This window comes from Balearica regulorum, chromosome 4, assembly GCF_011004875.1.
Source record: "Balearica regulorum gibbericeps isolate bBalReg1 chromosome 4, bBalReg1.pri, whole genome shotgun sequence".
Lineage (NCBI taxonomy): Eukaryota > Metazoa > Chordata > Aves > Gruiformes > Gruidae > Balearica > Balearica regulorum.
This window is the reverse complement of record NC_046187.1, coordinates 53,913,184-54,201,541: the sequence shown is the minus strand read 5'-3', so window position 1 is coordinate 54,201,541 and position 288,358 is coordinate 53,913,184. Positions and strand designations below refer to the sequence as shown.

At 40.0% G+C, this 288,358-nt stretch overlaps 2 protein-coding genes across 3 annotated transcripts; one reads left to right on the top strand and one right to left on the bottom strand.

Moving 5' to 3' along the window:
* Positions 1 to 94,995: 94,995 nt before the first annotated feature.
* GABRA4 (gamma-aminobutyric acid type A receptor subunit alpha4) lies at positions 94,996 to 138,849 on the bottom strand. The gene is made up of 9 exons (XM_075752222.1): positions 138,542 to 138,849; positions 138,312 to 138,430; positions 128,918 to 128,985; positions 126,255 to 126,475; positions 126,070 to 126,152; positions 124,144 to 124,287; positions 122,596 to 122,748; positions 119,000 to 119,259; positions 94,996 to 102,832 (listed from the first exon to the last, which is right to left on the bottom strand). Exons 1-9 carry the CDS (start codon positions 138,622 to 138,624, stop codon positions 102,299 to 102,301), a joined length of 1,665 nt encoding a protein of 554 aa, XP_075608337.1. The 5' UTR covers positions 138,625 to 138,849; the 3' UTR covers positions 94,996 to 102,298.
* Positions 138,850 to 156,690: 17,841 nt separating this feature from the next.
* On the top strand, positions 156,691 to 286,053 carry GABRB1 (gamma-aminobutyric acid type A receptor subunit beta1). 2 transcript variants are annotated; one of them, XR_012835364.1, is made up of 10 exons: positions 156,691 to 156,851; positions 156,934 to 157,025; positions 157,116 to 157,183; positions 225,011 to 225,231; positions 258,614 to 258,696; positions 276,637 to 276,774; positions 276,880 to 277,032; positions 278,299 to 280,024; positions 280,546 to 280,709; positions 280,827 to 281,147. XR_012835364.1 is itself a non-coding variant. In XM_075752223.1 (9 exons), exons 1-9 carry the CDS (start codon positions 156,763 to 156,765, stop codon positions 286,027 to 286,029), a joined length of 1,443 nt encoding a protein of 480 aa, XP_075608338.1. In that variant the 5' UTR covers positions 156,697 to 156,762; the 3' UTR covers positions 286,030 to 286,053. The 2 variants fall into 2 exon arrangements, 1 of the variants encoding a protein (XP_075608338.1); XM_075752223.1 differs by lacking the exons at positions 280,546 to 280,709; positions 280,827 to 281,147 and adding an exon at positions 285,682 to 286,053 and having other exon boundaries at positions 156,697 to 156,851; positions 278,299 to 278,549.
* The last annotated feature ends 2,305 nt before the right edge of the window (positions 286,054 to 288,358 follow it).

Genomic DNA, 288,358 nt, shown 5'->3' with positions numbered 1-288,358 from the left:
CCATTTCTCAGACCCTTAGGGGAGAAATCCATAGACTTTACAAATTAAAAGCTACTATAGTGTCCAAGCCTTATCTTGATTGCAACCAACCAGCGTATGTGTCCTGTAGCTCTAATTGTACCATTTGATTTTACACGTCTGCCTGGGGGCAGAAGGATATAATTCCCATTTAAACAGCGTTAAATTGGTGAGAATTGGTTTACATATATTGAACAGAATTGTGTATTTCATCATCAGAGCTTTGCCAATGGTGGTTCATTTTAAAGGGATGTACCTATTAGAAATTCTTCCTTCGGTCAGCTAGAGTCTCTTTATTCCTACCAGGAAAGGTAACACATATCAACAAACTCCAGAAATCAATTTAACTTGATGCATGTTCTTTAGGGCCAGTGGAGTATTATTCTGGAGAGCGAACTCCCCCTCTGCATGTGCAGTTGTCACCTCAGATATGGTGTCCGGCAGAAAAATGGACCTGTCGTGGTCCAGCCTGTCCCTCACTACTCTTGTTGCTGGTGTGTGCACAGTCCCCAGGTCCTAGGCGCACTGTGATGAGACAGGCAGTTAAGGCTCTATGCAAACTAGGACCTAAGCAGAATCTAGACCCCATGTTAGATAACTCAGTACACAGGTCATGCAGAAAGAGCGAGAGTTCAGACAAGGTCCAGAACAGCCACCTGATAGTTATACACTTACATCTTCTCCTGAGCTTACAACTACTTTAAAAATCAATTTTTTAGAAAATACCAAGGCACTTGGTTGTTACACTCTAGGCAATATTTATCTGCCAAAGACATTCTGACCCACCTCTCCCGTGATGTCTGCGTGGCACTAGGGAAACTTGTCTATCACCATACACGAAAACAAACCCCATCTCAAATATGGGACCCCATGCTGTTATGTAGAAACAAAATGAAAGACCAACCAGGGATGGAGATCATGAGAAGGATCCTGAATATTGCGATCAAGACAGGTTTGGAAGTCAGCCTGTAGAAACTTTGTATAGGTTATTTCCAGAAGCTATATGTTCTGGAGGGAAGGAAAAAAAAAAAAAGTTTTTATTATCTGTAATTCTCACTCACATTCCTGAAGAAATTGCTTTAAAAATTATGAGAAAAGTTAAGTTACTGTTTCTTTTTCCCCATATGCTTCAGAATTGTCTAATTTGGATGAAGAGTGGTGGGTGGGTTTTGTAGATTTTCAAGGACAGTTGCTCCAATTGTACATAAAAGCTCAGCATCTATTCCATTTTTGGCAGAGCAGAAAGTGTGTAAGAAGCTAGCAAAGTAGAAACACCAAAATCTGTAAATGCTTACTTGAACTTAACCTCCAAGCTTCTGCCTGTAAGTGACAGCCTCCACTCCCCATTGACGCAAATCCTTTTAATAAATGTATTGCCTTAAATTAATATACGCTATAAAATAAAGGCATTTGTGTTTGAATTTATTGTGCTGCAAGGAAATACTGTTCTCTTCCTGTTGCCAAAGGTGTCTAATACCCAAGTCACACAAAACATTTTTTTGAGAAATAGTGCAAAATCCAACAGCTTATGCAACATGACAGAGGAAAGTGTTGCATGAAAATGCAAGCTGAGCTGTGCAGAGGTGATTGCAAAGTAAGCACTAGTCTTTAAAACTAGTTCACTAGAGTACTTAAAAGAGCAGTTAACCCAAGTTCTCATTCCCATGTAGGAGTTTCATAAAAACTCATTTTAGAATATAAAGCAAATGTCTCCCCAGCCGTTTCAAACAGATTTAATCCCTTGTTATTTTAATACATTAAGATGCTGTGCATATGATTTTATGTAAAGTTTTAATATGCCTAATAAGGTTGAACTAGTGCATTAAATAATCAGTCTTTAAAATAAGTGTGGGAAGAGACAAATACAGCAGTTGCTGTGTTCCTCTTACTCTGACTTTATATATATAGTTCTGCTATTAAGTTTCTTATGGTGCATTTGTGATAGAGAATTTTTAAGGCAAGGAAAAAGAAATCAGAACTTTTTTTAATGAGTATTCCAATCCAAATAAAGGCTTAAACAGACAGCTAGAGTTTAAACAACTCAAATTTCATCAAGCCAGGGACACAAATACATCAAATTTTACTTGAAACCAGCTACATTAGTAAATTATGTTCATTTGGGGCCTTTCTCAATATTTAAAGGTCACTTTAGAATTAATTTATTCAAGTAGACTGAAAAGTCATTTAACAAATTCAGCCATCATGGCCCAACAGGAATTTCTTCTCTCTCTGATTTCAAGAGAAATGGCAGCTATTCCATCTCATGGGTATCCTTGCCAGTGAATTCTTGTGATATGGACTACACATTTCAGCCCTGGTATGTAGTATTTACTTCCATCCCACAGGCACCACTGAACAAATAAACCACTGCTTTTTGTGCAGAGATCACATTACTTATACAGGTTAGAGAAATCTAAGTTACATGTAAACCAGTTTTAACGCTATGCTGTGTTATAAAAGCTTAGCCTGGGTTATTTTGCCCACTGTTATTCAAGAGCATTACCAATAATCTCATTTTAGCATTTTTGATTGACACTTCACAATAGCTACAACTGTGTCAATTAAATGCTTGGGTACCAGGACAGGGGAGGAAGGGGAATTCATTTGAAAGAGCAGAGTTTGTCTTTTTCAGCAATATCAGCTGCTCCATGAAATACATCAATAGCTTGCTCACTGTCCTTGTCCTACTCAAAAGGCACTACCTTTTCCATAAAATATGATTTTAGCTTCAACAACAGAAAAGACATGGGAACATAGGAATGTTGAATTACAGACTTTAGCTACCTTTTTTTTTTTTTTTTCCTTGAAACTCCTTTATCTCCAAAAGAAAGAAAGAAACTTCTGATAAAACATTTCATTTTGGTGGATCCCGGTGCTTAGAGATCCTACTAGACACTGTAGTCATTAAAAAACTTTAAAAACTAAAGGATCTCTAACTGGTGACGTTATTTCTTGAAATGTATTTTAGACAGCTCTGACACAAGGGATGCTATCCAGACACATAAGCGTATGGCTGATGCAGTTTCCACCCTGTATGTTTCACAAGGATACTCTTAAGGATAGAAAAGCTTTTCTTTTACTCACACAGGAATATTTATCATTTTTCTAGATTACTTCAATCCTTTGAAATTTTAATTTTGGCTCTTAAAAGAATCCAAAGAGCCACCTAAGGTATTCTGAGCCTGTATCTTTGCTGCGCTTAGTTGCTGTTAAAGCCTGTAGCACCATGGAACGTGCCCTCGTTATTTAATGCTCGGCTCCGGTGACCAGTCTGAGCTCCCTCTCATCAGGGATATGTGCTTTGGCATCTTAGAGAAAACGGACAAACACATGACTTTTAAAGAAATACTGCCCTATCATATAGTTATCAGCTCCAATTACTACTCATTCTAAATGAACATCCTTTTAATGTGGATAATTAATACACATTTCTGACCTCTAGATTCATCTCAAGTTTCTGGATTCCTGTTTCTCGTTCAGTATTGCACAGGAATTAGTATGGCTAGCGTGTCTTCATGGTGACATGTAGTGGTTGAACATCACTGCGCTGTTTACGTCAGAGAGATATTGATCCCTCCAAATAATGTGTCTAGGTGGCACCAGGAGGACGTAGGAAATTAATTTCCCGTATTATCCACTGGAAAGAGCCATTTTGAAATGAACAGATAGAGAGTACATCAGAAAATTGCTGGTCTCCCAAATTCACACTATTGAAATAGCACTTGGGGACTGATTTGTGATAATGTAGTGATTCACTGCAAAGGGCTGAAGGAACAATTTCCCCCCTGTTGACAATGATAAGCAAGAATGAGATTTCTTATTACTGCTGATGCACCTGCTGAAATTACTACTCAAGTACTTTCTGCTATTGCTATTTTTCCTTCTGCTGTAATTAAAGTAACATCAGAGGAACACTGCCTTCTGCTGTGTCTCAATTAAACCAAAGTCAGCTTCCTCATGCAATCCTATCCGGGAGGTTTACAAAAGGAACCAGAGAAAATACACTAACTTTAATACGGTTTCAAAGTTTTTAGCACTGTCACTATTTAGTGGTGCCTTTATCTCAGAGAACTGCACTTCCAAAGACTCAGGAGTTTTCAGTTTTCTTGAGGTCATGCTATTACTAGTCTAACTGCAGTAGGATTGCTGGACCAGCACAGAGGTACCTAGTGTGCAGAAGTGCCAGAATGTGACTTGAGGGTTTATGCAGCAGTGACTCAGATAAAATTCCCTTTTCTTTCAGTAGCTGATTTGACTGAAGAAAAACAAGCATGGAAACACACTCCATGACCTGATCCCAAACTTCAGCCAGATTCACAGACCTGATAATAAATGTAATTTGAATGCCAAGATAAGGAGTATTAATTAATATCTGAGCAACATTCTCTTTCTCTGCATACATAAATTGGGCTTGGCTGTGACTTGGGTCCTCACTCAAGAACCCAGCTTCTTCATGGATGGACAAATGAGACCTCATGCCTGCAGGGGCAGGACATACATCAGTTCCAAGAAATGAGGAAGGGAGTCTTCACCCTAGTCCTGCACGCACCCTGAACTAAGCACTTGACTCATCAGAAGGAGTACAAAAGGTGATTATTGTTTAAAAGGGCTGGGATTAAATTATTGCTGTGGGATATGTAGAGCAATTTTCCCTGGAGATTTTTCTCTAAATCACACAAGCTATGTCTATACTGCTTAATAAAAGCCAGACAGCCGTGTGTCCATGTGACTAAGGACACTTTGACATAGCCTTAGAAAGTGAGATGGGATGGTCCAAAACAGAGCCCGCTAGCAAGCATTAAGTAATGTGGACAGACAGGAGACCAATATTTGATTTTAGTCTCTTTGCCTCTTTTTTAGCAAAATAGAGGCGTGCTAGGACTACTCTGGTACACCCACTGCACAGTCTCAGTATTCCAGCGCCTGCCTTTCTGCAACACCTGCTCCGCCGTGGATGGCACACGACTCCCTCTTTTTCCCAGACTGTTCAGATCAGCTGGCTTAGGACACTGATCTCGTGTTTGGGTCCTACCACTGGGAAATGTGCTAGTCACAGGGGAGAAGAGGAAGAAAACATCTAAAGGGAAATGGCAGCGGACGTCAGTAAATATAAAGGCAGAGAAACTATGTCCCTCTAATGTCCAATTCTACCGATACAGCTGGTTCCTTGTGGTGGGTTGACCCTGGCTGAGGGCCAGGTGCCCACCAGAGCCGCTCTATCACTCCCTTCTTTCATTAAACAGAGGAGAAAAGGTACAATGAAAAAAAAAACTTACGGGTCGAGATAAGGACTGGGAGAGATCATTCTCTAATTATCATCGCAAGCAAAACAGACCGAACTTAGAGAGGGAATTCATCTTATTTATTACTAAGCAAAACAGAGTAGAGGAATGAGAAATAAAACCAAATCTTAAAAACACCTCCCCCCACCCCTCCCATCTTCCCGGGCTCAACTTCACTCCCGGCTTCAACCTCCGCCCCCCCTCAGCAGCACAGGGGGACGGGGAGTGGGGGTTACGGTCAGTTCATCACACGGTGTTTCTGCCGCTTCTTCATCCTCAGGGGGAGGACTCGTTGTTTCCCCGCTCCAGCGTGGGGTCCCTCTCACGGGAGACAGTCCTTCACGGCCTTCTCCAACATGAGTCTCCTCCACGGGGTGCAGACCTTCAGGAGCAAACTGCTCCAGCGTGGGTCCCCCACGGGGTCACAAGTCCTGTCAGCAAACCTGCTCTGGCGTGGGCTCCTCTCTCCACGGATCCACAGGTCCTGCCAGGAGCTTGCTCCAGCGCGGGCTTCCCACGGGGTCACAGCCTCCTTCAGGTGTCTCCACCTGCTCTGGCATGGGGTCCTCCACAGGCTGCAGGTGGAATCGCTACACCCCCTCATCCTCCCTCCATGGGCTGCAGGGGGACAGCCTGCTTCACCATGGTCCTCACCATGGGCTGCAGGGGAATCTTGCTCCGGCGCCTGGAGCACCTCCTCCCCCTCCTTCTTCACTGACCTTGGTGTCTGCAGATGTTCTTACATCTTCTCACTCCTCTCTCTGGCTGCAAAAGCGCTCTCTAACTGTTTTTGTCTTTCTTAAATACGTTATCACAGAGGCGCTGATTGGCTTGGCCTTGGCCAGTGGCGGGTCCGTCTTGGAGCCGGCTGGCATTGGCTCTATCAGACACAGGGGAAGCTTCTAGCAGCTTCTCACAGAAGCCACCCCTGTAGCCCCCCTGCTACCAAAACCTTGCCACGCAAAACCAACACATTCCTTTACGTCTGTTAGTAGTTTTGTATCTTTGCATATATGTTTATATGCAAGTAAGATGTAGTTTCATACTGCAGCTAAGGAAAACTACCCCTCAGCTGCAGCCAAGTGCTCCCACCATTTTCCTTATGCTATTTGCTTATCGTTCATCTGCCTTGCAGTGAACCAGTCCCAAACGTTAAAGTAGCACAACTGTACCCTAACTCCTGTTGGCTCAGCTCCCTGAACAGATTCACCATTGAATGGGACCCCACCATGACGAGCCTGTGCAGGAACCCAAAAAGGAAAGTGCTTAACTGGGAGACAGAAAAATGAGCAGGACTGGCCTTTGTATCAGCCAGCAGCTATTTGACAGGCTCAGCTGTACTTCCAGCCAAGATATTAATTCAACAGAGTTTTGTTGAACCTAACAATGTCTACTAATACATACATCACGATACATGCAGGAACAGATACTTTTTTTTTTTTTTCCCCTGTAGGGGCGAGCAGTATTAACTCCTGAAGACCTGAAAATAAGATTAATAAATAGACTCCAATACACGGGTCAGTTTGAAACTGGAGTGCTTTCTACTTCCCAGGATCTGATGTATATCCAGGCTTACCTTGAATCTCATATCAAAGTAATACCCCAGTATACACCTGCTCCCCACTTCCAGTAAAGGACCCATAAGTACCTCAGCAGCAAAAAACCCTGCAGTCTGAAATTTTTGCTTATCCTTTTAGAACCTTGCTTTCTGGGCACATTGAGAGTAAATCACATCTATGGGCTGAATCTCTCAGAAGGTCACTGCATTATTAATAGCTGATTCAATTTAGCTAGTTAGAGGAAGAATGCTTTCTAAAGTAAGATTGGATTCCAACCACCTTTCTTGGATTTATGTTATTTTTATCCTTTAGCATTAATTGCTCTCTGTGCATGGTTTGCCGCACAGCTGTAATTCATATATCTCTATAATACCAAAACAAATAGCTGCTATGCAATGTTAATCCTTGCTACCATCATGGTGAAAATTTTATTGTCACCCTTGTTTGGATCTTTCCCTAAAAAGGCTATTAAGTTCATCTGGAAATTGGGTTGTTGCCTTTTCCTGGTCATGCCTTCCCACTTCTACTACCTCCCACCATAGATGCTGTGGCTGCTGATTTTCCATCAAGTGCTAGCATATATTGTAGGGTATCCTCACCACCACCATATATGAGGCACACTCAACCATTCCGATTTGAGAAAGCTGTCAGCATGAGGGCTGTCCTCTATCACCACCGTTTTTTAACAATGAAATTTTTTCTAAGGAGAAAATTCGCAAAGTAAAAATAATACCTCAGCACCAAAGCACTTTCAAAAGGCAATGAAAGTGGCAAACATATTTCTCTGTGCCTTTCTCTAAGAGCAAGAATAAGCAGAGCATGTCCTTCAGCTACTTCTCTCTAGATACAATATTTATATTCCTTCTCTATAACTGAACAATATACAGCAACATTTTGCAATAAAGGCCTAATGATATTGTGCTATATTCACTTAAAAAAACCACCGAGTTTTGCGTCACCAGAGGATATACGGTTTCTGTTCTGAGGCTTCTTTTGACTGAATGGCTTCTTCATTAGTCATAGCCTTATTTACATACACAAATAAGAAAATGCTTGCACAAAGGATTTAAGTTAACATTTACAAATATTTTAAGAAATGAAGAAGTAACGATTTTTCTCCTTGCTACTTTTTCCTTTAAAAGATTGCTAGGGATGGTGATATGGAGATCAGTGGATATGGGGATTCCAAGAAAGAGTAATAGTAATAGATTCACAGAGACAGAGCAGGGAGATGGCATTAGCAGCCATATTTTTTCTGGGGACATGGAGAAAATGATGGGAATCTTGAGGAAAAAAAACAATAAAACAGTTTGAATGCTCACAATGTGTAAGACTTCAGGCCTGAAAGTGTTAAGCCTCTATGCTGAAAAAGAGAGAAAGACAAGGCTTTTAGGTGTGCTATAGAAGAAAAAAAAAAAAAAAAAAAATCCAAGCATAAAAAGCAGCTTGGACCTTTGAATCCAGCAAGTACTGAGGGTCGTCTTGCATATTTTATGATCAATCTCCCAAGATAAATAACAACACTGAAAACCTTTGATGCTTTCAGTTTTATTAAATTACAGCAAGTTACTGTCCCATCGATCAATTAAACAGGCAAGACTGGAACTTGATTATATATTCCTGAGTTGGTCTGCCATAAATCAAGCCCATGGTCGAATAAGTGTTTAATTTTGTGTTCACAAACTGTTGTGTAAAAAGGAACTTACCTACCAAGTCATATTTTTTACTTTTTCACTGGAGAGTATGTTTCTCATTAACCGATTGCTAGCCACAGTGAACTTTCTCTTGAGAGTGATAAATAAGAGCCTGGTATCAGGACAGAATCTCACCTAGGAAGATCCTACGTTTCCACTGACTCACTCACTTCTGGCAGCTCAAGGAAAAGCTTCCATAGCTTACAAAACCAGAATTTACTCATAATCTGAATGTGTGCGTTGCTGGCTTTGTTTATACTATGTTTATTTGACCCAGGGGACACATTTGTGAATGGAGTCCAAGACTGAAGAAAGCTGTGTTTCAAGATACAGGCAGGAAGCTCATTCTTACACAACAGCCAGGAAAAAAACCCAACATGTATAATAAGGCTTTATTTTTTTGATTGCCACAAGAAAAGCCACTGGACAGAATCCTTGCTGTGTACCTGAGAGCAAAAACATTCATTTTCCAGAAGGGATTGTGTGCCCCAAGTGTACCATGACATCCATTTTTGTAGACTTAGTAAATAGTTGGACTATAGCCTGACCACCACGGGCCTGTCTGCCTTTATAATTTGTTCAAAAGCATCAGCCACTTGGGGGTTTTTCTTGCTTTTAGGATTTTTTAGCCCAATTAGCAATCACGTGTAATCTGACTGCACTTCCTTGTTAATGCCAATAATAGAGTTCACTGGGCTTGTTAAGGCTATCAGGCTGTTGTTGGAAGCATCCAAGACTCCTAATGCAAGCCATTACTGGCCCAGAGGGAGATGTTTGGAGACTGAGTTAATACTTTGTAAGGACAAAGTTATTTGGGATGCCAACCCCAGGTTTCACAATTATAATTTCTCTCCTACTGATATCCTAAGGAACATACTGTTAAGTGCCATTACCCCATCTTCTTTGTTTGGCCTTTTCAATATGTTGTTCTTCTCTTGAACAAAAGCCAGGAAATCCACATTTCCAGAGTGGCTCAGTGCCTGAAGGGTGACATAAAAGCATTGTCATCAGTTAGTAAACCACTGCAATGAGTAAGTCATAGAAACTTATTTTTCTCTCAGTCTTTAATACCAAAATTTATAACACCTTAAAAAAAAAACAAAAACAAAAACAAAAAAAAAAAAACTCCATTAGGTAAAATCCAAATAATTCGTCATCTATGGCCCCAACTTTGCTGTGGCTTATGCATGAAGTACTTTAAAGAGAAAGTCATCACAAGTTTTCTGATCTTAAACTACCTTTTGTTGTTAAAAACATGTCTTTTCATGGCCAGATAATCCCACCATTAACAAACCTGTATTCCCTTTCTTCCACCATCCCACCCAGACGTGATCTTTCCCAGAATTCATTTTCTTAGAAATGGCAGGTATTGAACAACTTCGGCAAGTCCCAGATGCCATTAGATGTACAGAGAACAGATCACCCTATTACAGTGCCCTTCATAATCAATGGAATATTTTTAATAAATATGCATAAGGGCAAAGGCTCAATCTGTAAATTCAAAAATAATGTAGCAATTCTATTTCATGATGCTTTCAACCTCTGCTAATATATATGAACATGTTTGGAATCCATAGAGGTTCCTATTGGAAAATGTAACTTAGCCAGAGATCCCAGAGTTGCCACTGAACCTGTAACTTAAATTTTTTGTTGAGGAACTGAATTGCATGCTCTTTTGCTAGACCTCTAGCCTGCCACAAGAGAACCACATCCACACTCAAACAAGGTGATCTGAAAGCAGTAAAATTGTCCATAGAGGGAAATTTTAAAGCTTCTATGAAAGAATTATAGATTAATTTGGAAGATTAATTTCAGGATCTTGTGTGAGTCATTAAGGCTGTGGGTCCGGGAGGAGAATGGTCAGACCAAGTAAAAGCGTAAGATTTCCAAAAGGCATGAAGGACACGGATTTTTTTCCATCTTGCACATCTGTAATTAGTGGTTTCTTGGCGCAGCCATCTTGGCATGTAGTAAATGAGACACCATGCCTATTTTCACCCAGGCCAGTGCTTGCTGGCCTTGGTGACTTGCTGGCTTCCATCTGCTTGGCATTCTTTACTGCTGGGAGCCAGATGATGACCGCCCCTGCTACAATACAGGATATACTTGAATGGAAAAAAGGGAGGGAGTGCAGGTGAAAAACAGTGTTATGCAGCAGATGGAGTGTGGGGGGAAACTGCTGAAACCATCTGATTATTTTGTGTGATTCTTTTTTGGGTGGGGAGGTTCTGCTTCTGCTTTATAATATTGAACTCTGGGCATTAGCTGCATAGTTATGTATCACTGCTTGTCCTGAAAAATGTAGGTTGTGATCCCTGGTATACCAAACACCCATAATTTCAGTTAGTTTCTGGGCAGCTTCATATGCTCAGCATTTCTCAGATCAGACACATGAACAGGTTGATACATGAGTATAGGCAAGTTTAAATTCCTAGACAAGACTCTTATTTACAGAATCCCAGTATAAAAGTTCTCCTACAAAAAGTCCAAGATTTTAATTTCCCTAGTATATGTGTCCTTCCCAAGGCAATATCAGAGACCAGATAAGAGCATTCAACAATTTATTACAGCTCCAAGGCTTTGAACTAAGATAAATCAAAGGTAGATTTTAAATTTGAAAGTAGTAAGTCCTTAATATCACTTTGGAACTTGTCAAGTGTACTATGTTGGGTTTTTTCAGTGGAGTAGGAAAGGACCACATAATTTTTTCTCAAATTAAAATGTGTGTTGTATATTCTTTCATTTAGAGGAAATTAACTCCCCCCCCCCCCCTTTACCATGTTCATTATTTGTTCTGATTCAGCAAGGTACTCAAATTTAACCCTATGAATAAGAACACAGAGTCAGTAGAACAGTTTGTGTCCTCCAGCTAAAGAACATGCTTAGGCATAATGATGAACGCAGCCTCAATTAGTTTCTAATACTGCTAAGCATTTTTTAAGACAAGGAAGATATTGAGTGCACTTTGGTTGGAAAGTTTCAAGCTCTGCAGGAGCCAGAGTTATCCTGGCTTATCCATGAGTGTCCTAAGTAATTAACCTGTTTCAGGATGATGCCCTTTTACGTATTTCTTTATTTTAAATAGGGAAAGGGACAAGACTGCTAAATTTGTAGCTACCCTGACATTGCTAATGCTACAAAACAAATTGTTAAGGAAAATGAAACAAAGAAAAGCCCTAAGATAGGACTGCAACCACATCAGCAGAAAAAATGAAGCAACTTCCCTGTTGGTGAAGAACTCATTTAGGCCACCACATTAGGTCTCTCTACCTATTTGTTCTTGCAGATTAAAGTGCATGCGTAGTTTAAATTCTGTTTACTTAACGGAGGGAGTCATTACATCTGTTTAGTGGAAAGGTGGTAGAAAGAAGAGGATGAGTTGACTTGCTTTTGTCAACTTTATTAATTATGTTTAGACACCTTTGTAAATACACTAGGGAAGCTAATAGGAAAATGCAGGAAACGGAGGGACTCCAGCACAGAGAACTTCTCTGCCTGTTTAAGACCACACATGGAGAGAGGAAGCAGTTTCAGTGAGTGGAAGGAGCAGAAAAATGGCAGATAAGGAATGTGAGTTTTAAGAACAGCCTTCTGAGCAATTTTTTAACTGGATGCCAAACTAATTAGAAGTTAATGGCATTGGTTTTAAAAACATACCTATTTTTGCATGCCAGCTCAAGTCACAGCTTTCTGAAATTGTCATTGGCATCTCCTCCTTTCTCATTCTTCAGACTGTTAGGGAAATTGTGAGATGTCTGCAAGTCGCGAGGATGTATGATGCTTCTTGATTCTCCTTATTTCTCTGCTGGGTTGTGTTTTGTGGTTTTTTTTTTTTTTTTTTTTTTTTTACTTCCAGTATTCTTAAGTACTTCCCCTAATAAGGAAAATAGTCAGAAAGCCACTGGATTAAAAAAAATCATTGACAAAGATAAACATAAGCAAATAAAGTAATGGAAAAACACAGTACTGTGTATACTTTAAATACAGAAGAAAGCAGCTGTCTGGTGAATTTGCTTTCCCACAGCCAAGCCATTTAGCTTGTATTTAAGAAGAGTGGCAAACAGTAAAAATAATTAATAGAAACAGATGTCACTAGGGCTACTTAAGTAAGAAAAAGTAATGTGAATAAGTACTTGAGGGGATATAACATTTAATAATGGATACTTATAGGGAACTTTATGTGTTCCAGGAACTGCACTTGCAGCAATTAATCCTTAGGACACCCCAGGGAAACGACTTGGTAAGAAATAGTCTCCTGCTCAGTTTACAGAAGGGGTTCCAAGTGTGGAAACAAGCTGTCATTGTAATATGCCCAGGATTAAATAGCGCTTTGATAGGAACAACAGGGCAAGAACTCCTGAGGTTCTGGATTTCTGTTCTGCGTTCACATCGTCAAAAGTGGTAGAACCAGGGTGACGCGGGAGATAAGTACGCACACTTATTTTGTGTGTGCGTCTGGACGTTCTGCGGCCTAACAGAGCGGGTCTCATACACTGAAGTCCCATGGAAAGATACCTAAAAAAATAATTGGTGTAATTGTCAGGCTAGAAATCCATCGTTTATCTTCATGATTTTCAATGCTATGACCAAAGGAAATTTAGGTTGATATGAAAAACTATTAAAAAAAAGTAACAAATTATTTTATTTTCAGAAATGGTAGAATAGAAAAATAATTGTTTGATTATGTTTAGAGGATGAGACAAGAGTTGGCATGAGTTGAAAATGTCTCATATTTTCCCTAGGGCTTTTAAGTATCAGTGGTTCATTTGAGCAACAGAGGATGGAAAACAAAAAATAGAGAATGTGAAAAAGGACAAAACAGAATATAATCAGAAAGGGGAGAAAAGGAACTTAGCTTGTAATTTAAAATTCCTGTATCATCTATATTCAACGTACTATCCTTTTTTCCTCCTGAACAGACTCATATAAGCAAGCATTCTTCTACCTTACCAAGGTTATTGTCTTCACACAATAATTTTATGTGCTCCCGTTTAAAAGCATTTTATTGGACATCCCAATTATAGACTATTATTTTTATTACTAGCATTGGGTAGGAGTAATAGACCAATATGCCATTATAAAGACAACAAAATCATTCCTCCTTCAAACAACTTACTTGTTCTTTTTAATGGGATGTGTAAAATGTTATAATGAGAACCATTCTGAATTGCAGTGAATTTCCTGATTGAATGGTGGCATGTACAGAACCTTCAAAGACAATGTTTTGCTTCTAATTCTTACATCTAAAATAACTAGACTTTTAAAGCAAGCTTAGTAGAGAATTAATATGGACATAGTAATTTTTATTCAGTGACAATTAGTAAAATTTTTGTAAACATGAGAGTTCTAGGACAAGTTAAAAAGAAGAATCTAATTTTGATACAGCTGAGTGTCCTGAATATTAAAAATAAAATTATCCTGCCATGAGTGTCAGCGGCATCAATCTATGGACTTCAGCTTGCATGCTCAGGATGTTTACAGTGATACTTTCACTGTTACTGCACAGGAGTGATGGATAACATTTTTTTCTTGGGTAATATTCTCTATCAGATATGCTCAGACACATGCCTTTTGTATTCTGCCATTCCAGCTGATAGTCCATTCCTCCAAGAAGGGCAGAACAAAAAACAACCATACTGTGAAGGCGAGGAGTGACTCATGAAATCCAGTCAGTATTTGAAATATGGCCACTACTTACCACACCTATTTTCCTTAAAAAAAAAGAGATTATGAAAAATTATTATAGTTCCTGTGAGGCTATGGGCTATATGTAATTTGCATCTATTCTGTAGTTTTATGGACAGCAGCTCCCCAAGTTTGTGCTTTTATTATTTTATTCTACAATGCTTCTTATATGGAGAAAACAGTCATGATTTGTCCATACTAACTCACAATTTACAATGCTACGTATTGCAATGACAAGGCCTTTCCCAGACAAACAGAAAGAAAGCAGGAGATAGTAACTTTGGGAAAACAAGACTCTGAATGTCAGATTTTTTATTTTTACTATTTTGTCACGTATGGTTTCTGAGAAAGAAGCTAATGGTAAGCTGGAAGTCATAAACCCTCCTTTGTGCATGAGCAATGAAACCTCCTCCTAGTCTGGGAGGATAAAGTTCTTTTATAGCCTTAAAATAATTTGCAGAAAGAGCCAGAAGCCAGAAAGACTAGTTAAGGAACACAGTGGGAGAATCTGTGTGAGATTGCTTCAATTCTAATTAATTAGAAGTGAATTTGGATGAGAAACCATCCTGCTTACTCCAAGTGTCCAAGTAGCCTCACAAGGGAGAAAGGCAGTTCTCAGCCATATTTAAGAAAACCAGGAAGGAAAGTTTACTGAGAGCAAAGAGATAAACTCATTTTAGGGACACTATAGTTTTAACAAAGACCAAAAAAGGTCTTATAGAAAGAGTTGCTTTTAAAAAAAAACAACAAACAAACCAAACCACAAATCAACCGACCAAAAAAAACCCACCAAAACTAATAACTGTTACAGTCTTATGGGGAAGAATGGGGTAATCCCCCAGCACCCATGCTAGCTGAGATGCTGAGGAAATGAAAGAGGAAGCAGAATCCATCCTTAAAAAAGAAACAAAGAGGACCTATAATAGAGGAAGACCTCAGAGCAAGTGATATACATTACAGCTGAGCTAGTTGCTGTCTCCCCACACTGGCTAATTTGGAGCAACTAGGAAATCCTTGCAGTGTCAAGACTGATGCAGAACTGCATTTTTGAGGGTTGTTTTGGGTTGTTTTTTTTTTTTTGCGGGGTGGGGGTGTGTGTGTTTGGTTGGGTTTATTGGTTTGGCTTTGGTTTTTGTTTTGGGTTTTTTTTCCCTGACGTTTATATTTTAATATTTGTATTTCAGGTAATTTCTCATTTTCTGAACTGAATGTGCATTTCTGAACTGAATGTGCTCATGAGCACTCTCAGGTAGCTCATCAGAAATGCCCAGGGCTCATCACTAAGAAATTACCCTAGATGCTTTCTTCCTTATGGAGCAACACCTCAAAATACAGTGGGGACTGAAGGGAAAAAGCAGGGCCAAGAGAAGGATTCCTGCCAGTAGATATTCCCAGGAACCACTGGAATTTGTGGTTTACATCAAAAACATCCTGACAAAGTGTGCAAGATGTAAGAGCTGCCTTTGTCAAACAGAAGCTACAGGCAACTTTAATGTCTCTCTTCCTTTTTTTCCCCTCTATTTTTTTCCACTTTTTTTCCCACTTTTTTTGAGAGGAGTTCTTTGGGTCCCAGCACTAATTCCTCTTGGAGAAGGGACCAGATTTTGCTGGTAAGTGTCAGAGCTATGACTTTCTTTTCAAATCTCTTTCCTCCAGACTTCCAGTACCTCCAAGACAAATGAAATTCCTAAATAACATGCTTAAGGTGTTAGCTTTAGAAGTTCTGATCCTCCACTCATGTAAAGCATGAGTAAAAATAAGCTCAGCAGGAGCAGGCTTGGAGGTGGGCTTCTAGTCCTCCTGCATAGCATCTAGGTCCAGCGCTTCACATTTGCTGCCGTTTGTTTCTGCAGCACTTCGACGACATGCAATTCCTTATCCTGCAGGTGACAGATATCTTCGGTGTTATTGCTGCTCTGTGGGCAATAAATCTCCACTCAAATATAAGCCTGGGTCATGCCATACGACAACTTCTTTACTTATTTGCATCACTGTAAGGCAGCCTGGCAATTATACAGAAAGTATGTTTCTATGGCAACACAGGCAAACTGCAGCATCTAAAAAAAATTAAGACTGCAGAATTACTTAACATTTTGTTCCCCAAAGACTTCGGTATTCCGAGTTTAAACTTTGAAAGAAAAATCATAACAAATGGTGCCTATTTCATAAATAGTGCTTCCTACGCCTTTTAGAAATAATTGCTTCTTTTCATCAAAGCATTTTACATTTTCATCTTCATGGAATTACTGAGTACAGAGTTTAATGAGTAAAATAGTCCTCTATCCCCTGTCCAGATTTTTTTTTTTTTTTTTGGTAGCAAATACCACTTGATTATTAGTCAAGTCAAATACAGTAATTATTTCAGCACAGTTAATGCATAAGTCCCCTCACACACCTCCCACACAAATGACTGCAGACAGCTTTGACAGCTCCTGCACCCTGTTAAAGCTCTGGAAGAGCACAAAAGTGTAGCTGAGATTTTACTTTTCATGGGATGGGAAGAGCTAAGCAGTCTGAAGCAATAGAAAGGGCACAAAAAGGTGAGAGAGATACAACCATCCAGTGCTCAAGTCGTGGGCTGTTACCCACCGACTCAAGATAAAAAACACTCTGGCTTCTAGCATAAGTCACAAGACTCCCTCTGGCTTAATGGCTAATTTAAAACTGAGGCTCAGCCATTCAAAGATGGCTTCATCACCCAGGTCCCCCCAGCTGCACTGGTTATGGGCATTGCATGTCACATGGTTTATGGTCTTAAACCTTTGAGTCATGTACGTGGTGATCAGGAAAGCTCTGGGCAACAGAGACTGTACTATCAACCTGCTACTCCAGATCATTTTGTAAACCTGGGTTTTGTGATCATTTAGTAAAAGCCATTGCTGGCATATCATTCCTATAAATAGTGGCAATACAATGAAGTACACATACAATATTAATAATGAAATTCAAATAAATAAAAAAAATAAACATCACTATATCCCAGAGCATTTTCTCTTATACTACTGCTTGTAAATTATTTCTTCTCACAAATCATGTAAAGGCAAAAACTGTTTAGTGGCCTAAGAATGTTCATTACGTGCCTCTTTGAACAGAAATAATTATAAGAAAATATGAAGCAGTCATAGTTTTCTGACACATTTCTCACAAATAGGGAGAGTTCTCAGTCTGAGCCCTTTTTGACAAAAATGGAACTGTGTGACACAGATAGAAAACTTCAGAGAAGTCCATTAACGCATAACTAATGCTGTACACCGAGGTCAATACTCCACATTCAATTTTTTTTCTAAATAGTTCAACACTGCTAACAGGCTACTTTAAAGTCTGATTGTGAAAAAACACCAAAACCGTCCATTCATTGGCATAGTCAACAGAAAAGCACACATTGACTTCTGAAGACTAGCGCTTGAAAAACAGAAGTCTTGCTGTTCAGTATCTCTGATCCACATTCCACGCTAATTAACCTATATCTTTCAATTCAAAACAGATCTTGTTTCCTTAACAAGAAGCTTAATTATGTTACCTATATTGCATTTCTGGAATAGGTGATCAAGTCCAGTCTCAAATTTAAGTCTTTTTTAACGCCACTAAACAATATGATTCACAGAGAGCTGGTTAGGAACAGAAACTCTAAAAATGTCCAAAGCGTTTGCACAAATAAAACATGAAGAATTTAGGCACTGTGGCCTATCTAGAATTATCTGTTGCCTTAGTACAGACAATAGATATGCAATACAAGAGTTCAGAGTAGCTCAGCTGTCTTGAGTAGAATTCTAGAGCTTGAGCCCAACAATACAACAGGAAATAAAGTAATAGATCAGTAAAAGCTCAGAAATAAAATCAGCAAGGAAATGCTGATTTTTATTCCAAACAATAGTCTTGCTGAACAACAACCAGAATGCCAGGCATAGCAAAAAGCAGAAGCAACAGGAGGAAGAGAGGTAACAGAAGGAGATACTCAATGTTGTCAGGGAGTCTACTGACATGTCAACTGAAGCAACAAGCTGAGAGCTGTGAAAAGAAAACGGTAAACAAGAAGCAGCAGCTCAATCATTAAGAAGCAACAGCCAGCTAATGGGAAAAGACATCCAGCTATCTGGAAGCCAACTGCTTGGAATAAAACTACCACAAAGGAAAGATGACCACCTGGCACCACTGGAAAGAAAACAGCCAGTTGCACATACCAAAAAAATTAGTAGAATTATTCAGTGGATCAAGCAGCAAGAGGGGAAGTCTGAACGTAAAGCTGCAGGAAGGTCCTGGCCATGCTGCAGACATTATTTGAAATTAATTCAATTTTGACTACAACCTCACGTAAGTTGCAATGCAGCTTTCACAATGAAATGGACTCATTTCCAGGTGCTAAAACATCTGTGTTCCTACTGGGGACAATGAGGTATCATCATAGGAACAGGATTACTTACCACCGCTGACTAACTGCTCACCCATTTCTGTTTGTAAAAATGCTTGAGTGATATTTCAGTTCATAGGATACGATTCCTTTCACACCACGGCAGTATTTCCTGTCATGCCAAGCTCCAAATACAACCACATGCCTAGCTAAAGAGGAGGAGGAAGGAAGCTTGACACAATACCATTGGCATGGGACGTGAGAAGACAAACAGGTTCAATTCCCTGCCCTGCCACACACTTCTGGAGTAAACTTTTATAAGCTGCCTCAAGCAAGTCTGCTCCTTCTACCAGACCGTGGTTCAGAGCACCTTGGCATGGGTTCGCACTGGGCTCTGCAGGTGACGCGCGAACCTGTGCTGGGACACGTGCGTGCTCCTGCAGTCACACTGGGAGCCTTCCCATCTGTGAAATGAAGACAACGATCTTCCCTGTCCCATAAAGAAGCGATCTAGACAGAGATATGGACAGCAAAGAGCCAGTGAAATATTAGGTCTGTATATCCTCTTTTATTCACAGAGCACAAGCTGTCTGGCTAAGAATCTAGTGGATATAGGCTGAAAGGAATGTACAGCCACCTCTACAGAAAACATATGGCTGAATTCAATCTTGGTGTAAACAAAAATACTCTAAGTATCACACAATTTCTTTTCCTCCTTTTTATTTCACACTTTTTCAATAGCTGCAACCGTCAAAGCCCATCACAGCCGAAGTCATTTCTGAAGCCAAGCTATGCATTTTTTCACGCCATTTTATCTTTTTCCATATGTCACTCCTATTTCTGTTGCTCTTCTTCACCTGTAAGCCAATTATATATCTGGCAATTCACTCTCCAGTAAAGTCTGATTCATCTGTAACTGCGTAAGGACAGATTCCATGATGAAATCTTTAGGCGAGACGTTTCACAGGAGGAAATCATAGTTTCCCCTAAAGATATTTTTCCAAAGCGTTCCACTTCTAGGAAAAAGCTCTTTAAATTCTGTAGAATTAACATAATAAATAATACAATCCCTAAGGCCAAATTGCATATAGAGAAGCCTGTTTCTGGACAGGTTTTCTTTCATGCAATATTCCCTTGTGCACTTTATTCTTTTCTAAAGACACTCTGGAGAGGAGTAAGTTATATTTTATCATGTCTACAGTAACTACAGAATTATTTCACTCATTTTAACAGATACCTTTCCACATTGGTGCTCTCATATTTTTTTGCCTGTATATCCAGTCTTTTGACTCTAAATCAGTGCTTCCTCCACCATTTGCTTTACCTTTTCCATAAGAAATATGTTGCTTTAGCTGCTGAATTATTAGTCTCTAAGACAGCTCATTAAATGTTTCCTACCCTGTTTGACATACTGTTATTTTTTATACATCTGGTAGTCTTTCAGCCCTTATTTTGGAACAAATAGGACTACTTTTGTTCAAGTAACTATGAATTAATTTTTGTCAGCTGATTTCATATGATGGGATAAAACTCTGAAATGAAATCCAAAGACATTTCATCTGCTGCAGTCTGTACAGCCACTGATTTTCTATTGTACTTTGAATATAAAAGAACAATTAAACATGCCTGGTAAAAAATAAATTTCATAAGAATCACGATACTTCTTGCTCAAAGTGTTTTTTATATGTTTAGAGACACATTTTTCCCTACTATGCTATTATGCAGTTAAATGTAAGAAAGTCCCATGACTATCTTTCCGCCTCCCCCCTACCCTTACCCCTCTACTCCCAACTCACAAATCAGTCCAGCTGGATGTGTTTTCTCCCATTTTTAACCGAGTGACAGGGGCTGCTGCACCTTCTGCTGGCTGCAGAGCCACTTCCACTCCCTTACTCTGGGATCCCAGTGCCACTTGCAGGCGATGTCTGCTGCGCACGATCCTACGGCAGGATGCAAGAGACACGGGTACTGAGGCAGAGGAAGAGAGGCATCAAAGTGAGCAGTTCATGATCAGTACGCTTCTTAAGTTGCACCTAGGGGCTTCTCAAAAATGGCTCACGTAGATACCTATATTTGGTTAAGTGTTCCCCCCAAAACTGCATGCCATAAATTCTCCAGGGCAGCAACTCCCCCGAGTTCTGCTACTTCAAGCACTTCCTCACTTACTCCCTTGTCCTTCCCTGAAGTTATTTCTGTATGACCTTACCTTCTTTCTAATTTCTGTGTGCACATATGACAAAAGAAATTTTGCGGGGAGTTTCAATCTTTGCCATTTTCAATTCATAATTAATTCACTCCTTTTCATTTATTAATGAACTAATTTCTCACTAAAGTTAAAGTTACTCAAAAAGGAAAAATGGCAGAACTTTTTCAGTGCATGAAGGTCTCCCACTCATCAGTAAAGCAGCATGTTCTGGTGGCCTGCTGCCTAGAAGAGTCCACAAACCGTAGCAATGAATAACAGAAGCCGCACATTTAGGAAAGGTGGGACCTGGCATTCGTTTTGGATTTTGTGCTTGCCTCTTATTTATAAGCCCTGTAAGTCTGATTAGACTCTTTAGAGGAGGAAAATGAAACCAAAACCCTCAACCATTCCTCTATAATCATCCTCAGAGAAAATCTTTTTCACAGCTTCTAGAGATGCGCCTCCCACCTTCACATCTGGTGATAGTATTTATTTCCTGAGGACCAGGAAAGCGATCATTTGAATACAAAATACCTCCTATGATCTGCTGAATTACGCATGCCTCCTGTTCTCCCTGCCTTCTTCTGTGACTGCACGTTACACACTGATTTCAGATTACGCTCGCTCTCCTTTTGCTAACGTTATGTTCTCATTTCTATGTTCTCTTAGAAACTAGGTCTTTAATTCACTCAACTATGTGGCATGTACATATCTAAGGCAAAAAATAAGGTCAACCAAGGTCACCATTACTAATGGAGCCTGTTCTAAAATTATGTAGCTCAGATGTTTTGTTTTGTTTTTTTTCTTTTCTGATGAAATGTAGGACAAGAGTGAAAAGTACTTGAATTGACACATTAAAATACGAGGGAATCTATGTGAAGATGGAATCAGAGTTATAATCAAAGACTGCTGCAGCTATGTTCAGAATGGAGTACTGATAAAGGAAATAAGTTACTGGTCTGTGAAAACATCATTTTAAATTAGAGTTATATTAAGATTTGAGGCAATTCATACTTTGAATTGTCAATGAGTCTTTATTTGTATCTAACTAGAGCAGGATGTCATTATTTGGGCTAATATATTGGAAGAAAACTTAGTTATTGCAGTAGTGTCGAGCTCAAGAGAGGATACAAGAAATAAAATGCTGAGGAATGCGTGTACATTCCTGTGCAAAAATCAAGCCCATAATATTGCAATACCTTGTTTCCCACAACTTTCGGTAATTTTTGAGGAACCAAAACACTAAAACCCACCATTTTTTATTGGTTTCCATAAAATTACTGCTATAGACTGCACTTGAATTATCTCGTGAGCAGGCTGCCTTCCCACATTTGCTATTCATGAAAGAAAACAACTAAAATTCCCCTTCCTCCTATTCCTGTTCATGTAATGCTTGCACGCAGCCCTCCTTGTAGCCTTCTGTTGAGTTTTGTGTGGTCATTGCAATTAATTCAGTGTCTCTATTTCATCTTATATTTTAGGATAAACCAAAAAAAGGGTATGAAAATATCCACTGGTCCAAGGTCATATAGACCTAGCAGCAACGTCAAAAGGAAGAATTACTTCTTATGGCTTTTCTGAGGGCTTCAAAAAGCAGCCAAGAAGGGACAACCTTTGTGTACTACACATTGCTAGGGCAATGGCAGCATCTTCCTGCCAAATACTGTTTGTTACCAGAACAAAGTCCAATTACATGGTCATTAAACAAGTTTCATTGTTCCTAGATGGTAAGTTTCAAACCTGAACCAAACAGAAGGGCTTTATCAGTTCTTTCTAAAGTAACACTTTAGTTTTTCTTCCATATAGCAATTAAACAGATTCAGTAGGGATTATTGAAAATTGTACTAGTTTATGTGAAAACATTAAATGTGAAAATATGAAATGTTGGCAGTTCAAGTGATAAGTGGAACAAGTCAGCATTTTAAGTTTTCCACATATAACTTGGTTCGTCACATATAACTAATTAAGACATTACAGCTGAAGAAACTATAATTCATTTCTCATCCTGTTCTCATGGTAAGGATGGTATAGGCTGGGAATGTATCATCTCTGCTTGAACCACTTCTGGGAGTTATATGTGTGCTGTATAATGAGAATAAAACTTCATGTCATATTTTGAAAATGGCATTTATGGTCTATTTATGGCTTCACAATTCAAGGTCATTTACAGGGATCATTACCTCCACTTATTCTGCCAATTCTTTCAATAGTTTGACGTAATAGTCAACTAATAAGGTTTCTGAAAGTACTAAAGCACAAGTTGTCTTAGTTTAAAATAGATGCCCACTTAGATACGTTGGTGAATTTCAAACTAGAAAAAAGCATATGTATTTTAGTTGGGTTTATATTATAAAACTCAAGCATATATAATTAACTAAGGATCTTAAGCATTTGTTTGTAAATAGATTCTCATATTCCTGGAATAATTAAATTCTGTAAGAAAAAAGGTTCTTCTAACGTTATGTCTTTATGCAAAACAAATACTTCTTATAATTTTAAGCTCAGATACCACTTTAATTTTGTTGAAAAGAGTATTTTTATGAAATAATGAACTAGCAAAAGATACTTAGGAACAAGATATTAAATCCTACTACATGCAGGAAGATGGCTCTAAATCTCTTGGACATTTTTCAGCCAGTGATGTGTCAAGCACTTATTTTGTTCTCAGCTTTACTTCACCTGAATAGCAGGAAAATTCTTACCGATTTAACTTCATTTACTTTGCATAGTCATTGGAAAAATTAGAGAATGGATTTATGAGGGAGTTCTCCATCTTCTAGAGATGTTTTCCCTTTCTTTCTAGCAAGATATGCAGAGTCACAGTACTACAAGTATTAACCTCTCAGGATCTACAGTAATGATACTTTTTCCTACTCCTAATAAAATTAATTCAGGCTTTGAGTACTTTAATGACTCCTCTACAACAGTAGAGCTGAAAGCACTGAACTATCAGTACTAATATACCCATATAACTCCAGCAGCGAAACTCTCTGGCATCAGGTACTGTTACCACAGCTAACAATAAATGACTGCTCCTGCACCACCACTTAGTAAAACAAGCCTCCTGTCACTCGCTTGTATTTCTCTTTGAGCAGGCTTCAAAAGCAGGATCCAGAGCCACAAGTTCAGCATTCCCATGGGAAGAGGACCATTTCCAAGCCTGCTGTGCTCGGGAGCCACAGGCAGAAGGACAGATTCCTGAACAGGCTGAGGAACAGAGGTTCTCAGTGGGTCTCCAGTCTTCAACAGGAGCATGGGATTTTGTGGTGTTGGTGACAAATCAAGCAGCAGGAAGCCAAATATTTAACTGAATAGCTAAAATGTATTCCAACCCTACGGGTACTCTGGTTTCTCCTTACTTTGAACCCCTTTCCTCTTTTCTGACCCTCCTGAAACTTCCCTTTCTCCTCTGCTCTCTGGCTCGCTCTGCTCTCCCTACACATTTCATGGTAACCACTTGCTCTATTTGTGAAAGATAATTTAAATTTATATTCATACAGCTAGGAGAGGCAGTGCCCCAGACAGAAAGCTACAGAAGCGTTTGCTGAGTGCAGTTTTGTGGAGGCCTTTGACCCCAGATTTGTATGCATACAGTGTTTTCTTCTTTCTTCTCAATCAACCCCAAATCAGAAGAAGGTAATATTTCAGGGGGGAGGGAGGAATCAAAACTCTATTACTTAATTTTAAGCCAAAGCCATTTTGTGTCCCCGAAGCATAGGCAGCAACACTGGCAACTACTGTAATTGGGTCTGCAGTGAGTAGTTCAAGGGAGTCAAGCTGACTGACAGCTCTCCCCGGGCTAATAACCACAGAAGCCGAGAAATATTTTTTTCCTACAGCTGAAGCACTCTTATGGAAGCTTAAAAGGGCAACACAAACTTTTGCTTTTTCTCCATTTTGCAAATATTTATTTTATTACCTGTTTAGAACCCTCCAGGGCACTTTTCTGCTTTCTAACCAGATTTCAGTGACATACCATCCTCAGTACGATGAGGCATATGTCATCCTCATAACAGGCTTCCTTGCATTTCTATTCTTTTTAGGTCATCTACAGCACAATAAAAATAATTCCAAATATCATATGAGACTGCAAAAAAAAAAAATACTACGAAACAAAACAACAACAGAAGGACTTTGTTTAGGCTCATGAATAGTTCCCAGGATCTGAAGGACATTTCTGAAATTACAGTGGGAGCCTCTCTCTATTCAAATTCTGGGTATATTTTCACACATTCCCTGACTGATTCATAGGACAGTCACTAAGTTGATGGAATAGCCCGGAGGGATTTAAAATGATTATACCAATTTAGTTAGCTAAAACACCGGGAACACATTAAAGTCATCAAAACTATTAGATACTTTAGAAAATATAAAGTTATTTAAGCCTAAGGCAGACTGTATATTCTATTACAAAAGAGTGCATTAAGAAACAGTTAACTTTTTTTTTTCTTTACAATAAGCCCTGGGCTAAAAATCTATTCTTCCCCACCCAGTTTGTCCCCCCCCCGGTTCCTCACAACAACAATAATTATTCTCCCAGCAGCATGTATAAACCTTAATGCAAAGCATCTCACCAAGAAGCAATGCGCTGATGTCTTTGGTGGAATTTGGTATTTAGCACATGCAGTAAGCAGATGCGCTATGGAAAGTGTACATACAAGATACCTCTAAATTTGCCCTTTTCAGTAGTGTAAATCAGCAACATTCAGAAGGGATTGTTCGAAAGCATTCATCACAGAAAATTTTTATAGATCTTCCATGAACTCTAGTGCTGTTCTAGTATTGCAGCAATACAAATCTCTGATTTCCGAAACTTACAGGAACACGCTTTTCATTCTATCACAAACCAGACTAACCTTAAAAGTCAGTATTTTTGCATGATTTACTTCAGCACAGCTGTGCTCCAATACATTACTGCTCAGAGCCCAGCCAGCCAGCTGTGCAATTGCACCGTCAGCAACACAGAATCTTCTAAACCCAACACGCTGAAACGGCTGCTTAAAGATGTGTCAAACTATTCGGCGGTGATTAGAATACTGAACGGGAGCGGCTGTTTGCTGGTTAATGACGAGCAAGAGATATAATTTCCTACCCATAAAAATAGATGAATTTTTTAGGACTTGCATTGTCGTACTACTACATGCTAATTTACACCACACAGCACTGCACGAAAAAAAATAAATAACATAACTAGGCTGAATTCCATAGGCCTTTGTCAGGCAAAAGCCATCACTCAATTAAGGAGCGCAGAATTTGGCACATAGACCTCGGGCATTTGTCTCATGGAAAATAACATATGGTTTTCTAAAAAAAAAAAAAAAAAAAAAAAAAAAAAAAAGAGAGATTTGAAACTAACCAATTTTATTTCATCTTCCCATCTTGTAAACAAGTGGAAGTATGAATGTTTATACCCCTTCTATAATTCCCACTTCTAATACAACTGTAAATATTGTTAAGAGACATATAGAAGTTTAAGACTTTTAGAACTCCTGTTTACCATCTGTCTGCAGTGACATTTTGGGGCAATGTATGACATACCTTAATTATGCATTGCAAAAAAAAAAGTTATATTTTTTTACTCAGCTTCATGTTCAACTGATTGAACGTTCTCCTGCTGTCAACATCTAGGAACTGTGAACATGAGGGAGTAAAAGAGACCCCATGAAATCATCTAGATGATTAATCTATTTCTTAGACGTCCATGGCAGTATAACCACTTACCCTCAACTGGAATGATTCCATAGTCTGTGACTTTCAGTTTTAAGTTATATACAGTGAATATCACTTGCTAAAAAACAAAAAATTTCTGAAAAAAAATTTGACATTTTTTCTTTAATTCAGTAAGCATTAAATATTGCTTATTATTGGGAAAAGTGGGCCATTACAGTAAATAGCCAATTTCACTTGTCTTTGCAACATCAGCAGTCCCATTCCATGATTCCTGACTGTCAAAAGCATAATGTCAGCTCCTGCTTTTGATATCTTTAAAGTCATTGCCACAACTCTTCCTAAGGGACAGATTCCTCATATTTGTAGAGACACCCAGCAGGTTTTTTTGCTGGCTTTTCTACAAAAGAATGCCAGAAGGACAGTGCTGTCTTTAAGAGGGGCAAAAACAAGACTTCCCAGAAAAATCTCTGATAGGAAAACATGCAAGACAAAAATAACAGACTGTGAGCTTAGGAATAGCCCCATTTCAATGTTCCACAGGCCTTTGGATCAAAGCTCATTTGCTGGGTCAAAGCCCCTTCCGCACCAGGGATGTGCTAACTTTTCTTACTTGTCTAACAAGATGAACAAGCCTCGAGTTACCAGGAGTAGTTGAGATGATTTCCCCGTACATTTGTACTGAAGCAAAATGAAGTCCGCAACAAAACACAACTCCTGCAGGAGCAAGTTTCATAGTCAGGCACCATTTATTAAGTCAGACCAATACACATATGCAGAACTTTATCCTCAGGATGGATAGCTTTGTCACTCGGAGCATTTCCAGCCTTTTGCTATCAAATCTGGTCTGCCCTCCAACAGCCTTCTCTGAGCAATGCACGAAGTATTATTCACGGCAGTCACTTCGATGAAATTCACTGCTACCTAGTTTCTGATGATGTATATGCATTCTTATATTTCGTTCTTCAGTTTTCCAATGAATCTATGAATTCAGTTTGCAGGTTGTGACAATTTCACGTGAGAGGTTAAAAACACAGGTGTCCGCTTATCTCTTGGACAAACATTGTGGATGGAGATCCGCAAGGTAGGTACGAGAAGCAGACGAAGGAGGGAGTCTTATGGCAGCAAGATGGCCCTGTTTTAGCTAGAGAATATGGAATAAACAGTTCCTACACAGAAACTTGAAGGCCACGGTGCCCAGAGTGAGACCTTTTTCTTCATTATCTGTGAAATAAATATTAAAAGTTGACACCCCTAAATATGACAGTGAGCTAAAAGGAGTACATGCTAACCATACACGTCTATAGTACTCAACTCTCCACCCAAATCATGTTAAAAGTCACCCCGGGAGGTAACAGCTAAGGTTGGGGTATAAAGGGTATTGAGGAAGTTACCCCCAGAGGTTGGAGAGAAGAAATTAAAGACCCCAAAGAGGCAGGCGACGGTCCGTGCTCCTCCTCCTCCTCCTCCCAAGACAGGGACACCTTCTTGGTAAGCATTGCAACTTCACCTTTCTGGTGAGAATACCTGGGATAGTATTTTACTAGCATTATATTTATAATCATATATTAGCTCTATTGCAGTAAGTGCATTTATCAACAGCAATTCCAAACTGTTTATATCTGTCACTTTAGTAAACTTTCTATCTGTTTCAACTTTGCAAAACTGTCTAAGTGAAAGTCCTTTAGGGGTCTCTGACAGACAAACGTTTATGTCTAAAGGGTTATATATAGCCACGTATCAGAGTCAACCATTGACCAAGTCTGAGACTAAGACTGGACCTAACCGCACCTAGGCTCCTCTCTGAGAGAGAGTTTAGAAAGCAAGGGGGTCCTTTCTGAACCTCGTGACTCAATGGGAGGGCCTCCCTCAGCCACACATCAGACTCACACCCTTTACACAACATAACCAAAATGTTGGATTACACACGTGGATGAAGAGAATATAACAATCTAAATATTTTGGTCAAAGTTTGGAAACACTACTGTAGCTTTTCCAGGAAAATTTGTGTGCCTTATTCTTTATCTGTCCTTTGCAGGTCATTCTCTCCTCCAGAGGAAAGCATTTATTTTTATAAAAAAAATTCTATTTAGTCAAAACTACTTTTGCAGTGAGAGTGCTCGAGTGTAAATTTGCATCAGCCATAATACTAGCAAAACAGTTGAGACTGAAATTTAAAGTCCTGTTAGTATGTACATTTTATAGTTTGCTCTTTTTCATTTTACTTTCTAAACCTCTTTTACATGAAACAGTGCATCTCAAGGATATAGCTGATGCAGGGGAGCATAAAGTAAGAATCATTTATAGTCAAGGCTAAAACAGTCCTTACCTCATTAAAGGTTTGCTATTGCAGCTGTTATAGTCTATCGAGGAAGGAAATCTTGCACACCAAATGAGTTACAAAACTTGAAGACAAAAATGAGAATTGTTTCGTTGAGTCTTACCCCTGCACTTCCCAAGTTTAATCGGACGCTTAATGTTAGTTTAGTGTATGTTTCCTCTGGATTCCTTTGTTAGTGCTTAAAAGTAGACATGATAAATAAATATTTCTAACAGGTATTTTCTTTAAAATAAAATCTGCTGGTGAAGAGTAAAAGGCAAACTTATGAAGGACCTCAGTACAGCAAAGCTCCAGTTTTCCCCCAAGTTCAGTTGAGTTTCACAGAAGCAACCATTTTGCCAAAGGTGAGGTCTCCTCGCAAAGATGACTGCTTAGATGAGTGGAGCCCATTCTGCAATGAGCCCCAAAACTGAATTCATCTCACTAACATCATTGCATCAAGACTATAACCATACAGGCTCCCAAGTTAAATGTTACCCAAACGGTTCTTGTACTATGATACCACAATGATATCCTTGCCATCAGCCTCACAGGCAGTAGTGTTGGTGTCATAAGATATGTCTTTACCTACTATTGAAGGAAAAAAAAAAAAATTACTACCCAAGCCATGAAGCACCAAGTATGCTGTATATTTCACAGGCAACAAATTGCTTCAGTCAAGTCCTAGCTTCCCTCCTATGTCAGGTTTCCTCCCAAATGACTGAAAATTTTGTTTCTCTTCTGGTTAGAGCGTATGTCTTTACTGAGGGTCTCCAAACCCCATGCACCGGCTGCGAACCTGACAGGTCCAGCCACACTCTGAGGCACAGCAAAGGGCTTTCTGTCACAACATGTTTTAAACTCTCAGACTCAAATTAGGCAGGACTTTGGTTTCAGTAATTAACTGCCCTTGATCAGTGATCCAGGAATAGAAATACATACATCAGTCAATTAGAGTTTATGTAGTTAAGCAGTGACCCTTAGCTGTACCTAAATTACAACATATCTGAATCAAGCATGCAAGGTAAAGTAGCTTGTATACAGTTGACAGGCTTATTTTTACAAAACACTTAATGACACCATCTGAATATCAGTTGCATAATTTAGTATGTCAAATACCACCTTCAACAGGAAAAAAAAAATCATAACTTTAACATACTTCAGTGAACAGTGAAATTAATGAGAAAGGACAACATTTTGTTATAACGACAAGCCCATTTTTGTATGCACCTGTTTTAACTGGAACAATGTCTCAATAAGCAGTAATTGATGTGAAGTCATTCTGGGGTACCTTTCTATCCTATGTCAAATGCAATAAGTAAATACTCATGGAATGTTTCCACACATTCTTCAAGATGTAGTAATTTTTACAGGACTACCCAGAAGTAGTTTATCCAAAGAGTCTAACAATAAGACTTATTTCATGGTAGACTGGGGGAGTGGGACACCAACACACCAAACCACAAACCGCCATGATTCATGTTCTCTACTCATACATTCGATCACAGCTTTTCCTATATTTTCTTGTCTCTCAGGCAATAAGTATTTCTTAATGCCTTTCCACACACACAATACAGCTAAGTTAAAAACTGAGCCCTTAGCATCAAAGATTGTTCAGTAGTGTTTTTTCTACAAAATGTCAAGGAATTAAATGGATTTGTTTCAGGAAGTCACTTTTCTTTGCTATCTAAGAACATTAGCAGGAGAATTTGAAAGAATGTCCTTGAGCGGCAAGTTTTCTTAGCAATTTTGGTCTAGTTATCTACACAGAAATCTCTTGCAATGGCAAGGAGGGTAATAAAGATGACTGAAATAGGAGTAGAAAGCAGCCAACTAATAAAAATGTAAGTGATTAAACAAAAGACAGAAAGAAAACTCCGATTTCATACCATGTTCACAGAGCTTAAACAAAAAAGGAAGCCACTATATTATCTATATCTGGAGTCTGGCCACCAGATTGCTGCTGATCTACAGTTTACTAAAGAAAAAAATGTACAAATTCTTCCTTTATGACTTTCATGGTAGAGTACAAGTAAATCTAAAGCTTCAGTGATGCATGTGTGTTCAAAACTTGGGTAACTACTGCCGTGGATCATCGTAATTTCCTGCAGACACACCTATACTGAGCCCTGTCACTTGACCTATGCAGAAGCTTTTCATTTCTTAGATGAACAAACAGATTTTTTTTTTTTTTTTCAGGCAGCATACAAGAGAGACCAATGCCTAAAACAAGGAAATAACAAGACATCCAAAAGTCATCTATGAATGCCTCACTATCATCAGATTCAAGACAAAGCCCCCACCAACCAAACCTAGGGAAGTCAGCTTCCCAGACGCTTGTGATGGTTGCTGTGGCCCTGAGCACCTAAGGACACCAAGCAGAGGATTCTCAGCATTATTTAACAGCATGAATACAACCTTCCTAGCTCACCTTGTCATCTGACCAAACTTTGATGGTTCAGATGAATAAATAAATAAAATGTATAAATTCTTCCAGACTCTTCTAGGCAAGGAGCTGACATTGGAGATTCAACTGAAGCAAGAGATTCAGTTCTACTTACTGTTTTGTTATGTAGCTGCAAACGTTAAAGATGTGCTGAGTACAATACACATTTTACCTGTGGCTGCTAGGAAAAAAATAAATTAAAACCCAGAATTCATAAACCTACGTATTTCAAAGTCCAAAAAATGCAATGATGATCTAGGTCAGTATGAACAAAATGCTTTTACGAAATATTTTGGTCCTTTTTAAGGTTTCAGAAAGTGGAGCAGTATCATACCTCCAGTGCTACTCTTGAAGCACTGAATTATCCTCATATGAAGGAGCCTGCCTCTTTGAAACTGCAGGTTTCTAACTTCAGCCTACATCTCCTGGATTTTGATGGAGATAGGAGTGGGGAAGAAGGGAATGCTTTCTGGCTTGGAAGCCCATTGGTAGATATCGGGATAATATTCTCAGCAATTGTATGCTTTCCTTTCTTCTTGGTCAGGTCACAGGCATTATTGAATGTCGGGCTTGGGGGGGGAGTGTGCTTGTTTGGTGGAGGTTTTTTTAATATTACCCAGCTGTATTGTTTTAACATCCTTATGGGTTTGTGGCTGAAGAAATGTAGTTTGCAACAAAAGAGACATATGCTTACTGTATATGCTGTCAAAACCTGTAAATTTGAAAATGCTTATTTTTAATAGATAATACCTCACAGTTGCCTTAGGTCCATCATGTGCGGTGTAGTAGGTAGGTTACCAGTTGCAGCAATCACCCTGCTCCAGAATAGGGTTGGCTATTGTACTACTTGCCTCTCTGAGTAATTAGTTATTATCAGTGTTTAATAGTAGGTGTCTCTGACTTAAGCTCTTTTATTCCTCAGACATATCAGAGAATTTTTGCATGTTTTTTAACTAAAGTAACCATTGATACTTGATTTTTTCCTTTAAATAATCTCATCAGCCATCTATATGATTAACATGCTATTGCATTTATCATTTGCCTTCCATTATTCATACAAGCCAAATAACTAGATCTCCTTTAAGTAGAATGGATTGTTAACCAGTGTAACTTCCATTCCCCAACTCTTTTTAAGAGTTTAAGAGTGTCTCAGGGTGGTGTGTTTCACCTCAGATCTGCTCACGGCTCTTTGGACTGCTTTGGACTAGTCTCTACAAGAAAGCTGCATACAGTTTCATAACTTGGACTTTCCCCATTTTTTCCCAGAGGCAGACTAAAAAAAAAAATAATTTCCCAAAGCAGTGGTGTCACCTGGCATGAAGCAGGAGTGGCCTCTTCCAGCATCGGGCAATCAGACACCACATGGGTGTTTCATTTCACCCCGATACAAATGAGAGGAAGGATACCAACAGCAAACACCGCAGTAGGTGTTCCACCTAAACCTCACCAGCAAAGCACAGTTCCCCTGAAACTCTGCTGTTTTGCACATCCTTACAACACACAAGGCAGTGTGACTGTAGGAGAAAAAGGAAAGGATGCATACAGTTAATCCTTGTAATCAGAAAGAATATAAAGAACATTTCTCTTAGTTTGCTCTCAGACTTCTTGAGTGCTTAATGGCTCCTGTCTGGCAGACGTACTGACTTTGAAATTACTGAGACAGATCTGACATTCATGTATAAAAGGGTGATATTCTACCAAGGCAACTCTATCAGCATAAATAGCTGTAATGGAAGAAAAAACCTTCATATTAACTTCAGTAGTGAATTATTTGGCTGTCTAAAATTGCTGTAGTCAATCTTTGTACGTCACCTTACTTCTGTTTTCTAGAGTAAAGCAGCAATGAAAGGAAGTATTACCATGTAGAAAAACATCTCAGTTTAAGGCATGTAAGGAAATACTTCATTTTGTGGCATAAGTGTGTTGCAAAGCAGTAGCAGATGATAGGGAAACAAGTTGTTTTGCACTGCTGCCTGGCTAAAATCACGTCAGGTAACAGTGAGTACCTGTGCCACGCGTGCCTGGGGGTAATGGTTGTAACTCCTTTAAGGCCCCAGCACATCTGTATCTTCCTAGCATTGCCCTTCTGTAACAGGCATCTGGTTTTGAAGGGATACTTACATGGCATGTAAAGCTATCAGTCTTAACACTAAGTATTGACATTTGGGGAAGGTAAAAAAAACACGTTCAAACTCTAAGCTGAATAGAAAGTAACTTTAAGAACACTTAAAAAAAAAAGAAGAGAGGAAGTATGTATTCTGTGAACAATGAAATCCAGTGGGCAAGCCACCTGATTCATAAATGACATTTAATAGTTCTGTTAAATTATGTCAAAGTGGCATAATAATAATTCAGGAAATATTTCTGAGCCTTTACATCAATTTTAAGCTAGCCACAAGCAATGAAACCAGAAAACCAAAAGTAAATCCATTTTTATGATGACGAATATCATTTTACAGCCATGCACGTTAATAGCTTCTCCAGTGGCTATGGACTCTGAACAACTGCTTAATAATCTTAAAATAATTCAAACAGCCTGAGACATATCACTCTCAATCTTATGCATTTTAATTTGCTGCAGGAGTCATGCACACACACACACATACAGAGTAAGCAAAAACTGAGGGAAAAAAAATAAAATCAGACTTTCCTGCTTAAACAAGGACATTGTGTTTTCCCGAGCTAAACTTTTACCTTTAGTTTGTCATAAATGAAAATATTTATCTATCTTTCATGTTCTGCATAGTGTAATAAGTCATAACTTATTGACAGGTTGTTCTTAATTGTAGTTGAAGACTGCTTAAGAATCATCTCTGTTTTTAAAAATAGACAGCCTGACAAATAAATAACTTTTTAAAAGTAAACCAGAAGTAAAACTGGAATTTTGTTGCAGTGAAAGAGGGTCATCTGTAAATGTGAGATAAATTTACACTTGATTTTTTTTTTTTTTTTAAAGTTCATGTAGTTGAGAAAGATAAAGAATAAATTAAAATGGTGAATAACCAAAATGGAATATTTCTGGTTATGTTTCAAGAGTGTGTCTTAAAGTGAATGTTTTTCCTCTCATTCTGTGCGAAGTTCTGTTCCAAGCAAAATTAAATTATGTTTGCCTGCTCCATGTTGTGGCCACTGCAGAGAGGAAAAAAGAAACCTCTTCACTTTGATAAGTAGATAAAATAGATCCCTAAGAAAAAGATGGTATAAGAATTGAGTTAACATTCAAAAGATGTTCCAAGAGCTTTCCTACTCCAGAGGTGAAAGTAATTACACCTTCACTGCATTAGCAACATTGAATATGCATTTTTATGACCTGTCCTCTGCTCTCTGCATTGACTTCAGATAAGATTCACAAGACAGAGTTGTGCTCATCTGAAACAGCCTGTTACACAACACTGATCACCCCCTTCGTGTCTCACAGATTTACAGAAGATGAAATTATCAGCATGTATGTGTGAGCTGCATCGAAACTGTAACGATCAATGAGGATCAAATGAAAAACATGAACACACAGAGTATCAAATAGTACTTCTCTGATCTAAAACACCTCCAGTTAGTTTATAGGTAAAATTTCTAGTACCGTAGTTCTCAGATTCCAGCGTTGTGAATCTATGATGCTTGTATGGTCAGGTAATATAGTGCCTAGTCTAAAAAATTTTAAAGACAACTGATAGCCATCAGAAGCTTCTGCAAACCTGCAGAGAACACACAGCAGTTGGGCAGAACTACCTTGCTTTTTGATCCTGTGTGCTGAAAAAGAAAGATTTTGCTTTCTAGAACTAGTATCTTAAACCAGCAGGTATCTGTATAATTAAGATTTGTTTAATATTTAGGAGTGACATTAAAATGCTAACTGATAGGTAATGTTACTAGTTAAAAAAAAACCAACCACAGAACAAACAAACAAAAGCCAAACCAAACACACACACTAACTAGAAAAGTGTCCAAACACCACTAGAGACTTTTGAGAGCTGAGGAATCTACTCCACTCTGAGAAGCCGTTGCAGTGGGTAGTCACTTTTTAATAAGAATCTTCACTTATTTCAAGTTTCACTTATTTCTTCTTTCACAAGTCAGACACTGAACGTCTCTTATTAAAGTTTGTTCTCACTGTTATAAATAGGCTTTTCAACCCTTAAATTTCTCTTTGATAAGTTAAATAGACTGAGATTCTTCAATAACTCATTACAGGCCTATTTTCTAGTCATTCTCTCACTCTTTGTTTTTCTCTGAACCTTCTCAAATACTTTTTTTTTTTTTAAATTATGGACTTCAGAACTGAACGTAGTGTTCTTCAGTAATCTCATCAATACCAAATACAAAGGGAATATAGATATTAGCAAGAACATACACTGCTAGCAAACATCATAATCTTGACATTGTTTTTTTTCATGGTACATCTTCCATTGACAATCTATACATGAACTTGAGAAAAAATTTCACATTCTTCCTGTGATATTTATTTTGTAAAACCTCTCCCTAGATGTCAGGTCCTGCAGCACAACCTTTCCATTCTGTTGTACTCCCCAATGTGGTTTCCAACCCTTCAAATTGTCACTGACATCCCCTAGAACACATTGAAAAAGAAAAAAAAAAAACAAAACACACAAAACCAAAAAAAAAATCCTCTTTTTTCTTTCTTTCATTCTTTCTCCCTGCTTTCCAGGAAAAGTTCATCTTCTGGAAAGATTTTAGCAGAGTTTAAATGAAAAGACTGATGAAAAAGCAATTTAAAAATTTTATCTCTCAGTTATCGTATAGCAGCTGCTTGCTCTCCCTGCTTTGAATCAAATGGACTCAAGTTAAATATTTTGTGGATTGACTCGAATGAAGAGCTATGAAAACTGGTGAGGCAGGTGGCAGAGGTGACACTGTGAAGAGACAGACCAATTTACTACTGCTAGGCTCAGAATACCAGCAAGAAAGGAGATCCTCAGCAGCACCTTGCTCATTCGGTCAGCCTTGGTCAGATGCAGCCTAGGCGTTCCCCGGTAAGGAGGCCACGCCATGCCCACACAACGTGTTCGGTGCAGGGGAGTGGGCCAAGCCACCAGCGGCATGATTTTGCAGGTGAAGTATGCAAGCGTGAGGACAGCCAGCAAATGACCACCTGAGGCATCTGCTGAAGTGGCCACAAGGCCTGGCCATCTAGTCACACGGTCAAAACTGTGTCCTTCCAAACTGACCAAAGAACGCTCATGTGGTTTGATGAGAGCAGCACAGCTGATTCAAAGGCTGTGCTTGTCCTGGTGGCCAGCATTTCTGGTACTGGGGTGCTGAGATCGGACAGACACACAGGCTAGGCTACTCATCATGAGCAGCAGCAACTATGTCATGGCCAAGCGCACTCTTCAGCAGCTAGCTTGGTACAATGGAGCAGTTATGGGTCTCCTAAGGGGAGGATCACAGCTTTTGAGGAATAATATGATCCTAATAAGAAGACATTAATACTCTTACTCTTCTCTTTTCAACTATATCTTACTAGAAATAAACCCTGGGTTATTTTTGAGAGAGAGCTTTTTTCCTACATGCATTCTCTATTCATAATAAACACAACATGAAGACAATCTGCGCCATATCCAGTGTTGCTCTACCTCAATGACCTGTGCAAGAATTAAAATGGCATTAACGTTCTCCTTTTCCAGATGTAGACTGCAATTGCTGAGGATCTTTTAATTACCTTTAATTATGTTAAAAATTATTAAAAACTCTGTAAGAGAGAAAATGCACTTGGCTCAAGTACTCAGTGTGTAGTTTTTAGATAATATTATTAAAGCTAGAAGTTTTCCTTTCAGCAATTCCATATTACCTTGCTAATTTTAGCATTTTCACATGGATATTAAGTTCAAATAATAGCAAGAAATTCACATATACTGTTTATATAACATCTTTGAATTTGGTTGGGTGTCACTAATTCTTAACGGGTGTTTGCAAGCAAAGATAGTAAGGATCAAATATCTATTGGTTCCTTGTGCACATAGGAGACAACAGCTTGTAGCTACTTGCTGAAATGTAAGGAAACATGTCAAAAACCTCCTGCAGGCAGTATCTTCCTGTGTATGAAACTCATTGTATGAAACAAAAGCTATAAGAAAAATAAATTTGACATCAATTCAGGGAATTAAGTGCCAATAAATTTCAGAGGTGTTTGCATAAAAAACAAAGCACACACTTCTACAGCTTAAGCATTCTGGGTCTTCTGACTCAGTTTCCCCTTCTCTTGAAGTGAATATCCAATATTGAAGACTTCTGGTCCCATGGTTCCCTCCCACGTTCCAGAGACCCCCTGCACACTGTCTATACTCAGTGAAGCTACAGACCCCGGCACATGCCCCCTTAGCTCCTGGGGACATACGCTGTCATGAAGAGGTGCCTGTCACCCACATGGCCTTGCACCTGGCTGTACCCCTGCTCCTACGCACTGTCCTCTTCGCTTGCTCTAGAGGGCCTTTGTGGTCCTCTGCTTTTAATACAGCCCTGGAAAGGGATTTTCATGCTCTCAAACTGTCTAACAATTATTACTTTATGAGCGTTATGATCTCTATGTCAGCTTTTTTAAATTTGATTGCAAATTACGATGAAGTTCATTCTGGCAAAAGCCCCAGAACCCTTTCTCCCTTCTCTCTGCATCTCTGTGGCATCTGAACTCCCGTACCCAGCAACCCGTGGCTGAGACTTGGTTATGCAGAAGCCTCGCTTGCCCTGCATCAAATTCAAGTCATTTGTTGCTTATTCAGTCAGTAAGGATAACAACACGTCATTACTTCTATAAACAGAGATTAAAAAATTGTATTACCAAGACCAGCCAAGGTGTTTGCACAGGCGTAGCGGCTGCGAGCTGTGCCAACACAGTCTGACTCGGGCTGGCCCTTCCACCACTTTATCAATAGATGGCAGCAAGAAGCTCCTTCTCTCCTGAGCGTCGGCGAAGGATGATACAGCCCGCTTGGAACACGAGACTTGTTTTCCAAGAGATTTTAGATACTAGATGTTAACAGCTATGTGTTGTAGCTCATTCAGGAACGGCTAGGTATACTTTGCAGCAATGCAGAAGTATGGAGACGACCCTTTAGTAAAGTGTCCTGACATTTAAATTACGTTGAGAATGTGTCAACAACAGGAATTAAAATGTTTTCTACTTGAGTTTACTTGTATCTTAACTGGCATGGGTTAAGGTCCTACAGTGAAGCGTAGCGATCAGTGAAAGCAATAGCTAAACCAGGTCAGGATGTCATCTGCACTGAAACAAAAGCTGCAGAGCTTGTAACTCAAGGGCAGTGAGACTTTGACAACAGCCCACTACGCAATTTGACCAGTTTGTGTCTTTAGAAGCAAGATGCAATTAAAATTATATTTTTAATACATATGCAATTTTTTTTTTTTTCTCCTAGCAAAGAGGAGTCCTTCAAGAGTATCTCAAAATTACTGCATCCTTCCTTCTCATGCTTAATTTTTTTTTTTCTGGACCAAGCTTCCAACTCCCTGGTTTGCCACTTCCTCTGCTGAGAATAGTACTTCTGTTCTCAAAGTACCTCTTTACTCCCAAATAACCTTTCCTCACATACACACACCTTGTGCACTATTTTTTTTTTCTTTCTATTTTTCCCTTTCTTCATTTCTCATGCCCTTGGAGTAAAAAAATCTTCACATCAAAGCATCTCTTTCCAGTCCCACATGTTGTAAATTCACGGAGTTGGACAGGTTATCAAAACTGGGCAAGTGAACCAGTGGCCTCTGAAGGATGTGTGGAATGGAATGAATATGCCAGAGCACTGCTGCTGCCACACAAAAAGAGGTACTGTGTTAGAATTGGTTGGGACACACTTTTTACTATGATAGTTAGTTACATCTGTTTGTATGTATAAATACTTAAGTTACAAAACTATTTAAGAAGACCATTAATATTTTTTTTTTTCCACACAAAGGATGTTTCAACATAATTTCCTGAGCAGATAATATCCAGTAAAAGAGGAAACTATACCTTCTTTGAAGCATTCAGTTAAAACCTCTAAGAATCTTGAATTTCATTGTTCAATTCCAATATTAAAAGGATTCGGAACATTGACCTCAAGACCTTTCATTTCCTGCATCATGCTGTATACTTTTAAAAAGTAATTTTGAAAAAAAAAATATTTTGCTATTCTTTTCAGTAGCAGACCTATTATTTCTGCTTAAGGTCTGCCAAGTTCTGGAACAACTAGTAGTTTCTTACACAGGTATTGACTACGAGTTCAAAGGCAAAACCTACAGCATCACTCCTGAATGTCTAAAAATCAACCCTAATGGCAGCAACAAGAGAGACAGTGCCGTGAACCCGGGAGCACCTGTGTACCCAATAGACTTCTCGGTCTCCTGCATGTCTAAGCAGAAAGGGCTATGAGTGTCAATGGCAGTTAAAACTACATTAAATTCTGGCTTCTTATCAACAGCGTCATACTACCCACGTTAGGTGGTATGCTAAGTTGAGCCGGAGACCAATGGCTAGATCTGTGGAGGGTTCTAACATTTTGTGGTGAAGGCTGGGGAATAGGTTTACAGGACAGACTAGACGTGCCTCAGCACATCACCCAGCAGGTTTCAGAACTTTTTTCTTTCTTCCTCCCCTCCACTTCTCTTTTCTGCTCCCCTTAGAAAGTTCTGTTACTGGCAATACAGAAAGACAAACTTTGGGGAAAACCTACTGTCACCACAAACTGGGGCCTTTTTCACCCACCAGCTTTATGGGCTCTTCTGACTTTGCTGACCACAATCTCTCTCTCAGAAGTCCTTTAGGAATTATAAGCAAAATCATGTAGTTACATCACCTTGTCTTTAAGTTTAAGCCAGGTGATGTCAGGCTTGTTTTACTTGCAGCATTTGTTTCTAGTCTTTTACTAAAAGCCAAACAGTCAGACTTACCACAGAAGTCTTTCCTTCTCTTTACTATTGGCAGACCCAAATGCAACGAGTATTTTTGCAGGCATCTCAGAACATGTTTAGAAAACCTTAAGGCTGGGGTGCACTTTCTGCCAAGTTAAAAAGAGGCAGAGCAGAGTCATGAGCTTAGGTGGAAAAGATTTCCCCAGAAGGGTGAAACCCCAACATTTTTCCTGCAAGTTTCCGATAACAGAGAGATAGCCCAGGGCTCCAAACAGAGGTAAAAACCCTCATGCTTGTCAATTTATTCTCCTTTTCTAAGCAACAGAGATCACTGCAGAAAGGTATGGCTGAGGAGATATGGATTTTTGAAGTTAATTTATAGTATGCAATTTTATTTCAACTTATCAAAAATGTGCAGAGGAGGGAAGTGACACCTACACTTTCAGCCAGAGGGTGGCCATAGATCTATTTCTGCTGCACTGGAAGCTGCATCCCCCTCTCCTGTCACGATTATTTGCACATCCACTACCCAGCCAAAGTACAGTCACATCCTAGCTGTGTGGCAGCATCAGTCATGGGACTGCAGCGTGGGGGAGCAGGCAGAACAGCTACCTGATGCATTCCTCCTTGCAGGTCATGGATGCTACAGGATGCACATCTTTCACATGTTAAAAAGAAGCATTGCTTTTGACATCACGGGCTAGTCACAGCAGAGGAAACAAGAGCAGGGTCAGACTGACACCCCAACACTTTGACTGTGACCCCTCCCCAGGTGCAAGGGCAGGAGGCATTCCTGGGATACACCCAGGGAAAGGCAACAGGAGCATGCTGTGGAGGGGAGGAATTTCATGACCAGTGTGTCAGATGTGCCTCATTATATCTCAACTAATGCTGGTTTGAAGAACAAAAGAATGACAGACCCTTATCCTAGTTTAATAAGCAATATAACTGAAGGAAAACAGAGTAATGACAACGATGAGCACACAGTCTTTTCTGAAAGCTAATCCACTAAACAAAGTGCATATACCCTCCAGGAAGATATTTTCCATCATGGAGAGTCTTTTCTATATAAGTTAAGACATCATCCTGCAAGGCACTAACAAGTTCTGTTCCAGTGTACCACACACAATTAAAAATCATTACATAGGTGAAAACTCTGTGTTCTCATAGTTTACAAGTGGGCATCAGTGAACTATTTTCATTATTACTCGATCAAAGTAATATTGCCTACAACGTACAATGCCTACAACGACTAAATTTCATTTCTTAAAAGATTCCATTCATACATTGATCTTGAAGTAAAGGATGAATTAATGTTTTAAATGCTTATATTTACCAGATCTCATACCCACACAGACCAATTTCAATATCATTCCCCCGTAATGCTTCTGCAAACTGCATCTCACCTAAGGGTATTTGAGAGCAGAGTTACACCAGATTCCCACTGCTTCTTTTATCTTCTTGCTGCTGTTTGCACTCTTGTAGCAACACACAGGACAATTTAAGGAGAGACTGCCATAAGTGGAAGGGATGTCTGTTCCATGTGCAGTTCATACAAGCCTTATTCCCACCCCTTCATCTCATTTCACCGGCAGAAGAGCAAGCACCGCTCCCGGGAGTCAGCTGGCTTGTAAGCAGCCAGCAGGTACCTGTCCCCTTCCACTGCCCCACACAGGTTTAAGCTATTGTAGCCCTCCCTCCCGAAGTTACTGTGAGTCAGGCTGGTGACACCTCCTGTACACTTTCTCTGTTACTCTGCTAGCACCAGCCATCTGTTTTCTGCAGAGATTTCAAATACTTTTCAAACACTCTTAGAAAGAAGAGATTTTATGTCTAAGTGTATTAATATTCTGTGGTCTTGTTTTCATTATGTGTTAAATTTCTTGTGTCCTATGTTTGATATCAAGGCTTTTTTTTTTCCTTGTAATTTAGAACCAATAATAAATTTGATCATGCATTTCAATGGAAAGCAGGTAGCTTGGATTGTTAAACTAGGTATCACTTTTTTTTTTCTTTTTAAGAAAAATTGTATGCATCACAGGGACTTGTGTGATATACATAGCTTCCTTTTTCATTAGTTTCTTGCTTGGAGATAGCTTGAGCAATTAACTTTGCAGAGTCATACATCCAGGACAGATATAGGAGGCTTCACAGGTCATCAAGCTTCGCTTGATCTTCACTTCAGCTAGTTTCATATAGCAATACTACCACATATCACATCTTGTTTACTATATTCTGAGTTATGACTCTTTCTACAATATCATAAATTTGTCTCTGCAAGGAAGCTAGACAAAGAAGGATGCAATCAGTGCAAGAGGCAGAAGTTGACTTCTCAGAGACTTCCCAGAGATGATAGGAGAGAATGGAATTAGCCCTGAAAAACACCTGAGGAGAAGTGGAAATAAGTTTGTATCTATCGGATGTATTTACCAAAAAAAAAAAAAAAAAAAAAGTTTAAAACCCCATTGTTCTTGGGGAAGAAAGTAGCAATGAATCAGGATGGAGAGAAAATCCTCTCCATTTCAAATCTATGGAGCAGGAATGTGATCTGTGCAACATTCAGTGAAGTAGCATTAAAAGGATGTGCTGACCAGTTCCAAACAACCATGTGGCACTTTTTGAGAAAAACAGCTTTAAGGTGCTGAGTGAGGGGAAAGATGAGAATTTAGATGTCAAGATGACAGTTTTATTTTGCATTATGGAGTTCTAATTACCCTGTACAGAAATCCATGAACTACCCTGCTCACTACTGTAATACCTGAGGTTTTCCATCCAGTTTAATATTATTAGCAAGACCTACAGCACTGCTTTTTCTGAAGGCCTTCAGGATTTTCCAAGATGAAGTATTTCATTGTCAGCTTCTGTATCCTTTAAAAAGGAGTGTTCACTTACAATCCTGTTATCATTTTCTCATTGTGTAGTGCACAGTTAAGGTAAGTCTAGTCATTATAAACATATTTTCCCTACGCAGACCTTTACTCATAATGCCAAGAAAGTCTTATCTCTTTGTCGTGATTTCTTTCCCCTAGAATGAGGGCAGATGTAGAACTGCACAATATGACCTATACAAGGTGTTTCAAGGACCAAGATGACAACAATTACCTTTGCTTGTTGTGGGCCTAGGCTGATTTCAGTTCCATCACTTGATTTACAGTAACCTTTTACATGCAGAAAAACAAGGAAAGAAAAGAAAGAACCTCAGCAACTTCACTTTCCCCCCCTCCTTGTCTGGAAACCATAGAAACCAAACTGAAAGTACAGCCAAGAAGTTCGTCATTTGGCTATCTCTGGCTGATCTCCATGGAAACATTTCACTTTTTGTTGAAAGGAAAGATTTTCAAATCAGACAAATGGCCACAGTCTGATGGGTTATGACATCTTTCGGAAGAATTTAAAGAACAAAAACACCATCAAGTATTTCTGCTTTACATATTCCTGTTACATTTCTATTTCACACTATTCATGCCTATTTTATTTCATTATAATTACAGCTTTTTCTTTCAGAGTTTTGTTATCAAACAAGACATTGAATTGGGGGGGGGGGGGGAGTTATATGCTGTCTACAAACCAGGGTCTATTTACTGTGGTATCCAATTTAGGTATAATTCGCTGTAAATTATATAGGTCATCCAATACATTTTTTTGCATGCTTTGCCTGGAAGATTGAATAGAGGCATTGAATGCCTGATAACAACTAAGACTGAGAGCTAAGAAAACACTTAACACTGGCAAGTCACACCTCTCAACCATTCTTGCAGGAACCCTGCAGAGCCAGGAAGGTATTTCTGCCTGCTTCCCACACCCTTACCTTATAATGTTTATTACAATTCAAATAAGCACTGGATGCCTGGGGAAAAAAGTCTACAGACAAGATAACTAATATTATAATATTATATTTTATTGAGCCCATGGAAGTACTTGGGCACTTAGAGTACATGCCCATGAGAGCACTTCTGACAGAGAGCAGAGTGACCTGAAGGTCCTACAGAGTCTTCAGAGCGTGGCCCAACAGCAGTGTACCAACCATATCAGCAGCAAGGCTGCTCAGGGCACCAGCAGAAAGAGACGACTTTGGAAGGCTCTACCTTTACAACTATGTTTAGCAGTATGTAGATACCATCTGCAACGTATGTACCATCTACACTGGTAAGAGGCGGCTATGCAGTTCAGATACCTTGCTGAACTACAGATTCAAAAATAAACAATTCTTCTTCAAAAGTGGTCTGAGGTACTAAACCATAATTTAAATTATTCGTCCTTAGACAGCTCCAAGTTACTGCTGCAGCCATTCTACTCCCATATATCTTTATTTGTTTCTTTTGGAGGTAGTACACATAACATAGGTGAGAGGAGGGTAAATTTTTCTGCTAACTTCAATACACACAGAAGCTCCACTCACAGAAAGCTCTTAGGCAACAAAGGAAGGAAAAATACTGATGCCGTCTTAGCTCATACAGAAAAAGAAAGAATCCACAGCCACCCTAACATTATTAAAGAATTATTCTGCTTATCATTACGTACAGCAAAACAAGCTGCAATGCATATGGGATATGGCTTAACAGTTTTAGAAAAACCTCTAGATTTCTCTGACTCATCATGCAATGAATGTTGTTTCCAACGTCAACATTAATGCACTAAGTGTTGTTAGCTAATGTCTAGTGGTGGCAGTTTATTACACCACTCTTATCAGTGGCCTACCTGCAAAGAAACAGTGACAACAGATATTAATGTCATGGAAATATTGCCAGCAATGAAGAGACATCATCTGATTTCAGCTGCAGACAAACTGTCACTGAACAAAAGAGTGAAAACGTGCTGATGCTTCCTGAAATTTGAAAGAATGTCAAAAAGATTGCAATGACTTCTAGAGATAGATGTAAACAGAGCAGGAAACTCAAGGAAGTCATGAAAGAATATCCATATGAAAGAATATCCATAAAGTGACAGGCAAGCTATGGCTCTGATGAAAGTTTTATCAAACATTCAAAGTAAAATAATGGTCCAGAGACAAGAACAGGTCACATCTGTCTCAGAAGTTACTTTACAAACATACAAATGAAGACTTGTATGAAAAAGGTTGGTAGAGTTTGGTCCAGATTATTGAAATCTGCTTAAGAACTATTCTAAATACTTTGACCCCATCTGGTTTCTCTGTACCTGTACATTTCAACATTTACCATCTGGGAGATTAGTTGTAAGATTTGCATTAAACCACCTCTAATACCAGAACATAATAAAGTACAGTCGTGCAGGAGCAATTGTACAGGATAAAGGTGATTAACAGTAGTGTAGGTTTTTGCCTTCACTGCACATAAGTATGGTATGCAGATATCCGTCCTTTAGACCACTCACTCTGTAACCATATGGGAAGGCAGGGTGTATATTATTTTAACTCAGCAAGTACAAGAGACTGACATTTTCCAGCTTGATTCTACAGAAGTTTTTGGTGGCTGTTTTGGGGAGATTCTTTGGGGGGGGGGGGGGGGGGGGGGGGTGGTTTTGTTGTTTGGTTTTGTTTGTTTTTTTTAATTAATGCTTGAGAATTCAAAATAATCTCAACAAGTTTGTGAAATGATTGGGGCGGGGGGGGGGGGGGGGACAAAAAAAATAAAAAGTATGTTGTATTTATGCTTAGAAGGGAGCAGGTGCCCAAACACAAGATGATGGTCAATTTAATAGTAGCCAACAACATCAATCTTGAAAAGCTATCTTTGTGCCCCTGATGTGCGTGTGTGTATATACATCTAAAAGGGTTGTGTGCAAGGCACCCAACCTGGTCTGCTCAGCACTGCTCCTATATCAGCAGTTCTGCATCCCACAGAGTACCAGCTTCAAGAAATCCATGGATCAGCTGAAGAGAACCCAGAGTTAAACAAGAATAATCAGAGGGCTACGAGATGTCCTATAGGGAAAGTTTGAATGAATTGCAACTTCTTAGTTCGGAGAGGAGAAAGCTATAGGGAGACCAAGCAGTCTTCTAATATACAAGAGCTCCTTGTAAGGAGAAGAGATGAATCCGTTTTCCATGTCCATTGCAGGAAGGGCAAGGGATAATGAACTTAAACTGCATGTAGTGAGATTTGGGCTAGAGGTCAAGAGAGAAATATTTCCAGCATTAAGATTTATGACAGATTTGATAATAGAGCTGGAGAAATCTCCATCACTAGCAGTTTTTGAAAGCCCATCATAGAAACTGTGTCAGGAAATATTTATACATAACTGGTCCTACTTGGGGCAGAGGAATTGGCCAGATGAGAATTTCCCTACTTCACTCCCGAGGCCAGAGCCACAGTCCCCTGCAATGGCAGCAGAGGCACAGGGCAAACTCCCTTCCCCTCTTTAACCTGGAAAGCTACAGAGGAACTCATCAGTTCAATATAAAGCACTGGCCAGATTATTTCAGCTGTGCCACACTAGACAGCCTCCCCACGTTCTTCAACCTTGTCTCCTACAATTTTCAGATACAGGGAAGTTGGAGCAATAGAAACAGACCATTTCAACTTTTTAGCATATGACAAAGCAATTACACTTTTAAATTCTAATCTCAAAACATGAGAAGAATCAGGTGAAAATTTATTTTGATTAAACCATTTTAGAGAACCTTTAAATATCCTACCTGGCATAGCAGTTGGAAAGTTTAAAAAAAAAAAAACCCACCACAAACAACCTATCTGGATGTTTACTTGCAAGTAACCTTTTTGTAGGAAAAGTAAAGCATATTGCAGCATCTCCACACACTCCCTCTGCCAGACCTTTCCCCATTCCCACCAGCAGGACACAAGCCTGCACAAGCTCCCACGACACTGCCAGTCCTTGAAGGCAGTAAATCTTCCTTCAGCAATGAAAAGCCAAGCAGTAGTGAGACAGGGCAACCATTAATTACTGTGCAGTCTCGATGAAGCACCCTTCAAATGCTAGTTTTTAAATTTTTTTATTATGCTTCAAAAAATATGAATGTGCATCACTACAGGGTAGTTTTAGATAAGCATTTCCTGGTTTTCTATATTTAATAATCATAATTCTATTGTTCTTGCCTCAATCTAAACTACTTTGTGGCTACTAAGACCATCCTCACATTAACAGCTGCTTCTTTGCTTTCACACAAAAATATGAAAATTTCCCCTTGACTTCTCTTGGTGCAGCTTGTAATAGAACTGCATCTGGAAACACTATACCATATTCTTATACTACTTTTCCAGCAGGAACTGCTAAGTACTTTGGCTCGCTTACAAATTCCTCAATTCACTAAGACGTAATTGCGCTGTGATTCATGCCTTAGCTAAATCTATGCAAGTTATGGGCATGATTATTAACATCACATTAAACCCTAGAACTAAAAAGATTATCAAACAGATTTTTTTTTTCCTGGACATTGACACTTACCAGATAAATTACACTGTCAAAATGTTTAAGGAAAACAAAGCACAATTATGACATAAATTGTTTTATTTTACAGACTGCTCTACTTTTCAGAGTTTAGCAATTGTTATATGGAAAAATATAGCATAATTTCTATGTTTGTTTATCCATGGAACAGCACAAACCCAGCATAAAATAACATTAAGTGTTCAGTTCAGGAACTTACGGTCTTATTTCTTACTCTCAATAGAATTTCACACTCATAATGTCATAAGCCTCTGCAGTGACATATAGTGGCATAAATAGGCCACTGTACATCACCTGGTAATTCCTATGGAGCCTATCATGCCTCTGAACTACAATCATTGGGCCACAAATGGACCCATTGTCCTCATTTCAAATTTAAGTTTTGCTCAGCTTCAGATTAAAAGTACTATCTTTTCTTAGGTGTTTTTCTGCTGACTGAAATCTCTTCCCACCACAGATATGCATCAGCTATGATCAAATGATCATTCAAGTACACTAAAAAAATTATGGCCTCTTATTTCTCATTGCTAGACGGATTTTTTTATATTTTTTTTTTCACATCCTCAAATAGGTTTGACCCAGCAGATTTTTTTTTTTCTAGGATACTGTGGATTCTGTAAAGAGGGGAGGGGAAAAATAAGAAACTGTCAGCTGGGGAAGAAGGGCTGAACTAAATTGGTAACAGCACATGCCATTGGCCATAGCAAAACTCTGAAGTGTATTAAAGAGCAACAGGATTTATACCACGGCTGCAGGATATTGTCACTTCAGCCTCTCAGGAATCTCTCCCAAAAGTGTCCAGAAGAATTCTAGAGGAGCAGGGAAGTCTAGCAAGAAATAGCAGCTTTAACTTTCTTAATGGCCAATTTGGTGATGAAGATGTCTTTCCAGGACAGTTGACGGTGGCAGTGACCACTTTCTTAAATAGTTTTAATCCTTTATGTTTCTTAACATCCTCTCTCAGCAAGATCAGTGCTGAGAACTGTGCTGAAGAAGTTGTGGTTAGGGAAAACATTACACAATAAGCATCATCCATCACTAGAAATCTATGTTAATATGATGATACTAGTTATCTGAGCTAAACAAAGAGTCTGTTACATTTATCATCATTCATTTCAGCACATGTACAAAACAAACAGATAAAAAGAACACATTTATCTCTAAAAGCAATAGGGAAATCTGCGTTATTAGTAGTGCCATGAGGTTTACCATGAATGTTACTCATACCCCTTTTACAAGTAAATCTTATTACTTGCAAAATAAATAATTAAAAATATATCAGTGCTTCTAGACATTAATCACTCATATCTAAGAGCTTTCTTCATTCTCTTGGTAGTTATACACTTAGAATATTTTCAGATAAAGTGTGTTTAAATGCTTTCAACAAAGAACAAAGGAACTGAAATTACTTTTTTCGTGTTTTTGTCAGAAAACTGTAACAACACAGATTTTCAGTCTCTAGCAGTAGGAACAGATCAAGGCTCACTCCTAGTAAGGCAAAATTATATTGCATTCAGATTTGCAGCACACTCAACACACACGCATACACAAGAGAGACCTGCAGAGATTTTGGAGCTACCTTGTGCAGGAACACAATTCACTTCAGAGCAACTCTGAGATAAGAGGGCTAGGTCAGCATGCCAAGCCAAAAATACTGACACCGGACTGGAGAGACACAGGAACGCCCAGCCTGAGCAGCCAGATATCATCGCTTAGCAGAGGCAAACGGGAGAGGGAGGCTGTGCCCACGGGGGTCTGCAGGCTCAGGGACGGGCCTTGGGGCACGGAGTCTGGCAGGGGCAGAGCAGGAGGCACAGGGACCCACGTTAAGCTGTTGTTGTTGTTAGTTAAGCATGAGGGACACAGCACCACAAACAAATTGCTGAAGCAGCAAGCCTAAAAATCACACCCCCCCTTTTTTTTTTTTTTTCAGTCAAAGCTCACTCTCAAGGCATCTTTGGTTTCACAAAGCCTGAATGAACACATTCACTCCTCTGGGTAGCTCAGTGCTGGTAGTACCAACAAGCCTAATGCTCACAGCTGTATTATTCAACATTACTGGGATGAACTTCATCATGATAACTATGGAGTAATTCATGTACACCACCTAACAAGTAAACTAAGAATTACTAAGACTATAATACCTTGATTAGCTTTCATAAGACTTCAAAAAGACAAACCTAAGCAAAAGCCCCAACCTGGGCAGTCCGCAGGTATCTAACAGCCTGCTGCATTAAGAGGGGAACAGCACTTCTCCCTACACACTCACCTAGTTAAATCTGGTTTTAAGCTAAAACATATTAAGTAAAGATTCAAAGCAATGCAAAATACTAACCTGCACAATCACTTGCCAGTCAGGCTGCAGCAGAAGAAAAAGTCAAAAGTGGGCAGCAGGTAAAGGCAGGCATCATTAACAGATGAGCAGTGAAAGAGAATTTTATTTTGATCAAAGACAGATAAGGATAATTACCAACTATCCTTTTTTTTTTTTTTCCTAGTCAATTTGCCGATCCCAAACCTCAGCCCTGTTCATTATGATAATGGTTGTAATGCTTTGCAACTGTGAGCATGACTGAAGATTTTCATGGCTGTTTTCTTCTGCAAATATTAATGTCAGAAAGAAGAGGACACAACAGACAATGAACAATTTCTTGCTTCGTTTATCACAATTTTCTTGTCAGCCACAGGGCTCAGTTTAATTACAGTTGCCAGCATTGGGTCAGCTGATTTCTTGCCTCTGATAAGTTTGTAATTGTTAGTGTCCTCCTTGATCCAGTGCTACCATTAGCAAAAGTGCATGGCACTGAACCTGACATCATGGTCTAAGATCTACCCAAAGGAACTCCAAGAAAGAGATTTATCAATGGGTTTTGTTTGTTTTAAAAATAATGGCTGTAACCCAGAAGACTGATCTAATTAACATTCTGAGAGAGCAGATCATTAAGCCGCTAATTAACAAATACACATCTCTCAGTCTCTATGATTGTTACAGCACTAGGCAATATCTATGAGCAAAAGAGATAATTAGAGATGCTTTCTGGTTTATCTTTCTAAGGCAATCTAAACATTGTTGCTCGTGGAAGGGAGTGTGACACAGAACATGTCAAAACAAGAACTGCAAACACCATTTAACCACTGTTTTTTCTGCTTTCAGTTATTTACACTTGAGGTAGGGCTTTTACTTTCCACAAGCAAACAACAGTAAAACTCTGAACCACTAATATATTAATTTCTCCTCTACTGGAAATAATCTTCACTCTTGCCATGGTTCACTGTATGTGCCACGCTTTAAATCAAACTGGAACAGAAAATAAGCAGTTTGCTATGCTGGTGAATGCGAATGAAGCACACACCAGCACATGGTATGGGGACGATTAGGAAATACTGTTGCCCCCTATTATCACTTTAAATGAGTATTACTAAAAATGTAACAACTGGTTTAAAGAAGTTTAACTTGATACTCTGCTAGAATTATAGAAAGTAAAATGATGAGTTTTAGTATAATTCAGGAAGAAGAAAATAGAATTGGCATGTCTATATTTCTCACTATAAAAGAGAGATTCCTGAGCTAGTTTTAAAACAGGGAATGTGTCTATCTAGTGGAAATAAACTTAGTGTGCATACACTTCATACCTCTTATAATGCATCATGATAGTATGCACAAATGGAGGAGACTATACCTCTCCCAGGTGTCCAGGGGGCCTCCTTGTTTTCAAGACATACATTTGAACAGAAAATTAAAAATAGATATTTATATAAAAGTACATTTAATCAAGTTTAATATTAATCTGTTAATCACAGGTTGCCCAGAAAGGTTGTGGAGTCTCCTCTGGAGATATTCAAAATCCACCTGGACACAATCCTGTGCAACCTGGGTGATCCTGCGCTAGCAGGGGGGTTGGACCAGATGATCTCCAACCCCTACCTTTCTGTGAACAAGTTCACTGATCCCTCAATATAAATCCTTAAACAAGCCGGTTTTATTCTTATTATTTAATCTGTAAAAATATTTAATTTGCATACACATATACATTATTTTTGTAAACTATACTTATTGTACTATTCATTGTAGTTAACAGAGTTCACCTTGTTACTTGCCTTAAAGCTTATGCTGATTTCATATCACAGATATTACCAGGAAGACCAGATGAAAAACAGGTACTTGGAAGTATCTTGGAAAGCAGAGCTTGACTTTACCAAACCACTAGAATACTTAATGCTTAAATGTCTTTACTACCTGGTTTATAAACATCTTAAACATAATACATAAATGCTAATGTTAATGCATAACCCATAATGTTCATGTGCATTGTTATTAATCCATTACTATCAGAAAGGCTACATAATTCATGTTCAACTGTTATGTAGTTTGTTCATTCTTATTTCTAAAATCTGAATGTTCTTACATTTGTTTGAAAATAAGGAAGCTTTTAGGTTGTCTTCTTCACATCATTATTATTTTTTATTTGTACATCTCTTACAGCATGAAAGTTTTCATGTTAATAAAGTTAACCCTGGACTTACAGGATTACTGCCTTTGATACTTTAACATTTTTCTCTTGTTATCTGCCAGCTGTTCACTTATTCTTTTTATAATTTACCTTGTTACTTGATATTTTATTAAGTCCTAAGTTTTGTCTGTTTCCTCATATTTTAGCGTATCTGAATCTCTATCACATATACTTTCAAGATAAGTGATGATTTGAATGTTTTCTACAAATCTTTTTTTATTTCCTTTCTGTAAAAGAAAAGACTTTTGAAAGTCTTTGTTTCTTATTTCAAATCTCATTAGATAGTTGCAGAACTAATAAAACATTTTATATGATGAAGCAAAACATTGTATGCTTTAGATCGTACTGTACCAAGTAAAATCTAAAAATAAACTGTAAGTAAAGCTAGAGAAGGACATGCAGCCAAAAATTGTTTTCCAATTTTTTAATGTGTGAAGTGAGGCAAGACTTTTAATACAGATTGTATCACAGAAACATGTGCCTGAAACCAAGTCAGATTCCAGACAAATAGGACATTAAAGTAGAATGAATATTATATAAGCTTTGTGCTCTTGGGGGATGATGATTCCCTCTCTTGCTGCATAACAACATTATGTTTCTATTTACTCATTTAATTCCCAGTCACACCCTTTGATGAGGACGGACAGCTAACCTTCATGGCACACACCTGTTCAGCTGGGTTTTGTGAGTACAGTCTCAGCGTGGAGCCCCCCAAATGGGGACCCTACACAGTGTGGTTCAAATGGGCTGGAGCAAAGAATGAAATGGCAAATCCTGGTTTCCCTTTTTGCATTCCTCCCATCTTGGACTTAAACTCCTCTTTTTTCCCTTATCTTGGGTGCCTGGTGCACCTGTGCAGTTCAGTGGTTTAGCCAAAACCCCATATTTTTTACTAAAAATATATAAATATATATATATAAGTATATATGTTAAAAAAAAAAAAAACCAAAAACATATACAAGTAGACAGCACGTACTTCTACTTTGGGTAGCATAGCATTTACTGCTACCCAGTTACCCAGCTATGACCAGTGCACCTGTGAATCTTCCTGTATATTTTAAAGTATCCCATTACTGTTGTAGCCACATGGCCTGCAGTCTCAGTAGTTACGCTACTAAAATCCAAGAGCAACTTTCTCTAAAACTGATCTTTAATAAACCTCTTCCACCTCAACCGTGCCTCACATGAAGCCTCTTCATTTTTTTTTCTCCTCCAAAATAGGCACAGGTCCCAGCTTTCAATCATCAAAATTTCCATTTAAATTCAATTTTGTACCATTATAGCCTCTTTTCAGATATGAATGCTTTTTCTTCCCCTGGTATATTCTGATTTCATACTGTGAAATCTATGTTTCCCAAGGCTTTCCCTGACACTGCCTTCATTGCTGCTAATACTTGTTCACTGTTATGCCAATCTGAGCTGAACATTTCCATGACTTCAGAAGAAAAGTTATCAGAAAATTCACTCTGGGTTACGCCTTGCCAAGAAGTTACAAGTTTAAGCATAGGCTTTGTTTTTGGTTTAAGATAATGGCATCTAATACTAAAAGCCACAAGTAGAGAACAAATCATTACTAGGCAGGAAAACTCACAGCGTCTGGTTTCCTGTATACGGAGAAAGAAGCAGCCCACACTTATGTGGTTTCTGAGCTATCCCACATTGTACTGGGCGATCAGTAAACAAAATAGAAGGTACGAGTCTAGAGCTCAGAAGCTACAGACCTTCTGTCAGAGACAGCACTAAATCTCTCCCTTCTCACCAGCCACCTACAAAACTAGGAGCAATTTCATATCTTTGAGATCTCCACCCTTCTGTCATGTCCCATTGAAAATGTTCAGTGGGCTAAAAAGTTACAACAGCTTTTGGGAAGGGGGAGGAAAGAGTTAATACTAAAAGCATTGTGGAAATGCACAGCTCAGTTTGGGCTTCTGGGTTGTGAATGGGTGCTACCTCCCACTTGGCAAAGAAGCGGTGAAGGTGGTGGAGGTCATTTGCAGTTGGGGAATGCAGCTGAACTGCAGCGATGGCAAACAGAGCAGCACCCGGCGGGGGAAAGGGACCACGAATAACAGCTGAGGCTCAAAATAGTTTCCAGGATTCTGCCCAAAACTGGAGCATTTCAGAGCTGCTCAAGTTCTCTGACCACAGTGAAGCTTAAGGAAAGTAAAGCAAAGACAAGGTGTTCTGATTTGAGGAATAGTCAACAGGAGTCCCAAACTAGCATTAAATATGTTTGGGAACAGGTCTGGAGGAATGTTAGAACTCTGGAAAAGAGTTACTGTGAAGATTCACCTCAACATCTAGCAAGTTATGTATCTGCAGTATAAAAAAAGAGACTCCTGGAAAGTATTTTAAACTCTTGATTCCATTAGGTTCTTGTTCCCATCTGAATGTGGTGGTTATTTAAGAGTAAGGGTTGACAGATTGCTTTTTGAAAGAGTATTGAAAGAAAAAGTTGGAGGTAAAAAAAATTATGGACTAGAGACTGATTTGTGCTTGGCTTAAGGGAAATCAAGGACAAGTATTCTTATTTATACAACCTGCCAAATGAAGCATTTAAGCTAGAGAAACCTGGATAAAGGATTTAAGGTACTGCTCTAAAAAGTATTCATTTCCTATTTTCTCTGTTATTGTGCCACATGCCCTTTGGAGATTGAGACAACCAGTTTGTTTTACATAGGCTAACTGCCAAGAGTAATTACTTTTAGTCATTATTAACCGGAACCAAATTCAATACATTGTCCAAAAGGTGAAATTGTCTCTGCATATTATTAATCCCTTACAAAAAAGGCAGTCAATGGTCTATGTTTTAGATTATTCAGAGATGGTACACCTCTCAGAAGCATAGTGACATTATGTAGATGGTTTAAAATACTCTTAAATTATAAAATTTTGAATGCCTTTCCAAACTTACTTTTCCTGAGGCCAGAAGTGGAACCTCTAGCATTTTGGTTTGGTTTGTGGAGCAGCAACATGAAAACTCCCACTTGCCATCAGTGTTCAGGTGCCAGGCAGAATTGGTCCAGTCAGCACAGCATTAGCTCCCCTTCACTCAGCTTACTCTATGTGTCCATTTCTTTCCCAGTCCACCCATCTCTCCATCCATCCATCCATCCATCCATCCATCCATCCATCCATTTTCTGAATACTCCTCAGGCCAGACAATTACAGTGTTACCGGAAAGCGGCAAAATAGTTCACTCTCTAAGACTTATTTTGAAGTTTTAGAAAGCAGGCATTCTTTATTGCAGTGCTGGGTGCACGGGGGATAACTCCACCTAACGTGCACACCCAAAAGACAAAACTAGCAAGTATTTATACTATGTTAATGTACATATTCAGTATATTTCCGAGTAGTGCTTATCACATTCATGGATTTTCCAGGAACGTGTTAGCATATGCTAATATCTTTCGCGCATATTTGTTGGCACCTCCAGGTGGTCATCGGGGGTCTTCAGACTCAGTCCTGGTAGCACCTATACCTTATCCCTCAAGGTTGGTTTTGTGATAACTTTCTTATCTTTGCGCATCTGTTATTCCAAGGCCGAGCTGTTTAAAATGAGATTGTTCCAGAGCTTCTTATCTTACAACTAATTATTTTCTAAGTTACAATGGTTTCCCTTTTGTTTGGTTACATCTATTGAGCAATGGCTCTAATTGCTTGAATTGATCTTAGTATTTCAATATTCACAGGTATCAACAGGCCTCAAGATGCAAAAATCTATGTGCGTACATAGTGATGTGAATCATATCACTGCAGTCTGTCACTGTGTAAATCTTGGAGTTAAGCTTATATTGAATGTTTTCAGCTTGAGAATGTAACTTTACCAGGCTCAGGGAGAAACCTCACAGCTCCTATCTGTCCCAACGTGCACACCCTGTGCTGTTTGGTCTGGCAATGAACAAAGAGTGCACAGTGCAAGCATGTAGCTAGGGACGGTGGCAAGGAGAAAAAAAAAAAAGAAGAAAAAAACCAAAACCAAACAAAAAACACCAATAAAAAAGCAATTCACACAAAATGAGACTAGGGAACAAAAACCTGAAGACTTTATTTCTGAAGATTATTTGATGATGTAAATAGCAAGTTATATTACAATCTTTAAGCCTAATTAAGTTGTGGAATATAGACGGTAAAACTAGGTTTGAAATTCAGCAGACTTTCATTTTTAATGGAAAAAGGTGGCATGATTCAGCCCTAGAGATGTAACTATAAATGCCAGGCTCGACTAGCTGATTCCATAATGACATTGCTCCAAGTGTTCGTTTTGCACATGCACATAATCACAATAAATGCCACTCTGACTTCCAGTTTGGAGAGACTGAAGTTGCACAAATATAAAAACCGGTTTTCGTGCCAGGTGGGATATGCAAAACTTAAAGCTCTGCCAGAATATTGTCCAGAAAAGGAATTTCACACAACAACATCACATGCACAGAGAAAAAGACACCAGGCATAATCTCAGCTGGAGTACAAGGTGTTCACTTGTTCATTGACTGGTCTGAAAGGGGAAGAAGTAAATCAGTAAATTCATGTAGTATAAAAGAAAACATAGTGAAGTTGTCTATGGAAAATATTGCAGAAAATACAGGATGTCTGTTGTGTATTCTGAAATACAGCAGAATATATTGTTCCATTTCAAAGGCAAAAGAGAAAACAAGTATACCTGTTAGTACTTCACGTGACACTTGAAAATACCACTGCGTGTATATAAATAAGTGATAAAGAAACAAAACTCTCCCCAGATGCTTATGTTGACATCCTGTGCTGCAGATATAACAGAAACATGAGGTGTTTTTATTATTTTGACAGGTTACAAATCAACGGTATTCTAAGCAACAAATTAAAACTGTGTGTCACAAATTCCTGTTTTCTATGTCGCTGACGACAAGAGTCTAAAGCAATACATCTTTTGAGGGCTTCTTTGGTTGATTCTGACGTACCCTGATGAGAAGTAATTGCACGCCCCATACATTCTTTCACAGCATCTTGTAAAGTGGCTTTCAAAGACAGGCATTACGGGCTTCCTCATTTGTCATCTCTCAGCACCCCCCTGTTCAGAGTTGCTGCCATTTCTTGCACACCTCGGCAAGAAGCGTCTCTGTTTGCAGGACAAGGACCTGCCTGGCTTGCCTGCAGTTAAATATCCTTCAGTCATGACCTGAAAGCTCCGGCAGAAAGCATCACAGGAAAACCCATGGAGGAAGGCTTGGATTTCCTGCCATGTTAGGGAGAGCCAGTTCAGCCCATGGACACAAGCAAGGGAGGAGAAGTTACTGAGACAGGAGAAAGAGCCTGCAATGGCCCCAGGAGGAGACTCCAGGAAACGAAGGGCACCTCAACCCAGGCCTAAGAGAGCCCCAGCACGATGAGGAACCTGAGGCAGATTTCATGCATGCAGCTCATGTTTCACAGAAATTTTGCCATCCAGACTAATGGAGATATTTCACTGAGGGGCAAGGATCTTTTTTCATACTAAAAATTAAAGGCAGGCAGAGAACACGCAGGAGCTTGTTGGAGGACAAAAAAAAATAATCCACCCTTTCCACTGAACCAGTCTAGAAGTCAAGAAAAGCTTTCAGAATAGGTCCTGTGACCCATAAACCCCACACATTTCCTTGACTGAAAGTGTGGGCACGATTGTAAGACTAGGCAGGTGGGCTTTCGCTAGTCCACTGTAAAAGAAGATGTGTAGAAATGTATTTGATCCTTGCTGGCATTTCAGCTGCTATCATGCCACCTCACTGACATGAGCAAAGAGCTCTTTCTTGGTGGACTTTGGCTGAAATTTGACCTCATTAATGCTGATGGAAATATTACAGCTAAGTGGCTTCTTTATCACCAGTAAATGTGAAGATTTGCTATTTGGCAACAACAGTGTTTTGAACCAAAGATAGATGTTCAGTTCTGCTGACTAGGAGCTCTCAGGAGGAGTTGGAAATAGCTGCTAAGGCATTAGGTTTAACTCATGTTTGCCTTTTGATTTCAGTACAGACCAGGAGATTTTGACGATGAATATTGTAAGCCTCAATATGACCTTCTTAGAAGGGAGAACATTTACCAGCGATTTGTCTTTCAAATTTATGCTTGATCATATCAGTAGGTTAAATGTTAGTAATTTCATTCCATGTAGGTGAGTAGTATCACGCATTAATGCGGTTAGCCGGGTGTGAAGTGAGTGCAGTGGAACAGGTTAATGGCATTGCTGACCTGAGAGAGATCAGAAACTGACTCTGATACAGGAGACAGGATTTCTGAGACATTCTCCATTTACTCAAATTTTAAACATTAATGGTACTTTATTAGAAAGAAACAGCTGAAATGAAATACATAATGCTTCAGAGAATGGAGATCTCTGCACAGATACAAGTGTTCTTAAATCTTTACATGGTTCTTGAGTCATTATGGCATTTCTTTTCCACTAGTCATCAAGAAAAAAATATTAAAAATACCACTGATGGGTATTTATATAGGTGGATTTACCCATCTGTCTAGCTAACCATAAGGAAACTCAGTTTCTCTGTGTCTATGTATGTGTGTGAATATACAAATACATATATATATATGTATACACCCATATTTGACAAGTATTTATGATGTTACTCTTCAGTTAGAGGAAGAGCTGTACAAACAAGTAACAATGGCTTGAAATCTTTGTTGTAACCAAGTGGGTTACAATGAGGTGGGTAGAGGTTCATATATGCAGTGGTTACTATAGTTACAGTATCTCTCTCTGTCCCTTTAATGAGGAACTAATCACTTTGTTCTCTGTCCAAGACATCCATATTTTGCACATTTGCCGCTTCACCCACACCAGACAGTATTTCTTCCCCAAGGGAAGGCAGAAGTATAGCAGTGTTAACCCTCCTTTGACTAGCTAATCCCAAACTCTTAGGGAAAAGAAATAGGATTTTCACAGAAGTGCCGAGTTTAATAATGGGCAGGAATCTGCCATGGCATGGCAGTGGATAACAATTCCCACCTCACCACAGCTAGCAGAAACCCTAAAAAGCTGCTTACATTTCTATTGCCACTTCTCATTGAATTAAATAGCAGAGATGGGAAAAAAGGAATTCAAGTTTGCAAGTATTTAATGAACAGCTTGCTACAAGGCCCAAAAAATTAGTAGTTCCTAAGATTAAAGACACCTGCAGGCTCTATATGCGTGCATCGTAGCTTTTTTCCCCTGTGAAATTATGTCTTACGGTAGTAGGAGATGAACTGTGACCCAAATCTAGGAAGGGATTGGAGGGCTCACATCCAACAGTTAGGACGCTGTGCTTCTCAAAATATGTCAGCTGTCTTTGGTACCTCACTTCACAGATATATATAGCTCTTTTCTTTAGGTAAAAAGGACAAGATTCAGGGGCATAAACATAGGTGCAAATGCATTTTCTAGGCACAGTTGGGTTTCTGAAACCCGGTCCCATCCTGTCAAAATCTCACTTGCTGGTAGGCACAAATACTTCAGCACCCTGAACAAGTGCTCTTTGACACAAGGACCAACAAGGGAAATTTAGGGCTATCAAGTGTCACAGTACATTTTACCTCTCTAATGAGTTGGACACTCTCCCAAGAGGTGGAAGAGTCTGTTATCAAACACCCTAACTCATGGGTAAGTCACCTGAAGAATGATAAGTATATTAGAATAATCAGCTACTGATCATTTAATATCACTAAGTAAATGCAGTAAGGTATCTTTTCAGTTTCTATCCTTCTGCAATACAAATGAGAAACATCAGTCTCATTAGCCAATTTTGACAGCACGTTTTACTGAGCGCAAGCCCAAGCTAAAGAGTAACCAACAACAGCAAAGGCAATTTAATGCCCCTAAACACCGTGTACATCTATTACTTCTGTAAGCTACAACTTTCAACCTTTTCAGATGAACTTATAGCCAGGTTTAATGTTGAAGAAAAAGGACTATATTAAGCTTCATCATAGATTTTCCTCAATTTAACTGACAAACTGAAATTACCCACACTTGGTCTTTGCCTCAAGGAAATGAGGTTTAAATTCACCAACGATTCAGGTCTCTGTGTGAATATCTACACATCTGTCTATTTCTATGTGCTCTTCCTCTTTTGCACCCATTGCCAGTTATCACACAGGTTTGACAGAGTTGAACATACTGTCTTATATAAAGACATTAAGACATAACTTGTCTTTAACACCTTAAACATATTCCTAATATCTTTATATTCTTAATTATACCTCAGCATTTTTAATATTTTCATGAAGATATTAAGTTTTATAAATATGGGTGTCCAGAAAGAGAAGAAAAAAATTGTACAAGTGCTGAGGCAAAGATTGTGTTGTGATTTCAATCCATCTGCACCAGAGGATACAGGCACAAGACATAAGAAAATGGGATTAATTTGTTGGAACAATGACTAACTTTATATTGAAATTCTAAAAAATAAACAAAAATTAAATAGGTTTATTGTTTTAGATTTAAGACAAGGAAAGTGTGGTTATCAGTTTAGCACAGGCTTCTGACTTCTCTCAACACATCCTTTATTATTTGAAGGAATAAATTTAAATTTAACGTGTTAGTTCTCACACATGAGAAATGCCACCTTAAAATCTAACAAAAATATGACTGAACTGTCATTGCAGAAAGTCACTGTTCCCAAAGGAGCAGCATCACAGAACAGAGTTTCAGGACAGAACACAGACAAAATAGCTTTCGTTTTACTTTCTACCTCCTTATTCTTTGTAAAATGAAACCTTCTCAATGTCATGGATGACATATATATATATATATGTTAACATTGATGAGGGTAAACTGATGGTTTGTCAGTTCAATTTGGATGCCTGCAGTCTAAATGCTGAGTGGTCCACCTAGGACTGACAAGATACATACAATAAAGGATATCATAAACGCTGATAGGAGCTGAGTTGGGGAGACACTAATGCTAGACCTTTTGGGTTTTTTCCTAGGTTTTTTTCATTTGTAAATGGTCTACTTACACAACAGTAAGAGGGAAGAAATTAGCTGATGAGAAAGAAATACTGTGCAAACAGGAGACAACTAAGGCGATGCTTTGCTCTTTGTAGAAATGTTCTCTTAAAAGATCATTTTCCCTTGTTAGCTAAGATCTTTCTTTTTTAGCAAAAAAAGAAAATAGGAAAAAAGAGTTTTTCAGACCAGCATGTGATACATGCATATTAGCCTAAGAGTGATAGACAGTTGCATAAGCACAAAAAGAAAAGATATTTTAAGAAAATTATAGCACCATTAATTCCTGAAAAGGTTATTGTCTTTGAATATGCTCTCCCTTGTTCAAAGGCCCTCACTGATAGCTGCAATTACTTAAAACAATAGTAATTATGTTCCATACAAATTGACACAGATAGTGAACATGTTGGTAAAGTAGGTGGCATCATCCTATCCCAGGATTAGGCTTTCTCTACCTAGTGAATTAGAAATACATTTGTTTCTACAGCAAGATCTAAATTGTACCTGCTATTATACCTGTTTCTCTGAATTTGAATTATGTAAGAATATGAAGTCTAAACTGTAATAACAGAGTTATCTTTGCTAGAACCTGCTTATACAAATTCCCCACATTGGGAAGATGACACTTTGCTGAATGCTACTAACATGGCAGCTAAGTTCCCCTCTGAGCTATAAAATAGTTTATAAGACCAGCAGTTGTCTATTTGCATATGAAAGACAAAAAGCAGCAACTAAAATAATCTCCAGAAGATCAATTATTACATCATTGCAGTTCTATATATAATTTGTCATATCATATTAGCTTTTCCTTGTTAAAATATTAGGCACAACATAACCATTTCTTCCCAACACATCCTTCTGCAAGGCAAATGAACAAATTGTATATTTTAAACACTTCTGCTCCATTTAAAATAGAAAGTGGGTCACTGGGTTTGCAGATAATTTAATTTCATTCTCAGTTGTCCTGTGCCTCTTCTTATCAGGATGAACGTTAGACGGTACTAAATCAAATGGTGCTAATTACAGGGAACTGCAAAACAGGCAACTGCATCACATGGCAGGCTGCTGGGGACAGCAAAAAAACCACCTCAAATGGCCCCACTAACAGGACAGCAGATTAATGCAAATCACAGGCACATGCAGACCCTTTTCCTTCTTTCCTACCCTGATGAGAGGACTGTTAGCATAGTAATCACTACAGCTGAGGTCACCCACTTCAAACACCAGTGTTCCCACTCCTCTGCCAGCACATCGAGGGTCTGAGCTGCGGAGGGGCAGGCTGACCTCCTCCTCTGTGCCTCTCCTACCCACAGGGATGATGACTTCTGCAGCAGGACAGTTAACGAAGACCAGTAGCATCACAGTTAGCTCATAATAAGACCAGTAACTTTTGAAAAATCAGGTGCCTTCCACATCTGCAAATTCTCAGCCTGGGCATTGATGATGAAGTAACAGAGAATCAAGTCGCGTGCTTCTTAATCAGCAAACAGCTGTTTCTTGTGGAGGGAAATGGGAATGGATACTACCCTAAAATACTCTGTACAGCAGAAATAAACAGGAATAGTCTTTGCTCCAGTTATGGCCATCCCCATTAAAAGCAGGTGATTCTTCTCACCTTATTCCCATACCCAGTGGCCAGGAGGAAGGGACACCCTGCCTCAGGGTAGGACAGTTTATCAGGAAATCATATGGCACTGATAAACCCAATATCTACTTGAAAATCTATAATCTCAGTAATACCAAAAAAAAAGAGGAGACAATTATCTCAGCAAAAGTCAACAGAGAGCAACTTCTGGAAATGAAACGCTTTATATTCAAATTGAAATAACAAGCCAGCTAAAACATGTGAGTAATAAAATGCTACTAACAGTAAAGCAGAGTGAAAGTGGATCTGTCTAGAACATGTGTGCTGGGTATCTTCACTTGCCTTGCAAACAGTGAAGAGTCAGGTCTTGGGAGCTGGGAGGTAAGCAAGCCCAGCCAGCACCCACCAAGGCAGCTGCACTGCGGAGCAGCACCCACGGTGCAAGTGGGCCCCAGCACTGAAACGAGCATCTAATGTTCCTTCTCAATTAACCATTTACTCAACAGAGATTACAAACATGGAGGACCACTGAAAACTGAGACCCTTATGATAAAGTGACTTTCTCCAAGATGATACATCCATTAAGAAAGACAAGTACAAGCCACAATATCTGAGACATAGAATCATAGGATTGTTTAGGTTTGAAAAGACCTTTAAGATCATAGAGTCCAACCGTAAACTAGACACTACCAAGTCTACCACTAAACCATGTCCCTAAGCACCACATCTACATCTATTAAATACATCCAGGGATGGTGACTTAACCACTTTTCCGGGCAGCCTGTTTCAATGCTTGACAACCCTTTCGGTGAAGAAATTTTTCCTAATGTCCAATCTAAACCTCCCCTGGTGCAACTCGAGGCTTTTTACTCTCATCCTATCACTTGTTACTTGGGAGAAGAGACTGACCCCCACCTGGCTACAACCTCCTTTCAGGTAGTTGTAGAGAGCGAGAAGGTCTCCCCTCAGCCTCCTCTTTTCCAGACTAAACAACCCCAGTTCCCTCAGCCGCTGCTCATAAGACTTGTGCTCCAGATCCTTCACCAGCTTCGTTGCCCTTCTCTGGACACACTCCAGCACCTCAATGTCTTTCTTGTACTGAGGGGCCCAAAGCTGAACACAGTATTCGAGGTGCAGCCTCACCAGTGCTGAGTACAGGGGGACAACCACTTCCCTAGACCTGCTGGCCACACTTATTTCTGGTACAAGCCAGGATGCTGTTGGCTGCCTTGGCCACCTGGGCACACTCTTGGTTCATGTTCAGCCAGCTGTAAACCAACACCCCAGGTGGTTTTCCACCAGGCAGCTTTCCAGCCACACATCCCCAAGCCTATAGCATTGCCTGGGGTTGTTGTGACCGAAGTGTAGGACCCAGCGCTTGACCTTGTTGAACTTCATACAGTTGGCCTCATCCTATCAATCCAGCCGGTCCAGATCCCTCTGTAGATCCTTCCTTCCTTCAAGCAGATCAACACTCCTGCCCAATATGGTGTTATCTGCAAGCTGACTGAGGGTGCACTCGATCCCCTTGTGCAGATCATTGATAAAGATATTAAAGACAACTGTCCCCAGTACTGAGGCCTGGGAAACACCACTTATGACCGGCCACCAACTGGATTTAACTCCGTTCACCACAACTTTTTGGACTCAGCCATCCAGCCAGTTTTTTACCCAGTGAAGCATACACCCATCCAAGCCATGAGCAGCCAGTTTCTCCAGGAGAATGCTGTGGGAAATGGTGTCAAAGGCTTTACTAAACGTAATAAAGATAAATATCTGTACAGGACTGGCAGATACAGTCCAGGATTTACCATACAGCCCCACTGTTTTGAAGAAGAGGCAACCAGGGGCAAAGGTTTCAAACATCTAAAATGGTTGTAGGCCCTTATGTGCAAGTAACTGAATGCTTACTCTGAAGTCAAACAGAATGAGCATAATCAAGCACAGGATGGGGCATGAGTTCTTAGTGTCCCAACGTAAGTGCCATTTCCAAAATGAGATAGGACATAATAGTTTTGGAAAGGGGAGGGAGAAGGAAGTCTCCACTCCTGCAATGTGCTTATAAAATTTGTAACTCCTGACAGTGTTATAAAAATGGGAAAGGTCCTGGGTACACCAATGAATATGGTCACTAATTGCTAAATGAGAAGTCTGAGATAAAGAATTGAGTTTTGTATTCAAAACTGAAATCCTTGCTAGCACTGCCTAATATTTGCTGGAGTATCCAGTTTTGCTAGAAAAGGCCATATCAACATTAGCGAAATTTCATTAAATTTCACTGTACTGGTTAACTTCCCTTTCCTCAGCATAAAAAGGGAGAAACAAATCCATGAGGAGGAATTTGGATTTAAAACTTATCGTAGGGTTGATTAGTTTGTGGGTCTTTTTTTTTTTTTTTTTCCATAGACATATATCTTTATACAAAGCCAGTAGAAGTGGTAACTTAGAATTTATCAGAACAAAAGTATTTTATTGTTCTTGAGGTTATTGCCATCTGGGTGTTCCGTGAGGTCATGTTTCTGTGATGTCAATATAGTGCAAGATAGTAATAAACTGGGCAGCTGCTAAGCTATATTGTAGCTTCTCATGCCCATTATTTTTGGCAATCTTGAATATAGCAAGAGACTGTGCACAGTATTATAAAACTAAGGCAGGGGTAGTAAGGAGCCACTGGTGTAATAGCGGTGGCTTCATAACTCTAGCCTTTCAACAGCTGTGTAAAGAGGAAAAAAGACAAACAAAACAAAACATGGAGCTCTTTCATGCTTATTGGACTTGAAATTAGCTCCTGTCATTCCTCTATTGACTCAGCACCTTCACACAATGCTCTTAGTTCTGCCTCAGCTTGTGAATATGTAGTTGTCTTCATCCATATGCAGTATTTTTCTAAATGGCTTTGTTTTTCTAGCAGAGAATTTTTGCAGCATCTTCAAAGTTTACTTTTTCCTTCATCGGTACTTTTTGTGAAATATGCTTTTACTTTCATTAGGGTTTAGTATCAATTAAAATTCTGTTTCAAATAAGTGCAAACAAGCTTATCTTTTACACAAAGGTCTACCAACTCTCTAAACTGTCTTTTAAATTTAATTAATTAGTTTAAAGAGTTCTTAAATAGTAACTAAAGAAGTCATTTTCCTTTACCATTAGCAGCCTTTGGAAAGACAGCTCCTGCTGTAAGGAAATTGCTTGGTCACTGCCAGACCATCAGTCCAAGTGACCATAGATACTCTCTTCTCAGATCATTCCTTACATTGGACTACAGCTGGAGTGTCTGCTTAGACCAATACACTATATATACACCAATCTCACTGTTCAAACACAATGTTGAAAGTGAATTTTCTGGTGGTTTATGTTAAGACAAATAACATTTGTAGCTACACATCTCAGGAGACTTGGCTAAAGGATTTAGGGGAGACACTCACTGCATTAAGAAGCAGCATATCTGAGATAGAAGTTCCATCACTTTCCAGCTGTGCATCTGTCTTAAAATTTGGAGATTCTAGACAAAAAAATTACTTCAGGTAAGAAAATCATTGTCTTCTCTGTACAAGGCTTTAAACTAAGGTCATAGTCAGCTCCAGAGACTGTCAGAGGTTAGACTCTGCTCTACCCTACATGCAGATCACAGTGAAGCTCAAATCAGTGGGATAGCTTTTGTTTAAATAAGGGAGCCTCTGAATTCCCCTATAAAGGCAAACTAAGGGAAATTTTGTGACCTAGTTACAAATGCTGCATGAGTTTTTGACCTGTCCTGGCTTAGGTGGCTGCCAGAGCAGGGATATTCTACATTGCTATTTTTAATGTGGATGCCTTACTAGATCTCATCTTAATCCTCCTGACAAAAGCCTGACTAATTTAATCCAGATTCTTAGGAAGCCATGAATGGTATTATCTCAGGAAGAAAGCCAAGTGCTCAGAATGGAGGTACATCAGCAAAACTTAGAGAAGAAACACACCGAGCTAAGAATGTAGATCTGCATCTGTCCATCAGGATTAGTCCTGTATCCTTCTGAGCAACACAACATGACTGTATATTTTAACTAAACACATGAATTTTAATTATACACCACTGTCAAATGGTATGAAAAGAGATTTGAGGGCAGTATACATTAGAAAAATACAGTTTGAGAAAGAACCCTAAGACTGTCCATTACAGCTTCTTTGACTAAATTTAATTAGCTTGGAGTTGCAGGAGCAATAAACGACCAATTTCCTGACAGTCTCATTATTTCAGTCTGAAAAACATATTTATCAAGTATAGAAAAGAACAGATTTTTATTCATAGTCTGACATTTAGAGGATTGTTACTTTCCCTAGGTGTAAACTAAATAAAAGTAGATTAGGGTATTGCTTCTCTGGAATAAGAAAAGTATGGACACCTGGCTTTTCACAGGTAGTCTTCTGTACCTTTTACATCTGCTCAATGCAAGTGTAAATTAGTGCCCCTAGCGTAAACAACAATCAAACTGTAATGTAATAGTGTTTCAAATCCGTTTGCCTTTTTTCACATGCGATGGAGAAAGAAATCAGCTCTATATATTTCAAGGAATATGTAAATAAATAATACTATTATTTACTGGCTATTTATCTGCTTTTGTTGAATTCAGATAAGTTTAAAGAAAGACATTCTCTGCCTTTTGGCTTTCATGTACAGTGACCTTCGGAACAGTCATTGAATTGGAATCGGAATTATGGAAAAAACAGAATGAAAAGTTATCAAACTCCAGATAAAGTGAACGGAAAGAATCATCAGTCACTTACCTTCTCCTTCACCTGGCATTGAATACCCAAAGTACTTATTAGATACTAATTAAACTATCAGCTATCATCTTTCAGCTTTAATCTGGCAGGGCCACACCAGCAGAGCTTCTGTCATAAAAAAGGCTCCTAGTCCCCCATCTACACTGGTGGTCTTACTCTGCATCAGCTGTGCTTCAAAGCCAGCTTTCCGCAGGGTAGGTAACCAAAATCAGATGATCATTCCCTAAGATGAATTCTGACTACTGTCCCATAGAGCCGTGCTACCAATCTCTTCTTATACCTAAATGCAGTTAAGAACCTAATAGAACTGGGAGAGCCAACTTCTTGTTTTAATTTGCTTATTAAAGCTCTGAAAATTTATTATATCAGCTGGACCACCCAAACTGTGTCTCTTTAACTAGATAGTAGAGCTACAGAGAAAGAAGCTTTGTGTTTTCATAGCCTGGCACAACATAGTCCCACTCCAGGATGGGTTCCACTGGTACATACATTTATTAGTCCTGCTTTTATTTGCAATTATCTCTGGCATGCCCAGAATACCAGCTGGTAGAGGCTCCACTCTTATCCATTGTCATATTTTGAACTTTAAGGTTTGGCTCCATAAGTACCTTTCTTGGAATTGCAGAAACAGGTCTCCTGAATCCTGGAGCTTGCCACATTAGTCAAGCATCAGAATAAAAAAGCAGCATCAGCAAATGAACTGAAGATCAGAAGATGGATTCAACAGTTGCATAGAAGCTGAGCCTTCAGTCTATATAACTAGCATAAATGAGATATAGCCTCATGGGGAATGTGTATGTCTGGAATTACTTAAGATTTTTAAGGAGATGTCACATGGTGACATTTCAGCTGCTGAACACACAGAAATTCCACAGTGAGGTCCAATTTGCATTTTTATATTTCTTAGAGTTCCTTAATGCAAATAAAAAGCATTTTAAAGTTCCTAAGATCAGAGTCTGGAATCTCTTCTTGGTTCTTGGTGGATGATGCTGACACAGCATAAATTAGTGTATCACAGAATACACGAGCTTATGAGCCTGTCACGAGCCTTTTGTCTTGACGGCTGCTCAAGCAATTACTTAGTAGCACTGAAGATGAGATTAACCAAACTAAATTAGAAAAACACTCATATATTTAACTTCCATTCACGACCAATAATTGCCAGTTAAATTTAAATTTGTTCATATTCTGGATGATAAAGTAAAAATGTCCTTAGTGGAAGTATTTGACTACTTATCGACTCAGAGGGAAAATTGGGCTATTTATGGAATGTTAATGCTCAGACCATCTGAAAAGAAAAGCGCATATTAATCTTTCACATATTAAGTTTTCCGCTGTTTTACAAAAATGTGTAATTCTAAAAAGAAAAAAATCTGCAAATGAAAGTGTCTACTAAATATGTAACAGCTTTATATGCTAAACTGATCACAAGAGAAAAAAGGTGATATGGTGTATGAGCTACCTCTGAGTGAAGAGACAGGCCTTTGACTATAATTTTGAAATAGCTTTATTTTAAAAAGTGAGGGTTACATAATCAGCGAAAATCAATTTGCAGTCAATGTACAGCATGTGATGTGACCTGGAGATAAGTAACTGTTATCAAGCTATAAATACTGAAAAGCTCAGTAGTGGTCACACCATGAGCATCAAAAAGGAAAGCTCAAATTGCCTATTGTCGCAGCATGGCTTTGATCATGCTGTGATCAATCCAAACTAGGTGTGATTTGTGTGACAGAGATGGAGGAGAACAGCTACAAACTCAGAAATAAGTTGGAGGCTGCTGACTGGAACCCAAGGCCTTCTCCAGACACCTCATAGCTGGGTGCCCTTATTCTTCAAGCAGTGTGCCTGCCTGCTCTGTCAGCAGGTTGGATGTTGTCGGGTTGCGTTAGAGTGGCAGTGGGCCCAGCCTAATAAGTCCTGCCTTTCGGGTTACTGATTAGCCTAGGGTTAGCAAAGTGCTATCTGGAATTATGCAGCTTTGGCTTAGAGCTGGCTCACGTTCAGCCAGCTTGAAGCTTGGAGAGAGCCAGCTTGCTTCTACTCACAAAACGCTGAGTAGATATACCAAAAGCCCAACTATACTCTTCTTTCTTCTCTGGCATCCGCAAACCTTTAACTTGTTCCTGCATGATGGAACAGCTCTAACAGAGGTGACATCTTACCTAACGCTCTGTGGCACTGGAGGGCATTCCCCTGGGACAGGACAGATCTGCTGAAAGTATTTAACCTAGACTTCCCTCATCTCGATGGCATTCCTACACATTTACATGCAAACTAACCTCTTTCCACAGAAACAAACTTCTATCATGTTATGGTGAGGGATCCCATCCTATCCACTAGGTGCACCCTAAAAATGCCCACATTTTTGTTTTTGTTTATAAACTTCTGCCAGTGTAGTACATTGGAGGATGGAGTGAGGGAAGTTGACCTTCAAATGGACCAAAAGCTGATCTGCCAAGATTAAGCAGTGATAGATTCAGCACCCCACTGACCTGTGGTATCTAGAGTCGGTTTACAGTGCTGGGGTTGTGGCAGATGCTCTTAATGATTTGCCTACCACCCTTTAGATATCAGCTGTGTCCACCCATGGTTGTTACGTGCTTTTTTTTTTTACCAATCAGCTTTCCTCTGTGGTACGGATCAGCTCTTGACTTCAGTATATTCCTTTCTGATGCCAGATGAAGTAAAGGCTTAGATAGGAGAAATGAGACCTTCCACTGCTGGATGGGACATTTTGTTGACTGTCATTCTCCCCAGGGTTTTAGGTACCACATAAGCTCATCTAGTCAAGCAAAAAGGGATTTAGGGTCTGTCCTGAAGGCAAAATGTTATGGTGAGACTTAGGATGCCCTTGAATCACTGTGTTTACATCACAACCATTAGACATCTCTCCAAAAAACTACCCCCAAGAGCCAGGAGTATCATGCAGCACAAGCCAGACACTCCAGGCAGTAAGAAATGCAGGCAGTAACCGCGTTGCCACAGGCACGCTGCTTCGCTGATATTCCTGTCGTGCCTCCTGACTTGTGCTGGTACCTCTGCCTGGTGCCGCAGTGTCACATGCCACCTCAGGGTCTGCGTGATGCGTTCAGTCCCCCAAGGCAGACATTGCCTTAAGACAGCTGGGATTTTTTAGAAGCCTTGGCAGGTTTCAAATTTATATCTACACTACATTTCACCAAGTATGACACAGCCAAAGTATTTTTCTTCTCTGTTCCCACTATACTAATGCTGAGGGGGTTTTTCAGGGTTGGTGAATTCCATTGCCAATTTCCCATGGTAGGACAGCTTTACATCAGACAAACTGAAAGCAGAGCATTTGGAGTCTCCAAATTTAGCTTTTTAAATTAAAGCAATAGGCCGTGACAAGCAGTGAATTTCTTGAACGGTTATTGCAGACTGCGGGGGGGCATTAAAAGGTACAAGACAGAAAGCCAAATGGCTTTTTAAGCACTCAAGCAGAGTGAAGCTCAACTGGAAATGAATTACCTGGAGTGTGTTATTGCTACTGTAACATGCAATTCAAGCACCTAAAAATAAAAAAAAAAAAGAAGACAAACTATGTTTTAAATAACAAATAATCTTAAAGAAACATAAACTAGGAGGAGTTCATAAAGGCAGGCATTCTGCAGAAGGTTTGTGTGTAATTTCAGACAGTTCATCCATAATTTTAAGGCTCTGAACCTTGAAAGAGAAAACTCACTACACAGCCTGTTCAAAGATATACTGTTCACCTTCGTCATGACTTTAATGAGTATTGAAGAATGAAAAATGTTTCTAATTAAACATATCCAAGGGCATCTAATTCTAAAAAAAAAAATCAAAAATATTTAGTTAGAATTTCAGTCAGCCATGTATTTAGAAAATTTATAGGGGGTATTACTAACTGCGCTCAAATTTTGTCCAAAATTTCATGCATATAAGTCTGGCTACCATTAAAATAAGATAAAAATCAAGAAAGTGACATTTCTAAAGTTTACTGCTATACCCAGATTATTCTTTATTCAAGCGGGTTGTTTTCTTCAAGAGTTCTTCCTGGTTTCTTGGGTTAAACTAGGTGCTGCAAAGCCGAATTTCTAGGCAAGTAAGTCCCTATTGTATCTAGACCCAAGCAGGTACTGGTGTCCCCACTGTGAAATTACCCAGCCTTCACAGTGACATGCTGCACATCTTGCAGCTGCCACGCTAGCACTCCCAAATATTTTTTACTTTAGTTTAGAAACGTAAGCCAGAAATATCTAAAGCCACTCTCACATGAGTTTAAATTGAAAGATAAAGTTGAGATTGGCTCAGTCACCTTTATGGATGCATAAAGCATCTAGAAGACGGGAGATCTGTGGCAATTTCTCTTTGAAGAGGGCAATTGATTTCAAGGAGAAATAAATACTGCATCCACAAATGGCAGCCTCCTGCGTGGATTTTAGTTGAGCATTTCATTTGCAGAGCACTTGATTTATGTGTGTAAACACACACTTAAGGTTGAAAGATACTCAGTAACTGCACGGCATGCTGAGCCAGGAGAGCCAGTGACCATGGAAATGGTATGGGGTAGCTTAAGGTTTCACTGAAGTACCAGACTCTTCAGAGATGCTCTGGATAACAAGATCTTACAAGAACACAGAAGTCTCCATTTCAGGCTTTTAAATTCTTCACTGAAAAGTAGGAGAGGGTTTTTTTAAATTTATTTTAACAGCAGAAAAGCTCTATTAAGTGCAGCAGACTTTAACAGGCCGGCATAAAAAAAGCCTACATATACTGCATTCTGGTTTTTTCTTTCTCCATTCCCACTTTACTGGAATGAAATTTTTCTCTATCAAAAGAAAAAATTATCCACACCGTTTACAAGCATGGATTGTGATGCAGAACATTGTCACTTTTGCTAGCTTAATTCTGTACTTGCCTTGAAAAATCTCACCTGCTGTTGTTTTGATGCCTGCAGGATGCTCAATTGCCATGCTGTCAAGGTTGCACCGCTCTAGAATTGCAAGATCGTAAATATATCCATTGCTTAAGAGGGTGTTTGAAAACGCAGGGTAATATTTAACTTAAAAACTTAATGCTGACACGGGTTTTGATGAAGTGTTTTTTCAATGTGTGCACTGTGTGAGCTTAACTGTGGTCCTCCCTTGCATAAACATTTGAGGGAGAAAGCAGATGGCTGTCACTGGGAAGCGTGGTTACCTTTCTGGGGCCTGTGGCAGAATGAAATCTCAGGTGTAATGGCCTCGAGCTTATTGTGTCTGATAAGCAACATGCATTCATAGAGCAGAGAGAGATGAGCTGCAACTTGGTAAACACTCTGTCCTTTTAGCAGTAGTTATACACCACAGCGTCGCATCCTACTATGCCAGCCTCCTGCTCCTTCTGGTCCTTCTAATTTGCAGTGGACATGGGTAAGTGCAAGCCTTCAAAGTGACATAAGAAAGTGCATTCTCACCGATGGCGGTGGGAAGTGGTCTCACCAGCAGAGAAACAGCATGGGGTGTATTGATTAATGACCTTCCTCTGCATGCCCAGGTGGAAATTCACATTCAGAAAGGTACAGTTACAATTTTTCGGCGGTCTCCTTCAACTGCTTATGAACTGTGGATCACATCAGGGATTTTGGTGAGCAGGAGTTCTGGTATATTTTAATATCTTTCTATAGCTGAGTAATTGCACTGATTCCGCCCTCGCCACAAAACCTAGGAATCGTTTTAGTTCCCTTTGTTGAAAATGAATATTAAAAGGTGCAGAAAATAAAATACTATTTTAGATTTACTTTGGATGATATGAAAGTAATGTCCAAGATAAAACAGAACTGTGGCTGGTATCTGGATAAAGGCTAGTGACCATCTGTAAATTTATGGATTGCATGGTTTAAACAAATAGACCTGAATAAATCCTGAAATATCTGTGAGAATAATACAGATGTGCACATGCAAAAAAAATGAAACAAACAAGAAATAGGACCAGCAAGATTTAGAAACCCAAGGGCAGCTAAAAAGTATAATTTCATTTTGCTCTAATTTGTGCATTTTATCAAATTCTAATTTATGCTATCTCCAGGTTAAGAGAAATAAAAATCACTCATTTAAATTCTTACCAGTCTCAGATGGGCACTGAGATTTCTGTGTAATCATCACATTAAACCCCCCACAGGATCAGAATAGAACAAAAGAAATGAAACCTACTCTTTCTTCTATGTAGGCTTTCCAGAAAGTCTTTTTGTAATGCTCTGAGTTTAAACAGTTGGAAAAAAAAAGCTTTGATTTAATAATCCAAAGGTCCTTGAAAACTGTGTGTAGAGAAAATATGTTTTAGCCTTTGAGTGAGGCTGCTGTTAATACACACGTAACAGGTCAAATAGAGGAGCTCACTATATGAAGGATTTTTTTATTGCCAAGGGGTTAATTTAAACTTTCAGTATTCCTTATTATTGCAAAACTTTGTCTCTCTGTTGGCAGGGAATGGTGGGGTTTTTTTGTCTCCCGATTATTTCCACATTAACCTTTTAGGACTCTTTTCAATATTTAGATCATGACGCATTTCCTCATTTTGTTTAGAAACATTGATTGAGAAGCTTCTCATCCCTCCCTATGAAAATAAGTAACAGATATGTAATGAAGACAGATGTAGTGACCAGCAGCAAGAAAAGCAAAAACTCCAGCCTGCCCCCTAATAACAACCACTGCATGTCCCAAGGCTGCATGTGGCTCTTGTTTGCCCGACCCATAAAAGAATTTTGGGATTACCAAGTGGCAGAGCTTTGTGATGTCTTACAATGTTGCTTCAAAGGCTGCAGAGATTTGAGAGATTTGAAGTATATTATTGAGAGAAAGGTAATTACAAAAAGCATCGGTTTGGGGAAGAAATAGAGAATTAAAATCAGAGAGCCTTGACTGGAAAAAGGAGAGTACAGCTGACCACATGCTCCAAAAAAAGTATGAAGAAATCAATCAGCTTTCCAGTTGACCATGGTATGCAGTCATTGTTTGTAGTACCAATATTGCATTAGCTGAAGGGAGATCAGCAGCAAACTGACACTAAACTCTGGGACAATTCTTCTTCCTCTACAGACGCTTTCTCTTTGAGACAATTAACAACTGTCATTACAGTAAATCCTTTGCAGTGCAAAATGTGCATCATTTAAAAAAAGGCCAAAACTTTGGGTTCTGAGTAAGCGTGGCTTCTTGGTGCTCTAGGTTTCATTTCCCCCTCTTATTACTTCTACTTTGGAACAAAAGAGATCACAGTTATAGGTACAAGAAAACGTGAGTTCAATTTGTGGGAGAACAAAACTGTGTTCTCAAGAAGCCTCACAAAGTTCATCACCAGCAGTCACAATTTCTTTGTGCATTAATCATGAGTTTGATGACTGCAAACTGTTGACTCTAAATATTCCCTGAACAGTTCAGATGTCTCCTTCATCATACAAATTAATACTAAGTGAGGCACTGACTATTTCAGTAATCTTTATTCATGTTGTGCAGAATTTCCTTGACTGGGGAAAGGAAGACCTTTAGCATCAGGAAGAGAAAAGTAGACTTAGATGAAAATGAGAAGTCTTTCTTGAAGACTTTTTTCCCTACTTTTCGACAACGTATTCAACATTCATCTGCTATTGAGCTATTTGAAGAATGGCAAATTGAGATTAACACGTTATAGCTGTAGTGGGCCACCACTTAAGTAAATATGCACAATCAGTGGGAACCATTCATGTGTGGAAAGTCACGTCTTCACCAGTGCTTTTGGTAAAGATAATTTAGATGAACAGTTGATTCACAAACAGCTTAACTGATATACAACCTTTGTATAAACAGTGTGCACCCATTAATCTAGACAGCATTCATCTCTTTACTGGCAAATAATTTTGTGGGTATGGACTAAAGCTACCGAGAGTCTTAAGCATCTAATTTTCCTCATCACTTTTATTAAAGAGCATTTGCTTAAGCTGTGGGTGAAAATGTCTCCACTTGCCCCCCATGCCCCAAACTGGACTTAGACCTAACACAATTCACCTCCCAAGAGGCTGCTCTGCTGTGAGGATCTCAGTCCCTCTTGCTGCAGCGATTTTCCTCTACCTGGTGCACTAGTACCACCCTCTCCACGTTTAGACACCAGACATAAGAAGGCAATCCATATTCACCCCCTCTTCTTGGCCCACTGAATGAATGACTACTCTGCAGAAAGCAGAGTAAGAAAAAAGAAAGCCCTAAGATCCTCACCCCAGAATAACCCAGAGCAACATCTCCCCACGCACAAAAAAACCTGCTGGATCAGGGCAGCACTGGTTAGATATTTCTTTTATTGTTTTCACAATATGAATTTTATTAAAAAGAAAATGGTGAACAGCGTTGAAGTCTTTTCCTGTCTTTTCTTCTAATGTTTGCAGTATCTCATCGCTCGGCAGCTAATTAGTGTCGTGCTGAAAAACAGTGCTGTGAGTCACTGCTGGGTGACGGCAAGGGGAGAGGGCTGCAGACTGGTTCGAGCGCTCACACACCTTCATCTGCAGCCTGACCACCCGGCATGGGCCAGGGAAGAACCTGACTCAGAAAAAGCATCGTGATTTCTGATTTATTGGCAGGCCACAGTCGTGATCATGGCACGCTCAGTGTTTCTCTCCCCTCTTTTGCAATACTTTGCAAGCATGAATTTGGAACCGAAATAATTAAACAACATAATTAGACATTTATTTTAACTCTGTGGGCCAACGTGTTGGCTGAAGCTTTGCAAATGACGAAAACCACAGCTGCCATGTTCAGCTTTGGGAGCAGCTCAGCTGTACTGTGTGTCATCAGTTCCCATCCTGCTCTCTCGTTTTAATTAGGCTCTCTTGCAGGCAACAAATCAGACTGATATTCTTCCTAAACGCTGCAAGTGCCCAAAGCAAACAGTGAATACTAAGGGAAAAACAAAGAGACAAACTAGATGTTTGTGCTCTTTAAGACAGCAGAGCTTTGCAAACACAGTCAAATCTATCAAAATAGCCATGTTCAAGAGAGAGGTGGCACACTACTATCACAGTAGTGTTACTTCAAAGTTGTCAGGCAGAGATACTCCTGGCAGAGATACTCTCTGTGAAATCAGGCTTGGGTTATCTGAGGTTCCTCAGATAAAAAAATCCCTCCCTAAAATGAAAACCCTAAACCTCTCTTTCTTCTCCAAGCTCTTCCTCTTCTTGAAGAGGAAGCCTTTCAAACTTGTCAGCTGTTTCCCATCACCTGTCCTTCATGTTGGCCAGTAGTATGTTCTGCCTGCATTGTACAGCAAAGGACCGCTGCACTTTGTGAGCTGCTCACATTTTCTCCTCTCCCGCACTTTCCCACACTCTCTGCAGCAAAATGCAGAATGCAGCAGAGCGCCCTGTGCATGGCTGACCCAAAGGGGACTGGTGAAGAAACAGCTGTAGTAAGTAGGAGAAAATACCACTTAGTGTGGAGGGAAAGGATGAAGTGTGCCAAGGTCTTGCACTGCATCCTCAGGTGAAGTCTTAGCTCCCACAATTTCTGATCAGCTGAAGAGACATTATTATAGTAGGGAGGGGAGACCCACAGCCTCCTAAAATCCCCCAAAAGCAAAAAAAAAAAAAAAAAAAAGTTAGTATTACAATACTTGGTTAAGTGCAATATCTACTTTACTACTGATACTGTCAAAGATTCGAATGATAGCCTCTGTCACTAATAGATGCCTGAATGAAGTCCAGATATCAAATGTGTAATCATTCCATGCCAGACTGCAGCACATATTCATAATCACACTATCAAAGCATTTTAAGCACTCTAACAGCTACTTTGCTTCAGAAAAACTGTTCCAGACATGATGTGAAAAGATCCATTGTAGCAGGTCTCATTCTTTGAAAGAGGTGAAGAACTCTGTTCTTCCAGTGTTTATAACTTGGCTAAGACATGAAAAGCACCTTCAATTTCTCTCATTATTTTAATGATAAAAGAAAAAAATATTCCCAAAGAAAAATATTTTAAACCATTCACAAATCAGCAGATCACTTTACATGAAGAACTAAACTACTGGTATGCTGCATGAGCCATATAGTTACAAGTTAATTACAGAATAAACTGTGGATTTGAAGGATGATTACAAATGAGGCTCTGGGCATGCGTGTAGCAAGATCCTTTAATTTGAAATGATCTTGATCAAGAAAAACAGCAGAGCAGTAGCTTTTCTCCTGAGGATGAGGAGGTAAACTGTTCTACCAAGGTAGGAATGCAATGTGGCAGGGGAATAGGAAATAAGAGCTAATGAAGGTAGGCAAAAGACTGTCTCCAGGATGTCAACATCTCGTTTTAGAGAATATGGTACTGCTCATGTGAGTAATATCAATCCTGGTCCTGGAAATATTAGTATTCTAATATAATCCTAATAGAGTGTAAAAGTTTGAATAACTAAATCATTTGACCTGGGACTGCATGGATCCACAGTCGTCAAATTCACCATTCTGGACATTCATTCAATCTCATTAAGTGAAGGCAAATGAAAAAATTATTCGAGTGTTGGGCCAGGCTAATACAAACTGAGGGAACAAACACTGCTTGAACAACAGCCTGTTGACACACTGAAAAGCATATGCATGTTTGCCAAGGCAGGCAGCTCCTAAGGATTACATTTTTCCCTGAACAGCTATCAGCTTGCAGCATGTATCTGAGTTTACAAAAAGAGGTTTAAGAAAATGTATTGAACTGCAAACAAAAATAGTACCAAGTGCGGGCAGAGCTCAAACAGCTGCATTGCAGTAGATGTTTGCTTTGAACATCGTGACAGAACAGCATTCAGCAAAAGCTATCCAGTGCGTGCGTTCAGAAAGGATGCCAGGATGTTGCTAGTTCTTGTACTCCCACTGACTGGGATGACAAAGCCATGAACATAATTGTCAGGCAGTGAAGAACTGTGCCGAGGTGCTTCAACAAAGGAACATAAAGATTTCTATGATCAGCTTACATCTGACTAGACTATGGGGGGGACACGGCACGGAGAAGGGGAAGACAGAGCAAACAGACTGACGAGAGCACTACAGACACGCACGGAAAGAGGAAGGACTGGCACTGCAGAAGGGAAAATTGCTGTACAGTAGTCAAAATTAAGGATGAGGAATAGCTTACAGAAGAATGTAGAAAAACTAAACAACACGAAAACAAATAAGTAATGAAAAGCTTGTAAAGTCTTTGGGCCAAAGTCTACCTTTTCATGTGTGCCTTACCAAATATGACCAAGACAGGGTCCCTTGGGTTACAGCCACGTGGCGTGCATCAGTGTGGAGATAATTATGTTATTCCTGGCCCCAGGGTCGATCAGATCTCTCACCAGACATCCCCTGCTAATGAAATGAAGTCTGCTGGAAGAGCTTACAATGAAACAAGTGTTGATTCGTTTTTAAGTGAATCGTACAAACTCAGGTTAACTCCATGTGTCGGAAATTACTGATCTGAGCTAGAGGTTAGATGTACTAAGGAAGAGATAGGCAGGGCCCACAGCAGGATTTAGCCAACCCAGTTTTTCCCAACATATTTGCATTCAGCAACCCTCAAAAACCTGGAGGTGCTCAAATCCCTTTGACACCACCCAAAATCCTCAGTTGCAGCCTTCTACTCTTCTGCACATCTGCTCCCACCTGCGTAGTTCAGCTTCCTGCTCCTACCCAAGTCTCAAGGGGATGCCAGAGTTAGCCATTCCTCCACCAAAGTCTTGAAAACAGCCCATTTCAAACAGGTTTCATAATGCACATAATTTGTTCTGAATCATATACACTGTGAACTCTACTTTCTTTGAAATGTGCGTGCCAGAGGGAAGCTTTCCAGCAACAGATCACCTTTTCAACGTGCAGCTCATGTACCAGCAGAGCTTTTAGCTCAGGTACAACATGATCCTAGCACAATTATGCAGCTTCTCTATCAGAGGCTGTGAACATACAAGCAAAACTACCTGCCCATTCAATTCTAAATAGGTATGTCTCTAAGATTTTATTGGGTACAGTCTCTAAGCTACTTAAAAAATGCAAAATATCATGTTCCCATTTGTTGATTTTTTTTTTTTTAAATCCCATTTGATTTTTCTCTTGGAAACACAGAAATGAGAAAAGCTGCTTTTAATCAAAAGCTGTTTTTATGAAGCTCAACATCCTTATTTTCTTTTTTTTAAAGAGATTCTGAATTCCCAGCTATTTTTTCTGACACATTAGCTTCTTAAAAATTAATGGGCCTACTTTTCTCATTTCCTTTCCTTCTTACCCTTGTCCAGTTAGTAAATCCTTTTAACACCTGATTAGTTTCAGCCAAACCAATTACTTATTACTGTTATCTTTTCTATACTGGTTTTAACAGTGCTTTTACTGTTCTTGCAAATGTCTCCTTTATTTTTTGCCTATGGCTTAAGTTCCCCCCCTCTGATTTTGCACAGTCCTTCATGAAACTACATTGCTTGCTTCTTGTTTCACAAAGAGGTCACAGCATCCTTAATCACGCTTTCTCCATTATCATCACTCACGAGTTTTGACTCTCAGAAACTAAAGTTCTTCTAATCAAAGGACTGCTATTTCAATCCTTGCTAATGGATAGATATTTTGTTCTTGTGATTTTACTCCTACACTTGTATATTATTTCAGTACAACTCTCTATTACTATCTTTCTATTATTTCCCTTTATTATTTCTGTCTTCATACTATTTTAATATAATATGTAAAGCATCACTATCTTCTCCTTACTTACTAGGCAAAAACTCCTTTATTTGTTTTAATTCCCTCTGAATGCCTAACTCAGGTTGACTGCTTGTAATTTTCTTTACCCACTCATTTTCTGACCTCCAAGCATTTTATTTAAATCTTCAGCCTTTCTTCATCTGCTGAAGGCACTCTAAATACTTCCCAAAATCCTTTCTAAGAGGTTTATTCACTTAAAAAGATATGGTGATCTTTCCTACAATATTTTGGATCCCAAGTTCCTGATCTTTCCTTTCTCAAGGAAATCCCAGGCATCATATTCGCATCAATTTCTGAGCTTCTTTGTACAATTTGTCTTTGGCTCAGTTTTCTTCACTCATTGTATCTCACAGTTTAGTCTGCAAATTGAACATCTTAATTATACACCTACTTTTGTTCTCATAAAATTTAAAGAGAACTGACACATGTCAATTCAATCTAAGGATGTTTTCTAATACCAGATCTTTTATCATGTTTTCAGTGCTTACCACGCTACCTGTCTATACAAATTTATGTCCAATAAGGAACACAGTGAATTATAATATTAGGAAACAGAGGGAAGCCAGAAGAACAAGTGATTACATGCAAACAACTGCCTCGCTAGTAAAATCTACAATCAGTGACAATTAATATTTAGCACCTAACCCTAAATAAAGAAACCATAAACACAATAATATTCTAAAATAATAAATACATTCTAACTAAAAAAATATACTGTTTGTGCAGCAGTTAAACATATTTCCAAGAATATATGATACTAATGCACCCAACCTCTTCTTGTCCCTTATCTCAGTATATAGCGATATCAGTGGTGATAACAGCAGCCAGTTAACAGCCATGACCCCAGTACACAACAGCTGTCTTTTTTTTTAAGCTAACAGGGTCCAGGTTTATTCCCCACCTCCAAACATTCATACTACTCATATTCATTTTTTACTGTCACACAGAGCATCAGTTAATCTATCTGCAACTTGTGCTTCTTTAACATCACATCTGCTGTGCACCACAGCCCTCTCCATCACTCTACTGCTGAAATACTTATTCAGAAAGGTGTACAGGTGGAGGGCTGAAAAAATGAGAAAAGCGGGAACTTTTAGCTGTACCTTTTGAAAAGAAGGGAGGCCATCATTTGAATTGCCTAGATGACACACTGTTTTGGTCACACCACTCACCACTACATCATGCATACTAAGTCAACAAGGTAAGGCTGAGCTGCAGCACAGTTAAAAACTAAAAGCAATGTTGAGAACATCACAGTCTAAGAAAAGCTTTGTAAAAATTATATTTTGATAAAAAATTAAATTTTTTTATCAGTTTATGTACAAATTATCTAACCTGTCTACTTTTACCTGAGAAAACTGAATATACAGACACAGAGTCTGAATAGAAATAGAAAAAGGCTAGGCATATAAACTGCCAGTCACCAAGTCATGCTGTGTGACAAAGACATAGTAGCAAGAGTCCTCATAATAAAGACGCAAACTCTTAAGGAACACAAGGAGCTATATTCACAAAAATAAGAATAATTTTTTTTTTTTAAAATCACTTGATTCATTGGGGTTTTGTTTTTTGTTTTTTTCTGAATAAAGGAAATACACCTTATTTTTCCTCAAGAATGGACCTTAAGCTAATCCAGACTCATACCCAAGGCAGGACCAACAGCATTAAAACATTTCTGAGAAAGGTTTTCTTAAGAAGAAAAGGCAATGACAAAGACTCAAAACAAATTCCCTAGGCAGCCCTGTGCTGGAACGCAATAGCGGTCAGCATGTTTTTCCCAATGTCGAAGGTCTCCCTCGCTGTGTGAATGTCAGCTCAGGAGTTTGAGTTGCCAGTCAAAATGTAGAAGACCAAAAGGCAATCTTCGGCATATAGATGATCAAGAGAGCATATAAAGTCAACATGATGTAAACACATGCTTAAAATCACTCAAATACATGTTGGGGATGGATTAGTGAAGTAGGACACAGTATTGTCATCACCTGAACATCCCTGTTTTTCCCCAGCCATAGAGACCCTGACCATCTTCTCGGTTTTAAAGCCTGACATAAATAAATTGTCAGTGAAAAACATTCACTGATGGGCATTGATCAGCAAGCACTGGGCTGTTTGACGCTGTCAGCGAAGAGCCATGAACCCCATAAAAGCTGATAAATGCAAAGGGGGTGCAGTAATTTATGTCAGGATAAGAGTCTGCTTTCAGTTCTGACCTGGAAGTAACTTGTTTAATATCCCTATACCTTTTCAATGGTACTATCTTCATGTTGCAAGTTTTCAGCAGGTGTGCAACTTTACTTACTTGCTCTCAGCTTTTAAAGGCCTCACATCAGGGATGTTATACATGGACTGTCTTTATTGGCAATTGCTAAGCCGGGAAGTCCTGAAATGAAGAAAGGTATCCAGCTTTTTTCCTGTAACAGCTTGAAGTCAACAGCATTTAGGGTTTTCTTTTTTTATCCCTTAACATTTCCTGTTCGAGGATCAGAAAAGCTGTTCTCTTTATGTAATTGTTTCCTTAAATTGCTGTTTTCAATTTGCATAATGTATCATTTAAGTAAAGGTAAAGAAGTGTTCCATCTTGATAATTTTTGCCACAGCTGAGATTGCAAAATTGCTTCTTGTTAGAAGGAAATTTTTAAAAAGTGCAATCACTGCAACTTTCCAGATGGCAACTAACGTACTTTTCAGTGTGCTGCAATAGTATGTTATAGATATGCTTGCTATTCAGTTCAAACTAGGAAACATTTGCTCCAGCTGAGGTAACTTTTTTGATCACACTTTTTCATATTGTATCACACTTCTTGACATTTTATGATTTTTTTTTAGTTCCATGGCTCTAAGTTTTGTCTTGTATATAAAAAAATCTCTTAAAATTCTACTTACTGAGATACTCTGTTTCTCTGTTGCTAATTTATTTGCTATAAAAGCTGATTAATCTTTCCTCCAGACTCATCTGAGAATGCAGTTCTGTAGCCACAATACCATTCTACATTTATCAGTCCTTACCACCTCCTAACTTAAATTCTCTTCTATTATTAATAACAGGTATTCATACCTGTAGTAACCTATATCTTAGATCTATTTGCAAGGCCAGATCTAAAACCCACCAAATTCCTCATAAAACACCATGGAGGTTCATGACTGATACCACTGTGAAATTAGCCTTTAATTATGGGGTTGGTGGAAATATCAATGTCATTACACTGAATATTTTCATGCAGATCTATAAGTATGTAGGTCAGGAAGCATTCTTATTTACCTGAACTTTCCCATCCTCTTTTTGTACTTCAAGGAAAGCAGAGTATGGAGCCTTACTGTCTCTGCAGTACAGGGCCACAGACCTGTGCAGATGATCAGTAGAGTAAAACAAGATTTGTCCTTGATTCAGTCATCTTCCTGTTCCTACATTTTGAATGCTATCCTTCTCTGTCACGTTCTCTATCACCAGTATTAAAACTGTAAGTCTGGAAGATGATGCAACCCCTCATTTGAAATTCTTTCATTAGATCAAGTAATTAAAGTTTATTAAAACAGGGCATGCACATCCCTAACCAATGGCTATTTTATTAATCTGTCTCTATCAGAACTGGACAAAATTCCAATTTTTTTCACAGAAAATTTAAAAATCTTGGTTTTGTTGACATGCAAACTTAACCAGTTTAGAGATTTATTTTTCAGTCATTGTCTTTGTTTTTTCAAGCTCAACTTTTTCACACAGAAGAAACCTATATGTTATAATTGAAAATAAAAATCTGTAATAATTTCATTCTCTATGGCATCTTTCTTGGTCAAAGAAAGCTCTGTGAAACATTTCAGCTCCAAACAACTTCCCTTATGTTTAATGACAATGACATGGACTCAAGTGCTCTGCAAGAAGATCTACAAGGCGGCAGTGAAATCAGCCACCTGCACACAAGGGTCAGAAGGATTGCCTGTGTACTGTCAAACCTGAAAGATTACAAGGAGTGCAGAGTTTATCTAGAATATGTGCATGCGGTTGATGATTCACGGAGCTATCACTGTAGCTTAGTCCATGTGGAATAAGTTGTGGTATGCCTTGGGTGATTTATCTGTATGCCACTGCTTGGATGTGATCACAGGCTGCGAAGTTCATATGTGATGGCACCCGCAAGATCATTTACTCCCAGTGTCTGAAACACTAAATGGCTTTATTTCAAATGTAGGGATTGTGTTAGGGTTATTTCCTAGACAATGAAAAGCATTTGCAAAGGACCAAATTGCAGTAAAACATGTCATTTCATTTTGAAATACAGGTATTAGTGGGATACAACGCCACTAATGGTAGTTAAGCTTCACCTTCAGCTAGGATTATTATCGCCCTGAGGGGTATTTCTGTGCAACTGCTTTTTAAAAAGTCCGCTTTCAACAAACACAGTTTGCTGCACCCCTCCATACATTCACAATTCAACTCAAAGAAGCTTCTTTGCAGCTTCTACTTAATGACCAGGTAAAATTACAGACCTTTACTTTAAGGAACACAAGGAATCTTCTCTACCCCGCTGCCAGTCTGGTGCACGTATACTACTAGGTTAAATCTGCCCAGGACCTTTGCCTGCTGCTGAGGCTAGTAGAGAACTGAGTAATGCCATTTACTTCTCTTGCCTTCCAGGTGAGGGCAACTATGTATTGAGAAAGCTCCCATCAGGAACTCCTACACTGTGTCCAGAAACCACTTGGCTAATTGATGCAAGCCAAAAACACTCCAGAGACTAGTTTAGGTGTTTAATTTCTAGTACAGATGTAGTAAGGAAGGGAAAAAAAAAAAAAAAACCAAACAAAAAAAAAACCACCAAGAAAGAAATAAAACCATGTCTTTGTTTCATTGTTTAAACACTGGACTGCAGAGTATAACTACTGCACTGGGGGATGCCAACAAAAGCTCCTAAAATAATATATAAATGGAGTTATTTCTCTTCCACAACAGGTATCTGAGAGACGTTTATCTAGCTGCCTGAACAATTTACGAATAAAGTAATTTGTGACAAAATGAACATGAATAAATTGTTCTTGCATTTATTCATAACTCAGAAAACTCTTCATAAATGTTATTTACTTCACAGACAATTTCAGCCTTGATTAACTAGAGCATCCTTCTTCAGGAGAGCACTTGAGCATGTCCTCAAGTCCCATTGAAGTCAATTATTAGGTTAGTTGAGGGAATCAGTTACAAAGAGAGATTGGGGAGGAACATTGGACAAAGGAGGGCAGGAACTGAAAAGCAGAGAAGGAGAGAAACAGAAACAGTATATGGGACAAAGCCTAGCTGAAAAAAACTACAGGATTTGAGATTAAATCTGGTGGCCTTGGACCACTGTACTTTGGCTATCTGTATCTCGCTATTCAGTAGCTCCAGCACAAACACAGTAGAAAATATCTTCTATACTTATCTCATTTCTTCATGACTCTTGCAAAGTCATGCTTTATTCTATACAAGTATCCCTAGAAAACTCTTTACATAAACACGTTAACAGAACATGAAGCTGTTTGTAACCTGAACTAACTACTTGTGAGGTCACCTAAATTTAAAGACATTATAATGCAATACCTATTAACTGAATAGTGAAAAAAACCAAAATCATGGTCACAGAGAAATGCAACAGCAATGCATTTGCAAGGACATAGCCAGTACTCATGGGGAAAATCTATGACAATGAATTAAGCACACGATTAAGTAATGATTTGGTTGATTTGCTCAATTTAGCACACCCTGCTCCTATGATAATGGAAGTAAGAGATGCTCACACTGTATAAGATAATTTCCTCAATGAATTTGACTTTCATGTGAACAAGGTAATGATAAATCAAGCTGCATGAAACAACAAGAGAGTGCTTAGGCTCATTCCCTCAGCTGTTGCTTTGAGCACCTGTAACCTATCGCTGCCACACATCATTTCTTCCCATCTGAGCAACCAGACCACAGCATGCACTGGGACAGAGGCTGGATACCTAACCAAAGCTTTCATTTGGACTTCAGTACAAGTCTGTACATAACCAAATTTAAACATTTTAGCAAGACTTGCATTCCAAAACATACTTGTGAGAAAAAGAGACAGAAAACAATGATCCCTTAAAGGACTTTGGAAAACAAATATATTTTTTATTATTCAAATTACACCAAGATTATCTGAGAAAAGATTTGCCTGTCCTTTCCATCCACTGCCCACCTTTACTTCCCTGTCACTTGCCCTTCTCTCCTCCTCCACGCTCCCACAAAAAATGCAGGAAGAAGAAGGGCCTTTGCAATGGTATCAGCATGAAATAGCATCTGCTTGGGTTTAGGTTCAAACTCTACTATAGGTTTGTATGCTGGATTTCACTGAGTGGGACCACCATCTAAAAAGCTGGTGTGACTAGCAGTTAGCCCAGGGTTTGCAATCCAGAGCCTCACAGGAGAGGCTCTTGGTTCTCCTCCTGTGAGATCTTTGGCTCCTTATCCTATGTTTATCAGAGAGCTAGGGGGTGTCAGAAAGGGATTTCAGAGACTAGGATGCCAGAAAGGGACTATCCTGAGGTGGCTCAAAGGGAAGCACTGAGAAGACAGCGTTGGCTTCACTCAGGTTTATGGTAGGACATCTCTATCATTTGTTACCTCCACGCTAACAGCTCTTGGTGAGTTGCTGGTAAGTTCATTATTTTTTTTTTTTTCAGCAAGCTGTTCAGGCCTCGTGCTTCCAGCGCATCTTCTGTATTTTTGCCTCTGACAACAGCATTTTTCTTCCCTATTGATAGCATTTATATCCACTGCTTTTGCATTCCAAGCAAAAGCTTCAATGACCACAATGAACACTCAATGGCTAAGTACTTAAAAAGCATGTACAGAACATGAACAAAAGTTTTCATATCTAGGTTTTGATGCACCTAATCATTAGACTTTGCCCACGGATGCCTCGGACAGAGAACTGAACAATCCATTAGAGACTGGCTCTTTCCAAACCTTTCTCACCATACAGACACATGTGTTTTGCACAGATTTCAGAATCTGCCAAACCAACTTCTTCCCCCATCACTACTTGCAACAGCAAGCTGATGGCCGCTTATGCGATTTTATTCATGTCCCAGAGAAGTCTAATTCCTCATATTTTAGAACGCAGCTCATTGAAAACAACCTATGAAAAGAAAGGCAAGATAAACCACGCATTACACATGAACTGATTGAAAAAGGTCTGACAGATACAGTGATCTACAAGTGGTCACAAGTTTGATAACAACTAAATATATTCAGAAGCATCAATATTGACATCTTAACTAATCTAGGTTGATGTCAAAATTATCAAAGACCAAGATGCAGATAAGATTCCAGGCTCATAAAATCATAGAAAAAGAGGCTTCCATTTAGAAAAGTGGAGCAGACAGACACAATTTCCTTACTTACGTAGCCACATTCATGAAGAGTTATAATCTTTTCTCACATTCAGGGATAAAAATTTATCACACTTGCTCTCCAAAAGTGATATTTATTGCAATCTGATACACTGAAGTTAAAACATAAAAGGGGTTTTAGGGTAATGCCACCTGCAGCGACTCTCAGGCAGTAGAGCTGCTTAAAGAGTCTGGGAGCCACATGCAGACCTCAAACAGCTCCTCCCATGTGATGGCCAGGGAATCTGGTAGGGGTCTGCTTCTGTAGCCCCAAGGCATCCTACCTTCTCAACCTTCAGATCTCAACATACAAAGCAGAACCTACGCACGCAGTCTCCAAGGTGCTGCTGTGCTTTATAGCCCACAAAAAATCACATAAGAAAGATGTAATGCTGTTTTAGAGGAGCTGGAAATTTAGAAAAAAACACAAGCACAACTTCCAGACTAAAAACTGACAGATGTAACCGGTTTCCATAAAAGTAAAGAATGTTATTAAAAAGAAAAAAATAAAGGAATCAAAGTCAATTGCATGGTAAAAAAAGAGGCTGCTATATTGCAGCAGCAAAAATCATTCAGACAGACCTAGACCCATATAATCAGGCTGATTGAATTTCCAGCTGGCTACCTCCACCCTTACAAAGTCTCTTTGAGCTAAGTATCAAAACCACTATGGCATTTTGTCACAAAGCTGGGGTGGAGCTCACAGGATGGTTGTGCCCCTGGGGAAAAATAGTCCTATAGCTGGATCTGTGTCCATACAACCCATGTAACACTTGGGCCTCTTCAGTTGAGTCCAGTTCCCCTATTACAAGTCCATAAACTGCTTTATCAGATGCTATCTTAGCAGCATTCAGGGCTAAATCCAGCAACATCTGTTGACATTCTTAACACCTGTCTATATGCACTCCACATAAAACGTTACCTGGTGTTAAGGCTCCCTGGTTCCTCAAACAAGGGATCCAGAAACACTGTGAAAAATGTGTCCGAAATTATCTGCTGAAGTAACATGCACTGTTCTCCACTCCAGATCCTGCATAAACTTCTGAAGCAAAACATCTTCCAGCATGCTTCAAGGGACTCCATGAGGCTTCTCCTTTGCTATAATGGTCCACTGGTTATGGTTACTTCATGTTATGGTTACAGTTATTTTACGTCATCTGGGAACTCGCACCTATATACCATTGTAAAATGGGCAGGAGTCTTTGAAGGTCTTCTATGGTCAAGTGCTCTAACTGTTAGCCTAGTAAAGAAAAGGACATAAGAAGTACCTCTGTAATCAGTTTTAAAAAACACCCAGTAGACACACCACCAGGGAGCCCAGAGTTGTTCGTGCTGTTTTAGCATGCTCTATTAATGCTGTGCGTGACACTTCAGAGTAGCTCTTTATTCAGCTTCTTGTCATCTGAAAAAGAGAATACTTCAATACATTTTTAATGAATTTTCTGAGGCTTGAAATGAAATTTTCTGTAGTTTGAAATTAAATTTTCCTCAGTTCACAAAATAAAAATCTCCACAGAGCAAGCAGAAAAAGTCATATAGGAAACATAGCCAAAACTGCAATAAATACCAGTGAGTATGCTTGGATGCATTTCCCATCCTAGAACGCCTTTGGCATCTTGTCCCAACAGCTTCATGCCTGATAGTTCTCCAGCAAAATTCCTTTCACACCATCCCTCCAGGGCAGCAACGTAACCCCTGTCCGAAGGCTTTCATCAGCATTAAAGCCAGCTCAGCAATATAGGTAAGTCCTCTACTCTTAAAGACTACTCCTCGGTATCATTTTCCAACAAAGTTGAAAAACAAGTCTATTAAATAATTTCTCTAAATCTTGATGGCTTAATCATGCAACTCCTGCCTTCGTCTTCCCTCACCTAGTTGTGACCAGTTCCTTCTCTCCCTCACACTGGGACTACCCTTCACCCCAATTATTGAATTTCTCCTCCAGCATCACTCAGCTGTGCTCCCTCCCGAGGCGAAGTCAATACAACCGCCTGTCTCTCTGTGCCTGCGCTGGCTGTCATCCTGGCATGACACTTGCTAGCCTAAGCTTCGAAAAGCCACCTGGGTTACATCCAGCCTGTTCCCGGCTTTTCCTTCACTTGTATCTGCAGCTGTCATCTGGTTGGTTTCTTAGACAATTTTACTCTTATCATCTCAGGCCACCTAACAGGCTGAGGTGGTTTTAATATATTCCAGGTCAGAGCCTGCTCAGTAGATGAACAGTGATACTTAACATTTGAGATCAGGACTTTTTATTCAAATAATATCATTCTTACCTGCTGCTCCTCCCAGTCCATTCCAACAGAGAATCCCAGAACACATCTGTGAGACCGAGCCCTGCAGAAAGGAAGGAGGAAGAGGGCAAAGAAGAATGGCAGGCAGAGAGCCAGAACCTGACTTCTCCAACCAAGTCCTCCTCGGTTGTGGTTTTTCTCTTATGAGAAGTACTAAGCACTGTGTATAAAAGTAGAACACTTTAATGGGAATTGAGAGCACCTATTCCCAGCTCAACCTCAGCTTTTTCATGGGTCTACAGTGAGACCACTCACACAGCGAACCCAGGCTCAATTCTCTTCTTCAATTCAGATTGAAGATAAACCTACAAGAGAAGTTTCATGCTCCTAACTACCAGGAACTACTAGGGCTCTCAAGAAACACTAATCACATTAAAGCCCTGGACATGAAAAGGTATGAAAAATTAATTCAGGGGGTACTTTGCACCAGCCTAGAGCGAAGCCTCCAATTGCTTTCAGCTTGAATTCCCCTTGTACCACCAGGAGACGGAGTTCTGACTTGCATAAAACCTGATCCCAGCATCCACTGAAGTCAATGTCAACTTTGCTCTGATGCCAAACAGGGCTCATTCCCTGCCTAATCAATATGAGTGTCATTAATAAAATGTGGGATGGAGGGTAGCATCATGCCATACATCAGTAAGTGGCGGCAACAGCACATCTGACTAATTTGTGCATCAGGCTTAAAAAGTACACCCACAGAAGCCAAGAGAAAGAGATGTAGAGTCTCCCACATCTATGAACTAGCTGTGGTTGTCAAACACAGCAGATTTCTTGGAGTCAACATCTGTGCCTGAAGCAAGCAGCAATTACAGCACTTTGCAGTGCTGTAAGCCATTCTGACAGCCCTCATCTCAGCCTGCAAGAAGATTTGATGGTCCTGGCCACACTTAGCAAAAGAAATGAGGGTGCTACACTTCCTGCCTTGCACAGGCCACCACACACGCTCAAATGATTTCTGCATACATCTCTCTCTACACATATTTATTGCTAGATATTTTTCATCCTTACTGAAACACAGGTTTTGCAAGTCTACGTCCTTTAATGCATGGAAGCTTTGCCAGGCCCAAGCACAGACTATTAGAAAAATCACTTTAGGTCATGTAATGAAGTAGAGCAGCTGACAACTGGCCTCTTGGCAGGTAAGGCAAGCAGTAGGCGCTGTTAAATTACCTCAAGGGAATTAAAAAGAAAAAAAAAAAAAGAAGAAGAAGAGATTGAAGTGGGCACTGCCCACTTACTTGTTTCTGCTGCTGTGAGAGGTAAGGTAATTTATCTAGCTTTTAGCTTGTTAACATAGTAAGACGTATCTTGGCAATAATACATCAGTAGACTGGTGTGCCATCTTAATAAATTATACAACATTATCATTCATCATATTGCTGATGAAACCCATCCCTTTATCTGTTGACTGAATCATTTAGCTAACATCAATGTTCCAGCAATAACTGCAGGAGGATCCATATCAAAGAAGTTTACTATACTCCTTCCTCTTCATGCTTTAGGCCACAATTAGAAAGACAACTGTTTAAGAACTCTCACAATTGTATTTTATTTGACATCAGCAATATACACTGGAGTATAATAGGAACAATTTTTTGCACAATCTTTCTTGCAAGATGGATTTATTTTCCAAATACATAGATGTTCATAATACAGGAAGGTAACAGTTAAGCTGCACAATAGCAAAACAAGTTGACAGCTATCAAACCACCTTTTAAGTTTGTTAGTATAGTCAGGTGACCAGCGCTGAATATATGCCTTCAAATAATTTAGGTAACCTCTGATTCTTCCAATCTTCCCAGCCACATTGTTCCATGCAACAAAAATGTGCACAAAGAATAGTGTAAAAGAACTCAACTCCAAGGCTTCTCTTGCTTTGATTTCCTTTCTGTTTTTCCCCATGTATGAGTCAATACAAAGGGATAAACATCAGAATTTGGCATGGCACATAAACTCTTGCAACATGCATCTAGGGCAGTCACATATTGCAGAAGTGGTAAGTTACTGAAAGAGAAGTTAGGGGATTTAGGACTTTCATAAGAGGGGGTCAAAGAAGCATTTCTACCATGCTGCTCTAGTGTGCACTTTCTGCATGCCATGGCTTTTACAGAAAACAAATATAAAAATACTTCCAAAAGCTTCATATTTTTCACTGGGAGTCTTTCTTACAATGTCTAAGCTTAAAACCAAATGCTTTGGTTGCAATGGACAGGGTTTCACTAGAAAAGAAAAGCTTACAGTTAATTAGAACACCAGTAAATACCATCTTCTTGCTTTTTACTCTTTTCAGCTTAAAAATAACACACAGCTATAGCAGCTGCTGCACATCACATAGAAAATTTCCTTTTTCTTTTGGTTCCTCAGGTGGTACAGCTATCCCACTTTGAATTAGCACAGGAGTTGGTATCTCCCAGCCTGCCTCTCTGACCACTGTGAGTTGAGAGAGAAAGGATGTTCCACATCATTTGTTGGATGTGGAACAGCTCACAGATTTAACAGCTCACAGAAGTGCCTCAGCAATTTGGAGTATCAGAACTGGCAGGATGGGCAGAGCACGAGGGCAGTAGGTAAAGGTGAGGAGAAACAGGAACTCGAGGCAACTATTAGGTCGCTTATTTACTTATTGCCAGCATGTAAATACTGTGTCTGCAGCCAGGCTTTTAACAAACTGTCAGTGCTCTGTGTATTTGCTAATGATGCAACACTCTTCACATACATCCACATCGAACGGTCCTTGCCACAGCAGCACACAGCACGAGCGGGCTGGCAGGGCTAGCACTCACCCAGAAAATCTAGAAACCAGAAAACCTTTTGTCTGCTCTACAACCGACTCACGTTTCAAGCATCCAAAGTGCTTTATGCCACTGCATTAACACTGGATCTTGAAACCCACGCAATAATCTTTGAAGACCACTGCTTCAGTACTCCAACCCTACCCACGCTGCACCTCGCTGTTTGACTGTCAGGTTTTATCTGCCACCAGCACGGACACATGCCCGCTCCCTGCCCGGGCTCTGCTGTCCACCCTGGTGATGCTCAGCGCAGAGAGCGCCCGCAGTCGAGGGGAAGGTGTGCGAACCGTGCGCTGTCCCAGCAGCTGCCTCCCCCCACCGCAGCCGTGAGGCGAGGCAGCAAAGCCAGAGACAGGTCTGGAGAGAATCAAAACGGTGCGAAAGTAGCAGGACACGCTGAAGCATATCTTTAGATTGTACACTTAAGGGTTTTTAAATAGCTAATGAGCAGCTCTTAAGCCTAATTCAACTCTCACATCTTACTTCAGCAAAATGCCTAATGGTCTCCAGCCTCAGCTGTTCTTACCCAGAAGTGGGATACCTTCTGCCGAACAGATTGCTCCACAAGCGCTAAATTTAGACTTAGGAGACCACGCTCCTATCTCAGCAAGGCCACCACCAAGTGCCCTCCTGACTGGACTGATGAAGATAAAATTCCTAAGCCTTGTTGGAAAAGGAATTGCCTTCTGCACGCCCCCCCAGGGCACAGCAGAGGGGAAACTTGGAAGTGTATAGGGAAGCTCTTAACTCATGTACTCAGTAAGAACAACTGATTGCTTGCACATCAGAGAAGGTCTTGTTTTTACTCGCATATTTCCCTCTTACCTGATTTCACTGTATGTATGCATACCCTCTCCAGATAGGAAGTGCAAAGTAGCCTTTTCAAATCTCTCTACAAAATTCTCCCACCTTCTGTTTATGTACAATCTTCACATTCGCCAAAGGAAAAAAAAAATACAGTCCGTGTATTTATGAAACAGCTACTGAATATTACATGGCTAAGCATCTTCCCCACCATGATATATACTAACCAGTTTAACAGAAAAAAACACACATACATTCATTGTGTCTTATCTTCCCAAGTGAAATGGATACAAATAAAATTCACAATTTCAGTACAGAGAAAATACTTTCATAAACTACAGCTCATTTAAAAAGTTGTAACTAAATACTCTCTAAATGAGAAATTATATTTGAAAACAAAAGCTGTCTTTTTAATAATCATGGATATTCCCCTGAAGTTGCCTTAGGAGTCTTTGCTACCTTCCCAAAGTCTGCCACAGAGCTTGTGATTTCCATGCGTGCAGGTGAGGAAACCTCTCTTTATAAAAACAAACAAACAAAAAAATCAGCTTGATTCTTTTCTTCCTGAATACACAACAAAATAGAGAAAAAAGCATCAGAGAGAAAAACCTCTCTTCCAATGTTTAACCTATGGGAGAAATGGTAGGGGCATAACAACTATACCTGTCCCCCCACCCCAAAAAAAAAAAAAAAAAAAAAAGCAGCAGAGATGCAGTTCTGCTTCTGGGGAAGCCCACAAACTGCCTGTGGGTACTTAGCAGGCAGCAGCTCTAAGCATGCTCAGTTTCATTACTATACACGTACCTGTCGCTCCCACCACTCGATGTTATCAGAAGATTTAGCAGACATGGGGGAAGACAAGACCGCAACACACCTTGGTTGTGCTTTGGGATGTGCAGTGCTGTTACAGTGAGTATCAGCAGTGCCGAGCTGAAGGAAGAGTGTTCTTCAGCTTCAGTCTGCCCTATTTTGTACTCCAAGAAAGCATTTTCCATCCCGCTCCCAGTGGTCCGAGGACCCCGATTCCCCACGGTACAGCTTGGATGCACAGCAAGCTGGATGCATCCCAGCTGGCAGCCGCTGCTAGCTCACATCTTTCCAGTCTTCCAGTCACAGAATCAGAAACCTTAGGACAGATTAACTGTGCTGAGCCTCGGGCAGGATTTGCAGTTGGTGCTGAATTCCACATTGCGCTCAGCCGGTGCCCAAGCTGAAAGGAGTTTAGGGGGCATTTTCGTAAGTGGCTTAATCCAGTGTAAGATCTGCACTGTCTCTGAGAGAGGCAGTCTCACTCTCCTTCCTCCCCTCTACTTCCCACCACAGATTCCTACCTTCTCCCCCATCAGCAACCTAACAGCTCTCATGCAGCCATATGCTGGGTTACAAATGCCTTTCATTTGATCCTCGCAGTGTGAGTGCCAAGGTTGTGGATGTACATCTTCAGACACGTCTACTCTAACTGCAGCTGCAGCCCACAAGCTGTAGTACTGACCAGATTATCAGAAATGCTCAGCACTAAAAACTCCCAATCAATTCAGGTACCAGCAATGAAGTCTTCAGATTTAGTACGAGGGCACGATACTTCCAAAAACTGGCTGTTACTGTAATGAAAGCTTTTTTCTTCAACACACCCCTCCCTTCTGTAACTGAATTAAATCAGAGGCAGCAATCTTTGTATTCAGTCTCTTAAACATAAAGCAAGTTAAATGCTAAAAGTTCCAAAGTGTTTCATTACTGAAAATTAAATATATGGACTCCCAGAAAGATTAAAAAAAAAAAAAGTTACTGTTTACATTTTTTGTTGAGAAATGCTCTAGAAAGGAGGGAAAGAGTAATAATAAAAATCTTTTTCCCTTACCATTCTGTCTCCTAATTCTTCCTGGCTGATGATGAAAATACCCTTTTTTAATGAAAACAACTTCAATGGAACACAAATGTTTCTAAGAGGACATTAGCAACTTATTTTATTACTTTCTCATTATACTTATAATGAAGAAATAATTATTTCTAGGCTGTTTCCTGCCAGATGCTGTTCTAGTACCTCTAATAGGACATATCTTAAAATAACTGCTTGGTAGCAAGAAACTAAATTTTTCATCCTTACTCGTGTTTTCCCTTCTCTTCCTTTTCTCTCTCTTCAAATAACTTTATTGATTTGGGCTCTTTCATAAATTCTGACCTGCTTGTGGTTTTATTTTTTCTTCCCCATTATTTGTCATTGAAGTAATTCACAAAATCCCCTTTGTGGAGGAAAAATGACTACAGAGGGTACCTGAGGTTCAAGAAAGCCTGAGAGACCCTCTGTTACAATGCCAGTGGAGGCAGGATGAGAATCCTCATGGGTTCACGTCAGCTCCAACCCAGCTCAAACCCCCAAACTATACGTCAGCTCCATTCCTCCTCTTACAGCAAACATGCCCCGAGTCCTGCCCTGCCCAATATGCTTCATGAGCTCTTCCAGTATGGGTTAAACACCCAAGGCCAGGATTTTGCACAAGTGGATTCATTTCCACCATGAATGTGCTGCTGGTACTGATGTGAAAAGACATGTATCTATAACATGAAATTGTATTTTCATGTAATTCTACAAGAACTCTGGTTATCTAAAATTCCTCAAATCTCCACCACTGGTTTGGTGCCAAAGAATGTTGCCACAAATTAATAATGTACATACATGCATGTACATACAGAAAAAAAACCCCTTTTTAAAGTATGTTATTATTCAAGATGTGGTAAATTCTAGAAGAATGGGAGATTTTCAAGCTTGTGACGGTAAAGCAGACTACGAAATTACCGTTAGTAAAAAGGTTCAACTATCTCATACTTAGAAAGCACTTTAAAGAAATACTTGTACATGTTCTTGACTTCAAGTCCTCCATCCCTGAGCATTTTTACTTACCATGGAGATGAGCCACCAGCACAAGATGATGAGGGAAGACAAAGCAGTACTCGACTGAATTTTGCAATGCATCGAGCTCAGAAGTCCAGCTAAGTGCTTCATACTGCCACCTGCTTCTTCTACCAACCTCCAGCTAAGTTTTTTCCAAGGATAAAAACATATTCACAGATAATGATTATTTCCTTAAATGCTTCTTTATGCCATCAGATCATCCGTGGAGTGCTACGTCGGTCAACAGCAACATGGATACAACATTCACAAAAACACACAGCAAATGTTGAAGGAGATCAACAACAGCAAGACCACCGGCAAGAAACAATCTAGATCTCTGTGCTAGTTGAGGATTAATTCAGTAATACTGTATTTTTCCTCAGGATCTTTTTCTTGAAAATAAAGATATGAAGATAATTAAAACAACCTACCTCACACGGTGCTTTCCAGCCAGAAAATGGAACAAAGTCTTGTTCAAAACAACACTGCTTGCAAGCACGTCTTGAGTCTGCCTCCCTTACAATTCAGGGGATTCATATTATTTGAATGGATACATATAAATATGCATCCAGGCTGTGATCACATTACTATTTTTAAATGCTAAAACTATGCCATTATTTAAAAAGAGCATTCAATAACTGATGGGAATTTGGATGGTTTTCTAAAAAAGGGAATCTCCAAGGCTTTTTATTTTTGCTGTTGTTATTTTTATTTTAAAGAAGTCATCACGCTCTCAGTCTCTCTTGCACAAGAAAATGAAAATAGAATTATGACCACAAAACATAGTGAACCGCAGTGGACAGTAACTGGTTCGCTTTGAAGTCCTTTCTAGAGGAGTAATATGAAAAGCATAAGGAAGTTCTAAAAGATATTTGTACATGCATTAAGGTACAGGCAGGAAGGCAATGCTAGTCAATTCTGAAATAAATACCTACTGCATTGTCTAAATTCATGTGAAAACAAAGTATGTTTTACAAATTCTACTAATTTTACAATAACTGTGTTTTTCATTCCCTCCAGTTAAGAACACAGTACATAACATCAGTGGAGAGAGATCTTTTCAGAGTGCCCTGTACTTCACACTACTCTCACTTCCTTGGGATGTGGCAAAAACTTACTTTCAGAGTCTGATTTACTCAGAACATGCTGAAACTGCTCACCACACACATATTCTCCAAAAAAGCTACATCGTGACTTTGAGGAGAGACCTACAAATGAAGACTGTACAAATTAATGCATATCAGACTCTTTCAAAATGGTGCATTTTTCCTTCCAGTAGACTTCCTGTTTAAAGTGCACTGAAGTCAATGAAAAACCATGTATTGATTTCAGTAAATACCAGTACAGGTCCTTGTAAGTAACTTACCTGGGAATCACACAGTAAAATACATATGAGGTTTTGAAGAAATAAAAAACATTTGGGAGAAAAAGATGCTATTGTCACTTAATGGGTTTCTTTTTTCCTGGATTTTTTCCTAGTTCTTTGGGGCTTGGAGGGGGGAGTGGGTGGTATTTATACTGACCTCCTTAAGGCTATTTACCCTCTGGATTTTCACTGAGGGAGAAATTTTATTTAGAGAGTTTTGTTCCTCCAACCTTATGCTGTAATAGTTCTAAAATTTTGATCATCCTTGGCCTTATGTATCTCACCATTAAACATTATATTTCACCCAGCTTCTCAACACTACGGTTGCCATTTTGCTAATCCAATACTCAATGTTAGGATTAAATAAATCCAAGGGTAAATTTTTGTCAGCTGTCTGTATTGCAATTCCCAACAGTGGAAACAGAAACCATGTTCCAGCTTCTCACACTGAGAAAGGTTCTCCTAGGAAATCTCCTGTTTTCCTAGACATTTCCATCTATGGGAAAATGTCCAATTTGTGGACATTTTGTGTCTCTTATACAACTTGTGTTGTCATTTCTGCCATTCTGGCCTTCCCTCCACTTCCAATAGGACAAGGGAGATGGGAATGTTAGGCTTTGGATAAACTGGGTAAATATACACTGCACACTCTGATGTTCTCACGTTGTACACAGACACGGTGCTACACAGTGTAAGGTACAATGTGCCCAAAGGACATACAGGAGGTATGCAAGAAAGTGGAAGGAGACAGAACTCTGTGTATATTAAAAAGTTGAGTTCATTCACTTTTCTGCAGAAATACTGGTTAAATCCTATTACATACAGTCACTTAGTTTCCCCAAATTTTTTGCAAGGTCCATCCTGAATTATGAAAACGATGAGATGTCAAAGGCTATGCTTGAACCCTCTGTAATCAATAACTTTTAGCTCCCATTAACAGAAAAGCTCTAGTCACATTCTTTATTAAATTATTTACCTCTTTTATTCAATTATCACATGGTCTACTTGCCTGATCACAGGGTAGAGTGGATGACTAAACAGTTTACAAAATCTGCCTTTTTTTTTTTTTTTCTCCCTTTAAAAGACACACGGGAGAAGAAACGTGCCACCAACATCCACTTGATGGAGATGAGCCCATTTTATAGGAGGAAAGATAGACTCCAGTTCTGCTGGTGAGCTCTTAAGAGCTCAGGTCACCATGGAGGGACAGGGTCTAGGTTTGCCACCTTGGTAGGCTTCATTATTTTCACTATTACAGTCAAACCTGTTAATAGCAGGCTGATAGAAATTTGACCTTGCTCACAGCTGACTATAAAATACACTTCAATTCCCGTGAAGGCAATCTTCCTGAACTGAGATTTTAAGTGGTTTTCTCAGATGACTGTGTCACTGTTTGGGGCTGCATCACTGCAATCTGTGGGAGTTCTGCTGTTGGTAACAATGTCTCCGAGGAAACAGCAGTCAGTGGAGATCTCTCTCTGCTTCCTGGTAAGGTTTTTTGGCTTTCTATCCAATTTCCTTTCCTGTTGATAGAGATGATCTATCTGAAGTGTTTGGTTAGTTTTAAATCACTATGGTACTGACAAAAAAAAAAAAAAAAGATTGTCTGACAAAGTCAAGAGAGAAAAAAAAAAAAAGAAAAAAAAAACCCAGCTCCTGTAGAGTTCATCTCACTCAAAACCATCCCTAGCAAGCCATTTGGTCACTGTACTGACACCTGCAACATTCTCCCTTAGGATTTGAGTTACCAGTACTGAACATTTGGGCCATTATATTTAGCATATTCCTGCTCTTGTTTGTGCTTCTGAATTACACAGTATTCAGAACCTGCCAGTATTACTGAGTATATTGCAGGCTCTTTACTGTTTCTGATCATTCTACAAGGAGATTAAATGTAAAGCAGAATCCCTGTTAAAAATTCTGTCTATAGGTACTTTGGAAAGCTAGTTATAGTAATTGTTTCATATGCTGTAATACAAAATCATAGCACAGTACAATAAATTAGTCCTATATTCATAATGAGATTTTTTTTTTTATATCTCATTTTGAATGTGTAGGCATGCAAGTGTCAGAAGGTACTTCAGAAACAAACTGACAGATTAAAAATAGATTTTTTTTTACTGTGGTATCATTAAAAATTTCTTCCAAAATGGAAGCAAATAAATAAATATTTGGAATCTATTAATTTTTGCAATCCTTTTTCCCTCCTTACAAGTCTTTGAAATGAAACAGGAACTACAAATGAATCCAAGTAGCACATATAGATCGATCTTGGTCAAATAGCCTAAACCAGCATTGATCCTACCGAACAATGCCCTGAAAAAGCTGATTATACAGTCAGTATATAGGGATGGGTGGCAGGAAGAGACAGCTGTTTCTAGTGAATCGTTTAAAGCTCTGTCTGAGAAAAAACATCCTTGGTTCTCATCAGAGAGGAAAGCAAAGAATAATTTCAGTAACTTCTGGCACAAACACTACGTTCTCAACACACAGAAGGCCATTGTTCCTCATACTAGAAATATTTTATCATTTGCGTAATTATGATCAATAATTGCCAGAGAATTAGCTTTGTTTCCTCTGGCTTAACAAAATAAACAAACAATCTCTTGTATACTATCTTCTACTCTGACAATCTGCAACAACGTGACCAAATTATGGAAGAAACAGCTACAGCTCCTAGAGATACATCTAAAGATGCAAACTACTGCAGTTAGACATCTTGTATGGATGCTCCATTTCCAGTTCTGTGCCATAGCACGTGTAATGGTTTTCCAACAAGTGTTGTAAGCTCCGGCTCCTTCTAGATGTAAGAGGCAAAAAGAGAAGGACCATACCTGGCCTCTCGAGAGCATCACTTAAGTAAAAAAGAGTTACTGTTGATATCACTACATCATAATAAAGTCATGTACGACATTCCCACATCCTTTGCATTCTATCATCAACAGTCCAATGCTATACATGAAATAGCAGCCTGGGACCCATATTACACGCTGTAGTATACATCTCTTGCAGTCTCCCAGGTCCTGCAAGGTCTGACTCTCAGCCATGAACCGGCTACAAGACTTGGACAGACAGAAAGAGGCACAGAGATACAGTCATAGTTTCACCTTCTGGGGTCTTTTTACTCTGATTCTCATCCCAAAGGAGTCTAGGTCACTCATGCATGTCCTCAATTACCCCAGCTGCTCGCGGTCTCCATCAGCCACTTGATCATTACTTGGGCACAGACCACTCAAGACTCACCTGATCTTCCCCCCAGCATAAAACTTTGACCACGGACTGTGGTCAATCTGCTGTTCCAATCAACTGAAGCTAAGGATTAGTCCACTGAAAGAAGATTCGACTACTTCCAGACTCTTCAAAGGCACAGCCAGATCACAGCTGAGAATTTGGCCTTTGATTTTCACTTGTCACCTGCGCAGAAATGCTAACCATTTGCCTAGCCAGATGGATCTGTGCAAACACTTTCAGATTTATTGCCAGCGTATCTTCCACCCATTCTGGTGAAAAGAACATTTCTGATGAAGCTTTCTATCAGGTTTAAACTTTTCGATTCTTTAACAAAGTTGCCTGCTTGCATATTGCAATTTGAACCCCTAAGAAAAGCACCTATCTATGCCATAGTGTAAGAGAAACAAACGGACCATAAATAAACCTTGTGTCTCCCCCAGGCTCCACCTAGAAACTTTCTTTTCTTATTTATGTCACAGCATACCTTCACAAAAGGGTGTCTCTCATTCACTCAAAGATGTGCCATAGCCACACTCATCAAAGCACAGGAATATTCGTTTTGCTTAGTTTTGAAGCCACTTTTAAAACTGTGTTGAAAATTTAACTTGACTCAAACATTATATAAAAGGGGGAAAGGGAGGAGGTATGTGTTCAAAGGAAATCAGAGGAGTGTGACTGAAAAATATGGGGAAAAAAAAAGAAGGAAAAAAACCCCAAAAACATCCAAAGGAAAGAACAAAGAATGCAAATAAAAAGTTGAACATTGTGGGCCTGGTCCTCCTCTACCGCAATGGATGTAATTTAGGAATAAATCCACTCAAGCTGGTCAGCAAGGTCAAAGAAGAATCACACACTTAAGATCACCTTACCAAAGAAAAAACTCCAATTTTGAGAATTACATCAGATTTCAGATTTTACAAGGTTCACTCCTTCTTATTTTGAAGTGAGAATTTCCCAGGTTGCAACGCAAAATAATACTTAGTAAAAATACACGGAGCTCTACAACTCCTTTGCATAACTTTTCTGGAGTTGCACTCTCCCAGGCTGGCCTCTCTTTTCTTTTTCCACTGTTCATTTCCCACCCACCTCCCCCCCTTTTGCCAATTTTGATCTAGCAGGGAAAGTCCTTTCCTAGCAAGCACTGTCAAAATATCGAGGACATGGGCCTTGCACTCAGAGAATGCAATGCTGTGTCCAGACAGCAGTGCTGGTGCCTCAGGGATTTATAATAATCAACATGCATGTTCCTAGCAGTCAAGATGTGTTCCACTGCACAGCTGTGCACCTCTGCCTTTGGTTTGTTTCAGGTGCATGCTCCTCCCAAAGGCAAGATCTATGTAGCCAGAGTAGTCTGTCTGAACAGAGTGATGGTTCACTGCTAGCTGAAGGGAGGAAGACAAATCTGTTACCCATTACTCTGGTAGGAGTTAACTAATTATCCCCAATAACTCCAGCCTTTACAACGGGAAAGTAGCACACAGCTTTTATAAATAAGAATTATTGACCTTTTTAAATAGTTTCAAAAGAAGAAACTCTGCATCAACTGTGAATATAATTTAGGAACTACTACATAGCAGCAAAACTACATTAGACTTTCCGATTTTTCCATGGTATCCTTGGATAGATACACCACCCAGTAGACCATGTTAAATGCTCCAAAGGTAACAGGAAATAAAATGCGTGCATATTTGTCTATCTTACTCGTGCCAGAGTGGGAGGCAGGGGGAGCAGGTGGTGTGACAGCAGATGGCTTTGCAGATGCTCCTAATGTATTAGGTGTGGTGGTCTGAATCTGCTCCAGTCTAGATCCAAGCAAATGCTGAATGGAAGGGGATCCAGCTGTGGCATGCTGGGATACAAATCCAGTTAAAATTGGGGTAGAAGGAGGAGCTGGAGGGGTGGCTCTTGCAGAAGATAATGTCTCTGATGCATTGATGCGTGTGAAAGGGTTGGGACTTGATGCAGGAAGGGAGTGGGGTATAATGTCAGAAGACCCCTGAGCTACAGAGGGAGGCTGGATGGAGCTGTGCCTTGTGTCAATTCGACTCCCACCATCAGCTTCGGACTGTACTGTGGCGTTCGTTCTTTTCCTCACATTTGAATTGGCATCTGTACTCTGCAAAGTTTACAAAAAGAGTTACTAGTCGTTCTTAAAATAAACACTTGAACAAAAGCAATGGAAATTTTATAATCAAGCACTATCATAGCAATACTCACAAACATAAACAGTAGCTTGATCCTGAAGCACAAAGATACCGCATACTCACGACAATAGCTTTAACAGTATTTAAGTGATAAACAAGAGCTCTTTTTACCTGTGGCTGGAATACCAGGGTGAACACATGTGATGCATCACACTCCATGTGATGTGGTACCTATGTAAACTTAATACCATGAGGCTAACAATTCTTGGCTTAGAGTTGGGGTTTTTTTCCAGGCTCATGCTCAAAACAAAGTTCTCTGATGTTTACCTCTTTCTCCGATGATATAAAAACATTCTAGACACAAGTTACCAGCCATGATGGTTTACTTCTGCTTTATACCTCCAGAAAAGTAACTACAATGTATTAGGAACTCTAGTCTGTCTTCTAGAGTAGATGCTATTAAAATGCAAGTATTTACCAAACCAAGTTACCACATTGCGGCTCTTTCAGAAACAAAGGCAGTGCTTTTCCACATCAACCACAGGCAATAAATTCTCCAGCTGCAATTGAACCAGTGAATAAATCAGTCTTTCACCAACTACTCTTTTCCATTAATTAACTAAGAAAAGTAGTGTATTCTCCATCACTTGATGTCTTCAGGCAAGTCTGGATGTCTTTCTGAAAGATATACTTAAGCCAAATAGTACTTATTAGGCTGGATGAGAAACTGAAATACAGATAAGGAAGTACGGATGGTAAATGCAGCAGAGTTTAATAATTTACTGACTTCTGGGAGTGGGACTCAGGCTCTCCCTTTCTTCTCTGCATTTAAGAGGAAGCCTAACATCTCCTGAACCTCCTTCTGGAAGGGTACCTGAAGAACAGACCTTTGAACCTTTAGCCCTGCACCTAAAATATAATATAAAGCATGTTATATTTTAGATATAATACATGAATATATCTTGTGCAAAGACTCGCTGCTTTCCAAAAGACAAAGATTTAATGGCAGATAGCGTACATACGCTCAACAGCAGCAATACTGGTCTAAATACAGGCAGGACCAAACAATCACTTGTTATGTATCAAAAATCACATGTTTTGCACCTCTCTGATGATAACCATTCCCAAGCATTGCCCTGCACCACACCTACTGTGCCTTTGGCTCCCCTTCCCCTCATCCCTACCAGAGAACCCTGCCAAAGCTCACAGCACAAGGAAAGGGAGAGAACGTGGGCAGCAATCTTTCTTCCCTCCTTCATCCAACAGCAATTCTCTCCAGCTAAGTGCCAGAGAAGTAACGGAGAACAACTCAGGTATTATTCAAGGTACTAGTACCTTGAGTAGTGAGAAGAGCAACAACTATGCCTGTCTGCTACATCAGTTGTGCTTAGCTGTTTTGCACAAGGAAACATAGAAATGGGACCTGAAAAAAAATCTGAAAAAATAATTAGAAAAAAAATCAAGAGTCACTGGACATCGCCAGTACTCCGATCATGGCCAGAATGCTGGTCCCAAATCCTGTTAATTGCAGTATAAATCAGTCACTGGCAACACTGCTGGCCTGAATTTATCTGAAGCTGCCACAGCTATATGCCAGTTCATGGCTGATGTATTTGCCAGCTCATGGTTGATATATCAAAGAATCCCTCTTAGGTTTCACAGTTTTCCTTCCTGCACAGAAGCATGTCAATCCTTTTTATTTTTCTGCATCTGCAATCCAAAGAAGCAGAGGACTGGAATAAACACCAGAGGAAACTGGTATTTCCTGAAAGAAACACTAATTGTACTGTTTGAAAGAGAAGCCTGAGTCACTCTTTGGGAAGTGCAGAAGTACACACAGGTGTGCAATTTGGATACTTTCACACTAGGGTTGTCAATGACCCAAGAAGAGTAAAGCTGCTTTCAAGACTGCTAAATTGAAATTATAAAGTACAGTCAGGACAGGAGTGCATTTACTAAAGACTTGGTAATACCTGAAGGAGGCTTGCAAAGCTAAGCAGATGCAAGTCATTGATGTTCACTGTTCAAAACAACTGCTCTGTGCTATGGAGAAGCTGGAGAGGAGGTGAGTTTTACCTTCTCCATGCAGATCCTTGGACAGCCTGGCTTTGCTCAAGTAAGATTCTCCCATCATAAAGCTCTCAAGCAGTGCCTGGAGAGCAGAAGCCCACGGGCTGCGACAGGGGTTGCAAAGTAGATCTGCACTGGAACTAAGGCATGTCTCGCTTCCCTCCTGCTCTCTGCCTGCATTAGACCAGCAGCTTAGAGGCGGTGCTGCTGGAGAACAGAAGTACCACATCTTCAATCACTCCAAGCGCAACCATAAAGGAATGGCCCCAAGCGTAGAACAGAGGATTAAGCGTAATTCACAGAGGCATCATTTAACACTCCTGCTTACTTGTACTGTCATCTGTTTTCAAACAGCCACTTCAGTATTCTTCCCTTCCGTGCATCATCAACCACAGACACTAGTAAGACAAACAGGTAACAGCCAGGTTCCTTCTCACATTCCAGTCATCTCCATTTCTTCAGTGGGAACTTGTTTCCATTGATATGTTTGCATAATACCACTTCCCCCCACTTCAGCCATCATCTAAGTGACCAAATAAGACCTGTTGCTATTTAATCCACTATTGTCCCATTACAGTGTTTATTCTAGAACAAAATTATCTATACTATTTCAAATGATCAAAGCATGTAAGTGTTGAAAGGTCTACTGGGCATTCTCTTTCTTGCCGCTGATACACAAAACTTCCAATATTTCAGGAATCTTAAGTTTAGAAAGAAACCCAGTTTCCTTGTATTATCACAATGTACACACAAAGCCTAAATAGATAACATTGTAAGATACCACAACATAGCACCAGCACTTTGCCCCTCACCTCACTTCATATATCCTTTTCTTGCACTTGCCTTACTCAAGGCTGTATCATGACAATAGCTCGTTCTCCTCCTTCAAAGAACTCAGATGTCTCTTCTTTTTGGTTTCTTCACTTGAAGAGTTTCTAGCAAAAATTCTTGTTATTGCTTGTCTACATATGACCCCTATATATTCCTCAATTCGGTATTCTAAAGATAACTCATTTCTTCCTACATTAGTCTATCCCTCCTCTGTACTGATGCTATCTTACAACTCTACATCATCTGAAGGTTAGTGCCAAGGTCACTAATGAAAATATTAAAGAAGGCTGATTCCATGGCCAAGCCTTAATGAACCAAATTCTCTTGAAATCAGCAGAAGTCAGGTTAATCACTACGTTGCAAAACATAGAACAATGCGACATTCAGTTTGTACTAAGCAAAACATTCCACAGATATTTCAGCTATGGTGCATACCCCTAGTAAAAGGATATTGCAATAATGACAATATGACCAACAAAATTATATACATATGTAAAGCACTTGCTGCCTCCCAAAATTATTTTACTTAGTCTTTTTGAAAACAGCAAGAAACACAAACCTACTGCCTATCAGTAGCTTTTAGTTTGGAGGTACAGAAACAAGAAATAAAACTTGAAAATCAAATGGAAGCCAAAGTAAAATGCAACGCAAGAAATGAAGGGATTGTCCAAGTAGATTCCTTTCTGAGGCCAAGTCGGGAATCCACTGAATTATCCTGAGCCAACAGAGAGCTGCTGTGCTAGTCCAGATGGGGCTCCACAGGAAATACCAAGTCCATATTTCTTAACATTCTCACTCTAGATTGAGAAAGGATCTGATTTTCTGGAGGCACTTCAGTTGAGATTTTTGGGAGACATTTAAAATGGTGTAGGTCAGGAATGCTGGAAGCTACCATACAACACAGTGTATTACAGCATGCAATGCCAGACAATACATTTCATAAAGATTGTCTTTCTAGAAACATAACAACTTGCTGTTTACATAAATGATGCCTCACCCTTCCTTTGAAATAGCCTATCATTCTGACTTGGTCTAACCAACTCTACACTTCACAACCACCACCAAAACAGAAGTTGCAAGTACTTTGCTTTGCTGTATCTTCCTTCAAGAGGAAACCTTCTTGCTATTGATCCTGTTGGGAAAATTCAGCCTCTGAACCTTAACTGGCAGCAACGCTATGGATGAGTTTCCAAATCCTGGGCGATCTGACAGCACAAGTCCTGTCCATGCATAGACTAAGTTCTCAAGAGCTCTGATAATAATCTAAGAATATATATTTTGTTATAATTGTAGGACATCTTCATTGGATAAAGCTCTGTAGTTGGCTAGGTTACATTAATGCTGAGAATCTACAGCACCAGTCTCCTATTTGATTTTTAAGAGCCAAGATTGGCAACAGTGAAAGTTAAGTTTCAGCCTCCATGGCACTTCAAACATTTACCACCAAGACTTTGATTTAGGGACACTAAAAGGTACAACGTGCCAGAGGTAGAGAAGTGACCACACTAACAAAGCCAAAGAATTGACCAAACATAGGGAAATGCAGACTCCAGCCTGATTAATAATCACTCCTTCTTTCTATCCAAATTAATATTTTATTAGTCCATGCAACCAAAAAAAAAAAAAAAAAAAGCTCAGTAGAAGACATTTAGAAAGCTCCAATCCTATGCATAAACATATTTTACTGGGAGGCAGGAGACCATAGGATAGGACAGCAGGTTCAAATTCTGTCAGACAAATTCTGTCACACAGCACACAGCATGCAAAAAGCTTTTGAAATATTTAGTGTATTAAAAAGCATAGAGATCTTGCTTTAATTTTAAGCATCACATGCTATTTTGCATGGGTTTTTTATCTTTAAAAGAACTGAAGTGGGGAAAAATATATTCAGTACAAATTCTACCTATAGAAGAAGTCCTGATCTAAGATGCCCTTTTGCTAGTCCCAGAGCAGAAAGTCCATTTTATTTGGCCTGAAGATAGGACATCGAAACCAACCTCCTTGCAGGCGTGTGTAAAACGTGGTAATTAATGCTGTCTCCTTCCCTTGACAAGTGGATTCACATGCAATTGACCGTGAATAATGCAATGAACGATGCTGTTAGCATACTTCACGATAAATCTATACCATTTATTGTTAAATACTGTGTCAAATTTGCAGAGCAAGTTTGATGGTCAGCTTCTATGACAGAATGTATAGGGGAAAAAAACCCCCTACAAATCTATTGCCAAAAATCAATTCGTAGCTCACTTGCTTTTCCATTTAAGCTAAACTTTGATGGATACTGCTGTTTACTACTGCACTAAACTGATGCACAAATATGAGTCAATCCAAACTCTTCAATATTTAACAAGGTTTGCACACTATAAACAGCTGCTCACGTAATGTGGAAATTCTGAAACTTTCTCTAAGCCTACATAAGCCTTGACTTGAGCCAAAAAAATAAAGTACTGGATTGTTTTGTATGTATTACCAGTTTTTGACAAGCAAGCCAATTTTGCACTTCAATGAAGTCAAGATTGCAAATTTAGCATGAACTGAAGTAACGTGCAGCAGCTGAGCTGAGATTCACGGGAATGGGATCATCAGCAGAGCAATATACAATACTGAACTGACAAACTTCGCCATCTTGTTACAGAACAAAGGGAGCTGGTAACAACCACAGGGCGTATTCCCTGTGATGAGCCCAACCTAGAATCTGTAAAACAAACACGAACAGTATTTAAAAGTCACATGCCAAGTCCTGGGGAGAATGCAGCGATGATAAAAGTGATTTCCAGGGCATGAGGCAACTTTATCCTTAGGACTGTATTTAAGTACGTAAGCGCTGAGAACACTGTGAGAAATTCTTGTGTTGTACAGCACTGTACAGTTAGCTCTTTCATACAACTCAAAAGCATCTTCCTACAGCCTGTTAGTGCTCTACACAGCAGTTTTCAATCAGTCTCTGCAATTTTAAATTGCTTCATAGTTGTTATGATGGATATTGGAATGCAAATCCAAATTAAGCAATTCCTACTGCCTGAGCTAACAGAGAACCAGCAGTACTCGGCGCCGAAAATCCCCTTCTAGGCCCTCTGGCCACTAAAAAGCAGAGTCATCATCAACTGCTGATAAGCTGGTACGCATTAAAACTGGGGCCATGTATTTGCAATATAATTCAGAGGTATTCTTTTAACCCACATCAGCACTCTTTGGAGAATAGCTCAGCAGTCCCAGGGTTGGATATATAGACACTTCACAAGACCTGTGTCAGCCTCACCCTACGACAGACCTTCACAGCAACATTGTGCAAGGTCCCAGGGCTGCTTTTGCACCGTCTGTTTACTTAAACAGAGAGTTCATTGCTGCACGTCAAGACATTTTCTAGATCCTTAGCAAATCTTTGACACAGGATATCACTAAAGCAGTACGTCTCTCTGGGACAGAGGGATTACAGTATTTAAAGCAGTAGTTTCTATTTTCTCAGGGATAAATTCGCAGCAGAATTTCCAAGTCACAACACCACCATCTGGTACCAGTCCTAGCGGAGAGAGCTAGCGCTTCAACATCCAGCAAGCAGCTGTCAGAGATGGAGAGAAATGCCCTGGGTAGGATCACAGCCTAAATTACGTGCCTTTGCAGAAGCAGCCATCCAACTGTACCCAGCACTTTCAGCTCTGAGCTCTTTCCTGGAGCTAGATACCCAAGTCACACTGTAAAAAGACACTCAGAAAAAGACTCTATCCTCCTCTACAGTAACCCGCTGACCACGATGGGAATGTAGGTTTGGTGATAGGAGACCTCTTCTCAAATCCGCCCTGACCGTCGCAGGGGTATCACCGCAGGCTTCCCACACCTCAAGCGCTTCCCCACCAGGCTACCGGATATTCTAGGACAAGTTGTCCTCATTCCTTGTTAGAGATGCTGCATTCTGTGCACTTCGATCTCACCCTCCTGTGGCAGTGCATGCACAGACAAGCTGGCTCCAAAATCAATTCCTCTCTTTCGCCCTGGCACCATGTAAATGATTTAACATAATAAGAGCAGCTTCAATAGGAAGTTAACATCCCACAGACTACCTAGCAGTCTGGTTACTAACACAATTCTGCAAGACAGAAGGGACAGGACTCCAGCCTGCTCAGACTCCCAGGTGGGGTTTGTGGGAGGCTGTATCTAATGGGCATGCTGGCCATTCGGGTGAAACGGAGTAGGTATTTTTCCACCTAAGATGCATGGCAAACACTTTGGAAGCAGCAAGTCAGTTCTGTACATGCCTACCCAGGGAAATATAGTAATTAAGCCTTTTAGGTGCCTAATCACCATTTTGAATATTTAATCTCAGTTACAAATAAAAAAAAAAAGCCAACAAACCTATCACAAATACCAACCAACCAAAGGGAAAAAAAAAAAACCAAACAACAAAAAACCAACAACCAATCTGAAAAGGGTACTGCAATCAAAGCAGTGTTAAAATCGCACATAAGAATTTTGTTTATTAGAAACATACAACAAAGAGGTATTACTATAATGAAATAAAAAGTGAACAGTAAACAAACATCTTTATGCCTCACTGTTAATTTTGCAAGACTAAGATTAGAGCCTTCCATGACAACACTATTAAACCTTCAAGGAGACATATGTAAATTAATGTATAGGAAGGTCAGTGGCGTGCTGTATGAAAGCACTGGTTTCCCAAATTGGGAGATCTCAATTAACTCAAACAAAAACTCATGCAAAAATTGGAAGGCTTAAAGCAACCAAAAGCCTGGCATTGCTTACTGTTTAGCTGCAACATGAAAATTGTTTGTGTGGTAATTTAGTAATATTTTCCTATTAAACTCTACCATAGTGTTTTTTATCCTTATCATTCTTTCCTAAGAAAACAGTCTGTTCTTCTGGGAGGACATTAGATAGCCTGCCAAATTCACACCATTTGACATTTACCAGGGAAGTAGCATGTTGTCATCAGTGTAAATAATGCTGCTTGTCCCAAATCCCACTGAGTCACCATATTGCCGTGCTGCTAGCAAATGCACAACTTGGAGGAGAAATCTACCATGTTTTACTATTATGTTGTAGAGGCAGTCAATCAAAATTTTACTGGAATAGTACTAGAGATTTTGTTTTGTTTTACAGAGACCTGGAATATGACCAAGTAAAAGCTCCACCTGCCACAAAAGACAGCGCATTCTAGTCCATAGCTTTAGAGGTGCAAAGAGCAATGCAGATTATTTTAGGAGGAAAAAAGTGAAGGGAAATGATAAGCTTAAAAGCCAGTTGACCATCCAACTGCTCGTTTTGTGATATGAATCATATGATGGGAGGGTAGGAGAGGTAAGAGCAGCACTCCATCTTATGTTCCACCATTACATAGGCCTAAAAGTGCACGATGTGGAAGAAAAGTGAATTCCAGGTTATTGAAGAGCCATAAATTAGAAGAAACTTTTTTCAAAAAATGGATGACAAATTTATGCCAAATAAACCCATCCACCTGTATGGTGCTTAACAGCCATATATATGCATACATATGTGTATGTATGTATATGTAAGTACACATGTACATGCTTCTTAAGTACTGGTGTGCACAATTCTGAAAGATTTTATTTATATCATGACAAAAAAGAAAGAACTGAAAACATAACTGGGGGGGGAGTAAATCCATTAGGCTAGGTCGGGTGCTAACCAACTGCGGAGGTGCTCTGTATAACATCTATGAAAGGAAGAACAGCAGCTGATTGGGGACCAAAGACCTTCATTATTTTCTGTATCTTTCAATTTTTGCTGACCTTAAAGCTGTAGTTAAATTTGCTTCAGCAGTTCGCTGAAAATGCCTTGAACACTCATTGCCTTGTAGATTTTCCCAAGCCTCTCAACATTTATTTCTTCTGACTCCAATTTTCCCAATGTAAAAATGAAGTCAGCTAGAAATCTCATTCACAGCTGTGAAACTCAATTGCAATTTGGTGTCATTGGGCTCACCAGTATTGAAAACTCTTTGCGGAGGGGAAACAAAACTGAAATTTAAATATAAATACAGAAAAAGCTTTAAGCAGAAAATATGAAGAGCCTTGTATTCAAAGGCATCATTTCATACTAATCATCATAAGGAAAACTATAAACTCCTTGACAATTTGCATTATCAGGGATGCTGAACAATCTAAAAGTCTTACCCCTGTCACCACACAGGTTTATTCTGACTTGGTGTTTCTGAAATGCTACCACATTTATTTTTTTTTTTAGAACTTAATATTTGCACGTTAAAAAAAAAAAAGAAAAGAAAAAAAAGGAAGGAAATTGCAGTTAGATCGATACAAGACCTTGTTTAATGCCCGCAACTGACATTAGTAATAAAAGTTATTTTCATGCTGAACAGGATTGTATTCCTTATTCTAATCAGGAAACCATAAGGAGTGTCTGTTTTCAGCAGATCAGCACGATGACAGAGAAAGGCACTTAAGCATATTCTAAAAATTAAAAACAATGGGGTGTAGTATTTTCTAGAATAACCACTTAAAAGACTGACATGACTGACCTATGCTTTGGTTTCCAAAATAAAAGCCTTATCCTAATACCATTTAAATTAAGTCTTCCAGTAACCACAGTAAAAACTGTCAGGTATTTGAGCATCAGATGAATAACAGCTGAGCATATCTCTCACACTCCCTTGCCTACTATTGTGGTAGTTCATTATAATACTTAATGAAAATTGAAGAGTGAGCAATTACCGCATTTCCTAATAAGGGCTGGAGGAGATAGCACTCCAGCAGGATTTCTTGTTTAGTTATAAATCAGGTGTTGAAATTAAACTCCTGCTTTTTTTTTTTGTGTGCATATTAAAAAAACCCACAAACCCAAAGAAACAAAAAACCTGAACAAAAAACTTTTTGACTCTAAGAAAAAAAACTCATTCCCCAACTTTGAATCCCAACACTTACGTTCGTTTTATCAACACCTAGCCATTTTTTACCTTCATCATAACAGAATTCTAGAATTCAGTGGAGTTTACATCACAGTTACGTTGTGGCTGAATCTAGCCCCAAAACTAATACTACGTTGCATACTTCCAGTAATTACTCTGCTCACTTTGCAGTAGACAAATGTTTCTACTTCCAGTGTAAAATTATTCCACAACTCAACCATGTTAAAGGTAGAGCAATATCAGGTTCTTGGAAAGAGACCAACTTTTTTAACATAGCATTTTAATTTGTGTTATTTAGAAAGACATACTATGTGAAATATTACGAAAACCATTTTAAATTGTACACCCCATATTTCTGTCCCAATCATATTGTTTGGGCACATATTTAGCTTTATACATTGTGAGTTGTGCCAGTTGCTGGGTAGGATTAAGTCTAGCGAACCAAGTAAAAAACAAAAATCAAAGAAAAACAGAAACAAACCACAAACAAAACCAAACAAGCAATCAAAAAAAAAAGAACCCCCAAAAAAATAAAATTAAAAAAAAAAAAAAAAAGAAAAACCCCACAAAACATTGCCCCTGAGCATCACAGCTTATAAAATCTTTTAAGAACAATTGTGGATCTATTCTATCTTCAGGTATCCAAACATTCAAGGTTCCCACTAAGTCACTGCAGCCTTACCCCAGGTAGTCGTTCTCTCCTATTTTTCAAATAGCGTTCAGTATGAGATGTGCCAGTTGTTTATGACCTGCATCTACTCTCATCCTACTGTAAATCATTCATTAGTCAACATTTTTGCTGTCAAACTAGAGTGACAGAAAATTGTTGATGTATCAAAGAAATTATTCCCATGGCACAGCAGCCTCCCTTTGTGTGGTCCTATCCTTGTATTTGCACGAACTCTATGCATTTTTTGAGCCTGGAGTCCTTCATTAGGATCCAAGTTTTAAATGCCAGTGCGCTAAAAAAAACCAAACCATAACACCCTAGGCAGTGTGGAACTAGTGAAGCAGCAAAAATTGATTATTATATTTAAAAAGTGAAATGCTGTTCCAACTGCAGGACTATTCAAGTCACACAGAGGAGGTAGGCTATGCATCCACATAAGGAGTTCAGTAAAGAGATCATCATCATCTTGTGGTCCAGGTACCACCACCATTACGATCTGACTACTCTTCAGATACCTCCCTCCACATATGTGAAAAATGTGTTTAACTCCACTGCTCTATTTACTGAGACAGGGGAAAGTATTTTTCTACTAGTCCAAGGAAGAAGCAAATAAATTAAGTGGCAAATGCACTTCCCAGTACCTTCAAGTACTACTCTAGAGATGGTACATTTTATGCACCTCTCTTCATTATATGTCTACATATTCAAAAAGAAGTTTTGGTATTAAAGGTTAAAATTTCCACTTTCACTTACAGTCTAGGCCTTAGACACAAGACACACACACACAAAAAACCCCAAACAAAAACCCAAAACAAACAAGCAAACAAACAAACAAAAAAAGCAATTATCCAGCCTACAGCCTCTGGATTGTACCCAGCCCATCAGAACTTCCTTGCTCTGGAAGTCCTGAGACAGGGCACAGAGTTGGGCATGAGCTAGATGAATTGCTCCAGACATTTGTTCACCAAATGCTGCTAAAGCATCCCCACTCCCCCCCCCCCACCCTGCCTCCATCATATGCTAAAAGGCAAGTATTCCCCATCATAGAAAATACGTCTTCATCCCATGAAAGCATGTATGCAGGCTGCCCACATGACAATGTTTCTCGTAAACTTGTCAGGCACGTCAGTCACATATCACCCCACCACGGATCCTCCTGGTGAGGGGAGGAGTGTGCATCTACATGGCACTGAAGAGTTTGACGCTTGAGTTCCTCCATTAGATGCAATGGGACTTACTCAAGACAATGTGACGCTTAACTGGCTTCAGAAAAGAGGAAAAAAGTTTGAGCGTTACCATCTACTTGTGACCGAGTTTAAAGACATTATTCCATTCAAAAGGTTTGTTTGAGCCTGAACTGTTTTTTCAAGTTTCACTCTTTTAACAAACAGCTGAGGTTGAAGCTCATGCTAACAGTGTTTAGGAGCCTATTTTTTTTAAGACTATTTTTCAGTAGCATTCTTCATCTCCAAAATTGGGTAGATCTTTAAAAAGAAACTTCATAGGAATACAGTGAAAAGGAAATAGTGCAGAAGCATAAAAATAGACTCAGGAGTCCAATAACAAACTATAAATCATTCATTTCCATCAGACAGTGACTTGCAACAACACTTCCGCTTTTACTAAAGAAAGGAGTTCAGAACATTTAGGGACAGGTTCGTTCCTTCTAACCTGAAAGCATTTTAACTTGCTTCCAAGACAAGGATATCTCAGGAGACCATGGTGTAAGTCATCTGTCTTGGCTTAAAGAGACTCCAGTACTATTTCACTGTGCCTGACAGAAGGGATGAGTGAGGCTGTCCAAGTCCTTTGTGAGCTCAAGGCAGATCTCCAACAAGCTTGGGTCCTACTCACGCACTCCTTAGGGAAACACATTAAATTAGTATCAGAAAGTTATAGGTAACAAGAAGAAAGAGTTGAAATGGGGCAGGGAGGGGGGAGGAGGTCAAATAATACCATGGCTAAATCCAAACTGAGTGATAGAGGAGCACACACTGCATTCGCAGGTACTACAGGCTCACTCCTGCTACCCCCAGCCCCGTAAATGAGCTTGACATTGGGATTTTTTTGTTGGAATCAACACAGTTCAGATTACTTGCCTAGCCTCCAAAATTCATGTAATACAGAAAGTAATCAATATATTGATCAGTCGCACTCACCATGTAGCTCCAAAAAAAGTAAATATAATTACACAAGAGAATAACTTAGAAAGGCGTATATGTTTGCTACAGTAAAGATGTATTGGTTGAGGTGAAGAAATACATAATATGACTGAACACGTCCCAAATTATTTGATCATAATGATAGGAGTTGCCTTTAATCAAAGACAACTGCAAAAATGTTTTTGACTGAAAAGAACAACCCACCACCAAGAATTCTAATTAGTGCAATATATGAACTGATTCAATATAGAAAACCCACTTTAATTCTATGGTCAGAAATTGGTCAGACACATGCATGTCAAAAAGGGACTTCCAACTATGTGCAATTTATCTTTATTTTACAAACTTTACTATTAATATGCCTAATTTCTAGTACTATCAGATAGTAAAATCCCCATGTTCTATGGGAATCCAGTTTCATAGCCCAACTTTCTCCCTCCTAGAACCCCTCTAGGACAATCCCACCCAGTTACTGGATGACAACAACAAAAATAATCAAATATGCATAACCATACAGTGAATAATGCAGAATCAACAGCCTATAATACAAAATCCTCATTTAAAAGTATAATTATCACCTTGCTTGTTTTCCTTAACAGCCTCAATTGCTCTGTATTTTTCCTCTTCTCAGGGGACCTATACAGATGAGACCAAAATTATGAAAAGCCAGCACAGCCAGCTTTATGCCATTTCAAGGCAGGCAAAAGTACAGGGCTAACAGACATAAGAGAGGGATCTCTCTTTCCAATTAGTAGAAGATCCAAAGCAGGTTGCAAATGGTAAGATATGCACCAGAAAGAACTGCAGGCTTTAGGTATTCGGGCATCTTCTTTCCCAATTTACACACACTTCCTCCCTGGGCTAAGTGAAAATTTTTAATTTTGGGAGACTGGCAAATTTACCAGATTAGGTAAAGTCTGTTTGAAAAAAAGTTTCAAGTTTAAAATGAAACCTCTCCTTGAGCTCTGGCAATTGTATTGCTAACAACAGAATTTCTAGCACAATAGTGGCAATGTAGTACAGACATTTTTTTGAAACACTAACTGGGTTAAGAAATCAAAGCCGATCATTAAGCTATGAAGATAAAATGTGTAGTCTTTATGTTAAGAAACAATGCTGACAGATTACATCCTACAGTCAGGCTATTGTCCTTCATTCTTTGTGCACCACAAACTCCCAGGGAAGCTGAAATTCTGTTATCTCTGGTAAATCAGCACTGATTAGACAGTGTATGTGTAGGAAAAAAAAAAATCAGATTCATAATCAGGCATAAGAAAATTCTAGATTAGCCTTTTATAAGCAAAACTAAAATTTTAAGGAGAAGGACTGTATTACGTGTCAGGTTAGAAAACAGAGTCTAAGGGCCATATTAGCTTCTGTTCTGTGCAGCAGAAGATGAGGACAGAAGTAATTCTCCAGTGATGGAAAGGACTGCACGATAGCTAAGCCTTTGTAACAGTATCTGTGGGCTCACCCTGTACACCTGTGTTGGAAGAGCAAAGACTCAAGTCTTAGCATAGGCATAACTGGAGAAAAAGCCATTAAATAACCCCAGTTCAAGTTACAATCAACATTATCACTCATTTACATAGTCATAAAATTAACATGTAACCCTTCAAAAAAGTAGATTGCTCCCTTGAGTGCTCTCAAGATCCCCCCAACATATAAGCACACTACCACATCTATCACAGGAAGCTGTGGGATAGAACTGTTCACATCTCATTTTACCTAGCTTTCAAGTTGAGTGAAGCTCTGTGTGTTCTGTTGTTGAAAAAAAAAAAAAAACAAACAAGAAAAAAGAGGGAAAAAAAGCAAAACAGAGAGAAAAAGAAGATTCTCCAAAACGTGTGTAAATGGCTAAGCATGATACAAGACTGAGTTAAAGCAATTCTGATCATGAATCAAAACAGTGTTAAGCCTCCATCACTGCTACCTGAGAAAACTACTTTTTCCTTTTGTTTTAATCAATTCTTACAAATAAACCTAGGATGAAATTGTGCTTATGTAATTTATTGTCCTATGGACCCAAGTAAAAGCTGACTATCACCAAAAGCAGTATTTATTAACTCTCCTCAGGAGTGCCCAAGATACTATACAAAACCCCATGTTGTATAATCAAGAAGCTTAGCATAAACTAATGGCACCAATTCCTCTGTGTACAAGGCAAACTATACACTACTATAAACAGACTTTTTCTTGTTCCTGTCTCTTACTGTTAGTCAAAGGAGTGACATGTATAACCAACTCTTCAGGAGCATATCCATCCTTTTAAGCAGAAATGGGAGCTAACAGGACAACAGAGTCAGGAGATTGAAAACAGTAATGATCTATGGTAGGAAAGCAAAGAAGAGGAAGAAAAATAGCAGCTGAGCAACGGTATCAAATGGAAAGGGTGGGGAGGCAGAAAAGAGCAGATGAATAGGGAAGGAGACAAATGAGATGTGAAAAGAGACAGAAGACAAAATTACCGAGAGTTAGCCTAAAACAGCAGTTCTTAAGTCACAGCTCAGCCAAAGGAAATTAGAAAGTTAGCCTGACAGGAAGAGTAAATTAAAATGCTGCCGTCAACATCTTACTGCTTGAGTGGTGTTGCCAAGAGAGTCAACCATGGCTGGGAATTCCTGGCCTACCACACGGCTGGTGCAAGTGCTGTAACGACTTCGTTAGCTAGGTGTCTCCTGAATAGGAGGAGTAATGCAGGAGCTAGTCAGCGTATGGGAATGGGAAAAGGGAGGAAAGGAGAATCGCTGGTGAGTTCAGCTGGAAATGAGATCAAGTCTTTATTAACTGGTCTGCGCACTAAGATAGCTACCACACAAGTCACGCTTAATCCAAAGCGCTATGGAAACTGGAAATTGTTTTGTTAAACAGAGCCCCAAAACCTGTTAAGGAGTTGAGGTGAGCTGCTGTGCAAAAATGCATAAAGTTACATTAAAATTATATCTATGGTGGACACAAAGGTTTCATCCATCATTCTTCAAAAATTCCTGAAATTGTAACTGATGAAGAAATATAACTCTAGATATATGATACATGCAATGAGCAGAGAACGGTGATGTCTACAAAAATGCTCCAAGGTAGAACTGCATATTTTGATTCTTTAAAGACATTAGCCACATAAGATAACATGCTGTCCTTATAATCTGTAATATCATGGTCTGTATAATCAGTCCAATCAGAATCAATGTGCAAAGGAAAAGACAGTTTCCTAAATATACCCATCCTATCTGACCTTCACCAAGACACAGCTAAATACAGAAAAGAACGCAGATATGGATGGACACAATCTCCTCCTCTCCCCCGAGTTAATCCAATCATGCAAGAAAGAATTAAATAATGTTTTACGGGGTTTTATCATTGAATACGGTGTAGCATTAGTCTGCCATTATGCTGACTTACACTGCATTGTTAGCTCAGAGGGAACCTGGGAGGAAGTTAGAAGCCTGTTTTTACTGAGAAACAGTACCAAAAAGATCAAAAATATTTGTTTAAGTTGAAAACGTACCATGAGCGTCTCTTCTGTACTTCTTTGTCTTTGTACTGGAGCAACTGGAAATTCAAGGAGGGATTTTACCGTCTTCCTTTTGGCTTTTTCCATTTGAATATTAGTAAAATAGTTGACAGCAGCAAACTCAATGAGAGCAGAGAACACAAAGGCAAAGCAGACCGCTATGAACCAGTCCATGGCAGTAGCATAGGAAACTTTTGGCAGTGAATGTCTTGCACTGATGCTCAGTGTCGTCATTGTCAACACTGTGGTTATTCCTTCAAAGAAACAAAGCAAAAGCACTGCTGAATCCAAGTAAATCAGAGTGAGAACAGGCAAGCAGGTTCAAACAAAGAATTTTAAATCATGTAGGAGTCTTTCTCTGCTGCTTGGGAATAGTGCCTTAGATTTAAGTCATGGCAACAATCATATATCGCTGAGCAGCTATGCACATAAAACAGTTAAACAGTTTTCAAAGGAGGCATGGGAAGCCATGACTTCAGCAGATCATCTATAGATCACATGAAGAAAACATGGAAGCCTTCATTTCATTCTTTTTTCATGTCATGTTCAGTAGAATTTCTTACAAGTTCTTTTCTAAACATTTGAACATAATTTAAGTTGTTAAATAGGGGAGAGCTCCTTATCCTCTAACAAAAGCATCGCTTTTCCTGTAATGGGTTCAGAATGCCACCTATTACTCTGCATCTGTTCCTCTGATCCCACTTGTAATCCAGGTGCCACTAAGTCATGGAAAATTGTTTTGGTGCTAAGGAAAACTAGAATATTATGTAAAAAACTCTGTTAATAAGCAAACCATCACCTTAACTTTTAAACCCTTCTGCTACTAGTGGACCAATGAGATTTAATTAGAATTTCATCTTCTGAAAGAACAACTTCTTAATTAAAATGTACAGGCATGAACACTGAGCTCATAATATGACCACTTCATGGTAACACTTCAAATGCAAATACATGCTGTATAAAACCAAGGCATGTTTTTTGTTTTCTTTTTGCATCCAAAATATCATTCAAATATAAAATAGTGAGTATATAGTGAACACTGCTGAAGTCCTACCATGATAATATCAGGGAAGACTGACTACAAATGGAGATGTCTTTACTCTTATGAAAAGAACACTGTACCCATTTTAACTCAAGATGAAATGCATATGTTGAGAAGAATTCAAAATAATTAAGAGCATGTTTTCCAACATGATCCTCACATCCTCTATTCCCTAAATGGTGCTATCCCATCTGGGTAACATAATATGAAAAAGCTTCACCTACACACTGCCATACAGAGAATAGGACACAATGAAACCAGTCTCTCCTATTAAAGAAGGAGAAAAAAGAAAAAAAAGACTAATAGCCAGTTCATGAAAGCACAAAGAATATCTCAGAGCAAACTCAGCAGGATAAAAACACATATGTAAGCTCACAAAACCTTCTGCAGTGGGAAGGTGTTGAAAAACACACCACTGAAAATAAACGTTTAAGTCTGAGGAAAAAAAATTATGGAAGGTTATTTTTTTCCTGGAAGAGACCCATCCCTGCTAAGCCCTGTCCTTCCTGATTCTACCTTTGTCCACTTCAAGCAAATAGTTTGCCTGAATTGTCTTTTGAAAGACATTTGTTTAATAGATGTAAGAATAGGGCAAAGTGACTTGAATGACCAACTGTTCCTTAAATACAAAGGAGGAGAGGGGAGGCCGTGACAGTATTACAGTTTACTGTCAGAGTCTTTTATCAGTTTTCCCCCTATTCAATCATTGTTCTGGGAAACTCAGTTGTCACTTCAACTGCCCTTGGATATGTGCCACAGAGATTTACAGGGTAGGGAATTAAGTTCTGGTAAAAAATATTATATATACACATGAACTGTAATTATCCAGAGCTAAATACTTGCAAGCTTCTGATTAGAAATACATATAACCATATAAAAATATATTAAAGAGTATTTTAATATAAAAATTAATTTTAAAGATCTGTTTGAAAATTACTGCTGTCTTTCCTCTAAGAAACACCAAACTCCCATAATCACCAGATTCAAACATCTGAAGCTCTGACTGCAGAAATCATGACCTGAGGTACCTTAGTTCCTTGTGTATCCCTCCTCTGTTACCTTTGCCAAGTTCTCCCTAATCATGCAGCGTCCAATGGAAAGATATTTTGGTTAGCATCTTCTGACAGTTCCTCTAGAAAGCTGGTACCGTAGCAGATATTCTGGTTTTGTTCCTATCTCTTGCCTGCAACATTTCTATCTTCTGTTAAGAGAACCTCTAAAGAACAAGGTCCCTTTCGGCATTTGTCAGAAAACTAAAAAGATGTTTTTAGCCATACTTTAAGCCACTTGTTTTCAAAGGTGTTTGGGATACTTATCTGTAACTCAGTAGATGTCCAACCTTTATTATTTGTTTTTAATCTCATACATGGATACGACAACACGTATTACATCTATGACTCTATAATGGGTACATTTTCAATTATCACATTTTGTCTGTAAATACAGATTCTACCTTATAAGTTCATGCCAATACTCCCTTCAAAAAAGTACCATTACTCAACATCACTGCAAAAGCATGTGAAGTGATGTACTAGTTTCCCTAATGTAATGCTGGAGTTGAGAGCTAGTGGGGTTCTTATTAGGTTTACAGGTTGTTTCTCCTATAACTCATCATTAAACTTGTCTAATTTGTGATACTAAACAGTGTTCTGACTCTACTTACATGTTTGAATGGGCTGTCACGTAGAAACATTAATTCCTATCACTCTTGCCAGCATCTATCTATCTATAGAAAGGCTTTTTGTAGAACATTCTCTTCCTGATTAGTCCTGCTTTAGACTAAAGTCATTATAAAGTCAAGACATTGCTCTATAAAGACTGCTTTTAAAAATGTTTTTATCCTACTTCTTTGTTAGGAATCGTATTTCCATTTAATTTCTTATGCTTTGACTTTCATAGAAGCTTTTTTGTTTTTTATTTTCAGAGTTCACTGTAGCATCTCATTCAAGCTGTATTTTGATGAGGGCAATTTTAATATCTTGCGATCGTTTTGTTTTCTGAATTCATTTTCATAATGGCAATGGCAGAAAGGAGAGAAGCGCACTAAACGTGAAACTACTAAAAGTCTTACCCATAGCAAGCTTCCACTGACGACACATATCTCACAAGAAGACATCTGTACATCTCACACACTCCCAATCAAATTACTTTAAAAGGATTTTAGAAGGTGTGAGTTTAAGTAATTATGTTACTGTCAACTGGAGGATAAAAATGCTCTGGAGGTAGGCTGAGGACTTGACTGGATTACTCAGGGTGAGGTCTACCCAATTCGCTCCCCCAAGTAGGTAGAATACCCACAGATGTACATCCATGTGCCACAGGTAACCATGTCACCCTTCTGGTTAAATATTCCAAGTTTCTCTTCAGTTTCCAAGGATTCATATAATACATTCTTCGTACATTGATAGCAAAAATTCCTCTGAATTTCCATCATTCCCTTGTTTCTGCACTAGCACAGAAGCAGTACACCCCATCCACTAGAAAGGCCTATTCCAGTGAAAGTCATTAGAAGAGGAAGTATGAGAAAAAGTAAAAAAGAAATAATTACCAAACACAGTTCTAGCTGGAACAGACTCCTTATTTATCCAAAACGAAACTTGAGAAAGGATCACAGTCATAATGCAGGGGATATAGGTTTGAATCATAAAATAACCCATTTTCCGTCTGAGGTGGAAGTAAACTGTCATAACAATATATTCACCTAAAAAAAAAAAAAAAAGAAAAAGAAAATATTTTTCTGGCTGCACATAAAATGTTTGTGTTGCAGAATAACTGTTTCAGACTATCACCTAGGATTGTTTAAGATGATGCTATTCATACCACTTAACGTGTATAGAAAGGTATGTTCCTCAGAGACAAGAATGAAACAAAGTTTTAAACAAAGAATTCTGGTAGGTCCATACAGTGCCATTCAGCAGCTGCTATCAAAAATACTGTAAATGTACAGCTAATACTGGATCACTTTTTACAGCATAAGCACGATTTTAAAAATTCTTTTGGCATCTTTTTAAAGACTCCCAAGACACAAGCTATCTACCTGCCATGGTATCCAGAACATTATGGTACCTACCTGTCAAATAATACAATAACAACAATAGTGCACATTAAATTACATGGAAGTATCTCAGCTTTTTACTAGGTTTATACATCAGCAGCACTGTGATAATGAAGCAAATGCAAAATTCATTGACAAGAATTAAAAATACTGTAAGTTTATCTAAGTATTATCATTCATATTAAACAAAAAAGAAATTGCAGTTTTACCATAAACTGAATAAACTGTCTACATAAAGCACTACAGAATGAGCATTTTGGGGATAGTAAGGAAATTCTGTTGCTAACTCATAATAATCAATAAGCTGAGAAGTAAATTTCTAGTGTATTGCAAAACGTTGTTTTATCTTTGAGAAAAATATTCGCAGAGCAATACAATATATTTGCATTATCTGTTTCATTTTGACTATCTCGCAACACCCAAACTTGCTGACGCTTAGAAAATGATTCCAAATTTTAAAAATATTTTAGGAATATGCTTGTTTATCACCACACTGCTCATCAGTGATACTTCACTCATTTCAGATGCCTGTACTTGCCATTTGCCTTATTTCTTACAGCACAAATCAGCAGAAGTATCTATTGTGACTAATGCGTTTGTGCCCATCCTTATCTGACTAGAGGGTTTTTATGGCCCTAATAACCCATTCTGTACGCTGTACTTCTATCCCGAGCTGTTTGCACCGTCAGACAAAGGAAGTCTTTTGCACATAATGTGGATACAGTGCTGAGAAATTACTTCCTCACCCAGGCATCCTCTTGACTCTTCAAACTGCATTTTAAGCAGTGATTAAATGCTCATTTTGTCCCTCAGAGTAATGATCTCATTCTAGCTTTCTGAAAGACCGTCGCAATTTACTGTAATGAATCTGCACATGTAAATCTGAAGGACAGAAACCTGATTCAGATTTATGCTCTCAGCCCTTAAAATATACCCTATGGCATTCAGTAGAACACCTTACAGAAAGGAAAGAAAAATACTTCAGGCAATGTTACAGGGTTAGTTTTACCTCAAGTTGATTTTTACTGACGAGATTCCTACCTGTAATAGATTTAATGGTTTCAGTGGATACCGTATGCCCAAGCAGGTCATACTGAACTAAACTGGAAGACTCCTCAGGAACTTCCACTGACTTCTCAGGTCCTTTTGTCCAGGTATAAATCATTTCACTCTTTGGATAAGCATCTACAACACAGCATCAGTTTGCATAAATAGGTAACGTCTACTCACATCTTACTAAAAGCCCAATCCAAACCTACCGAAATCAAATGGCAAGACTCACACTAACAAGTTTAGAAGATACCCTTCATGTTAAGTTACCCCCAAAAACAACCCTCGGAGGAGAATAAATAGCAGCTAAGGTGATATGTCAAAGTGTCACACACAAATTCACATTTGAATGTGAAGTCTAAACACGAGTTCTTTCTGGATCAGCCGTTTTGGGCATGTAAAGTTTATCTTTAAATTATTTTAGAAATTGCTATCTAAGATTTTATCATTAAAATATATTAATATATTAAAAAGCATGTATAAGGATAATACATTTTGGAGAATGGGTGCACATTTCTTTACAGAAAAGAATTACTATACTAAAAACTACACAATACTACAAAGTATAATATTTTAAACTTGTGTTTAAAATATTTCCCAGAAACAAGAGGTCAGCAAAAAATTCACAATAGCCCAAAAATAAGCACACCCAAAGAAACATTTTACATTTAATACAAAAGACATAACTTAGGGCTAGCATTCAATCCCTACACAGCCCAAACTCCTGTTAAAATTAAGTTCAATCAGTCTTGCATTTGAAACAGCTACATCTTATTTCAAGTTTCACTGAGGAAAGTATCAGATTAGTGTCAAGTGCAACTTCTGCTGGCTGGCAATCCTGCCTGAAGAAATATGCCTGTGGGGAGAAGTCCCCACTATTGAAGTTCCCCTGCCATACAGCTGCTACCAAAGCCAGTTCTGGCAGAACCTGGTCTCCAGTCTCACCGTAACAGGGATGAAAAACCTTATCAGAGCAGTGTCTTTTATATGCCCCCCTTTTGGTTGACTACCCAGCCGTATAAGGTAAATTTATGCTAAGGAAAGACTATGAGGAGCTTCCAGCCATTTCTAACTTCAGATCTCTGGGGTCAAGGAAAACCAATGTCCAGCCACTGACTACATCGGAGTGTAAAGCGGAGAGGTCAGTGATAAAGGAGGCTTACAAGAGTGACAAGGTAGTTAATGGAGTGCACCAACCATCCCCAGGCGGTCTCAGTGGTCTCTGCTGCGGATTCAAATCAGGGAAACATAACTACCTCCCTTGATTGTTATGCAGTATGCCCCAAAATGTTCCTTCTAGCCAAAGTCTGGAGATTATCCAAAAATCCATGTCTGACTTGAAAGCAGAAAAGGCAAGTCACCTGCACTAAGATTCCTTTCACGAATCTAAAAATTATTTATCTGGTCTAAACTTGCCACACAGACTCCCGTTATAGGCCAGGAGACAAATACAACTAAAGATCAAATCTCCACATAACCTACACATCTATCTTAGTGTGTCAATGTGCCTCCAGTAACTGTACAGAAAGACAAATAACCTGCTTCTCTAGGTGCCTTTTCCCTGGCTGTTCTAAGCTGAGATGGATCCCACCCTCTTTGTCTTCTCCAGAGAATCTCTCCCTTCACTGAGCACCCAATTCCTCCCTAAGAACCAAGAAAAACCTACGTATTTCAAGCAGCTGTGTAGCCAGAATAGGGGGTTTTCACATAATAGCTGAATCCGTGCCTGCTTTTCAATTCTCTGCCTGGGTTTAATTTTTGAGGCCCTAAATAAAATTCCCAAGGACCTTAACAGGAGTTTTGTCTGCGTAAGGATTGTGTATCAAGACTAATATTCAGAAAGTTTAGTAATTGCTCAAAATCTACTTCTACTATTTAAATTCTGTAGTTACAAGAAATTTCATAATTGCAACTTACAACTCCCAAATTTGAGAGGACAAGCATGACCATCCATGGGAAAATCCACTAATCTCATGGGACACTCTGCACTTATTGTAAGCCTATAATGGAACAAATTAAATAGTCTCTGGTTGCCATTTTGTCTAGGCAGTATAACTTTTGCATACAGTAATTGTAAGAAGCTGAACAAACACGTTAGATACCTCATTGTGTACAGGATGGTGCCATTTCTCATTATTCTAAAGAGTTTATTTGGAGCTGTCATATTATGTGCAACAGACTTTTTCCCATTCCTGAAGAAAGTGTCAGGAGTCCACACCTTTGAAACCATCAAGTTGTTAAGTCTTAAAATTTCAATAGGGCCATCATATTTTAGTCTTTTGTCTACCCATGTCTGACGGAAGAAGACATCCATTGTATATTCCTGTATTAAATCGCAGAAAAACAAAGATCACATTTGCATGTATGAGTGTTTCCTGTAAAAAAAGAAATCCCTCAGGAGCAAAGAAATCAATCAGTAGTAAAGAAAATGTGAAGTCCTCTACACAAACATATTTCCACCAATTAAAGCATGTTGTGTACTTCTTAATAGCTTAATTTCCCACATTAGTCGTATCAATAAATTGTTACACATATTTAATCATTAAGGAATAATTAATCTAATTAGCTGCAGGAAGCAGGCAATTGAATTTGCAGTCAAGCATATAACTATAAATGAAATGATCTCTGACAATAAGTGTCAACAGATTTTTAAAGAAAAGATATCCATGCATTTTCTGCTGCTGGCTAAATTAAAAATACCAGGACAAACGATTACTTCCACTTTAAAGTCAGCATAGAAAATGTAATTTCAACTCATGGAAAGTAAGCTTTTAACTGAGGAAAGCTAAATATTTCCTTTGCCATGCCCACAAAACATGGATAATAAATTATATATAAACTTGCGTATGTACACGTTTGCTTTTAACTATGTAACTCTCCCATTAGTTTCCTCAGAAAAGCCATTCAGATGCTCCAAAGAAAACATGCAAACAACAACTGGAGAACTGCAGACACAGGCACGCCATGAGAAATCATACATGAAGGAATGGCCAAAGGAATGCATTTCTCATCTTGGGAAACTAAAACATTTCACAAAAAAGCATCATGTGCCATTGAAAAAGGTAACACAGAAAGCCTTAAGTCTTTTCTAACTTCCGGTTGTGATTTTGTTCGTTTCTGACTTTATTTCAGACTCTTCTGCATAATGTTACCATTGAAACTACTTGTATGGCCATATCTATTCAGATGGGCAAGGAGGCATGTCTACCAGCGTAATGCATCTTAGAATTATGTCTGTCATCTTTTCCATGGCTGCGTCTGCCACTGTGGTTTATAGTTAATCTATGAAAAGTCTCTTTTCTAGTGTCATTTCTTGCTGGTGACTTCATAGCTCATAAGTAGCAGTTTCTGTTATTAGCTTCTACGTGAAAGATTTTGTAATGTAGGATTTCAGCCCTTTTTATTACACTGGGTGCCAAAGTAACCCAGCTCTAAAAAGACATTCTGATCATCCCCTGTACTGAGACTGTACCACACTTTGCTGCTTCAGCGAGATTTTTGAATGCAGCCACATTCAGATTACATTTGGTCGCTAACGGATACATTAACTAAAAATTATTCCAAAACCAATTCCTGGATCCCTGAATAGTCTCCTAACTAATCCCTGATAATGAAACAGGAAACATCTGCTGTAAATTCTCCTTTTGCCCGTTCCTTACCTACCTTCAGTCCATGTTCTCACTCCTGCCTTCTCCTATATAACTATTAGTTTCCCATGTGGCACCATGTCAAATGCTTCACTGAAACCTAAGAGATGCCATGCAGCTCTCATTTTAGATTTGAGGCACAAGATGTCCTTGGGACCAGATTCTGGTATCCCTTGTCACGCTGAACAGCATCACGCTGTACGTGACAGCCATTGAAGGGGTAAGATACATTTCAACATGAGACTGCTGTCACAAATCTAGCCCTTGAAAAGACATCTCGCTATCCCATACCTTTGCACGTGATAGAACCAAATCAGGTGCACCACAAAGTGCACGACAGCACTGTATGGGAAGAAAGTTACCACCCTGAAACTGCCTTTCCCTTAATGAAGTTCAGTTCAGCACATACAGCTGTGTTACTTCCATGTGATTTCTTGGATGTTTTATAAAAAGAGAAACTATTGTATGACTTAAGGGTATACCACTGGACTATAGAAGTTGATGAGAGTTATGCTGGATTTGACCTCAAATGAATGCAGATGCCATTCAGGCACAAGTACCAGCACATGCAAATGTAACGTTTCTCCTCAGTGACTATTTATTTCATGCATGTCACTTTGACGTTCAATTTCTGCAGACACTTAAGAAAAACCTTATCAGTCAAACATTTGCTGAAAGTGATGCTAAAAGGGGCACAAATATCGGCAAAGGGCGTTCATCTGAAATGAAAACGTCAACGAGTATTTGTGAAACGATGTCATTATTATTCACCTGAGAATAACACAAGTTTCAGAAAGGAAAGGCAATTTCAAAGATATTACACATTTTCCCCACAGTAGACCGACTCAGACAGTCCCCACAAGGCCTGATTCTGATTCTACACCATGAAAGTCTGTTTTAAATCCTATGAAGTTAATTCCTTAAGCCAGCCAAAAACCAGTGAAAGTGTGACCAGAATCAGGCCTGATGTACCTAATTATAACCTGTAAATTAAGCTGTTACTAATCTTGTCTACTTTGCATAATTGACAGAACAGTACAGATGAAGCATCCATTCCGCACTGCAGTTAATGGTTTCTCAGAACCAGGAAATGGCATTTTAATCCCAGAAATACATACCATTTCTACATCAGAAACAGGTCCAAAACTGGTGACATATATATCTGTTTTGACTTCAGTAACAGGACCTAATGTATGAAAAGGAAGTGAGCAAGAAAATTTGAGTTTTGCAGGTCAACAATTCCCATAAATGATCCTGGCGTGTGAACAGTTATTGCTTTGAGGGTTCTGTGGACGAGCAAGAGCAAAATGCAAACACAGGTCATGTCAGGTAAGTCTCTAATAAGAAACACTGCTCAATTTCCTTTACCCCATAAATAAATCAAAAGCAGCATTTCCATGCAAACCCCCATTCTGAAAACCAATGTTGACTCAATGGATAAGATAACAGATGCCAAAAAACTAAAAGGCTCACTGAAAAACACCATGCTGATTAACAACAAGCACTGAATTCAGGAAATCCACATTCCCCAAGGCATTTATTACTAACATTTGGTCCTATTGGTAATAACTGGACTACAGGTATTAGCATGCCATGCATCGGGCAATTTAGTACTGCAGTATCAAGAACTGCATCCATATCCTGAGATGCACTTAAGTGGTTCAATACTAATAATCAAAAGAAAAGTTGGACATCTAAGCACTTTTGAGGGTCTGAACCTAGGTTGAAATGCTCCTACAAAGCCTGTCATGAAAGCACGAGTGATACCTAGGACACCGTTCAAAACACTGCACCGAGCAGAGGTCTTGCGCTCTCACAGCTGGGTACCACAAAGCAACCATCAGAGAAAGCAGTTTCGGTTTAACGCGTATTTCCTTTACTACAGGACAAAACACCTTGAAATTTCAGACGGGCGTTCACTCTGCAGTAGACTCCACAGTTCCCCTTAAACCAAGGAACACATGCACTAACTAATTTCACTGGGATTTACGTCTGTTCCCAATGTAAAAGGCTAGAAAGCTGCTAATCATTATCAGTTATTAAGATGATTCTGTGATCAAAGCATTAGTTTAAATCAGGTAATTAACTCACATTGTAAATTAAAATAAATAAATAAATCTACCAATGGTCTCACCGAACAGTATCTGTTTGAAAAAAATGTATGATCTACAACTTCACAACCACAGTTTCTAAACCCTTATAACTCAAATTTCTAAAGAGGGTAAGTAGCTCAAATCTGTTAATTCAGGTTGTATCATAGTATTTACAGCTAAAAATTAAAGGAGACCTAACAGCAGAAGAATATGGCCCTCTTGCAAAGAAAAAAAAAAATTAAAAAAAATCACTGTTGACAGATGTCACTTTGAATCAAATGTTAAAAGGAGAAAAAGAAAGAAGCAACTGGAAAACAGGGAACTTAGACTTCTTGCACCCAGAACAAGTGTCAAACTGTGAACAAAAAGTAAAATAAAACCATGTAAAATTATTTCACTAAACAGTTTGCAAGTTATGTAGAGAAGAACTGCTAAGAGTTTTTTCAGCTAAATGTCAAAAAAACGACTTTGCTGGAAGTTAACAGAAGGATATTTTTTTTGAGATAAAATCTAAAGAAAATTCACCCTACAATAGCTGGTAGCTCAGTGGTCCCTGGAAAGTTGGATAGTCTGGCATGTCTGACTTAAAGAGGTTTTAAGAAGAAACTCCCAAGTTCCAGATAACACACTTTCATACCACCCTGTTTGTTTTGCAGTGGGTTGCTCTCTAAACACGTCAAATGGAAGCGGCTCGCCTTTCTACAAAAAACAAAGTGTTCGTTAGGTCAGGAAAATCTGTGAGTGGTTAGACCACTCATTTTACTGACAGCGTAGTCCAATGACTTTTCCTGAATATAATATAATTTCTGGAGAGCAGAAGAGGTCCGAGAGATTGGAAAAACTCTTACTAGAGCTGTCAAGATACTCGAAGTGAAGACATTCATCTGCAACGTTAGAAAATAGGGGACAAAAGCCAAATTATACTTGTACATAGAAGAGCTCCAATCGTATCTGACCTCCCATAATCACAAGACTATAATTTATCTAGGGTTGGTTTAAACATATAAATACTTATTTCACCTGAACTTGACATGTTTCTGAAATCAAAGTTCTACAGAAATGAAAAAGTCATTTCCCCCACATAGGTCTAATAAGAAAATGTAGGAATTAGTCTCTGTTTCTCAATAATAAGAGAATACTGAATATTCTGCTCAGTTCCTGAATCCCTTGCAGGAACTGCTTTATTTGTTTGTTAGTTCTAAGAAACTAAATAGGAACATTCCTCAAAAAAAAAAACCCCAAAACCTTTAACTGTTTTCCTCTAGTGATATCATCTTTTCTTTAGCTATCAGAACACTGTAATTTTATAATGATATCAAATTAGGCAAAGGGACAGATTTTTCCCACAGGCACGAGCAGCTTCTCCTCTGGCACTGATTTCTTTTGTTTCATTAAATTATTATACCTCCACGGGCAATAAGCATTCAGAGATTTTTTGCAAGTTTATTTTTTGGAGTTTCTCAAAAAGAAGGGGAGAGTTAAGACCAAGAAGCTAATCTCCAAAACGGCAAGCCTACGATTTAATGCTATTAGAAATCCTATAGGAGCAGGAGTAGCACAGGACTAAAACTATCCTTGAGTTCACTCTTCGGTAACTGCTATTCTGCTCTCAAACCTTTACTGATTAGCAGGACCCATGAGAAAGAAGGAAGCAGGAACTCTCAGACAATAATGAAGCCACAAAATAAGGTTGAAATTAAAGTTTCTTTCAGATGCTTGCCTGACATGATGGCAGTAAAGTGACAAAACAAATGTTAAAATCACATTTCAGGCTGCTAGAAAATGCAGATGAATGAGAATCTAGAAATATTTTAGGCATCATAACAGTTACTGAGCTAGTACTGATGTGCAAATCCTCGCTCTGCATTCAAAACCTCAGTCAAACATGAAAATGTTTGGTAGGAGTGAAGACAGCAGCAAGGGACAGTGACGCTGATTATCTCCCTAATGCTTTTTCTCCAACTGCAGCCCTGTCGTGCTCCACGTCTTCCACCTACATTGTCAGTTCACAACTGCTAAGGCCAAACTTTGGATTTTCTAGCACATCCTAGTACTTAATGCCAACCCAGGAGTATCTATGGCGACACCAAAACCTATCTCTCATTCTTCCTGTTCGAGAAGAAAACTTAACTCCAGTTGGTAACAATAGTGGGGGTACAAATAGCAAGTCATGCTTCTTTTTTTTTTTTTTAACTATTATTAATCCTGGGAATTCCTGTCAACAAGGAGATCTGTAGTCACCTAACCTACTTTTTCGGGTGATTTAAGCAGCCCTCCGAAATGAACGTGTTGCACCACTTAACTCAGGCTCTGCAAGCAGAAGATCCTATTAGAATCCTTAACACTCTATTACTGGCAATAAAATGCAGCGAGTTGTAAGAATGCCAATTAACTTTAAATATGACCATTTGGGCTTATCCCTCAATGGATGTTCAGAAAGCATCTATCCACCATAAATCTTCAGGAACGCTGAAGAACTATTTATAACACACTGGTGTGTATTTTTATGTCAATGAAATAGGAGGAGAGTCCTACACACTGCAGTGGGAACAGTTAAGTCTGAATCACTGCTTGCAAGATAATATACTTTAAAGGAGCTCAGGCAGGATTAAAAGCAACCCCTGCAAAAAGCCAGAATAGTTCAGTGTTAGATTGAGATGTTACATGTGGGCTGAAGAAGCGATGCCAGGCCCTAACCTTGTGAAGAGGAACATAAGACAGCTCTCCCATGCATTTTATGCCAACATATGGGTTGAACTGCAGCACAGCTTCCCAGCGAAAGACTTTGGGCTCCATTATCCCCGCGTCTCCATAGGCAACTGTCACTGCAGAGATCTCCGCTGTATGTAAACAGTCAAATCCTGCACAGGCTTTCCGTACGTTGCAAATTTTGCCATCAAGAGTCACGCAACCAATCGGGAACATTAGCAAACAAGTCTCTACAAAGGTTTCAATATACAAAGTACAATTTAAATCCGAAGTGCAGTTATCGCTGCTATTATGAGAACAGTCCCAGGATACATAAACTACATGAAATTATATTACATCAGTTCTTACAGCTACATCTAAAAAAAAAGTAAAAAAGTAGTAAAGCAGATGCTACAGATTTTTTTAAATATAACTACATGAAAAAGATTTGGTGCTTTCTCTTTCCAAATTCTTGCTGTCTGAATAGGGTTGATATCTTTTAAGTAAAATAAAATAAAAAAAAAAACACAACAAAACCCACCATCATACAAAGCGTGTTCTCTTGTTTCATTCTATCAGAAAGAACAGCAGAGGACACCTGCTATATGTAAGATTTCTGTTAGGAAGCCAGAACAGCTAGGTAGGGCATTTTTAAAAAATTAATGTGGAATTCAAACACATGGGCTACATTCTCTACCAAAAAACAAATATAACAAATGCAGCAGCACACAGTAACCTCTGTTTCTACATATGTTCATCCATCAGCATATCTGGACCCTGAAAACGGAGAAACATACCTCCAGAAATGAGGAGCCTACTGTGTTTCTTTGCCTGTTCACCAGCAAATAATCTCTGCTGAGACAGCCAACAAGCTTGATACTGGTGCCAGTTTTCATGATGTGGACACCTGTCTAGTAAGAACTGGACTAAGAATATCAGCTAATTTTATACAGGTCACTGAACAACAGACAGATGGTAATGACTTCAAGCATTACTAACCTCAGCCAAATTCAAATCAGTCAACTACAGGTATCTAACACCATATCCTGTTAAGCCTTTGAGTCATCTACTCTCACCAGCTAAGGAGGACTGGACAACTGCCTGAAAAAAAAAAAAAAAAAGGATCAGCTTCGCTTTACAGTGCTCACTTAAGTCCATTTACAATCTAAAAAATAAATAAAGTACATTATCTACTATGCTGAGCAATGGAACCTCTAAGGTACGTGAGAGTTCCTAAAAAGAGCAGATAATCACATAGATATTTTTCTGTTCTCTAAAACCAGAAAATTGTCTTTGCTCTTCATATGTATTCTGTGTTTATTTTCTGAATAAAGTCACTCCTCCTGCATTGACAGGAAATTAAACTCTTCAGAAACGCTGTTCATCAGCTGAACGTCACACAGCCTAGAAGGGGCAAAGAAGCCTTCTCCTACCCTTCTTAAGGGAGACAATGGCCAACATATTTAATTCCACCAAGTACTCAGCTGCACTTTCACAGTACAAGATCATGAGCAAGAATATGAAAAGAAGGAGGAAAGAAAAAGGAAAATGAATGAACACGGTCCTGTTCCTTCTACTCATGAGCCAGTGTAAGTGGCAACTTCTAAACAGAAAGCCACAGAGCTATCACCATTTCACTAGCTGATAGCGGGACTTGCAGCTCATGCCAGACTACCTCACACAAGTAACATAATCCAAAAGGAGAGAGAGCTCCAGCTTTCGATGACTGGTGGGCAACCACACCACAACGAGCCAGTGGTGGTGACACCATCAGTCCATTTAGAGCCAACGTCAGTGGGTTTTGCAGTCAACCCAACAGCCTTGGGCAGGAGGCAAGTCACACACCACCTTCCTTCTTTGGTTTGGCCATAAAATTGGCCATTAAAGGCAAGACACTAGAGATGAAATGTTCTCTAAAAGGCACACCTAACAAAAAAAAAAAATCACGAAAATGAGCAGATACATGGCAGCACACAGTGACACTGTCCTCACCAGCTTCAGTCCTCTCATTCCTTCTTCCCAAAGTGTGATGAGTTACCATATCACGAAATTTTCAGTCAATTAGATTTTCTAAAGTTATAATCCAATACAGACTTGAATCAGGTGCTTACTTATGTCAAGAGTTGCTCGGGTAAAGTCTGAAACCATGCAAGTGTTTAAAATGGCAAATCAGACCCAGGCCTTTTACTTTAAGCAAATAACGCTCCTTTCAAAAAGTCATCTGGATTTCTACTGTCACTTTGAAACTAATCACCAGTAGAAAGGTAACGAGGGAAATTTCAGAGACAATCCAGGTTTTGCAACTTCCTATAGTTTTCCTTTGGTTTGTGTCATACAGAAAATTTTAAAAAAGCAAGAGAAAACCAGAGTCAGGGTATAACTAGAAATGCTTTTCCGTCCAAGTTTTCCATCTGAATCAAAACAGTACTGTGGCAGCACTTTGAAGGTTTCCAGCAGATAATGCTTTTAATTAATCACACTACAAGTGGCATCTGTAAACATCCTGTTCTTATGATCTGTTAGATTATAGAATGGTTTTGACCAGGAAATCCGCATGCATTACAAATTGCATTCTGAAATTCAGGATAATGATAAAATGGAGTGTACAGCGTAGGGAATGGAGTTGACTTCATTTCCACCACACTATTTTCAAAGATTATATAGCATTACTTTATTCATTAGTCCCCAAATACCTTCCCTCTACTGAAATTCAAAACTTTTATGCATTTAAAGTCTTCCTGACGGCACTTGGGTGTTTTTGTTGTTGTGGGGTTTTTTTCTTTCCTACACAAAACTGCCCATTTTGCTTTGTTTCATTACATTTCTAGGTGAAATCTCTTTGCTTCTCTCTTGCTTCTTTAGATTCCCTCCACCTCCAAACTTAATGGGAACTTTCACCTAAATGGTCTTTAATAACCTTTTTCATAAACCTGTCTGGGTTTTTTTCTTATACTACCAAACCTCACAGTGCTTAGTAAGTGACAGCAACTTTTTAGGTGTTTTTTAATCCGTTTAATAAAGTGTGTTTGCAATGCAAAATGTCAACCAAATGACATGGGGAACTTTATTCCTCTATTGACCCTCAACATACGCCATGCTCCTGTGTAAGAAGTACCAAGACGAGCTCCCATATACTCCGTTGAGGGTCAAAAACCTCCCGAGACACCACTTCCACATTTGTAAGCATGTTCAGGAAATTTAACTTCTCCTCTGTGACTACCAAAAATTGTGCTAATTAATGATAGCGTGGAGAATTTGGATCCAATTTTAGGAAATCTCCAAAATCTAACATTTTCTACTTCGCTCTGTATGCAAAAATTCTTCATGAACTGTTATTTGTGGCAACTCTGGAAGATGGCAGCAAAATTCAAAATTTGGCTACCTCCCTAATCTGATTTTAAACATCATTTGCGCCACAGTTAGAAATGTTTTCATTGATTTGAAGTTTAAAATCAGCATCAGTCAGACCTCTGTGGGGCCTTTTGTTCTTAAAATAAAACCTTCGTTTCATTTTGAGCCACGTGAAAACTAGATGGTGAATCAGCTTCAAGAATAAAACAAAAATATTCTGCTGTTCATCAGAAAGTGACGTAGCTTTAACGTTACCAAAACACGCTATACTTTCCTTCTCTAAATATTCCCATCCCCTCTAACATTTTGTTTGTTATGCTATAAACTAGTGAGCGACCCACTTTTAAGATGCAAGCCCCGTTTGTCATAAAGATTTATTCCGCCAAAAAAACCCCAAAATATAGGGAAAACTTGATTTGGATAGTGTATATTTTAATAACTAATCCATAGTTACTACTCTCAGTTATGTCAAAAAGTCAAATCTGACCAATTGCAGCAATTTCTTCCTTTGACTGGGATTGTTTTGTTGTTTTGGTTTTTTTTAAAAGCTGTTCTTGTCAAATCAGGTGAAGGTAACTTTTGCTGTGAGGAGCCAGGGAGGCAGGCGTCATTTTCAAAAATAAAGCATTTTTTCCCCCGTGTCTTTCTTACAAGTTCAAAACTCAAAGATAAGCGGTTTATATGTTATAAGGAGGAAGAAGCAAGAAGCAATATAATATCCATTTCGTGAAATATTCACCCAGAAGTGTTTTCCCCAGGCTGAAATCTGAGGGTTTTTTCCCTCCATCATTTACTTCAAGATTGCCATTATGAAAGTTCAAGGAGATACAATGAACTTTTTCTCCTTGATAGCATTTTGCTGAAAGTCTGCAACGCTTGCTGGGTAAAAAGATCTACTCTTGCAAAATATCTTGCAAAGGACAACTATATTAAAATAAAAATCAGATAAACTGTATGCCATATTACATATTTAGTAGTTGTTTAATTTTGGAAATCTGATAATGCTCAAAAAGCATCTTTGCTAGATGACTAATTAGTTGGCATTCAACCTAAAATGATGCCAAACATAGCACATCTCTGGTACGCATGCAGAAGTGCCTGTAACCTCTCCGCAAAGACTAAATTGCAAAAGGCTACCGGCTCCCAATGATTCCTCTGGGTGCTAATAAATTTAGCTTCCTTCCCACTTAACGTGTAAGCTAACTTACAGAAGGCCCTCATTCATCCCATCCACTCAAAATAATAAAGGAGTGATCAACGATGCCAGGTGTTGTCCTTTAACAATCATGATCATGTATCTGAGCACTGTATGTGGCATGTGGGGAATGTGCTGGCACACATATCAGTGTAGATGTATCACGTGTATGAAGTAGGTACTTTCAGGGGAGGAAGAAAGTATTTCGCAGCATAAACCTACGCAAGGATCTCATTCAATCCTGTATAGGAAGCAAGCCTATAAAATGCTCGTTATAGCTTTATGCATCATGAGGAGAACTGTAGCATTTCTTCTTAATTTTTTTTTTTTTTTACTTTCAAATCTGTATTTTTAATATCTTCATTCCAGATTACAGAATAAACTTTTATTTTGGTCTGGATCCTAATGATTTTTGGTTCCTAGTCCCTACACAGTAACATTAAAACCAACAAAGATCAGCAAGTCCGGCTGCTTATTCAACAGCACAAAACTGCATCTTAACAGCCTGGGGCAGGAAAGGGACACAAAACTCCCACACGCTGAGCACGGGCGAAGGCAAATTCAACACTCCTCCACTTCTAATTCCTATAGAGCAATTAAATCTACTACTTCTAAATCAAAGCTGGAATTCGAGCAACTGTGGTAAAGAACTGGTGTTCTCTGGCACCTGAGCTCTGGTTTTACTTAACTAGTGGAACAGAACCCACCAAAGACCTGACCTCTTAGGCTGGTAAAAGTACACTTGTTTCTACTGGGACCCGATCCGTTGCATTTACGGGTCAAAAACTGCCAAGAACCCGAAGAATCCGGATGTCAGACAGGTCCCTCCATCCTCACCAAGCCAAAGCACAGCGGCTTCAGGGTTGGGGTTTTTTTCCCCCCAGCGCAAGAGCAGCAGCCTGAGCCCACGGTGTGGGCTGAGCAGCGAAGCGGGGGCTGAGCCCGGGACCGCCCGAGCGGGGCTCCCACGGCGGGGGTCGCTCAGCCCCCCCAGGGCTTTCGGGGCCAGGCGCTGCCTCACTGCCGGCTCTTCCCTCCCCGGAGGGCTCGGACCCCGGGGCCGGGGAGGGGGGAACAGACGTTTTCGGTCGGTAACGGGTGGGTACGAGCGGAAAGCGCTGCGCCCCCCGCCCCTGCCCGACGCCCCCCTCACCCACCCACGCCGGCACCGCGCCGCCACCGTACCCCCGAATCCCGGTCGTAGCCGGTTGTCATAGCCATCCAGGAGGCTGTTCAGGATGCTGGTGAAATTCTCCGGCCACAATTTCTCCTCCTTTTTGCTCTGCCCTGGCGGCCCGGTGAGACTACGAGGCAAAGGGGGAACGGGTGAGCGGAGCCGCCGGGAGCCCGCGGGGACAGCGGCACCGGGACCAGCCGCCCCGGGGCCCCCGCCGCCGCCGCCGGGGGGTACTCACCACGTCGCCAGGCACAGGCAGTGCAGGAGGGCGATGGAGAGACCCGAGGACATGGCGATGGCTGGCTCCTTGGCAGAAACCATCTTTGCATGCCATACTTCACGCCTGGGCACGTTAAACGCCTTGTCCGGGGCGGGGAGGGGGACGCGGGGCCCGGCGGGGGGGGGGGGGAGGGGGAAGGGGGGGGCGGCGGCAGCCCCCGGCGGCCCTACATGCGCGGCGCCCCGGTTGCCAGGCGCCCTGCACGGGCGGAGGAGAGGCAAGTTTCCCCGCGCCGTTAACTCTCTCGGGGCAACAGGCGCCGGTCCCCGCCGCTCCCTCCCTCCCTCCCTCCTCCGCCCCGCCCCGCCCGCGGCCCCGCGCTCCGCCCCGCTCTCCGCTCCCGGCCGCCCCGTGGCAGAGGGAGGCTGCCGCAGCCCCCTCCGGGCGACCGCCGGGCCGTAAAAGCCGCCAGCCCGTTGGCTACCGGCGGGGGTGCGGCGAGGTGGGGTGTCTGTGCGGGAGGGTGGCTGGGGAGGTCGTGCTGGTGACCGCGGCGGCGAAGTCTTCGTTCGTCCCAATCATCTCTGCTCCCGAGGGGGGGACTAAGCCAAGGCGGGGGGGCGGGATTAATTCCCCAGCGAGGGGCGTTTGGGAGCAGGAGGGTCCCTCCGCTCCGGTGTCAGAGGTGCTGGGGGCAGAGCAGAGAAGGAGGAGAACTCTGACTTCAAGGTTAAAACCGAGCGCGCCGAAAATGCCTGGGAGCGAGTGGGTTATCCCGGGTTTCTAAAAGCAAAAATGCCAGAAAAAGGGAATCGTTTCACATTATATCTTTTTTTTCTCTCTCTGTAATTCCTATAATTAGGAAACAAGATTTGGTGACCCAAATAATTTCCATTATACAAGGTCCAAGGGATTCTGCGGCAATTACAGTATAATTCACTCACAAGTGTTGCTAGTCTGTCACAGGCTGTTGGGATGGTTGGGTGGCGAGGGGAGGAGAGGGGAAAAGGAAGAGAAAGGGGGGGTTCCCCCACGCAGTAGGTATTGGCATTTAACAACTTGTTCTTCTGATCAAGTGTGCTGCAGGGGCAATTGTTTAGGTTTGGAGATCAGTGTGCATGTCAATTTTAACGAGGATGGTGAAGTTCATTGCGCAGGAGCACACCAAGCAGGTACTGTAATTGACGCCAAGACTACTGTCAACGCTGACAGAAAAAGGCTTTATTCATTACTTGCTACAGTATCTCCCAGCACTGAAATGCCTGATTATCTTCAAAACTACCATACACTTGAAATCTTCCTGATTGTACTTCAGAGCTTGTTCCAGCGAGGGTGCCCTTTGCTGATTCCTTTGAAAAACAATTAAAGCTGTGCTTGAAATCTGTTTAGCTTGCTGATGCTGTTTATCTTTCAAAAAACTCTGTCTAGGCAGTCAGTTCTTCTTCCAATTTTAAAAGCCCCATTTAGGCCTCTGCAGATTATTAGTCTGCTTCCTGAGATTTTGGCAGGATCCTTATCTGCCGACTGCCTTACAGGATCCTGCTCTGCCTGCCTTACTGGAATGAGGAATGCTCTGCTGAAACCTCACCGAGCAGGCAGCCTGCCGATGGACGGCACGCGCGCTCCATGCAGTATTTACGAGCCCGGACAATGCAGACGGTAGGATGTCACGCAAGGTCACGTCAGCTCCTGTGATGAGGCTCTAGGATCAGCCTGTTTAACTCCACACCAGCAAGAGCTGGCTCCATTAGCAGTCTGATCAGGAACGACAGAAGGATGGATCAGCAGCTCTTCAGGAGTCTTAATTTCCCTACATCAGATAAGTTTGCCTGAGTTAATCAGCCACTTTTTTGTCTTCTGTAAAGTGATGTAATTTGTTTTTCTGGACCAGTCTTCTGCTATAGCATGGACTATCCCAAGGGGATGCTTGGGACTGGCCTCTCCTAAAAAGAATCTCTAGTTTTCCTGTCCCTTGCAAGAAAACGTAATCCCTCATAGCAGAACATTGAAAATGTTTCTAAGTGATGTCATCAGATCTAGGGATATCTCAGAAAAATTCTGTTGGCAGAAGCCAAACACACAAAATTAAAACAAAGGCAATAGATGGTGATTGAGTACTAGGAAGAATTCTGCTGGCGAGTCAGACACAGAGCAAACCACGGCTCTACAGCACTGCCACTTCTAGCAGCTGCCGTGGAAGAAAGCCAACACCACCCTGGCAGAGCCCGGGGCACCCTTGGGTTTAGATTGTTTTATTGCCTTCGGCATATGTACAGACACCTGCGTGAACTGAAATAGAAAAGTCGAGTGGTATTCACCGGTAATGATCTCCCCACATGAATGTCCTGAGAAATGTTATCGCTTAACCCTCTCTGAGATCCATGCCTGGAGTCAAAGGGAACGTGGATGCCACAGGCCCAGTAGTTCTTCTGCAGGTAGAAATCAGAGAAACTCACTCGGTTATTCCCCTTCCAGCAATTTCAGGAACGGAGCTGGTCTTTGCATGATTTCCAGGTTCTTTAGAACAAAGAATAGTATTACTGATACCTTTTGTCTCTTCCAGAAAGGTACTTCAGTAAAGGAAATGTCAGGTTGAAAGATTTGTGGACATGCCATGCCAGGGCATCAGGCAAGAAGTACTCTACTCATGGCTTCTAAGAAGATGCTCATTTTGTTTTTTCCAGGAAAAGGTAGACATAATGCCCTTCTGTCACACCCTCCATGCCACAGGTTATATTGGTGTAGGATCCAGGTGCCACCTGGGTGCATTTACTCCCTCGAAGTGCTAAAATTAAATGGGAAATCACTTTCTCTAAATCTAGAAAATGAGTTCAAACACTTTTCAAATTTATCGGTGGATAATATCTCCCTTAGATCCAGCACTGACTATCAAGTATTAAGTAAAATTAATACCAAAACCAGAGATTGCTGTCCTTGATGTCTGAACAACTGTATCATTTATATATTGCTGAAACTTTTACAAAACTAGGCTTGAAGGGAACATAAAACAGTTCAAAATAGCAGTAAACCATCCTGTAAGTCAGATAAATCACTTCTGAGTACTTGTTTATACCTTTTGATACATGTATTGCCCTGGCCAATTTCAACATTTTTTTAATTACATCTTAAGAGATAGTCTAGATTCTTTTGTAATGTATTTGTAGCATAGACACACACAGAGACTCCCAGGGTGCTGCTTTGTCACCAGCAGTATGCTGATTTTAAAAATACTGCTTCAAATGGTCTTTGATCACTTTGAAGGATTTCTGGGTTATATCATCCCTCTAAAAGAACTTGATGACACCAAGAAGGATTTAGTGGTCACAGGCTGGATTGATGGCCCCTAAAAATGCTGAATTTGGCATTTTCTCAGCTTCTCCAGCTTTTACCACCAATTCTTCCAAAATTTCTCCAAAGAAATCTCACCCATCGTGGACTATTGTAAGAAGGGGACTATTTTTGCCCGGCTCCATATGCTCAGAAAGCACTTGAATATTTTAAAGAGACTTTTTTTTTTTTTTTTGTACTGTCCCTATGCTGATGTATCCTCCTAATGATTTTTAATGAAGCAGACACTCTGGCCATGCCTCAAAAGCCATTTTATCCAAAGCTATGGATCTTCCAATATAGATTGATAATTTTTTATTTATCACAACATGCAGAGAAGCAGAAAAGTTTTTCATCACTCTTCCAATTTCTACTTTACCATCATATTAAGTGGAAAGAAAAAGAATGTCAGTACTTTTCTTGTGGAAGGCACTATCTAGCCTTTCCAATTTTTTATTTTTTTTTTTGTAAACTATGGATTCCACCAACATTACAGGTTATATAGGTAGATTATAGGTTACATCGTTTTTCCCAGCAGATTTCATTATTCAGCTGATTTTGACCTGATTTAGTCCTGGCATCAAATCCATGAAGACAGCCAAACTTATATGGAAAAGAGTGGGAAAATCTTTAATGCCCAACTATATATTGCGTAGTTAAAAACCTCTAACACTTAGAAAAGAGAAGATAAAACTGGAATCTCTGCCAAACACCTAAATGTTTCTTTATCTGAATAGCTAAGTCATTGATTTCTTGGACTTTCTACAGTTTCTGCCCATATCAATAGAGCTTCTTACAGTCTTGATCAAATGGCTTGTCTTCACATACGTCTTTTTTAAAGGTCAGGGGTTGAATATCCATTCTTTGGAAAATGTGTACCCCAACCCCATTTTTGGCAGATGACCAAGAAAAGATATGGCTACTTGTTATGTACAGCTAACTAGAGAGTCATTTGCTCCTCTCCTTGCCCCTCCTCAAGGGTGCAAGGGGTCTTTCACTCCCCTCCTCTCCTGCATCCACACACATTAAAGAGATCACAGGGACCTACAAAAAATACACCTGTCCTTGCTTTTATCACGACTTTGATCTGGAGCTCAGGAGAAGTCTGAACTACCTGTTTGGGGAAGAGTTTTCCATTGGTAGGGACACCAGGCTACTGTGGGCCTTGATTGCACCTCTAGCCACGTGGTTACGTTTTAGCAGTCTGGATTTTGGGTCTATTGACTGCAATTTAAGTTCTGCTCTGGAAGCAGTAAGACAGATGCTTAAGCTCTTTCCTGCTCTTCTCCCAGTCCAGCTTTCCCTCCCTGATGTAGTTCTGGTAGGTTTTTTCCCAGCTCCTTATTTCGGTATCTGATCACAAAGTTGTTACCTCCAGCTTTAAAAGGATCCAGTTGCATTCAGTGTAGCAAACGTGTTACCAAGCACAGTTCTTTCTCTCAAGAACTTACAGTCTAGATAGGTAAGACTAACTAAGGATTGGACACAAGGAAGTACTATTCTTTTTTCCTGGGAACCGAGATGCAAAAAGCCTAAGTCACAATGCAACACTAACACCATTGAAGGAATTTGGAGCAAAACAGGAGCTTTATTCCAGTCCGCTCTGTCTCAGGTCAGTTCTCTAAATCACCACCTCAGCTGTCCTTTCAAAGCACAGCATAAACTCTGTATAAAACTGAACCTTCAGCTGGCCCAGCTTAGCTTCACTTCCACGGCCAGAACTCCTACGAAACTGCAGGAACTGATGCCGACATGCATTTAGCCGTGTATTTTTTCCTCTGACATATGGTATTTACAAGACTGTTCTACAGTACCATGGTTATTTTAACACACATGTCCTTGATTTCTTGGAATAAGGCTAGAAAATCCTTTAGGTACCAAATATATATATATATACTTATACACATATATATTGCTATTACTGATTGCAATAAGATTTATGTGGATTCTTCTAGTGATTGACACATGGAAGTTTAAGGAGGTAAACTGTGAGCTTCATATTTAAGGGGACCTCTACTCTACACACTGCAATGGAAACATGTTCATGGAAGCAGGAACTCACTGCAGGAACTGCCAATTTGGGGCAAAAAGTGTTCTCAGCAAGAAAGTATTAAAGAAGTCCTATGCCTCCATCATCTCCTTTCTTGTCTAACCCTACTGCTTCCACAGGGGACACACTCATAAAATCGGGCATGTCACTGACCCACGTCACGTCTGCAGCAGGAGCCTAGAGGTGCCAGGGCCATTGGGGCAGGTCATTGTCACCTTTTCAGTGGCAAAGCAGGGAATAAAGCAGATCTCCTGATTTCTGTATCTGAAAACATGGTAAGAAGATCTCTTCATGTGGGGAGAATAGATTTGTATTCTAAGAAAAGTACAAGGCTGGCTGTTTCATTGAGGTGCAGGACATGGCAGCCAGAGTTGTGGGAAGGAATTTGGGAAGCCACTGCCCTGTACCCTGCCTTCCCCTGTTAGAGCTTCCAAGTTTAATGCAAAATGTGTCAAAATTTTTGGTTGCCCCGAGCAACAGTAGCAAACCTTCTGCGGCTTTCAGAGGCACCAGGCAGGGCAGAGAGAGGGGCAGGGGGCCAAAGCAGGGGCAGCTTGCAGGGGCTGCCGTGGCTCAGAAGGAGAGGAAGGCTGGGTGTTCCTGCTTGCGGCCTCCTTCAGGTTCCTGCTTTCAGGCAGAGCCTCCACACTACACCACCTTATTTTAAGATAGCTGCATCCCACTGCTGGCCCCTGCTCCCAGAGGGAACGAGAGAGCAGAAGCACCGACAAACTGCCTCCCTGGAAGGCTTCATGTTCCCAGTCATTACACATCCATTAATCCCAGAAGTCATGAGTCATGGGCAGATGTCTGGGGAACAAGTTAAAGCGTGCCATCGGAGCCATAGGTCTGGCTCCTGACTCACACTGAAGGCACTGGTGTCAGCTGTAGTGATTTTCTCCCTGCCTTCATGGTGCTTGGCTTGCCTGGGTCTCTCAAAGGCAGGAGGAGCCCTATTTTTCTTTCAAAGAGAGAGCAGGAGAGTTGCAAAGTCTCTGGATTGTACAGTGGGAGAGGAAAACCTGAAAATTTGACCTAAGTCTTTTCTGTATAAAGAACCCAAAATGCTTCAGGCAGGTAAGTGAAACTGAGACTTCTGAATCTCAAGACCCCTGTGGGGCTGACTTCTGGTTCTCAGGTCCAGGGCTAGCAGCACTGATGAAGCTCTGTTTCTGTTTATCCTGCTCTTCCCTCCTGTTGCCGTGCCAGGGGTGGGTGTCACTGAGCCGTGCTCAAGCACCACCTCTGCACTGACAATGATGTTCAGTAAAGAAGAGGCACTGCTTCGGTTTGGTTCACTTCCCACCACTGCTCCATTTGCTTATGTCAAACACACACATTAACAGAAAGACCTTCCTTTCTACCTTGGAAGAGATACATCCTTTATGTCGTGACATTTTAAGAAATACTATGGCTCCAGAAGGAGCAAGGCATAGTTACCTAGCTAAAGGTGTTCTGCATCTACCTTCTTACAAGGGATAGCTCGTACACCAGCTATAGTCAAAATCTTCCTTATAATGGCAACATCTCTGTATTAAATAATAATACCAGCATTCATATGTTAGGTAGAAAATATTCCCTTTAAAATGTTTTAGTATAAAAACAAACAGAATGGTTTTTTATGCAAATAGAGCTGCCAAACAGACTTTTGCAGTAGCCCAGGGGTCTGGAAACAGCTGAGCAAATTGGCGTTTAGAGCCGTACTTGTAAGCTCTGCTTGCAAAGGCAAAATTTGCCATTGTGGTAATACACTTAATCTACAGAAGACACCCAACCAGTCTGCTCTTCATTACCATCTGGTGGTTGTTGCATGGAGTGGCATTACTAACATCTCAAAAAAGAGTTACTGAGAGGAATTTTCATATCACCAGAAAGGAAAGGGCGCTGTAGCAGCAGTGGGCAGCGCAAAGGGGCTGGTTTTGTCTTACAGGCATTGACACAGAGGCATCAGGCCCAGAGAACACTGACAAGATGAGCGGGTGGAAGAGAAAAAATTAAGAAGCATCTGGTGGTACTTCAGCATTTCATCATGTAATTTAAGGCGTACCTGAATATCATTTGCAAGGAGCTGAGAACTGCTTGGGAAGCACAGTGCACAGTTCCCTCCCACTGACAGCAATGGCCCCTGAGACCACTTGGCCAGATGAGGTATCTTGTTAACCACTTTTAATAACTAGTTCCCAGATCTCCTTCACTACTTACCCAGAGAGGTATCTTACAAGTGGTATCCTAGCAGGGGCCCTATGTCCTCGGTGGTAAGCAAGAGGAAGATAATCCCATTCCTCAGCTATATGGGGAGCTAGCTCTCCTCTCGCACAGTTCGTGCTCTCCACTGTATAATCTCTTCCCCTTCCCCCACAATGGATTCATCAAAGGGAAACTCGGCAGTGTGATTCAGCTTGGAAGGGACTTTTGGAAGTCATTGGTCCAATCTCCTGCTCAAAGCACAGCCAACCTCAAAGTCAGATCAGGTAGCCCAGGGCCTCTGAGGAGATCCTCACCCTTTTCAATCTTCCTGGAGTATTTCTTATCCTTGGAGTATTTCTTACAAAGGAAGGGTAGTCTGCTTTTATACCGAGTGAAAGAAGTAGAATAACTGTGAAGTACAATACCCTTTTGCTTTTACCTAAGTGTGTGGATCAACAGATAATTGATATACAGTGAAGAGTCCACTCTAAGTACTTTGCAACAGAAGAAATATAACCTCCCGGCCACAATCACAGAGGGTGCTAGTCTGGATACACCATGGGGCTGATCCAGTGCAGCTGCAGCATCTCTTGTCTTATGCACTAGGTTGAATTTTTCAATAATAGCACTAAATTAAATAAATTCATTATTGTAATTATAAAATTCACAAAGCATAATACACTTAAAAACAGAAACAGTTTTATGGCTCAGTTGCTTCTACCTTTAAAAAAGATGCACTTTTCAGTTCCTTTCCAAGCTCTGCCACTGATTTCTGTGACCTTGGAAAAGTAATTTAGGCCAAGTCTTCTCAACAAGTGTAGCTAATACTAAGTGCACGAATGTATATGAAGGCTTTTGTACATAAGAGTGACCCAGATCTTGTGGAGGCCAAATACCCAAATCTGCATTTAAAATTTTGATCCTCAGGCCTCTGTGTCTGAATTTCCTGCTCAGTAAATTTTAGAGGAGACTTACATATGTTGCAGGGATATTTGAAGGTATTAATTAGTTCAAATGCATACAGCGGCTTAAAAATGTAAAGTATATAAATACTAAGTAGTATTATTAAGTGGGTCAGTATTTAACCAATACTCATGTCCTTGTTAGCTTAGACATTTCATCGACTTTGTATCTCATTTTGGATGTTTAATACATAATCAGCTTTCTAAATATTTCTCTGCTGGACACAGGCATCAGAGTACATGAGATTAACACTATCATCTGAGGAATAAACACTCCTTAGCCAAAACACTGGCTACATGAAGAGGCCTCCACAGTCACCTCCCTGACCTCTCAGCCCACTTAGACATGACAAATGAAAGACTTCCACTGATGATGGTGAAAACGAGTCGGTGGAAAACGCAAGGGATGAAAAGGAAGCTGAATGTTTTACAGAGACAAATACACAGTTCCAGGAGGTGGACTTCACAAGATGAATGGTTTTAAGAGGATGGATGAGGTCTGCACTCACAAGCTCTCTTTCTTATCTCATGGAAAACCATCTGTGTCTTCCTTGTCTTATTACTACAGAACAATACATGCTCTTTTCCCTGCCGTACAGTTCAGCTCACGGCCCAAAAAGATGAAGTACAAATCCACCCTGACTCATGTACAATTTAGACACCAGGGTCATTTAGGTTCCGTTCCAAAACTCACTGAAGTAAACTAAAAACCTGCCACTCACCCTGGGGATTTTGGATCAGAATCAGAAAGCATTTTTCACTCCGAGTTCCTGATTTACTACGGCGCTGGGGTTTTCTGTGTAATACTTTGTTTTCTTACAGCCTCGTTGTTGTTGTTTTTATCCTATTATACAAATGTTCTAATTCCTCAACTCCCCATCTGACAGACAGGCAGGTGACAATTTTCCTTCATCAAATGGGGGTGGAGAGGAATTTGGCTTGGCTGCCACTGCTGTGTCCAGCCCCTCAGACTGGTCTTAACGCAGAGATAACACTGAAACACATTTTGCAGATTTTCTGAAATTAAAACCCTGATAATGTCCAGAAACTAAAGTAAAATTTAAGCCTTGATGTGCTAGTTGAGGGGAGAGAAACTCTCTGAACCAAGGAACAAGTCACTTAAGGAGGCACTTGGCAAGACAAAGGGAGACACAACAGCGAGGTTAAGAATATGAGAAGTTAGCTCATGGGAAGGATCCAAAAGTCATCCCTACAGTAGGAAGAGATGAGAAGGAAATGCTTCCAAATTATAAAATTAAGTATATTCTTGATATTTCTTCTTTTGGCCTCTTCTGCCCAAGAAGCTAAGTCTTCTTTCAATCTCTCTCACTTCTGTCCAGAGATGGTATTAGAAAATATATGAAGCTAACATTGTTGACATCACTCAAATGCTTGGTGCTGCTCAGGGGAGCAAGGGGATGCTCCCCCACCCCTTATCTCACCCTTTACATCTTCTTGAGGGTTCAAGTTCTGCTGATTGCCCTACAACAGGAGTAGGGATGGCTTTGCACTCTGTGGCAGGTTTGAAGGCAGCCACAAACAGTTCAGTCTTTTCCAAAATGCAAGAACAGTGAATTAACCAATAATCTCTGTGGCTCAACCATCCCTCCCGTGGGCCTCTCCTCAGAGCAGTTATCCCTGGGACAGCCCCTGTGCCCCGTGCCCAACGCTGCTGTGGGGAGAGGTATCAACAGGGGCTGCACAACACAACACGTAACGTCCCCATTTTGTGACCTGGCTGAGGAACTTCTCTCTCGTGTCTTTACCAGTTCTCTGTGATCAATTTTTCTTCCAATTCTTATCTTTGTCCTTATTTTAGGCTTTATTTTAGAGTTCTTTTTCAACTAGCTAAAAACAGCACAAATGACAGGGCGTAATCTATTTCTCAGTTTATGGACCACTTCCAGTGACTGCTGCCAGCCCACACGACGTATATAAATCATGGATTTTAGACCTGCACCCCTGCATCAGTTAAAGAGATAAGTAAAATTACTTGTTGTCTTACACCTTCCTGTTGACAAAGTGACTCCCAGCTGAAGAGATTCACATATGCTCTTTATTTCAGCAGGCAAGAAGCATCTATCTCACTCATCAAATGCGCTCCCGAGACAAGAAAGGAGCGTGCAAGCAGATGTTGTGTAGGACTATTGCATTTGTTAAAATCATGCCCACTTTGTTTTCTCCCAGCGTAGGTATGACTATACGTGGCGATACATATCTAATGCTGTCATTTTCATGGCTGTAAATCTACTCAACAGAATTCCAGAGGAATTTGCCATCAGCAAAGAAATCAGCCTGTCAGTTGTCAGTCTGGCAGATTTTATAGTTCTATTTTACTGGTTTTCTAATACGGACTTTTAAATGTGAGACGTGAAATAGTTTGTAAACGTATTCTTGAAATATAATGCAAATTTTCATTCTTGTCACCTCTGTCCTTGAAGGCAGCAGACAACCTTGGTAATGGGTGGAAATACGAAATGCCAACCTTCCATGAGGCAGGGGCAATGGCAAGAGGATAGAGAACAGTTTCTATTTGCAGTGACCATTCTTGGCTATTCTAGCTTTTACTCTTCAGGGTCTTACCATATAGAAGCACAACCTCTTAAAAAAAAAAAAAAAAAAACCACAACAAAAAAAACCCAAACCAAGTATTATAGAATCTTAACCAAAATGTCTTGTTTATTTTCTTACTGAAGTTGGCTGTTTGAGGGATATGAAATTTGGAGGCTGGGTCTCCTATGAACTAAGGACATTTTCAGGTAGATCTAATTTTAAAACTGGAAGTGCAAACCAATGGAAAAGGCCAGTGTTCAGCATCAGTTTTCATCTCAAATCAGACTGCAGTAAAAAAACCCCAAAACTTTTAATGTAAAACTATCTTTGAGGAAAAACTAGTTAGGGCCTTCAATCTCCGCAGCAATGTAGCACAGCAAGCGATCAGGGGCTACTGGAGATAACAAAGGAACTGGAACTACAGTTTCCATTGAAGAATTGCAAACCATCAGTAGAGGCAGGCAGTGATGTTACCACCCTTTAGAGTAACAAGATCACAAAATACTTGAAATTAGAAGGGGAAGTTATATAGCCTACCTCCTGCTCAACTTCAGAGCCAAGTTCAGCTCCCGCTCTGAGCTGCACTAACCTCAAAGATAGATCAGGTTGCTCAGGGCTTTGAAAGGAATATCTTTTAATTCTAAATTTCTTGAGAGTAAATAATGCAGAAATCTATCTTTTCTCAAAGATAAGTTCATTTTGATTAAGTATTTTCTTTCTTCTTCCTGATGAAGGAATGCTTTGATCAACACACTTATGTGAAAATATCCCCTGAAAAGTTGCTTGTGTGACTGAATTCAGCCTTTGTCTCTTCATTGCTAGAAGCAAACAAGCTAGGCTCTTTTTTACGTGACTCACACATTCATAAGTGCACGTAGCGAGCGCATCACATCACTGAAATGGGACAAAGAGACACATTGCATTCTAGTGGCTCAGTGTGGTAAAATACTTCTGAGTATGAGAATGCTGCTTATATTTCTCAACTCACTATTTTCAAAAGGACTTATTTAACCTGACAATTTAAATAGGGTTTGGCAGTGAGCTGATTCGGAAAACAATGAAACGGCAAAGCTGGAGAAAATTAACTCCATTTATCAGAAAAATAATTTCTGAGCCATTCCAGTAACAGTGTTTCATTTCTTATACCAAAAAAATCCCCATACAAATAAAGACAGGACCAGGCCTAAGAAGTGTAGAAGATCTCAATCCTACAAATATGTACACAACCTTCCATAGTATGCATCAGCCTGTTAAAATCTAGGGAGCTGCTTGCAATGGAAAGGTATATGTGTGCTCATTTCCACAGGATAATACATCAGGTATTAACTCTTTGTGTCCTGCTTCTCACATCTCACCAGCACTGACAAACCTCCGTTGTTAGGAACTGTATAAAATCAAGTACCTAAAATACCTTTTAACAGGAATGGTAACAATATCACACCTCTTATGTCTCTGTTCTTTAAATATCTTGTTAAAACCAGCCTCTGCAGTGCTGTCTACAATTGCCTTCTTTTTTTCAGCAACACTTCAGACCACTGGCTCTTTGTAGTTGACACACTCACTGAGGCCACTAAGCTATGCAAGTGCATACAGACTAAATGCTACTTGCACCTTCTTCATGTCTGTCTCAGCACTTGTTGAATGTCTGCTTAATTTATCCTGGATGGTTTGTTCTCTGCAGCAGGGATTGTCTTTTTTGATACTCTCTATAGCATCTGGCAGCAAGACCTTAATCTTCAGCCTCTACTACTTCTCTTGAGCTAGCATCAGAGGGAGAAGGAGCTTGTGAGTCTCCCACACCTGGGATGAAGGACTGGGAAGGTGAGCAGAGTTGCTTCCCGCAGGTAGCAAGGAGCGGGGCAAAGACAATGTACTGCTGGGGCGGGGGGGTTCTGTCATTAGGCGTGCAGCGCTGGACATGAGCGCCTCAAGAGAAAGCACGTTTTGTCATGTTAAGAAAGGATGTTGGATGAGCAGTGGACACAAGGCTGGGGGATCCAAGAAGGGATTTCAAATGAGTGCTACAGATTTTTATCTGACATGATTAAAGACTCGCTAAATTATTCTGGCTGTAGATATAGGACAAAAAGAATCCTATTGCTCTTGTATATTCTCTTCTCACTTTGATTATTAAAAGTGAATAACTTCAATTCACAGTTTTGATATTTACTATTAATTCTTCAAAACACTGTCCTAAGTGTTTTACAAGTTCTTAAAGGAAAGTAGAACCTGCACTAAGAAGATCTTAACTGACCTTTGCAGCATATAAAAAGAGGGATAAAAATGGGGCACAAAGAGGGCATGAGTTTTGAGCTGACCCTTTTTTATTTCCTGAGGGAAGGGCGAGGGTGTGGAGGTTTACTGAGGGACCTGAAGGAAAGGGAATGGCTGGGAGGGTGAGGTGCTCTCCTCACTGCGGGGCACCGTCACGCCGTCTACAGATCCCAGGATAAAGTGCAAGCTCAGTGTGTCACTCCACAGCTCTTCTCGATCGCTCGCACCGCTTTCCCACTGCACTGAAATCCCCAAGGTATGCTAAAAGTATCTCCAGCTTGCTGTTTTCTGCCATCTGAGAAGACTGCTCACATGCTGTATTTGACTCAAGGGATTACTGTAGGTATGAAATGACAATAGCATTATCACTAAGCAGATGAAGTATGTGACCTATTTCGTTATCTGCTTTTTCTCTAAGCACAAATACTAACCGGGTGTGGGTTTTACCTGCAAAGTTAGTCATTTCATAGTTCCTATGTTTGCTTTCATAGTTTTGAAACCTGACCATTTAGCTTAATTTTTACAAATTTGAAAATTTGATCTAAAATTTGGAATATCTTATTAGTATAGTTAATGCAAAATGTCACCTGCTCAGTGCCAAGTAAGAAAAAATGTATACCTATCCTAATTCTCATTAGGAGATAGGGCATAGCTGGGGTGTATACAGTATGAAAAGCCACACAGCCAAGCAATCAGTGGCCCACAGATGTCTGACAATGAAGAATCCGAAGATCCTCAGCTCGGTTTCCTATTCTGTTTTCTGTGCACACTGTTACACTGTAATGCAATTTTGCTAATTAACGCTGCGCCTCTCACACTTACCACCAGTCCTGCTTCTGCCCTGTGGCTGGTGTACCTGTTCCCACAATAGTTCTCCCCACTGACTGGAAAACTCCAAGTCCAGTTGGACACTTAGATTACGAGTATCCTGGGTCTGCAAGTCCCTATTTCCAATTAATCGAACCAGTCAGTATTATGAATGTTAGCATTTTCAGTCATCACCTCCACATACAAAGTGCACAGTGTGAGGCACACAGCTCTCCTTCTCTGTTTTGAGCAGAATCACAAAGACATACCTTCCCTCATTCTACATTGAAGAAAGCACGACATATCACTAGAAGTTGTAATCACCACTTTTGCAATTTTTTTTCTCTCCTAGTTTCATTAAAAGTTGTGGTCTTCCTTCCTACAGATCTTATCCAGTGGGAAACAGGAATAATTTCCCTTTTTTTCAGTGATCTTGCATTCTTTTTAATTAGCCAGCATTGTCTGAGCAGGACATTATCTTTGTACTGTGTGCACTTTCTGATTCCAAATCAAAATGAGCATGGCAAAAAAGATCTTTAATAAACTGGAAGCATTTCTTTGTGTAAAAAAAAAAAAAGGCTCCCCACAGAAAGTTTATGCATAATGAAGGTGAAAAATGAACATGCAACTGGCACGGGATGGTTTTATGAATCATGCTTTGCGATTGTATTATTTGTCTTGCTTCTAGGAAGCATTCGACATGCCTCAGAATATGAAAAAAAAAAAAGTCATGGCTACTATGTTAGAACTAGTGGATTTCAACTGTTTTAGTTTACTAGTGTTTATATATGCTACTAACACAGCCTAGAAAACATTTTTTTAAAATGTTATTTACAAGATGTATGGCTATCTCATAGACCCTATAAATACTAAACCCAGCACAGAAATGAGTGAGAAAGGAATTTGGCATTATCATTAGCAATGGCTTAAAGAAAAAGAGCTTACTGAACAATAGATGAGAAAATAACCGTAAGAAAAGGCCGTAAGAGCAGAAATTGAAGCCACCACAGAAGTCTGTTTTTCTTCAAAAATATTGCAAACTAGTGGCAAAAGTCTCTCAATTAACCTCCTAGACTTTTAGGCACTAAGCAGCCTGATTTCCAAAGGTGCAAAGCAGTGCATCTACTTGCGTGCCTAAATTCTGGGATGCTCAGCAAATTTCAAGATGCCCAAAAGCCATGTTGGGCACCCATCAGGTTTCACTCAGCCTGAGAGAGTGAGTAAACCCCACCAGAGTGGGTGAAAAGACACACCGCTGTATTTTGAACCAAGTTTATTGACTGCAGAAGAAGCTGCAGTTTGAATCACATTTGTAAATCAGATTACCAGATGCCTCGTCACCTGTAAAAGCTTTTAGAAAATGTTCATCAACAAGAGTGATAATATCTGGGCTTTGAAAGCTAGCCTCTTTGCCACAGTCACTCACTGTGGACATCACCTGTTCTTTGTAAAAGACGTTGAAGAGATGCCGAAAGCAAGAATTATGCTGCAAGGAGTATTTTTATCAAAATTAGTACAAGATTCTTCCACATTGGTGGCCTGGAAAAGCATGCTATACTTTCCTAGAAACGTATCTTCAGGAAAGAAAGCAGAAGTTCAAGTTCTTAAACTTCAGATAAAACTACTGTGCATTTCAGTTGGTAACACATGGGAACTCTCTCACGTGAAATCCTGCTATCAATAATTTATCTTTTTCAATCCTGGATGCAATGAAAGACAGGTCCCAGACGTGTTCCCACACCATGGGGCAAAAAGGATCCTTCTCACCACCCCTGCTGTGGCAGTGTAACGCCATGCAGCTCCTCCTTTGTGTGGTTATTAAAAATACCGTATCAGCCTCTTTGTTCCCAAGTCCCGGCTACTGAGGGATCTTTTCAGTATTGTCTCCACATGGTGGGATATTTGCAGTTGTTTCAAGACCCCAGTTTAGAGCCCCAATGTCCCCAGTGATCAAGCTGAACAAAATGGAGTTGAATTTCCTTAGTGTGCCACCTTTGGGAAACAGTCGACAGCTCAGCAGCCTTATTTTTGGGATGCTCAGTGGAGGAAGCTCGACGCTGGTCTGCAGAAGCCAGGACAGCTCAGCTGGCAGAGCTCTCGGTGGCACTGGCTTGCCGAGGAGAACATCCTTGTCCCCCCTGGAAGTCCACTGGTTAGGCTGAGGCATCCCTAATGGCAGGAGACCTGCAGGGCAGGCTCTTAGCTCACGCCTTTTCCAACCAGATGATAAGCTCCAGAATTGCACCTAAAACATTTCAACCACTAATGGGCATTCAGTCCAGGGACCAGACTACAGCTAGTCCGAACTAAAGCTGCCCTGAAATGTAGAGAATGAAGAATACACATAGAATAAACCTCCGCACTTATGCCTTAAGAGAGATTTTGGCAAGCCATAGAGACCAGTGGTCTCACTTTCATATAGGCATATCACTTTCACATGGCTTATGACAAATCTAAAATTATCTACAGAATATAATCGGCACACGATCAAAAAGTAAAACAGGACTCCATCGTCTCATGGAAAATTCTCATTCAGTGCTTCAGAGGACCAGGTAGCTTATTATGGCTATGTCTGATAAAACTCTGAATAAAAAGATACCTTTTGGTAGACTTCTATGGGCAGGAATTTTTTTTTTTTTTAAAGTGCTATATACCCCAGCCGCACCAATTATAATTGAACACTACTAAAATGGACTAGTAAATAGTATGTGATTGGTAAATTTTAAAAGCTTTTTCCAATGCTAAAAGCTCTTTCGCAATGCTTAAGTACCATCGAGTTGAGCTGGAGAATCACATTTTTCAGCAGCTAAGGACTAAAATAGGAGGAAAAGAAAGATACGTCTGGTATAAAAGTCGCCAAAGCCAACTGAAATTATTTATTATACTGTTATAAACCATCAATAATTATTTTCATAAACTTGTACTGTCATGGTTACAGAGAGTAGCTGTGAGGGTGAAAGACTCCTGCAGTAATCTCTCAGGACGTGTGCTGTGCTCCTTCTCCAAGACTGACAAATTTGCATAGAAATATGCATTTTTAAAATGTTCAAAATTATCACTAAAATTTGTGTCACAAACTACCTGTTTCAATATTCCTGCATTTTACAAATATCGTGGCATATTTCAACCATGAAAGCATCACCAAAAGTCTGCTATTTCTCAGAAATAATTCTCCACAACACTGTAGGAGCCTCAAAACCATCAAATACCTATCCCAAGGTCAGTGCACAGCACTATACAGTGCACGGATGAGGGGGCTGAATTTGAAAGGGATAAATGTTATCTCTGCTGAGCTACTGGTGCAGGGAAATAGAGCGGCACCGCCAAAGTCATAAATTGTTCACAGGGCTCCAATTAGTCAGTGTGTAATGTTGCTCGTAAGAGCTCAGGCAAAGTTAGAGCATCAATAAATTCCTTAAAAAAAAAAACCAAAATCCCCCTCTAAACGCAAGATCAATTACTTTGGTTGAAAAATAGCAACTAAAAATCTGTTGCGGTGTCCTGCAGATGCCGCAGCGGGTACTTCTGCGGGCCAGCGCCAGCCACGACCCTGCTCAGGAGCAGCACGATGGCTGGATGCGTAGTGAAGCCTTCGCTGCCGGGCGATGTACTATGTGCACCAAACCGTGTAACGTCTTTCGGATTTGCCAATTCCCTTGTACGTTATCTTAAACATCAGAGCCTATCAGTGTGAATTTTCACACAGAAGTGCCCTCAACAATTATTCGTTTTCTCTTGACGAGAAGTTCGCACTCCGGGGCGGGGGGAGGCGGCACCCGGCCCTGGCGGCCCCTCACGGCACCTCGGGGGCTCTCGGCCCCGCTCTGCCCAGCCAGCCGTTTGGCTTCGCCGCCCGCTGCTGCAGGGCCGCCCCGCCGCCGGCACCTGTTGCCGCGCCACCTCCCTCAGCCCCTCCGCGGCGGGCCGGGGTCCGCGCCGGTCGGGCACAGGTGCTCCCCGGGGGCCGCGGCGCCCCGCTCCGCGCATGCGTGGTGCTGTGGGGAATTGTTGCACCGCTCCGCACGAAGTTGCAGTCCGCGGCTCTTCCCCCGCGAGGCGGCGGCGCGGCCGGGGCCGGGATGGGGGGGGCGGCCGCAGCAGCGAGGCGGGACGGCCCGCGGGCTCTGTCGCTGCCGCTGGTGCTGGCCGTGGCGTGCGCGGCGCGCAGGTGAGCGCCGCGGAGCCGCGGAAGAACGCGGGCGTGGGGCCGCCCGGCTGCCTCCCTAACCCGCCTGTGCTCCTTCCCGCAGCGCCGACGGGCCCAGCAACATGTCCTACGTGAAGGAGACGGTGGACAGGCTGCTCCACGGCTACGACATTCGCCTCCGGCCCGACTTCGGAGGTGAGGCGCCCGCGCTCCCCCGACCCGCGCTCCATCTCCCGGGGCGCTCCCCTCCCCGCAGGCTAACGCCTCCTCCCGCTCCCCGCGCAGGTCCGCCCGTGGATGTGGGCATGCGGATAGAGATCGCCAGCATCGACGTGGTCTCGGAAGTCAACATGGTGAGTGACCCGCGGGACGGGCCGGAGGGCGCTGCCGCCGCCTCGCCGCCGCGGCCGGCCGGAGCGATGGAACTCCCCCCGCTCCACAGCGCCGCCTGCCGGCCGCGCCGCAGAACTCCGCGCCGCTCCTCAGGTGCGGAGTCAGGCAGCGCCCCGCGGGCAGAGCTCGTCCCGTCGGCAGCACCAGCCCCGCGGGGACCGGCTGTGACCTGCCGGGTGCCCGGCTGCAGAGGGGGCTGCCTCCCGAGGGAGAGCAAATGCTATAACATAGCCAAGCACCTCGCTCCTGGTTGCTAGGAAAAGTTTTTTGCGTTGTCGAGGTAATGTTTGCATGCCTGAACTGGCACTCCAGATGTGCTCCCTACCTCCATCAAAATACCTACTACAAGTTTGAGGTTGGTTCTGCTTGTACTGGTCTGCCCTTTGCATAGTCAACAGCTGCCTTCAGAAATGTTGGAGTTTCTTGAGCTGTAGCAGCAGATGGGCAGATGTGCGTTTTATATGTTAAAGGATTTAAAAAGTTAGAGACTTCACTTTGCAAGCTAGTGGCATTGAGTAAAAGGTGCAAAAAGAAAATGGAGCTTCTAGAAAACGCTCTCCTTCTTGTAGAAGGAAGAATCCCCACCACTGCAGATCAAGTACATAAGGATGTTGCCTATCCAGCTATCAAAATCAGAAAAGTCTCCTAGCTACAGGTGTGAAACATACTGCATTTGATTTCAGTTCTGCTGCTGGAAGGAATGCTAATACGCATGCAGGCTGAAAGAGCAAAAATGTGTCTGTATAGTGCTTGCCTTGTTTGACAGCCTTTTCCCAGAAGAAAGTGAAAAATCAGTTACAAGTTTGAACATTTTACAAAATCTTGTTGGATTAGTATGCACTGTGGGCATTTCGCTCTCACTCTCTTTTCTTATGTTTGCTCTCATGGGAAAATCTCAGATGCTTTCTTTCCATAGGGGAGCACCTATTTAGTTAAAAGAAGCTAGAAACCTTGCATTTCTGTCCTGATAAGCAGTTTATTTCACTCAGAAAAGGTGGTATTTACCCGTCTGAAGTAGTTTACTCAAGAGTGGAGATTTTTTCTGTGGTATATTAGTTAATAGTTGTCATTAAAGCAATCTCTTCAGAGATTGTTTTCATTTTCATGTTTAGTTTTTTCTGTTGTTTGTTATATATACACAGTTCTTGTGTGTGTTTATATATACATAGATAGATATTTCTATATATACACACAATTTGTATGTAACTGTTACATTTGCTTATGAATATGCTTGGCAGAACGGAGGGGAAAGGAGATTTGTCACATTGTGTGCAGCATACCAGGCTCTGCAGAGTGCTAATACCACACAAAGACAACCTGGAGCTCCTGCTGTTCCTGTTGCTGTACTGTACTTTCAGGGAGGATGTGGTAGGGACTCCTCAGATGAGGCAGAGGAAACAGAACATAGACCATATCAACATAGTGAAAGAACAAATCTGCTCCAACTCCAAACTGTTCTACTGGGACTGCTGCTTCTACAAAGTGGTACACCCTTGGAAAGCCAAACACAGCAAACACGATCACCAAAATACCTGCTCTCAAAGGTTCAGAATTTACCTTGTAAAGTCTCAACACCAGAAATCCTGTTAATTTTGAGGGGAGTGGATGTGACAGAGTCCAGTGGCAATGTCATGGGGCATTGCATTGCACCAGATCACAGCGTTTCTGTTTAGCTTTGGTGGATCCAACATGCAACTTCCTCCTCTATTCCAACCCTTGCACAGCCCGTGGGAAAACTGTAATTTTAACTTTGTGATTTTTAATTGAGGAAAGTTATGCGCTAGATGGATTCTTTGACTAATCTCCATTGCTAGAGGGGCAGCTCAACTAAGATTGATCAAAAAAGAAAGAAGATGTTTTCATTTCATAAAATGCCACATCTCTCACAGTGGAAGGAAGCAGCCATTCCCAGATATAGCAAATAGCCTGCTTCTTAAGGCAAAATATGGAAAAACAATCTCCATTCTGAATCAATCTGAAAGGGCCATTCCCGTATCGCAAGTGCTTATCTATACACACCCATGTCTAGAGTGTTCTTTGTTGCAAAGTCTTTATTGTGTTGCTAGAGACTATTCATGTTGTCTATTGTCTTGGACAATGATCATTAATTTCAGCCATGAATGCAGAAAAGAGGGGAGTGATATCTCAGCTTAAAAAAAATTGTATTACCTAGTAAAATAATGCTTTATTCTAGAACTTTTTCTGAGAATCAAAGCCTTGAAATGCTTAATGTTGCAGCAAACAGTGAATCGTTCAGTTTCTCTCCTTTCCTTTGAAACTGTTGTCTTGAAGATTTTTTTCTTTATTTAGTAAGAGCTACCATTCTGTGGCTTCAGAGCCAGAAATATTTACCAGAAGATGGTAGTTTATAGCTTCTGTTGTCTATAGGGCAGTTTTGATGCTGAAGGACACTGGCAACAGGAGCAGAGAGGGCAACATTGTCATCATGTGAGCTCCTCCTGGCAAGGGAGTCTGGTTGGACTCCACCAGAGCTCTGTTCAATCTCACCCTAGCGGTAATGGAGGGAGTTGTCTCATTCCTTGGCTCTCCTCAGGCACATGGAATCTTATTTCCAGAATTACAGAAGCAGCTATTCCAAATCCTGGTACCCACAGGCAGGGTTGAATTTTCTATTCCAGTCTCAGTGCTTAAATAAGAGTAAAGATTAAAAAAAAAAAAAAAGAAAGCAAACAACAAAAAACCCCAACAAAACCATCTCTAGGCTATGAAGGAGATGTACCCCTTTAGTGCATTAGCTGAGACTTTGTCATGGCTGTAGTCTGTCTGCCAGGTCAACAGGCTGATATATATGTCAAAGTAAATCCAATCCTCAGGTAAAAAATTGAAATATAGACGACAGAACTATTGAGGATTCTGTGAACAGCATCAGTAATAACTGTCTGCTCAAGCAGCTTGTCTAGTTGTAGTGGCTTCTTCAAATACACTAAACTGTTGTGAAATAGTTAGTTAATGAATCGAGACTTGCACAGCCTTGAAGTCAACCTTCCTGTTATTTCACCTGAGTGCTCAGTCCTCATCTGTTCAGCTCTTTAAACTGCATTGTTTTATAGCTCCTTGGTAGTTCAGTAATACTGTAGGGAGCTGCCATAGCAACTTTTACAGAAGAATTAATCGAAACATTCTCATGACTCTCCCATTTGTCATCAGATATGTTGTCATATATTGATTTTTGCAGGTAATAAGCTGAAGAGCTTGTCATACATCAAACAAGCAGGAGAAGTAGAATGTAAAAGTCCTAATGACCGTTGCCTGGTTCTAACCATACTTTCTCCCTAATATACCATGAGATAAGTTTTAATCTGTTACCATCAGATTTTCGCATCCTTGCTACAGTAACTGGAATCATTCCCTTCCAAAGGTACAAGGTGACCCTTCGCTTTGTCTCAGTTAATGACTCTGGCTGCCTTCCATCCATAACAGAGTTCCTTTAGAAGTATATTGGACATTTGCATTTTATAACGAGTTCATTAAGAACCATGCTACAACTAAATCTATTAAGGTGCTGTGACATGAATTGTCTGGTTTACTCTGATACCTTTACACGGTTAACAGAAGGTGCTGCTTGTACATCAAGTAAAAACACTGATAGCATGATTCATGGTAACTACCTTCAAGGCAAGCGAACAAATAGCATATTGCTATAGCTGCTAGAAAACAGTCAAGAGGTAGCTGGACTCTGTGAAAAAAGTTCACATGCAGTACATGACAACTTTCTGTAAAAAGAGAAGGTGTCAAACCTTTATAATAGGGAAAAGATAGCTGTACATGTTCTAAAGTTTTGAAAACCAGTGCGCATGATAAAAACTCCTCTATAGACCAGTTAAGAGACACCAAAAAGAAAAAAAAATGCATCCATGATTTTATATTGGGAACACTGTACCTGACCTACCATACTGATTTTACACTGATGGTGAAGATTTGGTTTGTATGATAGCAGATAGAAGGTTTTGTGTCCCAGCAAAAAAGAGGGTAAAGAAAACATGGAAAGAATGTTTCATCATTCTTTGACAGAAAAATATAATTCAGCTTCTGTATACCCAAAGTCACTTTTACTCAAGGCTTTTACATTTATCTCATCTCCCAAATAAGCCAAAAGTCTTGCAGAGAGGCAGGATCTCATCTGTTTCCTACTGCTCAAAGTCACTAACTGGTTCTCAAGATTTCTTCTTAAGTAGTCTGTCTTTTATGCTGTCAACATCCCAACCTGTTGGATAATATCCTTTTGCCCTGGAAAGAATTTAATTTGTCTTAACCACTAACTTTTTGTGTCCTTTTGGGAAAACTGATAATTTAATAAGCCAGCTGTATAGATTTTTTCTTTTCATCCATTTCCCTTGATACCACCCTCTCATATTCCATCGCAATCTTTCTAGCCTGTGTGGTTATACATAAGAAGTTAGACACCGAGACAGCCATTATCTTCTGGTGCATCTTTGACATCATGGCTTATGCTGAATGATGAAGTCATGTGTTTGCAGCACAGAGTAGACCTGCATGTCATGTTTGATCCCTCACTCTGTCATGACTACAGATTGTCATTGGTTTGGAGAATGAAGCATCTCCCACAGTACTTAAACCTCCACTGCCCATATTGTCACACATCCTTTTCTGCTACACTTACTTCGCTTTCCCTGGAAGCAATATAGTATTTATCTTTTTTCTTGCTTTAGGGCTGCTCCCAGGCCTCCTGCTGAAACATTAGCTTACATTAGAAACTGAATCCAAGAGAAATGCATTTTCTGATGTACTTGAAGTTTACAGATATATTACTTTAGAGGCCTATAAACAATTCTGTGTCTGAAGGCTCAACTGTATTAGTTCAGAGCATCTTACTTTGTTCAGTTTGGGTAGTGAACAGTTCTGCAAGTGTGGAAAACTGAAAAACAAACTTGTGTTCTGCCCCCCAAGTGATCTCTAGAAATAATCTTCTTGATCTTCAGAGTGTGTCTTTCTGTGATACTTCATGCTTTTTCTGTTTGGTCTTCCACAGAGTCATTTCCCACATGTCAGTGTTGATGTATTTTACTTCTTTTAGGATCTGCACAGGTTTGCTGTGTTTGTTGTTTATCACCAGTCTAAGGGCTCAATTTCCTTCAAAAAATGACAGAAATCAACAGAATATGTTCCAGACAGTCTGAACATCAGAACCAAGCCAAATGAATAAGCAGTTTTTGTCTGAGTAAATATCACTCTGCAAGTTGAAACAAAGGATTAGAGTTTTGTTCAGTTGTATAAACAGCAGTAAAGAAGGACATCTGTGTCCAGAGCTGCATGAAGAGCAGCGCAGCCAGTGGGTTAAGGGAACTGATTATCTGTACTTAAGACTTGCTAGACCACACCTAGGTACTGCATCCAGTTCTGGGTTCTGTCCCACCCCCAGCCAGTACAAGAAAGATGTTGAACAAAAGCAAGTTCAGTGGAGAGCCACCCAGCCGATTGTGGCTGGAGCACTTGCTCTGTGAGGAGAGGCTCTGGGACTGGGGCTTGTTAGGCCTGGAAAGAGATGGCTTCAGAGGCAGCTTCCCAGGACCTGTGAAAACGTTAGGGAGAAAATGCAACTAGGCTCTTCACAGAGGAACATGGTGGGAGGACAAGAGATGACAGACATGAAGGGAAACAAAAGAGATTGAGACTGGATGTTAGGAAGAGGGTTTTGTACCCTTTGAGGACAGGCCAGGAGAGAAGCAGGATGCCCAGGGAGGTTGTACAGTCTCCATCCTTGGTGGTCTGCAAGACCTGACTGGATCAAGCTGTGAGCAACCTGGTCTGACTTCATTGCTGAATTTTTCTATTTTATAAAATAATAATCAGTTAACACATTCAGGAGGCAGAACTTCCCTTAACATTAATTCACCAATAGTCAGCTGTGCCTACTTTCAAGAGTTTCAGGACGATCACACAAGATGAACTTGACTATATATATACCTCTGTATTATACATATATATATACACACACACAAAAAAAAAAGTTTTCAAATTTGCCAGTAAATCCAAGGCAAGGATATAGATGCCTCCACGGCCTAGAAGAACAGAAGGGCTTTGCCTTACTTTAGGGCTGATGCCAGTCCAGGTGGCTGTGGCATTGCAGGTGTTAGTCAAGAGAAGCTAAATGGGTGGGTTTAAACACTCAGGCTGGGTAAGGCTTAGAAGCAAGGCACTGAAAGTTTGCCCACTAATCCTGGCACGGTAGTGCTCATGCATTGGACACCAGTTTTAGGAATGGCAGAGAGACTTTGGTGTATGAGTGCAGGTTATCTTAAAGCACTTTTTGCAGGCTGAGGGAGGCTTGAACTGTGTTTATGGACATAACCAGAGTTTCACATGTGTCGTGGTTTTACCCCAGCTGACAGCTGATCACCACGCAGCCGCTCGTTCACTCCCCCCCATTGGGATGGGGGAGAGAATCAGAAGAGTTAAAGTGAGAAAACTCGTGGGTTGAGATAAAGACAGTTTAATAGGTAAAGCAAAAGCCGCGCGCACAAGCAAAGCAAAGCAAAGCAAGGAATTCATTCACCACTTCCCATGGGCAGGCAGGTGTTCAGCCATCTCCAGGAAAGCAGGGCTCTGTCACGCATAACGGTTACTTGGGAAGACAAACGCCATTGCTCCGAACGCCATTGCTCTGAACGCCCCCCCCCCCCCTTCCCCCAAGCTCCTTATAAACTGAGCATGACGTCATATAGTATGGAATATCCCTTTGGTCAGTTTGGGTCACCTGTCCTGTCTGTGTCTCCTCCCAACTTCTTGTGCACCCCCAGCCATCCCGCTGGCACGGCGGTGCAAGAAGCAGAAAAGGCCTTGGCCTCGTGTAAACACTGCTCAACAACAAGTCCATAGAACAAAAACATCTCTATATTATCAACGCTGTCTCCAGCACAAATCCAAAACATATCCCCACACTAGCTACTATGAAGAAAATCAATCCTCTCAGCTGAATCCAGGACAACATGTCATCCTGTTCTTTCTCCCTGTCTGGATGAAGTATCTGAGAATTTAGCTTGGTGGCTGTTGTGAATCTTAATGTAGGAAACAAACTCTACACTAGGGAACCAAATCAGCATTATGAACCCCATCTCATACCTCTTTGCATCACAGCAGCTAAGTCTTATTTTTTGTAATCTCCAGTCTGGTTCCTGGCAAACTAAAAACTCAAGCTCCTTTAGCTCAGCCAGTGAGGCAACAGAAGTGATCAGGGTAGTCACAATGATAGTAAATGCAGATCCTTGATCTAAATATATTCGCCTGAAGATGTTCATACAGATTAAACTGATTTTTAAAAAAGACGTAAAACTCAGTAATTATTAATGAAAATTTGCTTAGCTGTAGTGCAGAAGGAGAAAGGAGAAGTACTTTTCTGTTATGTAGCAACTCTCTTGAAGAGCATGAAGTACATGCAAAACCACTTGAAATTAATATTAATAAGAATGTTCAGCAACTGATTTTATTTTTTTCCAGTAAATATGGAAATAACTAATCAAGTAATAATACATAAAGGTCAGATCATTTCATCACTGTCTATTACAAATGAGTAATTATATTAAAGAGTGAAATATGGAATGAATGTAGAAATAGGCAGCTTGAGGTTAAACGACTGGGTCACTGTTATTAGATGTTTTGTTGGGTTATTTTTCATTTGACTACATGAATAAGCAGTTCTTCAACAAAATTAACAAGTAGGCAAAAAGGATAAAGCAATAACTTAAATGTTGTTTTATATGATCCAGAAAATGGATAGATCTTAATTTTTCAAAAGTTAAACTAACCTTCAGGGTTCATACAAGTTTGTCATGGTTTAACCCAGACAGCAGCTAAAACAACCACACAGCTGTTCGCTCACTCCTTGCCCCCACTGGGATGGGGGAGAGAATTGCAAAGGGAAGGGGAAAAAAAAGTAGAACTATTGGGTTGAAATAAAGACAGTTTAATAGAACAGACAAGGAAGAGAATAATAATAGTGATAAAAGAATGTACAAAACAAATGATGAACAGCACAATTTCTCACCACCCAGAGCCGATGCTCAGCTAGATCCCGAGATGCCCCGCCTCCCAGCTAACCCTCCATTATATACTGAGCATGACATCATATGGTATGGAATATCCCTTTGGTCAGTTTGGGTCAGCTGCCCTGGCTGTGTCCCCTCCCAGCTTCTTGGGTGCCCCCCACCCTCTTGTTGGCAGGGCAGTATGAGAAGATGAAAAGTCCTTGACTGCTTGGCAACAACTAAAGCATCAGTGTGTTATCGACATTATTCTCATCCTAAATCCAAAACACAGCACTATACCAGCTGCTAGGAAAAAAATTAACTCCATCCTTGCCAAAACCAGGATAAAGCTATATTCCAAATGTTCTTTTTTAGCCTGATAGGCATAATACTTCCCTGATTTCAAGATTTAAACAAACTAGCTATGAATGCCCTTCATAGAAAAGATGTGATTCTTTTATCTAATATTAAACTCAGTTTCCCACAAGGACAACTCTCCTGACTCCCTCAATTGTTTCTCTTTCCAGCCACTGCAGGTGGCTTACCCTCACTTTCCAGCTTTCCTCAAGAGCTGATAAGCTCAGTTCTGACCTATGTACTTCATCTTTTAGCCCAGATTTTACACCTGACACATCTGCAGTCCAACCAGATAATATAGCCTGTGCAGACTTTACATTTCTGAAGACAAGAAATAAAGCGGTCACACTTCCCATTTGTTTAAAACATATTCCAGGAATGCAACAGAATAGCACCAGATAACTAAGGACAGAAAATTACTAGTCAGTTGAATTTTTAACATAAATTTTTTGGTAAGCTGCTTCTTACCTTCTTGTTTCTCCTAAGCATAGGGTGGAGAAAAAAAACAACAAAAAAAACCAAACCCAAAACAACTGCGTCTGAAATATGATGGCATTACTGTGATGAACTGTCAAAAATCTCTTCCACTGGAGTGAGCAAGTGATCACCAGGAAAGGAAAGGAAAGGAAAGGGCCACACGTTTTCTTAATCATGCCCTAAAACACTTCTCAGCCAGGTCTAGTTCCTGAAATCTACAGTTCATTGTATCATAGTGGTGAGCAGTGGTGCATATGAAATGGAAGGAATAACACTCTCTCCGTGTTTAGTGGAAACTTTAGCACTGAGTTTGAGGTCTCTAGGATTTCACTAAATAAGGGGTATACCTGCAGCGAGGTATGCCTTTCAGTCATGTGGGTGCGAAAATCCAAAGTTTTCCCAGCACTGCCTGTTTTGTGCACCCACATCAAACACCACGACTGTGCTGTGACCGCTGGAAACTTCCAGCTTGTGGTCTGTTAGCGTGCACAAACCCCACAGTTCAGTGACACAAGTTTTTTTAAACATTCAGGGTCCTAAATGATTCTTTAATAATGGAATGATTCACACAAAAGATTCATTCCCCAAAATTAACCACCTTCTGATAAGAGAAAAATAAATCCAGAAAATTAAATTTTAAGTTCTTCCAGGAACCTGAAAGATGTTTCTTTTCTTGTGTGTGTGCAGGACAGGGCAAGGGTTTTAATTGAAAGCCTGAGTTTTCATTTTCCCCAATTGCATTGCTTCTGATTCTGGAAAGGAGAGAATATTAGAGTCTTCCAAATTAAGCATACACTTCAAGTGTCAGCAGAACTTTGTGGGTTTTTTTCTTTAATCAGCTTTACTGTGTATTCTACTGCCTGGAAAGTATTCCTTAACTCCTTTAGGCTGTATTCATGAATTCTCTACCAACTGCAGGTCAGTACAGACCTGGAGCTGAAGCTGCGCAGCCAAGAGAGAGGAACAGTCCCACCACCAGTTCGCCCCCAGGTGGGACAAGATCCCAGCCTTGGGGGATGAACAGCAAGCTCCAAAGCTGCCACCCAAAAGACTTGTTCCAGTTCACAGGATGCCAGGTACTCTGGGACAACAGCTGAAACTGTTAAATCAAACCCAGAGATTGCCATCACTCAGAAGTATCCCCAGCTGATGTGTTTTGTTGATTGCTGTATTCCAAACAGCAGCTGCCTGGAAGAGTTCTCTGGGGTGTCTCATCTCTCATCTGTCTAACTGTGCTGTATTTTAAAGAATCAGTAAGGCCTGAAAAAAACAACTATAAGGGCTTCTAGCAGGTGATGAAAGAGTCCAAGATGGCTACCAGAAAGATTGTGTACTTCAGTGCTCTTTGGGAGTCCTTTTTCTCTTCTAGAAAAATAATTCAGGATCTTAAGGCACACACTTCCATGCTTGTAGAATTCCTCTTCCCTCACATACAATACCGCCTGTAATGCTGACAGGGCTCCAAAAAGCCTATTAAAAAGAAATTATTTCCACCCCAAAGGCTAAACTACTGCAAATATGTTCACAGTGAAAGTGGTAGTTGCAGTCACTGAATAATCTAGCAGAATAACACCAGATAATGCAGTTTGTTCAATTCTTTCTTTAAGCAATAGCTCTGTATTAAGATTTACATGGGCTGGAGAAGGTAGATTAGATTTCTTTTTTCTAGATTTCAAGATTAAAAGGTTGCTTTTGGCCAAAGCAGTGTCACACTGAGGTTTGCTCTGTCCTCTGTTGGGGCAAATCCTTAAGGGTTTGCATTATGTCATGAACAAAGCAAAGGTAATTTAAAAGACACAAAGGCAGCTTCTAGAAAGCTGCATTATCACACAGACATCCACCCTATAGCAAGATTGAGTTGCAAGGTTTTAAATGCTCACAACGGAGTGTGTAGTTTCAAAGCTAAGATTAATGATTTCAGACTATGAAACTCAATTAAAGGTTGGAATAAATGTTCTCCATTAAAATTCATCATCTATTTGGCTGAGATGGAGGAATTTCAGTCATGTCTCTTAATTGCCTATAGAAAGAACTGAAGAGATAGCAAAGTTAAAGCTGTTGGAACAGATACATGGTGTCTAAATATTATTCAGAATCTTAATCATATTAAAAGAGGAGTGCAATTAATTCCCCAGCATATTTTTAACCTGAAGAGATTCTTAAGTGTAGCTGAAGTAACATGAGTAGCAGTCAGCTGCAGGTACGTATGTTCATGCTTGCACATCTCAGGAACTTCTAGGCAGAACTAATTCCCACAAAGCACTGAGGACTCTGGTCCCCTCCAAGGAGACTTGATGCTGATAGTCCCATTGGTTTCAAAGAGTATGCTCATGGATAGAATTTCCCACACCAGTAAAATTAAGTGCATATTAGCTTTTCCAGCTCAACAGTTTACTCAGCAGTTTGCAGGAGCAGTCCATCTCTCCAGTTTTTTACATCAGTTTTAAACCTTTGTTTCTTTGTAATTTTCTGTGTCATTACTCTCCAGCATGGGAGGATAATCAAGTCTGGAATGATATTTATGACGATTTATCCTTTATTTAACCAATGATTTTGTAAACCATTCACTGGTCAAAACAATACACTGGTCAAGGAGAGAAATGGATGAGGTTCAGAGACTTCATACATATATTGCATTTCACAGGCAGTGCAGCTTTGTCACAGGCTTCCTATGAAGGAAACAAAACACGGGATTAACAGCCACCTGTAAATTCTGGGGTTTTATCCACTGTGCCAGGACAAACTAGGGGAGAAAAAAAAAAGCAAGCTGCAAAACATCAATAACATGCTGGGAATCAAATCTGCAATGACAGACTTCACAGCTTGTTAAATGCTCCATGGATTCCTAAACTAATAGGGAGCAAAGTCAGTGTCATTGTGGTGTCAGTTGGAAACGAATCCTGAATGTAGATGTTTTTCAGTTCCCACTGTCAAGGGAGATGAGTTTGTTTTCCAGAAGCACACGGGGGGTCTGAATTTCTGAGATCTTAAGGAATATTTACATTCCAGACAACACATTCCTTTTAATTATTCCTAGTAGAAAAAGTAAGCACAAAGCAGATGATGAGAAGGACCAGCATATTTTGGGAAAATATAAAGACAAACATAACAAAGTAGTCACCATTCAACTCACAGCAATCATCCTGGTTCTGCTCATCAATATGATATGGTCTATCATCAGAGAGAGTTGCTTTTTGAGGAAATTTTTGCACTGGATCAATGCAGTGAGCCAATTTCAAATATGAAGCTAAAATTTCCAAATGATGGACATTTCATCATGCCAATACTGATAACACAAATCTTTCACTGTTCCCTTCCCAGAACCCTATAATCCTAAATGCAGTTTACGCTGTTCTGCCCTTTAGATAGCACCAGGGAAATACCGCTACCAGAGAGAAAATAGGGAAATGTCCATGTCCAACAACTGACCTTCTCTGGGTTTGATCTCCTCAGTCTCTTACTGGAACAGGGGTGCTTTGTGAGTAATACTGCTATACCTCCTAGAAGAGGAATAGGCAAGAAGAGACATAAACAGCATGAGTCAAGACTGTTCTCATGGATAACGTGATATTGCACTGTCACTGTTGGTCTCCGGACATTTTGCCGTGTGACATGGGTACAGTATTGTTACACTGCCCACTATGAACACCGTGGATTTTAGGGTTTTTTTATTTTATTTTAGTGCCTTCAAAGTACCTGTAAGAATTCCAGTTAGTCAAAGAACAGACATTAAATACATATCATTAATTATTTTTTAAGGGGTATTGATATTAATTCTTCAGCTCATCATTAAGAGCAAGTGCAGCACTAGCAAAGAGCCACAGAGCAGGCAGCAGTGCTCTCAGTGTCAGGTGTTTGTTTTTCACATCTGCAGAAGCCAGAAGCAATTAAAATGATAGGTCAACTCCTGAACTGCCTCCTTCTCTCAGAGGGTAATACAGAACAAAGGACCATCCAGGAACACTGCTTATTATGTTGTCCAATTTAAAAGGTGTTTTTCTTTCTCAAAAGGAAAGAGAAAATTGACAATTTCTTTTTTTTAAATTGGTTTTCAAGTCACTTTTTCTCTTGGGCTAATACTCTTGCTTATACCTACCCTCCTCCCATAGCATGATAGCTATTATGCTACTATCTTAATGGAAACAAATACTTTTTTTAAAAAAAAGATTAATCTGCAGATGACTCAGACATGTATTATTCAGGCAAGCTTATTACATGGGTTTATTGCAGGACTTTTGTACGGCTTGTATTCAGAAATCCAGGCAACACTGGCGCTCCAGATCATAGAGAATGAGTGCAGGAGGAGCTGCTGATGACAACCTGTTGGTCCAAGGAACAGCGTCAGCACCTGACCGCAGGAGAGGACTGCTGGCTCAGCAGGGACCCACTGATCTCACTGCTACTCTGCAGGACCCATCAGGTCAAGCTGCTGTCATGACAGATGGCTAATTCTTTTCACCATATTTAAAACAGGAATACTGTGGTTTAGATTAGTTTTTATTGGACTACACAGAACCTCTTACAACACAGTCAACATTTTTTATGAGTTTCAGGTTTGCTATATTTCCAGAGATGTTTGTGGGGCTAGAAGGGAACTTGAAAAAGTTATCCCCATTTATTCGCGGTTCTTCCACTGAATATGAGCTCCTAAGGGCTCTTCTGGAGCACATGGAGCATAGAAGTGCTCAGCCCACAGTGCCCTTTGGTTAGGTTCCACTGAAATCAGCGAGTATGCATCAGTAATGAATCAAACCAACCTTAATCAAACTGATTATACTTTCCTGCAGTAATTGCATTTTCTTGCAAAAATGCTGCCTATAACATTTGTAAATTTAAGACAAACTGAACTGTCCTGAACGCACAGACGTCAAGGAAAAACTTTTCAAAATGCTTAATTTCTATGCTAAATCTTCTGAGAAGATCTCAATAGCAAAATGCAAACAAATGAAAATGAGCAAGTGAAAAAAAAAAAGCCTGTTACCCTCCCAGGAATATATTCTCTGTCATTTCAGAGCCTTGGATTGCAGACAACTTGGTTTTCCTTGCAGCTGTTTTACAATTTTCCTGCTGCTATATTCATCCATCCTAACCTAACACTTAAATGTTGGTATAAGCAGCTATCAGTCTTTCTGACAGTAATCTGAGATCTCAGTCTCCTTCCTGTACATTGAGCCAGCTCCAGTGGAAACAAAATGAATGTGAACAACTACCTATTCATCTTCTTTTTTTATTACTCACACCCCAACTACATTATCAGAATGACATACAAGCTTTAAAAGTCACAGGTGAGAATCTCTTCTGTTCTCTGTAGGTATGAGTGATTAGCTATCTTTGATTTTATTTGTATATTTGTCTTTAAATTGAGAAATCAGAATAGGTGCACAACAGGAGCTTCGAATTTTGTGCTAAACTTGGGGAAGTACGTGGGTGTTAATGCTTCTTCCTCCTGGCAACTGCGACAGTCATTGTGGCAGAACAAAGCTGCGAGGGGAGGTCCTGATTCCAAAGGAAAAGGCAGCGATTCAGCTGGCTTGGGACAGGCGCAGAAAGTGTTTTAGAGACCAGTGCAGAAGCCTTAGATTTCACTCCGTGTGCAGCAGGAGATCAGTACCTACAGCCATTATATATTGTTGTATTACAGAAGAAAAAACACTTGGAGAGATCCTAGGTGGAACCAAAGGGTCAACTTCTGTTCCTTACACAGAGGGGTTTTTTCCCTTTTTTTCTGCATGACTGTGGACACACAGCAATTCCTCTGGCTCCCAGCTCCTCAGTTATGATTTCTACCTTACAGGCATATTATGAGAATTAAATGCATAGTATGAGTGTTCATTTGGACAGTGGGCAGGTTTCTGCACACTTAGGTGGAAAGAAAAGGCATACAGCCTGCAGCTGAAAAAGAATATATCCCCTGTGACCAGTAATTTCAACACAGCATCGTGGCTTATGACCCACCTAGTCTGTTCCTACATCTCTACAACAGTATTCCTGCAGTACTGACAGGAATTTATTTCTTACTTACCTAGTGAGAAATCCCAAGACAGCACAAGATGTTGCATGGTAATTACATTTTTCTCAGTGGAATTACTGAATGACATATTGTGATATATCAAGAGGCAACTGTGAATTTAACTTGAGTCAGCACAGTAGGCTTTGCCCAGTACAGTGGGTTTCCAGATGAACAAAGTGTGAATGTAAGAATAAAGGGAAGTTTCTGACTCCCTCACAGCATCATGCATCCTCTGGCAGCATTAGCTTTCAAAACACACACAGTTCTGGGCTGGCTTGGGAAAACCTTGTGTATTCGTTATTTATTTAGCTTACATATTCACTTTAATATTTAAGAACATACTGTTTGCAGTAGGGATTCACAGGAGAAGACAATAATGATACTCATTTGTCAGAAGAATCAGGCATGTCAAAATACAAAACTTACTTTTTCTTTCTATTTACTCTGATGCCACTAAAGGCCTATTTCTTGTGAGTAACAGAACAGGTCAGCAACATGCATGACCACTGTGTAACTAGGCTATTTAATCTCATTAAGTTTCAGATCATTATTTGCCCAGTTTTTGGAAAATGACAACAACATTTAACAGCAGAGGGCTCTGCTGATCATTAAAGAGGTGGGCAGATTTTCATATTTAGATATGACACGGTTGTGTTGTCTTTTGCAAGAAATTGCAAGGGTGGTATTTGGGGAGGAAGAAGCAATAGAGACTGACACAAATTCTGGGTTTTGTCTCACATACTTACCAGGGCAGTTAGCATGAGCAGAAATTCCCTTCTTTGGAAAAGACTTTTTTTCTTTAGGTATTTGTGGAGGAGTTTTAGTGCACCCTAACAAACCATAGCCTTAATGCAAAGTGTGCAGCTTGTAAGTGCAAAAGTCTTGCCAGACCTGCCATTGTCATTTCTAGAATGGACATTTACCTCATTGGGTTCTCTGTTGGTGCCTAGTGTACTCTAAATAACTTGGCTGAAGGATGCTCATCTCTCTCCCCATTAATGCTATCATACAAAGTCTATGCAGGTATTTCTCCAAGGTTAGGAAGATAAAGTTGGGCAGTATGAAGACTTTGACAAAGATTATTTTTCTTGCTTTATTATCTGTTACTCCTTAAATTCAAAACAAGAAGCACTCTCTCCCCACATGAGGCACATTTCTAAGCACATGAGGCCTTAGCCTCATGATTCAAGCGTTATCAGACCAGTTGCACAAAGTAATTCAGAGCCACCTAAAAACTGTATGGATATTAGGTGTGGTTTGGTGGATAAAGTTGCTCCTCAGACTCATTCTCTTGGCCATGTCTCTACCATAAAGACCAGTCAAAGGCAACAGAAGGTAATACGGCTGGGCTGTGCCAACTGGAAACTTTCACGCACTTGGCAAGAAGTCTCTGGATAACTGGGTGAACTGGCGTTATAGCGCATAAAGATACTGAATGAGTCGCAAGACCTAAGCGAGGACGAGATGTTTAGATCCATGACAAAAACTGCTACATTTGTTAAGAGGAAAGTATAGAAATCAGTGTGAAATGAGAGAAGTTGTCTTATCTAGTCCATCCACTGAGTGAGGAGAATCCTGCCCTGCACTGCGTATTTCCTGTGCTTACTCCAAGCTAGTCTGAAAGACTCCAGGAACTAAAATCAGATCATGGCTGAGCAGTCCTTCCATATCTCAGTGAGGGGGTTCCCCTTTTCTCTGGGACATTATGTCTTCTATATTCACTTTAAAACTTTACATCGCATTTCCCAATACCTGCTCCTTTCACATAAGGGTAAGTCATTTTATGTCCTGGAAATGCACGCTTGACTACCTTGCTGCTTCCTAGTTATATTTTCACACATGTTACTGAGAAAACTTAACAACTGATGAGTAATGTCATGCTTTGTAATGTGAGTAGTCCAATTTGGAGTCATATTTTTTACTACACATTGATGTTGGATCAGAATTCCTGCTCACCAACACTGTTATAAATTGGCAGTGACTAGTCTGAAATGAGTTGAATCAGATCCAGATGAAAGAAAGAGGACAAGCAGACATAGTGTATTTTCAAAAGCCAGCTTCTGCATATAAATTCATCCCAGAACAAAGCATCTTTCAGATGTTGGATGGAAAGTAATTGCAATTCAGAGTATTAATCCCAAATCTCCTCATTTCCCTGTAATTTTTGTTCTTTACAGCATGGCCCTACTTTTTTTTTATACTATGAATTATCTTTTATTAATTCTGTTATCTTGCCTGTTTTTACTTCAAAGCAATCTTAGCTACACCTAAGCAATCTTATCTAAATGTACCTGCATCCTGTTGATTTTAATCCATAACTTCCTGCATTCACTCAGCTTTCTGCTTGTGTCATCCCACAGATAGGTCGGTATCAAATAAGCTTTCTCACAGAGGTCACTTGTGGAAACATTGGTACATTCCATCTATAACTAAGCCTTGTGATCCCCCCCAAGGATACTCAACAACTTGCAAAGTTTTTTTGGTTTGGTTTGGTTTTTTATGAATGGTTTGGGTTGGAAGGGACCTTAAAGATCATCTAGTTCCAACACCCTTGCTGCGGGCAGGGACACCCTCCACCAGACCAGGTTGCCCAAAGCCCCATCCAACCTGGTCTTAAACACTTCCAGGGATGGGGCATCCGCAACTTCTCTGGGCAGCCTGTTCCAGTGCCTCACCACCCTCACAGTAAAGAATTTCCTTCTAACATCTAATCTAAATCGACCTTCCTTCAGCTTAAAAAAGTTAAAAAGTTGTGCCATAATTAGCTGTTGAAGAACACTGAGCTAAGGGAAGAACAGTAAATGATTTACACTAAATTCATCTGTGAAAAGAGCAAGGAGTTAACAGGTTCAGGATGCTTTATCACACAAGATGCTGTGCTGGCATAAATTATTTCTCATCAAGTTCCCAGGTACTCCATCTGAGGCAAGTTTTGAACCAATGTATTTGAGATAAGGCTGAAGATAAAATGCTTTGACCACTCAGCCTGGGCATAATTACAGACCTGAAACAAACAAACTCCTGGAAAAGCAGTATATTTTCCACAGTATGACTTCTAGTAGATAGGCAACTTCTATATTGCTTTCCACATCAGTGACACAAATGAATTTTCATGCAACGCTGAGTGAAAATATGTTACAAGAAGATAAGTAAACGCACATTTTCTAATGTCAGCAATCCAGCTCATTTTCTCAGGGTTGGGTTCTCCATTGAATATGCAGCAGTAGGCAATCAGCAAATGGTTTTTTTTCAGATTCAGTATCTTCTGACACATGAGATATGCATGATGGGGCAGCAAGCTGAGGGCTCACTGGGTGTCTGATGCATTATCATGGAGGTGAGCAAACCAAACACCTACGTGGCAGATGAGAAGGGGGACTTCTGGCAGACAGTAGGAAGATACCCAGCTGGAGTTTAGTTACAGGCTTGCTGAAATTGGCCTGCACTTTGAGAGTCATTTTGGATGGCATTCAATAGTTTTTATCTAGTTCCAGGGAGAAAATTATGTTTTAAAATGGCACTGGAAGCAACGAAAGCAAATGGTGAGTGAGCTTTCAGCCCAGAAAGTGAGGCATAAGCTAGACCCACATCGACAGTGCTTAAACAACCCCAACAGTCTTCTCTCCAGCATGTTTCTGAGTTTTGTGAAGGTGGGAGGTATGTTTCTCTAAAGTGGATTATAAGCATCAAGCAAGAACATGTTTCTCACCTTAGCAAGGGGTGATATAATACCTTGATAGCAGACATGGGCAATTTCTCAGTTTCTTTGTAGTCTTCATAAACCCAGACAGTCTTATTGACAACTGCATTCACAGAGTCAAATGATAAAAGCGTATCAGAGGATCACTGAAATGTATTTCAGAAATGATCAACAGAAAACATATGTAAATAATATGATAATAATGTGCCTAGAGCATGCCAGAATGGAAAACAAATACTAAACAGGGTATTGTGTACAATCTATCATAGTAAAATCAAATTTAAAAAAAACCCTACATTTTTCATTAAAATGAAAGATGGTTTCTGAGCAGAGTGTCTCAGAAGACACAATGTTACAAACTAAATACAAAACAATTGCTTTTTCATCCATCTCCGTTAACAGATTAAATCTCTATTATCTGGATATCTGTAAGCACAATATAAAGAGGAATACAAAATGTAGGATCAACTTCTGTTTCAAAAAAAGTAATTTTAATTTAAGTTAGGGGTTTTTTTCCCCCTCACTTCAAGTTGTTCTTACTTTATAAAATGTTTTGGTGCTTATGTTTTGCTGAATGGGAAAGGATGGCCAAGAAAAATTTCCTTCAAAAGAGAGCTCTCTGCACTCTGCTGTCCCATGGCTCCCATCTCTCACCCCCATCCCTTGCTGGATCAGCAAATGATAAAAAGCCAAAATCAGTGTTTCAAAGACTGGTGCTGGGGTGTTCAACTCAGGTAGCTCCATAGCTAGGATTCTGAGCAGGAGGATTTTAGCAGAAGTATGGTGGGGAAAACAACATCCTGAAAAATGCTTCATAAATTCCTTTATCTACTGACTTACATAAAAGCTAACAGAAGGCTTAGGTTATGCTAGGGACTTGTTGCATGAAATGGGATAATCTAAAACATCACTTTACCCTCTATTGCTAAACAGATAGGGCAAAAGTAAAATTCACAGAAATCTTCCCACAGATGAAAAACAACCCTGTAGTGCTCCACCATGATTGTGAGCAGAACGTATTGGCTTTGGACCTGAAGCAAATTCACAACTCTACTCTAGAGCCTTCTTGCTCTGGAAAGTGTTTTGTAAACAGACAGTGTCAACTTCTTGTTTTGTAAACCAGACAGTGCCAACAACTGAGGATAATGTTAAGCAGCGAATTATGAAATTTACTCTTCGCTTCGCTACTATTTCTAAGTACATATACAAGACTTAAAAAATATAAGACTGACTGTAATCAAAATACTGTGATTCAGTTTCTATCTAATCAAAACACTATGACTCAGTTTCTGTGTCCCTTTGCAGTGTTCCATGGCAAAAAGCAATAGATTCCCACTGCGGACTAAGTAGTAAATGAAAACGTAGTGCAGTGCAGAAATCCAAGTTTTATCCCACAGGTTTTATAAACCAATCTTCCTATACCTGTGGCAGCCATTGTTTCTTTAGCATGGCATCCCATGTTTTGAAATAGGTATTATTGGTTCTCTTGCAGGATCCGCTGGAGCCTTCTTCACTTGGCATTTCCTGCTGACAAATTGTCAGTATACAAAAATCCGTTGCAAAAAATACTCCAAAACCCATGAATCTCTCCTTCGCCTCCCACAACAGCTATTTGCAACTGTAAGAATACAACAGTTGATTAGTAGCAGGAGAACTGTGAGCGTATTGTACACAGCTTCTCAAGCTACACAACCTGTGAAAAAAAGGTCTTTGAAAAAAAATCACTCCCAAAAGAGATAAGAATGGCTGGCCACGGTTATTTAAACATTTGCTTAGACAAAATGATGAGTCAGACAGAGAAATCTTAGGTGAGAATAAGAAACTGCACAGGGCAGCGATCAAGGACATCGTATGTGAGGTTTTTAGGGATCTTATAAAAATCAGTATTGTTCTTCCCTGAACCAAGATTAGAAAGAAAAGCTAGTTTTTGGGTAAGATTCTAAATAGCCTAATTGAATTCCTAAATCAGCTGTAGAGTTATATTTTATCTAGCTATATTATTTCCTTTTGCCGAAGGTCTAAGCTTTCCAACATGGCCAGTTATGACAACATCCAACAGTTTTACTACTAAAATACTGGATTATTAATTCACTATGATATTTTATGATATCTCTGATTTCAGTTTAAAAGCAGAGTTATCTAAATGAATTTCACAGCATAAGAGCTAGTCACAAAAAATGATTTATTTTTCTGTGTGATATATTTGTGCCTCTGTGTATTTTTATGTTTTGTTAGGTGACTGATTTGCTTCCAACATTTTCAGGTCATGGAGGTGTTTCTTTGAATGCTCATAATTCAAGTTACTAATCATTTGAGAATTCATTTTTGCGCAAACAGTTGGGAGAAAAAAATAAGTGGTTAAGAGGATTATTTTATGAAAGAAAATGCCTACAAAGATGCGTTTTTCTATACAAATTTTCTTCTGTTGATTATAAGCCTAAGAGAATTAAATTAACAATATTTACTGGATTTACACATGTTAGCAAAAAAATATGTAATTTTTATGGAGCCTCCAAATCCCTGAATGTTTCGTCTTTTCGATAAGTTTCTGAAATCTGTAACCCAGTTACAGAACAGCAAGAAAAAAGTAGGGTTTTTTTGTTTTTACTGAGTGAGTCTGGCACATTGATCAAACCAGAGATATCATTTGCTTCCATGGTGGACTGCAGAGAGACAACCGGTTTTTAATTTCTTTTCCATTCACCATCCATTCTGGGGTGAAAACTGGAAGCAATAACCAAGTCAGAATCCTTCGTGAATTAAACCAAGGGAAGGCTGGCCAATGCAGACAGAGAATGGCAAGATCTGTTGGTACAGCACTTAGTCATAGTGTTGTCTTGCATTTACTGTCAGTAGGTCATTTCCTCTATCAAGTTCTCCCTGTGTAGACTACTGTTTGGTTGCTTCAGAATATCAGAATATACAGAAGATAGTATAACGATGAAAAATGGAGGGAAGGGCGTGAAAGAGGTTCAGAATTGCTTAACATGAGTGTAATTTTGGCCATTTTGGAAACACTGGGCTTCCCTCTCTCTACATCGCTGTACAAAATTTATTTTTTTTCCCTTTTACATTGTTCTTGTTCAAACAATAGAGAAACGTTCATCCATTTCAGAGAAAACTCTGCTTCTCCATTACAGATTGGAAGATTAGTTGTAAAGGAGAAACAGAAGTAACGCTTAACTTTTCACTAGTTCTCTAAATGCATAAATACTGCTCTAAACTCAGTTCTTCAGGAGCATTCCTTTAGTGATGGCCATCAAGGTAAAGTATTAGACAAACAAACATACATAGCTTAGCAAGGAAAATGAAATAAATTTTAAAAAACCTGGTGTGCAGCCTCTGTGATGCATGTTTTTAAGATTACATGGGGAGACTCAACTTCCCATAAAAAAGCCTGTTTTCCACCACTGTGTTGAAGGAGCCAACTGTCAGGTTCTGCACACGCATCGTGGTCTCAGGCACGTTCGCCTGTGACTGGTGATTCTCCTTTGCTGTGCAGGACATCGTCTGTCAGTAGTCATTCCAGTGTGCAGCCATTAGGTTCAACATTCACTTTGCGTTCAAATCTGAGGAAATTGCTAGCTGTCCATAAATCTCCCACTGGAGAAATAGCACAGAACATATAAGAAAATACACAGAAATAACACAGAAACTCTACAGATCTTCTGATAACCTGTAATCCATACACATCAATTCTGCTGGCAAGCGACACATAGGTGCTGTTCTACATTACAGTCATCAGCATCTTTCAATGTCTTTGATAACAAAAGATGTGATTATTAAAAGGTGGCAACAGTCCTCTTCAGCAATTAAACTCATTTGTTAAAAGGTGGCCGGGAGCATTTGCTCGCTGTCTTACCAACATCTCTTTGGGGGCAAGTAGAAGGAGCCACTCTCTTCTCTCTTTTCAGTATGGCTATTTAAAAATAATTCAGAATTGAGCACAAATAGGTGAAGAATCAAAGCATGCTGTTTTCTCAGCCAGTTCAGAGTCTCTGAATCTCTTCGGGTGTAGTTCTGGCACTCATGTAGTGTTTGGGCTGGAGCCCAGACTGAGAGTAGGAACAGCAGAGACCACTTCACAAACAGAAGGAACCATAATCCCATTCCCAATCCCATTCCAGTGGTAACAACCTGAGCAGGACTTAGTTCTTCCACATAAATCAACAATAATTCAATTTATACCAGGGGCTTATATTATACCAACAACAGAGAAATTGGTATCAGGCTTAAGAACTACAGTGACAAAATACTGGTTTCTGTAGCATTTTGAGGGCTTACATAGTGCTGATGCTATTGTGATGAAGCTGTTTTTATCAATAGAGCTATTAAACACTGGGAAAAAAAGAATAAACTACACACGTGATAAGATTGGGACACAGTTTTTCTTTTACTGAAAAGGCTTCTAAAGAAGCTGTAGAACAAGATCAGTTCATTAATATTCATAGGCCAGTTAAGATGGCATGACAATATATTTTGTGTAATGAAAATTTATAATCTGCCTAAAAAAATATGCTTTCAGGTAGCTTTTTTAAAACTTGAAAATGTCCTGTGTTAAAGAGAAGGATTTTTTTTTAAAATCACATTAACCAATCAACTGCATCCTTGAAAACCAATAAGAAATTTAAACAGAAATTTTATGACTCTGACTGAAAAAAAACAAATCACACTGCCTTGAATAAAGAGAAAAGATGCAAAAAAGGAAGTGATTACAGGCTGAGAATTTATATTCCAAGTTTCAGTTGAATGGTTGTATTGTAGACTCCTCAGATTCATTATGTTCACACTGCCAAAAACTACTCTAACGTAGTAGATGAGAATTGCTCTGATCTATTACCATTGGCTGCCAACAGTAATTCTATTAATTCAAAGAGCTAATGACATTTACTAGTATTGCCATGCTGTTTTATTGCATCTTTGAAAATAGATGGGAATACTCAGTGGTGTGTCATTCTAAACAGACTAAATTTAGAGCCTTGTTCTCCACTCTTTCCACTCTGTTTCATGCAACCAAATCTGAATAGCAGTGCTTTATGTCTAATTTGCAGTGGTGTGATTGAGTAGGTGTATGGCACCTGCACTCCTGAATTACATGCTCTACACCATACGTGGAGAATCTGAGGTGTCCAAAATGATGGCTCATCCTGTGATGGAGTGTAAGCTAATACCCCTCCAGGCTTGTATTTTCACATCATGCAGGATAACAGGAAGTTTGAGTCTCCAGTTTGAGTCTGGAAGCAGGGAAGCCATATCTTGCAGCACTATGCCCAAAATAATTAGTCCAGACTCAGCAGGGATAATAATTTGGGCTTGGCCTCCACAAATATAACTACAGCATTTCTATTTCACAGCAGACGTGGGTCAGAAATAGTTTAGGTTCCCTGTACCAAGACATGCAGCAAAAGACACACAGGCACCAAATTAAAGCATGAGGTCAGCCCACTAAGCAGAGATCAGCCTAACCTAGCTAGATAGAAGTTGTCTCCCTAACTGTGAATGCTCACGGTGTAGGCATCCAAGCCAGATGTTTTTCACAGAAGAGGAAGGTGCAGTACTGTTTCCCTTTCATTGGCTGCCTACGGGCTTGAGTAGTCATGCAAAATACAGTTTCCCTGTTCTAGAGTAACCGATTTCATGCCTCCTTGAGGAATGGTCTGAACAAAGTTACCCTGGTGCAGGGCTAAGTTGCTCCTGTAGAAGCTGTTACGTGTTTTTGAGTAAGAAAACATGAGAGGAAGAGTATCTGAGGTCCAGCCCTATACCAGTAAATGCCTCATATCAAATACACACTAATTTCAGACAAAAAAGTTTGCCTATGCAGCTCTAGTGGGACATCTTTTTCCCCAGGAGTTAAGCAGAAATTCAGCAAAGTTACAAAATAGGAATGTATGAAAACTCACAATTAAAAAGTTCTTTCTTTGCCTCAGTAAGGAACAAGGATTGGGCTGAGGCTTCTTCCACCGTCTAGAAATCTATGTAGGTCTGTGCAAGAACCAGTATTACTAATTTTCAGTACACAGCATTTACGTGGCCACATTTTCAGCAGAGGTAAGAAAGACAAGCTAAATAATAAAGTAGGGTGATTTTTGTTTTTTAAGAGAAGTAATGTGTTATTCCTCAAGAATCTCCATAGTGAAGTTGTAAAACCTCCCTAGAAAGAGAAGCCTGCTTAGAAGATTGCTTGGACAGCTGAAATCCCTCTGTATCAAATGTGCACAGGCAGGCTTTGTTTTTTCAGACGACAGATTTCTTAATATGAAGTTCCTTCTTCTCAAACAAAAGTGCTAAAATCTAACAGCAATACCGCAGTAGCCACAAGGATTGTGAACAGGAATGTGTCTGGCGGTAACTAATTTGATACCTTTCTCCAGTCTTGTAGCAGATTCATCATCAAAATACACAGCATCTGTAATTCTAACTGAAATACGCACTCGGTAACTCTGCATGAGCTGGCTGTACTGGGAATTACAGGCTGCAGCACATGCAGCATCCTGCCCCTTTGTGGCTGCATGTGCTAAAAAAGAGTGGAAAGCAGGAAATCAGTAGCTCCTACCAGGTCAGGATTCCTTAGGGGCTGCATCACCAAATGATTGCCAGCTGCTGGTGCCATGTATGGGAGCATCACAGTTCTTTCATGCTGGCTTGCAGTTCCCAGACAGTACAGGTTAAAACAGAGCTTTGAAGGCTACACTCAGCAATGATGAAGGCACAAGCTAAGTAAGCGGTTACCTAAACTAAGTGAGTGCTAGGCACAGCAAATTTGTGGGGGTAGGCAGAGGAGGGAGGCCCTGTAGGTCTCACGGCAGTGACCCCAGCTCTGCTCCAGGCTCAGGCTGTCTTCCCAGAGCGGCTCATTCAAGTGCCCTCTCCCCACGCATCTCTGAATGCAAGTGCCTCTTGCAAGGCACGCCTGACTGCATGCTCTGCTTGCCAGTGCTGATGCTGAAGGAAACGGCTGCACAGGTAAAGCCACCTTGGTGGGCAGCATGGTGGGAAGGACAGGCAGCTGGCCACCTTCTCCTCACCTTCCTCCAGACAACAGGGCAAGGACTGGGCACACGAGCTCAGTATCAGGAGGGGAAGCAGCAGCTTTAGATATAACTAAATACACAGACACAAGCATCAGGGAAAGGAGCTCATTCAGCCTTTGCTCCCAGCCCACGTAGGTAGATGGTGCCTGACAGCCACACTCTTGTGACTGTGAAAGTGAATGATATCAAAATGAGGAAGTTACTTTATCTTCATCCTCAAGGCAATAATATTTGTGTTTGCACTGATATGAAACCTCCAGCCAACTCAGTATGTGGGCAGATGCAAAACAGCTCATGATGCATCTTCCATGTACTTTTCACAGCAGAAGGCTACAGATCTTGACACAGCATGCTTTGCCACGAGGAGAATCTGTTCGCTATCATTGAACATGTCCTCCATAATTAACAAGATGTGCCTTCACTGTGCTGCATCCATAAGGACCAAGGAGCAGTTACATATCAAATATGCTTAAATTTCTTATGCCTAAATTTCCCTACAATCTACCCTAAGTCCAGAGGTCTTCTCACTTACTGTTTTTTGACTGGTATAAGGGTTAGCCCCAAAGGAACAAGAAGCCTGTACAAATACTCTCAAACCCTTCCTAGAAGAATCACATCAGTCTCCCAAAGAGAAGGTTGCAAGAGAACCAAGAGCCTGAACTGATCCTGCTGCCTGCAATCCCAGGAAAGCAGCATCTCCCTATAGGGTTAGGCTTGGTTTCAAAAAGAGAATTTGCTGCAGCTATTAATTACTTAAAACTAGTTTTATTTTTTACATAAGCTCTTTTTCAGTTTTCTGCTACCTGACAAAACTCTTTCAGATTATCAGAGGGAAATTATGAAGGCCCAAGATGTATAAACTAAACTACTCACCTATTGTGAGCCTTGTCTTCTACGAAGGTGGAAATTTTCTGGCCAAAGCACAGCCCCCAGGTGTTAGGAATCTGGTCCACACCAGGAATCTGAGCTCATTTGTACTGTCATCAGAGAAAGACATGTCTGCCCAGCAGGTTACCAATCAATTCATCCCCATTCTAAGATGTGTAAGATGTCTGTCAAAGTTGTGATGAAAGGTTCTTCTACTGTCAGTGAAATGACAGTTCACATAAAATAAAAAATGATTTAGTAAAGAAGGGAGGGGGGAGGATTTACATGAGATAATGAGCAGCGGAAAGAAAATGAAATCAAGAATCAACAATAAAATGTTTCAACAAGCCAGGGTAATTGAAGCAGTCTCAAATGTTATCTGACATTTTTTCCCCACTCCCAATTTAAAGCAATATGTGTGGGTGTAGCAAAGGCTATTTGGAGATCCTCTCCAGTTCCATATTTGTCATCTGGAAGTGGCGTGACAGAAACACACTGATGTGCACTTAAACACACACCCACACGCAGAGTGGTCCCAGTTAGATAGGAATATAAAGCAATTAAAGCCTCTGGGAAAGAAAGAGCGTTATGTATTGCAGCTAATTTCATGCCTCCTTGTGCACATCAATAAAGCATCAATAAAGCCATCTTTCATGTGGAGTTTAAAATGTGTTCATCTGAATATAATTAAAGTGGACAGCATGAGCTTTAGGAGGGTTACTGTAAGAACATAGGTGGTGTAAAGAGGGGAAATCTGTGAATGACCTTCAAGGGTTTTTTCCTCTTGTGTGTTCATGCTGACTATGTGAAGCGCTTGCAACATCCATATAAAAGCCAATGAAATAATTCTTATTAGTGTTACTATATCGAACACAGAAGAATTGTTACCAAGCAGATCATTTTCAATAGACATAAGTCCATTACAGCATCATGGAGCCTACTTAGGATTTCAGTGAACTGTGTTTTCTGAAAGGTACAGATAGGGAAAAAGAGGAGGACAGAACAATTCATAAACACTCCACCCAAACTCCCTGGCCCTCATCCCATTTTAAATGTTGCCATTTATTAATGGCATCTTTATTATCTGTGTCTCCTATTTTATACCCATTCCTCACATCCCTTCTTACGGCCCCGGCCTCGGTCCATCCCTGTGGTGGGGTGGAGGGGGCATTTCATGCCATGGCCTCAACTCCCTGTGGCCCCATCACCGCATCCAAGGGATGAACAGGAGTTCAGCATGGCTTCTCCTTGCCCATGCACTTGATTTCTCAAGCATGGAAACAGAGTCAAGGGAAGATAGAACAAACTCCACTCATTTCAGATGTTGTCATGCTTTATTTGTAGACTCTGTGTAATTAAGTCATAGAAGCACTAGGTCTTCGGGGCACCTGGTGCTGTCAGACTTGAACTGCTGAATTAAAAAAAAAAAAAGTACTTTTTTCTGTATGTATTTCAAATTAAAATTGCCTTCGGCTGAAGAAAGCTTCATCAGTCAGGGGTTATGGGGCTGAAATTTAAAGGACTGGTGGCAGTTAAGAAACCCATCATAACATACCAATTCTAAAAAGGCAGAAACTCTACAACTTCCTGTAAAAATAAAAAAATACTTATGTCAAGCAAACACAGAAATATAAAAAGGACTATATTAATGAAGTTCTATTTAATAGAAAAAAATGCTGCACCTTACTGCTCTCTATATTTAGTAAGTGTTAATGGTGCAAATGGCAGCACTTCATTTTTTGTTGATAAAGCTTCAAAATGAGGAGGTATGTCCATTTCTGCTGAAAAAGCCAGATTCCCTGAATCCAGTTGCTGGCTGGACTGAATAGACTGTGTGCACATGTGTTATCACAACAGATTTCTTTACAATAGTTTGATCAATGTATGAAGCAGTTGCTAGAGAGAGAACAATAATAAAAGTCCCATGTAAGAAACATACCATTTGCTCTGAGCCTGTGTTCTTTTATAGATACCAAGTCACCATCATGCATTTTACTAGCACTAATACAGTTCCAAGAATCTTCTTTAAGTCTGTACCTCTGACAGGTCTCACTCCTTTTCCTGTCAAGATCCTCTGGTTGGTCAATGACTGAACCATTTTTTAAAATTTTTGTTCTCTTCCAGTATAGCTTACTGGGCCAAAAGAAGTATTTCTAACTAATTAATCTTCTGCTGTGACTGAGAGCAGGTTCCCCAAGATGACCATATGCTGTGATCTAACCCTTAGCTAGCACTCAGTTCACTTTGCCCAGCAACTAACTGGCGAACAAAATTGTTTTATCTCTGCCCCAGCCTCTGTCTTCATGTGGAGCAAGAGCAGCTGATGCATGATGCACTAAACAAAATCAGATGGTGAACCAGGAGTAACTCAAAACAAGTGGGTTTAATATTTAAGTCTTCACCTGATAAGCAATGGCTGCAGCCCCCTCTCCTGGCTTCTAACACACTTCCTTTCTCGTCCATCATTGCTACTACCCCTCTACCTTCTTTTTCTAGCATGCCTTCCTTTTTTTTTTTTCTTTTTTCTCCCTTCCCTTCCTTGTAATATCCCATCCTCACAGGCAGCTTGGCAGCTTGCTTCCTTTGCACACTGGCTGGCTGGCCAATATGCTGAACAGCACAGTGTGCATCTTAACCAGCTGGCCTCTTTCATATGGCACATATTATGCATAACATAGCATAAAAGAGAAGATTTATTAAATGTTCAACTGGAAATCAGACATTAATCAATTAATCAAGCTCTGACGTTTAGGGCCATTTCCAGAATGAGAGCTCTACTCACATTTCTTGCCAAGTACTTGACCTGAAATAGTTCCAATTATTAAGCTGATCCACTGACTTAGGCACTCTGAACAAGTGAAGGGCAAGGGAGAAAGTATCAAAGAGAGACCACAGCCATCTTTGCATAGAGGAAGAAAACATGTGCAAGATACTAATCAAACAGTAGGTGGAAGCTCTGACTCAAAGACTTTGTAATCTAAATCACAGGACTTAATATTTGAATAAAGCAAACTAGTGAGCCTAAAGAAAACTGTGTAGGAATCCAGTTTGTATTGAAGAGCAAATTTTTTTCTGTCCCGTCATCATCATTCTGGACTTTAGAACAAGTGGTCCTGATGACAACTTACCACCTGCCATAGCCAGATTGAAAGACTGTTTGTATGTCATGGTAAAGAGGGCAGAAGGAATTGTCTGTAAGAAGTTTTCCACAGTTAGAAGAGGTAATAGGAGAAAATAAAGTTGTTGGGATGTGTGTGGGAACCTCAAAATCAAGACTTCAGCTGAGGATGGTCCTGCAGCTCCCATAACAGAGGCTGATTTGTATCATGGAGATTACTCTGTGTGTATTTAGGATACTTTCTTTAGATTATATTCTAAGTTTTTAAGACTGGGATGTTAGGAATTGGCATTAATAGATATTTGGGTAATTGTAAAATAAAAGTACTCCAGGAAATGTTACCTTTCTCCCTGCCTCTTATCAAGTACTATCCTGATGAGATAATCCTGTTATATATGTATTGGCATAATCCCAGAGAACCCTAAGAAGGTCACACAGTCCATTTCTTAGGAAGCTCCAAGGCAGGGTTAGTGGCGGTATAGTGCCTGTGCCACACATTTGGTAAGTACGTACTTAGAAATGGCCAGTGACTGATTGTAACATCCTGAAGCAACTGATGCAAATTTATCCTCAGTATTAGAAAGTTTTCCCCTTACTAACTGAAGTCTACCTTGCTGCTTTTTAAATCCATCATGTCTGGACTTAGTCACTGCTGTTGGCAGCAGCCTTTCATGCCATTGGAAGACTGATGGATATCACGTCTTCTCTATACTACATTAAACACGAGATCTTGCAGGTTCTCTGTTTATACGTCCCCCTACAGCATATGCCTGGGTTTTTTTCTGCAGCAGCTTGACATGAGCCCATATGGATCTTGTAAGCCACAATAAATGCCTCAGATCCTTTTGTTGAGAGCTGTTACCTATTCCCTGTCCTATATTTGCACATTCAATATTCCTGTTAGGTGTACACAGGAGTTTGAATGTATCCTTAACTGAGTCATGTCCACTTTTTCAGACTATTTCTCCAGTTTATCAAGATCTTGACATGAAGGCAAGACAGCTAAAGGAAGAAGACAGAGCAGAAATTACTGTCCTTGAAGTGAGATACTCTCAACATCACATCGTTAGGGTACTTACCCACCAATTTTCTGCTCTAATAAAACACGTTCCTGCGAGGAACCTGGAAAGGCACCTCATCAAAACTGTCCAGGTTCTGTGTTTTGGGGAGGAGAACTAACATAACAGTTGCTTCCCATGATGTGGAATCAAGAACGCTGATTCATATGCAATACAAAAAATATTGGTTTGATTAATGCTTCCAAGTCAATGGGAAGCCTGCAAAATCATAGAATCATTTAGGTTGGAAAAGACCTTTAATATCACAGAGTCCAACTGTCAACCTAACACTGCCAAGTCCACCACTAAACCATGTTGCTAAGCACCACTTCTACACATTTTTTTAAGTACCTCCGGGGATGGTGACTCCACCACTTCCCCAGGCAGCCTGTTCCAATGCTTGACAACCTTTCAGTGAAGAAATTTTTCCTAATACCCAGTCTAAACCTCTGCTAGTTGAGGCAATTTCCTGTTGTCCTGTGACTTGTTACTTGGTGTATTGAGTTGGGCGGAGCTGGAGTTAATTTTCCCCACAGCAGCCCTCCTAGTGCTGTGCAGTGTACTGGTGGCCAGCAAGGTGTTGATAACACACCAGTGTTTTGGCTACTGCTGAGCAGTGCTGGCACAGCACCAAGGCTGTCTCTCCAACATCCCCCCACACACACACCCCAGTAGGCTGGGGGTGGGCAAGATCTTGGGAGGGGACACAGCCAGGACAGCTGACCCCAGCTGACCAAAGGGATATTCCATATTGTATGATGTCTGCTCAGCAGTAAAAGCTAAGAGAAAGGAGAAGGAAGGGGGGCATTCATTATTTACGTTTGTCTTCCAGAGCAACTGCTAGGCATACTGAAGCCCTGCTTCCCAGGAAGTGGCCAGACATTGCCTGCCGATGGGAAGTAAAGACTAAATCTTGCTTTTCCTTTGCTTCCAGCCTTTTGCTTTATTAAACTGCCTTTATCTTGACTCACGAGGGTTTTTCCCCATCTTATTTTTCTGCCCTCCCTGTCCTGCTGAGGAGGGGAGTGATAGAGCGGCTTGGTAGGCACCTGGCATCCTGCCAGGGTCAACCCACCACACTTGGGAGAAGAGACTGACACCCACCTCACTACAACCTCCTTTGAGGTAGTTGTAGAGAGCGGTAAGGTCTCCCCTCAGCCTCCTTTTCTCCAGGCTAAACAACCTCAGTTCCCTCAGCAACTCCTCATAAGACTTGTGCTCTAGACCCTTCACCAGCTTTGTTGCCCTTCTTCGGACATACTCGAGCACCTCAATGTCTTTCTTGTAAGAGAGGCCTGAAAACGCGCTAATAGTATCTTTCCTGTCCTAACAGTGATTGCTGCTTCTATTACAGACAGAAATTCGGAGGAAAAAAAAAAAGATGTAACAGTTCCTGATCACAAAAAACCTGTTCAATATAGAATTCACCACTAATGCAACAGGCTTGTATCTTATCCTCTCCATACAACTTTGTTATAGAAGATGACAGTTTCTGGTGAAATTTTCTCCCTTAGAATGCTGAGAACCCACAAAAAAAGCCAGAATGGGACCTCAGTCTTCTCAGTGTTTCTGATAACCTAGTTTGTAAGTTCCAGTTAGTATCTACTCAAAGTAACCCACAAGGAAGTCACATGCTAGCATATTTTACTTCTACAGTCAGTCACTTCAAAACACGAAATTCTTTTTTTAATGACATATTTTGGGATGTGATGTCTGTCAGCTTCTAGGAGCTGTAGAGAAATTTGAAGTTGTTGAACTACTTGTATTGTAACAGAATCCAAGAGAATGACTCCAGTTCATAGCACACACCAAATTAAAGGCAACTACTTATTGAAGCCAGAGATGCCACGCTTCATCTGCTCACAACAGAGTAAATGGAAAACAATTGACAACAGTAATGCAGAAATCAGCACAGTATTGTTTCCATGTAATATTTAAGATAATGTGTCCAACTGTTTTTACAGTACTGCAGAATACACATCAAAATATTGTGAGGAGGAAAACATACAATGAAGATTGGAATTTCAACTCCAAAAGCCATTGGAAACAATGGTGAACTTGCATTATCTCAAAATAAATGTGATTACTAGGCAAAGATTAGAAAAGGCCTTAAATCAGTCTTGCTGAATATCTAATCCAGTAACATCCAAAATCTCTATCCAGAATTGAATCCTCCATGAGAACTGTATAGAGGTATAGGAAGGCAGTACTTGTCCAAAATTATGAGTATCTCTACTTACTCATTTCAGATTTTAATACTGATCCAGAGTAGGGGTTCCTCATCTCAAGGAGAGACGGTTACAGCTCATAATCACCTCTTGCAACAAAAGATGGAGAGCAGCTTATAGGCACTAGAATCAACATGGATCATCGCCCATTCTTTCTCAATCTGTACAAGAAAGAAGGGAGGAAGTTGAGTAACAGCTCCCACAGACACTGCTCCATCTCTGAATCCGAGCAGGTTGGTGACTTATGCAAAGAACTAATCCACCGCAAGCCGGTAGGGCCGGAACAATCTGGGCTGTCGTGATTTAATACCTGCCAAGGATACTACTGCTCAGAAGATACATTTTGCAGTACTACCCAGTGCAAAATATGTAAAGACCAACTGTGGCATATACGTGACATCCATGGCAGGATGGATTTATAACAGACAGCTCTGAGAAGTTGCTAGGTAACAGTGTCTTGTCCTCACAACCATTGAGCAGTGATAATCTGTTCTCATGATGCAACACTGCAGCCTAATGTCCTTGCTCAAAATTTCTGTGTATACAGATTTTTAAATAAAAACAGATCTGAACTGATCTCTCTAATTTACAGAATGTTTCCTTTGCCAACTTTCTAATAGTCTGCCTAATCCATCACTCTCACGCCAAACACAGCTCTTCATATTTCTGGGAAATCACAATCTGTTTCTGAATGCCCACTCTTTCTGGAAGACCAAATCAGAAATTTTACAGCAGAAAGCTCACCCCTCTGCCCGACTTCATTAAAAGACGACATGACATACAGTATTGCATTCAATGTATACATTGTCTGGTGACAACTCTTGATCAAAATAAGTATTAAGGCAGATAGAGGAAAGTGACTTTGAAGTTTATGGACCATCTGAGAAAAGACTCACTCTGCAGCAGGGCTCTCAGAAGACCTGAAACAGCCTAGAGGAAAAAGAGATGGTTGTACCAAAACAAATCCAACTAAAAAGCAAATTCCCCACAGCCCATCATAAATAGTAAATAGCATCTGCTGCAGACATAGCATCACTGGGATTTGTATGATTGACTATGACAGCCTAGGAACTCTTGACACTGACAATTACTTTTCTTGGGCTTTATTTTTTTCCAAGCACGTTAACATGGCTTACCCATTCCATTGCTTGGTTTCACTGCTGCGTTTTGTCCTTCCTGTTGTTTTTAAGAGTAGAGTGAGCAATACATAATAGATCGTTGTCTTCCTGAGTTAGAATCTCAAGGCTAAAAAGTCCCCCTCTGAGGAATGAGCTGGTACAGCAGCTCCCAGGGCCTCATGTCTGAGGTGGGCACCAGGTCTCTGAAGGACGAGCTCAGCTGCCCCATCTGTTCACTGTGATGCTTTATTCCCAATAGGGCAGGCAAAAGCCATGGAAACCTAGCCGCAAGAGCCAGAGGAAAATAGCCCCACCTTACTATGCAGAGAGCTCCTACAGGCCATGTATCTTCGGTCAGATCCATTATAGAGGGAAACAAAACTGTAACTCAGGTTGATATTTAGAGTGATCCCAGACTGCCCGACACCACTGTCAGTGTCCCGCTTGTGGCAGTTTCTATCAGCTCCGCCAGGGGAAGAGTTACTAGCTTAATAAATTCTGTTCAGCTAGAAGCCAAAGATTCTCGAAAACATTGCTTTTTCTAAGTAATCATAGTTTTCTACTGATTTTCTTATTTTCCAGTGTATTGCCCTAAGCATTCTTTGTACTCTTCAGAAGTAATGGCTCCACGTTAAAGACTCTAAAGGTGAACAAGGGTTTGCGAGGTCGCCTTACACCTTTTGCAACAGTGCCACAATGTAAGTGCAGATAAAAACCTCCCTCGCTCATGTTATAGACATTCTTTCCAAGTAGGCCAGAGACTTGCTTTTCAGCAAGATAAAAGCTTCACAGTCATGAGGTGCTGCAACTTCAGGTCAGGCTGTACAGTAAGCCCTTCACAGAAGCACTTCTCCGCCCAGGATATGCTGTGCCTGCACCTCTCTGGGCAGAGCCTCGCAACTCTGCCAGCATTATCCTGCTTGAGTAATTCATCACATCCTTCTGACGATGATGTTTAATCTTTGGGAACCTGGTTTATTAAAGCTTCTTAATAACACAGGTACATAGTAAGTGAAATAAAAGGCAATGGCATATCTGACCACTGCTAAACCATAATATTTCCTCGAATTTTTTGTTAAGTCAACTTCTTTCAGGCATGAAGTGGCTTCAGCGACTGATGAGCGCCTTTCCCCCCTGCAGATTCCCTTTTCGGTGCAGTTAATTTCAGCATCTTTCCCAACACACACAGACTTTCAGAAATACTGTCTTTGCCATGGGATCTTCCCAGTTCTTCAGAGTACACTGAGTTTTCAGCTGACCAAATGGAGCTTCCTTAGATGTCACATATTTATAACCAGTAGCACTCACTCAGAATCTTTCAGGACATACTGGGCTGTTCCTTCAGGGCATTATTGTGCCACCATGAACCTGCGCAGGCACATTTCCCCATTCCAGTGCCCCATACTTTAGTCAGCTGTCTGCCAAGCATTTGCACATCAACCACACCTTTTCCTCCTAAAGGAAATGCAGTAATTTTTAAAAGCTCTTGTTATAGGGGATTTAGAAATCCCCTGCCTTCCCCTGTGTGTGAATCTGTTCCTTCTAACTACAAAGGCTATTGTTGTGACTGCAAAAATACTCTTAAACAGATTTTTTTTCTGAAGCTTTTTCAGGGGAGATATTGGAGACAAAAGTGAAGAGTTCAAAGAAAACAGAGACTTCTCTTAAATCCATCGCAGCTGCAGACTTCTCTGATTCTTACTGCTGCTATAGTGCTCTTTTTTCATTATTGTATTACATGGTCTCTCAGCTGCCCCTCTTGGGTTAGGTTCAGCTGTGAGCTATTTGAGACACTAGTCTTGAAATAACCTGTATGGAACCAGAGATTTCACATAACACAACTGCACACTGTATTATTCAACTCCCCATTTCTCTTTTGAAAACAATTTTGCAGACATTTCAAACAAGATTCCCAAATTTCCTACTCCTGGATAAACGTTACATGTAAAAGTCTTCTTCATTGACCACTACTGGCTTCTCTAGACTTTCCTCATAACAACACAACAGGTGATTAAGGAACATCATTGTGATATATCCTACCTGATTAGCACTAGATTTATTCTTCCTTGAACTCAATGTCACTGTCAGACTACCCAGTACAGTTCTTTATTACCACAGATCTTTACCCATTAACCTTGCTAGAAAGCCCCACAAACCCAACACTTCAGAATATAAATGTCTTGTGCATTAACATATTCCACATGGAAAAAATTCCACTGGTTTGAAATAAATGTGATCTTTAAAGATCTATGATCGCAAAGTAAATAGAAAAATCTAATTAAGTTCCCATTCAGTATGAGGAGTGAGTTTAGTTCATGTCATACTAGTGTTTGGAGCTGTTCTTCTCTATATCGAATCCATTCCAAAATGGATTATCTAAAGGCTTCCTAGACACATGCATGGATGCTTGTTTTTAACAGCCCGCCTTATAAGGCACAATGACAGAGCTAGCATCATTTTCAACAGACATCAATACCAGAAACAAAATGACTATGCAGATTGCCATCATTCTGCCCAAAGCACAGAAATGAGAGATAGAGATCAAAGCAAAAAGTCTGGAACTCTGTGAACTGTTGTGGCTAGTCAAGCTCACTGCATGCTCAGCGTACACCTCCAGTGAATGTCTCTTCCACTAGACTTTTGAGCTAGCGTCTTCATAAAGTGCAAAAGTGCACGGAGGAGACAAGTCACATACCCAGCAATTTCACTGAGAAGTTCAACAAATAAAAACACTTGCAAAATAAGGTTTCAAGATTTTCCAGTTCTTTCTAAAGAATGCATGCCTGGAAATTTCCCTTGTTTATAATAGACACCTCTTAATACTATATGCCAACTCAAAGTCCCCAGAGCAGGTCACGTTTTTGTTCATTTGCTCGCATTTCTCATTTCCCAGCTTGCTGTGATAGAAGGAAAATGGTATATGGATTATTACTGGTCATGAGATGCTTCTGCTTTATCCCCTCTCTTTTGAAACTGGTTGTTAGTTCACACATTAACACTAATTGCAGCAGCAGAGGTATCAGATGTGGAAAGCCAATTCTCTGCAATAACAAAGTCCCAAAACATTTAGAGCTTTATAGGGTAATAAGGCAGAAAGCAGCTAATGCAGCATGCAATGTGCTAGCAGAATGTGTGAAGCATTACAGCTTAGATAAACCCATTTGAACCTAATTCACCTTTTGGGTGATCTCGGTAAATAGTTCCATCTACTGCATAAACATGTGTCAATGAAGGGTGATTACGTAAGTCAGGCCAAATTCTCCTCAGTAGATACTGTGGTTGGACAAACATCCAGGATTTAAAGTACTTAAAAACCGCAAACTTCTAATAGACTATACAGTGATAAAAATCACAGAATCATTGAGGCTGGAAGGCACCTCTGGAGGTAATCTGGTCCAACCCCTCTGCTCAGGCAGGGTCTCCTAGACCATACTGCGCAGGACCATGTCCAGACAGCTTTTGAATATCTCCAAGGATGGAGACTCCATGATCTCACTTGGCACTGCTTGGTCACCCTGACAGTAAAAACATGTTTGCTGATGTTCAGGAGGAACCTCCTGTCTTTCAGTTTGTGCCTGTTGACTCTTGTCCTGTCACTGGGCACCACTGGAAATAGCATGGCTCCATCTTCTTTGTGCCCTCTCTTCAGGTATTTATATACATTGATGAGATCCCCTCTGAGCTTTCACTTCTCCAGGATGAACAGTCCCAGCTCTCTCAGCCTTTCCTCACAGAGGAGATGCCTCTGTCCCTTCATGTCTTCATGGCCCTTTGCTGGACTCTCTCCAGTATATCCATGTCTGTCTTGTTCCAGGAGCTCAGAACTGGACACAGGACTCCAGGTATGGCCTCACCAGTACTGAGCAGAGGGGAAGGATCACCTTCCTTGACCTGCTGGCAATACTTTGTCTAACACAGCCTGAGATACCATTTTACTTCTCTGTGGCAAGGGCACATTGCTGGATCATCTTCAGCTTGGTGTCCACCAGGACCACCAGGTCCTGTTCTGCCAAGCTGCTTTCCATCTATTGTAGTCGTTAGCTGGGGGGGTCTACCTGACCACAATCTTCCAACACCTTGTCTATATTTTCTTTTTGTTATAGCCCAATATGGTACCTATGCATTATTAGGATTCCTGCCATCTTGTTCCTGTTAGTCCCATGGAACAATGAGCATCCAGGATTTTTCAGACCTTTTCTAACACCTCTTCCTTCTATAGGACCATTCATCAATTTAAATCAAAGGGTGTCACTGTGAGGTATCAAACCCCACTCTTTTTATATATAAGTGTGTGTGTCTGTGTATTTCCCTCTGTGATTTGCATCAAGGAATTGCAAATTTCTTAACCAAATGTTAAGCTACCCTATTGTAGGATAGCTGTGGGGAGCATTTTAAGTAATAGATACTAATTGAGTTAAGAGTAGCTGCTATATCCAAGGTACTTTAAAGGATGAAAAGCCAGTTTCCTTCCTAAGCAATCCAAAATTCATTTGGGATTGCAAGTCTACCAAAAATCCAAGCAGAAATGTACTAAACCTCTGTGCCCCTTCAGAGAAGCCACATGCTCGCAGTTCCCCAGGCAATGACAAATAGACTTTGCCTTGGTTCTGAAGCAAAAAAAGGTCTCAGAAAAGATACTGCAAAGACATCATTTCTAGTACCCAGACCTATAGTTTTCCAAAGGATTCAGCTGCTATATGGTAGAAGGTGGTAGATTAGTAGGATGCCTTCAATATCTGAGTTCCAGTCCCTCATTTCTATGCTGAGGACACTGTACAGTCTTCTGTTTTGTCTCTGGTTTCCAAACTCTACACATTCCCACTTTAAACAAGTCTTGCAAAAATTAGCAACAAAGGAAACATATTACCAATGTATTTTTTCATTTCCATTCCTTACTGCTTCCTAAATTACTGCTGGGGGAAAAAAAAAAAAAAAAAGGTAAAAGCACCTTCAAGAGATATATCCTTTCTCTCACGTAAAGCTATTTGGACATTTCATTTCTTACCCCAATTACAGTGTGACATATTATATATCACACTATAATAACTATAGTTCTTTAAAGAGTGCAATTAATTAAGCCTCAGAACAGCCCTGTGAAATAGCCAAGATTTATTATTTTACAGGTGAGTGAACTGAGGCATAGAGAAGTTAGGATCAAGAAAAAACATGGGAAATATTTAGTATGAGCTCACCACAATGATTCTTGCTCAGATACTATAAGTTTCCACTACTTGCTTCTAACAGCTTATTAATTTGCAAGAACACATCCAAAATTGTGTATTAATTGTGTAATAGGACTGGGTTTGAATAGTCTGTTAAAATCTCCCCCTTTTTCTCCCTTGCCCCTCAGAGTTTAGTATATAGCTTGAAGGTCTGAAATTTCAGCATCTGAAGACACCAGGCATGGATGGTTTATGAAGGTCATTCAGAAAATAAAAATAATAAATTTCTGAAACTGCTTATGGTAGAGGATGATAGATTAATCATCCTTACCTGTCACCTGTACAGTTAATCCGATTATTCTCATTAAATATTTTAGCAGCAATAAATCTATACTAAGGCTAGCCTGTGTCTTGCAAAACAAGCCACTGAAAGCATGAAAGGAATCATTATGTTATAAATAAGTAAAATAGTAAAGAAAACTATTGTATGGCTAAATAGCACATATAAAGTAGAACAGTAATGGCATGGTGGATGCAGCTGCCAATAAACTGTATTTTTTAAAATTCTGACAGCATTTTAGGGCTAGAATGATTTCCATTTCACAAGGAATCAAATTTTTATTACTTGGCAACAGCATGATGTAGGAAGCACAAAACCAAGGGTGGATTTTAATGAAGGTGGTGACCCCAGATCCCATTTATTTTACACAGTCTGCAGCTTCAACTCATGAGTCCAGGACCACTACCGCTGAGTTCAAAGGCCACCAACTTAAGTAGCCCTCACTTGTCAAACTTCACATTTATCCCATGGTGTTGCTCTGGCACAGCATCTCAGACTCTCTCCAGATGAGCCATGTGACAGCTCATTTTATAAGGGGCTAACTGAATTTTTCAACAGACAGCCCATAGTTTGGAAACAAGTCTTCACCTGTGCCAGCACCTCCAGTCTGTCTTAACCAGTCAGCTAAGGCAAAGAATGAGAAAGCCTCAATAGCAGAAAAATACCAGAGTTGAGAGGAAGAAGTGCTCACCATGTTGTGCAAAAATGCATGAACTGCCCAATAAAGGAGGAGATTAAGAAGTACTGTAAGAATTAAGTCATTACACTCAAAAACAATAAGCACTTTCAATGTCACACTGACAGTAAGTACAACAGATTACCATCAGACAAATGACTTATCCCCTAAAGACCAGCAGCAGGAAACACTGGTCACCTATTTCGACCTCTCTCTGAATTAATCCTCTCCTGTACAATACTTCAGGACTTTAAATATGAACATGTTGGAAAGACTTAGTGTATATTACCTTCTTAAAAATAAGAGTAAGCAATAAAAACTTTCAAAATATTGCAGGACCAGTGCAAAGACACCCAACTGGAGCTAGGAAAAAGTAGTTTTGAGCAATAAGTTACCAAAATTATGACATTTCAGGGAAATATAACTAGTAGCCTGCCTTCAGCGGGGTAATTCAAGAAATTACCTTAAGTGAGCCAACAGATACCAATATTTTCGTTAGCAAGTGCCCAAAATTCTGCTACTATTCAAATGCCATCATTGGGCTGTCAAGTGCCTTACTGGTTGTCATCTCATGCCCGTGGTCCTTTAGAGGACCCGCACACAAGATGTTCCCATCATTTTGAAAGTTCGGGTGGCATGTCACACCGAACCTCTCTGACAGCTTGAAAGTAGGAAACCGAATTGAGCCTTTAGCATATGGGACGACCATCAGCAGGTGTGTATGCGCTTGTGCACAAACTAAAGGCCTGTGCACTTACAACAGTAAGCAGGTTGTTCTACAAACAGGCTCTAAGGGCTGCCCAACAGGTGAGGTGGAATGGGCAGGCGGTTTAGCTTCAAGGCTATCTCAGTACAGCAATGGAGAGGCAGCTATCAGATCCACAGCCCCTGATCAGGCGGCCTCCATCATCGCTCCCACTGGCCTCGGAGGACTTCATAAGAAGGTACAGTGGATGTCTGTCTATGGGCTCTCCGCAAGCTCATTAAATCCTCTCTCCCCAATTCTCTATTACTCCTTATTCTTAACAGAGCTCAGCCTCTGTGTGAGGGAGCTACAATGATAAGCTTAGGGAAACCAAAGTGCCCCGGCAACAGGCTGACCTGAAGAGACTCTTTAGAGAGTTTGTCTTCCTTGATAAATCTTACTGCCTGTTCTGACACAAGATGATGCCCTGGCACCACTGACTGCTCTCAGCACATCTCGCTTAATTTCTGTGTCTGAGTCATCTGTTTTTAGGCCAATTCCCAAATTAAATTATATGCAGTGATTATTTAAAATAAATCAAGGGATCTTAAATGGAAACTTACATATTACTAAAAAATAAAAAATCACAATGAAACAATTTCAGATTCTCACATGTTCTGTCAGTATCAGGTCTATATGGCAACCAATGTTTCCAGAGCAACTTCCCTACCCCAGAGAGCATTGCAAGGATAAACATAGTGCTGATGCCTGTGAAGGACTCACTGTGATAACAACTAACTGAAAATAATTTAAAATTATATTTTATTATGATGAGGTAGCTCTTAGCACCCTCAATGAAGCACCATGTAAACACATCACAACACGCTCATCTCTTCCCAGGGATTTTAACAACACAGGATACACAGTGTGACCTCATGTATAGACAAGGCTGTGTTGTGGTTCAAAAGGAGTCTCAGATGTCAAAACTCTGTAGCCTAAAATTGGGCTTCTGAGATTTGACTTAGATTCTGAAATTGGTAGCCTGTTGCTCTAATAGCAACCAGTAGCTCTGGTAGCCTTTCTTCTCTCGTCCTTTCAATCAACTATCTACTGATCTACCAGCAGTTTCATGCATCTGTTCTAACCCCTCTCTGTGAGCACAGGTCAAGAATCTTACTGTCTGGTGACTGGTTGATTGTCTTTTTGCTTTTCTAATTACTTTTATGTTTAGTCAAAAAGTACAACCAAGCTTATGTTTCACTTTCTTCCTCTCTTCCTTTATTAAACTCTTCAAGATAAGATAGCATTGATCCTTGTGGTTGTACGGTGTGTGAGCACCTTCTAGGGTTTTTCCTGTGCAAACACAGAAAGCCACGCTAGCCAAATCCCATTTAAAGCTTAAAATAGTTATTTCTGTTTCCCTAATACTGTGGCACCATACTCATACATAAGGAGATAGTTTTTAACATAGAAAACGTACAAATGATAAAATTTACTGCCATTATGTTCTCTCTAGAAACACAAACACAGCCTCTCCAATCTAGGCACTGCAATCTTACTCCTGTCTTTTGTCGCTACCCATTAGCTCTCACATTTAATTATTTTCATGCCAAGTGGGATAAGAGATTGGCCTTTCTCTTCCTGATTTACCAAAGTTCAACCAGACATAATTTTCTGTTGGCTCTAACAACCCTCATGTAGTTTTAATCCACCTACAAACTGGGAGACTTCAGGGAGACTCGTCACTACCCCCTCCAGCCCAGCTCACAAGTGTTGGGGAATCCATCACCAATGACTTGACTCAAACGACATCTGCCACAAGTCCCTGCTGTGTGTGCACAGTTTGGTGTTGCTAGCTGTCTACCATCTCATTATCACCTGCACGAGTATGTTTGGGAGGGACAGCGTGACTACAGCTGGAGACTTCCAACAAGTCTGAAACCATAGAAAAGGGTAGAAATAAAAAGGCATCTCCCTCTTCACACAGTCCCTCTCTTTGGTTCCAAATTCTTTGTAGTTAAGTCTTGAAATAAGTGGCCTGATTTTTTAAAAAGTGCTAGAACACACTGATCTGCTCTTTGGGACTGTTTCAGCACCTGGTATGTATCTAGGGTTTGTGTCTGGATTTTAAAGTCCTAGGTGTAATTGTAGAATTGTAGAACTGTTAATGGTCCAGGGAGGTAAGGCAAAAATAGTTGACACTATGGTAGAAGTCTGCATGAAGCTCCATAGTATGTCAAAGAAAAGACACTTAAAGAAAACAAATCTCTACCAGAACAGTTTTCAGGGATTAATTTTCTACTTTCCATTTCCCAACTACAGAAGCCTTAGAGAGTTTATCCCAAAAGAGACTGTTGATATCACATGTCAGGTTCCTGATGTGATTGCCCAAAGAGTTTTGTTCAGAGAACTGTCCTTTGGAGAAAGAAATAATAACCTTAGTATATATAACAGGGCTGACAATCTAAACTAGAAATGCCTGTCTCAGTCGTATGCTAATCAAAGGATTAGCAACTTCATATTTTGCAAAACAGTCAAATTAATAGCATTCATTCACGCGTGTGCCAATTTAATTTTTGTGCATCTTTTTCATTTTGTATTTTTTTAAAATTATTTTCCCATTTGCTTGACACAATATTTATGAGCCCATTCCAAAGATGTTTATCACAGGGATTTGACTCAAATCTCTGTAGACAGCTCTTAGCGCAGAGCAGAGTTCAGTTACAAAACAGTTGTTTTAACATCTGCCACCACTCAGCGGGGCAGATGACCTATTTACATAAGGCTTTTATAAAAGTCTTACAGTGCCATATAGTCCTTCAGACTTTGTCATCTGGTTCTATAGATGGTCCTTTCTAAACTCCAAACTTTGTGTGTGCTTGTCCATTCAAGGGTTGAAGTTCTTACTTTCAATGAATGCTGCCCATTAAGATGATGCTAGAATTAAATTAGGAGGACCCAAGAAAGGAAGAAGAGCTAGCTGTTTGAGCATCACATAAATTTGACTTAAGGCAAAATTGATGGAAATATTTATATTTTCTACTTTCATACTCAAGAGAAATTACAGTTACCCACTAAAGCTAACACTGACTGCTAAAATATGTTGGATCCAGTGAAGAAAAGTGAGTTAGGAACACATAATGGAAACCTCATTCCCTTGAATTCCATAGGCTGTTGCAATTCCTTGGGCAAGTGGAAGGTAACTGCTACAGGCACCCTTTCCATGCAGCATCTTCCGATTTCTGGGAAAAGTATGAGGCTCTTACAAGCAAGCTAATCTTTAAAGCGTGTATCTAACAGATTGTGGGCTTTAGACTTTTCTTGGGGGGGAGGGAGTGAGGGAAGGAGGGGAGAGAAGAGAAACACGCTAACTAGAATAAGCTGAAGAGTATATCATAATGTATATTAAGAAAACTAAAACAATATGTTGAAGTAATCCTCGTGTCTTAAAGGTCCAGCCACGTGTCGCTGATGGGAAAGAGAAGTACTTTGGCAAGCTGATCCAGACATTTTCAGGATCAGTGAAGCTTTCATCAGGGAAGGATTAGCTGAGTAGCGAAAAACATGCCCTTATGCTCTCTGGAAAGAAATAATATTCCTTATGGATTAATTTTAAATGAAATTAACCTCGGCCCATCACTTCTCTGTAGTGTTACTTCTTCCTTCATCTTCTAAATGAACTTTTATCAAGTCTATTACAAAACAATGAACTTGTCACAGCCTGAACTTTCATACCAGTCATTTCTGCAGTCTGTAGACAGTAATGTCTATGATAAAGGATTATTTTTATATTAACATAGTAAAAGGCTGAAAAGGAGAGAATAAGACTATCCTGTAAGAGAGGAATTTAGAAAAAAAAAGTGAAAGAAAAAAGGAATTCAGAAGAAATAAAATTCTTGGGATCAAAAAGGATAAAGAATCTTTATCTTTGTAGTAATCCTACAACTCCTCATTGCAGAAATATCTGTGGCCAGTACATATGTAATGTATTGATAAAATGTTGAGAATTCTCTTTTTCTTCATGTGTGATGCACTCTTAAAGAAGGATAGTTTCAGTATTTGAAGCATACTTTAGGATAAAATACTATATCATAGTGGAACTGTAAGGTGGGCTCTTGCAGGGGGAAATACCTCTTTACTCCAAAACAAAGCCCCTCTGAATACTGTGTAAACACGTTCCCATGATGGAAGGTAATTTGAAATTTTCTTTTGTAAGATAATAGCAGATCTTTCTAGTCTGTTCAAAACTAGTCAGTTCAAAAAGAACTTAATTACATAAAATTCATCAGTATTATGAGGAAACAAAACCCACTTACATGATACAAAATAAGCAAATAACAAAAACTCCAGAAATTCAGACCAATAGCTTCAAAATTCAGGTTATCAAAATAGTCAAAACAGTATGCACAGTCTTTTTTAATTTACCAGAAATATAGCAAAACAGAATTTAATATGATTCTCTTATTTCCTTTAAAGGTCCTTGTCAGACATAAGTCTGTGCTTACTTAACATGTTAATTTCTTGTGAACAAAACATTCAGCAACTTCTGCTTCTTTCACTTTGCGTAAGCTGTACATGCAAATTATAAATTTCCTTGATGGGAGTAATCCTTGATAATGTTCAGTAACTAGCAAACCTGGACTGCTTATATTAATGAGGGTATTTGAATTTTAGGGTGGGCTAATTAACTCTGCTTCAATTGCAAAGTAGGGTTTTGAAAGTTCAATGTGTATAAAGAGGAATAGCAAATAAACAAAATTTACTTAATTTGGCTAGAGAAATAGAAGCACAGAAAAAGAAAACTCACAACAAGTGGCTAGCACGCGTAATCACAGGATGTGGTGTTGGCTTCTCCAATAAATATCCCCCAAAGTCTACTTCTTTGTTTCTCTCAACAAGCATTTTGGAAATTACCACCTCACTGTACGACAAAAAGTTACATGTGGCCACACACAGCAGAAAGTGGCAGCTAGAGGAAGGATTATAGGTTCCCTTAATTAAATCATTGATCCAGCCTGGCATCAAAAGCCAAATTTAGGTTTCAGAATCTGTGAAATGTAAGAGTTGTCTTTATTAGATTAGGGAGGTTGCCTACAGCTGACAGGAGCAGCCATTATAAATTAATGCATTTGTCAGAAAAGAGTATCGATTTCCAGAGCAGTCACCACCTGCCCTTACCAATTTTTCTGTGGAAAGCTGGTGTGCTGCTTTTCCTTGCTTAGGGAGCTCTGTGAATTCCATGTTCAGTTTCTTACAATAATAATGATTTTCTAGTTTTGCTGCTGGCTATGTTACATACTTCTTCCCTTTGTATTACCTACATCTTCCCACTGTGTATCAGATGTTTACAAACCTTCACAGAGTGGGTAAGATAAGAGCTCTCTAGCCCAATTCTGCTGGGCGTGGCAAAGTTCTGAGAGATATGTAGTTACTTGCTCATCAGAAATAGTAATTCAAGAAAAGGGCCTGGACCCAGGTCCCCATGCCACTAAATTCAGTTAAGGAAACAAAGGAGCAGCTTGTTCAGTGGCTTGTTTGAGTGGCAGCAGACAAAAGCTTTGTTCTAAACCAAGGCTGAATATTCCTCCTCATAGAAGAATGTGATCAAAAAGAAAAAGTTGCAGAAAGTACCTGAGAAAACTAGCGTCAAAGTTCAGTAGATCAAATGATGTGTTCACATGAATATCCCTGAAATGTATATTAGAGCTTGTGGAGCTCTAACAGAGCAATTACATATTTTAGACTAACAGCGTATAAAAATCAAGAGGCTCAGAAACAATTCTTGTAAGACACTTAACACCTTCCTAAATTTACCATTCTGATGTTTCTCCTTTAATTTCTTCTTCCAGATTTTCCCAGGACTGAAATAAGGTCTTCCCTTTTTTCTGCAATACCATCTTCCTCTTTCCTAGCATCTCCATTGGCAGTTTTACTTTCAATTTAATTTGATTTTTCTCTCTTTGTCCCCATACAAATACTGTATTGCCTTAACCAGCAAACTCTTTTGTAGCCTTTGTTTGCAATCTAATTGTAGAAGCTCTGTAAGCCTCTGCAAAAACCAGGCTGCTTGTTGACCTAACCAAAGCAGCATTTGTAGACAAATTCAAAAGGCAGGATGCACTGTGCTCAGAATTTGTGCAAGGTTCCAGATTTACTCTGATTCCTTCAGTGGCTTTATGGTGTATGTTCAGGAGATGAAGACAGCCAGAAACACCCTGGCTTGAATAGGGGGTATCTTAACCACTCAAAACGGCCACAAGTAAAAATTGATACTAAAGAATATTTGCAAACTGATGAGAAAGTAATACAAACACTATCTTAGTCCCTAAGGTTTCTATTATGCTCCTTTATTGTAATACCAGAATGTCTTTATTAGGGAAATGTATTGTCTTTGTTCAAGAAATATGATATACCTTAGACAGAGAAGAGAAATTGAAACGAGCTAGTATTCTAAAATCAAATGTCAGATCTTTTCTTATCTAAGCTTGCAGACAATAATGAAAAGTTTAGCTGGAAGCCAGTTGTTATGCCAGGATATACACTGAAGCATTCCTACAGACTTATTACTTAAGCTACACTCTTATTGCTATGGTAGATACCTAAACATCAAGATACATTATCCAGAAAGAAATATTATTTGCCAACACTAGCTAAAGAAAATGTTGAATACATTCTCAAATCACCTGTGCATCTCTACGAGCAAGCAGCTACAAAACTTGATTCCCAACATTTCTTTGCTAGAAGCACATTAGCAAAGGATGCTTTTCTTTTGGGGGTGACAGAGCACTGGAAGAGACTGCCCAGAGAGGTTGTGAAGTCTCCTTCTCTGAAGATATTCAAAACCCACTTGGACATGATCATGTGCAACCTGCTCTAGGTAATCCTGCTTTAGCAGGAGGTTGGACTAGATGATCTCCAGAGGTCCCTTCCAACCTCTACCATTTTGTGAAATAAAAAAAAGAAAAAGAAGAAAAAAAACCCACACAAAAAAACCCCCCAACAATTAACATCATACTTAAGGTTCCTCTGAGCAAAACAAACAAAAAAAAACCTCCAGGGCAAAAAGAGTTAGCAATTACTCATGTCAGGCCTCAGATACAAGTGAAGCTTAATCTGAAACAATGCATCCTTTCAAACATCCGCAATCTAAAAGTCAAGTGATAGCAGCAGCCGCCTCCCAGTTCATATACCAAAGCAACAAAAAAAATCCTACAGTAAATATGTACTAGCTGTTTGAGATACAGGTGACTTAGTTATAAAGTTCAAAGACTTGTCTGGAGAAAATTCCACATCCCATATTATGTTTAATAGATTCAGGACAAAATCCTCACAATTATGATGAGTCACTAAATGGAAAAGATTACTTAGAGTAAAATATAAGACTTCAATTTTCTCAAAGACTCAAAAAATTAATATCATAAAGTAAAAAAATCATACCAAATGGAAATATGCGGTGCAAATGACAACTGTAACATAGAAAAAAAGTTATGAATGGAATTTACTTAAGGATTTGCTTAAAAAGTCTAATAAGTTCATTAAGAAAAAAATATCTAGAGAAAAGATGTGGGATAATGAGCCCTTCAAGATTAGCAAGTCATGCCATTCTGAGAATGCAATGAAAAGAGCACACTGACAAATTCTGTTACAAAGTCACTTGATCTGCACTATTTACTGTAGTCACATTTGAAATTCAGTTCTAAAGGAATTCTAAGTCTTATTTTCCCATCCATTAAGCATAAAGACAACCCTGTACAATCATGTATTGACCTGAAGCGCAGAATGGTCCAGATTAGATGTTCCCCATCCAGATTAACTCCTGTGCCTGAGCCACAGCCAGAAGAGACATTTGCCAGTATGAAATCATAATTTGTTCAGCTTTTCCCATTAGGCTTGGCCCTGAGCAGAGCCTGCTGCTCTAACAGTGCTCAGGCACCTATGTTCCTCTAAGCAGCTTCCATTTCAGTGAGAACATTGGGCACTTGCAATCAGGCACAAGTTTAAGTAAATTACTGATCATGGCAGCACCAGTACAAATCGACATCGTTTTCAGCACTGCAGAGGTTTGGCAGATTAAAACAACAGAAGATCAAGCACAGATCTGTGTTTCAATTTCCATTCCATAAGAAACTTAAGCCCAAATCTAACTTTGCACACACAAGCCACCTGGTTGAAGTCAATTTGCACACTTGATGTTAGCAACAGCTGGGCAGCTCAACAAATGTCCCATTGTGATTCTGGTCTTGGGTTGTTGATTTGGCTTATGAATGGATACCTGTCTACTGGAGAGAAACTGTGGTAGGTCAAGTGATTTTCCACCATCTGTAAGCAATTGGATTGAAATTAGTTACTAACTGGGGTGAGAGACCTCAACACAGGAAATACCAACCACCTGGGCCATAAGGTCATCTGTTGTAGGTTTCTGAAACTCTGGTGTTTCATAATGTTCATAGCTCACATAATGCCTAAAAATGGCCCACAGTGATGTCTTTATTAATATTTGCAGCTGGGAAGGAACCATGTTTCAATCTTTTTTTTGGCTGACAGTGTTGACACAGACTGCTAACCAGGTGGTGATTATATCTTAGATTCCTGACTTGAAAAACCCAATGCTGCTTTGAGCTGTGTTTTAAACTAGTATGTATTCTTTCACTTCTTATGTAAGCAATCCATTTATAATAACAGACCACTGTCTTGCAAGCAAAGCGTTGCAATGGAATTATCTAAAACTGTCAATGTCTGTTTTAACACTTGCAAACATGATCCCAAATCTCTGGGGGTGTCTCAAATATATATATTTTTGCTACAAGTGGTAAGACTTAAATCTTGGACGCATTGCTAGAACTGGGTGCTGTAACCATGGTGATTTCCTTTCAGTTGCTAGACTTTGAGTTGCCATGAAATGGAGAAGGAAAAGGTTTGAGGAGAGATTTAAACAGTTCATCCAATATTGAACTGACACCTACTGCTGAAACTGCGTTGATACTGTAGAAAATAAGTATATTTATGACAAGCAATCTTGGCATACAGAATTTGAAGAAGGAACACAGGTAAAGACTGACTAAAAACAGGATTAAAAAACTGGATTTGTTCCTGTAAATACAAAAAAAGGGAGAAACAAAGGCACTGTTCCCACACATAACACTTATCTTCTGCCTAACAGATTCCCCATCACAGATAAGCTTTTCACAAACATCAGGCTGGTGATATAGGAGAGGGTATATGATAAAAAACAAGTGCTGGGCAGGGACTAAGCTTCTTAGCAGCCCCCTGAGATGAGACATAAGTCAAAAGAGTATTATCCATGTCACAGAACTGTGGCAGCTACCGTTACAGCAGGTGATGTACAATACTTTACTAAGCCTACAGAATTTCATTTTGCTACAGCCAAAACCAAGCTATTCTCCCATCCTGCCCCCTATACTTTCTCAGTAAGATTGCATATACTGAATTAACTATATCCATGTTTCTTGCAGAAGCTACAGAACTCGCTCTGATCTGCAGCTATTTCACTGCTCAGTACACAAACCTTTGTTTGCCTGTTTTATCACGTCTGTAATCCGGCCGAGACCCAAGAGTTAATATTCATCTGGCTGCCTTAGAACAGGGCTGTCATGCTGCCTAAGACTTGAGGTCCATTTAGAATCCTATCTTCAGTGATGACCAACATCAAATACTACGTAAAAAGACACAAGAATCCTCCAAGCACACGGATGTGGAATAATCTCCCCACAGCATTATTTTTGTTCTGACCCACAACAGGGAAGTTATTTTACCCTGAACCATGCTCATTTATATTCCTTCCAAAATTTATTTACAACATGTTTTCCTAAGCCTGCTTTAACAAGTGCAAATTAGGTGTCAGATTCACTTCTGTCATTAAAAATAGCAAACTGAAAAGCATACCAGAAAAGCAATCAATTTCGCTCATCTTAAATTATGAGAAATTATAGGAGATCTCTCCCCGTGAACACTGGTGAGTGCTGGAGTGAGACCCGCTTCTGGTCTTGTGCTCTAGGGTTCAGAGTGGGTGGGAAAGGAGGCAGGACTATCAATTTCTAATGCTCTGCTAACACAAATTGTTAGAGCAAGCTGTTCAAGTCCCAGAGTCACTATCTGATTTTATATTCTGTTCTGAAGAAAATGGACTATTGCATCTGGCAAGTTTGCTGCAGGGTGTGTCAGGAAGCGAATCTGGTGAAAGGAATGAAGTGCTCGGGTGAGAGTTAGCAAAGAGATGCAGAGCTATCCCTAGTTGTTTTCTAAACACCCTTCTCCACTCCATTCATTAGCTTTATGATTATTGCCTGTGAAGAGTCAATCTCCAGGGAACAGATGTTCATATTGTCCTGAGATACCTAGGGATGTAATCAGCTGAAAGCAAGCAAGAAGATAAATTATTTGGTAGTTTGGTAAATTTATTACTATACTCTAACAGATACAAAAGCCATTCCTGCTATAAATAAATGAAAAACTAAACACCCACTCAGATACAACAGATCCATATGGAAAGTCCTGTGACTAGCCAGAATGTTTGTCTCTCAGCATTCAGTCTCTACTGATGCAAACCCACTAATTCTGCAACTATTTAATCAAGCTTTATGCGATGGGTAAGGCAGATAACAGGCAATATACGGAAAAGGTTCATTCCACTAAAGCCGTACTTGACTATATCTACACCATATAATCAGGAACCTTAACTGAAGCCATTTGCCATATTGCTTCAAAGCTTTTGTTACTGCATGGTACGGTGCTGCATCCTAATTCGTGCTGGAACATCACTTTATCAGGTAAGGCCCTTTTCTGATTAGAAGTCACCAGGCAGAGACATTTTATCATACTGAAGAATAATGAGGCTCACCACCATTACCACAAAGAAGAAAAACCTCCCCATCATCTCCATCGTTGCTCATGTCAAGAACAATGGCATGACTTAGTCACCTCTACAATACACCAAAACTGCCAAACAGCTGGTCTCCAGGCCTTGTTCCGTTTCTTACTATCATCCCCTCCTTGCCACAAACCATCTTTGTAGGTGGCAGGAAGAGAAGAGCTACATCTGTCCCATAGTTTACTCGTCTGCCAGGAGTGCTGCTTCACTGACATTGGTTCCATTCCTGTCCACAAAAACCCCATTTATCAGCGTTATCTTCAGAAAAGCCAAGCCTTATGGACCTCTACACTTCATACACCTCTGACACCAACACCTTAGACTGGCTCTGTGATAAGTTAAGCCAGACCTACAAAAAGCCGTAGTTGGGAAAACATTACATTTTAGCGTTAATCAATAGTGGCACAGACCTGGGCTTCACATAGTTTGGCCAGCTGCATGTGTAACTTTGATGGCTGAGTACAAGTGGATTTTAGTAGAAAATTAGTCTTTCTACTCAGTGGATGAATTAAGGAAAAGAAACAGAAAAGCAGCCGTATTTGTAGAAAAAGGAATAAATGCATAGGCACAATTTGAAATGCTTGTTTCACTCCTAAAAACACACTGAGTTTCCATTGCTCTATGGGATGGAAATTGTCTAATTTGCAAAGCAGTGAAAACTTTCCAGTAACAAGCAGCTGTTTGCTTGGTTTTAAACGGAAAAAAAATCATGAGGACATGCTTGAGGCACTGCAATTACTCCAGAAATTAAAGCCCCAGAAGGAAACATTGCCCCTGGCCAACAACCCATGGATCTAGGAGCCCTCAGCCCTCAATAGCTCCTCTAGCCTATATCATGTCAATCGCAATAAATTAAGGACACACAAAACCTATGCTTTCTGTATCAGTGATCATCATGTATGAGATGTTTTAACTTCACCCTTCGTACTGTGACACAGCTGTCCCTAAAAAGCACAAAGGGAAGTGAAGTGCAAGAACGCTGGGTTGGACCGAGAAAACAAATATTTCAGAAGGGGGGGGACGGGGGATAACAACAACAACAAAACCCAAAACAACCCCCAAAAAAACCCTTAACAAATCAACACCACAGTTCTCTCAGCAAGGCTTCCAGTCTGCCCCTCTCAGAGGTCACCATGCAGAACAAGCTTCACAACAGTGCCTCAACACTCAGTAGTAGGCTGTAGCAAGCAAGGAAAAGCTGAAAGGCCAGACTGACTGTGGATGCTAATCTTTTTTTCTTCCCCCCCCCCCCCCAGTTAATGAACAAGAGCAAACAAAAGCAAGATAATACGGAAACAGCTGACTGGCTGCTGAGCTCCTGCAGTATTTTAGTGCTGTGAAAACACTAATAAACTTACATAGCCAATGTAAGATAGCAAGTAGGCCACTAGATGCCAACCCACTGACCTCGGGTGCCACAGTCATTTGACAAGTGTTGGTGCAGCCCTGGCAATAGATTTGAGCTTCTTCTGTTACTCTGACCTGAAGCTGTAGAACAGCTTTACAGAGCTCATAAACCCGGTCTCTGCTGTAGCCCCATGCATGGCACCACAATGCTAACTCATTCTGATTTGTCCTGGCCTCCTGTGACTAGCAAACATGAAAAACGCAATAGTGCTTGCCTTGGTTGAGAACGGTGGTAGGTGTGCTCTATGATCTTCCACAAGTGCTTAAGTTTTTCTTGCCTTGTTTTTGGGGCTGTAAAACCCACTCCAGAACCGTAGGGTCGTGGCTGCTCTGAGCTGCCCTGCAAATGAGCTGCTCTGCCTTCCTCCTTCACTCCTAGCTGTCTTTCCTGCCCCAGCATTAGTGCTTAGGTAGCTATGATGGGGACAGGATCAGGGAATTTATGTACATAAAAAAGCACCACACCAAAATAGTAATGACAAAGTTAATTTCTAACCCGGATCAATTCCCTCTACTTCCTAACTACTTATTCACATGTGTGCTGGCACACAGAAAGGGATGGAAGTAGTGGTTGTCTTGGACTGCAGTGAGGTGAAAGCCTTCTGAAACTGTAGTCTCACAGAGGGGTTTTATTGCCCTAAGCATTAAAGAAAACCAATTTTTGGGTTTGCTTTATTTATAATGTCATTTGCAAGAACATATGTTCCCAGATTTTCAGTATATTGGTGCCAATCCCAACTGTCTGCACTAAGCTACTCGGTTCTCCAAATAATTACTATTCCTGTGTTCTCCCTAATTACATATTTTGCAGGAAAGAGAGCTTGCACTTCCACATCCCAATCAGTACTCAGGAGTATTATTCACATGCCTTCAAACTGACTGATGAGTTATTATTTGCTCTTGCTTGTTTTTTTCTTTTCTAAAATGCCAACACATACTATAAAATGTTTTGAAATGTGGATTCCCATGAGACTGGCAATGTCACTGGCTTTGTAGGGTTTTAATCAGATTAATCATATTAAATTGGCCAACTCAGTTATCCAGTTGGTTATGCTATTAGTAAAATAAAAATAAAACAAGGTCCTTTATTATCAACACTCTAAAAATACCCTGGATTCTGCTCTGAGGATTTAGTGTCAATGGTACATGCATCTAAAGGCAAACTGATTCCCTGCAAAAGCCAAAAGCAAGTTTTCAACAGAAAATTTGCATCAGTGTTGTAAACTCATCAACTATGATGTTAGATTATCATGTAAGCAGCTTAATATTTAAATTATGCAGCTCATGAGAAATCATAGGGAAGCTTTTTCTCCAGCTGTCTTTTGTAGAAACATCCCAGATGCAAAGGAAGTGTTTACAGTGACCACAAGATGACAGAGTTCAGGGTCTGGAGGATAGCTGGGAAGGTGAGCAGCAGAGTTAGGGCCCTAGGCTTTAGGACAGTAGAATTTGGCTTGTTTGAGTAATTGATAAGTAAATTTCCTCAGCAAGCAGTCATCAAACAGAAAGGGTGGAGGGTGAATTTTAAAGAAAACCAGGAACAAAGAATTATTTATTGTTGAACAGGCTGGGAAGGTGAGGAGAGGGAGTTGCCCTCTATGTGAGAAAGCATCTGGAATGCATGGAGCTCTGCCTTGGAACGGGTCAAGAATCAGCCAAGAGTTTATGGATCAAGATTAGCAGCCAGACCAACATGGGTGCTGTTGCAGTGGGTATCTACTACAGACCTCCTGACCAGGAAGAAGATGTAGATGAGGCTTTCTTCCAACAGCTGGAAGAAGCCTCATGTTAACAGGCCCTGGGCCTCCTGGGAGACTTTAGCCACTCTGATATCCACCAGAAGGATGATACAGCAGGGCTCAGGTAATCTATGAGCCTGCTTGAATGCGTTGATGACAATTTCCTGGCACAGGTAACTGAAAAGCTAACAAGAAAGTGTGCTCTGATGGACCTCATAGTTAAAAGAGGGAAGAACTTGTCCGAGATGTGAAAGTCAGAGGCAGCCTTAGCTGCAGTGACTGCGAGGTGGTGGAGTTTAGAATCCTGAGAGTGAAAAGGGCAAAAAGCAAGACCACAGCCCTGGATTTCAGAAGAGGAGCTAAGGCTCCCTCTGACTTTCATGTCTCAGACAAGTTCTTCCTCGATCTCAAGACATCCCTTCTAACCTAAATGATTCTTTGATTCTGTGAAGCATGAAAGTATTGGTTCGAAGTCCAGCTGGACCTGAAAGTAGAAAGAAACAGGGTAACAAGAAAGGCTTTTGTAGGTACATTACTGGCAAAAAGAAGGTGAGGACAACATGGGTCAAAAAGTACTTAGGAGTTGACCAATATAATTTCAAGACTGGTGCCTACTTCTGTGAATGATGTGTGTGATCAGGGGGGCCTCTGATGATAGGAGAGACAACAAATGTTATACCCATCTCCAAGAAAGGCAAGAAAGAGGGCCCCAGGGAGCTATTAGCCTTACCTCAGTCCCTAGAAAAATCACGGAGCATATCCTCTGGAATCAGTTTCAAAGCATATGAAGGACAAAGTGGTAGAGAGGCAGTCCTGAAGAACAAAGGAATCCAGGAAGGCTGGACATTTTTCAAGAAGGAAATCTTAAAGGCGCAGGAGCGGGCTGTCGCTGTCCCATAGTGATTAAGGCTGAGGAAAAGGCTGAGATACTTAATGCCTTCTTTGCCTCAGTCTTTAATAGTAATACCAGTTGTTCACCGGGTATCCAGCCCTCTGAACTGGAAGACAGGGAGCAGAATGAAGCCCCATAGTCCAAGGGGAAATTGTTAGTGACCTGCTTCACCACTTAGACACACACAGGTCTATGGGGCTGGATGGGATCCACCCAAGAGTACCGAAGGAGCTGGCAGAAGTGCTCACCAAGACACTTTCCGTCATTTATCAGCAGTCCTGGCTAACCAGGGAGGTCCTAGTTGACTGGAGGTTAGCAAATGTGACGCCCATCTAAAAGAAGGGCCAGAAGGAGGATTTGATGAACTACAGGCCTGTCAGTCTGACATCAATGACAGGGAAGGTTATGGGGATCAAATGCACCCTTAGTAAGTTTGCAGACGACACCAAGTTGTGCAGGAATCTTGATCTGCTTAAGGGTAGGAAGGGTCTACAGAGGGATCTGGACAGGCTGGATAAATAGGCCAAGGCCAACTGTATGAGGTTCAACAAGGCTCAGTGCTGGGTCCTGCACTTGGGTCACAACAACCCCAGGCAATGCTACAGGTTTGGGGACAAGTGGCTGGAAAGCTGATCAGCAGAAAAGGACCTGGGGGTACTGGTTGATAGGCAGCTAAATATGAGCCAGCAGTGTGCCCAGGTGGCCAAGATGACCAACAGCATCCTGGCTAGTATCAGAAATAGCATGGCCAGCAGGACTAGGGAAGTGATTTCCCCCCTGTACTCAGCACTGGTAAGGCCGCGCCTCGAGTACTGTGTTCGGTTTTGGGCCCCTCACCCAAAAAACATTGAGGAGCTGGACGTGTCCAAAGAAGGGCAACGAAGCTGATGAAGGGTCTAGAGCACAAGTCTTATGAGGAGCAGCTGGGGTAACTGGGGTTGTTCAGCCTAGAGAAGAAGAGGCTGAGGGGAGACCTTATCACTCTCTACAACTACCTCAAAGGAGGGTGTAGTGAGGTGGGTGTCAATCTCTTCTCCCAAGTAACAAGTGATAGGACAAGAGGAAATGGCCTCAAGTTGTGCCAGGGGAGTTTAGTTTGGACATTAGGAAAAAATCCCTTCACTGAAAGGCTTATGAAGCATTGGAACAGGCTGCCCAGGGGAGTGGTTGAGTCACCATCCCTGTAGGTATTTAAAAAAACGCACAGATGTGGTGCTTAGCAACATGGTTTAGTGGTGGACTTGGCAGTGTTAGGTTTACAGTTTGACTCTATAGTCTTAAAGGTCTTTTCCAACCTAAATGATTCTATGGCTGTTAAAATAGTTAACACAGATCTATCACAGACAAATCACACTTGATCAATCTGACAGCCCTCTATAATATAGAGGCTGTGTATGTGGATGCAAGGAGAGCGATGGATGTAATGTAACTTGATTTTTGTTGGGCTTTTGACATCTCCCACAGCACTCATATTTGGAAACTGAGGAATGATGTCCTGGGCAAATGGGCTCTTAGATGCGTTGAAGATCAGCTAGCTGGACTGCCAGGGCTCAAAAGGTAGTGATTAATGGCTTGATGTCAAGGCGGCAGCCAGCAACAAGCAAAACAGTCAACATAGGAGCCAACACTGTTCAAGATCTTCATAAATGCCACAGAGTGCCTCCTTAGCAAGTACATGGATGACTGTGTTAGGGAGAATAGCTGACACAATCAACAGCAGAGCTTCATTTCAAGTGACCTTACTAAACTAGAGGAATTGGCTAATAGGAAACTCAAGAGTTCAGCAAAACCTACAGATGTCAGCCCCTTGAGCAGGTTGGAAACTGGTTAAGCAGCAGCTGAATACAAGCCAAGTGCACTCTCGTCATATGTAAAGTGAACTGCATACTAAGCTACACTGGCAGGGCTGTGGTCAGCATAGAGGGAAGTTATTACCCTCCTATATTCTGTAATGGTAAGGCTGCACTTAGAACAGTGTCCCTCATTTCTTTCCTCCCCAGTTCAAGAGGGATACTGAGAAACTGCAAATGGTCCAGTGGAGAGCTATCAACATTGCCAGAGCGTAGAGCATATAACCTCTCAGGAGAGACAGGGGAGCTTGCCTTGCTGAGTCTGGCAAAGAGAAGAGCCGGGGGAAAACCTTATGGCAGCCTACAACTGCCTGAAGGGAAGATAACAGTCAAACCACTCTCAGTAGTGGCAGATGATATAACAAAGGGCAACAACTATTAATTGCACCTTGGCAGGTTCAGGGTGGATGTCAGGCAAGACTTTTTCCACCAGAAAAGCAGTGCAATGCTGGAAGAGGCTGCCCAGAGATGTTGTGGAACTCCCATCCTCGAGGGTCTTGAAGGTTTGCTAGAGAAAGTGATGTCTGATCTAAGACAGGGTTGGTGACAGTCCTGCTTCAAACAGGAGACTGGACTAGAAACTCCCAGAGGGCCTTCCAACCAGCATGTCAGTAGTTTTGTCATACTATGACAGTGTCATTAATGCTCTTAGTGTTATCAACTCTTCAGTGCAAAATACCTCCGCTTTGAGAGACATTATAAAGCAGAAACGTCATGATGCTCCTCTATCCCTGGTTTCCAGATACAGCACAAAAATATTATAACCCTTCATTTGAAAGTATCAGGGAGACAGCCCGACCTTATGATTTACGGGTTAAAATTCTGTAAAGTAGTCAGGATGCCAACAACATACGGGAAAAATCTCTCCAGGCACATAAGTCTTCATTATCATCACCGTTTTATGCAACACGATTCAAGCATAAACATCATGAACACTGAAACAAAGTAGTCCCAGGCAATTTCGAAAGGAGAAAAAAAACCCTTCCGGACAACCAACAACAACAAAAAGTGCAACACTCAAAATCTCAAGCAATAGATATGTACAAAGTAAAAAAGCAACCAAACAAAACAACAACAAACCCCACCAAAAAAAACCCCAGCAAGGTATATACAAGTCTAAAGATCTGGCAGCTAAATGAACACTTTTTCTATTCCAGGTGGAACCACTGACTCACTGCATGTCACTTCAACCTCCATCTGCTTCTCTCAAAACTAGAGAAAATTGATATAGTAGAATGACAACTGAGAAGCAGGCAGGAGGAATCAGATTTAGATCACCAGACCACAGAAACAAGAATAACTCCTACCTGATCCGTATAGAAGTAAATTGGTAAAAATGTATTACATATATATATATGTTAGGGCATAAAAAAACCCCAATAAAAATCAGTAGCTGTTGTTACAAAGTTAGTCCAGCCTCATATTAAGATATATGTAACTTTCCTCCTACACTGTTCAGCATCTTCTGGAGCCATGGAGTCCAGCCATGGTTTGCTGTCTTCACTACTGATTTCTAACTCATAAGCTTTGCTTAACATAAGCCCCTGCGCAACACAGAATTAAGGGTTGTAGGACTTTCCTTTACACACCCAGCTAGCTTGTCCTGTGATTCCAATTCATTTTTTACATTGCTGACATTCTTGTGCTCGTGTTCCCTTCAACTTCCTGTCCAGTGCTTATAAGATTTCTGGTACTGTCATCACTTATACAATAGCATTCAAGACAAAAATTCAGCAAACTTCTCCCATCTGCTCCTAAGCTAGCAATTGGTTCAGCTTTGCCTGCAGCGCTGTGCACTGACACCACAAGGAATTCTTCTGAGCATTTAGGACTGCATCCTCCTCTTAAGATATTCAGTGTACTTTGTAATGGTCTCACAGTTCACCCCTGCTGAGCTAGGTGGAAATTACAAAGGAAAAAAATAATAAAAATCAAGTGCTTCAGAAACAACTGTTGTTAGAAAAAAGGCTGCTTTCCAATTATCTTGCTTATAGGTAGAGCAAGGAAAGTGGTTTAATTAATTCTCCACTCTTCCATATGTTTTGCCTCTACAGGAACTTTAAAGTCCTGCATCCATGTTGGGCAACATGGTCTAGTGGAGGGTGTCCCTGCCTGTAGCAGCGGGGTTGGAACTAGATGATCTTTAAGGTCCCTTCCAACCCAAACCATTCTATGATTCTATGATCCTTCCAATATGTCTTTTTCTTAGTTTGCTTTACTCCTCACATCACATTCCGTGTTGTAGACCTTCAGAGCTGATCTATGCCCACCTCAATAAGATTCAGTCCTCCAGTCAGTAAGGAGCCATCCCCACGTGGTCCACACAAGAACCTGGAAGCACACAGTTTTCTCCCAAATGCCCAGTCGCACTCCTGTGTATTGGTGCTTCCAGTCCAAGCTGGCTGAAATGTTTTGAAACGTAAGTTAAAGCTTGAAATTTCTTTTCCTTGGAGTGCTTGCTCCACCTGCTTTGCAGAGATTAGGACACCACTACTTAGGCACAATGTCACAGTCCTCAAATGTCATCCCACCATTCCCATTCATACCTGCATATCAACAGACAAGTTTTTGCACAGCTCACAGGAGAAGAATCCTAGAACATCCTCAACTTCAGCACAAACCAGCATACAATACCTAGAACACCTTTGACTATAGTTGCTAATACGTGGACTTGAACACTAGCCGGAATCCTCAGATACAGACAGACAGGTACGGACCACTTGGACAAGATGGGTTTGGTTGGGTTTTTTGGCAAAAACTTGCTTTCAGCTGCCTCACAGAGAGAAATGTCTAAGAGAAAACATGTTTGTCTCTTATTGCTGTCTACATTTGCTCCTAAAAGATCTGTCTAGACACGGATTAACATATGTTGGTCTGTGGGCTACTTGCTAGTAGGAAGCTTTTCTGTTCCCTTGTTTTTCCTTCAATTCACTGGAACCAGAATATAAAAGACACTTATTTGCTGCCTGTAAAAATATATGCACACATTGAATACAGTTACTCTATATGCCAGTACACTTGTATTTGTTTACTCCAGCATTCATTGCAATGCCATCTTAAGCACATATATCTCCTCTGCCATATTTTTCCTGTTCTCCACCCCTCTCCTCAAGCATCCCTATGACAGTATTACCCTCTATATAGAAAAGATTACCAGCTTCAAAAGCAAAATAGAATAGCGTGGGAATAGATATCATTACTTGTCTCCTACAGGTACTAAAAGCAGTTAATTTATCTTTCAGGGAATATGAATCATACCACAGACCTGTTCTGATTCTTATGTCAGCAATTAGCGTAGCCACTTAAGACATAGTATTAATTTGCACTGCAAGCAACATTATACTGGTTTTTCTCATTTCTACCCCAGACAGTGGGTTATGTGGCTGGAAGTTTGAAGTGCAGCTGGAAATGCTGTAGTGGTTTTCAAGCTTTCTTAAAGGAGCTTCCTGCATGCGATGAGGATAACAACAACATATCTGTAAGCCTACCTTACCTGTACCTTACTTTCCTGCTAAGTTTAGCCAAGTCCACTCCTAATGAAAGCTATCCATATTAGTATTTAGTAACATCATCTCTTTTCTTTCTCTACAAAGAGCAAGTGGCACATTCAGGCCTCCCAGGTTAGGAAAGCTCAAATAAGAGGGGGGGGGGGGGGGGGGGGGGGGGGGAAGAGGGCAAGGCGATGGCATATTGATCCAAAGTACAGAAGCCTTTACTCTTCTCCCCAAGACACAAAGTAGAACACAGAAGATAAAATTGGGATTTTACCCTCCTCTATCTTAAATAATGCCAAGCCAATGGAACGCAACTATCATAACCATCCATTGAAATGCCAGAAGCAGTAATAAATACTTCTGTTAAGTATTATTACTAAAGCACTGAACAATATGCAAAAAAATACATAGTCTGCTGTTGTAACTGAGAAACATTTTGCCTTTTGGTTTGCTTTTTCAGTAGTGATTGAAGACATTGGATGTAATTCTAATCCCACTGCAGTTAAGGGGACTTCTGCCTTGACTGCAAAGAGTAATATTGGATCCCAATACAGTAATGATGAGTGCCTTCATTTCCAACATACTACTCTTATAGTGAGTCTAATCTTCTTCCTGGCTGTCCTTTGAGCAATAAAGAGCATCATCATTACAGCTATGCGGACTCCTGCCAGATCTCTGCTTCTTTCTGTAAGACACAACTGTGATGCCACGTACTTAATTTAATTGTGAAGTTATAAATGCCAGTAAGGTTTATGAAACACTTCTCTGGAGAATTGTCAGCACATTTGACAAACAAAAATGCAAGGACTTCACTAGCAACTAGAGCTACCAACTGGATCAAACAAAATAACAGTACCTTGCACAACTTTTTCTCCTACAGAAATCTCGCATCTACAAATTGTTTGCAATTTTCTGACAGAAAATGTGATTTCTGCAAAACTGAAGCTTGCTGTGGAAAAATTCTGATCCTGTTAAAAAACCAAACGGCTTCTCTCAGGAAAATAGAAGGCTTTTATTCTATTGTCCTGGAGTCAATGGAGCTTCCTATCTTGTTTCCCCTGTCAGAAGCATAGTTCACAAGAACCACGGCCTCCAGTGAACCGGGCCAGTACACTGAATAATTTGAGTACATGCTCCTTCCCCCCTCCTCCCACTGCTTTGGACAGAAGAGGGGAACTGGATAACGTGTGCTGCATCAGTCTTCATTGAAAACAAAGCCAAAAGGAACGCTGAACTATGTCCTTAGAAAGGAAGGCAAATACAATATAGCCACTAGTGTGCACATCCCTACTCCCTGCCTTCCTTGCTTGTCTGGACTGCAGCCTTAATAAAGAGATGTAGCTGCCCTGACATTTTTAGAGAAGAGCATGAGTAGAACCAGTATTTTCTTCCTCCATAATTTCTGTTAAAATGTTTTCCCCTAATTTCTGTGCAGTACCTGGAATCGAGCACTAAGTATATATGGGAAATTATACAGGATTAAAAAAAAAAAAAAAACCACACCACCAAAACCAACCACACAACAACAAACAAGCAAAACACACCCAATACAACACACACCCAAAAAAACCAACCCCATACCCAAAAAACCCACATCACTGTTTGCATTCTCTTATCTTAAAATAATAGCTCTTTTGAAGATGAGGGTATAGATCTTCCCTAGGAGTTCCAAGATAGGACAGCTAACTGTTGCTAAACAAATGCTAACAGCTTCTTCTGATGCATTAGCATGCTTACCACATACGAATCAGTATGGTCTGTCACAATTCGCAAATTCAGCACTTACCATTGTCTCAAAACTCTGCCCTTCTCATACTTGTTAGTATCAGATAAACACAGAAAATAATCTTCCCCAATTAATAGCAGCTTGCAGTCACAGCAGGATTTAATATGATACTATTTGATTTAACATATATTGCTGTTCTACATTTATGGCCTTATTGTAGGCAATATTAGTATTCTGATCATCACTCCATATTTAATTTTAAATTGCAATTTCAGTTATGTTTTTCTTGATTAAGTTATACTATATTTGAATTGCATTACATCTGATTTTCTGTGATGCTGCCATATATTTGATTATTGGATGGTTCCCAAGGATATAATTTAAATTTAAGATCATTTGAGTGTACAGCATGCATCCCACAACTATCAATATACACTGTTACTTATTAAGAGTATTACATTGATGTTTCGTGTATTTGTTTTGCTGCACAGTACCTTCATGTGCAAAGGTATCTAGAGATCTATCATTTGATATTGAATTGACCTAGAACAGCTAAATATTCACAAAATATTCTTCTGTTTGCTCAGAACTGCATGCATATTGTTATTTTTAGCTGGCAAGACTTTTGGAGTGTACTTTGATATTCAGTTATTAAAGATATCACAATGTGCTAAGCTGTTTTTCAGTACATGAAGCAATAACAGAACTTAGATTGAGGCCACCTTGGAAGGAGGAAGAAACACAGAAGGTCTTTTAAATCACAAAGCTGAACATTGCAATTAAAGGATTCCCTATTTTCCCCTTAAAACATGCATGTCTGGAATTTGTGAAAGATGAAACAACTGCCAGTAGAGCAGACATGTAGACTTGTCTTATATTCCACCAGAGTCCATAATTCAACTGATAAGCATGGTGAAGTACCAGTTCTGTGTCTCCCAGAAGGTTAGATTATAATATAACAGTGTATTCCACACTATATTCTGCTGTGCTGAACTGGTAAACCACACAGTGGAAATTACCAGCAAGTCCAAATTATCTAGCTATTTTAATGCATCTCTACGGGTTTACAGAGAGCTGCAGAGGTATACGAGGAACGAAAAACTCCATTATTGCCCTTACATCGTCTATACATACTGTACAAAAAAGATTAGAGAAATGAAAAAATAGAAATAAAAAGGAAACTTAGTATTGTATGGGAACTCTCCAGTCTGTTACTTACTGGAGCTTGAAACTGTTTTTCTAACTTCAAGTACTATATGCATTAGCGGTCCGTTCATTTTGTTTACTATAAGAAATTTATATTACCCAAGTGAACTGTGAAGCTTGGTGCCAATATTTGTTTATGAGGCTGCTTAAATTCGGATTAAGAAACAATTTGCCATTTTGAGTAAAATAGGCTAGTTTCTCTTACATTTTCACAGAATCTCTAGGACTAGGATGTAAGTATTTGTCTTAGCAACCTAACCTTATTAAAACACTGTTTGCTACACAGATTCACATACGTTATACTACACATCTATACATGCTCACTTAGACATTTCCAGTTTGATACAAAGAAATAAGAAATTTGCATAATTACTAAGAAAGGAAAAAAACCCATCTCATTCTAGCAAATCAGAATTCATTAAAAAAAAAATACACATCAAAACAACTTTATCATCGGTGCTCAGACACTTACCACTAGGAAGGTTGACTATGCCCTGGAAAAGCAGGGAGATACTTGTGGAAAGCATAGACAGCTCAATTAAATCCACTGAAATATAATTATTCTTCAGGAGCTTTAAAGCTCTTTCTTTTATCATAGGAAGTACAGTTAGGCCAAAAATATTCAGTCTACTTCTAAAAAAAAAAAAAAGTGAAATACTTTTTAAATAAATCATTTAGAAGAACAGTTATCTGCAGAAACAGATCCTCTTTTTTAATTTTTACATTGGGCCTTGCTTTTTAACTCATCATTAGAAATTCTTAGGTACAAAATGTTAAATGTAGTGTGATTTATTTTCATATCTAGATTGATGCTTGAGATCTTGGGAAGCTGTCATAAAAAGCTAAAAAAAATCTGGAGCCAGTTACCACTATAGATGTGAAAGATTCAGAAATTATCATACAGTCTAGAGCTTGAAACCACAAAGTCACCAACAAATTTTACAGGGTAGAAGGCAAGTAGTCATTAAATCTTCACTTCACTCACACCACTGTAAAATATTAAAAAAAAAAAAAAATACAAAAACCTCCAAGATGTGGCTAGCCATGTAATTTGCCATTATTTCATGCTTCACTGATGAAATATAGGAAAGATAATCTGTATTCCATTAAAAAAAAATTCCAAAATATATAACTTTATAATTTGGGTTATTGTAGCTCAGATATAATTTGCTTTTCATTAAAATAACCTTTAACTATGCTTTTTAAAATAAGAACTTACAGCAACAGGGACCTTCACAGTCATGACATATGACTCTTCATTTTCCTCCTTAAAATATTGAATGAGTAACACCCCCACATTCTGGGGAATGCAAAAAAATAGATTCTGAGTTAAGAAACACTGAGGTTCCTTTAGGATGAAGCTCAGGTATTTTTCTCCCCATTAACACTTGTTGGCTTGTCACATACTTCTACATAGTATAGCACAATTGCAGGGCAGAGGATCACTCTGCCATACTGCTACTAACAGCATTATGCTGTATATAGCAGACCTGGATGAAATAAAATTTCTCAAGCAGACTATAATGTAAAAATAGCAACTCATTTTTCTTTTAGTAGCCATAGCCAAGAGACAGTATTTGTTTATTTTACTTTTTCTTCACTTGATCACATACTTTAAGATCTCTTGTAGCTTATCTTGGCTATTTTTCTCTCTTGGTTGAGCTTTGAGAATCATCATATAGGCACCGCTCTGAATTGTTAGCTTTTTTCCAGGACAGCATGACAGTTCTACAAAAGCAGCTTTAAGACCTAGCGAAAATATAAAGGAAAGCAGGAAGGAAAAAAAGATAATTATGTATCACTGGAATTTCTATTCCATCTGTGCTGCAGACTGCATAGGCTCTGCTGAATCAGGCAGAAGATACCAAGTCAGGCACTGAGGATTTGACTTGTATCAGCCACGTATGAAAGCTTTTCTACCTAAAGTTGCTTGAAATGAGACAGGCTAGAAAACAGATACATAAAAATTGCACCGGAATAGTGATTTTATTTTTATTTTTTTATTTTCATTTTTATTTTTTCTTATCCAGTTCCCATCTGGTCTCTGGGTCTGTATATCCATAAGAGGAAAAAGGGCAAGGATTTAACTTCTCTATGTCTGCCTCTAACCCAACTCTATACAAATTGTACGTTCAAAAACTTGCTTCCTTGGTGTTCATGCTTCTCCATACTGCAATTTAAATTATAAATCACCTATTCAGCAGAGCACAGTATACACCCCACTGCATTATTTTGTAGTTCTAGGCTTGGCCAGCATGGTCTGTAAAGCAAAAGAATTTAACCTGATCTCCTCCTAGTTATCTGGGCCAGGAACAGAAACAACTTATGCCTTTGGCATACCACCTCTTGCCTCTGTTGTGGGTAACCATCGTCTTGCAGGCCCAGAAAAGCACATAGCTTTGAAATCATTGCAAATTGGTGCTCAAAATGGATGTAATTGTCCTATTGTATATGACCACTAATCATGAAGTGATGGCATTTCCTCCATACAAAACAACTACTACAGGCACAGGGCAAGCAAGAACAGTATTTTCATTAACTTCTTTTACTGCTGCTAAGTCTATAGTTTATAGCTTTGCTAGATGCAACATTTCAGGCAGAAAGTTTTTTTGAAAGGTAACAACTCTGCTTTGATTTCATGGCAATGATACAGTCTTAAGAAGCCACTGAAGATGAAGAGAGCAAATCACATCAGACAGCTTTTATGCTATTTCTTCAAAAATTAGAGTCCAGACTAGGATTTGTGAGGATGACAGAGGTAAGGCTTTCCGTCACCTAAAAGAAAGTCTTACCCCTGACCAATTTTTTCAATAATATCTATAATTTTGCTGCACTTCTACAGTAAAAATGTGTGACAAAATGACCTGCCATTTGAAAAGGGGGCTGGGAGAGGAAATGAGGAAGAGAAAACTGATAGTCCACATACTCCTGTTCCAGTCATCTTTTAAGAACTCCATCAGCTACAAAGTACGTGGGCTTTTCCACTTTAAAAAATTGACTACCTTTAAAATCACCAAATTCCCAGAAAGACACAAATGAATAAATCAGACCAGAAGCCCTTTAGAAAAATTTCTTTTCAGACTAAGTGAAAGCTGAAGGACTGCATAAATGGTATTTCACCTAAGCTACAATGTGATAGTCAAGAAAAGATGTTCATTTTCTATGTGGTAATATCTGATTGGCAAAGGACAGAAAGCACCACATTCCCCGGGCTGAGGTGAGACGTGCCCAGCTATCTAAGGTCATTACATCTGGCAGCTCCAGCAGATGTAGAATAGGAAGTTGTCCGTTATAGGTTCTGAGGTCATATTTGCTCTCTCAGGAGGTCTAGGGACCTTTCTGGATTGTGGGAGGAATCTTTCAGGATGAAGGGAGGAAATACCAGAAGAACGTGCCCAATGGTATGCAATGCCGTTTGGCTGAGGCCAGCTAAACCCTGCTCTTTTCGCATTAAAAAAACAAACAAAATGTGCAAGTGTGATCCACAGACTGGAGACCCAAATGTACCGTGTATTCCCTCTAACTCAAGAGGTTTTGAAAGCCCGTGGCCAGGGGCGGTCACTGCCATTGGTGAGTAGCGTGAAGTTTAAGATTAACACGATCAGGCCAAGACTTAAAATCATGGTTAATGACAACAGCATCCTAACGATCTTTAAACTTCCTATTGCTACGGAGAGTTATCAAAAAAATAAGCTTCGCTTAAGTTAATCAGTATGCAAAATACAAAAAAGCCCTTTTTATTTCTTCCCTAGGACTACACCCTGACCATGTACTTCCAGCAGTCCTGGAGGGATAAAAGGCTCTCTTATTCTGGAATACCTTTGAACCTAACTCTGGACAACAGAGTGGCTGACCAGCTCTGGGTGCCAGACACGTATTTCCAAAATGACAAGAAATCATTTGTCCATGGGGTGACAGTGAAAAACCGAATGATTCGACTCCATCCAGATGGGACAGTCCTTTATGGCCTACGGTACGTTGGGTTTTTTAATCAGCTATATGGCTGCCCTGGCAGAATGGAAGTCGTGATTGGTAAGTGCAGGTAACACCAATTCTGCTCTCCTCTCTTTTTTCCTGGTTTCTCAGTGCAGCTTTATGAGTCAGCAAATACTGCATCTAGACAACCACAACACACCCAAGAATTTTCCTCAGGGCATCAAAAATACCGTAACTACCAAAGCCTAATGCTTTTGTTTCTTTCGGCTCTTTTGAGCACATTAATCCTACTGAGGAGTTATTGTGGTTTTGACCTGGTAATCAATCACAGCTTAGACAAACATTTCCTTCTTTCTGAAATTTCTCCAGCAGTTCTTTAGAACAATGTAAAATAGAAAGTTGGGAGTCATCTGAAGAAGTGTGACCAACATTTGGTAGGGAATAAAAACAAGACATTTGTAAATTTACATTAACTATTTAAGGATTACCTATACATCTGAGTACAGGTTTTCTTTAATCTGCCTTGGTTTATCACTGCCTCTTTACACCACAACTGCTTCTTCATACAGTGCAACTTATATTCACCCCTGTAGATAAAAATAGATTCTAAAATCTGAACAGGCACAATCTAATGTTAAGGTACACAAATGTAAAATTAAAACTAAACTAAGTTTTTGTTATGTTAAGATTGCTGCAGAGCCTGAGTACGCTTTGCATTATTTTTAAAGTTAAGGTAGCTTTGCTTGGAAAATAAACATTGCCTGCCTGAAACAAACTTTGATCACTGTTATCGTTCAACAGTGAAAATAATGTGCAGAGGACATAAACCTGAAAGCATACCTCAGTTAATCAGGAAGAAGTCATAAAACATAAAACCTAGCTGAAATACTTCAAAATTGTACATAAGATAGGACTGGGATAAAGACACACTGCTGCAGCAATTCAAAACAAAAATAATGCTTGGGGAAAGATAACTTAGAGCTTACTGAAAACAAAAGTTTGGAATGGCTTCTTAGCCTATAAAAACATAACCTTTTAAAACACAACACTACCCATGCACTCAGAGAAAGTCTTCCAACCCATGAATTCACGCTTCACAAGAAACAAAAAAAAAATATTTAAAAATTATTATTTTGGTTCATCATAAGTATTCTTTTGAACTTGTCAGATTTGCAGGCAGCGCATCAATTGCTACCGATGACCACACAGGCACTTTGACACAGCCAGATCTGTTCTGGTACAGAAAAACTGCTGCTTCAGTTCTGAGAAAGAAAGCAAGGAACCCATGAGGAAATAGCTGATAGACTACAGGCTGTCATTATCATCTGCTAAACAGAGCATTTGAAAAATACATCTTTCCCATTGCCTTCAGACCTCCTACAGTTCCTTTCAATCAAACTGACTCCTGAAAATCAGCTTAGCAGAGCAGTTACCATTACAGAACTTTTTGACCTGAGAACTTTTCAAAATATTTTTTTTTTTTTTTTTTTTTTTTTTATTTTAAGGCCAGGAACTAAACTTATTTACATTGAAGGATTTGCACAGTGGCAAGAATGCGTATTAGAGCCAAGTAGTCCCTCACAAGCAGTTGTATACAATATAAACTACACCTAGAAATGTATGCTATGCATGTGCTTCGACACACATGCCACACATCTGGTATCAAGAACTGTCTGCTGCAGAAAGAGAAAAAGAAGCTGTGACACATCTGGTGAACCTGCTGCAAGTCCTCTCACGTGCTTCATCCACAAAGCACCAGCCTGGCTAAGAAGCTGTGACCTTGCCCAAGCATGTCTGTGCTCTTCCTCTCAGAGGTGGTCAGGCAAACCTCTAGTGCAACAGCAAAGATGGTCACCTTCGCATAACGAGGTTACTAGTTCATATAATTAAATACCCATTTGAATGGTTCAACAGCAGCTTTGCAACTCTGCAACAGCTGCAGCTCTGCAACTGAATACCCCATCCGATACCTCACTGCTCTCAGTAGGAAAATCAAATAAAACCAAAACCCAAATAAACAGCAAACACACCAACATAAAGGTCAACCTATATTCCACATACTTGCAGTCTAGTACTGGCTGATTCCCTTCTCCTCCCTCACCCCTGCCTTGTGCCCTTAACACACATTGGCACAGAGGCAACCTGGGGCTCTTCCCTACTTCCTTACCCCACAGAAAGCAGCAGGGACTCGGGGTGCAGCAGGGCCAAGTATTGCCAGATGCACCCATATCCACTGACAGCATTGTCATCACCAACCACGCGCAGAAAGAGATGCTCAGCTGTTGGGTCTTTTTCACAGCTCAAGCTGATGTGCCATGTTTTCTCCAAGGACAAGGCAGCTGTTTAGACACATCTGGTTAGCAGACTTTGGTCTGCCAGCTACCAGTGAAAACACATGTAGTGTCCCCATCCCACAAGAAAAATCTGGACAAATAACAAATGAGCAGAAGAATGAAGTTAAGAGACATTAAAACAGGTTTCATACATGTCGTGAAAGAGTGGAATGCACCTCACTCAAAACAGAGAAGCAGCTATAATTTTTATTGAGGTAGAATAATAATTTGACAGAGTTCAATAAATTTGATAGAACTGAACAAAGTTTAACAGTGGTTTACCAAGGTTCAATACGTTTGATGGCAAGGGTCACCTTATTAATTACTACATGGAAGAAACATACAAAGGAAAATTGAGTTGGAATCAAGTTAGAACGATTCACACAGAGACCAGAGACACAAAGGGTAAGGAAGATCTTCCCATTGAATCATGAGGTTCAGAGTGGACCCCTTGGCTTTCTAAACTCCTGATGGGCCTTAGGTACAGCCAGGTCCAGTCTTAGTCTCAGACTTGGACAATGGTTTATGTCTAATGAAATTATCTATACAAAGTTTATAATAATTAATATTTAATAGCTACATGAATTAGTAATGTTTCATTAGTAGTAATTCAGCATACTATCAGTCATTTTCCAAAAATCTGCCATTGGTAAAGGGTCTCTCTGCCTCGAGGAGCGACCTGAAGAGGTGTTCCATCTCAAGGGGAGATCACCACCATGCAGCCACCCTGCCTAGCAGGGAGAGCTCAACAAAGGCTCACCTAGGCTGTCACATTTATGGAATGAAGTGGTTGGCTTGCAGTCAAATTACATGTGATGGGAAAGGTATGCATGAGACTCCTTGCACCCACAGTTTGCTTTGTTCCTTGATTAATGAGTCTTGGAAAAGCCACCCACTGTTCACAGGTGAATCGCATGATCAGCATTCCAAGCTCATATGTATTGATGCTCACTTTGCCTCTCTGCTCCTTCGTGGATTTTCAGAGAGGAAATTCAAACCAGAGGAGTTCTTGGCCCAACTACGGCTCAGGCCTTAGCCTCCTTTGGATGCTGTACCAAACTCCTGCCAGTTTAGTTAAGGGGTTGAGTGCATCTGTCACAGTACAACAGATGGCAATTATTACATTGTTTGCATCTATTAATGGTCACTTTCATGACAGTAATAAATATGCTTCTGTCAGCCTTTATATCATACAAACAGCAATTTCTTTAAATACCAGATGACACATATGCCTCATGAGAAATAAAACACTGCAGAAAATGTTCTTGGGTAAAATTCAGCATTGCCTGTTAGAAATTTGAGCACAGCTCCAATTTTAGTCTTATAAGTAGAGAAAAAAATTTTGCAACATATGAGCTTGTGTTCAGCTTCTATATAGTAGAGTGTGAAGACAGTATCACCAAACTACACAGGAGCTGTGACCTGTGAGTTTCACTTTCATTACTGAAGACAGAGCATTGGCCTGGCATGACTTGAACAAGACAGACAACACCAGTTACGCTGCAGACCAGGGTTCGAGTTCCCAACGAGTTAGGCGGGGCCTTAAACCATGTCTCAAGGATAACTTAAATGCTTGCTTTCCCCCGTGCCTCCTATTCCCCACACAAATTTTCTATTTTCAGTCCAGAGTTAAATGTTTCTTTTCAGGCTCAAATATGAAATTTTACTGGTTTCTTTAAACAGGAATTGGAACAACCACAGCAGCTTTAAATAACCTGCTTTGCTTGTATCCATGTACTTGACAGTTTGGCATTAATGCAATGTTCAGTCTCCACGGAGTTGAGGAAAAATAAAACAAAGTTAATCATCTGGCTTTACAGATGAATAAACAAGGAAAACATACACTGGACTGGTTTTCAATCTTATAACAAAGCATTATCACTTCAGTATGTTGCCATTATAGTATTATTTCTATACTGGAAAATAACAGTCCCTTTAGCTTGGTTTTTTTCAGTAACTTTCAGCTGCTGTATCCCCATAGCTTAAAGAACAATGTGTGCATATAAACTTGTGCGGACACAGGATACTCCTAAATCTTCTGCCCTCTAGAATTGTGCATTGCTGTTATGTCTCTTACTACAAATGCTACTTTTATTAATTATTCACAGTACCAAATAATGGGTAACATTACTAACCAAATAACTCTTTCATCCCATCACCCAAGCAACTAAACACACATAAACGTATTTAAGTTCATGTTAATGTTTCCACTGAATTCCATTTCAAATGTGTCAGGGAAGTTGAATGTCACTGTTAAGTATTATGTACCTGAAGCACATGATTCTTCAGTTTCTATCAAGTACTCCCACCAGCAGCTATTATTATTTTCTGTGGCGTAGCCACCTGCTTCCTAAGCGAAAGAAAAAAAAAATCCCTTTGAGTCAATGTGCAAACCTGCAGCACTGCAAGGTGGTGTCCGAGACAGCTCTAGCCTGATCCCAGTACAGCTGGTAAAATACCAGATTCTTCTTTATTTTTTCCACATTTTAAGAAGTCATCAGATCCCATTAGCTATGACCCTTTTGGCACTAGCAGTGTCTCTCATTACTTTTATTGCCTTTCAGGCAAGATTGTCTAGAAATCTCTCCCAAGGCTTTGGATTCTCAAATCAACACATGCTGTTGTTTCTTTTGCTTTTCCTTTTTCCTCCTTTCCTGGGTAAGATGCTAGACATGTAATCTGTCTTTAAGAAATTAATAATGTTTCCTTAAATATATTGTACTGAATTCCATATTCAAATTCTTATATGATAATGTCAAGAATGGAAGCTCTGATTTAAATCAACCTTTCCTAGGTTTTTTATGCCACCTCTTAATTCTTCTTAGCATTTCACTAGCAGAACAATGACATCTTATTGCTTTTGAGACATCTGTTCTCTTATCATGACATTGCCTCAAAATAAACATTAGCAGAATTTCATCTGGTGTGGTGAAAGCAGCACATCCTTCAAAAGTATTAGTTGTTAAGAAGCGCAACATACCTTTAGTCATAACTTTACACAGATTTCCCGCCCTTCTGATGTTCAAACACAAACCCATCTTTCATTAGAGCAGGTCTTCATTTATTTCAAGGCAGGGGAACTGAACATATCGTGACAAGGATGCAAAGATCTGACTTGGAGCACTGCAAACTTTTGAGTTTAATGAGACCATATATTTTTATACTGCTGCAGCAGAGGCTGCCACTTTGCTAGGCACTGCTACAGCTGCAAGGGGGCAAGGATCATTCTTTCCTGTGTCTTCAACATAAGGACTTATTTCACCACTTCTTACACAGAGATTTTCTGTGATATAAACACTGTCAGACACATCCACCTACCTCCAACCAATTCACAAGTGTGAATTGACCCAGGCAACATTTGATTTACTAACCACTTATTCATGCAATACCCATGGAAGCCCATCTAGCATATCCTAAAGGTGGAATACAAGAAAAGCTATATTTAAATGCAGAATGCTTTGTTTTTAAATATAATCTTAAAAGTAAATTTGACTGTAAACTTCCCTTCTTGACTGTCTCTATTTTGGCAATATATCTGAGAGTGTTACTAAAGAAAATTGCTAGCCAGGAACTTGCATCTTTTAGTGCAGTGAAATTTCACTGCTTTGTGGATTGGTTTTGTATTGCCATGATTCTGGGCTTTTTTCCTCCAAACACCTTCATGGATTTTATTGAAGAGTCAGTTATTTGGTCCTTTTGAGGACATCCCATCATGGCAACAAGCAGCCTACTTACACTGGTACTCAATAGATTGTCCTCACTGGCGTTACTAAACAGCTCCAGCTGAAAAAAAAAAAAAAAAGACTGCAGTCATTCTAAATGATAAAACCCAATGTCATCTAGCTGCAATAAAAAGCTACTTTTTATTTCACTCTACAGAAAAATACAGAACAACTTATAAAGCATTCTTTTATCAGGTGATAGAGTAGTTTTGAAAATTATACAAAAAGCTATGTCTTCCATGTATCAGTGCCGAAAGATTTAGCAGCAGGCATCTTAAAAAAAAAAAAAAAAAAACCAAAAACCAAAAGTGTTATGCTGGAGTGAAGAATCCAATGAAAAGCAAGACATTAGATCACAGCTGACACAGAAACTGTACTTTCTAATACTTAGTGTTTTCATATGTGATTACCTGATACTAAGGCTCACAAGAACCAATTTGGGATTTCCTTTGTATTTTTGAAACCTGAAGATATACAAGAACTTTGCAAACATAAGTCAGATATTTGCCATTTCTTCCACCTCCCAAAACATTTGTCTCTGAGGGTCAGTTTTCAGGATTCACAGGGAATGCATACATTCCTCAATGTACAGCCGTTAGGAAGGGGTAGGGGTGAGGGGGGCAGTTCACGTGTGTGTTGTGGATGCCAGTTCAGCCTGCAACAGGTCACACTGGGCCTGCTGCAAACTTTCTTCTGACAGACTACCCTCAAATGAGCACATGTGCCTGATGGGCAGCCAGCATGGCACCTAATCACAGGAGATACACTGCTAGGGGCATTTGTTTAACTCAGAAGGAAAAAAGGAGAGGAAGAGGACACAGCAAATTGATCCTGAAGCAGATGGATTTTCCTCTTTGTCCCTCCCGCTGCTTGTGGACTGTTCGAATTGTTTGTGCCCCTCTGTCAATCCTACTGTCATCTCCTCTTCCTAGTCAATAACCCAGTCCTTAGGCATGGCATGGCTGGTGCAAGGAGATGAGTGAGCAACAGCCAGTACCTAAACCCATGGGGAGAAAGCAGTTGCACCAAGTCTACGCATGGAAGACAGCCTGCATGGCCAAAATACAGCTGCATTTATTAACCAGGCTGCAGTATAGAATCATAGAATGGTTTGGGTTGGAAAAGACCTCAAAGATCATCTAGTTCCAACACCCCCCTGCCATGGGCAGGGACACCCTCCACTAGACCACGTTGCCCAAACCCCCATCCAGCCTGGCCTTGAACACTTCCAGGGATGGGGCCTCCACAACCTCTCTGGGCAACCTGTTCCAGTGCCTCACCACTCTCACAGTAAAGAATTTCTTTCTAACATCTAATCTAAATCGACCCTCCTTCAGCTTAAACCCATTACCCCTTGTCCTGTCACTACACTCCCTCATAAACACTCCCTCACCACCTTTCCTGTAGGCCCCTTCAGGTACTGGAAGGCCGCAATTAGATCTCCCCGGAGCCTTCTCTTCTCCAGGCTGAACAATCCCAACTCTCTCAGCCTGTCCTCATAGGAGAGGTGCTCCAGCCCTCTGATCAGCTTTGTGGCCCTCCTCTGGACTTGCTCCAACAAAGTAGCTGTAGGAGAAAGAGCTACTCCTTGCCCTTGGCAGCTACCAGAGGGAAAAAAAGCACCAAAGTTCACTTACGCTCTCTCATGCTTGAGCACGGACTCCTCCAGCCTGCATGTTTATAAAGTCAAAACAGGGAACATCTGGCCGAGAACTGCAACACCATCAATATGTGATGTTGCCATAAGCTAAAATACGTTTTCAGGGTTGTTCCTACCATCTGCAAAACTGGTTCATTTGACACAGTCTGTCCCAGGTCACTTCCCACACACTGCAGTTAATTTGATAGAGATTGCAAACTGGTTTGTATAATACATTCTTAGAAAAAAAAAATTATCATCTCAATACAGCTACAGTCTGCAATTTACTGCATGAAGCACAGTAGCACTCAGGCAGGCACTGGTGTACCAAGGTATAGCTTATTTTTCACACAAAAGCTGAGGGATGTGCTTGTCTAAATACTGCTGAAAGCACGAGGAAGCAGCACAGGTGTAGTCTGTCTCATAGCTCTAATGCAAGAACGGTGAAGGAGCATCAGGGAATGAGACACTCTTAGCATCACTCATTATTAGTGAATGAGTGAACAATTCTACCTGAAGAACAGTTATATGCTCTAGTTGAGGGAAAAAATACGGAACAGAGTAAGAGAATCCTGCAGAAATTGTATGTGCTTACTTTATTTTTCAGACGCAGAGAGAGATGTAATTATATTCAGACACCAAATAAAAAATAGCAAGAATAAAGGAACTGTAACCCAGCCACTCCTAAGCTCACAAGAAACAACTGCTGCATTACTCTAGTTCCAATAAAAAGTACTTTTTGATTTATTTATTTTTAATGGTTGTCTCCTCCCCAGGCTGGGTGTGCCCTGCAGCCATCTAACTTGCCAGCAGCAGGCAACGCAGCAGTAGCAGCACAAAGCTCTGCTTTCCCACTGGGCCTATTGCATTTCAGAAACATTTTTTCAGGTCCAGCCAGGCTTTTCTCCAGCTTACATGTTGAGCTGCATTTATACTCTCCGCCACCTTAGCTGCACTCTCCTCTCCAGGTGTGAACACTTCTCCCCAAATCTGCCTCTTCCAGCTCCTCCAAGATTCTTCATGCCCAGCCTGTGGTTTCTTATTCCCCTACTTAATGTACAAAGATTGGAAAGGACAGTGCGCTACACAACAATAAGGATGATAAATCAGTGGGGGACTAGCACATCTAGTCCATTTGCTGCATGAAGCTCAATTCATCGTTTTACTTTGCCGGTATTTAGCTGGGCACTGGTGGAAAACTCTACATACCACATCGCTCTATACCCATCCTCAGAGGCTGCTGTGTACTTCACTGCTTAATGCCACAGCTGGAAATCAAAGAGACAACCTTTATTCAGGCACCTCCTTGCTCTGGAGTGGTTGGATTTGTAACCTTTATGCTATGACCATGTAATGCTGTTTACACAGTGAAATGCAATCTCACTACTACTTTACTCACACATTTATTGTACATAATGTAACATACCAATCAACACAGGGCGTTATCATTTCTGTAACATCATTTGATGAAGAATACCTGAGACAGAGATCATTGTAGTGATTTATAACTGAAAGCACACAGCCAAAATCAAGGACAATTTAAGACAAAAGTGAGTACAGCCCTTAACACTTAGGAGGTGTCATTTATGTAGACCTTTACTACTGCAGGTAAACCAGAAAACCTGCAACTGCTTATGGGCTCATACGTGCAAACCAAAATCACTGCTTCAGAAATGCTTAGGTTTTATTCAGTGTCAAGCACAAAAGGGACCCGCAGGCTTGATAAAACAAAGTGGGAAGTTGGTAGTTAATAAATAGCACAAATGGAAATGGAAGACTGAAAACTGTAAGAAAAAGGAGGAAAGCTAGGGTTTTCTCCAGCTGCCAGGGCAGGGTAGGAAGTCACAGGCATAACTCAGAGACAGCCTTGCTGTCTTGCTTTAGCACGAAGGGGCTCACAAACAGCTGGGGGAAGCCACCGGCAGCCCATCCTGAAAAGAGGTGCTGTCCTCATCACTGACATCATGCAAGCTGAAATCCCTCCAGTGGCATACGCGGCAAATCTCCCCCTTCTCTCACCCCAGTAAACAGCAGACGTGGCAGAAACACAGAACTCTGTGGGGAGAAACTATTCATAAACTCCTACTGAATTGTCAAATAATTCCCTGTATTTGATTTAGAACTTTTCCCCCCAATTTCACTCAACTTAAAAATGGTACATGAAAATGGAATAAAAATTTAGTGTGAAAATAACCTAGAAGAAGGTGGGGAAACACTTCGGGTTGAAGGAGCCCTATAGAGAACATATTAAAAAAAACCAAACACAAACAACAAAAAAACCCACACAAGTACTTAACATGAAGTCAGCTTTAAATACGTGAGCAGTGGCTCTTCTAATCAGTAGTTAAGTACATGAGCAGTCTGGTGGAGTCACAGCAACTAGCTTCACAGGCTTGAATTTAAAACACAAGCTTTAGATGCTCTAATTGATTGTGGCTATCAAGTACAGCACTTTGAAGAACTGAATTATAAGCATTTTGTAGAGCAAAGCCCACTAGGCTTTATTCAAAGACCACTTAATTCAAGCAGATTCTAGATCAAACTCAGATTACTGATATTATGTCACCTATTTAAATATATTAATATTGTTAAAATACTATTTAGCTATATTGATATTATCTAAAGAACAATTAAAAAATAATTAGACAACATTGTAAAAATGTTTAATTTTAAAGATGAAGGACACCACAAAGTATGGATTACATATTTTCTATGCAGCACATCATTTCTTCCTGTCTTGGTATAAATGGCTTTTGGATGATTTTCTTATCCTCTGTTTTACAGACCATGTTCTGCCTACTAAATCTGAGCAAGTCCTCCTTTTCTGTCATATCAGAGGTACAAATGTCTTCCAGTACTTTGGAATTATTACTCTTTCACTGTCAACCCAATCTGTATCAAAATTACACTTCCAAAAATAATGGTCTTTAATTTTTTTTTTTTACTATTTATTTATTTTTAAAAGAATTCCATTCACACCAAAGTTCATCTCTAGTGTATATAAATAATGCTATTATTTATAGTTGCCTCAAACGTTTTGGGAGACAGAAATTAAGTAAAATTAAATTTAATGGCAGAGATTAACACTAAAGTTCTTTTGATTGAGAAGAATTTCAAATAAAATATTATTATATACACTCTAAGAATCACTTCATCCAATAATATCATAGGCAATTTTTTACGAGTGTTTCTTTCTTTACTTGCTTTTAGGGGACAAGTAGCAGATGAGAAAGGAGCTTTTGTGTATTTACCATCTCAGCTTTCTGCTCTCACAAACCATAAAAGCTTGTGCCTGATAACCTGTTAGGTGCACAGATATCTTCTAACTGAGCAACCAGAACAAAAATCCCCCCAAGCTTTTCACAAGTGAGCTATGCAACTCTTACTGTATCGGTGTGGCCAGTTGCATACATACCGTTGCGGCAGCACGTGTTTCATCTTCATACTCTAGAAGTTAGTGCTTAAGTTTGCTTAACTTTATAATATTTGCTTTTTCCCTGAAATACTAGATTTTGAACACATTTCTTGCTGCTTATACACCAAATGTACATATACAGTTACACCAGTTACTTGTATTTTCGAAAGAAAAAGGCAAAAGCTTTTCTAAAAACCACTGCAGTTTAACTTATAGAGCTGGTATGTATTGTTAGCAGTACAGACTATTTAGTATATCTTTTTATATAATGCTATGTAGACAGCAATAGAGGTCTGTGCTGAATCCTAATATGCTAACATACTTTAAGCAGTACATTTCATATCAGCATACGTTTGGTACATACCACAGTATGTGTGTTTTCCAGGTCTTGAAGTTCATTAAAAAGACATTTAATAAAAAGCAAATCCATTTCCCTCTAATAATAAAAATTTAAAAGGGTCAGTAATTAAAGTTGTACTTTGCTGTAGATTTTCAGTTTACATACTATTAATTTTGAGCTTGCCGAGAACAGTTATTACTAAGGGAGAAAATATAAGTTCTTAGCTGCTCAAAACCAAACTCGCTCTTATTTCATTTATATTGATGTTGATCAGTGACATCATTGGGGGGTAAATCCGTACCTTTTCTATGCAATAAAAGTATCAGGCAGATAAATTAAGGTCCTAGGGGAGGCAGCAAATATTTTACCAGACCTGCACCAAGTTGATGAAGGCACTTAGATCTACAAAAGGGAGGAGTCTTAATTTAGGTATTCTCTCAAAGAGACAAGAACTGTCCTAACAAACACTACCCTAAAGCTGCTGAAATCCACACCAAATGCTGAGACAGCCCATTCACTACCAACACACAAAATGAAAAAGGAAAATTAATAAATGGTGCCAGGCTGCTTCTCAAAGACATCCCCTTTGCTCACAAAGCTCACAGCCGTCAGGCCGTACCCATTCTGTGCCACACCACACAGAAGGTTGGCTCCTACCATATCAACTGTTTAAGGGTATAAGCATAAAGAGCAACCCTACCTTGGTTAATTCACTAAGGCAATCAAACACAGTAGGTTTAAGTAACTTTAACACAGATTGAGAACTGGTTTTTTGAGTACAACACTAAGATGCGAATAATTATGCATTAAAAAATGTTTTCAGACGATGTATTTTCTCCTTAACCTTCACTCTTCTACAAATATCTCCGCTTAAAAGAAAAAGAACGTAATCTTTCTTCTCAAATATCATTGGCCTAATTTAGAAGTAGCTGCAAGAAAATTTACAATCTAGAAAATAGCTCAGCCCTTGAATATAATAAAATGTGAAATGAATTACTCTATAAAATACAATAGTACATTCCTCTATTGAGCACTTTTGCTATAGTATCAACACACATGGTCTTATAACTGCCAGGCCAAATTATCCTCATTTTAAGAGGCAAAATGTGTGACAACTAGAATGTTTTAATTTTGTAAAGCCTATTAATAAAGTAAGATTACCAAGTATTGCTATAGCATTGGTAATACAATCCCACCTTAAACTGCAAATCTGACCTCTTTTTGTTAGATTGAGAAGTCAACTTGAGCAGACATGAGGAGGTAGGTATTTCAAATACAATTTATTTAGTTGTGGGATAACATATTTAATTGCATTACAAATTAATTAGACATCATCTTTCAGGGAAGAATCTAGAACTATCAGAAATACTGGAGCTTCTAGGAGCCTAAAGCAAGAGTCAAAAGCGTGGACAAAGCAACTTGAAACTCAACCAACAGTTAAGCCTACAGTAGGTAGATTTACATGGGAGTGACCTATACAGGAGTCTGAGCTGACTGTACACTATTTCTTGATCTCTGGGTAAACCATCAGGCAGCGACATCAGCCTCAGCTCCCCCAGCCCAGGTACAGTTTTGTCTACACGCAGCGCGACTGGTTTCACTTTCGCTGAGGTACCTGCTCACAACTCAGAAAAAATAACACCACAGTCACAGCCTCAGACTTCACTTACCAACAACAACATGTCCCATTGACAGAGGCATTGACTCTAATTCTTGAAATTCCATTAAAAAACAAAGAAACCTCTCAAAAAAAACCCAACAAAACAACTCCCAAAACAACCAAACAAAACACATAAACACAAAGGAAAAAAAAAACCCCCGCACAGGTGCTTGCTAGAGTCAGGTCAGTAAGAATACACACTTCACTTCTCTTTGGAAAGAGCAGCGAAAACCATATCAAGACAAGTACAAATTATTTGTGCTTACTTTTTGCAAAGTGGTGTACTTTCCACATGTGAAAAGCGCCTGGTTCTTTGCATTCATGAAGAAATACCAAAGACCAATTTTTCAAAGCCACGTGCATAACAATAGGCTTGGTCCAACAAGACACCAGTCATCTTCCAGAAAGATATATACACTCTCTCTTATATTATCATCTTTTCTATAGGTCAGACAGAAAAGTTTATCATCTGAGAAGATAAGTTACGTACAAAGGGTAAGCTGACATCTCCCATGCATCATGGCACAGGCAAAAGAAATTTGGGGAAGTTTAGACCTCTTGGCACTTCCCAGGCCTGGGAAATGTAACTATCTGATGCACCAACACATGCTGCTGCTGTCTCTTTTAGCAGAGCCACTCTAACCACCTCTGAGAATACAGACACAAGAGACTGCAAATGCAGCATTTTTCATAATCTTTAGATAGATGAATCTGTAAACTATGTAAGACAGTGTGATCAAGTGGTTATATTGGAAGCATAAATCTACTTCCAGCCTTGTCCCTCATATATCTGGGTAAATGAAGAGCTTGGTGTTGAAATCTTAATATTTTGGGGTTTATTAGCTGATGCGGGGTCTTTTAAGCTTGTTCTCAGGGTTGATCATAAACCTTTTTACAAAGGAAAAATCGTATCTCTTAAGGTTATCTATTTTTTGGTAAAATAGGAGATAATATTTAAGAGTTTTTAAAAGGCCTAACAGTTATCCAAGTAAATCACCTATATACACCCCATTGCTGTATTTATTAGTTTTAGTATGTTCTCACTGATCAAGGGACAGAAAGAAAAACATTGCACAGATTCATTTTATTTGTAAGGACTTAGTTCACGTAATGTCTTAACCCATTTCCCATTATTTTCTTCTGTCAGAAAACATCTGCGGAACATGCCATTGGAGTCCAATAAAATAAAAAAATACATCTCAATTTCTATTTTATTAGCTCATAAACTATTCTACAAGAAATATTTCAATACCTGGAGAAATGTTTCTGAACAAATACTTTTGATGAATCTCTAGTCAGACCTTTTGCAAATGGGGGGGGGAAGAGAAGAAAAAATGTCAAATTATCTCCTAAGAATTATTCCATTGACCCCAGCTGGCATCATTTGAAATACAGTTGGCTACTGGCCTACTTGTCTTGTTACAAGGTCTCCAACTGTTGAGTCTTTCACTAAAAGAAATACATGAAAACGCTATAAAATTAGCACCTTTTTTTTTTTTTTTGCAGGATTCTAGGATGGTATATCAATTTTTCATTTTATAAATTATTTCTTTACAAGAGACTGATAATTCTGCTCCTAATACAATTAATGTTGCCTCTTCTTGATACAGGGTATACACTTCACCCATTTGCAGAAAACTACTAAAAGGCATAAGTGTTCTCCGAGATGTTTGATGGTGTTAAGCCTAAATTGGCACAAGACCTGTATCAGCCAGATTTTCAAAAGATCCAAGGCAAACCCAGCAATTTCCACTGAAACACTTTAAAGATGAGCCAAAAGAGTTCAGCAACCAAAACCTTCCTTAAGTAAAACGCTTTAAAAACATAATAAAGACTCTAAATGGTAATTCAACTCAAATTCTAGGAAGTTTTAAAATCCACAGCTGTCATCGAAGTGTGGGCAGCCAGTGTGCATTAAGACTACTAAAGGTTTCTCAGTGTTACCTGGGAGCCCCCTGCTGGGACTCTGCCTTTGGAAAAAGAGCAAAGAGAAGAGTTTTGTTTTGAAGGTGTGTCACAGATGTTTCAGTAATATTTAATTACTCTACATATGTTATATTATCAACCTTAGGGTCACTGAATGCCTCATTTCTCGTAAGCAAATCACTACACAGGAGAAAAATAAATGTTTTTTCTCTGCATAACAAATGCATTTGCTTGGTATTAGTTAAATACTTAAAATATTTTAAAATATTCCTAATTCTAGGAAATACACGAAGATTCAAACGGACAGCCTGTGTGCTAGATATTAAAGATGGTCTGTGTGGCTATCATTAAAAATGCCATCAACAGAATTTGATTAATAATTTGATTAACAAAACAACAAAATACCCCCAAATCAGACAACACAAACAACAACCCAGAAAAAAAAAGAAAACAAAAAAGCGACTAAAACACCTTTACAACTGTAGGAAAAGAAAAAAGCCAAAATTCATCTTCATCATTTATGGAAAAATAGTATTTTTATTGCACTACCTGATTTAACTGCAAAAAAAAAAAAAAAAGACAAATTTTCAGGCAAGTTTTCAGGCACACAAGCTCCTCTTTAGGTCAAACTGAAGCAACAGATTTCAGGTTAAGTACAGGTTAGAACAATTGCTCTGAACTGACAGATCTGTCAGTATTTTCTTTCCTGACAAAACTCATGTAAAATATTTCAACCCATACTGTAGTCGCTACCTCCTCTGTTCCACCAAGCACAGCCGTTCCGAGCACCGTACAACTAAACTACCCAGGGGTATAAGCAGCAGCTTTTTCCACAGGTATTTTGTGCCCATATCATTTCACTCTTCTGGTGATGAATGGTAACAGCCATAAAGCTTCGTTTCCAGATCCATCTCTGAGGATGTTTTGTAGGTCTCCCTATAAGCTCAAGATTGAGATGTCAATGGTGGTGTGCCTGTGTCATTGGAAATGTTTTCTCAATGGCAATGGGAGTTTCTGTCTTTTATGAGCAAAGAGCTGATGGCTGTTTGATATGTATATGAGCTTTCATTCACTAGTGATCTTTTATTCCATTTCTAATCCCTTTTTTCTATTATTTCTTAATGGCAAAATGTCAGGCTGATTTTTAAGATGCCAGTGAAAATATCAAAGCATTTTCTTGAAAAAATTCAAAGGTAGGCATGCCCACAAGATCATAAGTAAAGCTGTCTGAATACTGCACAGCACTGTTCATGAATTTTCACTCACATGGGGAATAACTCAATCTTCTGCCATACTCAGTCACCTGTAGGAAATTTTATCAGTATAAGTGAGGTATTATTTGCCAAATTGAAGAGCTATTAGCATACTCAAAGAGACAGCCCTGGCTATAGCAAGAGGAGTTAAATGATCAAAGGGAAAAAAACTTATTATAGTTCTTCCCACTATGCCAGGCATGCACTTGTTTTGTGTAAATGTAACAAGAAATAGAATTCGTATGTAAATATTCCTCCTTCCAAAGAAGCCTTAAATTAGACCCAGGAAGAATGTATTAAACTAGTAGATACTTCAATGTATAAAGTTTAAAATATAACAGTCCCAAACCCATTTTTAGACCTCTCTCCTGGAAAGGTTCCCAACTCCTTCCTTCAATACAATAAGGTGTCCATTCAAGGGAAAGAAATCAACCTGCAAAACCACTGGGTAACCGGTATGGAATTTGAACACGATGTAATAGCTCCTTATAGCGAACCATTTGCAGCCCATAAGAGAAGGCAAAAAAATGGCAAGGAACATTAAGCCTGTTCACCCAAGGAACTCATGCTCTCTCAGATGATTTTGAAACAGCAAAAAGGGGCTAAACCCAGAGTTTGGAATCATTCCTTACAAATTACATATTCCTTTTGCATCTTGATCTGCTGGGGATAAGAGAGGAATTGTCTGTTTGCTTATCTTTGAAGTAAGCCACCCAGCTCTCTGAAAATCTAGAGTTAGTGATGATCCACTGAGCAGTCCTCAAGGCTGTAGATGTATGGCATCACACTCAACAACATGTGACGTGGTTTAGGCCCAGTCGGCAGCTGAGCATCACGCAGCCACTCGCTCACCGCTCCCCGGCGGGACAGGGAGCAGGATGGAAAAACAACGGCAAAGCCTCGTGGGTTGGAATAAGGACAGGTTACTGGGACGGCAAGGCAGAGGGAAACAGTCAGCAACAGTGCTGATAACAGATAGTAACAATGGGTGATAACAGAAAGCAATTTACCAATACAACGACCAGCCCAATGCTCAGCCCATCCCGGAGGCGTGCCGAACCTGCCCCTCCCTGACTAGCCCCCTTTTTTTGGTGAGCATGACGTCACATGGTATGGAATAGCCCCCAGCCAGCTTGGGTCACCTGTCCTGGCTCCTTGCGATAATTAACTCTATCCTAGCCAGAACCAGGACATGTTATTTAGCTACCAAACATGAGAATAGCAGCAAAAAACTTATACAGGACGGAAAGTGGAAGGATGAGCATTTCAAAACAATACAGGTCGGCATGATGTCTTTCGTACTTTCCTACATTTTCAGTAGTGATCTTGATGAAAGAATACCCATGTAATTTATTATGGCTTCCCTCATTAAAACATTTCAGAGAAGAACTACTGAACTATGAAAACCAGAAAATACAATACAATAGTCAAAACAGCAATGTCTTCCTGTATTTCTCTATTGTCCCAGGAGAAAAAACAAGTAAGATTACCCAGCCGCCTCGTGGGGCTCCAAGAACCCATGCAACACAGCAAGGTTGTGACAAAACACCGCAAAATGAGAATTAAATAGACTAAGTAAGAATTAAACACCATAAACAACCTGATTTTATCTAAAGATTCTCCTTACTAAGGAGACAATTTGAATGGAAAAGAAATTTGTCTGTTTCTATAAGCTTTAGACTTAATTCAGTATTTTAACATTATGGTAAAGAGCATCTCTGTCATCTAAGGAGATTTTTGCTTATTCTGTCCTTGTGAACATTGCATGAATAAAGGCACAGTAGCATTAAACAGCATCTATCATACTGTGCTCTTAAAGCTAAACATGGAAGAAACAGGCACAACAATAGATACTGACTGTGAGGAATTATATGTCAACTATGTGTAGAAATCAATGCAGATGTGTTGCTAGGAGAGAACGAAAGCCTGCGGAGTCCAAGCTTGCAGAATATTAAAGCTTACTTGAGGCAAGGAGGAAAAAGGTGACAAGAAGGCCTGCTAAGGTCAACACCAGAGCCTGAGCCAGGAAACTCTCAAAAGTACATGAATATTATCTGCCCTGATGTTTAAGAAGCTGAGGAAGACAAGTCTTGCCCTCATTCAGCTCATGGCTCTGGTTCGTAAAACATGCTCATTTTATTTCTTTCGTCAAGGCTTTGACTCTCTCTGCTGGAAGACCCAATAGCTAATACATCCCCACACTCACATAACATCCAGCTTCCTCGCATTTCACAAATGCATGCGATCTTGCCAAATGTATTCACACCACCATTCAGAACATAGCTAACCTTCATGATTTTAGTGAGAAATCAAGCGTTCTCTAGCTAGCCTTTCTATGCAAGTACCTGTACGGTCAAAATGAATATGTAAAAAGGTACCATGAGATTCCATTCATACCTCTTCCTGGATCTCAGATACAAATTGGCATAGTTTTAATTACAACCTGACAGCCCTATAAACTGCTAAGTATCAAAAAGTATGCCTACACTGCATAATGAAGCGTGGAGCAGACAACCTGAACTTTAAGTACTTACCTTTTACTCTCCTATTTGAACAGGTCCACCTCTCTGGCTGTCCCATATTCTATCCATTTGAAAATGTTCTGTGCCAAGGAGAAATTAGAATAGCTAGTGGATTTTGAAAACCTAACTTGGATGGCCCGCCAATCTTTTTATAAAGCTTTTAAAAGCCATGTGCACATTTTGGAATAAAAAAATAAAATTAAATGAAAAAAAGGACAAACAGACAAAATAAGGTCTTTGAGATATCATAAGAAAAGCATTTATACAAGTATATTATCCATAGGACATACGCACTTCTTTATTAAATATATATTTAATTCCTGAAATAAGACTGTTTATATCAAGCCTGCATGCTCTGTTTATGAGGGATGATCAGTTTACAGAGGAGCAGTGACAGATGTTGTGCATTCAAGATGCTACACGACTACATAGCAGACTGCTAGACCACTGGTGCACGCAGCACTCAGTAAATGTAAGAGATCACTAGATATCATTGTTTAAAAGTAAAAAGAAATCATGTAAAGGAAGTCTAAAACCAATGTTGAAGCTTTATCCTATTTTATTTGGAGGGAGTTGTTCTCATCTCTATTAAAATATAAAGTTAAATAAATATATATTTTGTGCTCTAGAACTGCTTACAATATTCGCACCTTTTTCTTCCCCTTAAGACATTTTTGGTATACACAACTGCTACCCATCTTGTAAAACAAGTACCACTACTGAAAGACAAAACCAGTGAAAATGTTCCACCACCATCCCCCCATCCCCCAAACACATTCAAATACAAAATATCCACCCCCCTACCAGTTCAAAGTTATCAATATTGGGTTTGGTTAACATTTTAGGATAAAAATATCTCATTGGCACAAACTCAATTTTCTTTTCAAATATGTGACCCGCTCAGACAAAATCTGCATATGACTCATCAGTGTTGGCAGTCAGGAGAAACTAAAAGCTCTACGTATAACTATGCTACTCATTCTCTGGGGCTTGTTAACCTGCTCCATCTCATGCAAGCCCAGCTAAAGAACTGGGTGAAAAGGACAAGCTCAGATAAAACATTCATACAGAGGAGCCCACATACGTACACATATATTCTCTCCTAATCCACATCGTGCTGGTTTAAGAAGGTCTCTCCCAGTCTACTCCAAGTTACCCATCACCATATCTCTGCTAGCAATTACAGCTCTCTTATAGATGCTAACTAAGGGTGCTTTGGTTGCTATGAGCTAGTTTCCACCTTACACAATTTAACTACCAGTCAACAAAAACAGATTCACAAAGACTACTCAAGGTGTTTTCACATCAGCAGCTCTGCTGGTAGATAATAATGGATTTTAATTTCCAGGGAAGGGGGATAAATTAGAAAATGCTAACCTCTCCATCTAGTGCTGCTGCGGCTGGGGAAAGACCTATGTCTGCTTAGCAAGGACAGAGCAAAGGAAAAACAACATTAGGAAAAAGTGCTGAGTCACAGGACAGTACTGCCCCAAAGACAAAGGGGTACACATCAGCCATGAATAAATTCAGGCTGGAAATTAGAGGGCTAACTATCAGAAAAACATGGTTCTCAAAAAGCTTCCTACATCTTGATCAGCTTATGAAAGAAGTATTATGAGATGGTGCTTGCAGTAGCATGAACAATCGCCCAAAGTTCCTTCCCTTCTCAGTGTGTGAAACATCTTGTGTTCCAATTACAATGAGTGGCAGGGTGCAATTTTTATTCCTGTGTTTAACTGACTCAACAGCACAATTCACAGAGAAAACTAAGGCATAACTACAAAAGCGCTGTACTGGAATAATAGAAACACCCTACTGTCCCAAGTTTATTTGAATATTATAATTAATTTATGCTCATTCCAAAAGTTATGAGAATTAATAAGCTGCTGTAACTAGAAATCTCTTTGAAGTAATACATGTCTTAAACTGATTCACTGTCACAGAATCAGTCTTGGGCCACATGCAATGAAAACATTCATTTCTTCTCTGATTTATCTTGTTTTCCAATTAAGATCCATTGACAGGACATGATCATCAATCCATTTTGTACACAAAAATCACATCAGCGTTCCTCCCTAGTCAGGGATGTGCAAAAAAGCAATCTAATTTCTTTGCTCAATCTAATTTCTTTGTTCACGCTTTACACTGCCAGCAGGGTCAATATTTCGGCAAAAACAAAGATCCTCTCATTAAAGTCCTAGCACAAGATTTTCATTTTACTTTCATTTCTCCAATGAAATTAGTCACCGCACATGGTAGATTAACTGCAGCAGCTCAGCTTCTTCAGACACGCTCGAGTTTCCTCACAACATATGTATCAAGACATAATTACACTGCCAGCTTCGCTGATTGGAATTATTAGTTTTCACATTCAACTACCTATCTGGAACAAATGAGGTGTGCTTACTGTCTGGTCAGGCTGGGAAAACAGTGACTACCAGAGACTTGAGAAAAACCTTCAGAAATCAATCACACTTTATATTAAGAATTGCTTGACTGGCCTGTAAAGGCTTGATAATTTAAGATCTTCTCTATAAGTGGCAAAAGCACATTTTAATGAGTATTAGGTCTTGCAGTCACAAACATAAAGCAGTACGATATCATACTGTAAGAAGGCATTTATTGCTGCTATTGCAAACTCTCTTAAGTGACACATCATTAATAGATTTCATAGGTGAGCTCATTATAAAGAAGCCTGGCCATAAAACTAACCACAGACTCAAGTGGAAGCCTCTTTTCCTTTGCATCAAGGTTCCTCCTGCCTCTTATCTTTCCTTCTTTTCTCCACAGGACCCCTACAGACAATGTTACCTTCCCTCTCTGTTGCACTCTCCTAGGAGCAGGAGCTGTACTTTCAAACAATATTGAACAATGAATTCCTAAAAACCTCGAGTCAAATTTCTCTGCAATTGATTAGTTACTAATTTCCTCTTTCTTACAGCTAAAAAAAGAAGCAGAGCTCACCTACCATCAGCAAGAAGCCTAGCATTTCACATCTTAAACAGACACTCAGCCTAGTCAGGCATCTGTTTCCACAAACAAGACAGAAGTTTAGCACTTACTTGTATTTTCTACCATTTTTTTTCCCCAAGGCAGCTCCCTACTCAGTTCATGGTGCCAGAAGAAGCTAACATCAAGCCAGACACAACCAACAGAAAGAGGCAGGTACCTCCACAGGTGCTCCCAGTTACTCTCTCAGAGCCCTGCTCTTTCTGCTGGCCCTCACAGGTGTTGTGAACCAACAGAACAGGCTGACAACCTGTGGTTTTAGTAATAGTAACTGCATAACAGAGAGTCAGAGCACACACCACATTCAAAACCATTCCATTTCTCACTTGTGTTTCACAAGATCAAGAAAGAGTAAGCTTCTCAACTATCAAAGAGTTTCCATGCCACTCATGAAAACTTGTAACATCTCATTTCTCTTCATTTAAAACCACCGGATCTCTAAGTCTCTCAGTCAAGTTTGTTTAGTACCAAAGGCACTGTTTTGGCCCATTTTTCCAGTGCATAGGTAAACCACAACCACTGGAAAAGGAGCAGAATCCCCCATCTTGGAAAAGCCAACAGGATAGTTATCAGAAGAAAGCAAGAAATATCAAAGCAAGAAATGTTTTGATCCTTGTTTCTGCACATTTGCTCCACGTTTCCCTGTCTGACTGTAGGTTTCTGTTTGAGCAGCACTGGTATGGGTGAAGTTGGCACGTAGAAGGTACAGAGGAGTCACAGAGGAGTTCCTGAAGAGTTACACATAGGGAAATGACAGCAGTCTTGTCCAGCCCCAGTCCTGCTTCAAAAATCTAGGAAGATCTTCCTTGGTTACAAGTAAGATAGGTACTGATGGGTCAATATGAAGGATGCCTAATCCCAGAAACAACCTGATTTTTACCGGTCGTTTTGACCAAGCACATCCTGAAGTCTTCCAATTACAAACCAGGCTGGGTGTAGAAGACGTTGCCTAGATTCCTCTTCTGCTGAGGAAGTAGAGACATCTGAACGTGTGCATGTCTTTCTTTTACATACACACAATACATATCTCAGTGTCTGGTTTGGTACTGTTTTGGAATAAACAACAGCAAAACAAACAACCCAAAAGATGAAGATACCAAATAGCACGAACATCGCTGCTGCCATCTAGCAGACCTCTATTGTCTCCCAAGCAGGATATTTCAGTCTGTGGATATTATCTGCAACTAGGAATTTCAGTCGTAACATCACTCTTCTTGCATTTAGTCACTTTTAGAAGGTTTGTATAGAGATACTGGAAAAGTTAAGAGATTTAGCACCATTTTTGTTATTAAAACCAGATTGAAAACCAGTTATCTGACTTTACTTCCCACTTGGACCTTCCTTTATGCTAAGCACTTCCCATCTGGCTCACTTTCTTCTTCTTTTTTGGCTTGCAACATACTTGTGCTGTCAAACTAAATTACTTTTTGCAGTAAATTTCAGCTCCAACTCTCAGGCACTTTTTATTGAGGTATCTTGTTTGCCCTGGTATAGTTATAGTTCTCTTGAGATTTATATTATAAAATTTATTTTCATGGGTTTATAGTTGCGCAGTAAAAATTTTCATTGCACTGAAATTTGGCTTACAAGCATCGAAGAGGGCTTTTTGCTAGGATTTTAAAAGTTACATTGTAACATTTTAGTGATTTTGATATTTCTAGATCTTTACAAGCAAGTCATTCATCTTCACTCTACTCTGAATTATTTCTGATACACTGTATTGAACAGAAAAAAGATCTTAGATTACCTATAAAAAGTACATATCTGTCTTAAGGTTTTGATTTTAGAAGTTTCTAATTCAGTCAAAGCAAAATATTTTCTTACAGACCTTTTTCCCACTACCTCTCTCCCCCTACTTCTCCCTTTCCCACTGCCTCCTGCTCCCACCGCTGCCCTGGAACTTCAGGCTCGCCTCCTGGGGAAGGCAGAAGCCAGCAAGCCTATTTGTCTCCATTTTGGGTAATCTCCTCACCCCATTCCTGCTTTTTGATAGTACTATGTAACTGTTCTCTGAAGCAGAGTTCTGGCAGCTAAAAATCAGACTATTCGGCAAGGATTTTGTTTCTTTAAGCAAAATAACGGTGATTAATTTACTGACAATTACTTTGGGTGCCAAGGGCAATCTCCCAAGACAACTAAAATGTGATACCCCTTCCCCAAAATATCTTAATGCCTACAGCACCAAAGTCCAAGATTGTCTAAACCTTTGAGACCCTTCTAGTTGGCACTGACTGCAGAAGTCTGTGTTCTGTGTGAACAAAATACAAAGAGCTGGCCAGAACGCAAACATAGTATAGCGTAAGAAATCCTGACTTCTTCCCAGGAATCAGAAACACCTTGAAAGGGTTGAACACCTGCTCATGTGGATTTTATTCTGCTAGGTTATGCTTTATAGTGTTAGGCACTATGTGCATCTCTGCATTCAGAGATCTGATTCATCGTGAGGATGAGTTCAGAGGTGAATAGCTATTGAGCTGGTGTTTATAAACTTGGCTTTCTTTTACTGACTCCAAAACTTACCTTCAAACCAGCCAGCTGCTAGTGCAAATCAACTTTTAAAATATGCTAAGCATGACAGTGTAGTGCTAGATTTCAATGGGGATCACTGAATAAACCTGAAGAGAACATGATGTAGGCAGTGAAGGAGTGTAATGAATCCTTCCCATCAGGTTCTCACCTTGACACCTGACGTGCCATAGTTTGGCCCACCTACCCACTTGATACTAACGAACAGCTCACACTGGATTTACAGGGCTTAATAAAAGATCTGTTTTTAAGGGGAAGTGGTACTTCAGCCTGTGGGTTCATGAGCTGGAGAGGAGGGGGTCAGCAGTAGGGCCAGCTAAAGGAGATCCTGCAGGACCTGTGGATTAAAAATAACATTTCCTTGTGGAAAAGTGAATATTTAGCCCTGAATATCTCAGTGTTTTGGGTAACACCACTGTACCACAGATAGCTCTGCCAGCACGCTGGAGGGGCCAGCACGCAGCAGCTCAGTGCTCAAGGTGGCATTGGTGGTGAAGTATCCAGGCCATCTGCTTGTCCCAGGCAGTTCTTAGGCAGCACATGGTACTGTCCTATAGATCACAGCACCGTGTTTGCAAGGCACTACAGCTGCAGGATCTCATCAGAAAACCCATAAGCCTCAAAGTGCTTCAAGTAATTTCTGAACCTGGGATCCTTAAAGGAAGACCAGCAGTGACCATTTCCAAACATGCCTTCATCATTTAAACAAAAAAACCCAACAACAACAACAAAGAGGTCGCAGGAAGGAAAGAAAATAGCAGCGAAAGTAAATACACCCTGTAAGAGGGAAAAAAAGAGAATAAACAGTAGATGGGTAAGAGGTTTCAAATTCCCAGTCAGTTCAGTCTAGCAAAAGGGTATTTATACTTGAATAGATGGTAGCACAAAGCTGATTCTCATACCGTAGTCTTTAATAGTTTGCTCACCCTGAATGCCTGGAATTGCCAGAGATAAAGATACAGCCCTGTAGCTCCTCTGCTTTGTAGCATGCATTAGTTATTTACGCCTGCTCCAACTCAGCACAAAATGCCAGCGACTCAGTTTGACAGCATCATAGGCTTGCTTACAAAGGCATAAATTAATCTACAATATGCAAGTCCCAGAGCTCTCCTTCTAAATTTTGCACACCTTGCCACTGTATATATCTAAAAAAAGAATGAAGGAGTTGGGAACTTTTAGGTATTTTGTGACAATATCCACATCTCGGTCTACGTGATCTTGTAATTCAGGCTTTTAAAAATATATATTACCGTACATACAAAAGATGTTACAATGCACTGGCCGTGCTTCCATTTGCCTTAGGCTGTGGATGCCACAACCTCTGCTGACAAAATTTCAGGTCACATGAGGAACTCAGCAGGACCAGTCACATAAATAAAGCTCTAAAGACCAAGCAGTGCCATCACTAGTGCACAGGTGCAAGAGACTAGATCAAATATTTGGGAATAGAAAACATTTCCTGGGCATACAGGAGTGAAATATGGATACATGTTCCTCTTTTTAAATCAATCTTGCTTTGTACTACTGTAAGTCCTGTAGAAGACTATTTCCACCCATCTCCTAGTGTGTATTAGATCCTGTGAAGGAAGTTAGACCTTGCTTCCCTTAGAAGCACTACCCCAACCTCATTCACTGCACATGCAGGCTATCCACATAAACATGCTGGGCAAGTCGGACTCAGAAAGGAAGGATTTGGGGGAATGAAAGATAGCCTGAAATGGACTCCAGAGTGGTGAGGGGTAGGTCTCCACTTTAGTTATTAACTTGATCAAAGGTAAGAATATTCAAAATTATGAAGAAAGGCCAGACAAAAGGTTCATCTAGCCCATGGACTTGTCCCCAGCACTGACTAATGGTCGGTGTTATGGAAAGAGCTTAAGATGATTTCTGATTTCTTGCTTTACCTTCCCCTCACCACCAAGCTACCATGTATTCTTGGAAAGAACTCCTGATTTTTAAGTGAAAAAGAGACCATTTACTGCATAGCTTTGTAGGAACAAAACCAATGTACGAAACTAGTGCCTGGGTTATGTTGAAGAATATTAATTGAAGCAAACTGAAATGACCACAACAACAAGACTAGGCACATGCTTACTGCAAACCAACATCTTCTGCATCAGACCTGGTAACTGTTTGGACATATGAAGACACACTCACGAATCATTCTTTCTCTCAGTGTGATGGATGTCACACTGCATTAAATCAGTGGCTTGCCCCTGCCTAAGACATATTGAATGTATCCCAGAGGATTGGACTCTACGACTGAGAGGAAACATTATTTAATGATTGCATTTTGACTCTTCCAGGACTTGCATCAGAGACAAAGCTCAAGCAGCTTACCAGCAATGGGCTGACCTTGGCAGTTGCTGGTGCATAACACTTGACAAAATTTGTTGTCTGCCAGCACTGCCTTCATCAGTTCATCATCATCAATGCTCTCATCAGAGATGGTGCCATTTAACTATCTTTGGGGCCCAGCAGTGAGCCCAACCTATGAACTCATCCATGTTAAACCAACCTAAAAAGAACAATAATCAACTCAGGCAAAATCTGCCTTGTTTGGGTGGGCAGCTGTTACATTGATATGACTAAGGAGAAAAAGGAATGGGATAAGGAATGTTTCAGGAGAGCTACAGGACAGCACAGCGGCCCAAGCAGGCAGCTCAGTAACTTCTGGATACAAGAACATACATGAATGGAAAGAATAGTAGGGACAGTAATGTTTTTATTAAGTTTTGTGGGGTTTTTTTAACATTCTTATTTCAAGCCAGTGCAGTTGATTGATTTGACACCCGGTAGATTAACTTTTCATGCCTGTCTTTTGCTTGGAAACAGACATTTGTATTTATATCTCAGAGAAAACCGAATATTTCTTCTCTATGCTTGGCAAGTGTATTCACTCTCAGGAATATTACTGGGTACACAGGGACAGACAATGAACTCAGAATGACTCCTCCAGGTCTCAGCATGAATCCCAGTCCATTACTGTACTACAGCACCAGCCAGTGGTACGATTATAGTTAATTCTTCTTCTGATTTTTTCAGTAGTATTTTTTTTCATGACCACTGCAGCTCTTTTCATCTCAAAAACAATGTTTCAGCCTTTGAAAGGCATTGCAGAATTTGATCATGTGTCCTTTTCTAGCTGAAGATATTATGCCCCAGTTACCCATCACGTTGATACCTCAGGTTGCCAAACTTACTGCTGAGCTGCTTCCATTGCATTCGAGATTCAGTGTGGGCAACTAAGGGGGCAGATTGGGAGGACAGGAACGTGGTGGCTGGGGAGGAGGAAGCAATAGCACCGCACACCAGCGGGAGCCATAGCCAGAACATGCGGTGTACCCCTGAGATGCCTTTCCATGCCACCACTGTCCACAAGCGGTGGAAGAGATGGCTTTTGGAGACAAGCTTGATTATTGCATAAAAACAGGTCGGCTCTTGCACGGCCAGAAGCCGGCTGCACTGCGGGTTATAGTGACCGGTCGCCATAGCACCACTGGCTGGCTGGGCAGTTCTGCCTAAAATAATTACAACAAATTGCTAATAATGTCTCAAGAGAAAGAATTGACTTAATGTTTACTTATTTGCAGTGTGTTAAATCCACATCCCTCTGCTTAATCCAAAATATAAATAGCACCTTTATTTACACACATATATATACACATACGCTTACATGCATATATAAATATACACTTTTTTCAGAAAGGCACATCACAGGTTTTCCACATTTAAAACCCATTTTCATTTCTTTGTGAATTTTAATCCACTTTTTGAATATTTTTCTCAACGAAAAACAAAGATGAAGGGGAGGCAAATCAAGCATACACTTACCAGTTTGGGGTATCAGTAAAACACAGTAGAAGGCCCATAGTCTGACATTTTTTCCTGGACTCATCTTTATGTGACTTAAGTAGAACAGGTCACTTTTTACCCGATATAATAAAGGTTGTTGGGGCCTTCTCATGCTAGACCCTTTTCTCAGCTGCTTACAGCTTTAACTCTTTGAGCTGTGTATTTCTTTGTACATGTCTTGCTCAAGATGCTTTTTATTTTTTCATGTTTATGCAACTCTACTGTTTGTCTGAGCAAGATTAAAAGAAAACGTGTGTTTCACTTGCTAACCTAAATCCATACAAAAGCTTTCCTTATAAACTTGAGCGTTATCTCAAAATATGTTGTCTACAGCAGTGACCTAGCAGTTGACAGCTTGTCTCCCCAGAGTCAAAGATATTTCCTACTGATTATGTGGGAGGGGGAAAAAAGAAAAAAAAAAAAAAGAAAAATATATTTAGCCAAATTGTAATTATTTTCCAATCTAAAAAAAATGTTTTACACATGCTAATGTACTCATATCTAAAACTAAGTATCTAAATCTTTTACTGCATCTGGCTCAGGACTCAGTATTCCAATTTTCTCTCAGCTTCTAATGAGATCTGTGAAAGCATTATTATTTAATCACCTATTGGCCCTTCACAATCTTACTAGCAACACATGTAACTTCTTTTTTAATAGATTTGGACCAGACAAGCAATACACAGACTGTTGAACACAAATTTCCCAAGTACACACTACATTATATAAAATATGATACCAGCCCAAATAATGCCAATGCTCAAGTGTACCTCCTGTAAGTAATCTCTGTCAAGCACTAGAAGTTGGGCATGTTTGCAGGTTCAGAGCTGACATTTTCTCCCAGGATCACGCACTCAGGCTTTGCTTGGAAATGTACAGTGTCAGCAGGCATGACAACTGTAAACCTTGTACATGGCATGGACAGAGAAAAAAATTTGCAGATTAAATGTGCAGTTTTTCTGCCTTCCTCTATTCTTTCAATAACTCTGCCTGTAAGACATCTCATTAAATCTTAAACATCAAGATTTTCCCTGGTTCCAGAAAAATTAAGCGAGTTACACCAGGGATATGGGACTGGAGTCTGATGTCAAACATATGCTATAGAATTAAGTTCCCTGATACCACTGAAGTTAAATTAACACTGATTTAATAAAAGCAATGTTTTACCTGGGATATGAAAGTCTACTTCCAGTATGTACTAGAGCCCCAGCTCTGTAGTGATTAAGACAACCATGGTTATTCTTTATTTGATGTGAAGATTTTATTTTGGAAAAAAAATTATTAAGGAAAAAAAATGAGTCCATCCCAGTTCATATCTTCATATACATTTATAATTTACGCTCTGTTGACTGAGAGAAAAAGAACAAACATATTAAAATTTGATACCTGTCCTCCAAACAGAGGAAACATTTCACAACAGAATTTGCATCGTTCAGCTCTGATCATCTCCACATTTAGTTGTCATTGCTGTCTTAAACATTGCTTCTGTTTCTTCTTCAAGAATTGAGGAACAGCTTTTTGACAGCATTTTAATGAAATGCACTAAGTACTGAACCACAATTCCACTTCCTGCGTTCATTCTGAACAACTGCTCACTGATGACTTAACCCAAAATATTAAGCTTTATCATTTGTTCCTACAGGCCTGCTGCCCTGCAGGGAAATTATTACTTAAGAAAGTCAGTTCTGCAAATACTGGATATCAATGTTTTCTTTCATATAATTTTATTTTGGGCAAAAAATAACTTGATTATATAGTAATATAATATAGTAATATAGTAATATAGTATGGTATTCAGAGAGTCAGACATCAAAATAAAAGCTAAGCAGTGGATCAGATAACCTGAAACCCAAGCCACAATTAAAAAAAAAAAAAAAAAAAAAAAAAAAAAACAAGCAAACCACAGTTAATTTTGCTTTTTTGTAAATTGTTTTTATCTTGCGTGATAGCAATTCAGACTTCACTCCATCCCTGAATGTCTGAGTACTGACATGAATGAAAGTAAGAAGCATAATGATATATCTCCACCTAACTGCTTGTCTTCTTTGCATAATCCCATCTTTATCATGTGTATTCAAAAGAATCTAAAGACAGTAAGGATAGTAGGGTAAAAGACACTGTACAAACAAAATAAATCAGCCCCAACACCAGAAAAATACATGACTTAAAACATATTTTAAGAATGGAGAGCCTAGAAGTGACGTATCTTACTCCGAGATATAAATAGCTCTGCTTCAAGTGTAGGATTAGTCCTCCACTTAAACCTTTACAGAGCCTCATGATATTCCACCATTGCCACAAACTGCTTGTGCCCAGGGATTTTCAGTACTAATCCTCTTGAACACAGATTTATTGCAGCTTTACCCTATCTTCAGACTATTGCCTTCCCCTTCCTGCCATTACACCCTTATATTCTGCATTTGAATGTCTTTGGGTTTAAGCTTCTGGTGCATGTGCAAGCCATCAGTTACTTTCTCCACTGAGAGAGTGCAGCCAGTAACAGATTTGGGGTTTTACTCTACTTATTATAACATTTGATATGTTTTAATGGAGACAGCAATTACTATGGTTGCAGCTGGGTTTAATTTATCTCCTTAAACAAGTTTTGTGGTTATCCAAAGCATAATGCCATTAAAATTTTTAATTTTAGCTAAGATCTATCATGAGAGAGAAAGAAGAGCTTGAAAGATAGATTTATGAACTACAGGTAATGAATGTTGCTGGATCCTGAAGCACTCCTACTGCAATTGCAAGTAACTATTTTCAAGGAAGCCTAAGATTCCCACTAAAGTTTAAGCACCTCCAGCTTTAGGAGACAGCACATTGCGTTGGCAGGTTGGTGCCTCCCTCCTCTTCAGGGAGGTGCCTCCAGTAGCTGCCGCCCGCCTTTTCCCATTCACACGGGCACGCAGTTCAGGCTCAGCTTGGGCAGATACTGCTCATCATCTCCCCTGCCCAGGGCACTGTACCATTTCCGAAACTGTGGGTCTACAGGTGAAGTGGGATCCTTTCTCCTGCTGCTAGAAGCCACAAGCTTCAAGCTCCTTGACAGCCAACCTCCGCTACCTGCTTGACACCAGCCTCCAGTTGTCCTTCCTGTCTCGCATTGTGCGACTCTCGTCTCTGCAAGCTTCAGCAAAAACCATCTCACTCCCCTCTTCCCTGGAAGCAGCCGCTTGCTATTGCACCGAAGAGCTGCAGTAGCATTCAGCACTGCTACTAAGGGGTTAAAAGAGTCATGAGAGGCCAGAGCTGCTCCCCAACAACAACTTTGACTGCTCTGGGAGACTTTGCCCAGAGTATGGAGACTGACCCCAAATACAGAGACTTCCTTACAGGCCCTATGAGGAATGCAAACAGAGCTGAGGGAAGCAGAGAATGTAGATTAAGTGTTTCTGGTTTACCTTTCCTTGCAGCATAGAAACAAGGAGTGATTTAACAAGGATGAAGGATGAGAAATTACCAATAGACAGGCCAGGCAGATTTGGATTACTTACTTCTACCAGAAACCAATAGTAAGGGTTTATTATCTTTCTTCTGCATAATCCCAATATTTACTTCCAGACCACACCTGCAATTAGCAGATGTCTTAGCATCACATACATTCATTTTTGTTCTTGGATTATAGTAGTGATCAGACATACCAAACCAACCAGTGAGCCAAAAACTGTGCACAAATAGTGAGAAGACAATACAGTTGTGCAAAAACTTATCAGCATTACAATGTCAGGAAAAGAAATACTATATGGAATATTTAAATCTGAGGTATACAACAACTGCATTATTTACTACTGCAAAGTTGCGATGTGACAAAAGTCAGCCTGAGGAAAAGCATAAATATACCATTTCCATGGTATTTTACACAGTATTCTAGAGTAGTTTCATAGACTGGTTCTTATAACAGAGTTTGGTCCTTATACACAGGTAGACAGATGGATTTTGTAGACTTAGGATAATTTGAAGCATGTCACAGTAATGAAGCACGTGGCATTTTTTTCCTTTTAATTGTCAGTTCTGTGACAGCAAGAATTATCACCCCAGTACAGCACGTAAGTGTGCTTGACTTTCAGCACATCAAAAGTAAAATCTCCAGATGTGTTCCTGCGACGTTAATTAACATGGAACTGGAACAAGACCAAATCCAGATGAAGAAAAGAGGTTATCTGCCTTTCTCAGATAGGAGATGTTGGAGAGAGGGAGAGAGACCAATAAAATTACAAGCTAGGTATTCCATTCACAATTTCAGAAGTTTTATAAGCATTTAAGAACCCATCTATCACGAAAAAGGCAAATGCAGGTGCTAACTCACTTTTGTGAGCTGGAAAGCACCACTAGGAATGTCTTAAAGGGATCTTTAAAAGAAGCTCTAATTTGACCCCTCTCCTCACAGGGTCACTTAACCTTCCTCCCAGGTGTCACGGGCTTATCAGCAAGCATTTGCTTAGATGCTCTGTGATTTACAGTCTAACAAAAGGAGAGGAACTGCCTTGCAAAAAGGCTTAGGCTATGGAGAATACCTTCAGGGACCAAATATCAACTCCGTGCCCTCTAGAAGGAGCAAGGATTTGGAAGATCCAGCCTACACATAGCTTTCAAGGTTCATTAAGTAACCACCATATAATATTATATTTCACAAGTGTTTTATTGCATCGTGCCATTTTTAAGATGTGATATTCAATTATCCTCGTTAATGATAAACTGATTATGAAACCATAAAAATAATGAATCAGATATTACCAATATTTCCACAGCATGGATGAAAGTGCACATACCTATCAGACAAAATTAAAACAGCAGTAGGTGACAACAAAATGAAAAAAAAAAAAAAGATATCACCAGTACAAGTTATAAATAAAACAATTTGCAAAACAATTTGAAGATGTCTGAATTAAGAACATTAAAAATAAGCTGTCCAAGTAGAAAACTCACTAAATGTTCTTCAAAACACTGCACACTTTTGCATGTAAAGTTTACAGTCGAAATCCTGTTCTGCGATATTCAGCATATGCTCTGATGCTTTATACTGTAACCAGTATATTGTGCTGTGTAAATTATTTAATCACGCTTTACAAGCTATGTAAAGATTGTATGCCAGGAATCCATGTGCATAACCATTCTGTATTTAAACAAACAGAAAAGCCACTACAGAAAATCTTGCCTTCTCAAACAAGTAAAATGTAGTTTCAAATCTCATTATTTTTTTCACCCTCCTCTTACAGGATCACAACAACAGCTGCTTGCATGATGGATCTACGCAGATATCCTCTGGATGAACAAAATTGCACACTAGAAATTGAAAGTTGTAAGTTATGGGAGGGAGAGGGTTGGCCAAATGACAGTTGTGGATTGGAAGACATTCACAGGTTTGGTAAAACAGGAGCAAGTTGTTCAAATATAGTGTGTCCAGTGAGCTTGCACACTGAACATACCCAATATATTTCTATAATGCATAAGACAAAATATGTTTAATGCACAGTATTCGTTGATCCAAGCTTGTAAGATGTCTTTCAAAATCTCTTGTCAAGGAAAGGAGAAGAGTATTTCTTGATGATTAGATCAGAGGACAGCAGCCAAGCCTGTCCATCTTTAGTGTCTAATCACTGCAGAACCTGAATTAATTACTTCACCTCAGTGCGTTCATCTCAAACATCAAGATTAACATCTGCCCCACGTGGGGGTGGGAGGATTGATCAATTACCCTTACCGAAACACTTGGAGGTTATAAAAGGAAACAACTTGATCCTCCAGCACCAAAGTTAATGAGAGCTTTGCCATTGTCTGCCATGAGCACAGGATCAAGGCACACATTTGCAAATTTTTGTCATTTAGTTTTTATATCTTATATGATGCTACCCTTTAGAGAAATGCCCATCAAGATTTTTGAAAAGAATTTTTATTCTGTCATTGGTCAAACCAGCTGCTGCCACTCCCCACAGAGCAGTCTGTCTAAACAAACTGGTTAAGACTAAAAGGCAAAACAATGCAGCAGTTTTCTAAGAATTTCCATTTTTCACATTACAACTGTTGCACTGTTGGAGTTAAGCGATCTTTTTTTGTAATAATACTTCTCTCCGAAGTATGAGATTCTACAAAGGATTAACAGGTTTCCCCAAATACAGTGTCTTGGTTCAGTTTAGTGAAGAGAAGGAACAATTTTAGCATTTGAACCTCTGCTTTGATGGATAGTTTGAAGTATTAAGTAAACAGAGAAACAAGCTGATCCAGGATAAGCCAAAATAATTTCCTAATACCTATGTCATCAACAAAAGGGATGTTTTCATTTTATGTAGCACACCCCATTCAGGGAACTAAAAGTTCTCAGAAGTCTAGTAAGTAGAGTTTTCATTCTGCAGAAACTCATGAGATAAGATTTTGCTGTGGACTGAAAAGACGTTAAATTCCCCAAAACCTCAGAGCATCGATTTTCAAAAGGATTCCATTAATCTTCAGTTGCTTAGATTTGACAAATAAAAACATTTTCACAGTGTCAAAACAATGGAATATTCATATATAAGACATTTAATAGTATTGTAACTCAAATATAAAATAAATAAGTCTAAAGCAAAGAAGACAAAATCACTTTGAGCCTCAGAAAATGCTGCTGGGAGAGATTTCAGTTTATTCGGAACTGCAGAGGTTTTTGTCAGTTGTGTATACATAAATATAGTATACCTCAACATATCTGTGAGGCAGCGACTGTCAGGTGCTGGAAAAAAGCATGCAGTCAGTCTAGAGCACTGATGAGAGACAAGATGGGCTCTCAGTCCAATGTTTATACCTGTTTATAGTTTCTACTTCATGGCACCAGAAAGATGCCTTATTTAAAGCATTGAAATGGGCACATACCTTCAAAATTACTCTCCATAATAAAGTATTTTATTTCTTTGTAAGTGAATAATCAATATCAGCTTTAATATAAATTGGTGCAGGTGTGACTTTTCATTTAGATTTTAAATTGTTTGGTAAGAAACTTGAAATGTTTCCCCAAGAACTATTTGCTTTCGCTCCTTTTCCTGGGATGTCATTTTATAGTGATTTTAGAAATTCTCTGCCAGGTTGAGAACAACAAACCTTTTATTCCTCCAGCAAAAGATTTCAATCAAGTAAACATTCACAGTAGGCTTAATGAAAGTAATTTTTACTAGAGAACACTGTCTGAACAGAACTTGCTCATCTATTTCTTTAGAGATTCAAAAATGGTGGGTTTTATTTTTAAGATCCTAGTGTCCAGAGCTGCTCATTAAGCTGCATGGTTGTCATACCCATCCTTAGGCTTTGCAGTTCCCTGTCTTTTTTGGCACAAAACAGTTTTTTTGATGTTGCTTGCTGCTGCTTGGCTCATCCTCTGGCTCAAACTTAACAGGGCATGCAATGGATGTGTTTGGAGAACGAGTCCTATCTTGATTTTCAAAATAAAGTCCATAACACAACTCTTCAGTAATTTTTCTACCTGATCAGCAGAGGAAATGGATATACGTACAGTACCACAGTAATCAAAATGGGCAACTTCATACTGAAGTTGGCTTCATACTGAATTCATACCTGAATTTATTTGCTGGGAGATAATTGATTTGAAGTCTCCAACCCAACCATGACTTAAGCTGATCAAAGCACATGAGCATTTATCAGCTAGCAGCCCAAAGAATGAAACCAGGCTGACACCTGGCTGGCTCATACCTTTTTATTCCCAAGCTTTCACATAAACAAAGCTTTGTAGGGATGAATCTCAGTGAGAATGGACTTAGATACTACTACTGAGATCTCATCAAGAATCAAAATTAGCATCAGATGGAATAAGCAATTAAAATGCTACCACAATCAGGGATGAGAGAATACCATGTCACCCATGTGGCCAGTCACACATTCCCAAAAGAAAACTGCTTTTCAGACCTTTTGAACACTTGCTATAAATAATTCATGTCTCCAAAGATGTATCTGTTGATATAAGACTTGTCGAGCCGATCCAAAGAAATCAACAAAATCTTTATTCACAATTTGCCAATAGGGCAAAAATGGCAGAGTGCCTTACTTCCCATGAGTATTTAGATCAGTTCTCCTAACAACTGTGTGAGCTTCCAAAAGCACAAACATGCTTACCTGCTACCAAAAGCTCACAGGCAGTAGATGTGTAAGGAGCACTGGCATCTTTGACAATTCTCCACCTAAAATATACCTTCTAATCCACAACAGGTTTTCTCCTCTGCATGTCTAAAACTCTGGAAAGTTATTGTTCATGTACCTGGCAGAAGAACACAGATCTGAAGACCAGGATGCCTACTTCTCTCAAAGAAGTACTCAGCACTTAGTAGCACCCATTAATCTCCTTGAAAGCTACCAGGGAGCAGAGTGGAGAGGGTGAATAAAGAGGTGATAACTGTGACCACTGCCTCTCTGTTAATGCCACATGCATTAGGCATGTGATGTTTTCTTCCACGACAGAACCAGTTTATGAGATTTCCACCATCAACCTCTCCTTCAAGCTCCTGCATTGCACTTCAGCTGTTCAGCTTTCTGTTGTGCCAGTATACAAATCTTCACAGAGCTAGGATGAAAATCAAATTGTTAACATTTTCTTGGTTAAAAAAATATCCCTTTGAAAGAAAGGCTTATCCACCTCAATTTTGGGAAGGCAGGAATTAAATAAACCCCAGGGCAGAACAGTTCCTTAAATAAAAGGGCCAGGGAAGGTGATGCTGTAATCAGTAAGCAATCCTGGAACTCCTTGCATAACTGAGCAGCATCTCTCACTGCTAGACAGGTACTGTGCCCTACATGCACTGTCAGACTATCTCCAAAGCACTGGAGAGTGTTTTCCTTCAGTTTTATACTGTGTACGGTTATATGGTTTAACCCACGTGGCACCAGGTTCCAGAGCAGTACAGTTTGTGGAAACCATCACTGAACTGCAATCACTGCTTTGAGGAGATGTGCTCTAAGCTGCCATTGCCACTGACTTTCTTCTGCTACAGTCTTGTTGGCTCCTGCAGGTGTGTAACAACAGTAACATTGACCTTCTTTTAATCCTAACTTTGCTTCTTAACAGCATTTTTACCCTTGGTGCTGCCAGTAATCATGCAAGCTTGATGCATGCAGAAAGAAAACAATTAATGGAACTAAACACACTGCAGAAAGACCTGTGTGGATGTGTAAATCTATGCAACACTAATAGCCCTAAACCTAGTAGCTCTCAGCAGCACGTAATCTGACACAGGTGTAACATGTCTGATCTTCAGCTGGTGAAAACTGGCATGGCTCCATTTTTATCAATTAAACCACCACACCTCACACTAACGGAGAATCTTCCCTGTCTGCTTTTTAATTAGTTGTTTCAAATGTTTGTTCCAAGTGGATGGCCCTTTCCTCAGCTCCACCCTTTAAATTAGATCTGAGCAGCAAAGACACTGTAAATGAACTCAGAAATGAGGAGAACTGTGTATGAGGAGTCCCAGGGTGCTTCCTCATCTCTAAACCAAGCTGGAGACCCATTTGGCCCTCCAAAACTCAGTGCTCCCCGGTGCACTCACACCAGCTGCGCAGCTATAGCAGTGCCAGAGCACACCAGTACAGTAGCGCACACAACCTGGCCCTCTCTTGAGTTCCCCTGTGTTTTTAAGGGAGTCTTACTCCTACTGCAGAAGGAGCACGCTCCAGAGGAATCAGGCTGTCCCACAGATGAATTGCTCTTAAGCTACTCAAAGAATAGATGTACACGGCACTATTTGTGAACAGAAAGGCAGTGAGTCATTACACCTCAGAGGGATGCTGTGGAAATTAGCCAAAGACAATCCCTGAAAATCTCAAGTGCTAAGAATTGTTCCTTAATACTACTTACCAGGGAGTAATTTAAGGCACTGCAAATAGCAGCAAAATAACTGCGCTACGCAGGAATAGCAAAAGAGCACAAAGAATCAAACACTGCCCTATTATCAAACCTCTCCAGCAAAGCAGCCAACACAGGCATAATACATGCTTGTATTGAGCCAGCAGATTATTTTCATTAAAAAATTACATTTCCAGCTTTCCCAAAGCTATCTTACAGGACTGCAGAAGCTATATGCACAGCTGACAACCAGAGAAATGTATACATTTAGGAGGAGGAGAGCATTTTGGCTGCACGTGTTCCTTCACACAGGTTTTCACAGCTTTGCTCAAGCAGTTCACCTTATTCCAAATTCTGCAGCGGCAGATGGGGAGACCATATCAGAGGCTTTACACCTCTTTCAGTGTCTAATACCGTGATGGCCACTGGAAACTGCTGTGTATAAAATCAAGGGATTTTATAACTGGAACTGCTTCATCAGCAGAGCTGGGTTCTGTAACAGTCCATTTCTCACAGATTAGCATATACTGGGACAGAGGAGACTTAATACTTGGCTGGAGGTTACCCAGACTGCTTGGCACTCTCACATGAGCTCTGATGGATGTCAGCTTGGCAATTTAAGATGTTAAATTCCCCAGCTGTTAGTTCTGCTGTACCAGGTAGCCTCTGGCAAGGGCTACAAGTGCTACGGCGGTTCACAACCCAGTGCCTTGGCATAAGCCCGCCGTCCCTGGTAGCAGCTGCAGCAGGCTCTGGACCGGCATGGGTGAGATGCAGACACACATGTCGGCTGATAAAGGAGCAGACAGAAGGAGGAGGCAAACAACCAGGGACAGTAGCATCAAAATGCTGCAGCTAAATCACCCAGCACTTGTCTGTCAGAGACTTCTGTCTGCACACAGCCGCTCCGCTCTAGCATCCTTCATTACAAATACAAGTGCCGACCTCACCACACCACCTAGAAGATAAGACGGCATGCTGTTATTACTCTAATGCTCTTTGCCCCTTTGAAGTCACCAGTATCACAATTATGGCGTGACCTTGTGGAGTACGCTTGAACCTGGCTTTCACTCAGCAGAGAAAAATAATGTGCCAACAGCACCAGTCTGACAATAAATTCAATCTCCATTTGGGGTTTCTCTTCTAGCATCCCCCAAACTTAAGTGAAACGTGTTTCACTGTCACAGGACATGGAAGGCCAGGCTGCACTCCAGTTTGGCAAAGTTATTTACTTATTGGCAAGCTACTATCTTTTAACAACAGGTCTGAGCAGATTATCAGAACTGTCCCTTTGGTCTCAAAAATCTGTGTCTCTATGACAACTGTAATGCTGCAGCATGATTCAGGGATCGACACTGCAACACTGAACCATGTGTTAGCCTTGTCAGCAGCACTCTTAGAAACCACTTCACTTGTGTGGGTGAACTGAACAAGCCCACAGAAACCTGAACAGAGCCAGTTCGGGAAAAGAGGAAGATTTATTTAGTCGGCTACAGTATAGAAAATGGCAATTCTGCTGTGACTCCGTTGTTTTTATGGCTGTCCCTTCTTCATATAGCAATAGACCTAACAGTAAATATATGTAATGCTTTGATGAAAGCACAACCAACTTAAAGTGATATTGCAGTGAATCAATAAAATACTCCACTTGAACCTCTCCATAGTTTATTGCCAGAAAAATACAACAACTGTGTTCATACCTAAACATTCATTATCACCTCTGCTGGCACAGAGTGGTCTGACAGAATGAGATTTGAACAGATTTATCACAGCTCCCTGCTTGAGACAAGATTGCATTGATCCAGGGTATGATTGCATTTGAACTACCAAGGATGTAAGAACCTACACCTCAAACAAAAAGGGCTATTTTTATTAGAGATGAAAAACCTGTTTTAAATCCAAGCTTTCCCAGACAGCTTTTCCTTTGCCTGTCTGCAGGCACCAGATATCTAGTAATTTATTCATGCCTGGCAATAAAAATTCACTAATGAATATGACTGTGCTGGTACCTGAGGCAGCAGGAGCTTTGAGCCAGATCCACTCATGTCTTTTCCCCTAAAGCATCCAAAACCACTAAAAGGGCATCAGGTGTCATCCTGCTTCTTCTCACCAAGCATATCAAATTGCTTCCACAGAAGGCACAATTTCTCCCCTCCAAAAGGAGCTCGTTGCTCAGAGTACTCTAAAACCCAGTTGCAAGACCCCTTCCCAGTTAAAAAAAAAAGTCTGGAAGGATGCTCAATTCTATGCCTTTTTTAACAGACATTTATGAACATTTAATGTTTCTAATGAGGGCAGCTCCCACTCCTCACAGTTGCTTAAGTTCTGCCACATCTGTAAATGAAGAGCTTCCATCACTCACCCGCCTGTCAGACTCCCCCTGCTCCCCCATGAGACGTGTCAGCCGTAAACCCATGTCCCAGCGTGTGTTGTTTCCCACAGGCCCTGCAAACCCTGGTGAAAAAAACCCTCTTTTTCTCCACTTTGACTTGTTTCTGGTTGTTAGTGTAGCACTGGGAATAAAAGCTCTCTTCTGCTTCTGGTCAATTCCTTTAACTGCTCTAAAATACATACTCAGCCTTAAATTTCTTTCAAACTTGGTGGACTATGAAGAGAGTACAAAAACTCATACCACCCAAACAGTGGAATCTTTCTGAGATTAACTATCTGAATGCAAAAGGCAGAAGAGTTCCTGCCTGCCCATCTTGACTTAATCTGCCAGCTACAGGTGACACAAGGTTCTTAGCATTTCATCCAATTCACAGCATTCACAATTCACCAGTCTGCAGGTGGGTCTCCATCCATGCCGCCTTCTGTGCTCCCATAGCTGCCTGCTCTGTGACATGCCCAAAATGCCTTATTTCACAAGGGCTCTGCTATGGATCAAATGCCATATTCAAGCAACTAGCTCCCACGAACCCTAGGCAAAAGAATAGTTAGCACCAGAAAACCAGAAAAGCACACTTGATCACAGCACACTCATAAAACAAGCAAGACAGTACCATAGAAAACATCCCAGCCAGAGCAGGAATGGAGATCAGCACACACAGGCTACTGGTGTGATCCCATATACTGCCCATTGGGACAGCAAAGTGACTGCTCTCTGGGCATCACATTTTGCAATTTGAAACACACTTTAATCATTCCTAAAGACATTCAGATAATACACCCTAGGTCACTCCTTATACCCTCTGCAGAATACACACACTGAGCTTGTATCACTGCAAATTCACTCTCAGAAGGATCACCCGTGGAGACTCTGCACGTACGCAGCAATCTGTAGATCCACATTAGCTTCTCACACAGCTGAAATGCCATCCTTCTGAGCTGCAGAGAACACGCTGGCAGCAAAACAGGAGTGGTTTTGAAGTTACAGCACCAGCATCCACAGCAGCAGATTTAAACATCACGGAGACAGAAAGACTAGCACAGAGCTGTGGAGCTGAGCAGGTTGTTTTTCAGATACTCTGAGAGGCAGATTCACAAATAGCTTGTTGATATTGAAACTGAGAAATTAACCAAATAGGACTGTATGTTTCAATTTTTTCACATCAAAATTTAAAGTGTATTTTTGGCTCAGTTTAAGTCATTCCTTACCGCTTGTCTTTTTAAGTCAGTCACTAAGCTAAAATAATTCATTCTTCACAGCACACTAGTGTTAAGCCACAGCAACTGCTCTGTTTCCACACTTTGGAAAGATTTCTTTCTCCAGAGGACTATAAACCAGTTATTTTACTTTCACAATGTATTTTTACACTGCACACAAATTTAGAAGTTACTCAGATGCTGATAGTATAGTCTATATGACTTTCCCTTTTTATTTTCAGAAGATGGATGGCTTGTCTCTATTCAGATGCACAGATTTTAATAGCAAATACTTGACAGTCAACAATTTCAGTGCATGAGCACATGAAATTAGCCAAGTCACCTATCTGGTACATCTTAAGCACTTTTCTGTTGCGCACAGAGGAATGCCGAGTTATTCTCACCGGCTGCTTTTCTCATTTTAACGCCATCTCAGTAGCCTCAGAGGTGCGATCCAGGGCCCAGGCTTTCCCCTGGTGACTGCAGAGGACAGGAAAGCTGGGGCCGAGTCACTTCCCAACACAACTTCACCAGGTCTTCATTCTGCAGCCTCTGACAACCCCCAGGCCAGGAGAACAGCAAAAGGAAAAGCTGGGCTTGCTTTTCAAAAATAAGGGTTCACTTAGAGGAGGGGCTGATTTCTCTGGAAACAGCTGTGCTCTTAAATGAGTCTGTATTTCTGCAGTCAGAGCAGCAGGAAAAATAATCTCTGCACCTGGTCATACCACATTTTTGGAAGAGCTGGCGTATTGTGCTCTGAGATAATGCAGTTGTCCTAGGATTTTACAGCCATAAGCACAGTTTATGTTTTTACTTGTCTTTTGCCAAGGTGTGAATTGCCGTATAAAACAAACAAAGCCCAGAACAAATTGAAAGATTCTGGTACTCACGGATTCACTTCAATTTGTAAGAATGAAACCTTGCCCCCAGTGCATCCAAGTTTACAGATATTATAAATCTTGAGAAATTCGCTGTTCAGTGCCTACCCACTCTGTGTCTTGATCTATACCTATGGCTCCTTGGCACTGCAATAATACAAATAAACAAAACACAATGCCTCGAGTCTCAATGTGGAAAAACTGCTTACCTGACCTGGGACAACGTCAACATGAAGTAGTTTTATTCAGTGGACAGTATGCTTACATATGAGTCCTTCAGCCCTCAGGAATCAACTCTGCAGAACTGAGAACAGAGTTGAGTCCTTCGGATAAAATTCTTAATGATTCCTCCATTAGCTTTCTGCTACCACTTCTAACAGCTTTATTTATTTATTCATCTTCCTCATAAACTTAAAGCAACAAACATTAAGTGCAAGAGTAGACCGTTCAAAGAAACATCGGTCGTTCTGAGCAAACTACAGTGTGTGGGAAACTTCAAGAAGAAAACATTGAGCATTTCAGTTGTGTTTGAAGAGTTCATTCATACTAACATGATTTTTCACTGAATTTTCGGGTGATTGGGAGCCTTCAGTTCCTCAGGCTTCCACAGAAACAGCAGCACCGAGTTTCCCAGCCTAGATCTCCCTGGCCATGCAGGAACCATCCGTGCAGAGAGGTACAGAGGTTTGTAGGAGGGACAGCTGTCCATCAGCATGTAGGTGGAAACTGAATTAGACAGTGAGTCATTTCAGACGAGACACTGGACGCCAGGATCAGGGCTGCATAGCCATAGCGCTGAGGGCCAGGGAAAATGGGAAGGCTGCACAGTAACTCTAAGTACAGATCTGAGCTAATGAAGCAGCACCTAAAGGTTGCTAGGTTGCTATCCAGTATATCTGTTACTGCTGGTGAGGTGCAGTTTTGGCTAATACCCTCAATGACTTACTTTTAACTCAGAATATATGGCTAATGTCCTCAGCAATCTATCTCCATTCATTCATTTATATTCTGTAAGTGCCTATGAACACTAAATTACCTATGGACAGTTCTTCCTGAGAAAACACATGGTTAGTTAACATATTACCATATCTAATCCAAACCACAGAGAGCATGACTGCCTTATTTGAATTCATGTTTAGGGTCAAAGTAACAGAACCCATAATTCTACTATTTCACACACTTACTGTGGGCAGGAATTTGTATCAACAAGATTAGACACACAGAAAATTATTCAGTGTTCTTTGATTGTAAGACCTTGGACCTTCTCTCTCTATGGAGCACCTGCCCCTCCATTAACACCTCATATTAGTCCACTAATGAGAGCGTGCCGCATGTCTGCCTCCACACAAAACTGCAAATACTAAGCAGATTTTGTACTTCAACCACCTGAAAAGTCTGTTCCTCGACTTTAGCCTATGTTTTTAGCCACAGAAAACCACTACTCATTCTTCAGTGCTTAAGGGAAAATGGCAGCCGTAGCAGTATCACGGACACCTTGGTGTCCAAGAAGCCGTTCATCTCCTCAGTGCAGGACTGAACTGACTCAACCTAAGCCCAGCCTGTTCATTGCCCAAGGGAACATGCAACTTGCTAATTCTGATTTTCAGCCTAGGCTGTCCAGTCATACCAGACCAGTAAGGCCTCACATTTCGCTACATACCTCCATCTCTGGTTTATCATTGATTTGCCAAGGTGAAATTAATAACACAACACATTGGTAAAGTGCATTATGTTCTTTCTATACTTCCATATTATGCACTTCAGGTCTCCCTACAAAATGGAGGTGGATTGAATTTTTATAGTATTAAAGTCTATGGAGGAAAAGTGGTGTATATTTTTTTAGTAGTAACAGAATTTGGCTATTTCCTACCATAGTTTTGCCATTTTGTTCCTAATCATTGCTAGCACATATTCAGTCTCAGCAACGCAGGCAGCCCAAGAAATGCTGATAGCTTGCGCTGCTTAGCCTAGCTGTGAGCTGCAGGATGTGTCACGGTGCTTAAAATTATGCTGGCTTATCTCAGTGCCTTATCTCAGGAGGAGCCAATGCCATCCCAGCTTCATAAGCAATGGGAGTAATTTCTATAGAACCAAGACCAGAATTCACTCTGAAGCTCTTTTTTTTTTTTTTTTTTTTTTCCCCCTGTTACAGCTATAAATCTATTACCAAGTCTAGATGTGGATGTACTTTTCCCTGAGTTTTGGGTCTTTGCAGGACCTTCTTGCTCCTATTTCTTGGCAGTACGGAATTAGTATTTACCTATGCTTACAGAAGTAAAGTGGATCAGTGACAAACTTTTAAAACAGCAGTCAAATCTACATTTCCTTTTGTGGTCTTATAACAATGTCATAAAGAACAATATGGTATTTTTCAGGCAAGGCTTTTTCCCCAGTGAAGTATATGGATTCAGTAATGTGAAAAAATATGCATGCAGAAGTGTAATACATGTACAATACATGTGTGTTGTAAAATGTATTTCCTAAAAAGAGTCAATATTTCATTTTCAAAAGTCAAAATAGTTGGTATTTGTATTTGAAATTAATTTTGTTTAGAAAGACACTTCTTTTTTGAAATTAATTTTGTTTAGAAAGACACTTCTTTTTTTTCACTCAATTATTCTTAATTTTGTCTGAATGAAAATTTTCATGTAGCTCAGTATAACTTTACATCTTTCTCCAATTGTTTCTGAATTGAAAATTCAGCTACTTACATAGTCAGAACCATCATTGAGACCACCAGGAAAACTTCATTCTCATTGTTTATCTAAAAAGCCCAAGTACGGTGGCATCATACTTGCCTCCATAATTACCTCTCTGAAAAATTTATGCACCTGAATGAAATAATTAAAAAATTTGAAGGGTTTTCACCATCTCAGATGGGACCACAATATTACATAGAAATATAAGGTGTACTTGCATAAGCCCTGCTGGCATAAGTAGGAAACACAACACGTCCTGATTCATCTGCAGTCTGAGTCCTGTGGAAAACAGAGATCTTACTGGCTTAAACAAGAGCAGGTTTTGTCCTGACACGCTGGAGCACAAACCAGATGGACCTGGATTTCAAATGCCTTTTTCACCAAGTACAACAGCTGTATCCAACATTGGGGGAGTCCGCCCGGCAACAAAATGAGAGCACTTAGAAGTAGATCTTAATTAGTCAAATGAAATAAGTGCTCAAGGGCAAGATGTGTTTACAATACGAGCAGACAAAACTATGTACCATGCAATATTGACTGAACTAAATTAACTGAATGCTAAGCAGCTGGACCTCTGTTGCTAATGTTTACATAATGTGCTTATAAATAGTGTTGTTCTCTTTTTAACTTCGTAAAGCAACTCAAGTCAGAAAAAACTTCCAGGATTATGGCTCAGACTGGGATAGCCATCTATTGTACAGCAGCTCCAGATGAGAAGGAAAGAGGAGGAAACTGAGGGGTGAAAAGAGTGATTTGCATCAGACTTATAAATTCTACATAAAATGTGCTCCTGACAGCACTGCAGCAAGTGACCTTAGTCTGATTCATGGGAAGGTGTGGAAGTCCTTTGAGTTAGCAAAAGAGGTGAGGGACTGCAACACTGGGCTTTCAGGAGAGGTCAGGTCTCTCTCAACACACCGAGGTCTCTCATCCTGAGTCAGCACCCCCAGCCCACGCTGCCAGGGTTGGAGTAGAAACAATCTGTGGTCTGCGTTTTGCTGCTCCTGAAAATAGATCTTTTTTTCTTCCCTCCTTATCAAACAAGCAGGGAATGAAGTGTAGAAGATGAAAAGAAAAAAGGGGGGAAAAAAGCAAGCAAACCTCACGAGAAGAGGTCAGAAGCTTTGGTTCAACTTTCTGGATACATACCTGGATGTACATACCTGGATAGATTTTTATTCTGTGAATATACAATAGCTTCTGAACAAGTGTAAACTTCTGACACTCACATCACCTTACGCAATGATTTCTGCAATTTATCTGTACATTGTATTTCCCTTTATTTCTTTCAAACTAGCCACTACACATACGATTTGTCGCTTTCTTGGGGACTGCGAATAATCATGTCCTGTTCAAGCTCCCCATACTAACTCAGGATCTTACAGACTTTTGTCATAACATTCCCTCAGCCACCTTAACTCCAGGATGCAGAGTCATAACTCAGCCAGTCCTTCCTTCAATGGAAGCAAGTCTATCATTAATCTTCACCTTGGTCCTTCTTTGTAGCCAACTTAGTACAGCTATTTTGGGGAAATAAAGAAAATTGCATATAATAGTCAAGAAATAGCACAACATGAATTGGAAAGCCTATGAAAATGCAAACAAAGAATTTTGCATTTGCTCTCCTTTCCTTTCCTATTAATTCCTTGGTTTGTTTTTTTTATAGCTAATGAGAATGAAACTCTTACTAGTGAACAGGAAAAAAAACCCCTAAAAATACCAGTGTAAGAGGTACCTTTACACATGAAAGCCATACTACATAAAACATGTGCATTTCTGATTGTGCACTGCATTATATTTATTTTAGGCTCAGTAGGTCCTTTGACATCACTAGCATAATCCAGTAGGAGACGACAAATAAATTTGCATTTTCAGTATGAGTCTGACTACTTATCCAGAAACCTTCAATGTTTCCATCTATTGAGACTACAGCGATACTGAGAAGTCCTGCTGTGTTAGCCATTAAAGAGATATTAAGTAAAACCAAACAATTCCTCTCCCAAAGGACTTTCAACCTTGTATCAAGTCTCACTGGCAAATGAGATTTAAAAAGTTAGAGGGGCAAACAATGATAACAAGCAACAATGAACCAATATTAAAGGTGTTTGCACAGTAAGACAAGGTTATAATTCACTCTCTGAACTAGATTAGGATGTTGCAAGAGTGACTTTATGCTGTAATAACATTTATTTTCTGCTTCTAATGGATAGGAAGTGATGTCTCCAACTGAGATGGAACAGATTGCCCCATATGTTAAATTTATTTTTATTTAAGAAACCTTCTTAAATAACTGACAATTTGTAGTACTCCAGCAGCCTAACCAAGTTTTCACTTGGGTCAGTATTTCTTAGGCTAAATTCTGACTCATATCCCCAGTTACAGTCTGCCATCTGCCTATATAAAGTATTTCTCAGTGAGAAAAAGTCACTTATAGATACAAACACGCACTTGAACACAGGCAGCAGGGAGCCTTTTCAAGCAATTCTATCACCTTAATGCTAACTAGTGACATTGCTTTCCAAAACACATCTTCAGATCTGCAATGTTGGGTTTAAGTTGAAATAGTGCAATAAATTTACCACTGTATGGACCACCTCGGTGGTGCGCAGAAGAAATGCTTTATCTTCCCGTTTGAATACAGTCATAAGAATAATAACTGTGTGAAACAAGAAAAAATATATTGTAAGAACACATTCAGCAACAAAGCTACATTGTCAGGAAAGGGACGATCCAGTAGTGATGCAAGAGGGTTGGGTTCCAGCCTTGTGTCCTTACATGATTTGGGACACACAGAGCGGAAATATTCTTTTGAAACACCCTCTTTAGATTCAGATCCCTAGTGCAGAGACCCTGTTGATGGGTCATTTGGAGCTGCCTACCCTGGAGAATCAGAAGGAAAACAGGCTCCGTTTGGACATCTCTGTGGAAATGATAATACTAGTAGAACCACGACTGTATTTGTTAAGTTAATGTAATACAGACCTTTTTTTTATCCCAGAGGTATTTGAGATGGTAAGTGCTGTGGTGGAACAGCCTGGTGACATAAACATCTAATACACTGTTAACCTCGGCTATATCACAATGTCAGCAACATTGCTAAAATATTTTTTTCTGTGAACAGCAAGACTTTACATAACCTATTTCTTGCTGTGCTTGAATCTAGTTACTTTTTAGATCTGTGGTACTCCTGCCTAAGTGTTCTCACTTAAACTCTCAGCTGCTGGTCTAGAAGAAAAAAGAAAAAAAAAAAGAAGAAGTATTGGCACATCAAGGAGTATATTATCATTTCTAGATGTTATTTTCTAGGAAGCAGCAGCTTAATATCACAAGCTGGGCAATTAAACATATTTTAATAGTTTTGAAGCTGGAAAAGAATCAAATAACAAAGGCTTAAATAGATCAAATAATTTTCATGGGACCTTTAGTAATTTAAAAAAAAAAAAAATCTTAGCAATCTGTTATTTAGGTCAACAAAATCACACACAGAAATCCTGGGAAAATTGTTGGATTAAGTGGGCTATACTGCTAGGGATGGCAGCCCACAAATCGGGCCATGTTTGCTCCAGAAATATTGAGCAAATGTGTTTAAATCCCAATGCACCTTCCATATGAAGTCCAGCCACTCAACACAATCTCTTACATTAAGTGACTCGGCACCCATCAGCATCCCGAAACCCGCCATACTAATTGCTGTCCTGGCCAAATTCGGAGTCCCCCCGATCGCACGTTTCAGGCCCGTAGAGCCAGGCCGCCCCCCGAGGCGAGGCTCGAAGGAGGGCGGCGGGCAGCGGGCTGGGAGCAGCGGGCAGAGGGCTGGGAGCAGCGGGCAGCGGGCTGGGAGCTGCGGGCTGGGAGCAGCGGGCAGCAGGCTGGGAGCAGCGGGCAGAGGGCTGGGAGCTGCGGGCTGGGAGCAGCGGGCAGCAGGCTGGGAGCAGCGGGCAGAGGGCTGGGAGCTGCGGGCAGCGCTGCGGGCCGGCCGCTGTCACGGAGCGCGGGCGCCCCCCCGTGTCCGCTGGGCCGCGCTGCGCCGCCGGGCGGGGGCGGGGGGGGGCGGACGGGACACGCGTGGCCGGGGCAGCCAAAGGTCTCCCTGGCCTGTGCCCCTGCGACTCCCACGCTGATTCAGATTTTTAGGCAACGGGCATAACTGAATTAGGTTAGCTTGTGTTATTAAATCAGTTGAATGTTATTAATCAGAGCGAAAATGGAGGGAGGGGTGTGAAAAGGGCCCCAGGTGATGTTGGCACAGAACAGAAGAATCCGGTTCACCCTTTTTTCTTCCAAACCCTGAAGCAGAATCCAGGATTCTCACATCTAAAGCTTCATCTGTGACTTTGCAGCAAGTACCTGTGCAACATCTAGGTAGTGCTGCACCCTAGCCCCTAACGACAAAGAAATAGCTATGAGCGTTACCTCATGCAGAGAATATCTGTGTGGTACTGAGTCTACACATGCTCAATACCCCTTCAGTATGAGATGACAGTTTACCGTTTCCTGTTTTGCTCCATCTTTTTTTAAAAGGGAAAACATTCAAGAGAGGTTTTTTATAATAGAGATATGCAAAAAAATGAAGTTAACATTTCCCTGACAATCTTAGTCTTGGCCTTTTAAACAGACTTAGCAGTCTTCATTCCCTCCTTCAATCATTCTGTATTACACCCAACACGTGGCTCATGTTGGCCCCGTGGTCTGTGTGCTTTAAAGTGTTGCAAGACTGAACTCCCACTACCAAGCAGCTACCTTGACCTTTTGCAGCGAAAAGCTTTTGGCTTCTGCCTGGAAGGAATGGAAACCAGCCATGCAGAGAGCCCTGTGTGGCAGCCCTGGGATGGTTCATTTCAAAAAAATTAGCATAAGTAATGGCAAGCACAGTTTTAAGCAAGCTGCAGCGATCCATACTATACAGGTTAGTACAGCTTTGGGAGCAATTCAGACAGCTAGCAAACCATGGCGCTGAGCAGTTCACAGATAAGATATGTGAACACTTAACCTTGTTCAGCTCATCACTGTGTGTTTGCATCGAAAGATAGCTGTTCAATAACTGCAGGCTTTCCAAGCAGTCCCTTGAGCCTGTCAGCAAGTTGTGAGAGCTGCTCTGATTGTCACCAGGGAAACTACGGACCCGTTCTGCATGTGGTCAGCCTTCCAGAGATGAGGCTGTTACCAGGCGCTATCATAGGAAAAGGCATCTCAAGACTAATTTCCCTAGCTAGAAATTGCATTACTGGTGCATACAAAAGGATAAGTTCCTAAGTCTGTAGAGGCTTCTGATGCTACGGTTGGTTCAGCTGGCAAAACTACTGTCAAGTTTTCTAAAGCTTTGAGTTCAAACACATGTTTTTATTTGATCTGTGTTATATGATTTAAACTTGATTAAATCTAGTACCTGAGGGAAAAGGCTAAAAATAGATGAGATGATGTTTTTCTCTCCTTTGGTAGATACCTGGAGAAAGTAGTAAAATGTAATAAATTGGAACCAGTTTAAATATTAGTTCAGAAATGTCATCAATTGTGAGATTTTTTTTGAAACTCAGTCACTTTTGAGTTTAATCAAAATGGTTTTGAAAATGGTAACAATAATGTTAACATTCCCCTTGGTAGAATGGCAAATTAATTTTTAATTAAATGATAAGTAATCAACATTGCTGTTAAAAGAGAAGAAACGTGCTAGTTTTGAAGTCAGTAGGAAATAGTTCCGTGATAACGGAAGATCAAAGATGGCATTGTCTAATTAAAATATAAAATGTTGCATGAATATAAAAGGGATACCTACAGCTCCCACAGACATTGTCAGGTATTAAATAGCTCAGGCACCTGAATTCTTCTAGAATCATCTTTGCCTCCACTTGTTCCAAACTTTGTATTTTGTCACAGCCGGTATAGGAAATCAAATGCAAAGCTGGGAACTGAACCTGGTTTTACTGTCAGAGCTCCTTCTAGAGAGTTTAAAAGTTTCACTGACGTTATATCAGTCTGTTGGTAAACTGAGAAACTCAAACCTGAACAAAAAGTGGTAGTATTAGAGCTAGCTAGAAATTGATCTTTAATTCTGTCCTTGTTTTCTGTCTTCTCCCTTTCCACACCTAGAAGCTTCCCCTGGCTACAGAGGAGGCTACGTTGCTCCCGTATACAGAAAATGTCACGCAACAGAAGGCTGAATTCCTGATTAATGGCAGCTCCTTCCACTTTAACTGCAACTATTTAAGGCAAGTAATAAACTAAAAAGAAAAACCAATAGTCAAATTGTGCCTCTGTTTCAGATGGATACACTACTGATGATATTGAATTTTACTGGCATGGAGGAGAATCGGCAGTAACGGGAGTTAATAACATCGAGCTCCCACAATTTTCTATCGTTGATTACAAGATGGTATCAAAGAGAGTGGAATTTACAACAGGTGAGCACTGGCTATTGTAAAAAGCTCCCCCCTCTTCCCCAACCCAGAAATATCAGTATCTACCTTTTGTCAGGCATTAGTCATTATATGACTTCTTTCTTTCAGGAGCATATCCTCGATTATCACTTAGCTTCCGGCTTAAAAGAAATATTGGATACTTCATTTTGCAAACCTATATGCCTTCCACGCTGATCACAATTCTGTCGTGGGTATCTTTTTGGATCAATTACGATGCCTCTGCAGCCAGAGTTGCGCTAGGTAACTTCTTTTCAAAATCACTGATCTGCATAGATACTTGTTGCCTTTGAATACAGCAGCACCAAATCCACACAGCTGATTGCAGCAGCATTAATTGTGAAATTACACTTGCAGCTCTGCAGTTAGGTTGGGATCCTGACTGACTTCCACTTGCCATAATGGTCTTTGGATCAGGCCAAAAGTATCTTGCTTCCAAACTGAAGCATTAAGGTCTAATTCAGGTATCTAAGGGTATCTACACTGTGCTGCATCAACATTTCATTGATGTTTAAAAGCATCCTCTCAGGCCAGATGTGTGGCTGGAATGAATACACAAGATCGTGCTGACATCAGTGGAGGTATCCCAGCTGACACAAAATAAACCTGTTTTACCTACATAGTTGGTTATTGACCATACCATGTTCCTTACTACAGCTTTCCATAAGAACCAAGATCTTCTGCCACCATCTGTGCTTTAAGGCAGATATGCTTTTCAAATGCTAATGACAGAAAGCCATTTTGTCCCACCTCTTTTTTATCCCATCCCACCTATCTGTAAGTTCAGCTGATTACACCTGTGCCTAGAGTTATTATCTAGATGCATTAATGACCTGTGATTAAAGCAGACTGAAAAAACCACACCAAAAAAAAAAAAAAAAAAAAAGAAAGAAAGGATCATGCAGTGATGGATAACACAATGAGATGAGAATGCTTTACTTGCGGGCACCCCTTTAACAGGAAAAGCTGTTTTGGTACGAGTTTATATATCACTTTCTCTACATCAAAGACCATCACTTTATCATAAAGCTTCTCCTTCTCCTTCCAATCCTCTGTTTTCAGTCAAAAACTGTTATTCCAGTTCCCCAGAGTGATGCAAGTCACCCTATAGTGTCAAGCAGGGCTGCTGCAGTAAGTAAAGTGAGAAGCATTTCCTCATAGAAAGAACAGTGATCAACTCTTTGCTATCCAGGTCAGCCAACACCATGCTCCCTAGCAGAGTTATTGTAAAAATTAAGGCAAGATGTATCAAGATAGGCTGGGCTTTCAAAAGCTATTTTGTTCACGCTCCGTTGCATGGAAAGCCAAGGAAGGTGCCATCAGCAGGCCTGCAAGGATATCTTCCTTTCCAGCCCTGCAAAATGCATTCCCTTGGCTGTTAAGAATCTGATCGCATAGTTAAGCCAACTGCATGAGAAATGCACGGTAGCTGGGCAATGCTGTCATTACGCCTTTTACGCTCGAATCTCCTTCCCCATCTTAGTCAATGTCTTTTTCTTCCTTTCGCAGGAATCACAACTGTGCTGACCATGACCACCATCAGCACCCACCTCAGGGAGACCTTGCCAAAGATTCCCTACGTCAAGGCAATAGATATTTACCTGATGGGATGCTTTGTGTTTGTGTTCCTGGCCTTGCTGGAATATGCCTTTGTAAACTACATATTCTTTGGGAAAGGACCCCAACGTCAAAAAAAGGCAGCAGGCAGGGCAGGATGTGCTACAGGCGAGAAGAGCAGATTGGAAACAAATCGAGTCCAGGTAAAATGTTTAAGCTAACTTTTCAAACATTATTTCTGCTGTGACAGTGATGATGTATATGATGATAGAGACAAATGCCATTTGAACACATATGCAAAAGCATTTAAGATTGTCTAGAGAAAAATCATATTTTAAGGAGATTACAGCAACATATGGTTTGTTCCATCTTCAACTGAAAACAGAATAAGAAACGACAGAAAATGCAAATCAATATTCAGAACAAGCATGTCTTTGCAGCTCAGAAGAAATACAAGGAGCACAAGGAAGTTAAATATTTACCATTTCAACTGTATATTTCTTTGCTATAGAAGAAATGTTTATTATATAGTTCCTCTTTACACACAGAAACTTCACCAAATATAGAAAGCAAAGACAGATACTGTTGCTTCAGTGAGTCTTGAATGAAGCCCACACCACTGAGCTTCCAGGAACACACGGAGGATGCAGCTAGGTTATAACAGCTTTCAGATGTCAGGATTTTTCCCTCAGGCTAAATTCAAGCAGACCACCACTACCCACTCTTTAAAAACAAGCCAGACAAACTCCAGAAAGTAATATTACAGACATTTTTTTAACAGGGAAAAGTTTAATTTAGCTTCTATAAACCCACTCTATTTTTTCCAATTTTTCAGAAATAAACACTTCCCTCAGGTGCATTTGGCCTAGTCTGACTCAGAGAAAAAATACATATCCTAATGGGCCAATAATTTTCTTCTGTTCTCTGCTTTTCTTACAATGTATTACATTCAAGTATTAATGAGATCTTACCCAGGCTGTCCTATAAATTTCTCTACTGTTGTGGCCTGAGGTGATAACATTTGGACAAAACTGTATTTGAGCCCTCTGTTCAGCTTGAAGAACGAGACCGACTCATGAAACTCTAACAGGTAAGACTAGCTTGATGGGTGGTTGCAATTTCACATACAGGTCAGGAAGAGCGTTTCAGAGACTCTGTGATATTTTACTAGTTCTAGAGTTGTATGTCTTGTGTCCCAGCAGCTACGCCACTGCAGCTAAGCATCATTAACGGAGTCGTCATGTCCTCAGTCTCAGTGAACTTGTGAGCACATTAAAAGTCCTTACCCGCATTCACCTCCTGTCCCAACGTGTAGGAGATGCTTTATTACAGTGGGTGCACAAATTCAGCTCAGGCTTGCAGCAGTCTCCAAGGTCCCACAAAGTATTGTCCTCCAAGAGCAGAGGAGATAAGCCACCCCATTACGGATGGTTGTGAGCAGACACTGTCTGTCCATTCCTTTGGAAGATAAGGAAGGGAAAAAACCCAACAAAACCCACAAACTTTGACCAGTCACTTCAACAGCTCCTGAGATAATCCAGCCTAGGTGAGAAGAAGCACAGCAAGGGTTCATGATGAAGAGGGAAGCAACATGTCTTCAGAAGCCAGCCTTGGCTACATGGGCCCCAGCGCACTGAACTGAGTAAAGGATGAGAAAGTGTAAAGGATAAGAGTGCAGGTAAGTTCTTTTTTCTACATATTTGGAGAATTTGTTTAACTAACAAAAAGGCCTAGCTCATGACTAAAAGCTTTTGTCTAAATGTTACACTAGCAAAGATTATGCTGAGACCAGTACTCAGAATGGGATGGAAAGTATTTACAACCACACTTGAACTTTTCAGACCACCACACGCATCCACCAGCATTTTTTCTGACAGAAAACGGAAGGCACACATGTATACATGCTTTGTACCAGGATTTGTAGGTGTTCAGACCTTAGACTGCAATTCCTTTCTGAGATTGAGAATGCTTTAAGTGAAGAGACTGCTTTCTGCCTGTACAGTGCAGGTTTGTGATTTTAGATACACACATATATATATTTTTATTTATATATACATGCCCACAGACACACACATGTGAATGGATATCAATGGATTTTGTTATCCCACTGGAGATACATTGATGTGGGACCTTGTGAGCATTCATTTTTCTCAGCATGCAAATGCTGGTATCCAACAGCCGTATTTCTGTCTTCGACAGGAAGACTGCACATGACCGGAGCAGTGGGACACAGTAAGGTTACGTGATCTCTAGTGAAGACAGCTCCCAGCCCCTCTCCATCATGTTTTGAGATTTTCACTGGAATTATGATGTCTGTACCAGAGCAGGGGAAAGGTTTTTTGGACCACAAAAGAAGTAAAACTGTAAGTATATACAGCTATAGGATATTTTTTTCCCCTTTTACTCTTGACCCGTAACACTTTTACAGGGACCTATAACCAATAGAAAATATGTAACAGTGCTTCCTCTCTTTGTGCCAGGTGAAGATACTGGTCATTCCCATCTGACATACAACTCCTGTGACTAAAAGAGTTCAAATTCCTTCACCAGATAACAAAAGTGTTAGACAACACTCGGCAACACTGACTGCGACATTAACACAGTATAGAGAAGACCAGGTGGAAAATGAAACCATACTGCTGTTTCATATGTGGCTGTTCCTTGCTCTACAGACTGAAGAAGGTGGAAATAAAGCCTCTCCACTTTCACAATTTATGCCATTTTAATTTTTAATATGCAAAAAAATATTAATCTGTAGCAAACAAGCTTTCTGTTTCTCTGAATAAAGCATAAAGACTGTTTATATCTCCTTGTCCATTTGTCAAAGCTAGATGTCACTGAGGAAACCACTATCATTATGGATAAATAGGACAAACCACCCAGCAAGAAAATATTTAGTCTATGCATGCAACTGCTTCTGTTTCCCCAATTATAATGTGAATAATCATTACACAGAAGACATCTCTTGACCATGAGAAAGAGATAGGATGCAATCATAATACGAGTGGGAAAGGGGCTGAGCCATCAAGGGGTTCATAAATGGCAACACAAGGCAGGTGGTAGATGGTCTCTTGCTCCCCAGTTCTGCACAGCATCACTCCTTCCTTTCAAACCTTATGTGAACTTCAAAACACCTGGGGTGAAAGGCCAGAGACCAGCTATAGGCTCCAAGGAAAACATACGGTTTTCCAGTACAGCAGCTACTGGAAGAAGAAAAAGGAGGGAGCACATAACCACCCAGCTAGCTCAACCTTCAAGTCAATCCACACCTGAATAAGTATATCCCTGCCGAGTATAACCTGTTTCTTTGCAGATCAGATTGTGATAACACTACTGCAGTTGTTCCAACAAGACAGCTTATATGAGTAACACGGCCCTGAATCTTTCATCTTAAGAGGAAGAAAAGATGTTTTTGTATTGAGACAAACAAAAGTTCTTACCTTTTATCTCCCAACAGTTAACATAAAAAAGTAGGCAGGTAAAAACCCATTCCAGACAGCACTAAGCATTTAAGACCCATCCTCTGTCAAGGAATGCCAGCATGCTCTTCCCCTAGAGGTGACTGACTACTTTTTATGTGGTCAACACAGGACTGTTGTTTTGGGGTTTTTTTATTACTTTAACTATTCTATACTTACAATATCATTTGATGATCCTAAGCAGGAAACTCATTTTCTAAGTAAACATACAAACCAGATTATTATTTCTTTTTATGATGTTTCCTGAGCACACATCAAGGCTTTTCCATCACTGATGAAGATTCACGTATATATACATATATATGTATGTATGTATATACCTGAGCTGATTTAGGCTTTAGTTGGTTCCAGTGCAAAGGAAGAATTGAAAATCTATAAACTCAATATAGATACACACTCAGTATAGATACAAATGTCATTACAAGAAGCGTCACTGTATACATGCATCTGAAGAGAATTCAAACTTTGATAATTATACCAGATGACTAACATAACGTCAGCTCTAGATGCTTTGACATCCTCCTCACATATTCTTCATGATATGTTCAAAACACAAAAAAACCCTAAACAATTCTTCAGCTTTCTACAACTTTAGGCAAAATTTATGCATTGTACTAACAAGGCAAAGTGTATGTTCATGCAAACACACATTTAGGCTCAGAATATCTGTTAGGCAAGAAATCCTGTTTTCATCTGAGCAATGGTCAGTTTATGTAATAAAATTTAGGGCATTCCAGTTAAAGAACAACAAGGTGGTGTTTGAAAGAATAAATGCGTTGTATCCGAGCAAGGAAGAACTACTCTGGGCTTGATATGGCTCATCTTTCCTACCTAAGGATGGGACTGAGATACTCTATTTGTAAGCAGGCAGCCAGCTAGTGGGCCAGAAAACTGAGTAGACAGAGCCTTGTCTCTTCCATCCCCCTTTTTTTGTCATGCCATCCTGCGCAAATGTGTCAAAGACTGTGTACAACTGCAGTACATACCTGATGTGGGGAAAGAGCCTCGTCACTCAGACATGGGGTGGAATGAGTTTAAAGCCTGCTGGCTGTTTCTGATGCACAGGCTTCCTCCAGCACAGGACCAACAGCAAGCCCCAGGGTACCTCGTGTTAAGTAAGGGAGAAAAGATTTTAAGACAGAAAATTGACAGCTTTTACTGTGCACATATTGGCTGTTAATTCATTCTAACATTAACATAAATGACACTAATAACAAGTCTCTTTGGGGGATCCCTTAACAATTTGTACATTTTCCAGATTCCTATGGGAATTTGTAGAAGTCCTATGCTTCAGAAACAAAACCTCAGCTGCACAAGTTTTAAGAATATTTTGGAGTGAACTTCAATAAATTCTGAAAGGGTTTTTAATGATGTGGGAAATTAACTATTAGTCCAGATTCACGTCGCACAAGCGGAGAGTTTGACCCAGGTACATAAGAAGAGGTTTTATACTTCTCTGAGCTAATTTATTCAAGATCAGCGTAAGGCCCTTTGCTCTGAATTGCAAAGACTGCAATTCAAAGACTGAATTGCTTCATGATGTATACAAATCATCCCACCTAAAATGATTTAAATAAAACTAATTTTAAAATATAGCAGGTTCATTCTTAACAATTAAAGCAGGAATTCATACGCTGCTTGGCTTATAATAAACTGTCAGGGTGTATTAGTTTATGAAACATCCCTATGAATTACTTTAGCTCGTAGGCAGTTATGAGTTGTCTTCATAAAAGAGAAGCCATAATAACTGCTTAATGATGCTTGCACTACCGTTACTACTGTTACAACTCTAAAGTCAATTAGCTTAAATGATAGATCATGTAATCAAAGACAGCTCAAAGACCTATTTCATAAAACTAGGAAGAAAAGGTTGACCTATCAAAACTTCTGAGAATTAAAAAAACCCAGACACTCTTTTTACATGGAGACAACTCTGAGATCATTGCTTTTTCCACAGAAAATGTCAGAACTTAGGAGCGATGAATAGTCCCATAGTTATGGCAGTCCTCTGTAGAGGAGGAACTCCTAGCTTAGATATTCCTTCTGCTTAAATTTGAAGACTTGACCTAAAACGTATAAACTGGGTAGCCCCTATCTCAAGTAGAGATTGCAAACACCATGCTGGTTTGTGAGCAGCTGGCCTCTCTAACCCAGAATATGTGAGCTTTTCCCACCAAAACAGTGGCGGGAACTGGGATGTTCCCACTGAATGCTCATTTCAGCATGTACAGAATCAGTTGCTAAACCTGACTCGAGCATTTTCTATATCTGTGGTGACTTATTACTCCATTTAGGAGACTTTTTTCCCCACAGCTCTCCTGGGTGGATTTTGTACAAATAACCCCTTCACTTCTTTGTTTTCAGTTAGTAAGTGCTAAATCTGGCACAGTGTAAATACACCAGCAGTCATCACAGACCGTTTTCTCCTCCTGGTGATGGGAAGGAACATCTTCCACGCTCCAGGTGAACTGAGGCTTTCTCTGGCTTCCAGCTTTCCTCTGCAGCAACCTCCAGAGACTGGATTTCCCCATGTGCTCTGCTTGGAGTTTGTTCTTGAACATACTTCAGACCTGCTGTAAATTATTATACCATTTCCCAGCTCTGCTATATGTTGCTAAAACTGTAAAACTCAGAGTGCACACAAAGCATTGCATATCCCTGATGCTTCACAAGATACTGTCAATAAATAATTTTTGGGGGGTAGCTTCAATGCCACACTTTTTAAAAAAAAAAAAATAAAAAATTAATACTCAAGCCTCAAGGTGAAGTCTTTCAAGTTTCATTTAAGAGGTCTGTATCCTGCATGTATTTCCCTCATAAGAGCTACAGTGGATTTTTAAATGTCTGGGAATTTGAAACATCTAAAAAGTCTTTATGGAGAAGTCAGGAATCATCCTGGAAACACCAAAAAACTTTTCCTAAAAGAGGTTTTACTACAAATACGTAGAAAACTAAAGATAGTGAGAAGGTAAACACTTTGTAGTAATGCAGCCATTCATGGTTAATCACATTCATATATAAAAAAGGCAATGATATTAAAATATTTTATATAAATATATATATATATGGTTTGCGCCAGACATGTACATACTGGTTGCAGTTTCTAGTTCCTTGCTCAGATACTTAAAACAGTGCCCTAACTAACAGCACAAATAAAGTAAGTGCTAAACATATTTGAAACAACTGCTTCTTGTACCGACATATAAAAATGCAACTGAATGTGAGGTTTCATTGAGTAAAACAGATTGCTCTGTCTGCACGTGAGCAAGTTAATGGTATGCTGTGGGGAGCAGGGATTTCCATCTCTGCAATATAGTAATTCTCCGAAATTAATTCTCATCACCAGCATATTACAATAACTGATAAAATGCACGTGTACCTCTATGTTCTTCATATGATGAACCCATTGTTATAAAACTGTTCTTGAAGCTAACCTACAGGACTAAAACTGTACAAAATTGACAGAGACAGCAACATTTTTTTTTCGCCTTGAGTACACAAAAGCTTAGGGTGTCAAGTCACCAGACATTAAAATTCAGTATTTCATAAAAACCATGATCTAAGTTAAAGATAAAATTAGAAAACTCTTGCTTTGCAGGGGATGAGATAAGTAACTGAAGGAAAAGTTCCCAGACCAAAGAGCTGGGTCAGAATGGAAAATATTTAGACGCCTAACAGATAATTTCACACCAGTCAGGAAAGTGTGTTTTCACTTCTGTCAATGCTATACAAGATGTGACTGCCACTGCAGCCCCAGGAGCACCTTGGCAAGAGAGCCGGGAGGTACCTGTCCATCTGAGAGACACCTTGGGCTGGCTGAGGAACTTGTCTAATTCACATTCCTTCCTTGACACAGGTTGATCCCCATGGAAACATGCTTCTTAACCCACTTGAAATACGAAATGACGTCAGCAGCTCAGACATGTTCACGAGCCTCCATGACCCCCGAACCACCACGTACACATACGACAGTGCCAACCTGCAGTACAGAAGAGCCACTTCCAGCAGAGACCTCTACAGCAGCAGCGGTCTGGACAGGCACAGGCTTCATAAAAAAGGACGCTTACAAAGAAGGGCATCCCAAATCAAAGTCAAAATCCCTGATTTGACTGATGTTAACTCGATAGACAAGTGGTCCAGAATGGTCTTTCCAATCACGTTTATTCTTTTCAATGTTGTTTACTGGCTGTATTATGTCCACTAATTTATGCAATAACATTACCATAGACTAACATCATTAGACTTGTTTCTTTTCCTTCTCAATTTTCTTAACTCTGAAGAACTGCAGTAGCCATAATGTTACATGTTCAAGGTAAGATACCCAACCATGGAATACTTTCAGATTTAAGATTTCAAAACAAACCCAACAAACCAGCCTCATCACATTCATACCAGAATAGTACAGATCTGGTCTTAAAGAGCATCTTCAGCAAAAGTGCTATTCCTTGATTTTTTGTGCATCACCCATGATCTCTCTATACCTGCTTTTATATTTTCTTTACGTGGAATAAAAATTAGTCCTATTGTATTTCTTACCATGTATTGGCAGCCCACAGCAGCATGCTTCCAAACAAGACAGCAAAAGGGCTCAAAGTAGTAGTCATGTCACAGTCTTTCAGCATTTAAAGAGTGTAAAGAAATTTGAAGAAATAACTGTTTGAAAGATTATAACTATTACACCATGCATCATTCGAAGTTAATAGTTATACTGGGAAGTATTTCCATAGTGTCTGTGAGAAGTGCCACTCGATGAGGTGGAAGTCAATTCACATTTTCAGAGACAGGGATCTTCAAAAGAAAGAAAGGGTAGCAGAGACAAATCCCACTGAGTTTCCAACTAAGGGATCAGCTGATTGGATCTAACTGGAATTTTGTTATTTCCACAAAGTAGCAAAGTTGAAACTGATGAGAATAATTGTGCCATCTGTAATTTTGTATTAAAAAGTAGAAAACAAACATGCACATTCCTAGAAGCAATTCCTAAGGGATACTCCAGCCCAAGAGTAGCCACTTTTCTTGACTCCCAGGTTTGCTGTGGCTGGTAATTGCAATACATTCTCCCAAGAGGCAGCAGATGTCTGGGAACAGATCTGAGGAGAGATCTGCGCATGGTTTCCTACAGATTTCCTTACTCTGCTGAGGAGATAAAACTGAGTCGTATGGCACACGGGTGATGTTGGGCACACTGCTCCTGAGGAGTTGCCTCTCCCAACCGCTGCTTATGGCCTGACACAACTCCAGCCAAAGAGCCACAGGCAAAGTGCAACTGAGGAGCAATAGCTCAGTCATTTCCTATCTGTATCAAATCCATTTTCCTTCTCCATTGCCTTTTTTTTTTTCCTAACAGTGTTTACACTATGCTGCCTAACATAGCATTTTATTGAAAGGGAACTAGTATCAGTTAACTTTTACTTTGTATTGGAAGTGTTTCATACTTTTAGGAGAGTCAAGATATGCAAGCTAACAGAGTCTAGGTAGATACTGAGATTATTGTTACCAATGGCAGCTGGTACAGAAAGAAACATTGATCAGGACAGTAGGCAGCAATGCTGGCAGTTAGGAGTTAGTAGAGAATACAAAATAGTGATGTGGAAAGCTTCTGCACCAGTTCCTCGTTGCCTGGCAGTAAGGTCAACTGATGACCTTATCACCAGCTGACATTACAACTTTTTAATCAGAACGTAATAATAAATTAAACACCCCTACATGTTAGTGTTTGTCACACCCTGCAAGACCTGGACGTCCTAACAGATCAGGACGTGGTGCCCCTCCCCTTTCTGTGTGCAGCAGGCTTCTGCAGAAACAGTGTGGAGTGGTAAATCACCAAACAAGCAAGGGAATAGGTTTAATGTACTCATTACAAGAAATATAAGGCTGCAAAAAGAGGCATTTGGCATTGCTAATCTAGGGGCATTGTTGAGACTATCAGTTTTTCTGTGGGTTCCAAAGTCTCAGTCTCACCCCAAGTTCGAGGGAGCACAAAGGTGGTCTCCTCAGCCGTCTTCTCTCTGTTACGACCTTTAACATCCAGTCTATTAAAGAGTTGCACAATTTTACCAGATTAATCAGCCACTGGGTACAATTTGAGGTGATTCAGGACAAATATTAATTCAGTCAAATGGCTCTTCCGAACTTGTATGCCTATCCCCACCCTAAAACAACTCCAAATAATTTTTCAACATTTGCACCATATTGGCAACCAAAATAAGAACTGCCACACATCATCCCACATGGGACATTTTGATTAATTTTTTAGTCAAATTTAAACAATGTTTAGATCAAGAATATTTTAGTGGCAACTAACAATAGTATTTAGTTATCATAACATAAACAATACACAGAACATATGGATGTCTTGCATGCTAAGCAAACTGAAATTGCCATAACTGCAAAAAATAGCCCAAGGAGGGAGCCAGCAGTAGGGCCGTATGTGCTGCCCATTCCAAACACACACCCCATTAAACAGTTTTTAATTCAATGAACTGGGACTGGACTTTACAGAGAGAGTAATTCCACAAGCCAATGAACTTGCA

Excerpts from the sequence above, each read along its gene's own strand:
- GABRA4 (XM_075752222.1), bottom strand. The coding sequence starts at position 138,624 with ATGGTTTCTGCCAAGGAGCCAGCCATCGCCATGTCCTCGGGTCTCTCC. Across the intron at positions 128,986-138,311 it reads GCTACGACCGGGATTCGGGG|GTCCTGTTACTGAAGTCAAA; the intron begins GTACGGTGGCGG and ends TTCATACATTAG. Across the intron at positions 122,749-124,143 it reads AACCATTAAATCTATTACAG|GTGAATATATTGTTATGACA; the intron begins GTAGGAATCTCG and ends TTTTTTTTTTAG.
- GABRB1 (XM_075752223.1), top strand. The coding sequence starts at position 156,763 with ATGGGGGGGGCGGCCGCAGCAGCGAGGCGGGACGGCCCGCGGGCTCTG. Across the intron at positions 276,775-276,879 it reads GAGAGTGGAATTTACAACAG|GAGCATATCCTCGATTATCA; the intron begins GTGAGCACTGGC and ends TCTTTCTTTCAG. Across the intron at positions 277,033-278,298 it reads TGCAGCCAGAGTTGCGCTAG|GAATCACAACTGTGCTGACC; the intron begins GTAACTTCTTTT and ends TTCCTTTCGCAG.